This window comes from Schistocerca piceifrons, chromosome 4 (genome assembly GCF_021461385.2).
Source record: "Schistocerca piceifrons isolate TAMUIC-IGC-003096 chromosome 4, iqSchPice1.1, whole genome shotgun sequence".
Taxonomy (NCBI): Eukaryota; Metazoa; Arthropoda; class Insecta; order Orthoptera; family Acrididae; genus Schistocerca; species Schistocerca piceifrons.
Genome location: NC_060141.1, coordinates 84,200,288 through 84,488,645, shown reverse-complemented (window position 1 = coordinate 84,488,645; position 288,358 = coordinate 84,200,288). Strand labels below are relative to the sequence as shown.

The window sequence follows — 288,358 nt, the reverse complement described above, 5'->3', positions numbered from 1 at the left end:
ATGAGGTCGAAACAATCTTCAGAGCCACCAAGAAGATTAGGAAATATTTAAGAACCGAAAAAGACGCCAGACACCCCCTAGCAACACCTGGGGTACACAAAATTCCATGCAGCTGTGGATAAGTACATATTGGAACACCCTCTTAGCCGAACATAAAAGAAACTGTCGCTTAGGACACATCGAAAAATCGGCCGTAGCTGAGCCTGTTTTTGTATATGGGAACCACGAGATTAAATTTAACGAGACACGCGTTCTAGTACGAACATCCCATTATCATTCGCGCATGTATAAGGAAGCAATAGAGATTCACAAACACCATAACAATTTTAATAGAAAAGAGGAAGTTTTAAAGCTAGGCAAAATATGGATGTCAACGTTGCGCCAGCAGAATGACAATCGATTACTCTTAATCGAGAATGATGACGCCTTCCAAAGATAGTGATACCGTCGGCATCACGTGATGAATGCGCTCTATAAATGTGAGAGTACCTGGAGCCTCAGTGGCAGTAGCCGGACGACCTCTGAAGATGTCTCCCGCAGATGGAGACGAAACGTTAGGTAGACGTTTTATACATCGACCACGGCCTCTCAGCCCGGAAGTTTCAACTGAAGAGAATACCTGCCGTGAAAGCCTACCCTGTATGACTACGTCAATACCGTTTGTAGATTTAAAGTAAAATTTCGAAAACTTTAGTCGAGTACACTCTTTGAAATTCTGAAGATATCAAGAATACAATAAAAGCAGCCGGAAGTTTATCTGTGACATGTTACAGAAACAAGGCTGCAGTTGAAGGACATAAATAAGAAAAAGTAGCTGAAAGAGAGCAGGGCAGTTTTAAAGCTTATACGGACATTACTCAGTTCGCACGTCAATGAAGCTGTGAAGGTCACAAAGAATATGCAAAATTAGTAGAACGAAATGAATAGAGTCTTGAATTGGAACTAGAAGATTATCAACAAAAATAAAACATAGGTTATGGAATGTAGTTGAATCAAATCCAGTAACGCTAAGTAATTAGATTTGAATATGAGGCACTAAAAAAGTAACGTAAGTTGCGCGTTTTTGGCAGAAAAACGACTGACAGTGGCCGAAATACATGAGATATAACATTCAGGCTGGAAAGAAAACGATTCTGAAAAAGAGAATATAAATTTAAATGTTAGAAAGTCTTCTCTGAAGATATTTGTCTGGAGTATCGCCTTGCATGTAAGTTCAATACGCACGATTACTGTAGTATACGGAAAAGTATCATTGATGAGTGACTGCAGAAGGACACGGGATGACTTACACAGAATTTCTATTGTGTCTAATGGTTCAAATGGCTCTGAGAACTATGCGACTTAACTTCTCAGGTCACCAGTCGCCTAGAGCTTAGAACTAATTAAACCTAACTGACCTAAGGACATCACGCACATCCATGTCCGAGACAGGATTCGAACCTGCGACCGTAGCGGTCGCTCGGTTCCAGACGGTAGCGCCTAGAACCGCACGGCCACTCTGGCCGGCCAGTGTCTAATGAATTTATAATTTAATGCAGATGAGTAGGAACAACAGTCCCTTAATGTTCTAATAGCGCATTAATAGTGTACTGCTTGACGCAGTCACGTCGATCAAATATTTAGTCTTAACCTTGCAATGCCATACAAAGTGAAACGAGCAGTTAAGGATTGCAGAAGGGAGGACGAATTGTAGACTTCGGTTTATTGGGAAGTGTTTAGGAAAATGTAAATCATGTACAGAGGAGACCGCTTTTAGAGCACTTCTGCTACCCACTCTCGAAGCAGCTGAGAAGAGCGCTGCTAGATTCGTTACCGTCAGGCGCGATTAATATTTGAGCGTTATGGAGACGCTTCGTGAGCTCAAATGGAAAACCCAGGGCGGAAGGCAACGTTGTTTTCGGGAAATATTATCAAGAAAGTTTAGAGAACATGCATTTGCAGCTGATTGCAGAAAGATTCTGCTGCCGCTAACGCACATTCCGCGTAAGAATCGCGAAGATAAGAGAAATTAGTGCTCTTACGAAGGCATATAGACAGTCGTTCTACCCTCACTCCACTCCTGGGTGGAAAAGGAAAGAAAAGTGCGCGAATGAACTTGCCCCCCTTCTTGCAGCGGTGTAGCGTAGGTCTCTAGAAATGCGTAGCATTCCAAAAGATCGGAAAAGGGCACAGGTCATCGCCGTTTTCAATAAGGCGTGCTGAACTATAGACCTATATCTCTAACGTCGATCAGTTGTAGAATTTTGGAACAAGTATTATGTTCGATTATAATGACTTTTCTGGAGACTAGAAATCTACTCTGTAGGAATCAGTATGAGTTTCGAAAATGAAGATCGAATGAAACCCAGATTGCGCTATTCGTCCATGAGACTCAGAGGGCCATAGACACGGGTTCCCAGGTAGATGCCGTCTTTCTTGACTTCCGCAAGGCGATTGATACAGTTCCCCACAGTCGTTTAATTAACGAAGTAAGAGCATATGGACTATCAGATCAATTCTGTGATTGGTTTGAAGAGTTCCTAGATAACAGAACGCAGCATGTCATTCTCAATGGAGAGAAGTCTTCTGAAGTAAGAGTGATTTCAGGTGTGCCGCAGGGGAGTGTCGTAGGACCATTGCTATTCACAATGTCCATAAATGACCTCGTGGATAACATCGGAAGTTCACTGAGGTTTGTTGCGGATGATGCTGTAGTACATCGAGAGGTTGTAACAATGGAAAATTGTACTGAAATGCAGGAGGATCTGCAACGAATTGACGCATGGCGCAGAGAATGCCAATTGAATCTCAATGTAGACAAGTGTAATGTGCTGCGAATACATAGAAAGAAAGATCCTTTATCGTTTAGCTACAATGTAGCAGGTCAGCAACTGGAAGCAGTTAATTCCATAAATTACCTGGCAGTAGGCATTAGGAGTGATCTAAATTGGAATGACCATATAAAATTAATCGTCGGTAAAGCAGATGCCAGATTGAGGTTCATTGGAAGAATCCTAAGGAAATGCAGTCCGAAATAAAGGAAGTAGGTTACAGTACACTTATTCGCCCACTGCTTGAATACTGTTCACCGGTGTGGGATCCGTAAGAGATACGGTTGATAGAAGAGATAGAGAAGGTCCAACGGAGAGCAGCGCGTTTCGTTACAGGATCATTTAGTAATTGCGAAAGAGTTACGGAGATGACTGATAGACTCCAGTGGAAGACTCTGCAAGAGAGACGCTCAGTAGCTCGGTACGGACTTTTGCTGAAGTTTCGAGAACATACCTTCACCGAGCAGTCAAGCATTATATTGCTCCCTCCTACGTATATCTCGCGAAGAGACCATAAGGATAAAATCAGAGAGATTAGAGCCCACACAGAGTCATACCGACAATCCTTCTTTCCACGAACAATACGGGACTGGAATGGAAGAGAGAATCGATAGAGGTACTCAAGGTACTCTCCGCCACACACCGTAGATGTAGATGTAGAAATTACTATTAGAGGAACAGGGTCCCCTCCGTCACGCGCCGTACGGTGGCTTGCGGAATGGGTATGTACATGCAGATGTAGATATATATTGGAATTTTATTATGAGTTACAACATTCTAAACTAACTTGGTTAAATGTTCAGTTAGAGGATGTTGTCCTTAGAGGATGTCGTCCTTACTTCAGTGATTCATTCGTAATCCTTTCTTTCGGTAGATACTTCCTACGTGTCAGCAGACATACAGCTTCTTCTACCATTGTATGTAAAACAATTACCTCACCGTTTACTCGTATGCCAATCTCTGATTTCTTTCCTTTTTCTGGTAGTTTCTTACCTGTAAACAGCCGGGTTAAATATTCATTCCATGATTCCTCATTTGTGTCGTTCAAAATATCATTTTCCTCTGCTGTCGTATCGTTCTTCAAATAATTTCTGTAGTCTATAGAAGTCGTTTTCTGAATTTTCAGAAAGAATTTTCCAGTGATCCTTCTTTAATCGATTCACTATTGATTTTGACTCATTACGAGCTGTTTTGTAATACTCACAAAACTCTTGCGTTTTGAGTGTTTTATATTTCAAATAAGCACACCTCCTGTTCCACACATTTCCTCAACCTCTTTGCGAAACCATGGTGTTATGTTTGTTTTCCTCTCGTGCTTTTATGCGGGTTGTTCAATACGTAATGCAACACATTATTTCCTTTCTGAAAACACCTTGGTTTTATTCAGAATTCCAAAATCTCTCTCTCTCTCTTTTAGTGTTCAACCCTGAGGTTGGTTTGCAGCAGAGCGCCATTGCTTCCTTCTGTCTGCCTTGTAACCTCCCCGCAAATAATAAAGGGATATTACTCAAATGTAAATGGACATAGAGCTATGTGTAACCTCCCCACAGTTATTTTGATAGCCAATATTTCAATGTTAACATGAATACAACCTAATGTAACCTCCCAGCAAATAAATTTAATGACAATGATAATTAAATAAAAATTAGCAATCTGACTCAGGTATAAGCTGCCCACAAAAATGAAAGACAATTCAATGATAATGAAATCTCAGTGACAATGAATACGCAAATAGACCGAAATGTCGATCTTAGGCCCTGATTAAACTCAAATTCTTACCTCAGTAAAACTGCATCTGCTCTTATTTTTCGCCATAGCTTGGAGGAAATGCTATTTTTTTTTTTAAGTTAAATGGAACTTTTCTTCATGGAAATGTAAGGCAAATATTCTTTCAAAAAAGGATTCTTTGTTAAAAATGGTTGGTTTAAAAACAAAATTATTATTGGGGCGATTCTTGAACAAATTAGTTACAGTTAATTTACATTACATTATCAAATGTGCGCAATGCTGCTTCATTACCTTATTTAAAATTATACCTCGTCCTGAATCTTGACCAGAGTGCCATGTCGACGCCCGCCGACTCCTCACACACAACTGCGACTATCTCTCGCGCGCTACTACCACAGACTATGTCATCTCGCATGCGCTACTACTCTCGAACTCTAACTCGCAACTGAACTCTCTCGTAACTCGACTGCAACTGCACCGAACTCTCGCGCGGTCAAGCGCAGACTAGGAACGACAAATAGCTCTCTGGTCAGAGACTCTGCAATGCCTCGCCATCGCCGCCACACAACATACATGTTTCATAACCCTCCACTGGGGGGGCAAAAATTTGGCAGCGATGGTGAGTCATTTGGACTTTCCAAGCGCGGCAAAATTTTTTCTTAACTAATTAAATTTACAATTACAGTATATATACAGATGTAGTACATGAATTAAATGTGGTGTACATGCACCGAGTACAAAACATTTCAGACAAAGACAAAATGTGAGTACAAAACATATTAGCAAATCAGAAAAATGTATATACAAGTTATTTGATAGATAACAAAGTGCACACGCACTGAAAAAATTCTTTAGCATTTTCAGAACAAATAAACAGAATGGCAAAAAATCATGTTGACAAGTGACATGAGTGCACATGCACTGCAGTTCAGAACATATCAGCAAATGACGAAATGTATATACAATGAGTAACAAATGACATAAGTGCAAACGCACTGAAGTATTGAACATATCAGGAAATCATAAAAGGTATACAGAATGAGTACAAATCATATTGAAAAATGAGAAAAGTGCACAGGCACTGAAGTTCAGTAGAAAACATATTAACACATAACATAAGTGCACATGCACTGAAAAACTCTTTAGCATTTTGATAACAAATAAACGCAAAGGTAAAAAATCATTTTGACAAGTGACATAAGTGCACATGCAGTGCAGTTGAGAATATATCAGCAAATCAGAAAATATATTAATAAACGGCAAAAATACACACGCACTGTAGTACAGAGCATATCAGAAAGTCACAAAATATATACATAATGAGTACAAATGGCATAAAGTGCATACACACTGAAAAAAAACTCTCTAATATTTTTACGACAAATAAACCTAACGAGTACAAATTATATTGACAAATGACAAAAGTGCACACGGACTGTAGTACTCTCTAGTATTTTTCAACAACAACAAACAAACAAATGAAGGAGTGTAATAAAGTGCACATGCACTATAGAAGTCTTTAGTGATTTCAGGACAACTGATCTTATTAACAAATGAAAGGAAGTGCACACGCACTGTATATGACTTTTTTATTTTACAAGAATTAGGGAAGGAATAGGAAGGATTGCATCATGGTTGTAGCACTTAGGTTGCACGCTGCTGTACTGAAAGTCCATATCTTTCCACAGAAATACAACACCAAGTGAGACAATTTGCAGTTCTTTTCCCAGAAGTATTTATCAGCGTATCCAAGACACTGAAATGTCGTAGTAATATTTCCTGTTATCATTTTGGCAGTACAACAGGTACACCAAACAGTGGGACCATAATAACGTCTTCATTGCTCACGGTAGTGGACAGCATGTCGTGTCAACATCACGCTCTTACAAGGCACACCAACGTAGAATTAGTGCAAAAACCAAATATAGTGCTCCGTGATCATGAGGATGGACAGGACAAATGGATATTACAGTAATTCCAGGTAGTTAGGTCAGAAGGTGAAGGACATTAAGTCACAGACTAGTCTTGATTACATTAGTAGTTTGCGGCATTCATAGCCCAGGTATTGAACATTTCTGTACCATGTATTTAGTATTATAGAATAATTTTCATAAAATTAACTGATTATAGCAATTATTGGCACTTATTGGCCAATTATAAACCATCAGAAGTCATCATTGAAAAGGAGAGTCAATTATTGGCATAGCATTAACATAATTCATTGAGTTATACTAATTATTGGCACTCATTGGCCAGTTACCAAAACATCAAAAGTCATCATTGAAAATAGGAGCTAATGAGTGGCATACTATTAACATAATTCATTTAGTTACACTAATTATTGGCACTCATTGGCCAGCAAGTATTGAATAGTACAAAACATTGTTCATCATTCAGTATTATTCAGAACTCTCTTAAATGGGTAGCATTATTTGGAACTGGTGATACATTTTTTTTTTTGTTAGCAATGCATTGCTTTGGGTAATTATAAGGGAAAGCAAGAAGAGAAAAAGAAAAAAAAATTGCTTCTGGGTTGTTCCTGTAAATGAAAAATGTGTAACGTCATTCGTCATGAGTCAGCTGTAGCAAGTACTAGTATAGGTTTAATAAGTAACAAGTTTAGTAAGTATCATGAAGAGCTTCTCCTGAAAAAAAATACAAAATGGATTATTGAGCTGAAAGAAGAAACGCAGACTATGCTGAAAAGTAGTGAACTTCGAATTAACAGGTAGTGAAATGTGTATAAAAAATTTGTTCCATAGCTGTCCTTTCCAAAACCTTCAGTCATTATACTATGCAATATAACACTTGCTGTCAAAGCGAACTGCAACAAATACTTAAATAACTACATAGCATAAATACATAACTTCAACAATATCCTCTGCTGTAAAGAGAAAAAAAAATTTCGTTATCCATCACTTCATTACTTATATTATCATAATTCCATTATTATCATCACCTGTAAAGAAAAACTTCATTATTCATAGTAGCATATTCTTCATCATTACTCTTCATCAGCATTCATTATCATCTGCAAAAAAATCACTTGATTACTCATTACACAACTATTCCTTATCTCTCGCATATTTCATCACTAAAACTAAGATGTGTAGTTCTGTCTGACAGCCTGCATCAATCGCCTTGTATTCTGAAAGAACAAATTAGTTAAGACTGTTATTCTACGATGTGCATAGTATATTCTTGTTAATGCTTGTTAATTCTGATCCATTTACTCTTCCTCATAAGGTTTTTTTTGCATCTTCTTTCGTTTATTCCGTATGTGAAATTCCCATTTCTGTTTAATTTATTTTCTTTACGTATCATTTCTTTCTGAAATTGACGAACAAAGATTAATGCCTTGCATTTAAATCATATACCCACTAAATAATGACTGGTTAATGGTGGCACAATTAAGCATACAGCATATCATGACAGAAAACGTAATATGTCAAAAGCATAGACAGTGTTCAAAGGCAAAAATGTACAGAGAATATCACAATGCAGCAGCAAAAAAAAAAAATGTAAAACAGTCACGATGTTGAGATATCATAGAGCAAAAATGTCAAAATCACCTGGTGTGTTATACCTTAACTATTTAACAGTGCATATAAACAAAACATGAAAACAATCGTACAAAAAAAGACAAAATGTGACGTTCGTTGTGTTCAGCTTGTATGTAGTGTAGTTAATAGAGGCGAGAATTAAAGACTTTAATGGAGAGGGAATTTGATAAAATTAATACGTCACTACATAGAATTGCATAATTATTCATAAAATGCGTAAGTTCATCTGGAAAATATGTACGGGCTGATGTGTAACGACAAGAAGAGCGACCTGCTAAACTTACCTTACCGGGCACTTGCCTAGAAAAAATACGATAGTCATCAATAATTAGTCACGTGAATATAATTGCAAAAATGATCATAAAAATTAGTAAATAACATTACAGTGTGATAAATCGTAAAGTATGTTCACTCAATATAGGGTTTTATGTTGGATAAGTGGTGGTTGCCTTTCGATTTTCTGGTTCTCAGAGTATCGACGTGTACAACATTGGGGTGAGGAATGCTGCGAATCCGATATGGACCTGCGTATAGAAGTTCAAATTTACTGCACTTACCTTTTATTTTGCTGGATAAATAGTGTGTACGTACTAATATCTTCTGTCCCACGTGAAAGTCTCGGCGTGTACAAACCTGTTTTTGCTGTCTTCTCCGGCACTCTTCGGCATGTTTGATGTTGTTCAGCGCAATGTCAATTATTTCGTGGTGTCGTAATCGACGAGATGTAGGAAATGTTACTAATTCTTTAATTTTGTTTGGTGGTTCAACGTTTTTCAGTATAACAGACGGAGATAGCATAGTGGATTCATTTGGAATGGAATTAATTACGTCTTGGAATGAGAATATGTGTGTGTCCCAATCAATACGTCTTTTGTGGCAGTATATTCTACACAGCTTACCAATTTCTTTCATTAATCGTTCACAAGGGTTCGAAGAAGCATGGTACTTGGATATACAGATCGGAGAAATGTTTCTAGCTCGTAACATGCGTGTCCATATAGCAGTACGAAATTGTGATCCATTATCGGAAATTACTTTCATCACATGCCCTACATGAAATAGAAAATGTTTTACAAATGCTTTCGAAACAGTTTTAGCAGTAGCTTTGCGTAACGGAGTGAAAGTAACAAATTTTGAAGTGAGTTCAACACCGACAAAGATGTAGCAATAACCTCTATTAGTTCTCGGAATTGGACCAAAAATGTCTACTGCGGCCATATGTCTTAATTTAACAGGTATAATGGGATATAATGGAGGAATATGTGAAGTGGTGTCTGGCTTAGCTTTCTGGCAAATTTTACATGACGCTAAAACTCGTCGTATACGTTTTTCCATGTTGGTAAAATAACAGTTCTGTCTCAGTATAAGAAAACATTTTCTGGCTCCGTAATGTGCGTAACTTAAATGAGTGTACCAGATTAATTTGTTAACCAGTTCGTCAGGAATGCATAATAACCAATTGTTGCTGTCAGGATGAGAGCGGCGAAATAGAACGTCATTGCGTACAGTGTAATGGTTTCTAATCGTAACATTATTCCTATCTTGCCAAAGGTGTTTAATTTCTTTCCACACATTGTCTTTACTTTGCTCTTCTGCTATGTCCTGTAATGACGATGAAATAAAATTTTCAAACGCAACTTGCTGAATGTACATGACACTGAAATTTGCTTTGCAGAAATTGGTTGCGACATCTTGCTGATTGTTGCTGAGAGAACGCGATAGTGCGTTTGCTATAACATTTTGTGTGTCGGGAATGTGAACTATTGTAAAATTAAATTCCTGCAAATACAGCTTCCATCTGCTTAATCTGTCGTGTGTAAATTTAGCTGAAAGTAAAAATTGTATCGCTCTGTGGTCTGTGTAAACGGTGGTATGTCTGCCATAAAGAAAATGCCTGAATCTCGTAAAAGCCCAAACAACACATAACGTTTCCAGGTCTGTAACAGAATAATTTCGTTCAGCAGGTGACAGAATGCGGCTTGCAAATGCGATGTTTTTAATTACTGTTAAGCCGTCTTCTTCAATTTCCTGAAAAATGTGTACGCCTAAAGCGGTGTTGGAACTGTCGGTGGCAATGGAAAAATTTCTGGTAAGATCTGGGTGCGATAAAAGTGGAGCATTCAACAAGGCTTCTTTCAAGTTCACAAATTCAGAATGTGCTTGCTTATCCCAAGACCAAATACTGTTTTACCTGTTAAATGGCATAATCTAGGTGTGTCTAAAGCAGAATGATGAATAAATTTGCGAAAAAAGTTAATTAAGCCCAAAAAACTGCGTAGTTGCTTTTTTGTCGTAGGAACAGTAATATCACGTAGAGCTTGAAATTTTTCCGGATCAGGTGCAATGCCTTCTACTGAAATTACGTGTCCAATAAATTTTATAGAATTTTTACCAAAATGCGATTTACTGAGATTAACTGTGAGTCCTTGTGCATGAAAAGTTTGTAACAGTCGTTCAAGAATCAGATTGTGTTCAGTCCAGTTAGCTTCTGCGATAAGAATGTCGTCTACGTACGTCGTAATTCTGTCCTTAAGTTCTGTCGGAAGTATTGTGTTCAAACCGCGAATAAAAGCTGCAGAAGAAATAGTTAAGCCGAACGGTAATTTACAAAATTGATAACAGTCGCCAAAACAGAGAAATGCTGTATATTTTCTACAATTCGGATGAAGCTGAATTTGCCAAAATCCCGATTTCAAATCTAATGTAGAATAAATAGCCGTACTATGAAATTTCTGTAGCAGTTCCTCTAATGTCTGTGGTCGATCTGTTTCATTAATAATTATGTCATTGATGTGACGTGAACCAAGTACGAGGCGAAGTGAGCCATCTTTTTTCTTAACAATATGTAGCGGGTTTATGTACGGACTAACTGCCGGTTCAATAATTCCTTGGTCGAGCATACCCTGCAATTCTTTTTTAACTTGTTCTCTGTAGATATATGGAATGGGATAATGCTTAGCTTTAAATGTATCGTGCTGTTTGACTTGAAATTCGTACATAAATCCGGACATGGTACCAGGAATGTTGTCAAAAACTGGAGCTTGCTGTAAAAGAATTTTGTGTAGTTGCGTGCGTTCGTCGTCTGTATTTGCACTGCTTTGTTTAACCTTATCGGAAATCATCTGTATTACGTCGTAGTCAGCTTCGTCTGGAGTGTTATAGTTATGTACGTACGTATCTGTGAACAATGTGGAATTACAGTCTATGTTACGTGACGCAGAAATGACCTCTGTACGATTAATTGTTTGTTCTTCCGCAGATAATGAGTGCTGAAATTCTAACGCCAATTGTACATTTTCGTCCTTCAACATTAAATAGGAATTCTGAAAATCCACCACTGCGTCGTGTTGTACGAGAAAATTAGTACCTAAAATAACGTCTGTTGTCAATAAAGGAACAATCCAAAAATTTGAGTGAAATGTATGACCTGCAATACAAAATGATAAATGTGTCTGTAATTTAACGTCTACTCCTTTAGTCGATACTGCTCCTTTCACTTTCGTTTTGCCTAAAGGTAATGTAGGATAGGTATTCTCTTTGTTACACTCGTTAAAAGTTTCCTCATTTATAACTGCATAGGTGATCCAGAATCAATTACTGCTGAAAATTTCGATGAACCAATTTTAATTTCGATGACAGGATGTGAAATGGTTTTCCGAACAACTGGTCTTTCCTGTAAAAGAGTGTCTCGGATGTCGTCGAAAGTAATAGCATTTTCGTGAACAACGTTTTGCGTGTCAAAAGTAGTGCTTGTGTTATTGGAAGATGCGATCTTTACTGTATCTAGTCAAATTCTATCTGACGTGTTATTATTTTCAGGAGGATGCTGTGGCATTTCGACTATTTGAACAGTTCTATTACTTATTCCAGACGTATTACGCTCTGGATGATACCTACTGTCGGGTTCATTCATGAGAATAGGTTCTTGCGGATGATTTTGCTGTTCGTAAGACCGACTGTTATTATACGTACGCTGATAATTGTGCTCATTACTTTTACGTCTGTCGTAATAGTCATTCCTATACGGTGCATTGCGATAGGAATTGAAATACTGTGTTTTCTGTACGTAGTTGTTCCTTTGCTGCCGTGCGTTACTATTTGTTGTACCTGGGACTATACGTTCACGCGGCGAAACATTAAAGTTTGGTTGACCTTGTGCATTACATTGTTGGTTAGGTATTCTAACCGGTTGACTTTCATGCTGTTGTGGTGGAAAACGTCTATTGTTACTAAAAGGTGGTTCCTGTTGCTGAAAATTTTGACGATATTGATAATCAGAATTTTGTCTGTTATTAAAGTTCTGGTGGTTGTCGTTCCTAAAGCGTCTGTTACTTTTACTATTGAAATTACGTGGCTGATCGTAATTGCTGTACGTTTGGTGGCCTTGGTTGTTATATGAAAAATTTTTGTTTACGAAAGAATAATCAGATTGCTGCACTTCTAAAAGCTGCAGCAGATCCCTGAATGCTGAAATATTTTCCTTCTGTTGACCCGTTAAAAGTGACACTCTTAATGACCGTGGTAATTTAGAGATACATAATTGAATAAGTGCAGATTCACTGTACGGTACACCTAGGTACTGGTTTTTTTGCACCATGTGTTCAAAAAATTGCGTGACAGTGGAAAAATTGGAGTTCTCATAATTTGGTAAACTAATTAATTGATCTTTGATTCCGCGCTGTGTCGTCTTCGACCAGTACGCTGACAGAAAAGCATTCTGAAATTCCTCTACCGAATAACATTGTCTCGCGATCGGTCTCATACGAGTTGCCGGTTCGCCTTCCAAAAAACTGTAAATAAATTCAAGTTTGTGCGTTACGGGCCAAGTCGGTGGAAAAGGAAAGCTAAATTGTTGTATCCAATCTAGCGGGTGAATCTGTGTTCTGTCATTCTTAAACACTTTAAATTTTCTTACTGACAGAAAATGTTTGTAATCAAAATTATCGTCTCTGTATGTTGGAACAGGTTCATGATTGTAAGAGAATCTATTTGTCTGTGTCTGTTCGGAATCTAAGTCGTGTACTCTCTGTTGATTACCTAAATTATACGCACTGCGTGAGTCTGACAAATGTTCATAAAGTGGCGTCTGTTGTGATGTGTTATTAACTGAAATATTTTTTATTTCTGTTACTTCTTGTTGTAAACTTGACAATTTTCTACGCAACGTGTTATTAGACGAATCGATCTCATTAATTGTCTGCTGTAAATTTTGAAATTCAGGTGTTTGATTAAATGAAACCGGTAAAGTATCGTCTGATTTGCTGTCATTATTACTTTCAATGACGCCAATACGACTGGCCAGTTCATCACATTTTTCAGTCAGTACTTTTAGCTGATCATCGGTTTTAGTGTCAGTGGCATTAATCTGTTTTTGCAATTTACGTGTAGTTTCGTTCAGTTTTTTAACGTCAGCTTTGACGACATCGGAATCCTGTGTTAGTTCTAATTGTTCGAGTCTGTCGGTCACTGTTTGAAAATCGGTTGTGTATGTGTCTGTTTTCGATTTAAGATCCGAAATTTCGTCACGTAATTCTGTGTTCGACTGTTTGATGGTATTAATTTCGTCGGACACTGTGGCAATATTATTGTCTACATATGTTTTTGCCTTCGCAAACATTTTATGTTTGTCTTCCTGTCTCTGAGCAGTGATTGTTTCCATGACTTGACGTTTTACCTTATTTTGATACTGAATAAATTTACGGAAACGCGTATCACTGTTTTGTATGTGAAGACTAAGACGTTCGTTAATTTGAGTGTTCTGTTGTTCGAATTTCGCGTCTATCTTTTCATCCATTGTGCGCGAAAGTTCTGCTGTCATTGCTTTAAACGCGTCGCGTAGTTGTGTAGCCTTTTCAGAGCATTGTTTAGTGACTCCGCTAATTTCGTCTCGAAGTGTTTCTGTTGTAGCTGTTTGCATTTCCCTTAATTCTTGCGCAACAGATCTAATTTCTTCGCTACTTTTTCTTGAACAGGCCTCAATTTCCTCGCGTAACTGTACCTTAATATCATGACACTGCGCGGCAACAGCTCTAATTTGTTCACTAAGCTGCCTGGAATTGTTGTCTAATTTTTCATTTAACTGTCTGGAATTGTTGTCTAATTTTTCATTTAACTGTACGTTCTGTTCACTAAGTTGTTGTTTGAGATCTTCTTTAAGACTGTCTTGTTTTTCATTATTATTGTCTAATTTTTCATTAAACTGTTTAGTCATTTGTAGCAACAATGCCATAATTGGATTCGACCCAAAGTCAGTATTTCTATTCTCTGTGCTAATTAATGGTGGATCTGGAATTGTTTCGCTTTCTGTAACCATTTGGTTATTCTGGGATTTACAGAAAGGTTTGCCAGTCGAATGTACACTGTCGGTCATTATTTCGGAATTAAATAAATCCGTCCTACTTTGAATATTCTGACTATTTTCATTAGAAAAATTTGTCTGTACGTTACTTGAATTTTTCAAACCGGGTGTGTTAAGCTGGGCAACGCTCATTACAATAGGGCGCCCCGCGTCATCGATTGTCGTCAAATCAACAGAGGACATAACCGAGTTCGTTTGTTCATCATTAAGACAAAAATCATCATTAGTGGTTGGAATGCACTGATTGTCAGTGAACGCAGGATTGTCATCATTACGCTGCGTGTCACAATTACTATCGGTCACGTTGTTTAAGTCGGTAATTTCATTCATAATACCTCGCGATACACTATTCACAGTCTTTCGCGGCATTTTTACAATACTCACAATTATTCACAAAACCAATAAGCACAATGCAAAAGCAACACACAAATACAACAGAGCAACGAATTGCCGATGATCTGAGGAAAGAAATTCACAAATTAGTAAAAGCGTTGCGCCAAATGCTAATTATATTTAAGCAAACAAGAGCAGATATCTGGCTACGTTTCAGAAGATTCTCAACGAAATACGATCCTGGACTGGATGTCGCCAAGTGTAACCTCCCCGCAAATAATGAAGGGATATTACTCAACTGTAAATGGACATAGAGCTAAGTGTAACCTCCCCACAGTTATTTTGATAGCCAATATTTCAATGTTAACATGAATACAACCTAATGTAACCTCCCAGCAAATAAATTTAATGACAATGATAATTAAATAAAAATTAGCAATCTGACCCAGGTATAAGCTGCCCACAAAAATGAAAGACAATTCAATGATAATGAAATCTCAGTGACAATGAATACGCAAATAGACCGAAATGTCGATCTTAGGCCCTGATTAAACTCAAATTCTTACCTCAGTAAAACTGCATCTGCTCTTATTTTTCGCCATAGCTTGGAGGAAATGCTATTTTTTTTTTTTAAGTTAAATGGAACTTTTCTTCATGGAAATGTAAGGCAAATATTCTTTCAAAAAAGGATTCTTTGTTAAAAATGGTTGGTTTAAAAACAAAATTATTATTGGGGCGATTCTTGAACAAATTAGTTACAGTTAATTTACATTACATTATCAAATGTGTGCAATGCTGCTTCATTACCTTATTTAAAATTATACCTCGTCCTGAATCTTGACCAGAGTGCCATGTCGACGCCCGCTGACTCCTCACACACAACTGCGACTATCTCTCGCGCGCTACTACCACAGACTATGTCATCTCGCATGCGCTACTACTCTCGAACTCTAACTCGCAACTGAACTCTCTCGTAACTCGACTGCAACTGCACCGAACTCTCGCGCGGTCAAGCGCAGACTAGGAACGACAAATAGCTCTCTGGTCAGAGACTCTGCAATGCCTCGCCATCGCCGCCACACAACATACGTGTTTCAGCCTTCCTCTTCATTTCCACGTATGTGTTACATCCAACGTCATTCATGATCTGTTGCATGTATGATATGATTGGTCGCCCCCGCTGATTCCTTCCCTCAGTAGCTCCTTCTGCTATCGTTCCAATGATGTTGTTGTGTCGTAGGATGTGCCCTACAAGTTTGTGTCTTCTTGTTTGGATGTGCCTCCACAGAGATCTGGTTTCCTGTACTCTTCTAAGCACCTCTTCATTTGTTACTTTGACTCTCCAGCTGATCTTCACCATCCTTCTATAGCACCACATCTCCAGGACCTCTAGTCGTCTTCCTTCTTCTCTTCCAATTGTTTCACATCCGTATAAGGCCACACTCCAAACTAAACCTTTCATGATACGTTTCCTTATTTTCAGACTGATGTTGTTCCTGGTGAGTAAGTTCCTTCGCCGATTAAATGCAATCTTAGCCTTTTGTATACTGCTCGCAATTTCTTTCCGGCTTCTACCATCCCTTGTGATTTTGCTTCCCAGGTAAGTAAATTCCTCTGTCACTTCCAGCTCCTCTCTTCCAATTCTCATTCTCAGAGGTTCATATTCTGCTTCCGTACCGCATACCATCACTTTTGTCGTTTTCGTGTTTATTCTCATTCCATACTGATTGCATAGAATTCGAGTACACCATGTTATTCCCTACTCTTTTGGCTGCTAAATGTTATTTTTCAGCATAGACACCTTTCAATGTGACGCCTTAAGCCACTTTACTGGAACGGACTGTCTGCCGTCATGGTACCACTGTACTGGTCGAACTCGGAGCCAATGTCTTGCTGCACCAATACTTCGCTATCATCAAAAAATGGCTCTGAGCACTATGGAACTTAACATCTGAGGTCATCAGTCCCCTACAACTTAGAACTACTTAATTCCTAACTAACCTAAGGACATCACACACATCCATGCCCGAGGTAGGATGCTAACCTGCGACCGTAGCGGTCTCGCAGTTCCAGACTTAAGCGCCTACAACGGCTCGGCCACAACGGCCGGCGCTCGCTATCATCCAGGTACTGCTTCCCGCGGAGTGCGTCCTTGATTGAGCCGAAGCTGCGAGATCCGGGCTATAGGGTGGATGAGAAAGAACAGTCCAACGACGTTTTGTGAACTCCTCTCGGGTACCCAGGTATGTGTAAAGCCGCTGGCTGTCATGGAGAAGAAGTTCCTTTGCATTTCTGTTGGTACTGTAAGTAGCCTCTTTAGGTTTTCATGTTGGTAACGCCACGTAGCGCTCTGTAAGAAAATCACTGACTGTGCTGTGTGCAGTCTGTGGCTGATTTGCGTTGTTGGAATATTTGCTATCGTAGTGTTGGGCAGTTGGATGTGAACAGCGCATATCGTTGCGCAGTTGGAGGTGAGCCGCCAGCAGTGGTGGGTGTGGGGAGAGAGATGGCAGAGTTTTGAGACCGGATGATCTGGACGTGTGTCCGTCAGAAAAACGAAATTTGTAAGACTGGATGTCATGATATAATGACTTTTGAACACTATTAAGGTAAATATATTGTTTGTTCTCTATCAGAATCCTTCATTTGCTCACTATGCCTATCAGTAGTTAGTGCCTTCAGTAGTTAGAATCTTTTATTTAGCTGGCAGTGTTGGCGCTCGCTGTATTGCAGTAGTTCGAGTAACGAAGATTTTTGTGAGGTAAGTGATTCATGAAAGGTATAGGTTATTGTTAGTCAGGGCCATTCTTTTGTAGAGATTATTGAAAGTCGGATTGCGTTGCGCTAAAAATGTTGTGTGTCAGTTTGGTGTTGATCAGAGTAGCTAGGGAGAGAAATGTCTGAGTACGTTCAGTTCTGCTCAGCTGTTTGAAAATCAATTAACGTAATAGGTTTACCAGCACAGTTATTCATAAACTTTCCTAAGGGGATGTTTCAGTACGAACGTGCCGAAGTCGTCGCTTCAATTTCCTGAAGATAGACAAAACACTTGGCCAACGGCCTTGCCGCAGTGCTAACACCGGTTCCCATCAGATCATCGAAGTTGAGAGCTGTCGGGCTGAGCTAGCACTTGGATGGGTGACCATCCGGTCTGCCGGGCGCTGTTGGCAAGCGGGATGCACTCAGTCCTTGTGAGGCAAACTGAGGAGCTACTGCGAGGGCGGTTCAGAAAGTAACGTCCGATTGGTCACAGTGCGGGTTGTGGGGGGAGTAGCGACGCCATCTGTGCGTTCACGCACTCAACAGGTCAGTCGGCATCAAGCCGTGGTCGAGTGAACGGCGTACCTGCGCTAGTTTAGTTTTTGTGGCAGTTTGAAATGTGTGCTGCAATAGAAAACCCCGCCAAATGTGAAGTTCGTGCTGTCATAAGGTTTTTTACAGCCAAAGGATATTCTGCAGCAGCTATTCATCGTGAGCTTTGTGCCGTGTACGGACCAAGAGTTATGAGTGAAGGAATTGTTCGTGAATGGGTACGTTTATTTAAAAGTGGACGAGAAAACGTTCATGATGAAGAGAGGAGTGGTAGACCATCATTGGTGACTGACGAACTCGTTCAGACAGTTGATGCAAAAGTTCGTGAAAATCGACGTTTCTCAATTTCGGAGTTGTCTACTGGTTTTCCACAGATTTCTAAGACTCTCTTGTACGAGATAGTGACAGCAAGATTGGGTTACCGTAAGTTCTGTGCACGATGGGTGCCCAAAATTCTTACCGACCACCACAAAACTCAAAGAATGGCCTCTGCATTAGACTTTCTGTCACGTTATGAGGACGAAGGAGAACCATTGTTAAACAGAATCGTGACCGGTGACGAAACCTGGATTAAGTACGTGAACCCTGAGACAAAAGAACAATCAAAGATGTGGGCACATTCAAATTCGCCTACCAAACCAAGAAAAGCCTCGCAAGATTTTTCTGCCAGAAAACTGATGGCAACGGTGTTTTGGGATGCCAAAGGGGTGTTGTTGGTTGAATTCATGGAACGTGGTACGACCATTAATCAAGACGTGTACTGTGAAACAATGAAAAAGTTACGACGGGCTATACAGAACAAACGCCGTGGTATGCTGACTTCCGGTATCGTTTTTTTGCACGATAACGTCCGCCCTCACTCTGCTCGCAGAACAACGGCCCTTCTTGAATCCTTCACATGGGACGTTATCAACCATCCACCTTACAGCCCAGACCTGGCGCCAAGTGATTATCACCTCTTCATGCATTTGAAGAAATGGCTCGGGTCACAGCGGTTTGATGACGACGAAGAGCTCAAAGATGCGGTCACAGGCTGGCTCCAGGCACAAGCGGGTGATTTTTATGCAGAAGGAATTTCAAAGCTTGTGAAGAGATACGATAAGTGCCTCAATCGCTATGGAGACTATGTAGAAAAATAGTGCAAAGATGTAGTTGTAAGATGTATATATTAAAATATTTTTATTTAACTTGGTGTATTTTTTTAAATCAACCGGAGGTTACTTTCTGAACGACCCTCGTAGATTGAGAAGTAGCGGCTCCGGTCTCGAAAATTGAGATACGACCGGGAGAGCGGTGTGCTGATCACATGCCCCTCCATATCCGTATCCGGTGACGCCTACGGGCTGAATATGACACGGCGGCCGTTCGGTACCGTTGGGCCTTCATGGCCTGTTCGGGAGGAGTTTAGTTTAGTTTCAGACAATACACTTCACAATTGATCGTTTCAAGGTGGGGAAGGACATCAAACAGAATAACACCTTCAGAGTCCCAGAAGGCCGCCGCCATGTCTTCGGGGGATGAGGGTGCACCTCTGGAGGAGAGGTGGTGTGGCGCCACTCGATGGATTGTGATTTTGTTGCCACTTTGAAGAGACGAACCCACTTCCCATCGCCTGCGAAGATGTTAGACAAAAATTTGGCACGATCAGCATCGTAACTCGCAAGCAATTCCGCACATATGGTCCTTCGTTGGTCTTCATGGCCTTCTGTTAGACAGCGAGGAACTCAGCGGGCACATGCCCTCGAGTATACCATCTTGTGGTCAAGTGTGTCACGAGTACCAGCGGAGACGTCCAGTTGAGCAGTGAGGTGTTTGATCGTGATCTGTCGATCATCTATAATGAGCGTGTCAGTGCGTTCCAACATTGCAAGAACCGCAGCAATTTGCGACCAGCCGGCTCGCGGGTGATCGGACGGGTTTGCGAGACCTTGTTGTAATAATGATAGACGACTCGTCCAACGATTCACCGTGCTTTCGTTCACTGCCAGGTCTCCTTAGCCATTCTACAAGCTCCTACGAATAGCTGCGATTCTCTGGTTTTCCGCCAAAACGAACTCAACGACACCTTCTGTTTTGTAGGTACCTTCGTTACAGGCGCCATTGTAAAGGCTACGTACAGCCCCACCACCTGTTGGAACGTCGTGAAACTGTAGGAGCTAAAGCGGGATATTCCACAGTGACCTGCAACAAATTCCACATTTTTCCGATCGAAATTGGCCGAGAAAAATGAATTGAGTTAAATTACTCGTGTACCTAATGCTTCCTCGTCTGCTGCGCGAATACTTTCTTTGATTTTTCTCCGAAAACTTGATCTACGTTATCCTCTGCATTTCCTTTCACCAACATCCTCTTTATCGACACAGAGTGGCACGTTGTAACCTTTCATAAAGAAGAACCACAACACGGTCGTATCTTGCAAGCTCTGCTAGCGACACAAAGCGCATCGTTCTCCGCAAGCTGAGAGGCCTACGGCCATATGTTGTTGGACTGCATACGCTCGGTAAAGAGCCCCAGCGCGCTACAGACGAGATGAGAAGTAAGCCCCTGCTCAAAGAGGACACGGCCAGGGAGCGGCGGTTTGCCCCGGGGCCACGTTATGAGCGACAGCGAGTCTCTTTCAGTGGTGGTGGTGGCACACTGCGAGATCGCGGCGAGATTAGCTGGCTGGCGTGTCTTCAGAGGAGCACTTCTGGTACGAGCAGCGAGCTGAGCCACTAAATTATATTTTGATACAGTGCAGTGCGTTGGCTATACGCTGTAGACCACCTCTGTGTTAGCAGACGTGGTAATCTAGGAAAAAAAAGCGTGTGGGAGGTATTAATGTAGTTGAAGGTCACAAACAAGTCGGAGAAGAAGATCGTTATTTAGCGAAATAAGTGAACACTAGAATATACACTACTGGCCATTAAAAATGCGACACCAAGAAGAAATGCAGATCATAAACGGGTATTCGTTGGACAAATATATTATACTAGAACTGACATGTGGTTACATTTTCACACAATTCAGGTGCGTTGATCCTGAGAAATCAGTACCCAGAACAACCACCTCTGGCCGTAATAACGGCCTCGATACGCCTGGGCGTGTACAGGTACAGCTGCCCACGCAGCTTCAACACTATACCACAGTTCATCAAGAGTAGTGACTGGCGTATTGTGACGAGCCAGTTGCTCGTCTACCGTTGACCAGACGTTTTCAATTGGTGACAGATCTAGAGAATGTGCTGGCCAGGGCAATAGTCAAACATTTCCTGTATCCAGAAGGGTCCGTACATGACCTGCAACATGTGGTCGTGCATTATCCTGCTGAAATGTAGGTTTCACAGGGATCTAATGAAGGTTAGAGACACGGGTCGTAACTCATCTGAATGTAACGTCCACTGTTCAAAGTGCCGTCAGTGCGAACAAAAGGTGAACGAGACTTGTAACCAATGGCACCCCATACCATCAAGCTGGGTGATACGCCAGTATGGCGATGACGAGTACACGCTTCCAATGTGCGTTCACCGCGATGTCGCCAGACACGGATGCGACCATCATGATCCTGAAAACAGAAACTGAATTCATCCGAAAAAATGACGTTATGCTATTCGTGCACCCAGGTTCGTCGTTGAGTGCACCATCGCAGGCGCTCCTGTCTGTGATTCAGCGTCAAGGGTAACCGCAGCAATGGTCTCAGAGCTGACAGTCCATGCTGCTGCAAACGTCGTTGAATTGTTCGTGCAGATGGTTGTTGTCTTGCAAACGTCCTCATCTGTTGGCTCAGGGATAGATACGTGCCTGCACGATCCGTTACAGCCATGCGGAGTAGATGCCTGTCATCTCGACTGCTAGTGATACGAGGCCGTTGGGATCCAGCACGGCGTTCCGTATTACCCTCCTGAACCCACCGATTCCATATTCTGCTAACAGTCATTGGATCTCGACCAACGCGAGCAGCAATGTCGCGATACGATAAACCGCAACCTCGATAGGCTACAATCCGACCTTTATCAAAGTCTGAAAGCTGATGGTACGCATTTCTTCTCATTACACGAGGCATCACAACAACGTTTGACCAGGCAACGCCGGACAACTGCTGTTTGTGTATGAGAAATCGGTTGGAAAGTTTCCTCATGTCAGCACGTTGTAGGTGTCGCCACGGGTGCCAACCTTGTGTGAATGCTCTGAAAAGCTAATCATTTGCATATCACAGCATCTTCTTCCTGTCGCTTAAAATTCGCGTCTGTAGCACGTCATCTTCGTGGTGTAGCAATTTTAATGGCTACATCCAGGGTAAGAACGTACTCATATGCAATTTAAACAGGAAATCTTTATTTAACAATGGAAAATTGTATTGAAATGCAGGAGGATCTGCAGCGAATTGACGCATGGTGCAGGGAATGGCAATTGAATCTCAATGTAGACAAGTGTAATGTGCTGCGAATATACAGAAAGATAGATCCTTTATCATTTAGCTACAAAATAGCAGGTCAGCAACTGGAAGCAGTTAATACCATAAATTATCTGGGAGTACGCATTAGGAGTGATTTAAAATGGAATGATCATATAATGTTGATCGTCGGTAAAGCAGATGCCAGACTGAGATTCATTGGAAGAATCCTAAGGAAATGCAATCCGAAAACAAAGGAAGTAGGTTACAGTACGCTTGTTCGCCCACTGCTTGAATATTGCTCAGCAGTGTGGGATCCGTACCAGATAGGGTTGATAGAAGAGATAGAGAAGATCCAACGGAGAGCAGCGCGCTTCGTTACAGGATCATTTAGTAATCGCGAAAGCGTTACGGAGATGATAGATAAACTCCAGTGGAAGACTTGTAACGCCGGAAATGCATATACTCCTATTTCCATCTATTGTACTATTATTTTTTTTCCTTGTTTTGTTACCTCAAGATATGACATTTCTGTCTCTTTATATATTGTAATTGTTTTACTGTTTGTATATATATATTTATGCACTCATGTCGATGTATAATTGGTTTGTTTCGTAAATATTATTTGTATTTTTACGCTGGGTCTTGCCTAGGGAAAACTGCTATCGAACGATTACGTCGATAGGTCGTGTGACGAATCAAAGTGTGTAGGATCTTTGGTAGTGAACTCTGCCGCGTGGAGCGCGGGCAGAACAGTGAGAGTCTGGCTGGAGTAGCGAGTGGAGCAGGTGTGTTGTGTGACGCTCCCGCGAGTTGCCGCGCTTTCGGGGTTTGGCAGCATGTAATTGCGCTCGACTCGCGATGATAGTTTCCGACATGGTGTCGCGGACGGGAAGCATTAGCTGGCGCACATCAAGAGCCCGTTTCGCCTGGTGACCGTGTCGAGAAGAAGGCGCGCCAACATCCAGCTTCTGCAACAGCGACGGCCGACAATGAGTGACTGTCGCCACCTCCTCGATCGACGGCTTCAAACCTTCAATCAACCAACAAGGAAGACTAAAAGCACGTAAAGTTTCAGAACTGTATGGCAGACCTCAGCTTTTCAAATTGTTCCATTTGCCTCGCAAAATTACAGCAACTTAGCATGAACCTTTGTTGCTCATTGTCCCAATTGCATTGCCAAGCAGGGTCCCTTCCTTTTCCGAAATGAACCCGAGTGTCGTTGAAATTCAAACGCCAGCATTAAAATAATATAATTAGATTTCACTGCTTTAATTTCAAAGTTCTGTAGCTGGCTACAATATTTAGGTTACACGAGCACAAATTTAGAGTGCGAGTTTTGTTAGCATATTTTAGCTTACCTGTGACTGCAGCTCAGCTTGGTACGTACTAAATTTTACTATTGTTAATAGTTCAGAATCATTTAACTCAAGTTCAAAGTTAAATCTCTTGTTTCTAAATTGCGTAGAGTCAAGTTGCTTTTGAAATGATTGTTGAGGTAATCCAAGACTAACCGTATTTTACTGGATTTCGATGTGCTTCAGAAAGAAAGCTTCTTATTAATTTCAGTCACTAAATTAACTTTCAGTTTTCTGGTTTTATTAATTCTTCTGCTAAATGAAGTCAGAGTGTAGCGAAATTTATTACTTCTGACAAACTTTCAGTTTTCACACTACACGTGTCAACCTTCAGTTGCCACGCTTCTAGTGCTAATTATATGTGTAATAACCTTACTTTTTCAGTTACTATAGTAATTGTCCTTAGGACTGGCGACCGTGATTTCCCCCAAATCTCAAATATCTAATTACCGCTAGTTAATTGTTAACGTAACGGCCGCACATTTACTTTCTTTATTAACTTTACCCCTTTTCAAAATTAATTTCCACCAGTTTCATTTGCATTTTTCCTTTCATTTAGATGTAACCCTTTCCTCCCTCTTTACCGACAGGTTAACTTCGGTGACGATTGCTTTTCCAAAATTCCCATTAGGTACACGCGGTTTAATTTTTCACTTCATTAAGGTCGATAAGTGAGGGGGGAGGTTACACGTGGCGACCTGGTGACAGGACAATCTTCAAATTTTAGGTTGTTCTGGACACGAATTTTGCATTGTGCAAATCTCGTAACAAAGTACTGGTTACGAAATGGTCGATACGTCAGCGAGAATATTAGTGTGAGGAATCCTAATTAGATTTGAGATTTGGCATTTATATTGAAAATTATTAAAATGAGTGAAGGCAACAATTACCAAAATTTGTTAGACTTGGATACGGAACAATCGGTCGAACAGTGGGAAACGCGCACCGCGGTACCCATTGTTCAGGGGCAGGCGGCTAGCATGAAAGACGCGACCGGCGAAACGCAACAAAGAGCAGAAATGGAATTCCAAACTTTAGAAAATGTTTCGGAATCAGAAGTGAAAATCAAATCTGAATCCCTTGATGACGAATACGGGGGGACAATTAAAGAGGAAGCCGCTACGGAAGTAAAACCGGTAGTTTCCGGGAATTTAACTGATTTATTGAACGTTTTGATTAACGAAATCAAGAGTCAATCGGTCAAGCAAGAAGTTCAATCTGAAAAATTTGAACGGATGCTAGACAATCAGAACAAAGCTATTAACGTTGTTAACAACAATGTTGGAGTTGTTAACACAAAAGTTGATAAAATCAAAGAAGATATTGTTGTAATTAATACCGAAATCGGTAATCTTAAACAGGAAATGATAGGCGTTCAGGCGGAAATTGCGAGCATAAATACTCGTTTTAATTTTGAAATTAGCAGAATCGAGAAAAGTGTAGGAGAATCAGTTGCTCCGATCATCGAGAATAAGGTGACGGAACAAATTCAATTAGTGAAAAAAGAGGATCAAAAGAAGGTGGAAACTTTAAAGGCTTTAGTATCCGAAGTAGATACCAAAGTGACGAAGCAGGCTAATACCTGCGAAGAGAAAAAGAGGGAAGTGGAAACGCTTGCGACAACCACTTGCCAAGTGATTACGAGGGTGTCGGAATTAGAAAGGAAACTTGACGAAAAACAGAGCTATGTGCCAATCTGTGCACATAGTTCGGAGTTGTTGACGAAAGAGGAGCGGTTCGACCCCTTGAAAAAAGGCGGTATACACCCGACGGATTTCATTAAAAATTGTGAAAGAGTTTTACCCAGATCATGGACTGATGAGAGAAAAATTAATGCGATTATTGATGTGTTGGCTGGTGATGCCAAGCGTTGGGGCTTAAACCTCAACATTACGAACCTGACTTTTGACGAATTTAAAAATTTGTTTCTGGCTGAATACTGGTCAGAGCAAAAACAGCAAAGTGTCTGGCGCGAATTTGTCGTATCGAGGCCTTTCGATGCGAATTCGCGCGGTTCGATGAAGGAGTTTTGTGAGGGCTGGATCCGCAAGTTGGAATATTTGCGTGACCGCCGCTCGGAATCCGAAATAGTCTGGGAACTCTACAAGAAGCTTCCAGATGATACAAAACGCTACGTAGGGAGCAATCACAGGACAATCAATGATTTCCTGGGAAGAGTTGAGGACGAGGACTATTGGCGCAATAATCGCGACAGTGGCAGAGGCCGTGGTAACAACAACGGGTACCACAGCAACCACAACAACGATAACCACGGGAATAATGCATACCGCAACCATGGCAGCAATAACAATAATGGTTCGGACCGTAATAACAATCGGTACAATCCAAATAATAACAGGAATGACGGAAACCAGTATCATACTAACGTGATACGGGCTTCACAGAATAGTAATAACGCCAGAGGGTGTGATCAGCCGCCTCAGCAGCATCCGGGGAGCGTATCTGCTGGGACGAGACAGGGAAACCATTAGCCGCGCCGGTGAGGGGCCGACCGGGCGTGGAGAAATTTTGGCGGCCCAATAACAGGAGAAAACCCAGGTGTCGTCGTTATGAAAATTCCGTGTGGAATAATCAACGGCGGGAGAGTGTGCCAGTGTTAGGAGAAAGGAGTGCGCCCACAAGTAGTAGATCAGCTGTAGACACGGCAGTAGAAAATACAGTCACTGTCAGTGAGAACAATTTAAGTAGTGTTCCGGAAATCGATTATAAAGGGGCAGCTGTAATACCCACAGCGGAACTGGAGATTGAGTTTAAGAATGATTCGCAATTGTTGAGAGAAGATCAGATGTCGGATAAAACGTCCGTCATCGAGCGAGGGGATGCAGAGAGGGATGAGGTCTGGTTAAGGCAGTTCGGTCGCTTATACGACGAACTAAGAGATTCTAGGGGTCTGTATGGGAGAAGTGTTTATGGGGAGCGCGTGCAGTATTTGCCGCGTCTCGTCCCACAGGAAGATAGTATTTGTAAAGTGTTGGAAAGTTCTGGCCCTAACCGGCAGACTTTACCAGAAATAGTTGATGTTAATGGGGAGCACGAGCAAGATTCGTCGTGTTTCGTCCCGCAGGAGTTGAATGTTGAAGTAGTAACGGAAAGTTCTGGCCCTAACCGGCAGACTTTACCGAAAGTTGTAATGGTAGAAGTAGCCGACCCATCCGACGCAAACCTCCAGTTTAAACATTGCGAGAGTATTAAGGGGAAAGATTACGAAAATTTTAGTGATAGCCGGACACAATTGGTAGAAAAGCACATAGATTTCAGCGTGTATGAGGTTAGAGCTGACGTTATGCGGTCAGACGGTAGCAGTGTGGGTTGCGCAGATCCAGAGGAAGTAATTTCAGATGCGACTGGGCACATTCCTCCAGGTAGATTGGCAGATGAGATCAATCTGACCAAAGAGGAATCAACGAAGGTGACAATTAGTGAATCGATAGCAAAGCAACACTCACTAGTTGACGAGTTACAGGAAAAGGTTTCGGTATTGGAGGCGAAGCTAGAGACTAAGCCTCAGGACAAACGTGTTGAAATTAAAACTGTATGTGAACAGAGGCTGAAAAAGCCGCCAGATAAGCCGGATTTAGGATCAAAGCCGGATGGTTTTTTCTGGAATGACCTGGATATAGACGAGGATTTACTGTGGGAAAATAAAGAAACAGTCGAGGACAAGTGTAGACAGATAGTAGTGTCTGTTAATATGCACGACCTACAACTAAACGTGTTGATTGACACCGGTGCAGAATTGAGTGCTGTATCTGGGAAAATATTTGAGTTACTGAAAGACAGACCTGGCATCGTAGTTATGCCAGTAACAGGAGTGAAAATTATCGGTGCTACTGGGAAGGCCAGTAAACCGGTCACAAAACAGATTTTTGTCAACTTCAAGATATGTGGGGCACGATTTGAACAAGAGTTTGTCGTCGTGCCAGACTTAACTACGGAAGTAATTATCGGGTTAGATTGGCTATTAAAGTACCGTGCAGTGATTAACTGCGAAAGCAAAACTTTGACATGTACGTCCCAAGATAAAACAATAGTAGTTAGTTTTGACGAGGCAGGAGACGGTGTGCATAGGCAATACCAGCCTATACACATTGTTAACTGGCCGGATGATATTGACGTAGGTATGAAGCTGAACTACTGTAATGTGAAGAATCTCGGCATTGACAATAATGTAGAAAGTGAATTGGAAAGTATTGTAGACGGTGTGTCAAACGTAACACACGAACAAAGACGAGGCCGACTTTCCCGTACCTATTGCCATCACAACCATAGGGCATGGGGCAAATATGTAGCAGTATTTGAGAGAATTATGAACACCTTGAGACATGAATCTACGGGATTTTCTCCAGAGGAAATCCTGTTGGGTGACAGAAGTACAAGTTTAGTGGAAGAGATAATCAAATTCCCTCCACGGATTGACATTAGTATTGGTGTGAAAAAGGATCGTTTGCGAGAAGTAATGAAGCTAAAAGCCGATGCTTGCATACGTCGTCATGACACTAAAGCGCGTTTTGATTAATCAATTTAATTTTAATCAATTTAATCATGATCTAATCAACTGAAAAATCCAAGCTGCTAATTTAAGTTTTCAGCTGAGTCACAGTAGATTAAGCAACGTAAATATGATTTTGTAACTAGCTGTAAGATTTCATGAGTATGTGTTTTACTAGTCATTGCCGATGTACTTAGACGCTGTTTTAAGTTTCAGGCTAGTACATGCGTGTGATGGTGGACAGCGTTGAGTTATCCACTGTGATAGTATTAAGGGACTCCTTGAGATTACTCGGGAGTGAGTTTTTCCTAAAGAATTCAGTGAAACGGACGTTCTGGAAACGCCGTCACAAGGGCGAGTGAGATCAAGCGTGCCGCACACGCGGGCGCAACAATACTGGCGAGGCGAGCCGCTGTCGGCTCTTGTGCCGCTGTTGGCTCTTGTGCCGCTGTCGGCATTCTTTGTACTTGCGAGTACGAAAGGCGGAATAGTTTTTCTTCCCGGACAGCTGATGTGAAAGAATTCTGCTGTCAATATTTATGTTTTTTTCGATCTACTGAATATTATTTTCTTGTTTAGCGTTAAGTGGAATCTCATGACGAGATATTAATTATGAAAAGGTTATGTAAAAATGTGTATTCTATGTAATTAATTATTAATTTGCGTATTTTGATCTACCTGTTTTTATGACCATGTACTCTGATTAATTTTGCAAATAGTATTCCATTTCTCATAGTGTTACGAATTTTAATGATTTTGGAATAGCTAAACCATTTTCTATATCTTCTATGAATTTTAATATGTTGTCAACCTGTTTTATTTTGTGCAAGATGACAGAGTGGAATAAGATTAGGAGTGTCCCCACTCAATTATTATGGTCTAAAAATTGATTTATGATTAATTAGACGAATGCTAAATTTTGTTGATGTTTTGAGCATATGCATTTCCGCTGTTTCTTTTTTGGGACATTTTCTGAGTCTGTTTACGTTACACGAACATCCTCAGAAAATGTGGGGCACGTGTAACGCCGGAAATGCATATACTCCTATTTCCATCTATTGTACTATTATTTTTTTTCCTTGTTTTGTTACCTCAAGATATGACATTTCTGTCTCTTTATATATTGTAATTGTTTTACTGTTTGTATATATATATTTATGCACTCATGTCGATGTATAATTGGTTTGTTTCGTAAATATTATTTGTATTTTTACGCTGGGTCTTGCCTAGGGAAAACTGCTATCGAACGATTACGTCGATAGGTCGTGTGACGAATCAAAGTGTGTAGGATCTTTGGTAGTGAACTCTGCCGCGTGGAGCGCGGGCAGAACAGTGAGAGTCTGGCTGGAGTAGCGAGTGGAGCAGGTGTGTTGTGTGACGCTCCCGCGAGTTGCCGCGCTTTCGGGGTTTGGCAGCATGTAATTGCGCTCGACTCGCGATGATAGTTTCCGACATGGTGTCGCGGACGGGAAGCATTAGCTGGCGCACATCAAGAGCCCGTTTCGCCTGGTGACCGTGTCGAGAAGAAGGCGCGCCAACATCCAGCTTCTGCAACAGCGACGGCCGACAATGAGTGACTGTCGCCACCTCCTCGATCGACGGCTTCAAACCTTCAATCAACCAACAAGGAAGACTAAAAGCACGTAAAGTTTCAGAACTGTATGGCAGACCTCAGCTTTTCAAATTGTTCCATTTGCCTCGCAAAATTACAGCAACTTAGCATGAACCTTTGTTGCTCATTGTCCCAATTGCATTGCCAAGCAGGGTCCCTTCCTTTTCCGAAATGAACCCGAGTGTCGTTGAAATTCAAACGCCAGCATTAAAATAATATAATTAGATTTCACTGCTTTAATTTCAAAGTTCTGTAGCTGGCTACAATATTTAGGTTACACGAGCACAAATTTAGAGTGCGAGTTTTGTTAGCATATTTTAGCTTACCTGTGACTGCAGCTCAGCTTGGTACGTACTAAATTTTACTATTGTTAATAGTTCAGAATCATTTAACTCAAGTTCAAAGTTAAATCTCTTGTTTCTAAATTGCGTAGAGTCAATTTGCTTTTGAAATGATTGTTGAGGTAATCCAAGACTAACCGTATTTTACTGGATTTCGATGTGCTTCAGAAAGAAAGCTTCTTATTAATTTCAGTCACTAAATTAACTTTCAGTTTTCTGGTTTTATTAATTCTTCTGCTAAATGAAGTCAGAGTGTAGCGAAATTTATTACTTCTGACAAACTTTCAGTTTTCACACTACACGTGTCAACCTTCAGTTGCCACGCTTCTAGTGCTAATTATATGTGTAATAACCTTACTTTTTCAGTTACTATAGTAATTGTCCTTAGGACTGGCGACCGTGATTTCCCCCAAATCTCAAATATCTAATTACCGCTAGTTAATTGTTAACGTAACGGCCGCACATTTACTTTCTTTATTAACTTTACCCCTTTTCAAAATTAATTTCCACCAGTTTCATTTGCATTTTTCCTTTCATTTAGATGTAACCCTTTCCTCCCTCTTTACCGACAGGTTAACTTCGGTGACGATTGCTTTTCCAAAATTCCCATTAGGTACACGCGGTTTAATTTTTCACTTCATTAAGGTCGATAAGTGAGGGGGGAGGTTACAGACTCTGCAGGAGAGACGCTCAGTAGCTCGGTACGGGCTTTTGTCAAAGTTTCGAGAACATACCTTCACCGAAGAGTCAAGCAGTATATTGCTCCCTCCTATGTATATCTCGCGAAGAGACCATGAGGATAAAATCAGAGAGATTAGAGCCCACACAGAGGCATACCGACAATCCTTCTTTCCACGAACAATACGAGAATGGAATAGAAGGGAGAACCGATAGAGGTACTGAAGGTACCCTCCGCCACACACCGTCAGGTGGCTTGCGGAGTATGGACGTAGATGTAGATGTAGATGTACTTATATTACTATCATACTGAACACATTATCATGTCATATCTCACTGCTATGAGGGGCGTTCACTAAGAATTTTTCGGAGAATTTCGGTTGAAGTAACGTGGAATTAGTTGTGAGATATCGCGAAATGTTCCTATAGTTCGGTCGCATCGCTACACGTAGCCTTCAAAACTGAGTCTATAACGGAGGTGAGTTCCAAGCCGAGAGCTGTCACAGACTTTCCTTCGTCGGTAAACCAGAGCATCGCAGATATTCACAGGAGCTTTCAGAATGGCTAAGGAGACCTGGCAGTGGACATAAACGCGATGAGTCGTTAGGTGAGGCGCCTGTCGTCATCGGGAAACAAGGTAGTGAAAACGTGACCCATCTCCTGCCTGCCGACCTGCGGCACCCAGTTGTGACTTCTGCAATGTTGCAACGTGCGAACACTCTCATTCCAAGTGATCGACGGATCTCAGTCAAAAACTGTCTGGAATGAAAACAGCCCCCAGTTGCACTAAACTATGTTTATTTTAAACCTTGATCATGGTTTCTGCTATAGTAATATAGCCTTCTTCCGAAGACATACACACTAATAAATGCAAAATGTCTTAGCCCGGCATTTATTAGTGTGTATGACTTCGGAAGAAGGCTATATTACTATAGCAGAAACCATGGTCAAGGTTTAAAATAAACATAGTTTAGTGCAACTGGGGGCTGGTTTCATACGAGACAATTTCGTAACGGCTGCTTTTGTCGCTGCCATGATGAAAATAGTCAGTCAAAAACTCCGCTGCACAACTGGACGTCTCTGTTGGTAGTGCTGACATACTCGTCCAGCAGTTGAGGTTCTCAACCGCTGGATTCCTCGCAGCCTACCAGAAGACCATAAAGAGCAACGAAGGACCACCTGTGCAGAAATGTTTGCGCTTTACGAGGCTGATTGTAACAGTTTTCGCCAAAGTTCGTCACAGGCGATTAAACATGAGATTATCACTTCGCACTAGAAACAATCCGGCATTCCATGGAGTGATGCCAGACCACCTATTTTCCAAAGAAGAAGTTCAAAACCACACCCTCAGCCGGAAAAGACATGGCGACAGCCTTCTGGAACTCTGAAGGGTTATCCTGTTTGATGTCCTCTCTTCCCTCCTCCCCCCCCCCCCCCCCGCCCCCCAGCAACGGCCAACTGTGAACTGTATTGTGCTACCCTCAGGAAATTGAAGTAACGGCGTCAGCATGTTCGTACCCACAAAATTGCAAACGAATGTCTTCTCCATGACAACGCAAGTCCTCATACATGGGTGCGCAACCGAGAGGAGCTCACAAATCTTCTTTGCACTGTTCTTCCCATCCACCCTACAGCCCGGATCTCGCACCTTCCGACTTCCATCTGCTTGGCCCAGTGAAGGATGCACACCGCTGGAAACAGCACGTGCATGACAGGGAAGTTATTTATGCAGCAAGACATTGGCCCCAACGTCGATCAGTAGAAGGTTACCATGCGGGCACGCGCGCCTTCTCAGTACGATGATGTAAGGACGTCGCAATGAACGAAGCCTATCTTAAAAAATAGGGCTTTTTAGCCAAAGGAGTGGAGAATTATATGTTGTACTGGATCCTTGATATAGGCAACCTGCTCTCAGAAAAAATGTGTCGCCTGAATTATTGAACACCCCTCGTATAAACCGCCACACAGGAAAATAAGACTCAGGGAAAATCTCACTAATAGTAATCCACATCCGTCCCTTATAATGGCTTCAATGCGGTGAGGAACGCAGACATCAAGTCTCTTCAGGCATGGGACCTACAGCCATATTTACTCACTGACCATTAGATCTCTTAGAGCTGTCAAATTCTGGAGGTATTGATTGTTATTTGCTAAGTCCGGAAAGTAAGTAAAACACGTGAAAACATTTTTTAAACCAAAATTATTTTTGCAACAAAGAGAATTTCTTAACTTTTCTACGTCGCTGTCAGCACTGTTCAGACATGTGTCATGGCGGGAAACCAACTTCTCTATACTCTCTTCATAGAATGATGCCGCCAGTGGAGACAGCCACCGCTGAACACAGATTTTTGCGTCGTCGTCGCTGTCAAAGAGCCTTCCTCCAAAGTCAAGAACAAGTCGTACCCAGAAGGCACGAGATCGTGTCTATGACGCGGGTGATCGAACTGCTCCGAACTGAACTGCTGAATAAGGTTTTGTGTGACACCAGCAGTATGGGGACGTGCGTTGTCATGGAGCGGCGCTAAGTCTCGACTGAGCGGTCCACGACTTTCTCAGTGTCGTACCGCAATGACGGTTTCCCCTCTGTAAAGAATCTCAACAAGGAAAATGTCTTGTCTGCCCCCAGAACACAAGGTTCTTTTGTGCCGACAGCTTTTTTTGTTTGTATGTTTGGGAGATCGCGAGTGCCTCAACTCCATCGACTGTTGTTTTGATTCTAGAGTCACATGGCAAACCTAAGTTTCTTCACCGGTCACAATTCTATTTAAGAATTCATCTCCCTCATCACTGTATTGGGTAATAAAACTCAAATCACAGCGTAATTGCTTCATCTTGTGGTCACCCGTAACCACTTTGGAAACCGAAGGGGAACACAACTTGCAAACATTTAAGTGATTTGTGACAGTCTCAAGGAAAATAATTTTGAAATTTTTGGAAACTGATCACAAAGAATTCTTATTTGTTTCCACGAAGTTCCTCTTTCATTTTCTCAGCCAAAGCACCACTGACAAGAGAAGGCTGCCCTCTCCGTGCTTCGTCATGAACATCTGTTCGTCCTCATTGAACTATCTCATCCACTTTCTCACAGTTTCATCAGTAATTAAAATTACACTATTCACGACGAATTTCAGCTTCCGTAACATGCTTAGCGTTGAGAACCCGTAGAGCGCACTTCACAGTCGGTAAATGGAAATGTCGTATGATTAGGGCCTCCCGTCGGGTAGACCGTTCGCCGGGTGCAACTCTTTCGATTTGACGCCACTTCGGCGACTTGCGCGTCGATTCACGGTCGGTGATTTCAGGTACTACCTTAAACATTTTGAACAATCGTTAGCAAATGTAAACACAACACAATCTGGCTGTAATGGCGTGAGTGGAAAGACAATGAATCAAAACGACAAGTGTTAATATGTGAAACTGCGACACTAGTGCTTTGGTGACGGTAGAGCCAAACGGTACTTACCCTCCGAACACGCCTCGTACGTTTCAGTCACCGTGTCCAGCACTCCCAGACACTTTATTTTGTATTGGAATCGGCTGATTTAACGGACCAATAGAGGTACGGAATCAGTAGCCCTATGACCACGGCTATTGTCACCTCGGAGAATGGGAATGTCCACAGCGTACTAATTCTGAGATTGTAGAAGAACGTGAAACACTCTCCTACCGATCATGTTTAAATAATTATCCTGCTTCATGTTCATGCCAGAATGAATGAACAGGCCGAAGTCATGGTAGAGAAAAGACCCCCAACGCATATCAGAAACATTTCTGGCCTGAACTACGCCGTCCATGCCCTGTATGTTAAATGCTTCATTGGGCCATAGGAGAACTCGAGGCCTTGCATCGTTTGAAACAGAGGCAATATCGTGACTCATCTTCTTCTTCTTGCGTTACGGCCTCTGTAGGACCACGGGTAGCCCCTTCGTGGACTGCATTTTCCTCTCCTCCCAGAACTTCTTCATTCTTTCTCTTCTTCTCTCCCGCTCTTTTTCCGAGATATTCAGTTTCCGTTTCTCCTGGCAGCTCCACTGTTGACTTTCTAATCTTTTCCTGTATTCTTCTCTGTCATTGATTTCCGGTATATTTGTCGGTGTATATTTGTCCCTCCAATTTTCCTTTCCTTCGACCTTGATCCCCAATTCCAACCAGTCCTTCCGAAGTTCAACAATCCACTTGGTTCCTGTCTTTCCCTTTGACCTTCCTGTTTTTCCCATACTCTCTTCGTCATTCTGTCCATACTCATCCTAAATACATGCCCAGCAAACGTTGCCCTTTTGAGTCTGATTTCCCCGGATATTGTTCTCATGTTCCGGTACAGTTCTTCCGGAACATGAGAACAATATTTGGGGAAATCACACTGCTGCTGACAGCCTTGCAACAAACATGTAAGATGGCATCAAGAACAAAATTTTACTCTCAAGAGCGAGTCCGCCTCGCGGGATTAGCCGAGCCGTCTAAGGCGCAGCAGTCATGGACAGAGCGGCTGGTCCCGGCGAAGGTTCGAGTCCTTCCTCGGGCATGGGTGTGTGTGTTTGTCCTTAGGATAATTTAGGTTAAGTAGTGCGTAACTTAGGGACTGATGACATTAGCAGTTAAGTCCCATAAGATTTCACACACATTTGAACAATTTTGAAGAGCGGGTCCAAGTCTTTCTCCTGGATCGCAGAAAGACGTGTAAAATGGGGAAATAAGCAAATGTTTCACTCGGCCCAGTCTTTTCTTTGATTTATTTCGTAGAAAGATATAATTTAATGTGAACCTATCATAATGATGATCGAGTTATGAGGAAATAATATTCCCATCCATTGCGATCTGCTTTTATATACGTAATACTGGCAGCGTTCAAATACGAATTAGCAGAGCCTGTGTAATTAAGAAGTGGATACAATTTTCCGTGGGACATTCACGCTCAAGGAAGAGGCACAGCAGGGACTGCAGCCGTCAGGAAATATAAGAAATATGTCCGCAGTTGCGAGTATGAACCACCATCGGCTGTATATAGGAATGATGATAGTGAAAATTTGTGCTGAACCGGGACTCGAAACCGGATTTCTCGTTTTACACGAGCGATCTCCTTAATGCTTCGGCTATCTGTGCACGATTCATGGCTAGACCCAAACATACGCATTTCGTCCTCCATGTGTCTCACACTGCACTCACACGTTACATATATACCCTCCCAGGGATGATATATTTATTAAGAGTTGAGGGCTTGCTAGTGGCAAATAAAACGAAATAGCAGTGCTTGTCTTATTAAAAAGTATAGTGCTTTGTTCATTCCGACATGCATGCATGTCCGAAGCAACTTTGTTTGCTACTTCTGAACAACATAGACACTGCAGTATCATATTTATCCGCCGACACTGGGCAAGTGACTTTCAATTAATGTGCATAATGGATGTACGAGGGCAGATTGAAGAGTACTCGAATAGCCTAATGGTTAGGGGACCATTCACGGTAAGCAGGAAATCTGGATTCGATTCATGATCGGCACAAATTTTCGCTGTTGTCACTCCCCTTATATAGCTGATGGTTGCTCATACTCCCAATTGCAAATACATTTCATGTACATCACAGTGGCTGTAATCACTGCAATGCCTGTAAATTTCATCGTTCTTCTTAAAAACACGGGCACTAGCAATAAATTTAAATGGATACTATAGCATATAGGCTTCGTTGTACGTGCAAACAATGACAGGCTGCGGTTTGCTGGAAGCATACTAGGAAACTGCAGTTCGTCTCTAAAACGTATTGCATACAGAAAACTGTTGTGGCCTGTGCTTGAATATCGCTCAAGTGTATGGGAAGTATATCTGGTCATATTAACAGTGTATACGGAATGCACCAGGTGGAATGGTCACTAGCTTGTTTGGGTGGCGAGAGGGTGTAACAGGAATGTTGAAAAGCAACAACTTGTAACTTCCCCACTACATTTGTTTCTGTGTGAAATTTACCCCAACTTTGCATCGCACTCTATAGAAGTCTGCATATTACCAAAACTAAGTACCCATAAACTATTATCCAACTTAAATTCGTGTGCTAATCTTTGACCAAACAGAACCTAATTTGAATTGAAGTGTAACTGTTCAGAATGCAACTTGCCTTTATATTAAATGCGCAACTGAAGTAAAGCAATTGTCTGGCCCTAATCAAAATTTCCACTTACCTCGCATCTTGACAACATTGTTGCAGATTTCTCGAATGCACAACAGCAAATATTAAGCAGGCAGCAGCTAGGCTTGACTTCTATTTGTAAATACAAACTCAGATTGTTGCATGTGATAATGCTTCATGACAAACATCGGGGTGGAAAGAGTAACTAATACTATGAAATGCTATTCCAAGACCACGATTTTAGAATGATGTATGTTTTCAAAAACAAGGAGTGAAGCTTCGTGTGCTCTTCAGATATAACAATGGTCTGAACAATGCTATGCTTAACAAAGAGAACAACGATTTAAAAAGGCTGCAGTGTTAACAGAGACCTTCTACAAACATGAAGCAGCGTAATCATTAATACGTTAATGCATGACTCAGGGAAGTGGGGTGGTCTTTCTCTCAGCTCTGAGCAAGTTAACTAGCTGACAACCATTATTCTACAAATTGGCTGCGCAGTGCTGCACTCTTACCTCAAACTTCTTTTCAAAAATAATGACATTTTTCAAAATATATCTCTTCGCTTTTTAATATATACGTCTTATTCTTTCTTGCTGTCCTTTACAATCAACGTTTTTTCATCTAACAGATACAGTCACAAGTCCACACAGCACTACTAAATACGTCCGTCACCTAACACATTCCAACTAAGAAGCAAAGGCTGTGCCACGACAAGACCAAAGATTGTTGAACAGTAACGTGACTTACTATGTCTCTGACCTGCACATCTATAACATACAAAAATCAAAATGACATTACCACATTCAAGCTCTTTTAGGGATTTTGAGAAAGGCGTTGAACAATCTGCTTAGAAAAGTCTGATAAACGTAAGTAAGTTCCTTAATCCTTGAGCTGCTGTGTTGGAATGAAAGCATCTCTCTCACCTCTGTACCCCAAGACCAGAGGTTGTCATTCGCCTGGTATTATGTCAGATTCTTCTTAGAAAAATCCCAGAAACGGTAGTAGGCTCCCCAGTCCTTGAACAGCTTTCTACCTCTACAAAAGATAAGGATGTCATTCGCCTGTGATGATGTCAGGCTGGTCATCGGTGTCATAGTAAACCGTAAGACGAGAAAGAAGCACGACGAAGTGCGTTTGATAGCTGGTAGGTCACGCACTTGAAGAATGAGGTACTTCATCTCTGAGGTCATGCACGCTCTGCCTAACGCGCGACGTCCTGTCAAGGGTGTAACGCTAGTGCCTCGGTTTACCAAAAGCCGTTGCCGTAAAACTCAACGTATTGGTGACCACCGTGAATTGTAACTTGATGATGGATACCAACAACCAATGAGTTACCGTACCATCCAGAACCGCTACCTCGCTATTGGTTACTGTATCACGTGTATCTCACTGGACGTAACAGTTCAGAGATATGCATGGGCACTGCCACATTTTCATTCGAAACATAGAAAAAGATATCCCAGATTGGCTAGTCTTGGTACCAAGTTGGTAAAGGTGAATTCACTGTACAATAATTTAGAAAATCACATGAAGGGATGCACCCGCTTACCAAAAAGGCGTCTTTTAGGTAGATAATGTTGTTACTTCATATGGGCAATGCTTATATGAAGTGCAGTTTGACCCTTGCAACTCTGCGTCCAATGCACCAACGATCGCTTCCAAATAGACAAATTATGATAGTCATTCGGGAAGCAGTCCACACACGTATGTGTGCTTGCCCAGCCATCCGTTTCCCTCTGTTGGTCCATCATGGGCAGGGGACAACGGCTGGTTAAGTAACTGTCAATGTCAAATTCACCAACAGCAGTGTAATTTAAGAGATGTTACTTTATTTTATTTTGAAGGCTGCCAGCTTCGGCATTTCATTATGCCATCTTCAGGTCCCATATGCATCTCTCCAAATAAACGAAAATGTCAAATAGAGCCATAAATCTCGGGATGTTGTTAATTCAATCGTTACACTAGTGTTTCCTTAGAACACTTGATGGCAGCTGAACACACCTGCAAACCAAGAGTTCTGGAATCGAGAACCTCGCAAGGAAATCCATTGCTCACTTTGTTACGCACAGCTGCAAGTCTTCACTTAGACTGGACAGTAACAAACTGAAGGCGTTTGGCGCGTTCCTGAAAGACGCTATTTTGCCTCTTTCAAATGATACAAGGCATCGAGTGCACCTACTACGGAATGAGAAGTTTAGCCCGCAATCTGCGAGTGGTGTAGTTCAGACGGGAAGAGATTCTGCGATTTTTGGAGTTGTTTTCGTGTCATTGTGTGGACCCTCTCATTCAGTTTACCGTGGAAATAAACTAGATCCTTTGTTCCAATATTCTCAGTGGTCAACTGCTCTCTTTTTTTTCGGAACTTGATAATGAGTATGTTGTGGACACTCCTGTCTTCCAAGGCGAAAACAGCCTAGTTCGCTGAGCTGCACAAATACTTTCCAGACACCCGAAATCACCCGATTATAGTCCTTCAGAAAACGTTTGGGACTATTTGGAACCGCAGGTGGATATCAAAATCACTACAGTTTCGAAGTTCTCCAGGATAGCTACATCAATGAGAAACTTCCGGATTCTCGCCCTCGCCGAATTGTGGTCGCTATCAAAGCCAGAGGCGCTGTTACACTGTGTTATCGTGACGTCTCCAAATGTTACTAATTTCTTGTCTAGTGTGCTCACCTCCATTCCTTCTGTAATTTATCTTATTTTCGTTTTTTATGGTTTGTCTCTGCGTATCTGAACTTAGCCCCTTGTGGTTGAAACCGGGTATAATCACCCGAATCTCGAATCTTTCCGCAACTCTGAGTGAAGTAAATTATCAGTCATATGACATTAACAGGTACTGCATCTCTCAGAGATAATGTGTGTGCCCTTGCAATGGTACAACACTCTTCCCGTTACTTTGAGATTAAGTGGTTGAAATAAAAAAAAAAAAGACGAGAAGTACACAATAAGCGAACACACAAAAGCGTAGATAACCTTTGTCCTCAGTACAGACAGTATTGTCAGGACTAGGTTTGCGTTAAGTCCATTCTCTATCATACGGCTCTGGACAGCTACAGGCAGAGCAGGACGGCTAGTTAGTCAGTTAACTAAAGCAGTTAGCTAGAGTTTACCTAGACGCAAGTTACCATGAAGTTAACTGATCCGATACGCCACTCCAGCAAGCCTAGGGTAGAAACAAAAGCTTTAAGTGAATAAAGGGAAGGGAGGAAAGAAGTACAGGAGAGCCAGAGTTGCAGAGCAACTGTCTCGTTTATTAAATCTGTTGACACATACTGCTATTGGGAATAATGCTATTATTTCACATTACGTCCAACGACATCTTGTGGTTTAGAGATCCAAGAAAAATTTAAATCAGAATTTCTGAACGAGATCTGAACCCTACTCCCTCCCCCCGAGTACAATCTCATCAGACAAACAGCGAAACAATACTTTAGTATGGGAGTTCCAGGGGGGGGGGGGGGGTGTTCTTGTAGAACGAGTAGTGGTTAGTAATTAGGGACCGTTTTACACCAGTAAAAAGGACAGAGGTCTGCAACGCCATAGGTCCGGAAATGCACAAATTACGTGTGATGAGCTTTCAGGTGTTTGGAACCCAGAGGTGCAACCGAAGATCACTAGCTCTACCTTTCTTCCTGTTTTTTTTTTTTTTTTTTTTTCCTTAACAATCAGTCATTCGCCTAGTTTGATGCTGTTGACCATTTCTTTCCATATTGTACTAATCTGTTCACAACTGCAGAATTGCTACATCCAACGTACTCTGAGTAGTGTTTTGTATATTCTAGTCTCTGTGCCCCTACTATTCTATTTTCCCCCTCTACTGTTCCTTGCAGGTCAAGTTAAGTATTGCTGGCTGCAGTAACGCCACACTAAATTGACTATTCTTCTCCTCAGTTTCTTCCATCGACTTCTTCCCTTACCTATTCTTTTTAGTACTTCTTCGTTTCGTACTTCATCTTTTTCTTTACTGACATTTGAACACAACCAAACAGCGATCTTCCACATTCGCATAGTCTCATTCTTTATGTTTATTCTACTATGCACTTCGTTAATTGCTTTTACATAAAAAGTAGGTTATGAATAAATGACTGATACATGACACCTCTAGAAACTACTTACAAAAAAATTACACCACAACAATAAAATACAGCATGATATGAACCAAAACATCCACATATCATGTACATAGTGTACCTAGATAGATCATACATATTTATGCAGTTTAACATCACATTTAAGAATAGTTTACTCTTTTTGTTGATAGCAACATTGCAGCCAAAGTTGGAAGGGGAATCTTTGTGTCAACCGAAATAAGCCACATTCCCTCCTTTATTGCATAAGTCACATAATGGAGATTCCTTCAGTTCTATTCGGAGCGGGTAGGCTAATTTGCAGTTTTCTGTGCGCACTGTTATGGAACGTTTGCTTCAATTGCAGTCGGTAAACCAAGCAGATAATGAAATTTCAGGCTGCAGCTGACCGTAGTGCTAGCGTTTTGAAATCTTGCTCGAATCTCATCACGTCCGCCAGTCGCTTTTTCATTGATTAAGCTCATAATTTCTTGGTAAGGAAGTGTATTATTTAGGATTTTGCCTAAGTTCATTATTCACTTCGCTAAGCTGACAGATATTCATTATGAATTATCCCAAAATGTCGTGAAACACACAAGAAAATTTTTACTACGTCTGCATACTTATTTGTAACGAGTTCTTTAACAGCATCCGTAATTATGTAAGAGAAATACTTCTGCTCTATTTTGGCTTGATAAGGTTCTTTAGTGCGCTTAGGGAATCGGTTAATATCACCATACAGCTTCATGTGTAAAATCTGCAGTATTTCAGTGCTTTCCTAATTGCAAAAGCTTCCGTGTAGAATGGAGCGGTTATTATTAAACTTCCGCTACTTCAGCCAGTGTAGGCGGAAAACTGTTTACCGTATCGGTACCCAGCTTCACAGGAAGGATGTTCAGTCTGTGCGCTGTAGTATTTGCGTTGTTAGTAAAGTTGTAAGTAGCCTGTTTAGGTTTTTACGTTGGTAACGCCATGTAGTGCTCTGTATGAAAATCGCTGACTGCGCTATGTACAGTCTGTGGCTGGTTGGAGTCACTGTTGGAATATTCTCTTGTGTAGTGTTGGGCAGTTGGATGTGAACAGCGCGTAGCATTGGGCAGTTGGAGGTGAGCCGCCAGCAGTGGTGGATGTGGGGAGAGATGCCAGAGTTTTGAGAGTGGACGATCTGGACGTGTGTCCGTCAGAAAAAGAAAATTTGTAAGACTGGATGTCATGAAATGATATATATGACTTTCGAACACTATTAAGGTAAATACATTGTTTGTTCTCTATCAAAATGGTTCATTTGCTAACTATGCCTATCAGTAGTTAGTGCCTTCAGTAGTTAGAATCTTTTATTTAGCTGGCAGTATTGGCGCTCGCTGTATTGCAGTAGTTCGAGTAACGGAGATTTTTGTGAGGTAAGTTCAAAAATGGTTCAAATGGCTCTGAGCACTATGGGACTCAACTTCTGAGGTCATTAGTCCCCTAGAACTTTTAGAACTAGTGAAACCTAAGTAGCCTAAGGACATCACACACATCCATGCCCGAGGCAGTATTCGAACCTGCGACCGTAGCGGTCTCGCGGTTCCAGACTGCAGCGCCTAGAACGCACGGCCACTTCGGCCGGCTGTGAGGTAAGTGATTTACGAAAGATATAGGTTATTGTTAGTCAGGGCCATTCTTTTGTAGGGATTATTGAAAGTCAGATTGCGTTGCGATAAAATATTGTGTGTCAATTTAGTGATTATCAGGATAACTAAAGATAAAACTGAGTACGTTCAGTTTACCTCAGCTTTTACTGTATCAAATAACGTAAGAGTTTTTGCACCACTGTCATTCTTAATTTTCAAAGGGGAAGTTTCATAAACTTTGTGTCATGAATTGCCGTTAGGCACCGGTAGTGTAAGGCAATGAACAGTTGAAACGTAAGCTTCAGTGCGCATTCAGTCAACATGGGTCTGCACAGGGTGAGTAGGGCTTTGATCGTAAAGCCGTTTTATCAAGATAACAGCAGTAGCGCTAGCCGCTCTTGGCGAGTATTGACGAATTAAAGGAATACACAGAGCTCCTCATTCCGTACCGGTGTTGAAGAACATGACTGGGAACTTCAAATTAAAGGGCGATGTGGGAATCATTCCTCTGAGAGTCCGAAGGCCAATGGCACTCCAGATTGGCTCTGAGCACTATGGGACTTAACATCTATGGTCATCAGTCCCCCAGAACTTAGAACTACTTAAACCTAACCAACCTAAGGACAGCGCACAACACCCAGTCATCACGAGGCAGAGAAAATCCCTGACCCCGCCGGGAATCGAACCCGGGAACCCGGGCGTGGGAAGCGAGAACGCTACCGCACGACCACGAGCTCCGGACGGCACTCCAGATTGTTGAAGAAGTTACTGTTGGCGTGATTGAGAACGTTGGACGCATTGCCGGACACATGAGGCCACTCTGTTACTCCGAACACATTTCGAGAAAACCGAATCATTGGCCAATCGTTCCGAACTGCGTGGCACCAAGGTCACCAGATATGAACCCTATGATATCTTTCTGTGGGGTTACCTGAAGGACAGGGCTTATGAATGGTACACTAACATACGTTTGAGCTTAAGATGAGCGTAGAGAGGGAAATAGCCAACATCGAGCGTGAGATTTTTCGAACTGCAGACTCTAGTGCGGATCCAGATTGCCGTCGGCGCAGATGGTCGTCACATTGAGCAGCGTTCGTAACGTGGAATGTAATCACTGTACGTAGTTGATAAATTTCACCCTCTCGTGTGGAAATTAAAATGAGCTTCTTTCCATGGCTTATTCTGCTCTATGGATCTGAAGGATGGACTTTAATGGTCAAATACACTGCTAGCCATGAAAATTGCTACACCAAGAAGAAATGCAGATGATAAACGGGTATTCATTGGACAAATATATTATACTAGAACTGACATGTGATTACATTTCCACGCAATTTGGGTGTATAGATCCTGAGAAATCAGTACCCAGAACATCCAACTCTGGCCGTAATAACGGCCTTGATACGCCTGGGCATTGAGTCAAACAGAACTTGGAGGGCGTGTACATGTACAGCTGCCCATGCAGCTTCAACACGATACCACCGTTCACTGTACGGGCGAGTTGCTCTGCCACCATTGACCAGACGTTTTCAGTTGGTGAGAGATCTGGAGAATGTGCTGGCCAGGGCAGCAGTCGAACATTTTCTGTACCCAGAAAGGCCCGTACAGGACCTGCAACATGCGGGCGTGCATTATCCTGCTGAAATGTAGTGTTTCGCAGGGATTGAATGAAGGGTAGAGCCACTGGTCATAACATATCTGAAATGTAACGTGCACTGTTCAAAGTGCCGTCAATGCGAACAAGAGGTGACCGAGGCGTGTAACCAATAGCCCCCCATACCGTCACGCCGGGTGATACGCCAGTATGGCGATGACGAGTACACGCTTCCAATGTGCGTTCATGGCAACGTCGCCAATCACGAATGCGACCATCATGATGCTGTAAACAGAACCTGGATTCATCCGAAAAAATGCCATTTTGCCATTCGTGCACCTAGGTTCGTCGTTGAGTACACCATCGCAGGTGCTCCTGTCTGAGATGCAGCGTCAAGGGTAACCGCAGCCATGGTCTCCGAGCTGATAGTTCATGCTGCTGCAAACGTCGTTGAATTGTTCGTGCAGATGGTTGTTGTCTTGCAAACGTCCCCATCTGTTGACTCAGGGATAGATACGTGCCTGCACGATCCGTTACAGCCATGCGGATAAGATGCCTGTCATCTCGACTGCTAGTGATAGGAGGCCGTTGGGATCCAGCACGGCGTTCCGTATTACCCTCCTGAACCCACCGATTCCATATTGTGCTAACAGTCACTGGATCTCGACCAACGCGAGCAGCAATGTCGCGATACCATAAACCGCACTCGCGATAGACTACAATTCGACCTTTATCAAAGTCGGAAACGTGATGCTACGCATTTCTCCTCTTTACATGAGGCATCACAACAACGTTTCACCAGGCAACGCCGGTCAACTGCTGTTTGTGTATTAGAAATCGGTTGGAAACTTCCCTCATGTTAGCACATTGTAGGAGTCGCCACAAGCGCTAACCTTGTGTGAATGCTCTGAAAAGCTAATAGTTTGCATATCACAGCATCTTCATCCTGTCGGTTAAATTTCGCGTCTGTAGCACGTCATATTCGTGGTGTAGCAATTTTAATGGCCAGTAGTGTAGATACAGAGCACTTCTAAAGCTTTTATCAGAATACAATTTAAAAGATCATAAGAAGAACAGAGAGATAATAGAGGAGCTCCGTGTTCTAACAATAGTTTAAAATATCCAACAGTATAGAAAGGAATGACATGACTATCTACTACGCGTGAATGGAAGCCCAATACCAAGGAAAAATTATGACTAGAGACCCAAGGGAAGATAAAGGATATGTCAAACACCAAGAAGATGATGCGATCAGCTTCAAATTGCTTGGTTTCCGGAACGGGCAAAGATGTCAAACCGGAAAACGCACATGATGACGATGACGCTCCACTTTGAAGACCGTGACACCGGCGATAGTTTTACTTGTGGTGTTGGTACGTTCCGTTTTCGACCTCAGCGAATAGAAACTCACAGACGCCATTCTCCTGTCTGGATGGGGACTGCAGGCAGAATGGTGCGCGCTTGAATCGCTGCCTGGCTCCACCTACCTGCCATAGGCCACGCCGGAGAGCTGGCCTCGAGAGGCAGCCGCTGCTCCCAGTAGGCCCTCCAGGGTCCTCCGAGGGGCCAAGTGGGCAGTGGGGCGCGTCCTTCCTGAAATATTCCTGATTACCAGAGGCTACACACCCGAGCCTGCAGTGCACTTTCCCCTGCGTAGTTAGAGGCTTGACAAACACGGGAGTATGCAAGCAGGCGTGAATAAGTCAGAGGCCACTCCCGGCAGTTGTCGTGTCAGATAATACGGCAATAAGAGCGGCACTTGTCAGTGCTAGCCACCATGTTTTTTGAAGACAATGCTTCGCCTGGAGTACGGTGCACCAACGGGGCAGTAAAATGGTTAGTTACAATGCGGCAGTTTAGACAATAATTAAAACACGTACGATTTCTACTCAATTCGCTATGAAGTTAATAGTCACTTTTACCAAACACGCTAATAGAAAAACCCGTCGTTGCCCAGCTATTTATTTGTAGCTGTGCGTCCTTGCCCATACCACGCAGCGTCTGGCCTTGTGCTTAACGCTTATGACTTCATATCTCCTCAACTATGTGGCGTACAATGATGAAATTTTTATTTACATTCAGTGGCATATTTGCGTACTGTCAGTAAATTTATTGCAAATACAGTTAGTAGTAAAGAAGCCTTCAGTTGTAACGTGGTGCCTCATGCGGTACTTCTACTGCACGAACAGCGGAAAAGTAGCAGGCGACAAGAACTTTTTCCTTCATCATTTTGTATGGATTTTCACCGACAACTTATTTTTTCCATCAGCCTTCTCACTAATTTGATGCGGCCCGCCACAAATTCCTCTCCTGATGTCGTAATAGATGTTCCGTCATTGTCATTTCATCTTATAAGTGTCTTCCATATATTCCTTACCTCGCCGATTCTGTTCAGAACTTTCTCATTGCTTACCTTATCAGCCCATCTCATTTTCGACATTCGTCTATAGCACTACACCTCAAATTCATCGATTGTTTTCTGTTACGATTTTCCCACAGTCCATGTCTTACTACCATAATACGCTGTGCTCCAGGCGTACATTCTCAGAAATTTCTTCCTCAAATTAAGGCCAATGTTTGATACTAACAGACTTCTCTTGGCCAGGAATGCCCTTTTTGCCGGTGCTAGTCTCCTTTTGATGTCCTCCTTGCTCCACCCTTCATTGACTATTTTGCTGCCCATATAACAGAACTGCTTAACTTCATCTACTTCGAAACCATTCCTCACTTTTCTCATTTCTGCTACTTCTCATTACTTTTAACTTTCTTCAATTTACTCTCGAGCCAGTAATCAGTCGGCTGTACATTCCGTTCAGCAGATCATGTAATTCTTCTTCACTTTCACAGCTGATAGAAATGTCATCAGTGAATCTTACCACTGATATCGTCTCACCTTGAATTTTGACTCGTGATGACTGAGTGTTGTGTGATGTCCTTAGGTTAGTTAGGTTTAATTAGTTCTAAGTTCTAAGGGACTGATGACCATAGATGTTAAGTCCCATAGTGCTCAGAACCATTTGAACCATTTGAATTTTGACTCCGCTCTTGAGCGGTTCTTATATTTTCGTCATTGGTTCTTCGATTTATAGACTGAATAGTAGGGGCGAAAAACTACATCCCTGTCTTACACCCTTTTCAGTTCGAGCACTTCGTTCTCGGTCTCCGGCTCTTATTGTTCCCTCTCGGCTCTTGTACACCTTGTGCATTTCGCGTCTTTTCCTACAGCTTACCCCTATTTTCCTCAGAATTCCGATCTTGCACAATTTCACACTGTCGAAAGCTTTTTCCAGGTCGACAAATCCGATGAACGTGTCTTGATTTTTGTTTAGTCTTGCTTACATTATGAACCGTAACATCATAACTGCCTATCTGGTCCCTTTACCTCTCCTAAAGCCAAACTGATAGACGTCTGACACATTCTCAATTTTCTTTTCCAATCTTCTGTATATTATTCTTGTCAGCAACTTGGATGCATGTGCTGTTAAGCTGACTGTGCGATAATTCTCTTTCTTGTCAGCTTTTGCATTCTTCGGAATTGTGTGATTATGTTTTTCCAAAAGTCAGACGGTATATCGCCAGACTCATACATTCTCCAACCAACGTCAACAGTCATTTTGTTGCCACTTCTCCCAGTGCTTTTAGTAATTCTGATGGAATGTTATCTATCGCTTCAGCTGTTTTTGATATTAAATCGTCCAAAGTTCTTATAATTCTATTACTGGATCACCTATCTCTTCTATGTCGCCAACTGTTCTTCTTCTATCAACTTGACAAGTCCCCCCCCATACAGGGGTTCAATGTACTCTTTCCACCTATCCGCTCTCATCTCTGCATTTAACAGTGGCATTCCCAATGCACTCTCAATATGACCACCTTTACTTTTAATTTCACTGAAGGTTGCTCAGTCAGTCCTTTTGACAATCATTTTTCATGCGACCATTTCGCCTTAGCTTCAATGCGCTCCTATCTATTTTATTTCTAAGCCACTTGTATTTCTGAATTTAACTGAACATATTTGTACTTCCTTCGTTCATCGATCATCTGAAGTATGGTTTTTTCCCAATTACCTTCTTTGTACCTACGTTTTCCTTTCCCACTTTTGTGATTGCTCTTTTTAGACATGTCCATTCTTCTTTAACTAAACCCCCCACTGAGCTATTCCTTATTCCTGTATCTATAGCCTTAGAGAACTTCAGACGTTTCTCTTCATTTCTTAGTACTTCCGTATCCCACTTCTTTGCGTACTGCTTCTTCCAGGACTAGTCTCTTAAACTTCAGCCTACTCTAAAATGTAATTTGAGTCTATATCCGCTCCTGGGTAACCATTACAGTCCAGTATCTGGTTTCGGAATCTCTGATGTAATCTTACTGAAGTCTTCCCGTACCGGTCAGTCTTTTCCAAGTATACCTCCTCCTCCTGAGATTTTCAACAGAAAAATACCCGCTGTACTAGCTGAAAGCCGGCCGTTGTGGCTGAGTGGTTCTAGGCGCTTCAGTTGTAGTGTAACGACGTAAGTTTTTTACAACCGATTTTCGTTTGATATATGACCATGTGCAGACTTCGTCACCTACGTCAGTTACAACCCACTTCAAAAATGATTTATATGCTTTTTAAATTGTCATAGAATGGTTCTTGAACGAAACTGTAAAACATCAGTTGAGTCGTATGCAAAGAATTACATCACTTGGGCCAATTGGTTTTTGCAACTTTTTCGATTTAAATTTCGTTTGTTTCTCCTCAGAAATTATATTGACACACGTTATCTTGATCTAATCGATATCAGAATAACACATTAAATAAACTTTTGAGATTCAAAGTTTCGGTGAACGCTGTCAGAATCACTAATCTTGTCAAATATATTATTAATCCGTTCACATAATTCTTCATAAGTAAATCTTCAGAACACGTGTTTCAACTTTAGTAGCATACACTATTTTATTAGCTTCCTACACATACAGATGTGAACTTGACCGTCGAGAGACAGTGACTGACTTTTCAATAAGATTACGCTCTATATGACGTCATTGTTGTACAAAAAGAGTACAAAAATTCATTTTTAATTTTTAGAAGCACGACGCAACAACTCGGTTCCAGGATCTTCTGTTGCTCCTTGGCTGTCGACCCGCGACGTATAGCGGCCAGCAATTTCCTCTCTGGTCGCGGCAACGAAGATGCTGTCTCCGTTCGTTGCGCCGCCCTCTCCGTACATGAAACACATAAAAAAAATACAAAACTTTTAGATAATTCACAGCTATTACAAATATTAAGAAAAATACATAAACAAAACTAAATTAAACTTATAGTCACCTGCAAACTGGGCTGACATTGGTGGATGGGTGACGCTTAATTTCGTCCCACTACACAGTCTGGAACAGCGTGACCGCTACGGTCGCAGGTTCGAATCCTGCCTCGGGCATGGATGTGTGTGATGTCCTTAGGTTAGTTAGGTTTAAGTAGTTCTAAGTTCTAGGGGACTGATGACCTCAGATGTTAAGTCCCATAGTGCTCAGAGCCATTTGAACTAGCTGAAACTTATTGCAGAACTCAATTAATCTTTCTCCTAATTCATTCCTAGCATCAAGCCCGTCTTCTCCAGCAAACCTTTCTTCTACTCCTTCCACTACAACCACATTAAGACTATTAGATTTCCATGTCCCTTCTCGTACTGAATTGCCGGTCCAATATCCGCATATACTTTATCTGTCTCTTCATCTGCTGCTGTACTATAGTTAGGGTGTTGGTGTGCTGTCCATTCTGACGAGAATAACCGTATCACTAAACTGTTCGCAGTAACACATTCCCCGCCCTACCTTCTAAAGAACCCTCCTCCCGTTATACCATTTTCTGCTGCTGTTGATACTACCCTGTACTTATCTGACTATAAATCCTTGTCTTGTTCCCATTTGTAACGTCTCTTAGCAAAAGACATATTATGTAATAAAGAGAAAGTATAATGTGTCATGTTTTGTTCTTGTATAGAATTATGTACTGTTTTTTTTTTTTAGTTAGATAGTATCTGTTGCGGCGAGTACTGAAACCGCCACAGACGATACTTATTAAATATCAAACAAAGATGAGAATATGTGACTGCTATAAATAGTACAGAACGAACATTAATTTCTCTGTCGTCTTCTTGTAGTTACGTGAGTAGGAAGGGCCTGTGACGTTATATTGTACGCTTGCGTAGCATTCTTTTGTCAAGATTGTGAGAGGGACGCCATTAGACATAGCCTTGGAAAGGTGTGTAATAACTTGATTTGTTTAAATGTTTTGAATAGAGTTACTTAGTGAAACCTTGCATTATGATTTGTAATAAGCTTGCCTGGTATTTTATCCCATCCCTTTAAGACATTTTCAGTTATTTAGATATTATTCGTGGTGCAGAGGTGCGCTACGAACGAACGAGCCGCTGCCGCGGCGCATTCAAACTGATTTAAATGAAATCAATCATACCGCAAAGAAGCGGGCAGGTAATAGTGAACAAAAATTATTTCTTTCAGCTTCCGGAATTGCAGAGCAGAGCAGCAGATTTTATGATGTGTTTTACAGGTTGACGCGGGCTGCTGATAACAGTGCAAAAAGATAATTTACCTCCATAACATAAAAGAAATCTTGCTGTGCGTAGTTCTGGTCTGGCAAACCTTATAGTAAAAACATCTTTTTGTCAATAGTCACATGTTCTCGTGTTAGTCGTGGTAATTATTGGTGTTTTACTGTGAACAAAAGTCCACTGCAAAATTTTGATGTTGAACAATCATTGCGTGCTGTAACATCAGTTTTGATAACAAATAATTTTCATTAACCTTTCAATAACTATAAAGTAAGGAAGATAGGTTGAACTTTACGGAGAGTTACAGTAAAAAAAAATGTTCCTTTAATAGAAAGCCAGATCCAGAACAATAAGAACATAATCTATTTTGTTTTGTTGAAAATTAATGATCTAAAGAAAGTCACAGCACAGCATCACTAAAAGGTATTTCGGGGCTCTTTTCGTAGCAACATATTTTATCTCTTATATTAGTTGTTACGCGAGTAATAATAAAACGAAGCAAATAGTAAAGAGCCAGCGAAACATTTCACCTCACTGACCCGCATTATATCAAGATTGAGCCTGTCTATTTCTCTTTTCAGATTTTCTATCTTCGCTACAACGTTCAATCTTCTGATATTCCACGCCTCGACTCGGAGAAAGTTATCCTTTCGTTGGTTATTCAATCTTTTTCTCATGGTCACCTGTCCCATGGCAGTTTCCTCGCGGAGATCCGAGTAGGGCCTGTTCCGGAATCTGTTGCCAATGAAGAAATCACCATGACACTGTTTTAGTTACACGCCACATGTCCTGTGTATATACATTACGTGTCTTTAATGCAGTGATGTCCACTGGCTCTGCATCCTCATGCCGTTCATCATTGGTAATTATTCCGCAGCTTTATACTGCAAACGGCCTCGTCAAAGAGGGCCGAGGAGCGAACAGATGTTCAGGACACTCTCTTGCCGGTTTGGTGGGACACTGACCCTAATTGCGGAAGAATGTACAAGAAGGCACAGTTAAAAATGAGAATGGAGCGAAGTGTTTTTCCCCTAGTGTCCAACCAGTACATCGAAGAATCCGTAACGGTACTAAAAAAAGATTTAGGTGTGTAAATAAAATTTAGAGCGGAAGGATATTCATGATAAGATTCGATTATGACGTTGCTATTCTCTGTGAAGGTGAGGGACCAGTTGAACGGAATGAATAGTCTAATGAGAACGGAATAACGACTGCGCATAAGCCACAGAGGCAAAAACAATCACGAGTAGAAGAGGTAAAATCAGCAACAAACTCAACACCAATATAAGGAACCACGTAGTCGGCGAAGGGAGGTATGACGCTGTACTGGATGCAAAGTAACGCCTTACGGACGAAGCAAGGATCTTCTAACAATCACAGTCTTCCGAAGAGAAGATAATTCCTTGCTAGGAGTAGTCTGCTCGTGTCAGTCATGGCCCTCGACGAAGAAATTTCTGAGAACGTATGTCTGGAACCCAGAATTGTATGGCAGTGAATCACGGGCTGTGGGGAAACCGCAAAAGAAAATAATCGAAGTGTCTGACATGGGGTGTTATGAAAGACTGCCGTAAATTACATGGGCTGCTACACAGGAAAGCAGTAAGTGCGGAACACTGACTAGAAAAAGAAAGACGATGATAGGGCATTTGTTAAGATATCAAGGGGCTAGAGAGAGCAGCAAGTAACAAACTTTGTAGGGAACGAGAGAGATTAAAATACAAAGACTGGCAAAGAAAAAGTGAATGGCCCAATACGGAAGAAGAAACGAAATGGAACTTCACGGGCTGAGAGTGTGTTATTTAAGTGATCACAAAATCGAGTGACAGTTATAAAGAACTTTGCGGGTTGAACCTATTAATCAGTATGACCAGAGACTGATACTGCAGTAAAGAGGATCATAAAGTCGTTGAATTCTCTCTTGAAACAAAATGGCCCACAACTGTCGCAAGTGTCCGCGATATTCTGGATATTGGCACTGGGACGGAGTTGACGTCTGAACCGACGCCACACATGTTCTATTGGCCACAGATTTGGGATCTAGCTGGCCACAGCCACCCCAGCGTCACGCAGACAATGGTTCAAATGGCTCTGAGCACTATGGGACTTAACACCTTAGGTCATCAGTCCCCTAGAACTTAGAACTGCTTAAACCTAACTAACCTCAGGACATCACACACATCCATGCCCGAGGCAGGATTCGAACCTGCGACCGTTCCAGACTATAGCGCCTAGAACCGCTCGGCCACGCCGGCAGGCGTCACGCAGACAGTTCGTAGAGATACATGCCCTGTGTGGACGGGCATTGTCCTGTTAAAAGAAGACACCATGTTACTAGACAGCTTATGTTGTTTGTTGTTGTTGTTGTCTTCGGTCCTGACACTGGTTTGATGCAGCTCTCCATGCTACTCTATCCTGTGCAAGCTTCTTCATCTCCCAGTACTTACTGCAACCTACATCCTTCTGAATCTGCTTAGTGTATTCGTCTCTCGGTCTACCTCTACGATTTTTACCCTCCACACTGCCCTCCAAAGCTAAATTTGTGATCCCTTGATGCCTCAGAACATGTCCTACCAACCGGGCCCTTCTTCTTGTCAAGCTGTACCACAAAATCCTCTTCTCCCCAATTCTATTCAATACCCCTCATTAGTTATGTAATCTACCCATCTAATCATCAGCATCGTTGTGTAGCACCACATTTCGAAAGCTTCTATTCTCTTCTTATCCAAACAATTTATCGTCCATGTTTCACTTCCATACATGGCTACACTTCATACAAATACTTTCAGAAACGACTTCCTGACACTTAAATCTATACTCGATGTTAATAAATTTCTCTTCTTCAGAAACGCTTTCGTTGCCATTGCCAGTCTACATTTTATATCCTCTCCACTTCGACTATCATCAGTTATTTTCCTCCCCAAATAGCAAAACTCTTTTACTACTTTCAGTGTCATATTTCCTAATCTAATTCCCTCAGCATCATCCGACTTAATTCGACTACATTCCATTATCCTCGTTTTGCTTTTGTTGATGTTCTTCTTATATCCTCCTTTCAAGACACTGTCCATTCCGTTCAACTGCTCTTCCAAGTCCTTTGCTGTCTCTGACAGAATTACAATGCCATCGGCGAACCTCAAAGTTTTTATTTCTTCTCCATGGACTTTAATACCTGCTCCTAATTTTTCTTTTGTTTTCTTTACTGCTTGCTCAATATACAGATTGTATAATATCGGGGACAGGCTACAATCCTGTCTCACTCCCTTCCCAACCGCTGTTTCCCTTTCATGCCCCACGACTCTTATAACTGCCATCTGGTTTCTGTACAGATTGAAAATAGCCTTTCGCTCAATGTATTTTACCCCTGCCACCTTTAGAATTTGAAAGAGAGTATTCCAGTCAACATTGTCAAAAGCTTTCTCTAATTCTACAAATGATAGAAATGTAGGTGTGCCTTTCCTTATTCTATTTTCTAAGATAAGTCGTAGGTTCAGTATTGCCTCACATTTCTGCGGAATCCAAACTGATCTTCGCCGAAGTCGGCTTCTACCAGTTTTTCCATTCGTCTGTAAAGAATTCGCGTTAGTATTTTGCAGCTGTGACTTATTAAACAGATAGTTCGATAATATTCACATCTGTCAACACCTGCTTTCTTTGGGATTGGAATTATGATATTCTTCTTGAAGTCTGACGGTATTTCGCCTGTCTCATACATCTTGCTCACCAGATGGTAGAGTTTTGTCAGGACTGGCTCTCCCAAGGCCGTCAGTAGTTCCAATGGAATGTTGACTACTCCCGGGACCTTGTTTCGACTCAGGTCTTTCAGTGCTCTGTCAAACTCTTCACGCAGTATCGTATCTCCCATTTCATCTTCATCTACATCCTCTTCGATTTCCATAATATTGTCCTCAAGTACATCACCCTTGTATAGACTCTCTATATACTCCTTCCACCTTTCTGCTTTCCCTTCTTTGCTTAGAACTGAGTTTCCATCTCAGTTCTTGATATTCATACAAGTAGCTCTCTTGTCTCCAAAGGTCTCTTTAATTTTCCTGTAGGCAGTATCTATCTTACCTTACATCCTTACATTTGTCCTCTAGCCATCCCTGCCTAGCCATTTTGCACTTCCTGTCGATCTCATTTTTGAGACGTTTGTATTTCCTTTTGCCTGCTTCATTTACTGCGTTTTTATATTTTCTCCTTTCATCAATTAAATTCAATATTTCTTCTGTTACCCAAGGATTTCTACTAGCCCTCGTCTTTTTACCTACTTGATCCTCTGCTGCCTTCACTACTTCATCCGTCCGAGCTACACATTCTTCTTCTACTGTATTTCTTTCCCCCATTCCTATCAATTGTTCCCTTATGCTCTCCCTGAAACTCTGTACAATCTCTGGTTTAGTCCGTTTATCCAGGACCCATCTCATTAAATTCCCACCTTTTTGCAGTTTCTTCAGTTTTAATCTACAGTTCATAACCAATAGATTGTGGTCAGAGTCCACATCTGCCCCTGGAAATGTCTTACAATTTAAAACCTGGTTCCTAAATCTCTGTCTTACCATTATATAATCTATCTGATACCTTCTACTATCTCCAGGATTCTTCCATGTATACAACCTTCTTTCATGATCCTTGAACCAAATGTTATCTATGATTAAGTTATGCTCTGTGTAAAATTCTACCAGACGGCTTCCTCTTTCATTCCTCTCCCCCAATCCACATTCACCCACTATGTTTCCTTCTCTCCCTTTTCCTACTGCCGAATTCCAGTCACCCATGACTATTAAATTTTCGTCTCCCTACACAATCTGAATAATTTCTTTTATTTCATCATACATTTCTTCAATTTCTTCGTCATCTGCAGAGTTAGTTGGCATGTAAACTTGTACTACTGTGGTAGAAATGGGCTTCGTGTGTATCTTGGCCACAATAATGTGTTCACTATACTGTTGGTAGTAGCTTACCCGCACTGCTATTTTTTTATTTATTATTAAACCTACTCCTGCGTTACCCCTATTTGATTTTGTATTTATAAAGCTGTATTCACCTGACCAAAAGTCTTGTTCTTCCTGCCACCGAACTTCACTAATTCCAACTATATCTAACTTCAACCTATCCATTTCGCTTTTTAAATTTTCTAACGTACCTGCCCGATTAAGGGATCTGACATTCCACGCTCCGATCCATAGAACGCCAGTTTCCTTTCTCCTGATAACGACGCCCTCCTGAGTAGTCCCCGTCCGGAGATCCGAATGGGTGACTATTTTACCTCCGGAATATTTTACCCAAGAGGACGCCATCATCATTTAATCATACAGTAAAGCTGCATGCCCTCGGGAAAAATTACGGCCGTAGTTTCCCCTTGCTTTCAGCCGTTCGCAGTACCAGAAGAGCAAGGCCGTTTTGGTTAGTGTTGCAAGGCCAGATCAGTCAATCATCCAGACTGTTGCCCCTGCAACTACTGAAAAGGCTGCTGCCCCTCTTCAGGAACCACACGTTTGTCTGGCCTCTCAACAGATACCCCTCGGTTGTGGCTGCACCTATGGTACGGCCATCTGTATCGCTGAGGCATACAAGCCTCCCCACCAACGGCAAGGTCCATGGCTCTTGGGGGGGGGGGGGGGGGGGGAGGGACAGCTTATATGGTATAATAGGCAGCAGCTTATATTATACCATATTTCCAATACATCAGTTTGTTGTAAAGTGCTGTTACATTGCATTACGTGGACCGTACGAGGCGTGTGGGAAAAGTTATGAGACTGATTTATAATCTGCGAAAGGATGTCCGTGACTTATCATTTCTCCATCTGAGTTCCTCCAGTCACCACCAGCTGTGACTTGATGTTTTAGCTGACTGCTCCCCACACCATAACCATAGGAATAACACCAACTTGCCACCCCACAAAATTGGAAGAACAGGTCATATGCCCATGTAACCGCCACGCCCGCCGACGATAGTCAGCTGGGGAAGTGTGATTCATAAGCAGGCAACGCTTAGTGATCACAGCCGTTTGTGTTGTGGTGTTAGCGGCAGCCTCCGCCTGGGACTGTAATTATTAGTGTAACCAGTCTTCGACCATTGGTGGAGGATGACAGAGAACGTTGCACGGTTTCCGTTACTTGTTCTCCTATGGGGAGTGCAGATGTGAAGGGATGACGAAGTGCCTAGTCCACAATATGACGATCTCCCTCCGGATGATCAGACGTGGTCGGGAGGAAATTGTGCGACACGTATGCTTGCCCACGCGTTCCCATGCAGTCCAAGATCGGGCCACTGTAGTATGCGAATGTCTCACAGATATGGATATTACACTATTTGACGAGCTGGCCAATTTAAAACCACAATTAGGCCCATTTCAAACACTCTCAGCTGCTGATAACGCTTCCCACACGAGCACACAGCATCCGCGTGCCATTCAAAGTGATCCGTTTCTTTTTTTGTGTCATCAGTCTTCTGATTGGTGTGATGCGGCAGGACACGAATTGCTCTCCTGTGCCAACCGCTTCATCTCAGAGTAGCACTTGCAACCTGCGCACTCAATTATTTGCTGGATGTATTCCAATCTCTGTCTTCCTCTACGGTTTTTGCCACCTACAGCCCCCTCTAGTACCATGGAAGTCTTTTTTTATGTTTTAACAGATGTCCTACCATCCTGCCCTTCTCCTTGTCAGTCTTTTCCACATATATCTTTCCTCCCCTCATTCCTTAACTTATCCGTCCACTTAATTTTCAACATTCGTCTGTAACACCTCATCTCAAATTCTTAGATCCTTTTCTGTTCCGGTTTTCCCACAGCCCATGTTTCACTACCATACAATGCTGTACTCCAGACGTACAATCTGAGAAATTTCTCCATCAAATTAAGTCCTCTCTTAGATACCAGTAGACATCTCTTGGCCAGGAATGCCAGTGCTAGTCTGCTTTTGGTGTCCTCCTTACTCCATCCGTCATTGGTTATTTTGCTGCCTAGGTAGTAGAATTCCTTAACTTCATCTCCTTCTTGACCATCAATACAGATGTCAAGTTTCTCTCTGTTCTCATTTCTGCTACTGCCCATTGCTTTCGCCTTTCTTCGATTTACTCTCTATCCATATTCTGTACTAATTAGACTGTTCGTTCCATTCAGCAGATCACGTAATTCTTCTCCACTGTCACTCAGCATAACAATGTCGTCAGCGAATTGTATCACTGATATCCTTTCACCTTGTACTCTAATTTCTCTCCTGAACCATTCTTTTATTTCCATCATTGCGTCCTCGATATACAGATTGAACAGTAGGGGCAGAAGAATACATCCCTATCTTATACCGTTTTTAATCCGAGCATTTCGTCCTTGGTCTTCCACTCTTATTACTCCCTCTTAGCTCTTGTACATACTGTATGTTAACTGTCTCTCCTTATAGCTTACCCCCATTATGCTGAGAATTATATTCTCGAACGCTTTTCCCAGGTCGACAAATCCTATGAACGTAACTTGATTTTGCTTTAGTCTTGCTTTCATTATCAACAGCAAATGTGAGAATTGCCTCTCTGGTGCCTTTACGTTTCCTACAGCAAACCTTATCGTCATCTAACACATCCTTAATTTTCTTTCCCATTCTTCTGTATATTATTCTTGTCAGCAACTTGGATACACGAGCAGTTAAGCTGATTGTGCGATATTTCTCGCACTTGTCAGCTCTCGCAGTATTCGGAATAATGTGGATGGTATTTTTCCGAAAGTCACATGATTTATCGACAGACTCACACATTCTACACAACAATGTGAATAGTCGTTTTGCCGCTAATTCCCCCAAGGATTTTAGCGATCACACATCTTCAAATTCACGCTACCGGGCTAGGTAACAACACTAAACACGAACAGCACTCATCTTCATATCGACGCACATACTCCGAAGGCCACATCACGCTACGTGACGGATGATACCCTGTACCGCAACTAGCCGTTTCCTTTCCTGTTCCACTCGCAGATGTGCCTGCATATTAGCCATAATTACTCGTATCTTAGCTTTGTGGTCCCCATGCGAAACGTATGTTACTGGGAGTAGGGTCGTTGTGCAGTCAGCTTTAAATGTCGATTCTCTACACTTTTTCAGTAGCGTTCTTAGAAATGAGTGTCTTCTTTCCTCGAGGAATTCCCACTTGAGCTCCCGAAGCATTCCGTAACATTTGCATGCTGATGGAACCCAGTAACAGATCTAGCAGTTCGCCTCTGGATTGCTCCCCTTCTTTCAGTCCCTCCTGGTGCGGATCTCAAACACTAGAGCCGTACTAAACAGGTCGCACTGGCGTCTCCTACACAGATTAATTACACTTTTCTAAAATTCGACAATAAACTGGAGTCGATCATACGCCTTCCCTACCGCAAATCTCACATTCTCGTTCCATTTCATATCACTTCGAAAAGTTACGCCAAGGTCTTTAAACGACGTGAGAATGACAAGCGGACACTAATAATGCTCCACCCTATTCATCCGCATTAGCTTACATTTTCTTACATTAAGAGCCAGCTGTCTTTCATCACATCAACCAAAAATTTTGTCTAGGCCATCTTGTATCAGCCTACAGTCACTTATCTTCGACACCTTACTGTACACCACAGCATAACGAGTGAACAACCGCAGATTGCTGCCCACCCTGTCTGCAATAACATTTGTGTATACCGAAAATAGCAGCGGTCCTATCACACTTCCGTGAGGTACTCCTGATTTTATCTCTGTCTCCGATGATAACTCCCCATTAAGGACGACACACTGGGTTCTATTGCCGGCCGCGGTGGTCTCGCGGTTCTAGGCGCGCAGTCCGGAACCGTGCGACTGCTACGGTCGCAGGTTCGAATCCTGCCTCGGGCATGGATGTGTGTGATGTCCTTAGGTTAGTTAGGTTTAAGTAGTTCTAGGTTCTAGGGGACTGATGACCACAACTGTTAAGTCCCATAGTGCTCAGAGCCATTTGAACCATTTTTGAACTGGGTTCTATTACTTAAAAAGTTTTCGAGCGAGTTACATATCTGGGAGCCTATTCCACGTTCCTGGAGGAAAGAAGACATTTTTGGTAAACATTTTTGGAATACAGTGATCAATAGAGTATTATATTTTGACTAAAGTTCAGTCTTGATCACACCATTTATGTTTCAATGACATAGGTAACCGGTTTCGGTTATTTTTACATAACTATCATCAGACCCATGGCTCCCTCAGGATGGTAGGCGGAGATCTCCTCAGCTGCTACGAAGTTCATCAGTTGACTTTACAGAAGCTCTCCTGCAAACCTAGCAGAACTAGCACTCCTGAAAGAAAGGATATAGCGGAGACATGGCTTAGCCACAGCCTGGGGGATGTTTCCAGAATGTGATTTTCACTCTCCAGCGGAGTGTGCGCTGATATGAAACTTCCTGGCAGATTAAAACCGTGTGCCCGACCGAGACTCGAACGCGGGACCTTTGCCTTTTGCGGGCAAGTGCTCTACCATCTGAGCTACCGAAGCACGACTCACGCCCGGTACTCACAGCTTTACTTCTGCCAGTATCTCGTCTCCTACCTTCCAAACTTTACAGAAGCTCTCCGCTGGAGAGTGAAAATCTCATTCTGGAAACATCCCCCAGGCTGTGGCTAAGCCATGTCTCCGCTATATCCTTTCTTTCAGGAGTGCTAGTTCTGCTAGGTTTGCAGGAGAGCTTCTGTAAAGTTTGGAAGGTAGGTGACGAGATACTGGCAGAAGTAAAGCTGTGAGTACCGGGTGTGAGTCGTGCTTCGGTAGCTCAGATGGTAGAGCACTTGCCTGCGAAAGGCAAAGGTCCCGAGTTCGAGTCTCGGTCGGGCACACAGTTTTAATCTGCCAGGAAGTTTCATATCAGCGCACACTCCGCTGCAGAGTGAAAATCTCATTCTGGAAACATCCCCCAGGCTGTGGCTAAGCCATGTCTCCGCTATATCCTTTGTTTCAGGAGTGCTAGTTCTGCTAGGTTTGCAGGAGAGCTTCTGTAAAGTTTGGAAGGTAAGAGACGAGGTACTGGCAGAAGTAAAGCTGTGAGTACCGGGCGTGAGTCGTGCTTCGGTAGCTCAGATGGTAGAGCACTTGCCCGCGAAAGGCAAAGGTCCCGAGTTCGAGTCTCGGTCGGGCACACAGTTTTAATCTGCCAGGAAGTTTCATATCAGCGCACACTCCGCTGCAGAGTGAAAATCTCATTCTGGAAACATCCCCCAGGCTGTGGCTAAGCCATGTCTCCGCTATATCCTTTCTTTCAGGAGTGCTAGTTCTGCTAGGTTTGCAGGAGAGCTTCTGTAAAGTTTGGAAGGTAGGAGACGAGATACTGGCAGAAGTAAAGCTGTGAGTACCGGGCGTGAGTCGTGCTTCGGTAGCTCAGATGGTAGAGCACTTGCCCGCGAAAGGCAAAGGTCCCGAGTTCGAGTCTCGGTCGGGCACACAGTTTTAATCTGCCAGGAAGTTTCATATCAGTGCACACTCCGCTGCAGAGTGAAAATCTCATTCTGGAAACATCCCCCAGGCTGTGGCTAAGCCATGTCTCCGCTATATCCTTTCTTTCAGGAGTGCTAGTTCTGCTAGGTTTGCAGGAGAGCTTCTGTAAAGTTTGGAAGGTAGGAGACGAGATACTGGCAGAAGTAAAGCTGTGAGTACCGGGCGTGAGTCGTGCTTCGGTAGCTCAGATGGTAGAGCACTTGCCCGCGAAAGGCAAAGGTCCCGAGTTCGAGTCTCGGTCGGGCACACAGTTTTAATCTGCCAGGAAGTTTCATATCAGCGCACACTCCGCTGGAGAGTGAAAATCTCATTCTGGACTATTCACATTGTTGTGTAGAATGTGTGAGTCTGTCGATAAACCATGTGACTTTCGGAAAAATATAATCCACATTATTCCGAATACTGCAAGAGCTGACAAGTGCGAGAAATATCGCACAATCGGCTTAACAGCTCATGTCCCTTCGTTAACAGCGTCGTGCCGTGTCGAATGCTTTTCGGAAATCTACAAATATGGACTCTGCCTGTTGCCCTTCATCCACAGTTTGGGTACATCATGTGACAAAAGAGCAAGCTGAGTTTCGCACGAGCGATGCCTTCTAAAGCCGTGCTGATTCGTGGACACGAGCTTTTCGGTCTCTAGAAAATTTATTATATTCGAACTCAGAATATGCTCTAGAATTTTGCAGTAAATTGATGTTAAGGATATTGGTCTATAGTTTTGCGGGTCCGTTCTTTTATGGTTCAAATGGCTCTGAGCACTATGGGATATAACATCTGAGGTTATCAGTCCCTTCCGTTCTTTTATCCTTCCTATATATAGGAGTCACCTGCGCTGTTTTCCAGTCGCTTGGCACTTTGCGCTGGTCGAGAGATTCGCTAGAGACGCAAACTAAGTAAGGGAACAATGACGCAGAGTAGTATTTGTAAAACCAAACTTGGATTCCATCCGGACCTGGCGGCTTATTTATTTTCGAATCTTTTAGTTTGAAATCTGGTTTCGCAGGACAGAGCAGATCAGGTTGTGGTTGTTGAGGGGGTCCTAATCAGTTACTGTTAGTTGCACAAAACACACAAACTTTTATTTTCCTAGGAACCACTTAATTATACATTGCCTTAAAAAGATCAAATTAAAACAACACTGCTGAAGGCCTAGTTTATAAAACTTGCGATACCTGCTGGACTGAAGGTCCAAAACGACACCAAAACAAGAAAGGCTGAAGGCCTGAACGCAAATTATAAAATTTTCTTTAATGAATACACTCGGCTGAAAGCCTTATTAAAATATATATATATATATATATATATATATATATATATATATATATATATTTCACGTAAATACTCGTATGAAGGCCACACACAAGACATAGAACAACTCTGGGCTTATTGCCTGGATAACAAGAATTTCAGGTAGAGTAAATTAAAAAAAAAAGTTTTATACAAATCAATCTTCAAATTTTACTTTAAGTCAGCTGAAGGCCCTATTTTAAAATTAAAACAAACAAAATTTATAGACAGCAGAAAGCCTCGCGCAGTATTTCAGACTAAAATGACAATGTAAAAGCAACCGAACAGTGGTGCTCAGTAGTGTTGCAAGGGTCGGCCTGAGGAGGTAGCTCTAACGTGAGGTGAGGTGAGACAGGCAGCCAAGAGTGAGGTTAAGTAATCGGATGGCAACCCGACCCAGGGACGGCTGAAGGACCGACCAACAACCTAATCAATTCCCTTCCGCCCGACCAACGGTACGACAACGGAAAATATTAGCTGAGGACGAAGATAACAGCCGCACTACGTTTTCAAAATCGGCATCTAGAAACAGCCAAGGCACAATCAGCACACTTAAGAAAAAAATATGAACAAACAATTAAAGGCAGTCAAATTACACGCTGTGCCGGACAGCGTCAACACGGCGAGGAAAAACACACTGCCACAAAACTACGCAAACGACCAGGGCAGGTAACTGGGGCGTTAACGGCCACAAGGCAGAAAATACCGCTGGTGCACTTCACTGGTAAGTAACAACTAGTTTAATAGTTAAAGACCATACAGGAAGACGGCTGCAAAATTTCGCCGACTCCAACACACCATACATTGCTGCTAGCCGGAACGGCCCAGGAAGCAACAACCGGCAATGAACGAAGAGATGTCGCAGCAGTTGGGGTTTCATGACAGGTTAACTGATCACTCAACTTCAGTGTCCAGGTTTGGTGGCCAATGAACTTTGAAGCTCTCGCAGCTAGCGCCCCACAATCTGACCGCGCGTGCACGCCGCCAGCTGTCCCGGCCTGACCTCGTGCAGCAGAGACATCCTCGCTGCTCTCTTCCAACTGACCAAGTCAATCCAGCACGCAGACGGCATTAAAATAACTGCTCAGGCCAAACCACACAAGCTACACACGGTTGCCCCAAAACACTTCCACAAACAACTCGAACAATACTAAAACAGTCACTGTGGAACAAGGACGAATCACAAGCCAACACACACAGAGAACCCAGAAGTGGTCGGCGACCAAACGACCAACCAAGGTCGTCCCCACTCAAATCATGTATGTCGGCAATGGTGGGCAAGTCATGGCTGTCCGGACCTCACTGCTGCTCCAGCCCGACTGAACTCCCGACACACGACGACCTGGAAATACTAGCAGTCGCTCCAAAGATAGTACGACAGTGCTCTTATCGATAAGCGCTGCTGCTGCCACTTACAGGTAGGCAAGCCAGAAATTTAGTGTCGCCAGTAAATCAAATAAGAAACGGGACGGCAGCACCGCAAAGAGAAGACGTCAAGCAATAAACGGAACGAACACGAGCCGCGCACGGCTCATAGTTGTTTCTCTATGAAGGGATGCTTCTTACTGTGCTGCCGTACGCTTCGCGCATAGATCATTTCAAAGATGCATGAATCTCTGATAATCTTTGCCTGTCGTCATTTGCGCGTCCTCTTTTGAACTGAGAGTGCAACAGCCTTTGCTTCCTTAGCATTTCCCGTATTTCGTTACTGCACTCTGGTGGCCATTACACAGGGTATAGGCGAAATAATGTGAACAGTGGTAGTAAAGGAATAGCTGTGTTTGATGGTCAACAACGCAGGTAATCCACGTGTCGCACTGGACTGTGCGTGTTCAATACAGACTAGGCATCAGCGCAGGTTGTTTATGAGTAGTGCACGCTTCGTTCAAAAAATGGTTCAAATGGCTCTGAGCACTATGGGACTTCACTTCTGAGGTCATCAGTCCCCTAGGACCACATAAACCTAACTAACCTAATGACATCACACATATCCATGCCCGAGGCAGGATTCGAACCTGCGACCGTAGCGGTCGCACAGTTCCAGACTGTAGCGCCTAGAGCCGCTCGGCCACTGCGGCCGGCCTGCACGCTTCTTATTTGCATTCAGAGGCAGAGGTCGACGTGCAATGAAAGACCTAACAGCGTTCGAAAAAAGGTAGGTTGTGGTGACCCGATTAGCTGGAGAATCAGTAACCAAGACAGCAACTTACTGAATATTTCAAGAGCAACTGTTTCAACAGTCATGACAGCCTACACAAAACATAGAAAGACATCATCGCGTAAACGTAGTAGTGGACGAAATCAAAACTGACAGAGATTGTGGTATGCTAACACGAACTGTGTCAAAACAACGCAAAACTACAGTGGCTAAAGTGACTGCAGAGCTCAATAGCCATCTTCGAGATCCCGTTCCTATAGACACTGTCCACCGAGGACTCCGTAAAGCGAATATTCATGGACGAGCTGCTATGCCGAATCCATTAGTGATGACAACCAACGCAAATAAGCGTAAAACATGGTGTCCAGAGCATAAATCCTAGACGGCTGATAAGTGAAAACACGTCATATGATCCGACGAGTCAACATTTTTGTTATTTCCAACATCGGGCCGGGTTTACGTCTGTAGCACCCAGAAAGAAGCCTACAATTCTGATTGCTTGATTCCAACGGTCAAGCATGGAGGTGGAAATTTGGTGGTGTGGGCAGCCATATCATGGTATTCTGCTGGTCCCAAAGGGCGTGTTACAACCAATGATTGTGTGAACATTTTAAGTGATCTGGGGCTTCCTACGATTCAAATGTTCTTCCCCAACAATTATGCCATATTTCAGGACGATAATGTTCCCATTCACACGACCACAACTGTACAATCGTACTATGCGGGGCATGCAGCTCAACTGCAGACTCTTCACTGGCCAGCGCAGTCCCCCGACTTGAACATTATCGAACCTTTGTGTGCGGCATTGGAGCGCAGATTCCGGAGCAGATTTCCACCTTTCTCGTCACTACAGAAGTTAGATGAGGTTCTGATTGAATAGTAACGTAACATTCCTCTGGAGACTACACAATCATTATATGCCAGTATTCCAAGAAGAATCGCAGCTGTACTGCGGGCAAATGGGGGTTCAATCCCTTATTAATAAACCATTCCCAAGTAAGTACAGGTATGCACATTATTTTGCCTATCCCCTGTACCTTGTAATGGTCGCCTAGTCGTAGATATTGCTAATTGCTATAATCGCACTATTTCACTCCCATTTACGGAGCTTGTTAGCACTTGATGTTAGGTTGGCACCATTAAAATGCATTGTGTTGTGGTAATCGCTGCTACTTGCTGGATCGCTGCTGTGTCTCGATGCTGATGCTGGCTCTAAATCTGGTTGTCTAGGGTTAAAAACATTAGGTCCCGTGTTTTTTATGTGCTTTTGGTGATAAAGAACGAGCGAAACCAACAAATATGTAAACTTCAAATATTTATTACTCTGGTGGCCATCTTAATTCCACTGTCCACCAAAGACCATGACACAACACAAAGTAGCACTTCCTTTACATGTTCTTTGCATTGTTTATCCACCTCAAACAATAACACACAAACACACTTTACCAAAGTGACATTCCGACTGCGCCCCCGACCCTTCTTGCTGCTGGTATTTATAACATTGTCAAAGAACTACTAAAAAGAGATATAGTTTATAAGTCACATGTACATCTGTTATCATAATTTGTGCAGAAAAGTTATTAATTTGCATCGAGTGACATAATTTAACATGTTATTAAAATGACAAACAGATTTGTTGACTTGACAGAATAATTCTTTGTTACAAAAAGGCCGTTTTTTAGAAGTTTGTCAATTGACTTCTCTAATTTGCATAAATAAGTAAATAACACGAATTATTAAGAATTACATTGGTTTTCGTCTAAAATAGGATTGATTAAGTGAATACTGAGTGAAAACGCTCCTAGTGAACACATAGGTTTCACTGGGTGATTTTTATTTAAGGAGATCCAAAATACCTAAGTTGGCCACTATTTTTCGTACTTCATATTAATTATTTAAGATGAATTTAGTGTTTTTACATGATGACATTTGCTGTATCAGTGATCAAGTGATATTAACTTTTGTGTGGGTCAGTTATTCAGTATAATTTAATGGGTTGACTGTTTATGAAGACATGTTATGCAATCATTGTTAACATACACAATAACTTTTCTATAATCATAAATACTCGTTAAACTGGTTGAATTTGGAGGGTATCGCATACTTCGGTAAAGTAAAGCCTTTAATATGTTCCGTTACAACCTGCAACAGAGAATTTCCGTATCCACCGATGGTGTACGTGTACAACATTACGTTGACTTTCGCTCTTGCCTTCTGTGTGCGTCACTTTTTTCCAGGAAGCATACGTACAACAAATAAGTCATGCTACTCTAACGTAAAGCGCTAGCGTAGGAGAGGAAATCTTGGGGCGGGGAATGGCATATCAAAACACAAGAATGATGATGAAAACTAGCACATGAATAAACCTGCAATACATTTCTCTCTTTTTGTGCGATAGTCAACGCGAGACCCCTAGCGTTTCTGCTTTGAGCATTACACTCTGTTTACGTGTATGTCTCTTACCGAGGTGTGATCCAAAAGTAACGAGAATTTCTTTCCTGGGGGAGCAGAGGTCGTATTATTGTATACTTGAGCTATCTCTTCCTGCTGCACACTGTTTTTAATCACAATGTAGTCCCCCTTAAAGAAGGGAGAAAAAAGAAAGGGAAAAAGGAAGATTTGGGTTTAACGTCCCATCGACGACAAGGTTATTAAAGGCGAGGGAACGATCGCTAAGTAAATAATTTGTTTAGGAGAACATGATAGTTTGTAATGGAAAGAGTAATTTAAATATCCTCCTTTGTGTATCATCGTTTTGTGCTGAGTATTTATTTATAGTCTTTCATAGCTTTTGCTGTTTCATCTTTGCTTAGATTAATAACAAAGATTACGCTTTAAAAGCGTTAATTTAATAACTTGGCGTAGGTTAAGGAAATTAGTTTTCATCTTAGATCAGATAGAGCGGACACTCTTCCTCCCACATACTCGTCTAATATCTTCACCGTCTCTACTGTAGCTCTCGGTCACAATCTAATGACCTCGCTGTTGGCAGGAAGCTGAACAGTAACTGAAGAAAAAAGTTTTCGCTCTGACCACCTGGTGGAGGTCTTAGAGGTCACAGAACTTAAAACGCAAGACGTTCATAAACACGAACAGAAAATTTGTAAGCGATCAGTAAGTTTGTGTAGAACTTCTCATAGCTGTTAGCAACAATGAAGGGGATACGGGAACCGCCGGCCGGTGTGGCCGTCGGTTCTAGGCGCTTCAGTCTGGAACCGTGTGACCGCTTCGGTCGCAGGTTCGAATCCTGCCTCGGGCATGGATGTGTGTGATGTCCTTAGGTTAGTTAGGTTTGAGTAGTTCTAAGTTCTAGGGGACTGATGATCTCAGATGTTAAGTCCCATAGTGCTCAGAGCCATTTGACACGGGAACCCTCTCCAGAACTTCTTTTCAAATGTCACACTGTCATAAAAAAATTTTATGTGTGTGTAGTACAAGCATTCACGGACTCAAATAGTGTGACATTTGACTGCATAACAACTTGAAAAGTGACAAATGCATCAACGAATTCGAGAAAGGTACTTTACTGGAAACAAAAGATGATGGTATGTGAAGTAGTAATAGAAAGCAAACATTTTTATAGTAAAAAACACTCAACATTTTGAGGATATTTTCCTCGTCAGCTGTGTTTTTGATCCAACCAGTTTCCAGTTTTTTAAATTCAATGACGAAATTGTAATGGTGAAATAATTTGTCTGAAATAAAGTAATTGTAAATCTTCAAGTAAAAAGTAGTCATTGACGGTAACAACCAGTGCCTCATTTGATGACAGTTTCTTATGATGAAGTTAAACTTTCAAGTTAACTGGTAGGAATCAGTCAATTCAATCTCTGCAAAATACTTATTATTCAAGTTGGGTACGAGAAGACACTTATTTAGAAGACAATGTGACTTATGCGGCTATTTACTGATCAGGCCATCGGACTAGGACAGCAATCTGTTTGTTTACCACAATAAAATCCGTGAAAAAGATTTGCCTCAATTACCAGTGGACAATAAAACTCAGAAATTGTACCATTTATAGTGACATTAAACCTACTTAATGTGGATACAAAAAGGGATCAACATAAACATTCTATTCAAAACTAAAAATGTGAATATACATTGTTTGTTTGTTGGGACTTCAGAACGCAAAACAGATCAGACTAAGTGCCCAAATCATTACTTAAAATGGGCCGTTTTATAAGGAAAATACCCCGTGGTGCTTGAATCTAGTTGACAAACAGGAGGCTAAAGGCATTAGGAGGTCGGAAAAAATACAACAAATAATGATAGTGTGAATGGAACGCTAATTAAAAAGCAACAAGCATAGCTCGAAGACAAAAGGAAAAAATTATTACAACCTCCTGCTTCAGGGGGCTGATCGTTACGAATTTCTAGGACATCCGGTGTCCACGGTAGACAGTTAAACCTCTTCTGCCATGTAGGTACGGCGAGTAAACAAATGCACCCTTCTACAGCCTGTGCTGCATCCGCTAAATCCTCAGATATGTCAGGTGACAAACATACGCTAAAGTGTAAGGGGTTAAAAATCCAACACTGGATTAGAATGTGGCCCCCATCCAGCGGTTCGTTACAGTGAGATCGTAGCAGTGCGGGGAAACGACTTAATATATGACAATGGTTGTCAAGATAATGTCTTATTTACAGTCCAGTAAAAATTACCTCCACAAGCTGAGACATATCGCGGATTAAAACAGTGATGTAGAAATTGTAACATAAATTTATTGTATTTCCGTCAGTGATCACAAAACTTTTGGTCCTTAGAAGTTTATTATCTCCTCCCGACGAGATAGACGAGAGGAATTAGCCCAAGCCATAGGAGCGGTTTAATCTCCCTGAGCTAGTTCTCTCGGTGAGACAACCAGAGCTCGTGCCTCGTCCGAGGCAGTGGTTCTCAATCTCTCTGAGAGCATTACTCCTGAGTGTAATCAGATGGTGGCAAGTATACTTCCTTCCTTCCTCCCCCCCCCCCCCGTCCTCCCACCATCATCAATCTAATTAATTATAGGATGAAAAAGAATTATACATCAACGCATTTATTGCTAAAATGAGAGAAGATAAATTATATTTAGTTTTTGTGGGCGTTTTATGAAACAACGGACTAATGAGTCAATGGGACAATAGTTCCAACTTATTCCTAACAACCTCTCTGAGGAAGCAGTTGTCAATATATCACTAGTGCAACCTGCAACTCCATCTCAGAAAGAAAGCTATCCACATTAATGACAGACACTAGTACAAAACATGCTTCCTGCCCTCCATTCATCTCCCTAGCGACACTTGCAGCTCCAATACCCTGCACCCCCCCCCCCCCCCTCCCGTCAAAAGCAACAAGATAAAATGTATACACTAGCCTTTTAGAAACTTCCTGGCAGATTAAAAGCGTGTCCTGCACTGAGTCTCGATCTCAGGACCTCTGCATTTCGCTGGCAAGTGCTCTGCAGACTCAGCTACCCAAACACAACCACGACCTGTCCTCACAGCTTTTGGACGGTAGAGGATGAAGTACTGGGTGAAATAAAGATGCGAGGAGGCCTCGTGATTATATCTCCGAGGAACTCTAACAGCAACACCACCATATTCAATGATGCTTTTCGTGCAGCCACAGGACGTCGTGTTACGTCTCAGACTGTGCGCAATAGGCAGCATGATGCGCAACTTCACTCCGGACGTCCATGGCGAGGTCCATCTTGGCAACCACGACACCATGCAGCGCGGTGCAGATGGGCCCAACAACAAGCCGAATGGGCCGCTAAGGATTAGCATCATGTTCTCTTCAACGATGAGTGTCGCGTATGCCTTCAACCAGACAATCGTCGGGGACGTGTTTGGAGGCAACCCGCAGCAGGGTGGAGGTTCTCTGCTGTTTTGAGGTGGTATTATGTGGGAATGACGTACGCCCCTGGTAGTTGTGCAAGGCGGTGTAACGGCTGTACAATACGTGAATACCATCCTCCGACCGTTAGTGCAACCACATCGGCAGCATATTGGCGAGGCATTCGTCTTCATGGACCACAATACGCCCCCCCCCCCCCCTCTCCAACGAGCACATTTTGCAAATGACTTCCTTCAGGATAAGGACATCGCTCGACTAGAGTGGCCTGCATGTTCTAAAGACGTGGCCCCTATCGAATATGCCTGGGATTGATTGTAAAGGGCTGTTTATGGACGACGTGACCCACCAACTACTCTGAGGGATCTACGCCGAATCGCCGTTGAGGAGTGGGACAATCTGGACAAACAGTGCCTTGATAAACTTGAGGATAGTATGCCACGACGAATACAGGCACGCAACAATGCAAGAGGACGTGCTACTGGGTACTAGAGATACCGGTGTGTACAGCAATCTGGACCAACACCTCTGAAGGTCTCGCTGTATAGTGGTACAACATGCAATGTGTGGTTTTCATGAGGAATAAAAAGGGCGGAAATGATGTTTATGTTGATCTCTGCTCCAGTTTGCTGTACAGGTTCCGGAGCTCTAGGAACAGAGGTGATGCAAAACTTTTTTTGATGTGTGTATATTAGTGACAATGTAAAAGCACAAACAAGTCTCACTTTTACACACAATACGTCTGTGAAAAACTGAGAGCGAAGAACTGCAATCAGTAATTAAACAAACTTCTAGTTCGTATCTGTGTTAATCGCTGTCGCACTATAGGTACTTCTAAAACGTACGACGAATATCCCAAGATACCAAGTAAACACCTGTTTCCATTCGTGATATCATTATTACTTCTCCGAGAACTTGAGAAGGCAATCTTAAGGTGTGGTAAGGCTGTCTTCTTGTTTCTGCTTATTCTTCAGCCAAAACACAATAACACTTAACTCAGAGCTCATGTGTTAAGCACCAGAGGTATCTGAGACGTCTTCATCCATCTTAGAAAGTATCAGGAAAATCTTCTCACCAATGCAAGAAGTCTTTCCACATCCCTTAACACACAGTAACATTTCAATACAGTGCCTTTCCAAAGCTAGAACAAAAGTACATCGTAAATACGCCAAAGCAGTGTTTTTCAGAGCTTAAAACATCTTAATATTTCTTAACAACAACTCGCACCAAAACATAGTCTCGTCTCACCCGAAGGAGCTGCACCTTTCCAAAGAAGTCTTTAACCCGCCAAGAAGCTGACCCTCTGCAAACACTGACTTCTTATTATTTAATGCATACTTAGTTGTTTCGAAGTTACCTCTCGCAGTACAAATTTTTACTAAGGTTTTGTCGTCGATAACAGTCTTTATAAATATACGAAACATTATAAGGTTAACAAATAGAACAAACAAAAGTTAACATATATTGAAATATCAGATATATTCTAAGGTGTCGCACTGTTACGCTGATATAATGTGTAACTACTAGCACCGTCTGGCAAAGGTCGGCAAGTCAGTCTTATCATTAGCACTGCTTAGATCGTAGGTGACGAAGTGGGCCTTTTCGTATAAATGGATTAATTTTCCAGATTATAGTATCGTATCATAAAGTCTCAAAGGGAACAAGTCACTTCAAAGGCGATAAAAAATGAGTTATACAACTGGTCTCATGTCAACTGAAACTGTCGTAAATGCTGATTACTTTTATTGTAAATGAAATCAAGTCCATTTACTATAATAACTTGAATGAAAACTAAGATCACGCAAAACTGGTCATTTTTCATTAATGGCACGCTTCATGACGTATAACCGTGTACGTAGCAAATGTTCAGTAAAGGTGTTACTTTGTAAAAAGCAAATCGGAATTCGAAATAAGTTGCAGGTTTGACTTATAAATAGTAAAACAACTAACGATAAAGCTCTTACGGTGCTCGATCAGTGCGTCACCATATAAGTCGTTTCCAGCTTAATTTAAACGGCCAGAAATTACTTGTATAGTACACCGAAATGACAAAAGTCGTGGAATACCTCCTGATATAGTGTCGGACCTCCTTTTGCTCTGTGTAGTGGAGCAGACGACGTGGCATGGACTCAAAAGTCGTCGTAATCCCTTGCAGTGTAGCCATCCACCATTGCGAAAATGTTGCCAGTGCAGAATTTTGTGCTCTAACTGATCCCTAGATTATGGCCCATGAATGTTCGATGTGATTCATGTCGGGCGATCTGGACGCCCAAATCATTTGCTCTAATTCTCCGGCATGTTCTTCAAACCAATCGCGAACAGTTGTGACCCTGAGATATGGCGCAAAGCCACCCATAAAAAGTCGCTATTTTTGAAACATTAGGTCCAAGAATGGCTGAAAATGGTCTTTAAGTAATCGAAGATAACCAGAGAACCCAATCCATTCCATGTAAACACAGCCCACACTATATGGATACACCACCAACTTCTAGAGTGGGCTGTTGACAACTTGGGTCCACGGCCACTTGCATTGTTTAATTCATAAATTTTGGGCGTATTATAGTATTTGAGAGTTGTAGCATCGCGTTTTAGTACCTGAATAGTGTAAATTCGCGTAGTCGTTTGTCTTCTGTTTTTGTTTTGAACGGCCAGTGTCGGTTGGTCACAGTCAGTGTGCTCCCTGACGCCGTTGGATAAGCAGCTGCAGCAGCAAGTCGTATACTCCTAGCTCACTCATTTGTTACATAGTTTAATTCTTAATTTCTTTGCGTGTTTTTGGTACTTGCATTGTTTAATTCATAAATTTCGGGCGTATTATAGTATTTGAGAGTTGTAGCATCGCGTTTTAGTACCTGAATAGTGTAAATTCGCGTAGTCTCCTTCCGTCGCGGAGCAGTGTCAGCAGTGCGCAAGTAGCAGCATTACTGCATTTACTAGGCAATCTTGTATTTTAATAACCGTTTAAATTTTGTCGATTTGTTTGCGCTCTCTGTAGATTATTTCAGACGTTATTTGCAAAACAGTTTTTTAGCATGGATAGGGACTGCAACTGCTGTGTTCGGATGCAAACTGAGTTGGCATCCCTTCGCTCCCAGCTTCAGGCAGTGTTGGCTTCGGTCACACAGCTTGAGGCTGTTGCCAATGGGCATCACTGTGGGGGTCCGGATGGGGGTTTGTCGGGGACGGCCAGCTCGTCCCACGCATCCCCCGATCGGACTACGACTGTGGTTGCCCGGGATACTGCCCGCATTGAGGCTGATCCCTCACCTGTGGTAGAGTTGGAGGTCGTCTCAAGGTGTGGCAGTGGGCGAAAGACATTCTGGAGGGCCGAACGGAAGGCCTCTCTAGGTTGTCTGACGAACCGGTTTCAGGCTCTGTCTCAGGCTGATACTGATCTTCGGCCTGACATGGCTGCTTGTCCTGTCCAGAGGTTGCCCCTCAGTCTGCAAGATCCGGGCGGTCGCAGAGGGTGGGCTTACTGGTAGTTGGGAGCTCCAACGTCAGGCGCGTAATGGGACCCCTTAGGGAAATGGCAGCAAGAGAGGGGAGGAAAACCAATGTGCACTCCGTGTGCATACTGAGGGGAGTCATTCCAGATGTGGAAAGGGTCCTTCCGGATGCCATGAAGGGTACAGGGTGCACCCATCTGTAGGTGGTCGCTCATGTCGGCACCAATGATGTGTGTCGCTATGGATCGGAGGAAATCCTCTCTGGCTTCCGGCGGCTATTTGATATGGTGAAGACTGCCAGTCTCGCTAGCGGGATGAAAGCAGAGCTCACCATCTGCAGCATCGTCGACAGGACTGACTGCGGACCTTTGGTACGGAGCCGAGTGGAGGGTCTGAATCAGAGGCTGAGACGGTTCTGCGACCGTGTGGGCTGCAGATTCCTCGACTTGCGCCATAGGGTAGTGGGGTTTCGGGTTCCGCTGGATAGGTCAGGAGTCCACTACACGCAACAAGCGGCTACACGGGTAGCAGGGGTTGTGTGGCGTGGGCTGGGCGGTTTTTTAGGTTAGATGTCCTTGGGCAAGTACAGAAAGGGCAACAGCCTCAACGGGTGCGGGGCAAAGTCAGGACATGCGGGGACCAAGCAGCAATCGGTATTGTAGTTGTCAACTGTCGAAGCTGCGTTGGTAAAGTACCAGAACTTCAAGCGTTGATAGAAAGCACCGAAGCTGAAATCGTTATAGGTACAGAAAGCTGGCTTAAGCCAGATATAAATTCTGCCGAAATTTTTACAAAGGTACAGACGGTGTTTAGAAAGGATAGATTGCATGCAACCGGTGGTGGAGTGTTCGTCGCTGTTAGTAGTAGTTTATCCTATAGTGAAGTAGAAGTGGATAGTTCCTGTGAATTATTATGGGTGGAGGTTACACTCAACAACCAAGCTAGGTTAATAATTGGCTCCTTTTACCGACCTCCCGACTCAGCAGCATTAGTGGCAGAACAACTGAGAGAAAATTTGGAATACATTTCACATAAATTTTCTCAGCATGTTATAGTCTTACGTGGAGATTTCAATTTACCAGATATAGACTGGGACACTCAGATGTTTAGGACGGGTGGTAAGGACAGAGCATCGAGTGACATTATACTGAGTGCACTATCCGAAAATTACCTCGAGCAATTAAACAGAGAACCGACTCGTGGAGATAACATCTTGGACCTACTGATAACACAGACCCGAACTTTTCGACTCTGTATGTGCAGAATAGGGAATCAGTGATCATAAGGCCGTTGCAGCATCCCTGAATATGGAAGTTAATAGGAATATAAAAAAGGGAGGAAGGTTTATCTGTTTAGCAAGAGTAATAGAAGGCAGATTTCAGACTACCTAACAGATCAAAACGAAAATTTCTGTTCCGACACTGACAATGTTGAGTGTTTATGGAAAAAGTTCAAGGCAATCGTAAAATGCGTTTTAGACAGGTACCTGCCGAGTAAAATTGTGAGGGACGGGAAAAACTCACCGTGGTACAACAACAAAGTTAGGAAACTACTGTGAAAGCAAAGAGAGCTTCACTCCAAGTTTATACGCAGCCAAAACCTCTCAGACAAACAGAAGCTAAACGATGTCAAAGTTAGCGTAAGGAGGGCTATGCGTGAAGCGTTCAGTGAATTCGAAAGTAAAATTCTATGTACCGACTTGACAGAAAATCCTAGGAAGTTCTGGTCTTACGTTAAATCAGTAAGTGGCTCGAAACAACATATCCAGACACTCCGGGATGATGATGGCATTGAAACAGAGTATGACACGCGTAAAGCTGAAATACTACACACCTTTCACCAAAGCTGTTTCACAGAGGAAGACCGCACTGCAGTTCCTTCTCTAAATCCTCGCACAAACGAAAAAATGGCTGACATCGAAATAAGTGTCCAAGGAATAGAAAAGCAACTGGAATCACTCAACAGAGGAAAGTCCACTGGACCTGACGGGATACCAATTCCATTCTAAACAGAGTACGCGAAAGAACTTGCCCCCCTTCTAACAGCCGTGTACCGCAAGTCTCTAGAGGAATGGAAGGTTCCAAATGATTGGAAAAGAGCACAGATAGTCCCAGTCTTCAAGAAGGGTCGTCGAGCAGATGCGCAAAACTATAGACCTATATCTCTGACGTCTATCAGTTGTAGAATTTTAGAACATGTTTTTTGCTCGAGTATCATGTCGTTTTTGGAAACCCAGAATCTACTATGTAGGAATCAACATGGATTCCGGAAACAGCGATCGTGTGAGACCCAACTCGCTTTATTTGTTCATGAGACCCAGAAAATATTAGATACAGGCTCCCAGGTAGATGCTATTTTTCTTGACTTCCGGAAGGCGTTCGATACAGTTCCGCACTATCGCCTGATAAACAAAGTAAGAGCCTACGGAATATCAGACCAGGTGTGTGGCTGGATTGAAGAGTTTTTAGCAAACAGAACACAGCATGTTGTTATCAATGGAGAGACGTCTACAGACGTTAAAGTAACCTCTGGCGTGCCACGGGGGAGTGTTATGGGACCATTGCTTTTCACAATATATATAAATGACCTAGTAGATAGTGTCGGAAGTTCCATGCGGCTTTTCGCGGATGATGCTGTAGTATACAGAGAAGTTGCAGCATTAGAAAATTGTAGCGAAATGCAGGAAGATCTGCAGCGGATAGGCACTTGGTGCAGAGAGTGGCAACTGTCCCTTAACATAGACAAATGTAATGTATTGTGAATACATAGAAAGAAGGATCCTTTATTGTATGATTATATGATAGCGGAACAAACACTGGTAGCAGTTACTTCTGTAAAATATCTGGGAGTATGCGTGCGGAACGATTTGAAGTGGAATGATCATATAAAATTAATTGTTGGTAAGGCGGGTACCAGGTTGAGATTCATTGGGAGAGTGCTTAGAAAATGTAGTCCATCAACAAAGGAGATGGCTTACAAAACACTCGTTCGACCTATACTTGAGTATTGCTCATCAATGTGGGATCCGTACCAGATCGGTTTGACGGAGGAGATAGAGAAGATCCAAAGAAGAGCGGCGCGTTTCGTCACAGGGTTATTTGGTAACCGTGATAGCGTTACGGAGATGTTTAATAAACTCAAGTGGCAGACTCTGCAAGAGAGGCGCTCTGCATCGCGGTGTAGATTGCTCGCCAGGTTTCGAGAGGGTGCGTTTCTGGATGAGGTATCGAATATATTGCTTCCCCCTACTTATACCTTCCGAGGAGATCACGAATGTAAAATTAGAGAGATTAGGGCGCGCACGGAGGCTTTCAGACAGTCGTTCTTCCCGCGAACCATACGCGACTGGAACAGGAAAGGGAGGTAATGACAGTGGCACGTAAAGTGCCCTCCGCCACACACCGTTAGGTGGCTTGCGGAGTATAAATGTAGATGTAGATGAGGGTTCGTGGAGTCTGTGCCACACTCGAACCCAACCATCACCTCTTACCAAGCAATAAAGGGACTCAGCTAACCAGGCCACCGTTTCTCGTCCTCCATTGTACAACCGAAATGGTCACGAGCCCAGGACAGGCGCTGCAAGAGACGTCGTGTTATTAGCAAAGCCACTCGCGTCGGTCTACAGCTACATCCACTTACATGCTCCGCAGTCCACCATACGGTGCGTGGCGCAGGGTACCTCGTACCACAACTAGCATCTTCTCTCCCTGTTCCACTCCCAAACAGAATGAGGGAAAAATGACTGCCTATATGCCTCTGTACGAGCCCTAATCTCTCTTATCTTATCTTTGTGGTCTTTCCGCGAAATGTAGGTTGGCGGCAGTAAAATTGTACTGCAGTCAGCCTCAAATGCTGGTTCTCTAAATTTCCTCAGTAGCGATTCGCGAAAAGAACGCCTCGTTTCCTCTAGAGACTCCCACCCGAGTTCCTGAAGCATTTCCGTAACACTCGCATGATGATCAAACCTAGCAGCCCGCCTCTGAATTGATTCTATGTCCTTCCTCAATCCGACCCGATATGGATCCCAGACGCTCGAGCAGTACTCAAGAATAGGTCGTATTAGTGTTTTATAAGCGGTCTCCTTTACAGATGAACCACATCTTCCCAAAATTCTACCAATGAACCGAAGACGACTATCCGCCTTCCCCACAACTGCCATTACATGCTTGTCCCACTTCATATCGCTCTGCAAAGTTACGCCCAAATATTTAATCGACGTGACTGTGTCAAGCGCTACACTACTAATGGAGTATTCAAACATTACAGGATTCTTTTTCCTATTCATCTGCATTAATTTACATTAATCTATATTTAGAGTTAGCTGCCATTCTTTACACCAATCACAAATCCTGTCCAAGTCATCTTGTATCCTCCTACAGTCACTCAACGACGACACCTTCACGTACACCACAGCATCATCAGCAAACAGCCGCACATTCCTATCCACCCTATCCAAAAGATCATTTATGTAGATAGAAAACAACAGCAGACCTACCACACTTCCCTGGGGCACTCCAGATGATACCCTCACCTCCGATGAACACTCACCATCGAGGACAACGTACTGGCTGCCATTGCCCGTTAACGGCAAATTTCACTGCACTGTCAGGAAGGATATGTTCTTCGTACGTCCCGGACTGATTTCTGTGGTTATTCCCTACAGTGTTGCTTGACTGTCAATACTAATCACTCTATGCAAATGTTGCTGCTCTCGGTCATTAAGTGAAGGCTGTCGGACACTGCGTGTGAGTGGTGAGAATTAATGCCTGAAATTTGGTGTTCTCGGCACACTCTTGACACTGTGGATCTTGGAATACAGAATTTCCTAAGGACTTCCGGAACTGAATGTCTCGTGTGTCTAGCTCCAACTACCGTTCCACGTTCAGCGTCTATTAATTCCCGTCTTCAGGCCATAATCATGTGGGAAACCTTTTCACGTGAAGCACCTGAGTACAAATGACAGCTCCGCCAACGCATTGCCCTTTTATAGCTTCTGTTCGCGATACTACTGCTATCTGTATATTTGCATATCGCTGACAAATGACTTTTGTTGCTTCAGTGAATAATTAAAGCAGGAGAATTGAGAAAATGATTATTTCATAAAATAAAACCAAGTTTAAAATATAATGGACCAGTTGCATTGGCAATTAATACACTGAATAGATTCACATCCGTACTGCGCCGATGCTAGATCAAAAAGAATGAAACAATCAAATGTCGCTTATTTAACAGATATAATAATTACAACTGCGTAGAACAAAAGACTTGTATAGTATCAGCGGTTGCAGAGGTTAATTTTCCGAAGACTTTGCTTTTTCATAAGTACAAAAAAAGAAATAATCTTTTACTGTTCATTCAATGTAGCTGCCCTGATTCGGGAAACATTTTAACTGAAATGATATAATCCACCAGCAGGAATATCCGTCGACAGTATTATTATTGTCATCATGTCTCATCAAGTTTATTCAATTAGGAACAACGACTCACCTTTTCTGTTTTATCAAAAGGTTTATTATAGTGTCTCATGTGCACCGTTTTTGTCATTCACGCACCTGACATACACACCCGCGTTCACCCATAAATTCATACTTTACCCATTGCCTCAGCCATAGAGTACAGGCGTTAACGTGTCATAAATGTAACAACTGCTGTCCGAATTGCAGGTTATGTGAACAAACTGTAGGCCTCTATCTGTGACGTCAGTCCTTGGTAGAATTTTGTAGTATGTTTCATGCTCGCATATGTGACATTTTTGAAGACTTAAAATCTCCCTCGAAAGAATCAACGTGAGTTCCGAAAACAACTATCGTGTAAAACCGAACTCCCTCTGCTCAGACTTGAGAGACAGAAAGCAGTAGATACAGACGCCGAGGTAAACAGCGTGTCCTTTGACTTCCAAAATGCATTCGATTCAGCTCCTCACAGCCGCCTAATGAACAAAATACGAGCATATGGAATATCAGACTGTGAGACTGGACTGAAAAGCTGCTAGCAAACGTAAGATTGCATATCATCCTGAACAGAGAGAAGTCTTCAGATGTAAAACTAACTTCTGGCGCGCCCCAGGGGTGTGTTATAAAAACATTACCTGTCACGATTTATATACTGAAGGGCCAAAGAAACTGGTACACCTGTCTAATATCGTGTAGGGTCCCCGCGAGCACGCAGAAGTGCCGCAACACGACGAGGCATGGACTTGACTAATGTCTGAAGTTGTGCTGCAGGGAGCTGACACCATGAATTCTACAGGGCTGTCCATAAATCCGTAAGAGTACGAGGGGGTGGCGATCTCTTCTGAACAGCGCATTGGAAGACATCCCAAATATGTTCAATAATGTTCATGTCTGCCGAATTTGGTGACCAGTGGAAATGTTTAAACTCATAAGAGTGTTTCTCCAGCCACTCTGTAGCAATTCTGGAAGTGACGGGTATCGCATTGTCCTGCTGGAATTACTCAAGTCCGTCAGAATGCACAGTGGATGTAAGTGGATGGAGGTGATCAGAGAGGGTGCTTACGTAGATGTCATCCGTCAGAGTCGTATCTCGATGTGTCACGGGTTCCATATCACTCCAACTGCAGACGCCCCACACCATTACCCGAGCCTCCACCAGCTTGAGCAGTCCCGTGCTGACATGCAAGTTCCATGGATTCACGAGATTGTCTCCATACCGGTACACGTCCATCCGCTCGATACAATTTGAAACGAGACTCGTACGACCAGGCAACATGTTTCCAGTCATCAACAGTCCAATGTCGGTGTTGACGTGCCCAGGCGAGGCGTAAAGCTTTGTGTCGTGGAGTTATCAAACGTTCATGAGTGGGCTTTCGGCTCCGAAAGCCCATACCGATAATGTTTCGTTGACTTGTTAGCACCCTGACACTTTTTGATGGCTCAGCATTGACATCTGCAGCAATTTGTGGAAGGGTTGCACTTCGGTCACGTTGAATCACGTTGAACGATTCTCTCCAGTCGCCGCTGGTTCCGTTCTTGCAGGATCTTCTTCCGTCGGAGAGTTGATGTTTTACGTCATTCCTGACATTCACAGTACACTCATGAAATCTTCGTACGGGAAAATCCCCACTTCATCGCTACCTAGGAGATGCTGTGTCCCATCGCTCGTGCGCCGCCTATAACACCATGTTCAAACTCACATAAATCTTGATAACCTGCCATTGTATCAGCAGTAACCGATCTAGCAACTGCGCCAGACTCTTGTTTTATCTTGTTGTTTTATATAAGCGTTGCCGACCGCAGCACCGTATTCTATTTATGTATCTCTGTATTTTAATACGGATGCTTATGCCAGTTTCTTCGGCGCTTCAGTGCATATTCTATAAACTCCTGCGAATGCAATGTAATTCCGTGAAACGTTACAAGATCCCTGACAGCTGCTGACTGTAGCAAAAATAGGCTTATTGTCGATAAAATGTTCAGACCTGACACTGTTTGAAAATGTTACATATAACATATCAAATGAAAACTTTATCTTTATTCCAGGGAAAACGGAAACACAGGGTTCGTCAAAATCAGAGAGTATCTGTCATCGCGACCACTGCTTCTGTCCACACCGTCTGATAAAAAGTGGTACGTTACAAAACTGGTTGTTTGCATTCAAAATACGACCATTCTGTCTGAAATATCCCGTATTTGGTTTTGTTTCTCATTTTGCATCCTATACTTTGTAGGGAAGCAGCCTACTCACGCTGTAGTAAATTCACATCAGTTTCCATTGTGTGCCAACCAGTCTGCTGTAACTAGCTCTGACGTCATAAATATTGCGCAATACCTTAAAAATCAAGCAAATGAACTAAAACTTTTCTAGCAGGTCAGAAATAATACTAAATTAATGTGTGTTAAAAATCAGTTCGATAACTTCAGCCATTTCCGAGATTTGGACGTTTTTCTGGAAAAATCATTGGCGCAACAGAAAAGAGCTAGAGACTTCAAAATTTATATTTAGATTCATCTTTCATAATGATTTAATAAAAACAGTACTTTGGATTTCACAAATTAAGACTTTAGTAGAAATTCATGATTTTCTGGTTTTCATCTCAAAACTGAAGGAAGCAAGATAGATTAAGTAGGCTAGTAAATAAGGCTAGGATGTTTAGATTTAAATAGGTTGGAGGTCCGCTATGATTATGAAGATGTGTAAAGTTTCTTTTTAATACCTATAAAATTATAGCGATAGCGGATCTCAAAAGGGACAGTTCAGAGCTCATCTGCTGCGTGCAGGGTAATTAGATTAATTCTCTCGCCCAAAGTATTTAACTTAGCCACGTCAAAATTTTATTATCAATACTTACCTGCGTGCTGAATGCACGTTTAAATTAAGAGCTTCTTCGGCCATCAGCCAAAGAAGCTATAAATTATTATGTATCTTGAAGTGGTGCATTACGAGCCCAGCGGCTAGTCGGGAGAGCGGATTTGATCAGGCGATCCCTCAGCCGTCCGCACCGCGGCTTTATATATAAGAACACTGCGCGAGGAAGCAAGGCCCCAGTTCTCTCCAGACACTGAATGACACGCCATCTGTGTCGGTAGTCGCGTCGCATCAGTGTATCTGCTACAAACAGCCTCGGGTGCCGTATTAAGTTACTAGAGATATGCGGAACCATGAAAACATTTTATGTGAAGTGTTAATTCTGGAATGATTTTCATTATCTAGCTTCAGTTTGCGTTTGGTCGTATTTTCACGTGCCGTCGCGGGACAGTCATTCTACCAAATATTTAGCGTGGCGTTTGATGAAATATTTTCATCAAATTTTGGCGAGCATTCTTTTTAACATTTGATTCGGACATTTATAGTTGCATCAGCGCATTAGACTCCGAACTGTTCTGTTAGTTAGGTTGTAGGGATACTTGTGGTTTTTATTAGTGAATTTCAGAATATACTCAACTATTTTGGAAAACCGTTTTTGATTAGAAATCCCGGACAATCTCCTAATTCCTCAGAGCTATAAGCTGCAGCTATAAGAACATTCTCAGGTAAAGTGGGCACTAGGATATCTATTTACTGGCTCCAAGTTTTATTAAATCACTTTCTGGGGGTCACGGAGTAAATAGAGAGCCAGTGTTGAGAACGGCAAAAGACAGCAATAACAACATTCTAAAAGCTAGAAACTGATTCAACACGCAAGCATATATCCAGCAATCAGATTTTAGTTTACTTTTTACAAACTCACTCGCCGCCCCACATATGGTGCATCGGCCGGGAAATCAACTAAGTGAAAGTGATTTTTAACTATTCGGATTCGCGAGTGAAATGCGACACGCAACTGAGTATAGAACAGTGAATGTGTTACGTGTGCATGTGGACGACGCAATTGGATTAACAACACATCTGGATTGACGGAGCTGGCACTGAGTCTAGCGGTGCTGCCGGCATCGCGAGAAGCCAGTCTCGCCGCACCGCAGTCGTCCGCTGGAGCTGCCGGCGCAGAGCCTGCAATTGCGGGCCACGCAAACACACAACAGCCGTCGGAGAGCCGTCTGCAGTTCAACGTGCCACGTCGCATCAGGAATCCTGGTACGCTGCGCCTGCAACGCCATACGTCGTGCAGAAGGAACTAAGTTAAGTGAAAAGCTGTTAAAAATTTTACTAACCTGCACTAAAAGACTGTCGGCGATGGAACCGCCAAAAGAAACTGAGGTTAAACTTATATCAGAACCCATGTCTGTTGAAGGAACTGTAAATCCAGACAACGGTTCAAGTGTAAATATACATGAAAGTAGTAATGTTAGAGTGAAAAATGAAGTATTGTCTCCTGACAGTAGTGTGCGAAGGGGCAATGATTCAATAATAGAGACCCCTGTAGTGAAGCGGAAAGTAGAAATTGTAAATTTATGGGATGATAGTTTCTCTAATGAATTAAAAATGAAACAGTCATCAGAGATGGTAGAGTTTAAGAAGGAGAAGTTAGATATGACTAATCAATCAGAAGTTTCATTTAGTTTTGATGATTCTGGTGTTGGAGCTAGTTTTTCGTCACCTGAGTATGATAAAAAGCCAGCTAGTGAGCAACCCAAAGATGCTGGGGCTGTTGACTTAAATGTTATATTACAAGCAATAGCTGCCAGTAATGCAAAAATGACAGCTGATTTAAAATCTGATATAATTGAGGCAATGAACAATAAATTAGAATCCAATAATGCTGAATTAAAATCGGATATAATTGAGGTAAATAACAGGATTGTGGCCAGTCAAACTAATTTTAATAAACGATTGGAGGTAATGGACGATACCTTCAAGGCTGGTTGCAATAAGTTGAAAGAGGATCTAGATAGTTTGAATTGTAAAATTGATTGCAATCATGAGGATATTAAGAAAAAGGTTGCTCAACAGTTTTCTGAAATGTATAAAACAGTTAAATCCGAAGTTGCTGAGGTTCGCAAAGACTTCCAAATGGAAGATGCGAAGCTGGAGCACAAGTTAACAGAAAAGATCGAGGCGGAATCTGAACTGTGCTCAGATAGATTTAAAGATGTTAATATAAAAGTAAACATATGTCAAGCAGAAGTAGAAGCAATCAAAACTGACACTACTCATATTGTGCAAAGAGTAGATAATGTTGAAATGAAAGTAGAAAATATAAGTACTAACATTGCTAACATTGAGAGTAAAGTAGCTTCAGTAACTTCTGGTAATGGTAATGTACTACAAGTTGTAGCTGCAAACGCCGCTTTTATCGGGTGTCGGCAGTTCTTGCGGTTCGATCCAGATAAAAATATCCACCCGCTAGATTTCTGGAACGATTTTGAAGATGTGATTCCACCAACTTGGTCTGAGCGAGAGAAAATCTCATTTATTAGAAGCCATTTAGCAGGTGACGCCATGCGTTGGTCAGCTGATGTTATGTTGAAATGTAAAACATTAGCGGAATTTAAAACAGCTTTTATTAATGAGTATTGGTCTAGCAATAAGCAAAATGAAGTGTTGAGAGAATTTTGGAGTGGGAAACGCTTCAATGCAGGCAAGGAATCTATTAAAGAGTTTGCTAGGTCATGGATTTCACGTTTGTCACATTTGGCGGAAAAGCTAAAACCAGAAATGATTATACTAGGTCTGGAAGCTAAACTGCCATGGTACTGGCAAACTAGAATTATATCAGCCCCTAGAGACAATCTGGATCGTTTCATTGAGTACTTGGAACGTGTAGAACGTGTTGCTGCCAATGAGGAATCAAGCACGTAATAATAGAAATGCTAATAATAATGGTAGTAATTTTAGGAACGAGCAAAATGGCAATGTAAACATCAGAACAGTAGGTGTTCGCCATCCTAAGAGAGGTAGGAATTGGGGAAATAATTATCAGAACCAACAATGGCATCCAAGGGATAATAATTTTGTTCCAAACAGAAATATGCATGTAAACAACAGTACGGATAGTAATGCTGTGCCAGCTAACTATAATGAAACTAAAGGAAACAGTAGTATGCCGAGGCAGGAAAACTAGTTCCCGTCTATGAGGACACTGGCGCTCACCAGGCGGTTACTTTTCCTAAGCCAGTAGTTAAGGGAATTGGTAAGACAGATCAGAATACTCAAACTGAACATGTGGATGAAGAGTCGGTAGCACCTAAGGATACAACAGAAATATTAGATCACTCACAGTATTTGATAGATACCGTGTTAGAGACGCTTTCTAAGTGGGAAGAGAAAGAGAAGGCGCAGCAGTGTAACAGTAGGGATGAGCTACAAAATACTGAATTGACAGGTGAAGAAGCAGAAGAAATTCATGCTTATATTTACGATGAGGATGATGTGCTCTTATCTAAAGTGCCTGTGCAGGATGTTGATAATGTACTAATAGATTTAGGACAGGAGATAAGTGGGAATGTAGAGGGTAGGCTGTTTGGGGTCGATGAGCCCAGTAGCTGTGACCAGTTGTCACTTGAGAAGGAAACCGACGATAATGGTGAAAGTGGTTTAGCTGTAACTAATGTTATGCCCGGTCTGGAGGCGCAGAATCGCTCAGACTACAGTAATTTGGGTCATGTTCAGCAAACTAAATGTAATGAAGTCGTGCGGTGTTTCGATTTAAAATTAATGGACCGACTGGAAAAGGCAGCTGAAAATGTAATTCAGGAAACCCCTACACACTGTGACCTAAATGTAATGAAGACAGATGTTGATCACTTTAGTTGGAGACAAATCCAAAAGGAACTATTAGATGAATTTGAGGAACCACCTGTACAACCTAGAATAAGCCACCCTATAATAATAGTGAATATGTTGGGTATCAATGTACGTTGTCTCTTAGACAGTGGAAGTGAGGTGAGTGCAATATCTCAATCCTTCTTTGATGCATTACCTGGTAAAGACAAGCTTACAGTAATGAGGGTATCAGGACTAAGAATAATTGGTGCTACTGGCAAGGTGTCAAAAACGGTAAAGCAAGAAGCTTTACTACCCTTTAACATTAATGGTAATTTAATTGATCATCCATGTTTAATTGTAAACAATCTCAGTATTGAGGTTTTAATTGGCATAGATTTCTTGTCAAAATATCAGAGTGTTGTTGACTTTGAAAGAAGCCAGTTAAAAATGGTCTTGCCAATAACCGGAGTAATTATAGTACCTTTTAGTGATAAACATGTAGTAACTGATCATGAAACTTGGGAGCTGCCTATACGAGTTCTGAAAAATAGGAGGTATTGGGACGAAGGTGTTAATCTTAATAACAATAAGCTGAATACAGAAGAAGAAGAAGAAGCAATTATTTTAGACAAAATAGAAACTAAATTGCAGGAAATCGATAAGATTTCAGCTAATCAGAAGGAAGAACTGAGACAGGTTCTAAAAAGGCATCATAAAGTATTTTCAGATCGACGTGGCGTGGTCAAAGGTAGTGAATGACTGCTGTAGGGAGGAGGTTGTTCTGTAACCTCTACACAGTGTGGCAGCTGTGCAGTCCCAGCTGTGTGAGATCTTCTTTCCTTTTCAGGTCTCACTCACTCTTCATCTTTTCTATCCATCTAAAATTTCTAACTCTTCTTTACAGCATTAAACTAATGACTGCTGTAGGGAGGAGGTTGTTCTTTAACCTCTACACAGTGTGGCAGCTGTGCAGTCCCAGCTGTGTGAGATCTTCTTTCCCATTTCAGGTCTCACTCAATCTTCATCTTTCCTATCTACAAAAATTTCGACATCTTCTTACAACACATAAAATTTTCCGTTATAACTCTTCTTTACAGCATTAAACCAATGAATGCTGTAGGGAGGAGGTTGTTCTGTAACCTCTACACAGTGTGGCAGCTGTGCAGTCCCAGCTGTGTGAGATCTTCTTTCCCATTTCAGGTCTCACTCATTCTTCATCTTTCCTATCTACAAAATTTCGACATCTTCTTCCAACACATAAAATTTTCTGTTATGACTATCAAGTCAATAGTTATGTAACCATTCTATCGACCGATTAGTGACAAAAAAAAAAATACCTAATGTGACAAACCTAATAGTGACAAACAATAGAGAAGTATGACGTAATTAAGATACAAATGTATTTGAGTAACAATTATGTATAGCACCCTGGTAATATAGTAAGTACAAAGTGTTGTTTTATTGGAAATGGTCCACCAACAGTAATTTAAAAAGATATATGAATTCATGTACAAGCAGGATCTGAAATGGTAGTGAAACCTAGTGTATGCTGTAGAGCTAACTAATTAATAATAAAAGAGATTGCTTAGTGTTATGAAAAATATGCAGATAAGTTGTAAGGATAAACTCACCTGGTATAGCAAGGAAAGGCAGTGTAATGGAATTGAGCAGTGTTTGTGGTTGAGACGTGAAGGACACGTCCCTGAAGTATTTATAAGGTTGGAGCTGGCCATTATTTTAGTGTAGTGTGTGACAGGATACACCTACACGTATTGAGGTTATGAGTTGGAGGCGTGAATGCGACCATAGGTACCCTTATGTTAGATGAGACAGAGCAGCTCATGGTGTCCTATAGGTTTAAGGAATTTAGCATTACGCTCGTCCATAATTATTTGATGCACTTTAGTGGTAGGTCTGAGAGAGACTACCTGTGGTTTCAGCGTCCGATCGAGTGGAAATGGATTGCCACGTGAGCGAACTAATCAGCTGCAATACACTATGAATATGAAATAAATGTGCTATCCTATGCTTTAAATATTAATAGAGTGAGTGTTAAATAAGTACATACACTAGCAAAATAAATAAATAACATACTGACAGACGTGAAACACTATTTTAGCTCAGCATAAATACACTTCTAAGTAAGTAAGTACGTAATTGCAGATGTGGAACTGACAACAGCAGAGGACCAATAAGTGGATTTAGTAGTCAACTAAACGTAGTGTGTTTTGAACACTCAAAACTGTACTATTACCAAAAGTTACTCACATGTACATGGAAGCTGAGAAAACAACCACTAATCATACTCATACTATCTCTAAGAATAAAGTAATCAAAGATGAGACAGTTAAGTAAATGAAATACAATTGTGTCACGAATGTACAGAGCATTGGTTCAGTGTTCCGGCCCAGAAATAATAAATTCAGATTAAATATGATTTATGATTGTATGCCTTAGGAGCATAAATTTTCTCTAGTACATGACTAAAGGCGTTTTGAGCCATTTGTTTAACGATTTTATGACAATTAAGTAACCGTGAGAGTAAAATTAAAAAGGTTCTGTTAACTTTGTTCCAGCAAAATATTGGAAGATAAAATGTATATATCCCCATTTCATTGTGACCCACCCTTAGATATTAAGTGAACAGAGTCTGAGGCACTCTTTTTGTTTGTTCTACAGGACAAACCAGATAATGGCAGCCTGGTAGCTGCGTGAAAGCGTGGAGTGACTTGGACACAACTCACAGTGACCCCTCCCCTTTCCCCCATGTAATTTAGAGAGAACGTGAAGGACGCACACCATAGCAACTTCCCCTCCTCTACCCTTGTGAATGGAAGTGTAGGACGCCAGCCAAAGCGGCTACAACCTCGTGTGTAAAAATTATTTGTGAACTTTTCTTTCAGGTTTAGAAAAGACTGCTAAGAGATAATCATCTGTTTATGTGTCATGTTATTTTCTTTGAATTTGTGTATGTAAAAATGTATTAAATGGATCTAAGATTTTCATAATTTTTCAATTTCTATGAGTTTGTTTGTCTAAGGCAATATGTATGCCAAAATATTTCGTTGACTTTGCTTAAAATTTTGAGTAATGACATTGTTTACAAGGCAGTGAACATGCCTACAATTTAAATAATTAATGTAGGTAATCAGTTTTCTTTAATGTTTCTACGATTTATATTTCAATTTTGATTTTTCATAGGGAGTTAAACTGTACTCTTGCTTCCCTTTTTGTAATTAAATTTTTTCTTCATTCATTAACATTCATAAACAAAAAAATTTAAGTAGAGGGTGATGTAGGGAAGCAGCCTACTCACGCTGTAGTAAATTCACATCAGTTTCCATTGTGTGCCAACCAGTCTGCTGTAACTAGCTCTGACGTCATAAATGTTGCGCAATACCTTAAAAATCAAGCAAATGAACTAAAACTTTTCTAGCAGGTCAGAAATAATACTAAATTAATGTGTGTTAAAAATCAGTTCGATAACTTCAGCCATTTCCGAGATTTGGACGTTTTTCTGGAAAAATCATTGGCGCAACAGAAAAGAGCTAGAGACTTCAAAATTTATATTTAGATTCATCTTTCATAATGATTTAATAAAAACAGTACTTTGGATTTCACAAATTAAGACTTTAGTAGAAATTCATGATTTTCTGGTTTTCATCTCAAAACTGAAGGAAGCAAGATAGATTAAGTAGGCTAGTAAATAAGGCTAGGATGTTTAGATTTAAATAGGTTGGAGGTCCGCTATGATTATGAAGATGTGTAAAGTTTCTTTTTAATACCTATAAAATTATAGCGATAGCGGATCTCAAAAGGGACAGTTCAGAGCTCATTTGCTGCGTGCAGGGTAATTAGATTAATTCTCTCGCCCAAAGTATTTAACTTAGCCACGTCAAAATTTTATTATTAATACTTACCTGCGTGCTGAATGCACGTTTAAATTAAGAGCTTCTTCGGCCATCAGCCAAAGAAGCTATAAATTATTATGTATCTTGAAGTGGTGCGTTACTAGCCCAGCGGCTAGTCGGGAGAGCGGATTTGATCAGGCGATCCCTCAGCCGTCCGCACCGCGGCTTTATATATAAGAACGCTGCGCGAGGAAGCAAGGCCCCAGTTCTCTCCAGACACTGAATGACACGCCATCTGTGTCGGTAGTCGCGTCGCATCAGTGTATCTGCTACAAACAGCCTCGGGTGCCGTATTAAGTTACTAGAGATATGCGGAACCATGAAAACATTTTATGTGAAGTGTTAATTCTGGAATGATTTTCATTATCTAGCTTCAGTTTGCGTTTGGTCGTATTTTCACGTGCCGTCGCGGGACAGTCATTCTACCAAATATTTAGCGTGGCGTTTGGCGAGCATTCTTTTTTAACATTTGATTCGGACATTTATAGTTGCATCAGCGCATTAGACTCTGAACTGTTCTGTTAGTTAGGTTGTAGGGATACTTGTGGTTTTTATTAGTGAATTTCAGAATATACTCAACTATTTTGGAAAACCGTTTTTGATTAGAAATCCCGGACAATCTCCTAATTCCTCAGAGCTATAAGCTGCAGCTATAAGAACATTCTCAGGTAAAGTGGGCACTAGGATATCTATTTACTGGCTCCAAGTTTTATTAAATCACTTTCTGGGGGTCACGGAGTAAATAGAGAGCCAGTGTTGAGAACGGCAAAAGACAGCAATAACAACATTCTAAAAGCTAGAAACTGATTCAACATGCAATCATTTATACAGTAAATTACTTTTTACAAATTTATCCGCCGCCCCACAACTTCGGTCTACGCTTTGATCTCATTTAACAGGTGGTTCACGTTGTACTTGAATTTCTCCGGTGTTATTCATTTGGAAACTTTGGTAGCAGTCTCCGCATATCTCGCTACGTAAATGTTCTATTTCATCCTTGGCTTCTGTTTTAATTTAAACTCAGACGAGTTCAGTGACACTAGGGCAGCAGTGGTACTGGTGATTACGTTACTGATTGATATCAAAGGACCGCCATTACGCCATTCCCTTTCAAAATAAACACGTAATCTGTATAAATTTAGAAGGATTCAGCTTCCAAAATAGCTCCATTTCCATACCTCGTCTTTCCTCCACTACAGAGAGCCACTTTGACGGTAAAGGGAATGAAACTCATTAAGAGAATTGGTGTAATACATTCACTCAGACTTGCTGAACAAAACGTGTTGAAATATAGGTTCAAAAATCTATAGTCCATTAGAACTGTGGCAATACTGAGGATCGTGATAAATTCGCGAGCAATTGCGTGAAGCCATCTTTTAGCCATCGCATATCTTCGCTGGTCGGAGAATTATCCTAAATTTTTGTAATCCTAAACGTAGAAATGAGGACAAAGTTGGACGTAGATTTTACAGATGTCATATCTTCAACATATATATGATTTCTACAATCCTGCATGGTGAAATCTAACTCCAGCGACAAATTTCTGCGATTGTTCAGGGGTATTTAATGAGTGTCCCCGAGTAACTCACTACAGAGTCATTTCGCTTCGCTTTATTTCTTGTCCCCATCTCTCTTCGTATCTGCATCTCACAGAAAATATCTGCAATGTCGGCTATATGTGCTGTCTATCTTCTATGGAAACACTTTGATTCATCCACTCACAGTACTTATCAGGGCTTATAGTAATGCCCACTCTAATTTTCGTCCCCAAGAGAGAGTTCAGTACTGCTCTATTCTATTTGTAATGGTTATTTATTTACGTGACCATTACGGCACTCCAAACCCAGTTCTCGATACCAGTAATATCGTACTACTTTTCTGCGAAGTAACAGACATAATCTTTGTGAGAATATTCACATTTGGTTTTATTAATGTATAGGTAGTCCGATGTATCGATATATTACAGTGATATGGTTCTTGTGTGTATTCATTTCTGTGAGACTGTCATAATCTTTGACTTACTTGTAACCGTTTGGCGCGAATGCGCACAGAGCAGTCTTTGTTTCACTTTGCAGAAGTTAAGTTGTTATTTCACTTTGCAAATGAACAGTCAAGTCTTGTGTTTGGTTAAAGTGGAATTTAAATATATGAAGATTGATACAAAACTGTTTTCTTGATGATGTGAATTTACAAGGAGTTTAATGAAAATGTGGATCGTGAATACCAAGTCAGAAATTATTTCTACCATACCATTGTCCGGATATGGGATTGTTTGATCATTAAGAATTTCCTGAAAAACGCATTTGTTAGGTCTTCAAATATTGCTAAAATACAGATCTGGACCTACTAGCAGTCAAAGTGGAATCACCCTAGAATCAACAAGATGAGCCATAACAACTTTGACGAAATCTACGTGGGAATCCATTCAAGGTAAGTGCCAAAAGTAATGACTTTTTTACAGTGACTTCATTATTTCCATTCTGACGATACCATCCACAGTCAATAACTTTGTTGTTGCCCGATAAAGCGAACATATGCTGCGTGAGCAACATTATTAATCTGATTTCTAACCTACTTTGCAAGTGGTGGTATCGTTAGTTGTTACATGTTTGTTTTTCCGTCAGTATTACTCGCATATTGACAGTTATAGACAGCAGTACGGATAGCTTTAATACTGGCGGATATTTGACCGATGTGCGCCTCTCGTATGGGTTCACTGAAAGCAATGGAAGAACGACACAATGGCCCTTTGCTAAGCTGTTCCCGCAAAGACAGCAACCACGTAGCGGTACTCCTGCATTTGTGTTTTGTGGAGTACGTTTTAGTGATTGTGTATTACAGGCTTTTCCAACGTTTTGAAGGTATTTTCATACAAACAGAGGTAACTGGGATAAGAAACTGAATAAATTGCAATCATAAGATTATTCTGTTACAAACCACCGGAGACCACGAGTCCATTTCGAAAAATACTCAGAAAATGTCCCTGAACAACCTTGGAAATTTTGTGGGCGTTTGGGTTCAGTCTGTAAAATACAGCGTTTCAGGTCGACGAAACATGGCTACACAAGTTAAAAGTTGAAAAAAAAGTAACAAAAACAACAACTGAAGCGCTGTTGGAGGCAGAATATTGCCACACAGTCAAGGAACGACATCTCGAGGAGGGAAGTTTTCCAAAGCTGCAATTCAAAGTCACAGAGGAAGGAACAGTGCTGCCGTTCGCCAGGTTCGTTGTTATACTGTCCAGTCACATTAATGTGCCCACGTGTCAACAGCCTGAATAACCTCCTTTAGCAGCGCGGACCGCTGGAGGAGAGTTATTGAGCTTCTGCAAGGTAGCGACACGCAGGTGGAGGAATGCCGAATCTAGTGTCGAGACCAGCTGCGCTAGGTTTCTCGGTTTAGAAGCCATAACGGGAACAGCCGGATCGAGGTGGTCCCACAGATTTTCGATTGGGGTTAAATCCGGGAAGTGTGGTGGCCAGGGGGGTACGGTACTCTCATCCCCGTGTTTTTCGAACCACGCACGTACACTGCAAGCCGTCTGATACGGAAGGACAGTGCTGATACATGGTGAAACAACGCTCTGCAGTCCACATACGCGGAGGTGTGTGGGTGCATGTCAGAGTACGGCGGAGCGAGTAAGTGTGCAGACGTTTCCAGACGTGCTAACGGTGACTGTGTGTTGAAAATGGCTCAAAGATTACATATTGATGACGTTATGAGGGGTAGAATACTAGGGCGACTGGAGGCTGGTCAAACACAGCAGGTCGTTGCAAAGGCCCTCCGTGTGCCACAAAGTGTGATCTCAAGACTATGGCAACGATTCCAGAACACAAGAAACGTGTTCAGGCGCTATAGTACGGGATGTCCACAGTGTACAATAACACAAGATGACCTATATCTCACAATCATTGCCCGTAGACGGCCATGGAGTACTGCAGGTAGCCTTGCTCGGGACTTTACCGCAGCCACTGGAGCAGTTGTACCCAGACACACAGTCTACAGACGACTGAACAGACATGATTTATTCGCCCGAAGACCTGCAAGGTGCTTTCCACTGACCCCTGGTCACAGGAGACCCCGTAAAGCCTGGTTTCAAGACCACAGTACATGGCCATTGGAACAGTGGTCCCAGGTTATGTTCACGGACGAGTCCAAGTATAGTCTGAACATTGATTCTCGCCGGGTTTTCATATGGCGTGAACCAGGAACCAGATACCAACCGCTTTATGTCCTTCAAAGGGACCTGTATGGAGGTCGTGGTTTGATGGTGTGGAGTGGGATTACGATTGGTGCACGTAAACCCCTGCATACCTTTGACATAGGAACTGTAACAGGTCAGGTGTATCGGGACGTCATTTTGCACCAGTATGTCCGCCTTTTCAGGAGTACAGTGGGTCCCACCTTCCTCCTGGTGGATGATAATGCACGGCCCCATCGAGCTGCCATCGTGGAGGTGTACCTTGAAACAGAAGATATCAGGGGAATGGAGTGGCCTGCCTGTTCTCCAGACCTAAACCCCATCGATCACGTCTGGGATGCTCTCGGTCGACGCATTGCTGCACGTCTTCGTACCCCTACAACACTTCGGGAGCTCCTACAGGCACTGGTGTAAGAATGGGAGGCTGTACCCCAGCAGCTGCTAGACCACTTGATCCAGAGTATGCCAACCCGTTGTGCGGCCTGTGTACATGTGCATGGTGATCATATATTTATGTAGGGGTACATGCGCAGGAAGCAGTGGAGTTTTGTAGCACATGTGTTTAGGGACGGTTTTGAAATGGCTCTGAGCACTATGGGACTTAACATCAGTGGTCATCAGTCCACTAGAACTTAGCACTACTTAAACCTAACTAACCTAAGGACATCACACACATCCATGCCCAAGGCAGGATTCGAACCTGCGACCGTAGCAGTCGCGCGGTTCCGGACTGAGCGCCTGAACCGCTAGACCACCGCGGCCGGCGTGGTTTTCTCAACTTATCAGCGATACCGTGGACTTACAGATCTGTGCCATGTGTGTTCCCTCTATGTACTTATGCTATTAGCGCCAGTTTTGTGTAGTGCCACGTTGTGTGGCACCACATTCTGCAATTATCCTTAATTTATGTGCATGAGTGTAGATACCGTGGTGAACACAGTCCCCAAGGATAGATATATACTTCTATTCATCCATTATGCGCTCCACGCTGATGAGATAACTCAGGGAACTCCATTAAAACATTCCACAGACCATAACGCTCCCTCCTTCGGCCAAGACCCTTCCGACGATTGTTTCAGTGTCTCTGCTTCCAGACCTCTCACTCCGTACACGTCAACTACCATCTGTCTGCTAGAGTATCAAATCTGAATCATCTGGAAAGGCCACCTTCGCCACTCACTGGACGTCCAGTTAAGGTATTCGCGTGAAAATTCCAGCCTTCGTCGCCGATGAACAGCAGTCAGCACTGCTGTATGAAACACGCGTACGCAGCAACGTTTGCTGAACGGTCGTTGAAGAATCACTGTTGGTAGCCCCTTGGTTCTTCTGAGCCTCAGGTTGCTCAACAGTTAACTTGTGTATTGGTCTGTACACATCTCCATACCTGTCGTCCACCCCTGTCATTTTGAAACTCCTCCAGCGGTACTTAAGATTTCATATTTATTTGGCTACTAGTTTCGAAGTTGCGTCAACGCCATCTTCATGCCCTATATAATACACCATACATAAAATGAACAATGTGAGACATCATTAGTGTGTGAGCTATTGTACAAAATAAATATATTATAAATATATTATAAACATATTATATAAAGGATGATTTCATTAAAAGTAGTTACATTTCGTCCATTTTCATTAAGATGTAATTTACCTTGACATTAGCAATTTATATGATACAAACAAGTACAAATGAGGTTATATAAACCATACACGGTTATTTCCATTACAGGTCAATACCAGACCTTTGAATAAAATGGGGGTATAAATAAGTCTAGGTGACAAACTGTTACTCTTAGAGATAATAATATAGGAATGCAACAGTACTAAAATTGTGTTGAAAGCGAATAATAAAACCTAAACCCTTCTTTGTGTGCACAATTTAACTAACAGGAAGGAAAATATACATTGCCAATCAGACACATGTAAGGTATGATTCCACTGGTTATAAATAGTGAAAGGTGGAAAGGAGTTAAGTTTGTATAACACTGTATCGTCATCACTATAAAGTAACAAAGTGAGCTAGGTTACTTAAACGACATCACTCATAACGGTACGAAACACAAGTGAGGAGGAACTGTTAGAATATATTAAAAAGTATTCAAAAAATGCTTCAAATGGCTCTAAGCACTGTGGGACTTATCAGTCCCCTAGAACTTAGAATTATTTAAACCTAACTAACCTAAGGATATCACACACATCCATGCCCGAGGCAGGATTCGAACCTGCGACCGTAGCAGCAGCGCGGTTCCGGACTGAAGCGCCCATAACCGCTCGGCCGCAGCGGCCGGCAAAAGGTAGTCAATGGTGTAAAGTAACTACACATGAGTAAATTTATGACTCTACTCAGTCCAACAAGAGAAATGTAAGCTAACATGCCACCAAAATGGCCGAGCGGCTCTAGACGCTTCAGTCTGGAACCACACGACCGCTACGGTCGCAGGTTCGAATCCTGCCTCGGGCATGGATGTTAGTGATGTCCTTACGTTAGTTAGGTTTAAGTAGTTCTAAGTTCTAGGGGACTGATGACCTCAGATGTTAAGTCCCATACTGCTCAGAGCCATTTGAACCACCAAAATTTATCATTTCAATGCCTCATTTATGGCTGTAACCCAGGTCTAAAATAATCTAATTCTAAAAGGCCTGCATTAGTAAAAGAACGATCAAGTACATAACAATGCTCCAAACAGAAGTAAACAGAGTATTGTCAGTCAAAACAGTTCGTCACATATGTAAAATGCTAGTAGTTCCTCTAATAACGAAATACTAAGAAGAGTACACAGTAAGATATACAACGTATAACTCACGTGTTGTTATACGTAATCTAGTCAAGAGTTGACATAAGTCAACAACAATCACTGAAACACCTAATCACCCACTTACTTAGACGACTAACCTTTAACATTTATGTCATCACTACACCTTAAGTACTCACTCATTTCTCCAGTCCTTATAAACTTGTTCTTGTATAAAATTACTGGTTTAAATGTATTGACTATCCACTCATTTACGAGAACAATCATGGGAAGCGGGGGTAAAACTATTCTGAATAAATGGCCCATCAAATGATCAGGATAAAACTGGATTATAGCACTGACTTGTATAAACGAAAGATGATAATGTGTCAAGTGTAGATTCCGTCTACAGGAGGCTTGTTCTTTCATCGAAGTAACAACATGGTGACCTTCGTAGTACATATAAACGAGTACAGAAACATGAACTACTTGCCTTGTAATCAATACTAAACGGAAAAATCTTCCCACCAGGGGAATCAATCCAAATATACGAGATTCGACACAATCTAGAGCCAAATTCCGAATATAAGACGAATAACCATAAAAATCCTTCTTAATGATTGGTATAATGGTTACCAGACATACGGTAACCGTGAAGAGAAGGACATATCTCGCGATAATGCATCATGTGATCGAAGGAATAATGTCAGTCATATTACAACACTATATTTATAAATACCTACGATATTATTTATCCATATTACCAAGGAAACAAATTCAAAGCGAGGGGCTAGTTACAATTCACACTACGGACATCAATGTTCTATACTCTATGTCAAAGGCTACCAGAAGTAGTTGTTCAAATTGCAAAGACTTTGGAGTCCAGTTACACAATCGTTAATACTGTGCAATAATCATGGAACAGCACACATGGGCATCATTATTTCATTTATGGCCCGTGGTGCACAACAGTTGCCTCGGTGCGGGTTTTGGATAGCGCCGTTTCACCATGCATGTCATACTTTAACTAGGGCTGCACACGAACAGACTCAGCCATTTCGGAAATGCTTCCACCCCTGGCTCGAAAGCCAATGATCATGCCGCTTTGGACTGCCAGTTACCGAGTGTGTGTGATTATTGAATGTCGACAACGAACATAGGCAGTAATCAAATTAATGTGACTGGACCTTATATTATGAGCAATCGACACTATCTGTGATGTATTTTACTGTTGTCCTCCACTAGTTAATGTCCGTGTCTAATGTTCAGTTTCGAAGTAAACAGTAACTGATATGGTGAGGATAATGGCTGCCACCAGAGAAATTCATTTGCTTGTTCACCTGAACAGTAGCTTCTACTATGACTAACAAAGAAGAGAGCTACGGAGCAACAATTGTCCGATGGTCAGTGGTAAAACGATAAGACGGCAGTGAGCTACCTTGCAAATGAACAAATTATTTTAGGGAAACACTATTTATTCCCACTGCGGCTCTAGTGCACCGTCTTGCTATTTAGATTTTGCGTATACCGTTTAGAAAGACTATGGGACAGGGATGCGCTGGCCTTGGATGTGAAAACAGTTTTTAATTTCTTAATTTCGACCATTTCTATGCTCTAAATCTCTTTACACTGTCTCAGTACTGCCATTTTCTTCCGATTCTTAACATAAAGAAAACTGCCTCCTTTCCACAAAATTATTACTCTTTTCCACTAATTAAATGTGAAAAGACTGCAACACCTGTAGCCGTCGTTTTTTTATGTCAGTGAACTGCTGAAGTTCCGCAGGATGGACATGCAACAACTAATTAAATGGCGTGTTCCCCTGTAAGTCTTTGCACATCCAGATTGAACCGTGTTGCGGCTCGCATTGGTGCTGTTGGTAGATTGGCGTCATTTAATAGGGATAGTGGCGTCTCGTTTTCTTCTTGTGTTTACTGGCGCCACTATGTTTGCTAGCGTTGTTTCTCCACGAATGGCAGCAGCAGTGGTAGTATGGTGGTACTATCTTTGGAGGGACATCAAGTGTTTTCTGGGTCGGAGTGGGTCAGCGAGTTCGGTTGGCATGGAGCAGCAGTGAGGTCCGACAGCGTGAGAACATGCCAGGAACGCTGGCGGCACGCAGGCACTGCCGGATCGAGGGGCTGTAGTTGCGAGGGCCAAAACCTCGTTGTCCACTGGACCCAGGACGTTTGAGTTGAGTGAACATTAACCCAGTAGTGAAACCTCAACTATTTTGAGATCACGCCATTTGTTCGCACGTTGCGGCTCGCAGGGTCACTGAGACAAAGAGCAATGAGTGGAGTGTTTGTTGGCGAAATTAATTAGCTGTCCTCCACTTCTTATTATTAATCATTGAATTTTTTGTGTTTACTGATGAAGTTCAACCAGCGCTATTTTTCTGTCTAGTGGCCGCTAACGACACAGTTACCTGCCCTGGAGGTTAGCATATTTTCACGGCAGTGTACCTTTCCTCGCCCTGCTGCTGCTGTCCGGTGAGGCGTGAAGTTCGATAGCCTCCTTGATTGTGGTTCGGATATTTTCTTCTTTTGGACTGCCCTGGTCGTAGTGGTTCCTTCTGCTTCTGGATGTTCTAAACACCGGATTCTGAAAACGCAGTGCTGTGCGCTGGTTCCGCCTTGCCTGGGTTGTTCCATCGTTGCGTTGGTTAACAGACGTCGGGTAGATTTTGCAAGAGTGTTGGTCTGCGTTTAAACTGTCACTAGTTTGAGCTGCCCGCCGGTTAAGTGAATACAAGTCTTGGCTGCCGGTCTTATCAGTTACAAAGTTTGGCGACTTTCCCAGGCCGATCCTTGGAGCACTGTCTGAGGCCCACTTCTCTCTTGTTTGATCAGATTGTGATGATTGTTTCTTTTAAAAAAATATTTAAATTTTGATTTACTGCTGTTGGGGCCTTCAGCCTACAAATAATCTGAATTTCTGGTCAATAAGGCCTTCAGCCATTAATGCAATTTGTCTAAAGAATTTTTAATTAGATATTGTCTCTTAATAGTGAAATTTTGATGATGGTGTTTTAAAAAAAATATTTTAGTATCCCTTGGAGAAGTTTAACTGTTTTTAAAAATTTGCTATTCAGGCCTTCAGCCGTTAAAGTGTTTTTTGAGTTATTACTATTCGGGCCTTCAGCCGACAAATAATTTCAATTTCTGGTCATTAAGGCCTTCGGTCATGAGTGCAACTTGCTTAAGAATTTGTTTGTTAGACATTGTGTCTTAACATTCAAATTTGATAATTGTTTCTTATTGTCAGCTCATTTGAAATTGGTTCCAAATATAGTGTATGTGATTAAAAAAAAAAAAACTGAGCCACCAACAGTGACTGAGTAAGGCCGCGTCCAGACTGAATCCTTTCTTTCACTAAGTACCATGTATCACAGATACCAGTAAAACTCATAACTTTCATCTCTAGTTTTCATCTTAACAAGAATTTGCACAGATTATATTTTTTTCAATGAGACCGAAATTTTAATATGAAAATCTCAATTAATTAATTCTGCACACTGAGAGTTCTGTTTAGGTTTTCCAATTACACCAAAAGATCAACTATATAATTCCTAACTAAATTTAGTTTCCTAAGAGTCGGTTTTTGACTTTCTTAGCAATTTTTTCTATCTCTGAAACTATGATAGTTATAACGCTGAAATTTGAATACAATCTTCTCCTAAATGTCAAAAGGTAGTGTACCGATTTTGAAAATGATTGAGTAATATTTAATATCATTTATTTATGTTCTTATAGGTGGTGAATGTATGCGTCCAGTAAGAGACATAGGACAGCTTTCCCACGGCAGGTAGTGACAGATGCCCGTGTCTCCCGGTTAGGCCAGCAGATGTCAGCCCCCAATGTTACATGCAGCCAGCTATCCTAAACCAAAAGTTCGCTCGGAACAAACTTGCGACGCTATACACCGAGTAGGAAATCAACACTGATGGAAAAAAAGTCGCAACACCAAAAGAATGATGAAATTTCAGGAATACATATGTCTAGGTAATATATTTAAGTGTTTATTATTTCAAGATCACAGGTTAATGTAAGCAGCGGATAATCCATTGCAAATGTGAACTGCTGGTGCATTAATAGCAGGTGTATCCGCCACCGTTTTGAATGAAAGCATGCAAACTTGCGTGCATTGTGTTGTACAGATGCTGGACGTCAATCAGTGATATGGAGTTCCATGTCTGTTGCAGTTAGTCGGTCAATATAGGGACGATTAATGCTGGCTGTGGATGATACTGAAGTTGTCGTCCAATAATATCCCATATGTACTGGAGTGGACACAGATCAGGTGATCGAGCAGGCCGTAACAAGTCGACGCTCTGTAGAGTATGTAGAGTTACAACAGCTGTAGGTAGGCGAAAGTTATCCTTTTGGAAAACACCCCCTGGAATGCTTATCGTGAATTCCAGCACAACAGGTCGAATTTCTAGACTGACAAATAATTTTGCAGAAAGGATACTTGGGATAAACAAGAGAGTACTCCTGCTGTCATACAAAATCGCATCCGAGACTATAACGCCAGGTGTAGTTCCAGTATAGAACGCAGTTAGGTTGGTTGCAGGCCCTTAACTGGCCCCCTTCTAACCAACACGCGGCCACCACTGGCACGGAGGCAGAACCAGCCTTCATCAGAAAGTACAACCGACGTCTACCCTGCCCTCCAATGAGCTCTCGCTTGACACGACTGAAGTCGCAAACGGCAGTCGTTTGTGTTCAGTGGAATGCACGTTACAGGGCACCTGGCTAGGAGATGTCCTTGCAGTAACCCTTTTTTAGTCGTTCGTTATGTCAGTGTGGTGTCAACTGTTGCTCAAACTGCTGCTGCAGATGAACCGTAAAATTACTACTGGTTCACCAAAGGTTATTAATCTCAATCAGTACACAAATGTAGAGTGGAAGTAGGTGCCAAGGAATAACTGGTGAAATTACACACAATTTTTAGTAACACTCGTTATCCAAATTGGTGCAAGAGTTTAAGATATTTAAAAAAAAAAAAACAATCATTTAACAAATAAGTCACAATTTACGATAAGAAAGGACTTTTAAATTATTAAATTATTATAAAACATTCCACGCCAGTAAAAAGCAAGTACAGGCAAGCAATTTAACGTATACAGCGCCACGCTGTGTAATATTTCAAGCTCAGCTAAATTACAGGTGAATTTCACTGCATTCATTAAATGGCGCAGAATCTAACTTTTCTGCAACATATAAAGACAATCCTGTTTACAAAAGTTCTCGAAATAGAAAAACCAAAACGCATGAGTCATGGACACGGGGGGACATTCACAGTTAATAACATTAATATTTCCAAAATATATAAAAAACAAATTTTACAAATTTCTGCCAAGTTAACTTACGGCAAACACACACACTCGCCAGGTAGGACTTGCGAACTTTTAGAACATTCTCCTTTCAAGGCGACAATTTCTACCCGTAATGAAATGACAAACTTTTGCAGCCGGCCGGTGTGGCCGAGCGGTTCTAGGCGCTTCAGTCTGGAACCGCGCGACCGTTACGGTCGCAGGCTCGAATCCTGCCTCGGGCATGGATATGTGTGATGTCCTTAGGTTAGTTAGGTTTAAGTAGTGCTAAGTTCTAGCGGACCGATGACCTCAGATGTTAAGTCCCATAGTGCTCAGAGCCATTTGAACCAAACTTTCGATTGGCAAGAAAACACACTAATAACCAACTAGCTGTATAAAACACATAATCACGTTGAGTAAAAGCCTTAAAAGGTACTGAATTGGAAAAACACTCACCAGTTTCGTCCTCAAAAGGGGACAATCGACCTCCCTTTCTAATATTAGCATCTTCCCGCTGGTGGGCAGACGACAATGAATGGCGGGAAACCCCAAAAAATACGACTGGTATAATTAACAAGAATAAGTAAATTGAATTCAATTAAACTTCATAAAATCTGTTAACAATCAATACTAAACTTCTGGTGCGTTACTACTCCTAGGACTGAACCAACGCAGCACCAAATGCTCTGCCGAGCCGCCCGCTGCCGGCAGTTTCAACAGACGCAGGAAGGCGTGCCGATTTTCAGAACCTCCTCGCCTGTCGACAGCATACGGCCGAACTGCAGAGTAGGCCCCTTGCGGACCCACGCTCAGGAAGATTCCTTTCGCGACGAGCCGTTAACGCCCCATACCACGGAGCCGCTGCTCGCGTTGCTTACGCTGATGCCGCGGTCTGCGTGCTGTCCCTCTAGCACCGGCAGAGAAGTCTCTTCTTGAAGCCCCGACTGCCAACTCTCCTCGAAAGCCCATACAGCCACTTCTTAAACCCACGCGACCAGCCCACTTTTCCCCTTTCCCGCTACAGGGAGACACCGAAGCCTTCAATTGCGACAAAGGCGCCACCGCCAGAAAACGGAGGGCGACTGCTTCACGCTACGCGCTGCGGCGCGCTTTTCGAAGCAAACTTCACTACGGCTCAGCAGATGCAGTGCGATGAACCAGATCCTTACTCCGAACACTATGGCCTTGATACGCCTGGGCATTGGGTCAAACACAGCTTGGATGGCGTGTACAGGTTCACCTGCCCATGTAGCTTCAACACGATACCACAGTTCATCAAGAGTAGTGACTGGCGTATTGTGACGATCCAGTGGCTCTGTCACCATTGACCAGACGTTTTCAATTGATGTGAGATCTGGAGAATGAGCTGCCTAGGGTAGCATTCGAACATTTTCTGTGTCCAGAATGGCCCGTACAGGACCTGAAACATGCGGTCGTGCATTATCCTGCTGAAATGTAGGGTTTAGCAAAAGTCGAACGAAAGGTAGAGCCACGGGTCGTAAGACATCTGAAATGTAATGTCCACTGTTCAAAGCGCCGTCAATGCGAACAACAGGTGACCGAGACGTGTAACCAATGGCACCCCATACCATCATGCTGGGTGATACGCCAGTAAGGCAATGACGAATACACGCTTCCAATGTGCGTTCACCGCGATGCCGCCAAACACGGATGCGGCCATCATGATGCTGTAAACAGAGCCTTGATTCATCCGAAAAAATTATGTCTTGCCATTCCTGCACCCAGGTTCGTCGTTGAACACACCATCGCAGACGCTCCTGTCTGTGATGCGTCGTCAAGGGTAACCGCAGCCATGGTCTCCGAGCGGATGGTCCATGCTGCTGCAAACGTCGTCGAACTGTTCGTGCACATGGTTGTTGTCTTGCAAACGTCCCCATGTGTTGACTCATGGATCGAGACGTAGCTGCACGATCCGTTACAGCCATGCGGATAAGATGCCTTTCATCTCGACTGCTAGTGATACGAGGCCGTTGGGATCCAGCACGGCGTTCCGTATTACCCTCCTGAACCCACCGATTCCATATTCTGCTAACAGTCATTGGATCTCGACCAACGCGAGCAGCAATGCCGCGATACAATAAACCGCAACTGCGATAGGCTACAATCCGACTTTCGTCAAAGCCGGAAACGAGAGGGCACGCATTTGTCTTCGTTACACGAGGCATCACAATAACGTTTCACCAGGCAACGGCGGTCAACTGCTGTTTGTGAATGAGAAATCGGTTGGAAACTTTCTTCACGCCAGCACGCTGTAGGTGTCGCCACCGGCGCCAGCCTTGTGTGAATGCTGTGAAAAGCTAATCATTTGCATATCACAGCATCTTCTTCCTGTCGGTTAAGTTTCACGTCTGTAGCACGTCATCTTCGTGGTGTAGCAATTTTAATGGCCAGTAGTGTAGAGACACGCATTCCCGGGCCGGCCGTGGTGGCCGAGAGGTTCTAGGCGCTTCAGTCTGGAACTGCACGACCCCTACGGTCGCAGGTTCGAATCCTGCCTCGGGCATGGTTGTGTGTGATGACCTTAGGTTTAAGTAGTTCTAGGGGACCGATGACCTCAGATGTTAAGTCCTATAGTGCTCAGAGCCATTTGAACCACGCCTACCGGCTTTCGTTTACGTCAGAAAACTCGTTCTTCGTGATACGATTTTTTCCGTCACTTTAAATATTACTTCACGTTTTACTAACTTCATTTGGTGAGGTAATCGTCAGCCTGCTAATGCAGCTGATAATAATCGGAGACAGCATTCCATAACAAGGAGTTCACTACAGAGGCCGCTGTGGATAGCTTCGTTAGACAGAAGTGGACGCAGAGAATTCCCTGCTGCTGCTCACAGCTTAAGAGGAGGCCTGGAAGGACAAGACGGGACAGGACAGGAGACGGAAGCAGAGTGATACCGGCGGCTGAGATTACGCATTCAGACTGGAGAACGGCTCTGCAGAAGAGACGCCTCGGCCCAGACTGCCGTCCCGCGCAGCGCCGGCAATTAGCATAATTTCTCTGCGCCCCTCCTTGGCGGGCGGGCGACAACCCGTGAAAGGCCTCTCCAGAGATTCATGTCGCCGCACAAAAATACTCACCCCTCATTAAACGCCCGCTTTACGCGCTGTTTCTCAGCTTCACGGGTTTTCGGCGTAAAGAGCCTTCTCAGGACATTTCGCGTCAGCTCTCCATCGTCGTAACTGAAGTAGCGCCACCTTTTAAACTTTACAGGCACCGTTCGGAGTGACACAACACACAAGAAACCCTTAAGTACATGAGCCCACCGTTCTGAGAGTGCTTTGCAGCAATACGTTCATTCATCACACAACTATATTAGTAAACAGGACGAGGAATTCCGGCTTATGCAAGATACCTTTTTAGTTTTGGTTTACCCAGACACGTTTCAGCACTTTTTGTGCTATCTTCAGGAGGCTATTTTTTATTTTCTTACTGTAAAATTGTTGTTACATATTAACATTTAGCGAAACTATTGGTACATAATATTTACAATTGTGAATGAATAATTGTTGTAAAACATTATACATCATTTGTTCATATTAATGACCTGATGCACTGTGTGTTGTTTATAACATTATGTCTAAAGTTACACACAAAAAACGGGATATGTACTCATTTCCGTTTGTAAATGCATAATAAAAAAAAGAAAAAGAAAAGAAAAGAAAAATTACATTTTGCTGTTTGCAGATGAGAAGTTGTAGATTGTGTAGCAGAGTAGCTACCAAAATAAATATCCAATACAATCATGTAAGATACGTCAACTAATGCATACATCCACACTTTTGCCAATTAAGCTATAACTAGAACTTTAGACATAATGTTATAAACAACACACAGTGCATGAGGTCGTTAATACATACCTCAACTGTGAAATATGAACAAATTATTTATAATATTTTACAACAATTATTCATTCACAATTGTAAATATTATGTACCAAAAGTGTCGCTAAATGTTAATATGTAACAACACTTTAGCAGTGTTGTTGTTGTTGTGGTCTTCAGTCCTGAGACTAGTTTGATGCAGCTCTCCATGATACTCTATCCTGTGCAAGCTTCTTCATCTCCCAGTACTTACTGCAACCTACCTCCTTCTGAATCTGCTTAGTGTATTCATCTCTTGGTCTCCCTCTACGATTTTTACCCTCCACGCTGCCCTCCAATGCTTAATTTGTGATCTCTTGATGCCTCAGAACATGTCCTACCAACAGGCTCCTTCTTCTTGTCAAGTTGTGCCACAAGCTCCTCTTCTCCCCAATTCTATTCAATACCTCCTCATTAGTTATGTGATCTACCCATCTAATCTCCACCATTCTTCTGTAGCGCCACATTTCGAAAGCTTCTGTTCTCTTCTTGTCCAAACTATTTATCGTCCATGTTTCACTTCCATACGTGGCTACACTCCATACAAATACTTTCAGAAACTACTTCCTGACACTTAAATCTATACTCGATGTTAACAAATTTCTCTTCTTCAGAAACGCTTTCCTTGTCATTGCCAGTCTACATTTTATATCTTCTCTACTTCGACCATCATCAGTTATTTTGCTCCCCAAATAGCAAAACTCCTTTACTACTTTAAGTGTCTCATTTCCTAATCTAATTCCCTCAGCATGACCCGACTTAATTCGACTACATTTCATTATCCTCATTTTTCTTTTGTTGATGTTCATCTTATATCCTCCTTTCAAGTCACTGTCCATTCCGTTCAACTGCTCTTCCAAGTCCTTTGCTGTCTCTGACAGAATTACAATGTCATCGGCGAACCTCAAAGTTTTTATTTCTTCTCCATGGATTTTAATTCCTACTCCGAATTTTTCTTTTGTTTCCTTCGCTGCTTGCTCAATATACAGATAGAATAACGTCGGGAAGAGGCTATAACCCTGTCTCACGCATAATAAACAAAAATGATATAAAATAAAAATTACGTTTTGCTGTTTGCAGATGAGAAGTTGTAGATTGTGTAGCAAATTAGCTACCAACATAAATATCCAATAGCATCATGTAAGGTATGTAAACTAATACATACATCCACTCTACTGCCAATTAAGCTATAACTAGAACTTTAGACATAATGTTTTATCATCAGGTCGTTAAGACATATCTCAGCTGTCAACTATGAACATACGATGTGTAATATATTATAACAATTATTTATTCACAATTGTAAATATTATGTACCAAAAGTGTAGCTAAATGTTAATATGTAACAACAATTTTATAGTAAGAAAATAAAAAATAACCCGCTGAAGATACAACAAAAAGTGCTGAAACATGTCTGGGTAAAACAAAACGGAACGAGTGTCTTGCATAAGGCAGAATTCCTCGTGCTATTTTCATGGCAGGCACGGAGATAAGAAGAAGGAAATGCAACACCACAAGATGATTATACTAGCAAAGTAGAACTGAAAATTAAAAACTGTACTAAATTACAAATTTATACAGGGTGAATCCGAATTTCACCGACAACGCTTCAGAGGTTGTTCAGAGATTTTTTCTGACTATATTGGCACAAGAAACCGTTGATCTCTGGCGGCGCATTACAGAGTAATAATGTAGTTATGTTTTCACTATCTTGTTTCTGTAAAAGTAACTTGACCTGGGTGAAAAAAGCCGGTAATATGGAATCACCAAAAGATACAACACAAACTACGTTTGACGAAACAGATACACCGAATCACTCTTACAAGGCAATTTCCGAAATTTTTGTGATTTTTCTTAGACTCTCCCACTCCCCCCCCCCTTACCTCACCAGTTTGGGCCAGTTACATATAAAAATGAAATTTGTGACTCAGAAGGATAAACGGAGGTGGTGTCTCACGGCCCTCAGAATCTGAAAGTCGAAGAAAAAAAGAAAAACTATCACTTTCCCAAAATCATATTTCTCAATGACTAAAACATTTTATTACCTAAAGTAGACAGGTTATTTATGTTAGTTCCCTGAAATTAGTGCGTTATTATTTCACAGACTGCACCCAAGCAAGATAAACAGACAGTAAGAGCGAACCTTGACGTTTCATTTACGACACAACCCGAACCACCCCAGTCGTCTTGCATTTCTGAGGGAAGGTAGCAGTTGTAAGTAACGCAGTAACCTCGTCTTCAGATAATTTATGAGAAAATGTACTTACTAGGGTATTACTCGCATGAATAACTAAAACGGAACTGCCATCTGTCAAATAAATACTAAGGTCTTTTTTTTTTTAATTTGTGAGAGTGTAAACTAATTTTGCATCAAAGTTTCGTAGTAGCTGTGCGGGAAATGAGGATAAGTTGCAAAAAGCACTAAATGCCACACTCAAACTGTGAAACTAAATATCGAAATAACTATCTTTCTATTAGCAGGAGAGCAATTAGAGCATGCGCTAGGATGCACCAATTATCGCACGGTTTTTATGTTGGTATGACTCCCAGCCAGTATGAGCGGACGCTCACAAACTATGACGAAGAGAAAAGTAGACAACCCTGCCTCTCAACATGCAGCTGAACATAACATGCTTGATTTCAATGGCTGCCACACCACCTGAGCCATCCACCATCAGCCAGAAACTAAACTCCATTTTGAGCGCTACATTGAGATATACATTCTATGTGGAATTAATTTTTCTTCTAGTATTGTGGTTGTGAATTTCAAGTTCATCCTAAACTCAATCTCATCACAAAAACTGATAGCCTGTAAACGTAAGAATAGAAAGTGTAAAACTCCCAAGACCGTTAAGGAGGCTACTGCAAGCTCTTTAGTTATCATATTTACAAAAATTCTTACTGGCTGCTTCTGTAAAATTAAAACTTTTTTTTACCTAAGCTGCATTGTCAAAGGAAGTTACGCCACACAGAATTACTGAGGGAAAGTACGCCAAATATGTAACTCGGCAAAATGAAGGGGACTTCTAAGTGCAAGACAGGTAAAGCTGAGATATTTCTTTAACTTATCCACGTACTGGTCCACCAAAGTTTATTATCCCCCCTATATTGTTTGGAACTTTACACGTGGAGTTTCGTTCAGTGTGTGCCCACTGGTATCTGCTTCTGGTATCTGTAAATAAATTTTATTTATTTGGAACTGTGACATACGAGACATAGTAAGATTAAAAGGTAAGATGCATAGCACGTCGTTTCTCTCATACAGTAATGCCTGAGTATACGTGAGTATGTTTAGATTCTAAGACTAAAGGGGTGAAATACCACGATGCGGGAGATCTGCACTGCCGACTAGGTAAGGTAGTAGCGGAGGTGTTTAGTGACGTAGAGGACATTGCGAATTATCCTTTACAAATACTATATCAAATGAAAACATATAAATCAAATAAGGGACAAATGTTCAAATTATTCATGACAAAAACAATCTAAAAATTAGTGCAGAATACCTGTAAAGTCTATAAGTAATTAGCTGATTACACGGATTGCCTGTGTATGTAGAATTTATTCCTATCTTCTGTTAGTCTATCTCGTGCATCCCATATCTCTGTCCGTCTCCACCACCCTCTCCCACCACCGCCCAGCTAGCCGCACGGTCTAACGCGCTGCTTCCCAACGGGAAGGCGTGCCAGTCCCAAGCACGAATCCGCCCAGTGGATTAGTGTCGAGGTCTGGTGTGCCAGCCAGCCTGTGGATGGTTTTCAAGGCGGTTTTCCATCTGCCTCGGCGAATGCGGGCTGGTTCCCTTTATTATGACTCAGTTACACTATGTCGGCGATTGCTGCATAAACACTGTCTCCACATACGCGTACACCATAATTACTCTACCACGCAAACATTTGGGGCTGTACTCGTCTGGTATGAGAAGTTCCCTGGGGGGGGGGGGGGGGGGGCTTTTGTGGGGTATAAACCACTGGGGCCACAGTAGGACGAAGCCTCTCCGTCGCTTCTAGGTCCCCAGTACGATAAACGATACCCCCTCTCTCCGTTCATCTCCTCCTCCTCCTCCTCCTCTCCCTGTTCACCTCATCCCCTTTCTTTTCTGTGCCCATTTCCTCCTCTTCCCTTTCTCTGTTCATTTCCTCCTCCCGTTCTTTCTGTCCACCTCCTCCTCCCCAGTGCTCTGCCTGTCTCTTCCTTCCTCTGTCTGTCCATCTCCTCCCCTTTCCTTCTTTTCTCCATCTCCTCCTCTCCCCTCTTTCTGTCAATTTTGCCCTCCGCTGTCTCTGTCCACTCCACCTCCTATCTGTACCGATCTTCTCCTTCCCCCCACTCTGTCTGTCCATCTCTTTATCCACACCCACCTCAATAGGACGCTGGTGGTTCTTACCCCTGCAGTATTTCCATCCAGATTGTAACTCATATGTGTACCAAATTCGATTGAAATGGTTTCTGGGGTTTAGGATGAGTTTTTTTATTTCTAGCTTTGCTCACATAAGCACATGTGAAATATATTTCATACATATTTAACATATTTCAATCGTATTTGTACATATATTTCACTTCCATACCAAGCAAATTTAGCCCTACAGTTTCGTTTTGACGCAGCTTGATGTTTATGACTTCGTATCTCGTGTCTTTTGTGCCATACAATGATATAACTTTGCAGGTCGACTCAGGGTGGTATAAGTGCTACTGTCTGCGAAATGTATTGTGACTAGAGTTAGTAGCAAAGAAGTAATAAATTAAAATGTCATTCACGATGCAGCACTTTCTCACGAATATCAGTGTTAATGATGTCATATCTCCTGAATTATGTTTCCTACAATGATATATTTTTGTAGCAACATTCAGTGGCAAGTGTGGATAACGTCTGCGAAAACTGTTGCGAACAGAATTAGTAGGACGTCCCCGGTTCGCCTGACTAACAGGTTTCGGGCGTTATCTGTGGCTGACGAAGCTTCTGAGCCAGATGCAGTCGTCCACCCTGTTCCACAGGAAGCTTCTCGGCCCGCAAGGTCTGGGCATTCACAGAGGGTGTGTTTGCTGGTAGTTTGGATCTCCAACGTTAGGCGCGTAGTGGGGCCCCTTAGGAGCATGGCTGCCAAGGAGGGGAAGGAATCCAGTGTGCACTATGTATGCATACCGGGGGGAGTCATTCCGGATGTGGAAAGGGTGCTTCCGGATGCCATGAAGAGTACAGGATGCAGCCAACTGCAGGTGGTGGCCCATGTCAGCACCAATGACGGGTGTCACTTTAGATCGGAGGAGATTCTTTCTAGTTTAGGGCGGCTAACGGAAATGGCAAAGACTGCCAGTCTTGCTTGAGAGATTAATGAGGAGCTCACCATCTGCATCACCGTCGACAGAACCGACTCTGGCCCTTTGGTGCAGAGCCGAATGGAGGGTCTGAATCAGAGGCTCAGGCGGTTCTGTGACCGTGTAGGCTGCTGATTCCTTGACTTGCGCCATCGGGTGGTGGGTTTCCAGGTTCCGCTTAATAGGTCAGGAATCCATTACACACAGGAAGCGGCTACACGGGTAGCGGGTGCTGTGTGGAAGCGACCAGGTGGCTTTTTAGGATGGAGGGTCTCAGGAAACCAAAGACAGGGGGTTCATCTAAAAGGGGGCAGGTAAGGTAGTTGTAGGAACGATCGGTATTGTAGTTGTAAATTGCTAGGCTGAATACCGTAACACCCACAACTATAAAAAAGAAACGCAATATACAACTATTTAAAAAAAGCTGATAAAAATGCTCTTAACGCCTTTTTAAGAGACAGTCTCCACTCCTTCCGATCTGATCACGTACTTGTAGAAAAGATGTGGAATGGTTTCAAAGAGATAGTATCGACGGCAATTGAAAGATATATACCACATAAATTAATAAGTGATGGTACTGATCCCCCATGGCACACAGAACAGGTCAGATCGCTGCTGCAGAAGCAACGAAGAAAGCATGACAAATTTAAAAGATCTCAAAATCCCCAAGACTGGAGAAGTTTTACAAAAGTTCGAAATATAGTGCGTACTTCAGTGCGAGATGCTGTTAATAATTTCCATAACGAAACTCTGTCTGGAAATCTGCCAGGAAACCCAAAGAGATTCTGGTCGTACATAAAGCACACTAATGTCAAGACGCAATCAATACCTTCACTGCCCGAGAACAACGGTGAAGTCACTGACGACAGCGCCACTAAAGCAGAGTTATTCAACACGGTTTTCCGAAACTCCTTTTACCAAAGAAGACGAAGTAAATATTCCTGAATTCTAATCAAGAACAACTGCCAAGATGAGAAACATGGAAGTAGATATCCTCGGTGTAGCAAAGCAGCTGACACTTCCGCAGATATGCTTTGTTCTGTGTACGGTCATTTGAAAAGAGGATCAATAAGTATACTGAAGATAGCGTACACTTACCCCGGTGGGAAAAGTAGAGCAGCGTCCGCCTCGAACCACGGCCACAGTGGAGCGTCTAGTAGTCTCCTGATCGATGTGTCGGAGGAATACAGAGTTACGAAATGGTTTAAAATTTGAAGTTATGAAATACTGGCCTGTCGTACACTCGCAGCATGCAGGTGGTGGTCCCACGTGCCACTGGATATTCAAGGGCCATTAAGTAGTATGTCATTAATTACGATTGGGTACCATTTCTGTTCTTCTGACTACAGTGTCATCTGTGGCGAAACGAAGAAAATACTTTAGACAAAACGTTTGTAGATTTTGCAGTACAATAGTAATCTGCAGTAAGAAAATAGGGCGTCCTGTTGAACTTTTCAAAGTTGCATCCCCTCCACCATCGCACGGGGTGGGGTGGAGCATCAAGGGTGGTATCTTCGATGTCCCCTTCCTAGACAAACAAATTGGAATTATAACTTCTTTTGATTCGATGTGTGGTTTTCAAGATGTCTTTAGTTAAAATTAACTCGCTGTATACTGTTCTATCGCCAACACTACATTCGCTTCAGACCGGACCACCACTCACGTAACTAGTGTCGACAATAAAACAGGCGAATGATCTTTATGCTACTAGTGCCGAAGCGGAGAATATACGCCCTTCCTGTGATGGTCTACTAAAATACCGACAGGCAGCGGAAAACGAGCTAACCGAATGCTGTTAGATTCGCGCTCGCCTACCGTTTACACCAGACAGAATTTTTGTTCGCTACTGCTCGTTCGCTTGAGTTCACTCCGGTGTGGAGCAGAATAAAGACACGTCAACAGCAGCGGCCCTATCACACTACTTTCAGGTACATCTGACTCTGACTTCACATGTGACGAAGTTTCTATATTAACAAAGAGCTGTGTTTGCAACAAGGTCGTCGTCTCTGTTCGAATATGGTGAATATGAACAGTCATAGGTAAGGACGGAAAGACTGGTGTAACTTGGTAGTCTCGATCAAATGTTGAAACTGTGGGTTACGGTGTGGGCTGCAACGACCAGGAGCGAGCGCACTACCACGGCCCCGGCGTGGGCTCGGGACACATGGCCTGCAGCGCCTACCAGCCCGGCAACCCATTTCACACGCTTGTGTGGCATCTGGCGGTGATGCAGACGGCAAGCGCAATCGCCTGAGACAGCGTCTCATTGGAAGTGGCTGAAAGGAGATGAGACGTCTCACACGCTAGCGAGTACAAAGGCGCTGGAGTTGGGAAACGACTACGATGCAAATGCCACGATGACGTTCTTGAAGAGTAAGGGCTTTCGATGAAATAATTTCTTCTAAAGTCTTTTCGTTATTTCGAGGAGTGTGCGGTTCACCTCTTTACCTCACAGCAGCTGTTGCGAACGTTTCCTTATTTTTCCAGTAGGTCTTTTATCATTCGGTCTAAATGATAAATCTTCGTTTCATATTCTTCCATCTTGCATTCTATTCAGATGTGAGAACCTGCTTTTGTTTTCTCTCCGTACGTTGTCATTTTCAAGTCGTTCCAGTCTGGTAGAGGCTTTCACGGATCACTAGAACCTCATTTACAATCCCTGTATCTCACTAACAGCTTTAGTACTGAAACTTCCTGGCAGCTTAAAACTATGTGCCGGACCGAGATCCGAACTCAGGAACTTTGCATTTCGCGGGCAAGTGCTCTACCGACTCTTTTTTGGCACTCACAACTACACAGAACACTGTCCTCACCATGAATGACTCTGGCAAGGTACTGGGGACACTGATCCAATGGTGTTCGAGGTCGAATACAACAGCTCCACCTGCACGATTGGCTAGTATCTGCATTTATGTGCATGTTAATTTATACATGATGGTATGATGGTGATTCTATATTTTTATCCAACTCCTGTATAAATCACTGTAACTTGAACTCTTCTATTGGTGCGCGTATGCGCAAAAAATCGGGATTGTACCTCCGGCTTGACGCAAACTCTTTTTGTTTATTTACTTTCCCAAACTAGTTTGAGCGAAACACCGCCATCATTTGTGTGGGACGGGAGTGGATAAAGAAGTAATTATGCGTTTGATGTGTGTGTGTTTGTGAGTGAATTTGTGTGTGTGGCTACGTGTGTGATTACACTTTCACTCACACCCCTCGCAAACAGAGACCAGAATAAGGAACAGAGGACCTCAGAATCCTCGCTACAGCTTTCGAAATGAAGTAAAAATTATTGTATGGCGTTTCTGGCCCGGAGGCCCATCCGGGGAAGTTCGGCTGCCGTGTTGCAAGTCTTATTACTTCATGTGACGCCACACTGGGTGACTTGCGCGCCGATGAGGATGAGATAATGATGATGAGGACGACGCAAGACCCAGAGCCGGACCGAGCCTCGAACTCGGAACCTTTGCCTTTCGCGGGCAAGTGCTCTACCGACGCACAGTCCTCACAGCTTTTAATTCCGCCGGTACCTCGTCTAGAAGCTTTAGCAGTCGCCATCATATCTCCGAGCCGTAAAGCAAAACTCGCGTAACCAGGACCTTGCAAAATCCGGTTGTAATTACTTTTCTCGTTTTCTTAGGTAATAATCTTCGGGTTGTTCCACGTACAGCCTAGTATTTATTTAGTTTGGGACCGAAATCCAGATAACTAAGTTATGATACCTGTAAAACAAATTAATAATAATAATATAATAAAACAGATTGCAGAAAATCAAGAAAGCGTTTAACACACCCGGGAGTACTAATGGGGGTGGGGTCCCTTAAACTGTGGTTCACTTCTGCTTTTCTTGACCGTGCGCCCTGTCCACACCACGTACCTGGTAATCCCGCTGTTCTGCTCCACACTGCTGCTGGCTTGCCTGAAATTATCTAGCAAAATACGAGGGCCGTTCAGAAAGTAACCTCCAGTTGATTTAAAAAAATACAACAAGTTAAATAAAAATATTTTAATATATACATCTTACAACCACATCTTTGCACTATTTTTCTACATAGTCTCCATAGCGATTGAGGCACTTATCGTATCTCTTCACAAGCTTTGAAATTCCTTCTGCATAAAAATCACCCGCTTGTGCCTGGAGCCAGCCTGTGACCGCATCTTTGAGCTCTTCGTCGTCATCAAACCGCTGTGACCCGAGCCATTTCTTCAAATGCATGAAGAGGTGATAATCACTTGGCGCCAGGTCTGGGCTGTAAGGTGGATGGTTGATAACGTCCCACTTGAAGGACTCAAGAAGGGCCGTTGTTCTGCGAGCAGAGTGAGGACGGGCGTTATCGTGCAAAAAAAACGATACCGGAAGTCAGCATACCACGGCGTTTGTTCTGTATAGCCCGTCGTAACTTTTTTATTGTTTCACAGTACACGTCTTGATTAATGGTCGTACCACGTTCCATGAATTCAACCAACAACACCCCTTTGGCATCCCATAACACCGTTGCCATCAGTTTTCTGGCAGAAAAATCTTGCGAGGCTTTTCTTGGTTTGGTAGGCGAATTTGAATGTGCCCACATCTTTGATTGTTCTTTTGTCTCAGGGTTCACGTACTTAATCCAGGTTTCGTCACCGGTCACGATTATGTTTAAGAATGGTTCTCCTTCGTCCTCATAACGTGACAAAGTCTAATGCAGAGGCCATTCTTTGAGTTTTGTGGTGGTCGGTAAGAATTTTGGGCACCCATCGTGCACAGAACTTACGGTAACCCAATCTTGCTGTCACTATCTCGTACAAGAGAGTCTTAGAAATCTGTGGAAAACCAGTAAACAACTCCGACATTGAGAAACGTCGATTTTCACGAACTTTTGCATCAACTTTCTGAACGAGTTCGTCAGTCACCAATGATGGTCTACCACTCCTCTCTTCATCATGAACGTTTTCTCGTCCACTTTTAAATAAACGTACCCATTCACGGACAACTCCTTCACTCATAACTCTTGGTCCGTACACGGCACAAAGCTCACGATGAATAGCCGCTGCAGAATATCCTTTGGCTGTAAAAAACCTTATGACAGCACGCACTTCACATTTGGCGGGGTTTTCTATTGCAGCACACATTTCAAACTGCCACAAAAACTAAACTAGCGCCGGTACGACGTTCACTCGACCACGGCTTGATGCCGACTGACCTGTTGAGTGCGTGAACGCACAGATGGCGTCGCTACTCCCCCCACAACCCGCACTGTGACCAATCGGAGGTTACTTTCTGAACCGCCCTCGTATGAAAGCGGATTTAGAGGGGCCACTCAACGTTAAAACACAACACTGTTCGACGTCTGGCATGAACAACTATATTCTGAGACGATTAAAGAAAATCGCAGGTTGCACTGTTTACATTCTAATTCAGAAGTGTTATCCCAATTAATGGATGATTAACAGTCCACAAAATATCATTCAGACGAGCGTACGCGTAACCGACACGACGCGTGTGATTGTTGATGATGCGGAAGCCGAATGATCGAATGAAAGTTCTTACGCTCGTCACGCATACAGATATTTGGTACCAGTCCTCCTTGACACTATTAATGATATAACACTATTCGTAAAGTTAATTTCTCAGTTCACAGTTCTGAGTTGTACGAGCGTGCGCGTAACCGTCGCGGCGCGGCTGATTGTTGATAATGCGGAAACGGATGGTCGAACGCACGTCCTCACGCTCGCTACAAGACTCTGGCACTTGTTTGTATTCTTTTGTGTTAACTAATTTTTGCTGATTCACATTACTTCATTCTGAGAGACCGAACACGGCGCGGATGATTGATACTGTAGGGTACGAAAAGCAACGAGAGGATACACAAATCCGTTATCAGCAGCACTGCTCATTTTTAAATTACTTCTTGACACACTTTCCTCTGAATCACTTCCATATTTCATCATTTTATTGTAATAGCACTTGTAGCAACACTTCAAATTCCGTACTAACAACGCCTCTCACATGCAGAGCTACACACTACGCAACATAACAGTTCCGTGTTCCGTGCACGACTCTCTACAGTCGCGGTTGCCCGCAAAGATACTCCACAACTAAGCCAGCGATATGACAATACGCTTACAAGCGTTCGGACTTGTTTCAAATTTGTATAGCAACAAATACCTGTCAAAAGGCACTAAAATCAGACACTACAACACTGTAATCAAATGGACAGTCGCATATGCGAGAGAAACACTCTCACTGAATCGAAAACTATATTTACAAGGAATTAAGAAAGTAGAGAGAAATATTATTAGGAAAATTGTGGGACCACGATACGCACAAGATGGATACAGACTGCAAACCATCGAGACAACAGAAAAAGTACCAAGCATCGAAACTGACATTACAAACAGACGAATGAAGTCCTATGCACACCTGTCAACAGACTAACTAAATCTCTATTGGACTATGTGACATCTCTTAAAGCATCAATACCTTGGGCAACTAAAGTTAAGAATAATTTGACCACAGCAAAAATTGACTTAACAAACACATCAGACAGGGATACATTCAGAAGAAAAATTGATAAGTGGAAGTTTACTCCGGAAATGTAACCAAAAATGGTTCAAATGGCTCTGAGCACTATGGGACTTAAATTCTAAGGGCATCAGTCCCCTAGAACTTAGAACTACTTAAACCTAATTAACCTAGGGATATCACACACATCCATGCCCGAGGCAGGATTCGAACCTGCGACCGTAGCGGTCGCGCGGTTCGAGACTGTAGCGCCTAGAACCGCTCGGCCACCCCGGCCGGCCTGTAACCCAAACCATATTGACCAAAGAGGACCAAAGAAATAAAGAAAGAGGGCCTTCTGAGAGAAAATGAAGAAATATTGGGAAAATAAGAAGAACCCTAAGAAAGACTGAAAATCACCTACTTATCGTTCTCCGATGGGGACATCCCAGTAGTCCTACCAGGGAATCTTGGCCTACGGTTTAATGTGGAATCCGAGCCACGTGTCGTTCCTGATGAATTCACACTTCAGTGAGACAAATATAGACAAACAACCTGTGGCCTAACAGGGGTCCGACGCCACGACATTTGCATCTATACTCAGAAAGCGACCTTGCGATATGTTGTGGAGGGTACTTCTTGTATCACTGTCACTTCCCCTGTTTCCTGTTCCACTCGCGAATAGTTCAAAGAACGATTGTTGGCAAGCCTGTGATCGAATCTCTCTAACTTTAGCTTCATGGTCTTTTCGTGAGGTACGCGTCGGAGGAAGCAATATATTTGTTGACTCCTCTAGGAACGTACGCTCTCGAACCTTTAACAGTAAACCATGCCGTGTCGCCGAACGCCTCACTCGCAGCGTCTGCCATTGAAGTTGGTCGATCATCTCTGTGACGCTTTCGCGCTTACTAAATGAACCTGTAACGAAAAGCAGCGGCATTCTTTGGTTCTTCTCTATTTCCTCCATTAGTCATATCTGACATGGATCCCATACTGACGAGCAATATTCAGTAATTGGTGGAACGAATGTTTTCTAAGACACTTCATTTGTTGATGAACTACATTTACTGAGGATCCTTCCACTGAATCTCTTTCAGATATCTCTCTTGCTCGCGATTAATTTTACATGACCGTTCCATTTCAAATCGCTCCTTATGCATACTCCTAGGTATTATATGGAAATAACTGATTCCATCGATTGTTCTGAAATTGTCGAATCATACAATAATGGGTCTTCCTGCTTGTATACACCCAATACGTAACATTTGTTAATGTTGAGCAGCAATTGCCACTTCCTGCACCAAAAGTAGATCCTCTGCTGGTCTTCCGACTTTCCGCATCAATTTCCTAGCGTCGCGACTTCTCCGTATACAATACCATAATCCGTTAAAAACCGTCATGGAACCAACCGCGTTGTCTACTAGGTCATTTAATTATATTGTTAAAATTAATGCTCCCATAGCACTCCACTGAGGCACGTCCAAAGCTACTTTTGCGTCTGAAGACTTCTCTCCGTTCAGAACGCCATGCTTTATCGTACTTGCCAACAACTCTTCAGTACAGTCACACAGCTGGTCTGATATCCCCTACGCTCCCATTTTGTTCATTAGGCGACACTGCGAAACTGGATCGAATGCCTTCCGGAAGTCAATTAACACAGCATCTACCTAGTCGCCTGTATCTACAGCCTTCTCAGTCTCATAGGCGAACAAAGCGATCAATTTCACAAGATCGTTGTTTCCAAAATTCAGGTTGTTTCCTACAGAGGAGATTTTTGATCTCCAAAAATGTCAAAATACTCAAACGTGAGACATGTTCCAAAATTCTACAACTGAACGACGTCAGAGATATAGGCCTGTTGTTTTGAGCGACTGTTTGACAAGCCTTCTAGAAAACGGAAATGACTTATGCCTTTTTGCAATCATTAGGAACACTTCCTCAAAAGACCTACAATACGTTGATGCTAGAAGAGGGCTAAGTTCATTCGGTTATTCTAGGTAGAATCGTAATGGTATCCCGTGAGGTCCAGTGGCTTTCCCTCTGCGGAGCTCTTTCAGACGCTTTTCTGTCCCATGGTCATTTATTTCGATAGCGGTTTTGTTCTTCGTGCGACAGTTTTAAAGAGACACTACTGTGTGCTCTTCCTCAGTGAAACAATTTTGAAAAATGTTTAGTACTTCTGCTTTTTCTGTGTCATCCTCCGTTTCAGTCTCCTCATAGTTACATAGTGTCTCTAAAGACCTTTCGGAATCCAGGCGCATGCTTAATTGCTACACATCCGGACTTGACACATCATTAAATAAATATCTGTAGATGACACGACAAACGAATGATATTAATATTATCATAATTTGTTAATGCAAAACCTTATAACTATAAACGATACCTTACCCGATAGGCCAGAAATAGACCTATCCAATGAGGCGCCCATGGTAATTTTGAGTGGTTTTCGTTAATGTTTTTCTCACAAAAATCGCAGAATACACATTCAACATCTTCATAATAATAACTTTTCAAAGATAGCGGCGTTTGAAGCACAGCAGTCATCATCTCTATTCACAGAAGCTACTGAAATAATGTTATTACGTTGCCAGGATAAGAGACTTAGAACGAGGACATCGGAGCTGAAGGAGGCCTTTCTTCAGGCAATTAATGACAGTCGTAGCGTCAGGATGCTGTTACAGTAAATCTTGTTCACATAACTGTCGAGTATTACATTTCCACTTAGAGCGTTTGCAGGCACTTTCAGCTTCTGATTTTCTTGCAGTGTTGCACTTCTGCGAATGATTTATTCAACAATGTGTCAACGCTTATTTCAAGGCAGCTGGGCTGATAACAAATGAGGCGTCATTTCATCGTGACGGGTTGTTGATTTTCACAACTACCGCGTATATGCTTACGAGAATGCTCATGCCACTGTTGGAACGCGTCAGCAACAAAGACTTTTGGTCGATTCTTGGGCCGGCGTTGTTGGCGACTGGTTACTAGGACTTAAGACTCAACCGAAAAAATTACAGGGCTTTCTTAGACAAGTACCTACGTGCTCTTCCAGAAGAGTGCTTCCACCACTACGATAAAACACGTCATTCACGTACCATGGAGTTCCATTTTACTTCAGTGTCCACATTCATCGTCCGCGCCCCCGTAGACTAGGGTTAGCGTCTTCGATTTAGTGATCAAAACGTCCTCTGCTTCGTGTTCAGAACACACCACCGATTAAATTTTGATTAATAATCAGTATTGGTGGCCGAACACTTCCATCAGAAGAATAGAAGTCACCCACATTCTGCCAACGGCCTTGTCAAAGAGGGCGGAGGAGTGGATGGAGGTTCAGGGCAGTCTCTTGTCCTTGGGCGGAAGAATCGGCAATGGTCAACGGCTTGAGGGTGCACAAGGCAATGGAAATCATTGCATTAAAGACACATAATGTCTATCCACACGGCATGTGGTCTGTAATTGAAAAAGTACCATGATGAGCTCTCCATTGGCAAAAGATTCCGAGTCAACCATTCGGATCTCCAGAAGGGGGCTGCCAAGGGGGAGGCGAAAATGAGAAAAAGATTGAATAATCAACGAAAGTACAATGCTCTACGAGTGGGGAGTGGAATATCAGAAACTTGAACGTAGTGGGGAAACTAGAAAATCTGATAATGGAAATGCAAAGGCTCAGTCCAGCTATAGTGGGAGTCAGTGAACTGAAATGGAAAGAAGACAAGGATTTCTGGTCAGATGGGTGTAGGGTAAAATCATCAGGAACAGAAAATGGTCTAGTGTGAATAGATAAGTTGAGAAAAGAGTGTGTTAGAGAGAACAGTTCAGTGATAGGGTTGTTCTTGTAAGAATCGACAGCTAACCATCACCGACTACGGTAGTTCAGGTATACATGCCGACGTCGCAAGGTGGAGATGTAGAGAAAGTATATGAGGATACTGAGAGAATAATATTGTACATAAAGGGAGAGGAAATTCTAATAGTCATGTGGGACTGGAATGCAGTTGCAGGGGAAGGAGCAGAAGAAATAGTTGTAGGAGAATATGGGCTTGGGAAAATGAACGAGTAATAGCGAATACTCTGTTCAAGAGGAGGAGATATGCTTGGAAAAGACCGGGTGATACGGGAATATTTCAGTTAGATTACATCATGGTCAGACAGAGTTTCCGAAATCAGATACTGGATTGTGAGGCGTACCCAGGGGCAGTTATAGATTCAGATCATAATATAGTAATGATGAAGAGTAGGCTGAAGTTTAAGAGATTAATCAGGAATATTCAATATGCAAAGAAGTGGGATACGGAAGTACTAAGGAATGACGAGATACGCTTGAAGTTTCCTAAATCTACAAATACAGCAATAAGGAGTAACTCAGTAGGCACTACAGTTGAAAAAGAATGGACATCTCTGAAAAGAGAAATGACGAAGTTTGGAAATTAAAACATAGGTACAAAGAAGGTAACTGAAATACAAGTCGCTGAAGAATGAAATAAACAGGAAGTGCAGGGGAGCTAAGACGAAATGACTGCATAAAAAATGTGAATAAATCGAAAAAGAAATGGTTGTCGGAAGTACTGACTCAGCATACACGAAAGTCAAAACATCTTGTGTGATATAAAAAGCAAGGGTGGTAACATTAATAGCGCAACAGGAATTCCGCTGTTAAATGCAGAGGAGAGAGCGGATAGGTGGAAAGAGTACATTGAAGGCCTCTATGTGGAGAAGATTTGTCTGATGTGACATAAGAAGAAACAGGAGTCGATTTAGAAGAGATATGTGATCCAGTATTAGAATTTAAGAGCACTTTGGAGGACTTAAGACCAAATAAGGTAGAAGGGATAGATAACATTCCATCACAATTTCCGAAATCGTTGGAGGAAGTGGCAATAAAATGACTGTTCTAGTTGATGTGGAGAATGTATGAGTCTGACAACATACCATTTGACTTTCAGAAAAATATCATCCACACAATTCAGAAGGGTACAAGAACTGACAAGTGCGAGAATTATCGCACAATCAGCTTGAGGTTCATCCATATATATGGAAGAATGGAAACGAAAATTCAGCATTTGCTAGATGACTATCAGTTTTACTTTAGAAAAGGTAAAGGCACGAGAAAGGGAATTCTGACGTTGCGTTTGATAATGGAACCAATACGAAAAAAATCAGGTCACGTTCATAGAATTTGTGGAACTGTAAAAAGCGTTTGACAATGTAAAATGGTGCAAGATGTTCGAAATTCTGAGAAAAATACTGGTAAGCTTTAACGAGAGATGGGCAATATACAATATGTACAAGAGCCAAGGGGGGAATAATAAGAGTGAACGACCACGAACGAAGTGCTCGGATAAAAAAGGGTGTAAGACAGGGGGATGCAATCTTTCTTCCCTGCTGTTCAATCTGTACATTAAAGAAGCAATGATGGAAATAAAAGAAAGGTTCGGGAGTGGAATTAAAATTCGAGGTGAAACGGTATCAGTGATACTATTCGCTGATGACATTGCTATCCTGAGTGAAAGTGAAGAAAAATTATAGGATCTGCTGAATGGAGTGAACAGTTTAATACTGAATATGGATTGAGAGTAAATCGGAATAAGAGAAAAGTTATGAGAAGTAGCAGAAATGAGAGCAGTGAGAAACTAAACATTAGCATTGATGGTCACAAAGTAAATGAAGTTAAGGAATTCTATTATCGAGGCAGCAACATAACCAATGACGGACGGAGCAAGGAGGTGATCAAAGACAAACTAGCACTGGCGAAAAGTGCTTTGCTGGAGAAGATAATTCTACTCGTTTCAGACATAGGCCTTAATTTGAGGAAGAACTTTCTGAGAATGTACGTCTGGAGCACAGCATTGTATAGTAGCGAAACATGGACTGTGGGAAAACCGGAATAGAGGAGAATCGAAGCATTTGAGACATGTGGTGCTGTAGGCGAATGTTGAAAATTAGGTGGACTGAAAAGGTAAGGAATGAGGAAGTTCTGCACAGAATCGGAGAGGAAAGGAATATGTGGAAAACACTGAGAAGGAGAAGGGACAGGATGATAGGACATCTGCTAAGACATGAGGGAATTGTTCCAGTGGTAATAGAGGGAGCCGTAGAGGGCAAAAACTGTAGTGAAAGACAGAGATTGGAATACATTCACCAAATAATTGAGGACGTGGGTTGCAAATGCTATTCTGAGCTGAAAAGGTTGGCACAGGAGAGGAATTCATGGCGGGCCGCATCAAACCAGTCAGAACGCTGTCGACAAAGAAACATAGGCTTCTAAATAACAGATTCTGCGAGACATGAATACGTCTGCGCATCCACAGTTTAATGCGACTGCAGTTGAAGCATGTATCAATTCGAATGAAGAATATTTTGAACATTTGCTTTAAGAAAGAGTTCCATGTGGTATGCTGATACGTTCTGTTCATGTTCCCGCTATTGACGTGTTACTTTGTAGGAAATCAGGTAAAAATGTAAATGTCGTGTGACTTGAAAGATTGGCCATAGCTTCCTCTTACATGCTGCCCACACTTGTGGAGGGTAAATTAACAAGCAGCATAGTACTTCAATGACTATTATATTTCACTCAGCCACGATTTGATTCGCTGTATTGAGAATATACCATCCACCAGACTGAAACTCGGCAGCCAGTTCCGTACTGACGTCTCGTTTTTATTTCATTTCATTAATTCTGTTTTTGCGTCTCAGATATTACTTTACCGATTAAATAATCAATGCTGATTACGAGTAGCCCCAGTGACTTCGACGATTGCGCCGTAAAACTCCGTTTTAATAGTCTCTCCACATTTGGTAGCTACTACATGTGAACTTTTTGTGTTATCGATAGCTACGATGCCACAACGTAGGTGCGCTCTGCTAAGTTAGCACTACGACAGACACCGACGACAGCGCCCTGTAGCCGGCGCTGGAGAGCTCTACGAGCTTAGCTCCAGATTCTGCCCCATTTCATCAAGAGCAGACGGCCTGGAAACATCGCTTCAGCTTATTTTGCTATTGAGACTTTGCATCAGTTACGATGGATCTACGACGTCGCACCTACGTGCTCATCACCTAAAGTTATGTAATATGTTTGCATATGTTTATACACTAGTAAAGGTGCTTTAACTGTATTTGCAGTACCGACGTGCTTTACCTTTTCCGCCGGCCGGAGTGGCCGTGCGGTTCTAGGCGCTACAGTCTGGAGCCGAGCGACCGCTACGGTCGCAGGTTCGAATCCTGCCTCGGGCATGGATGTGTGTGATGTCCTTAGGTTAGTTAGGTTTAATTAGTTCTAAGTTCTAGGCGACTGATGACCTCAGAAGTTAAGTCTCATAGTGCTCAGAACCACTTGAACCATTTTTTTTTTTTTTACCTTTTCCTGCGCCTACTCACTTCCTACATTCGGCCTACCCTTCAGTTTACAGGAGCAAACCCACGCACCGCCTTCCAGGTGGGATACAAGACTTTTTCTGCAGCTGCATGTCTGCGTCGCGAAATGAGGTACGGAAAGGACAAGGGAGGTTCCCGCCGTGGCTCAATGGGCCTCGTGCTGACAAAGAGGACTGCGCATCCCAAGCCCCTCAGATTTAGTGAACAGTGAACGGTCCAAGCTCAACAAGTGAAACATGGAAGTCTGCAACAACTACGGCGTCGTGATTTAGTGGTGACGTTGAATGACTGCTACTCGGACCACCTGGTTTCAAAACTCCTCGCGCAATTTGTTTTCATTTTCATTTTTTTCTGACAAAATTATGAGTCCGTTCGGTCACTGAGGTATTTGTTGCCTTTATGTACACTGGTTATAGAACATGAGTCGTGTGGCAAGAATAAATGGGAAGATGCAGCTTTGAACAGAGCTCACTTGCTGTGCAGCCCAATTCTGTGACCACTTATCATGACGCCATTGTTCTCCCACTCTGATGCATGTTTCTCTTCTTGTGCCTGCACCGTTCATTTGTTTCTATTTTGCTTTTTTCAAAGTTCAGTACATCTTCTTCCTGTTTTCATGCTTGATCTGTGTTCAGTTTTTGTTGGGCTACCCGCTGGGCCATGTCACCACGAAATCTGAGGGGGTGCGACAGGGGGTTTCCCTTGTGAGTAGGAAGGCTGCCATCTGTTTTCTCTAGGACAGCCGCCGGCTGCCAGCGGTCACAGACGTTTCCCCTGAAGTACTACAGTTGACGACCATCACTGTCTTCACATACGACATCAAAATAACGTACTCGTGATGATCTCTGCTGTGAGACGCCACAAATTCTGATTTTGTGTGTCAGTTACTAAGCTTAAACGATATAATGCCTCAGTTTTATGGCGCTCGTTCTAATTGATTGTATATGAACGATATGTCAAACTTTCCCACCGATACATTCTCTATGAATATTATGACTTTGTGATAAGCCGTTATGGCAGCTACATGGGTGAGCCATGCTGCGGCTCGCGTTCGTGCTGTTTATAGGTTACCGCCCTCTGTTGGAGGACAGACGGTATCGTTTAGTTGGCATGCTTGTGGTTGTTTGTATTCTTCTCGTGTTGACTGGCGCCACTCGGTTTGGCAAGCATTTCCTGTCCGCTAGTGGCAGCAGCGGCGGTTATTGATATGTAGTAACTATTGCCCTATCTTTGGGGCGATGTCGTTGTTTTTCCGGGTCGTGTGAGTGAGCCAGTTCTGTTGGGGACTCAGGAGCAGCCAGGTCCGCGCAGTGCAGCAGTGCAAGAACACGCCGGGACCACTGGCGGCACGCATGGACTGCCCGATGCAAGGTCTGTGGTCAAGAGGGTGTACGACCTTGTCGTAAACCGGATCCCGGAAGCTTTAAGATGAGTGAATATCAGTCCGAGTAGAGAAACCTCCACTGCTGTGATATCTCGCTATTCTCCAGTGACTTGGGTTCGTGTTGCTGCTCGTAGTGTTGCCGAGGCGAAGAGCAGCGAGTGGAGTGCTTGAGGAAGGCGTATCTGATTAGCTTTCCTCGACTTATTATTACTGTTTACTGCGTTCAACTTGTTATAATTTGTTAAGTTCAATCAGTGGTAATTTTTCTTGCCTGGTGGTCGTTAACGCCCCAGTTACCTGCCCTAGGGGTTAGTGTATGTAACGGCAGTGTACGTTTCCAAGCCTTGCCCCTGCTGTCCGGTAAGGTGTGTAGTTTTGACAGCTTTCTTCATTGTAGGCCGGTTGGTGATTCTTCTACTCTGGAGGTAGTGATTCCTTTCTCGTTTCGGGCACTCTAAGCCCAGTATTCTGTGGACGTAGTGCAGACCGGCGGTTTCGGCTTTGACGTGTTGTTCCATCGTTGCATTTGGTTTATCGTTCGTCAGGTAGCTTCAGCAAGATTATCATTATTCATTCGTTAGACTGCCACTAGTCTGAGTTACTATCTTGTGAAGTGAATGCAACTCTTGGCTGCCTATCTCATCGCTCGCGAAAGTGTTTGTTGCCAGACCTCCTCAGAGGTCGATTCCTGGAGCACCGTCTGTGGACCCTTGGTTCTTGTACGACATGTGTGTTCTGAAAGGAGGTCTAATGGTCAGTAGTTCAGTGTAACGCTCATTCAGTCCACACTTACTCAGTACCCTGTAAGGAACTTATGTACTGGTCCTTGTGTTTTATTATTGTATTACTTATTACAATACCTTGTAATACCTACGTTAAAGGTTATATAATGTCTATCTAATAGTTCTGGTCGCCTTCTGGAATAAATCTAGCAGTGTAGTGTACAGTGGATGTTAAGCGTTGTGTTACAAAGTTTACCGTCATCTTATTTCACCCGTTTTGTGATCAGTTGCTTGTTTCTTTGATTAACCTTTGCTATTGTATTTGCTGTTTTAGAGTAGGTTTCTAAATTTTTTATATTATTGCCATTCTTCGCATGTAAGGCCTTCAGCCTTGATTGTGGTCACTTGCTTTAAAATTCTAATTTAGTATTTGTGTTTACACAATAAGCCTTTAAAACCTTATTTACTGCCATTCCTGGCGTCTGATGCCTTCTGCTGTGTTTGTGGCTACTTGCATTTAATATGTCAATACCTAATTTGTAAGTTGCAGCGAGCTTTAAACAATTCTTAATTTAATGCCATTCCTGGCGTGTAAGGCCTTCTGCCCAGATCACAGTATCTTGCTTTTAAAACATTATCTACTGTAGCTGTATTTAATGGTGATTTGCTAAATTGTAAATCACTGAAAACACTATTATTTACACAGTTGTTTATTCCTTCATTAATAACGCGTGGTATTTTTGATTTATTGTTAAGTCTGGAATTACTGGTTTAAAATAAATTGTGTGTAACTGCAAAAGGCAACCAATAGCAACCGAACACGGCCCAGTCCACAATCGTAACCTAATCCTGCCTTCCCTTGACTACCAGGTTTCAATGGGTCAAGGCTATTTTTCATGATCTGAAGATGACTCCTGTGAATCTGAACCTAGTAATCACTATAAAATTTGTTTTCTATCTTGACTTTGAGGATTTTTAGTCCTTAATATATTAAAAATTACAACAGATCGCCGGTCTCTAACGTTGACAGTGCCAACAAACATCACAAACGGTTACGTCTGTACTCGTGCCGTGACTGGGAAGCATGGACTGCTGACGAATGGCATCGCATTATGTTCAGCGATGAACTGCGATGCTGCTCTACCCCAGATGACCATCATTGGCGAGAGTGGCGGCGAGCTGGAAAAAGGTACCAATCTTCGGATGATCTGAAGAGAGGCAGCGATGTTACTCTTGGAATCATGGTGTTGGGAAGCATCCGGTCTAACTTCAGGTTAAGGCTGGCAGTGACCAAAGAAGCCATGACGGCACAACGGTACGTCACGGACATCCTGCCTCTTCATGTGTTACTTCACATGTAACAGTGCCCTGTTACCCTTTTTCAACAGGACAAAGTTCTTCCACACGTGGCATGTACCTCTATGAACTATCTGCGGGATACTGCGCCATCTTGCCTCAGGAGAGGATACAACGCCTCTATGACACCCTTTCCAACCGAATGGGTACATGCATCAAGGCGAGAAGGGGTGCATACTGATGAGTGGTAGCATACTACTAAGTTCTTTGTGAACACCACTCGTTTTTGTAATCATTTTAATAACTTCACATAACCTCTCAACCCAAGCAGTTTCATCTCGTTTCCTCTTCGCTGCTTCTCTTGTTCGTTAAGCAGTGTACTATTAGAAGCACCACGTAAACCAGAACTTTCACTTTCTATTAAACGTATATGAAAACAAAATAACAGGACTGACATTCAGACAGAAGAATTGTTAAAATATCATCGCTGCCTTTGCTCCCGAATGACTTCAATACCTATATATTGTAACGCCGCTACCCTTTGGACGCAAAAATGAAAAATATAAATCTAGTCCTCACACCGCAATACAAGCCCCAAGCCCAAGATCCAAATTTCATAAAAGGAAAAAAAATCCCTCTGTACTAACATTACCGGTTCCCGTGAGATCACCGAAGTTAAGCGCCGTCGGGCGTAGTCGGCACTTGGATGGGTGACCATCCAGGCTGCCATGCGCTGTTGCCATTTTTGGGGGTGCACTCAGCCTCGTGATGCCAATTGAGGAGCTACTCGACTGAATAGTAGCGGCTTCGGTCAAGAATACCATCTTACGACCGGAAGAGCGGTGTGCTGACCCCACGCCCCTCCTATCCGCATCGTCCACCGAGGATGACACGGCGGTCGGATGGTCCCGGTAGGCCACTCGTGGCCTATAGACGGAGTGCTGTACTAACATTGCATGACTTGTAGGAAGTAGACGAAAAGAATGTAATATAAAAAGAAATAGAAACGAAACTTCGTAGAAAAGCAACTTAATGCTTTGAAAAGGAATAAAAAAGAAATAGAATCCATTAATTTCAAGATAAAATAACAGTAGATCGCAAAGTAGTAGACTTGTAGATCACGGAGTGTAACTAGTCACCTCAAAGAATACTCCTTGTGAGTACTCTTTGAGGACACTGCGAAATACGGAATCTAAAGTTGTACGTTGTTAATGTGCTTCTGGCGCTTGCCTTGTCGTGTCGTAATTGAACTTGTGCGCTCCTACGTAATATTGGTAGGCGATACGAGATGGTTTGTTACATTTTGAAGATTTGCGATCTGCTAGAAATGATTAAAAACTGAAAGAGGTAAATCAGCAACTTTGAAAATATCTTTGAAATAATTCAAGTTAGGAAAATAACCGAATATATTGTCTTAATTTGATTATTATCAACAAAAGACTGAACTTAGACCCAATGCGATAGACAGTGAATAATTCAACTGATAGGAAGTGGTGAATAGTTTTAACTGTGAGGAATGTACCTAAACTGCGTTAAAGTAAATAGTGTAATCTGGATCTTGCTGTAAACTCTTTGGCTGAATTTACGTAACTAATTCCAGCCATCTGAAAGAAGGGTTACTTTTTTAAGACAATGATAGGAAGTGCACAGAGTAGAATAAACCAAAATAAAGTGAATTTACAGTGCTTGACATTTCTTTCATAGGTATTCTTTGGCTCTGTAGAAAGTTGTCGTACTGATTCAGACTTTTTAGCTCACGCGAATTGTAAACTTTCATAGATAAACTCTGAATGTATATAGACTGTAATCATGATTAGGGCAGTTTGTATGCATTTACGTGTAGCTAGGCTCTTACACGTCGGGGAGCAAATATTCATCTGAGTAAGCCGGTGCAACTAACATGCACTTGGTTCAAAATGGTTCAAATGGCTCTGAGCACTATGGGACTTAACATCTATGGTCATCAGTTCCCTAGAACTTAGAACTACTTAAACCGAACTAACCTAAGGACATCACACACATCCATGCCCGAGGCAGGATTCGAACCTGCGACCGCAGCAGTCACGCGGTTCCAGGCTGAAGCGCTTAGAACCGCACGGCCACAACGGCCGGCCAACATGCACTTGGCGTAAATATAGTGCAGCAAGACAATTCTTTTTTTGTGAATTTCCTCGCAAACATTCTACCGTGAGCTAGCCGGAGCCTGAGCATCATTCGTTAACAATCAATCAATGTAAAAGGGGAAGGTACAATATCACAAAGGTCAAACTCCCCGTCAGTCAGCCAACAATGTTGTTAAATGATGATTGGCTCTTCCCTCAGTAGCGTCGTTTCCCACTGGTTCTGCAAATGACCCTCCCTCCCCGCTTCTTGTATATTATAAATTCGACCTACTTCTCGTGTTACTTATCAAGAATGCCATTGAAACTCGATTTTTGATTGGATGACACGAGTGGAGAGGCTAGGATCTTTATTGATAGCAATAACACACTATATTTTCTCAGGAGCAGTACTACATCACAACTCACGACGCCAATAAACATGAGTTAAAATTAAAAAAAAAAAACAGTAAAGGACGTCATCCGTATCTACCCATTCTGGCAAACCAGTCAAAAATCGAGTTCCAGCCACGTTTTGACAAATTGACGTTAGGAACAGGAGGAAATAACACTATATAATACACAAACGTGGCATTGGCCTTTAGTAAATACACCACCCAGATGACAGTTACGTGCAACAGCGGACGAAACTTATACATATATAGAGTGGTACTTAAGATAGGTAAATAAATTAGTGAAAACAATATGAAGTGAAGTAGAAATTAGAAAATAAATGAAAAACTTTGTTAGTTTAGAAAAGTTACACACTGGCAAACAGCGGGTACAGCAGCAGTGGCAACGACCGGTGCTTGCAAGTCAGTACGTTCAGAAGAAGCCATCGCCCTCCCCACATAAGCGGAAGCTGTCGATTCAGCCGTCAGGGCATCACCCGACTGGCTCACGTGTTTCTCAATTCTCACATGTGATCAATGGCCCTCGCCTACATTCCAAGAGCCAATGACCAACATTAAGAAGATTCTTCGAGAAGCTTTTCAACGTGACAGAAGAGGCAATGACCGTGAAGTCGTTCACCTCCAGTAAACTGAAGTGAATAAATACGCGAGACGCAGTGGGCCCGACAGTAGTTTTCAGTTCAGTTTAGGTTCGAGTTCAGTTCCAGTACAATTCAGTCGGTGCTGAAGACCGTCATGCAGGAAGAGACTACATCGTACACAGAAGCACCAAGTCTGCCGCTATAATGGAATAGCAAGCAGCAGCCTCGCCGCCAGAAGACAGAAGTTAGAAGGTATTTAAAGACTGATTTTTACGTACCCGGGTGACTCGTGAGGACGGGCAGGAGACGGCCTCACATCAGCAGTCACCTGTGAGCTGGTGATGAAGATCTGACAGCCGAAGACTGACAAGCTGGAGTCCGTTGTTCGAGTCCGGGTCACTGGCCTTTACCCACCGCGCTTCTCCGCTGGCCGACACACAACACTGACACACGCGGCCGCATAGAGAAGAGAAACACTAGGACACGACGTCCAAGCTATCACCATCCGATTCACGGCTTCGTTCTCAATAATTAAACAGACCACCTCACGATGCGCGTCTCCAGTCAACTGCGCGAAACAGTGACACGAGATATACACCGCCAGGCGTAATCAGACGCCGCCGTTCACGCAGCAGAAGGCTTCGCAAACGACACAGCTGCCGCTCTCCCAGCCAGAACAATCCAGTAAGGAAACCATTGTACAAATCTTTCAATAAAAGTTATCTTATGTAAAATTGCTGTTTCATTCTACCTCATACCCGAGCCAAGGAAGAACCGACCCGCCCCACATGTTGTTAAGAGAGAAAAAGTAATTTATTTAGTGTTTTTCACCCTGACATAATGCTTTAGAATCAAATGCCCTTTGCAGTAATGCTCATCCTGACAATTTAGCATCAAAAGAGATTACCCAGTTACATTAACAACATGACACTATCTCACAGTTGGGAAACGTTTACTGAAGATAAGAATGGACATGGGAGTCTACACTTTGGCATGTTTCACATCTTTAGGGGACTGCTGTCGTTCTACAGAACAAACAGTGTATCTAATACAGTGTTAATATAAATACAAACTGGTAACTCAAGAGGATTGGTTGCTTTTATTCAGATACACCGCATAGGAGTACTGTTTGGTACAGGTGTGTAGTCTCGGTTGAGCAAAGTTCGCTTTGGCCCCTGGCTAGTGCGGGCGCTGGTCAGCAGACTGGCAGGCTCGGTCGCAGCAGAAAGGGCGAGGCGGTCGGCGTCAGAGGTGGCCGGTGTGCTGATGGATCCACTCGACGTAGAGCGAGACGTCTGCGAACGCCGCGGGCAGGCCCCTGGAGGCGCACGGCTTGAGCGACCACGAGACCACGCCCACCTGCACGCCGCCAGGCACCAGCAGCGGGCCGCCCGAGTCACCCTGCCGGACACAAGCCGCTCTCAGTGGACGATAAACGTGGCCCCACTCTAGGAACACATGCTATGGGGTGAGAAAGCTGAGTATCTGTGTAGGTTCAAATGCCTCTGAGCACTATGGGACTTAACATCTGTGGTCATCAGTCCCCTAGAACTTAGAACTACTTAAATCTACTAACCTACGGACATCACACACATCCATGCCCGAGGGAGAATTCGAACCTGCGACCGTAGCAGTCGCTATCTGTGTAGAGAATGGCTCTACACAACAATGTTAAATGTAGCTAGGTGAAACAAATCCACATCCTGTGTTACTGCTATTAATATAAAAGCTTTTCTTCTTCTTTCTTGTGCATACTTCACATATGTATATATGAAATATACAAATTATTTTTCGTTCTGTAACTTTATAAGTCTCAACATTCAGACAGTAATTTACAAGTGACTGTTGATACCGACTAATTAATGTATATAAAAATTTTACATAAAGAAATGTCCTCATTTAAATCAGGAAAACCACACGCACTTGAAAATCTAACCTCGCTAATACGTATGTTTCTTTTTTTTTTTTTTTTTGGAATTATCAACCTCGTTTGAAAGCCCTACTTTTATAATATGTAAAGAACATCTTACCTTTCTCCTAAATCTTATAATGAAGGAAATATTAACACTCAAAAATATTGTTGCGTAAGTAGTCCTACTTCTTTACATTAAAATGTAATTAATATTAAAAAACAGCCCTATGTTGCGCTTTACTGTGGAGCAAGCCAAGCGCTGTATCATGTGTGAGATACAGAGGCGAGCGAGTGCGCCGGGAATTACCCCAGTTCACTGCTAGTAGCGCCACGTCACCTTGACGCGTCTGCATATAGCGGACAAGTATTGCACCACAATTTAGTATGTAATTAAAAATCAAAATTTATGTTTAAAACTTTGTTAATTTATAGTTTAGTTTAATAATGTTCCAAATGCCAATTCTTGATGTTCTGAACTTAATAGTTTATGGAAAAATGCCGTTTTAATAGAAAAGTCAGAGGCGCTAAATAATGACGCTAGGAAGCCAGAATTTGGTCAGAAGGTGCAGTTAGAAGTTATAAACAAGTGACGCTGGTTTCCAAAACCATAAAACAAAAATTAACGCCAGAATCCAAGATTTTCGGGAAATCGGAGGTGCTAAATAATGGACTTAGAAACTTGAAAATTTGTTTTATGCTTCAGTACACCCCAAAAATAACAAAGAGTCCACGTTAATCTACCTCTCGTAGTTTTTGAGTAATTAAATAAAAACCAATTTGTAACTAAAATGTACCTAAGTGTTGTAGATTAAGTACTTGAAATTTTAATGATAGAGGATTTTGGTTAAACCAGATGATCAAATATATCAAATAATAGAGCTAAACCAAGTTTAAGACTTGTAACATAAATAGCAACTGATATAAGTCTTAGCAAAGGTATGGTTCAGAGGTAACAATCTACCGTTAGTTCCACTAAATAAATTCTATTAAGCAAAGTTTTCATTCTAGCGAGCTGAAACTTTCTACGTGCTTTCAAACTGCTTATCTGCATACCAGCAAAAATTAAGAAGTTTCTGAAGTAATTGGTAACTATATTATTAAATATTATGTGCCCGAGATAGCGGCCGTTTGTAGACTGCCGCCGTATGCAAATAGACAGAGACAACAGATGTTTTCTCGGCAGTCCGCACCGGCACCTTATAAATAAAGCCCCTGAAACAGGAGGAAGGTTCACTTCGCTCTTAGACACTGTGAGGTCCACGCCAGTTAAACGTCTGGTCGCGCTCTGCCTCGGATGACGTCAGAGCCGAGCTGTGACAAGCGCGTATTTGGCAGTGAAAACGGATAGTGATCTCGCGAGGACTGTACACCGTCGTCGATCGTTTAGAATTCGGTAAAATAACTGTTAGCGCGCCGTCCGTGTGAAATTCAATTCCGGGTGGCAAGTGATGAATTTATTTCCACTTTTATGGCGAGCATTAATTTTTGGTCATTTATTACGAACTTTCAATTGAGTGATATTAGTCAGGGCGAAAAACAATCTGGTAGGAAGTTACCGTAGAGGTCGCCTCTGAACTGCTAAAGGTGCTGTTAGATAAGAAAGACTTGTTTTCAATTGAACATAACGCAATTTTAAGTGTTGTTTGTGAGAAATTTTAATTAAATTAAATCTTGATTGGAACTTAAAACCTTTACTGACGTCATAGTCCTGATCGCGCAAAGAAATGGGAAATGATACTTTTCTTTCAGTGGGCTAGACCGGAATGTGACCGTGCAGACTAAGGTCAGTATGTTTCCATTGGCTTTCTGGCTGACCACCAAATTAGTTGCCAGGCTCACGTGATTAAAGACGGCATCAAAACTTTCAACCAGTGAGGTAACTTACACGCCGCCCCACAACTGGTTCATAAACGACGCGTTTCACCCAGTTGGCGCACCATCAGGTTACCTCGTGCGATATGGGTCGTCCGTCATAAAACCGCAGAATAATACCACATTCACACACTGCACTCGTGGCACCGCGATCAAGTGCTTAGGGTGGTACACGCTCACACATTGTATGCTGTGTGTGTATGTAGAGGGTGGGGGGGGGGGGGGGGGGGGGTGCAGTGTATAGCTGTGTTAGCGCGTATCGGCCCTAGGCAGTTTACTGTTTACTGCAGTGCCATGTTTACAGTGTATGAACGTGGTCTTAGTATACGCCGGTATGAACGATGATCCACTTCGCACGAGGTATCCTGATGATGCACCACCTGAGTGAAATGCATACATTAAAGAGCAACCTAGGACTATTTTTAATATTATTCACATTGTAAGATTGCTCTACCACCACGCCACCTGAAGGACAGGGTTTATCAACGGGACACTGACACACGTTGGAGGCTGAAGATGAGTGTAGCGAGAGATGCAGCCAACATCCCATCTGAGATGTTTCTGGCAGCAACAGGACACTCTCCAGTTCAGTTCCAGACTGTCGTGGAATCAGATGGCCGCCACACTGGGTACTGGGCAGCGTTTGTAACCTTGACCGTATACATGGTATGCAGTTACTCTCTCGTGTAGAAATTAAAATGTTTCTTTCAACGGTTTATTCGTTATTTGTCTTCCACATGTCCTTACTAATGTTTCGACAAAGATCTTATAATTTCTTCAGCTTCTATCATTATCGTTTCCACAAAGGTTCATTGTTCTACGATCACTTGGTTTATGGTGGGGGCCCTCTCAAATAGCGAAACTTCATGCTCCGTAAACAAACCTACCATGTGTCGTGGAGAGTAGGCCTTGCGCATCTATTATTCGCCACGTTTCCTGTTCTATCAGAGAATGGTGTGTGGAAAGGACGGCCGGCGATAAGCCGTCGTATGAACACTAATTTCTCTGATCTTCCTGGCCTGTTCATTACGTAAACTATGTAGGAGGAAGCAACATGTCGCCTAACGCTTCTAGGAATGTACGCGAGGTCTTCAGAAGATAAGTTACACATGTCGTCCCACGCTAAGACCACTGGGCAACAAGAGTGGCGCATTATCAGATGAGAGTGCGTGTTCCGAGTTTCCTGCAGGCATAGCTTCGTTACGGTATTGTACTGTTATCTGTATTAAGCGTTACCTTCACGCAGTCGTGGACTCTGCATGAGGAAGAAGTACTTGCCCAAGGTCTCTTTAGAGAGAACTGGATACAAGTGTTCCTTTTGGAATCTTCATATTGGAGCTAAAGCATGTTGCGTAGTGTAAACTGACTGAGAGAACAAGCAATCACTTTCAGTAATGATTATATCTTTGGAAGCAGTGTTGAATCGCTATTTTTAATGTTTACAAGTAAGTTATGTACATATCGACCATGTACGGTGAATAAAATGCTACTTGTTTCACTTACAAACTTGCTAAGAAAATCTGACGCAATTGCATCATCGTAAAGGTGGATTCATAACGTAGCTGACTATACCACTGGAACGAACTATTACATATGTGGTGTATATTCCAAACTGTTTCTTTATGTGAGGAAAGTCGTGTTCATGCATATGCAGAGAGCAACACTCGGAGGAGCTTTCTTTCTGATACATTGTTAAAAAATGAAGTTAGTATCGAAACTTGATGCCATGGTGTCCTAGACAATAGACGCCGATGAAACTAGGTGCAATATACAGGGTGTAAATTTTAAGTTCAGAAACAAAATAACTCAAAAAATAAGCTTCACACGAAAAAATATGTAGAATCCAAAGTTGATTATTTTCGAGGGAGACATCTGCTAGTGCTAAAATTAGCCCGCCACCCCAGCCCCCCGGGGCTGGTTAGTTTTTTAGTTAATGAGTTCACTCGTTAGTAAGTACGATATTTGGTTAGTTAGTTAGCTAGTCAGATGATTTGTTTGATAATTAAAAGTTGTGTGGACTCATGACCACGAAACAAACAAAACTTATCGAGATCTGCGGAAAAAATTAATATTTGGGTCAACGATTGTAAAACTAATTTCTTTCTCTCAGGCCCCACCCTGTGGGGAGAGGGGGAGACTTTTAGTTTCAGCGAATCAATATTTACGAAATAAATAAGTATTTTTATTTATCCGTAACCATTTTCCACGCAAAAATGAGAACATGGATTTTCTTGAATTATAGCACCAACTACCAAGAATCAAAACAAATGTTTTAGACAAAATTTTCATAGTTTTTATGTAGAATCTCATTCTGCAATAAAAATGGGAGTTCCCATTTGAAATTTTAAAGTTGCAACAAGCCCCACCCCCAGGGGCCTGGGGTGGCGGGCTAATTTTAGCACCAGCAGATGTCACCCTCGAAAATAATCAACTTTGGATTCTACACATTTTTGCGTGTGAAGCTTATTTTGCGACTTATTGTGGTTTGTCAAATTAACATTTGCACACTGTATATAGCTCTAAGGTTGCATCAAAATCAGTCCCTAAGGTTCAGACGACACGAGATTTCTCAGACCCGGAACTCAGTGGCCAGTCCAGCAGAGGGCATCAACAGTGATGTGCCCTGGCCACAAGTAGGCCTACGCGGCGACGATAGTGGTCTTTGACAAACGGCACTTATTCATGTATCCGCCGTGTCACGTGTCGAAAATAGGCCCGCAAGTATCCATCCGCAAGGTGGTTATTTAGGTCGGCGCACGGTCTCCGAGCAGCAGCTCTGTCGCAGCCAGCAACCCGAAGGCCTGTCTCCACCTACACAGCTTTAAGGACTCAGCCGCCACTCTGGACAGCGTGCCGCCTCCACGGCTGTGGGATTCGTACTTGCCTTCGTTTGTGGATGTTCCCCTAGAATGGCACACATCAGTTGCCATTTTCATTTTTATTGCATTTGAATCTCTAAGATCTCCTAGCCGAGCAGTATTGCGTATTTGGTGCTTTGCCATGTAAAATATACTATACAGCCAGTATCTCAACACTGTTAGCGGCTTCCTCTTCAAATAAATGCACACGTTTAGTGCAAGCAGGGTACCAGTTAATCACAATATTTTCTTTGGGGCAGCATTTTCCAGCAATGATGTGTTCGAATTCGTACTATTGTGGCAGCATAGCTGAGAGCTTGGGATGGATAACCAAAAAAATCTCAAGGCCAAAATACAGCCGTGTGTTTCACAGATTATTAGCAAAACAGAAGAGTCAGTCGAATTTTTTCAGTGTAAATGACAAAAAGTTTTTTCCTTGCTGAATACAATTTACTGGTGATTTTTTTAGCCAGAAGGGTACTATATATACGCAATTATGCACATGGGACAGTGAAAGTTAAACTGCCCAAAGTCTACTGTTCATCATAAGCAGTTGACTCAGTTCAATTCTTAATTTGCTTTTAAATATTTCTTACTATACCAGTGGCCGGTCGCAGTGGCCGAGCAGTCCGGAACCACGCGGCTGCTACGGTCGCACGTTCGAATTCTGCCTCAGGCATGGATGTGTGTGATGTCCTTAGGTTGGTTAAGTTTACGTAGTTCTAAATCTAGAATGACCTCAGATGTTAAGTCCCTTAGTACTCAGAGCCATTTGAACCATTTTTACCATACCAACACTTCTAACGACAGAGTAGTAGGAAAAAGACCACAAAGAGATTTGCTCTGAACAAAGTTCAAGCTACCTCCTTGCGTTGTTGACTGCTCTTCCTGAGGATTCATCCAATGGATTTCAATCTGGCATCTGCCTTTAATTTGATATGATCGTCCCACCTTAAATCACTCCGTATGCGTTACTCCCATACATACTTGCTACGATTATTCGGCAACCGTGTAATTACACAGTAATGCATCTTCCTGCCTGTTCATGGTCAATACATTATATTTGTTTATGTTCAGAGGCAACTGCAAATCCCTGCAGCAAGCGTCAATCTTTCTCCAATTTGCTACAATTTTCTAGCACTGCTAATTCTATGCGACTTGTCAAACGTGGGTAGAGCAGTTACCTAGGAGATAACGTCGGAACCTCCATGTGGCCGTTGGAATAGCCTAAACTTCCGGTACTGGACATCAACTTGTTGCGTCAACTAGGTGGTTGACACCGCCATTCAGTCTTATGCACACACACAATGATATCACACGTTCAAGGCGTGAACAGTCGAAAACAATCCCTTTATATGAAATAAAAATAGTTCGAAGAAGAACGTGAAACTGAAAGGACAACAGCGCCAATTTTGGAGTTTTGGCCAGGATAAACAAAACAAACGACGTTTCTGATACATAGTACATACCCAAACAGAAACGCTCATTCATCTCATTGGGTTCTTTTGGACGCGACGATGCGGTGCCGCTCTCGTTATCTGCTTCCAGTTCTCCCTGTCTGGTGCCCCTACCTCTTATTCAGAGGTACCCAGTACTCTGGAGTAGGAAGCCCCTCCTCTTGCCATCTGCTTCTTGGTCCTCCAGGCTGTCTTGAGCCTTGCATCTTCTTGTCATATACGTGACGGACTCTTCTGCCGTAGTACATTCTGACGACATGGCCTGCCCATTGCAAACGTCTCGCATTGGCGGTGTTCACTACCGAGGGTTGGTCGCCTAGCTTGATTAGTTCTTCTTTGGGTCTCCAAATCCTTCTTTGTGTTGCCTGACCAAATTTTGGCCCAAAGGTTTTTTCTGTAAACCTTATTTTCGAAGGCTCAGAGTTGATGCTCTTCTTTCTTGGTCATCCTCTATGCTTCGGCTCCACATAGCGGTACTGGCCTCATGATTTTATTGCAGACTATCATATTGGTTTTTCTTGTCAAGAGTTTGGAGGATTGAACCTTTTGGAGGAAAAAATAAACTTTGTTTGCGTTCCGAATTCTGGTTTTGGTATTCTACTTGCCTTCTATTGCAGTTATTTGTATTTACACCAACATATCAGAAGTTGAGAGTGTTCTTGAGAGTGTAGTTTTCTATGTGAACGTTATCACGATGTCCTCTAGTCATATTCCCGTTCGTATAATCATGTATTTTATTTTTTATTCATAAATTTTAAACCTATTTCCATGGCGGTTCCATTTACATTCTTGAACAGTGTTTCAGTTTCACCACTGTAATTTCCTATTGAAACTGTGGCATCTGCATAAGCCAGTATTTTTGGTTGTTTATCTGTGATTTTTCCATTTGTTTCTCCTTTGGTTTCTCTTACCACATTTTTCATGATAAGACTGAAGGTAAGTGGGGATAGCGCATCATCTTGCTTCAGTCCAGTTTTGTTTTCGAAATAGTCCGATAACGAGCCACAGTATGCCACTCTGATTACTTCCTTCTCCATACATATTTTGACAAGAGTTTCTTGGGGAATCCGTATTCTGCCATGATTTCCCATACTGTTACTCTGTGGACCGAATCGTATGTCTTCTGAAAGTCTATGAACAGGCAATAAAAGCTCTTGTCGTATTGCCAAATGTTATCGTTGATGGTCCCCATGCAGAATATCCATCGACTGTTGTTTTACGAGTATTTTTCCGAATACCATTCTCGTAATCCCCTGTTATGTATAGGGGGTGAGTCTTTATATATGACAGAGCTCTGTGTGCTGTGACCAGTAGGAATATTCCTCTGCAATTCCTGCAGTCTCGTTTGTCTCCTTCCTTGTGTGTAGGAACAATGACTGATTCCCTCCAATCATCCGGTATTTTTTTATCTTGCCAAATTTTAAGAATAAGACGAAACAATTTCTCGTGTAGTTTACGATCGTCATATTTCAGCAAATTCCCCTGCTATTCCATCCGTTCCTGCCACTTTGTAGTTTTTCAGTTTTTTCAAACTGTTGGTTACCTCTTCGTACGTTCGGTCGCTTACAAAAGGTTCAGCTGTTATAGGGTACGTTTTCTCTAGGTTGCTTTCTGGTGCCGGGATGTTCAATAAGTCGTCAAAATATTCTTCCCACGGCTTTAAAACATCGTCTGACTCAGCTACAACGTTTACATCGATGTCGTGAAGAACTGCTGTTCGTGGTTCGTCTTCCTTTATCAAGTTTTTTGCAAAAACGTATTCAAAAAATCAGTAAGCCAGCATTACACGAAATCCACAAGATTAGTATCGGAAATTCTCTTGACCTCAGACGAAGACCACGATACCATGAAACTGCAACTACCTCCAAAGGCTAGTTTCGAAAACTTCACTTGATCTGTGTAGATCGAATGAAGTCCACGATGCCACGAAACCACAACTCGTTCCAAAAACTGGTACAAAAACCTTTACATTACCTACACAACTAGAACATTCTCAACAACGTAGAAAAAAAACCATTGGTCTCACTGTTATTGAAAACCTATATTAACCATAAGATAGAACAATATCGAAGATACCCATCAGTCTTAATTAATAATTATTAACTGCAAGTAATAACAGAACATACAAATTCACAAAAAAATTCCATGTACAAACAAAACATAATAACGCACATAAACTAAGCACACGCAAATACACACCATACTTCTTATAATAAGAAATGTAAACACGTACTAACAAACCAAAATCAACAGCCATCATAAGCGACATACTGGTGGATTTCCCCATCGAAACAAATACAAAGCAAAATCAAATCTCCAACTATTATACCAAGGCGATTTAATAATTCCACAGCAGGAAACAAATCTGTAGCCAGTAGCTACCGAAACTGCAGTAACACACTAACAAGTTCCACAAATACAATTCCACTACAAAGTGTACAGATAGAATACACGCCTGACAAACAACACTACACTTGTCCTATATCCCACAAACAAAATTCAAAAGTAAATTTGAAATATTGACGTAGAACTCCAAAGAGAAGCACAACATACTAAAAACGCCCTCTTCAAACACGATCCATTTCAAATACGCCGGCAACCATGATGTCGCATAACGTAACATAGTTACATCACGAGTTAAAGCCGATGACCGGTACCGCCCGTTTTGGTTGATCCAGGACGTTTGCAGATTATAATGTTATACAGGCCGGTCCATTCATCGTGACCGGGCCAAATATCTCACAAAATAAGCGTCAAACCAAAAAACTACGAAGAACGAAACTTGTCTAGTTTGAAGGGGGAAACCAGATGGTGCTATGGTTGGCCCGCTAGATGGCGCTGCCATAGGTCAAACGGATATCAACCGCGTTTTTTAAAATAGGAACCCCCATTTTTATTACATATTCGTGTAGTACATAAAGAAAACGAATATTTTAGTTCGACCACTTTTTTCGCTTTGTGATAGATGGCGCTGTGATAGTCACAAACATATGGCTCACAATTTTATACGAACAGTTGGTAACAGGTAGGTTTTTGTAAATTAAAATACAGAACGTAGGTGCGTCTGAACATTTTATTTCGGTTGTTGCAATGTGATACATGTACCTTTGTGAACTTATCATTTCTGAGAACGCATGCTGTTCTGGCGTGATTACCTGTAAATAACACATTAATGCAATAAATGTTCAAAATGATGTCCGTCAACCTCAATGCATTTGGCAATACGAGGCATTGACAATGTGCTGACGCATGTTGTCAGGCGTTGTCGGTGGATCACGATGGCAAATATCCTTCAAATTTCCCCACAGAAAGAAAACCGTGGACGTCAGATCCGGTGAACGTGCGGGTCATGGTATGGTGCTTCGACGACCAATCCACCTGTCAAGAAATATGCTATTCAATACCGCTTCAATCACACGCGAGGTATGTGCCGGACATCCATCATGTTGGAAGTACATCGCCATTCTGTCATGCTGTGAAACAGCTTGTAGTAATATTGGTAGAACATTACGTAGGAAATCAGCATACATTGCACCATTTACATTGCCATCGATAAAATGGGTGCCAATTATTCTTCCTCCCATAATGCCGCACCATACATTAACCCGCCAAGGACGCTGATGTTCCACTTGTCGCAGCCATCGTGGATTTTGCGTTGCCCAATAGCGCACATTATGCCGATTTACGTTACCGCTGTTGGTGAATGACGCTTCGTCGCTAAATAGAACGCGTGCAAAAAATCTGTCGTCGTCCCGTGATTTCTCTTGTGCCCAGTGGCAGAAATGTACATGACGTTCAAAGTCGTCGCCATGCAATTCCTGGTGCATAGAAATATGGTACGGGTGCAATCGATGTTGATGTAGCATTCTCAGCACCGACGTTTTTGAGATCTCCGATTCTCGCGCAATTTGTCTGCCACTAATGTGCGGATTAGCCGCGACAGCAGCTAAAACACCTACTTTGGCATCATCATTTGTTGCAGGTCGTGGTTGACGTTTCACATGTGGCTGAACACTTCCTGTTTCCTTAAATAACGTAACTATCCGGCGAACGGTCCGGCGGACACTTGGATGATGTCGTCCAGGATACCGAGCAGCATACATAGCACACGCCCGTTGGTCATTTTGATCACAATAGCGATACATCAACACGATATCGACCTTTTCCGCAATTGGTAAACGGTCCATTTTAACACGGGTAATGTATCACGAAGCAAATACCGTCCCCACTGGCGGAATGTTACGTGATAACACGTACTTATACGTTTATACAGCGCCATCTATCGGAAAGCGAAAATAGTGGTCCAACTAAACCATTCATATTTCTTTACGTACTGCACGAATATGTAATAAAAAATGGGGGTTCCTATTTTCAAAAAACGCAGTTGATATCTGTTTGAACTATGGCAGCGCCATCTAGCGGGCCAACCATAGCGCCATCTGATTTCCCCCTTCAAACTAGACGAGTTTCGTTCTTTGTAGTTTTTTAGTTTGATGCTTATTTCGTGAGATATTTGGCCGGTCACGATCAATAAACCACCCTGTTTATACAACAGCATCAACGGTGTATAGTTCCATGGAGCTTTCGAGATTATCGGTAGGTTATTATTAGAGATTATTAAAAATAGCGTGATCCCTTAGGAGGGATATGTACTATAATTCCGTTGAGTTTCTATGTTCCATAAACAACGAGCCCATAGATGATAAACACTATACCAATCACAGTAAGCTATAACAACATAAAGTACCAAAATAGGTACCGCCACAAAAGTTCATGGTGCCGTGGCTGGCCTGAACTCTCTAGATACCCTTTGGTCTTGCCGGCCGACAGCTGAGGCGCGCTGCCACTCACCGTGCACTGCCCCCTGCCGCCCTCTGGGGCGCCGGCGCAGAGGTTGGTGGGGTTGAGCGCGCCGTCCAGGGCGCGGTAGCAGTCACTGAGCGAGTACACGGACACCTCGGCCACCTGCAGCCGCTCCATCACCACGCCGCTGTTGGTCTGCAGTAACAGAGGCATCAGCTGCAATAATCTCTTCAAGATCTGAAACCTACACATTTCAACAAGCAGTTAGTAACTGCAGAGGAATTTACTGACTATAGGTTTATACACTGAAGCTTCAGAGGAACTGGTTTTTCCAAGGTGGCTTCCGTCAACTCCCCCTCCCGGATGATGCCCTCTCTCCCTCCATTTAACCCTCTATCAAATCTGATCCTCACCCCCCACCTCTCCTTTGCCCTTTTCCCAGGCTCCCTCTTCCCCCCCCCCCCCCCCTCCATAATGTTTTCTCCCCACCTACTCTCTCTCTGCCTCCCTTCTCTCCCCCGAGTCCTTTTGCGTTTTCGCCGGCCGCCGGTGGCCGAGCGGTTCTAGGCGCTTCATTCTGGAACTGCGCGGCCGCTACGGTCGCAGGTTCGAATCCTGCCTCGGGCATGGATGTGTGTGATGTCCTTGGGTTGGTTGGGTTTGAGTAGTTCTAAGTTCTAGGGGACTGATGACCTGAGATGTTAATTCCCATAGTGCTCAGAGCCATTTGAACCATTCCTTCCTCTGCCTTTCCACATTCCCTCTCGCGTCTACCCTGCTCTCCCCTTCTGAGTCCTCTCCCTTCGTCGTCGTCCCCTTCCCCCGACCTTTCGTTTTTTCCTCTCCTCACCCCCCTTTTTCTTCCCCCTCCTCTATTCAGGTCCCCCCTCCCATCTGCCTGTACCTGCGGAGTGTCATTTTCGTGCCGACCTTTTAGTGCAGTGTTCCCAGTGATTGTTAAGTGTTGTTCGTCTTTTCCGACGTGCTGCGAACGGACATCATGCTGTCGCAGGTTTTTTTTTTTTATATCTCTTGCGAACAGAATCCAGACTGTCGCCGCGTCTGTCTACTTTTTCCCTGTCTGCTTCCTGTATATTTTATTATCATCGCCCACCATTAGTTTTATGTTTTAACTTTACACAATTTTCCGCTGGTTTACATTTTACGTCACCGTTTTATCGCCTGTTTTTATTGTTTCTTATCTTCTTATGTTTTAAAAATTCTGTAGGCTGAAGAGCGGCGTACTAAGCTGCTGCCAGCCCGCCCCCTTCGGGGGAATCGAAATCCAATAAAGGAAAAAAAAGGAACTGGTATAGGCTTGCGTATTCAAATATAGAGATACGGAAACGGCGCTGCGATCGTAACGTCTATATAAGACGACAACTGTCTGGCACAGTTGTTAGATAGGTTACTGCTGCTACAATGGCACGTTATCAACATTTAAGTGAGTTTGAATGTGTGTAGACGGTGCACGAGCGATGAGATACAGCATCTCCGAGGTAGCGAATGAAGTGGGGTTCTTCCCGTACGACCATCCCACGAGTGTACCGTGAATGCCAGGAAGCTGGTAAAACATCAGATCTCCGACATCGCTACGGCCGAAAACAATCCTGCAAGAACGGGACCAATGACGACTGAAGCGACTCGTTCAACGTGACAGAAGTCCAACCCTTCCGCAAATTTCTGCCAATTTTACTGCTGGGTCTTCAACAAGTGTCAGCGTGCGAAACATTCAACGAAACATCATCGATATGGGCTTTCTGAGCCGAAGGCCCACTTGTGTACCCTTGATGACTGCACGACACAAAGCTTTACGCCTCGCCTGGGCCCATCAACACCGACATTGGACTGTTGATGACTGGAAACATGTTGCCTGGTCGGACGAGACTCATTTCAAACTGTATCGAGCAGACGGGTGTGTGCGGATATGGAGACAACCTCATGAGTCCATGGACCAAGAATGTCAGCAGGGGACTGTTCAAGCTTATGGAGGCTCTATAGTGGTGCGCAGCGTGTGCAGTTGTAGTGATATGGGACCTCTGAAATGGGACACGTACGTAAGCATCCTGTCTGATCATCTACATCCTTTCATGTCCATTGTGCATTCCGACGCACTTGGGCAATTCCAGCAGGGCAATGCGGCATCCCAAACGTCCAGAATTGCTACGGAGTGGCTCCAGGAACACTCGTCTGAGTTTAAACACTTCCGCTGGCCGCCGACCTCCGCAGACATGAACGTTACAGTGTATATGTCACCACCCCCTCATACTCTCACGGATTTATGGAAAGCCCTGCAGGATTCATGGTGTCAATTCCCTCCAACACTATTTCAGACATTTGCCGCGTCCGTGCCACGTCGTGTTGCGGCACTTCGGAGTGCTCGCGGGGGCTCTACACGATAATAGGCTTGTCTACCAATATCTTTGGCTCTTCAGGGTGTACCACCTAGAACCTGCACCGCAACACCACGAGTATTGCGGAAATGGGAAGTGCTACTGCTGTGCGATTTCACAGAACACATTAGTTGTCAGAAGCTTTGTACTTCTAGCCAATAAGCAGATTGTAATAATACACTACTGGCCATTAAAATTGCTACACCAAGAAGAAATGCAGATGATAAACGAGTATTCACTGAACAAATATATTGTAGTAGAACTGACATTTGATTACATTTTCACGCAATTTCGGTGCATAGATCCTGAGAAATCAGTACTCAGAACAACCACCTCTGGCCGTAATAATGTCCTTGATACGCCTGGGCATTGAGCCAAACAGAGCTTGGATGGCGTGTACAGGTACATCTACCCATGCAGCTTCAACACTATACCACAGTTCATCAAGAGTAGTGACTGGCGTATTGTGACGAGCCAGTTCCTCGGCCACCATTGACCAGACGTTTTCAATTGGTGAGAGATCTGGAGCATGTGCTGTATCCAGAAAAACCCGTACAGGACCTGCAACATGCGGTCGTGCATTATTCTGCTGAAAATTAGGGTTTCGCAGGGTTCGAATGAAGGGTGGAGCCACGGGTCGCAACACATCTGAAATGTAACGTCCACTGTTCAAAGTGCCGTCAATGCGAACGAGTGGTGACCGAGACGTGTACCCAATGGCATCCCATACCATCACGCCGGGTAATACGCCAGTATGGCGATGACGAATACACGCTTCCAATGTGCGCTCACCGCGGTGTCTCCAAACACGGATGCGACCATCATGATGCTGTAAACAGAACCTGGATTCATCCGAAAAAATGACGTTTTGCCATTCGTGCACCCAGTTTCGTCGTTGAGTACACCATCGCAGGCGCTCCTGTCTGTGATGCAGCGTCAAGGGTAACCGCAGAAACGGTCTCCGAGCTGATAGTCCATGCTGCTGCAAATGTCGTCAAACTGTTCGTGCAGATGGTTGTTTTCTTGAAAACGTCCCCATCTGTTGACTCAGGAATCGAGACGTGGCTGCACGATCCGTTACAATCATGCGGATAAGATGACTGTCATTTCGACTGCTAGTGATACAAGGCCGTTGGGATCCAGCACTGCGTTCCGTTTCACCAGGCAGCGCCGGTCAACTGCTGTTTGTGTATGGGAAATCGGTTGGAAACTTTCCTCGTGTCAGCACGTTTTAGGTGTCGCCACCGGCGCCAACCTTGTGTGAATGCTCTGAAAAGCTAATCATTTGCATATCACAGTGTCTTCTTCCCGATGGTTAAATTTCGCCTCTGTAGCACGTCAGCTTCGTGGTGTAGCAGTTTTAATGGCCAGTAGTGTATTCAAAAAAATGTATTTTTAGAGAAAACATAGACTTTTATAAGTGGAACAATAGCTATTGACAATAACAAACTTAAAGTAGGATAAATTACAATATCAGTGGTGTTAGTTGCAGGATTCAAGTGCGAAAAGTTTGCGAAATATCGTATTTTGAAAAGTTTCCACACCGACACTTGTTAGCCAATCAACCTGTGCAATTGCTAGGTACAATGTTCATATATTTACTTACAGTGTGCTTGTGTTTTCCTTGAGTGCACTGCGACTTGCTATTCAATGTGCGACACTCCAAGCAGGAGGTCGTGAGTGTACAATGGAATTTACCAACCCAGAAAAAGCCTACATGCTCATTGTGTATGGAGAGTGTTGAAGAATGCGTTCTTGTATGTTGTATGAGGCAAGATACCCCAATAGACGCTAACCATCTCGGTAATTATTTATCAGCATCTTCAATCAGTTATGTGAAAGTAGTAGTATAACACCTAGACAACGTAACAGAAGGAAACAAGTGACGACAGAAGAGATGAAATTAATGTTCTTGCTGTTGTTGCAGTTGATCCCAATGTTAGTTCCCTCGGAATCGCACGAGAAAGTGGCATCAGTCAGGAAAGTGTCCTATGAATTCTGCATCGACACAGATTCCATCCCTATCACGTCTCTCTCCATCAAGAGCTGCATGGAACCCATTATGAGAATTGTCTTTACTTCTGTACATGAGCATTAAAACAGGACTCCAGATGTATCATGTTTCTTCAGCCCCAGGCTGTGGCTAAGCCATGTCTCCGCAATATCCTTTCTTTCAGGAGCGCTAGTTCTGCAGGAAAGCTTCTGTAAATTTTGGAAGGTAGGAAACGAGGTACTGGCAGAAGTAAAGCTATGAGGACGAGGCGTGAGTCATCCTTGGGTAGCTCAGTATGTAGAGCACTTGCCCGCGAAAGGCAAAGGTCCCGAGTTCGAGTCTCGGTCCGGCACACAGTTTTAATCTGCCAGGAAGTTTCATATCATGTTTCTTGTTCAGTGATGAAGCCACCTCTACCAAACATGGCCAAGTAAGCCGCCAAAACATGCGCTGGTGGTCTGTTGACAATACCATTTGGCTTACCCAGGTGGAACGTCAGCATCCAAGGAGTGTTAATGCGTGGTGTGGGATATTGGATCATCAGCTCATACGCCCGTTTTTCATGGGCGAAACACTGAACTCGCATAAGTATCGCAGCTTCATAAGAGACCATCTCCCACGGACGCTAGAAAAAGTTCTTCTGCAGACTACGAGGCACCTGTGGTACCAACATGATGGCTGTCCAGCCCGTAGTGCACGAAGTACATCATGTCTTCACGAATTGTTTCCATCTCGTTGGATAGGGCGCAGAGAACCTGTACCTTGGCTGACCCGTTCCCCGCATACAAGAACATGCAGACTACACCCGATGATAAACAACGACGTATTACTGCAACCTACTCGGACATCTTCGCTTAAAAGCTAGCACGTCTGCAGTGGTCGTGTCAAACCAGACTTGAAATGTGTGTTGGCGCTGCCGGTGGTCATTTTGAACATAACCTGTGATTGTCAGTTGTGTCGTTATTGGCCAGGAGTCACATAACTAATGCATGCATTGGGGGCGTTGTTCTTCAGCGTGTGCTAGCACAGGTACTGTTCAAGAGTCGGTGTGGGAAGCTTTCAATATCCGATATCTCGTGCAAATGGTTCAAATGGCTCTGAGCACTATAGGACTTAACATCTGAGGTCATCAGTCCCCTAGAACTTAGAACTACTTAAACCTAACTGACCTAAGCTCATCACACACATCCATGCCTGGGTCTGGATTCGAACTTGCGACCATAGCGGTCGCGCGGTTCCAGAATGAAGCGCCTAGAACCGCTCGGTCACACCGGCCGGCCGATATCTCGTAAACGACTCGCACTAGAATCCTGCGAGAAACGACACTGACATTCTAACTTACCCTACTTTGAAATTTTTAATGTCAATAGGCATTGTTCCATTTAAAAAAGTGTATGTTTGCACAAAAAATACACTTTCTTTATTATTACCGTCTAATGATTGCCTAACAATACGATCTCTGACTACCAATCCATGGGAAACCGCACATCAAAAACACTTTCCATTTCCATAATATTTGCAGTGCAAGTTTTCGGGATTCATCATATATGAATCCCGAAAACTTGCACTGCAGAAGTATCCGGACATCCCCAAAAACATACGTTTTCCATATCAGATGCACTGTGCTGCCACCTACTGCCAGGTACTCCATATAGGCGACCTCAGTAGTCATTAGACATCGTGAGAGAGCAGAATGGAGCGCTCTGCGGAACTCACGAACTTCGAACGTGGTCAGGTGATTGGATGTCACTTGTGTCATACGCCTGTACGCGAGATTTCGACACTCCTAAACATCCCTAGGTCCGCTGTTTCCGATGTGACAGTGAAGTGGAAACGTGAAGGGATACGTACAGCACAAAAGCATACAGGCCGACCTCGTCTGTTGACTGACAGAGAGAGCTGACAGTTGAAGAGGATCGTAATGCGTAATAGGCAGACACCTATCCAGACCATCACACAGGAATTCCAATCTGCATCAGGATCCACTGCAAGTACTATGACCGTTAGGTCAGAAAACTTGGATTTCATGTTCGAATGGCTGCTCATAAGCCACACATCATGCCGGTAAATGCCTCACTTGGTGTAAGGAGCGTAAACATTGGATGGTTGAACAATGGAAAAACGTGGTGTGGAGTGACAAATCACAGTACACAATGTGGCAATGCGATGGCACGGTGTGGGTATGGCGAATGCCTGGTGAACGTCATCTGCCAAAGTGTGTAGTGTGAAACACCCCCGTCATGTCCTGTACTGGATTCTGCGTGATTTACCTAAGCCGCCAAACAGTTAATTATCATGTTTATATGACCGTGTGCTTAATGGATGTAAGGCTATCGGTTTTTCTTCTGTGGCTTCGGGGGTATTTCAACCGAGTGTGGCTGTCCTGAGACGGAACAGATAATGTTTGAAAGTTTGTCTATTATTACAGATCATAAAGGTTACGATGTACAAATTGATATGTATTTTCTACTAACACACAAATTCTGAGGCAGTTTCTACCTTCGCCTTACACGTCTAATTACTGTTATATCTTTTACTGGTTGATGATTTAAAGTACTTCGTCACACGCAATGATGATGGTCAACATTCACAACAGTCCTCACTGCAATCCATGGTTGTTGCTGGCCGACGCGGAAACGTAATTCGGCACTTGTCACTTTTGGTTTCATATCACTCACGAATCGGTATCGATGAGGGTCAACCCCACGACGATCAGGCGTACGCGCTCATTTGTCATACTCCAGTGAATTCACCGTTTACTACTCACTCGACCACCATTCTTGCCCGTCTCTCCTGTTCTACTGCTTACTCGACACTAATCTCACTGCCTCCTGCAGCGCTCGACAATCGACTTCTGTCTGCTATCGACCTGGATGTCTGATACTAATATCTATGTTCGTGGGATCACGGATCCCTTACAAGTGGCAACAGTAAAATTCGAAGGCGGTGGTGTTATGGTTTGGTCGTGTTTTTCATGGAGGGGGCTTGCACCCCTTGTTGTTTTGAGTGCCACTATCACAGCACAGGCCTACATTGATGTTTTAAGCACCTTCTTGCTCCCCACTGTTGAAGAGCAATTCGGGAATTGCAGAGTATGCTAGTAAAAAAAAAAAAAAAAAAAAAAAAAAACCGCACGAAATCATGATTTTTTCAAAAATGTTAATTTTCAGTTCGAACTTTTTCATAATTGCTGAAAACCTGTACGTATATGTTTATCGCTGTCAGCTATTAAGAGAGAATTACTCTTAGATTAAAATTAGCTTAAATACTAAAACGTTGTGACTTGCAGAAGGTGCATCTTAGTAACGCAAGCAATCTCCATTATCCTTTTGGATGCTCCCATTCGTGTAACGTCACCCAAGTGTGTCGTCACACATGGAAACCATGCGTATAAAGGGGAACAGTAGCGGCAGGCACAGCTTCCCGCACGGCGCCGCCAGTTGACGGACAATGCGGCTGCCTCCCCTCCCACGCACACCGCCTGCGTAACGCTCCGTGAGCATGCATGCGGCGCCTACCCCTGAATGCAGGCTCCCGCATCTGTGTGTGCACTCGCGCATACAGCGCTCTGCCGCACGGCTAGTAAGCCACGCGTTCAAGTGCGCCCGAAACCGCCACTGCAGTTACTCACTTACACGAGCAGACTCATCCAGACCTCAGGAAGCTCTCCAAACCCGACGAGAATGTGCATCGTTCGTTTACGGGTTTTGACGAAACTTCCTGGCAGATGATAAACGTATACCGTATCGGGGTTCGAATGTGGAAGCATGCCTTTAGCGGACAATACCCCTACCAAGTAAGCTATCCACGTTCATGACCCGCCGTCACAGATTCACTTCTGCCAGTTACTTTCCTTTCATTTCAGACTTCACAGACGTTCTCCTGTTGTAGCCCTGTATACAGTTTTCATGTGTCAGGAAGATTAAAGCTGCAGAATTGAAGTTTCTGGAATCAGTTCCCAAGGCTGAGATTAAACCATTTCTCCACAGTTTCCTTTCTTCGAAAATAACGTGAGTGTGCCATATTCAAAGATTGGACACATCCTCATTCCCTCATATGACGAGAAGTGAAAAATGTAATCCACCCTGGTACATTGTCGGTTTGGTTGTCCAGATGTGGGGAGGCATAATACTGCAAAGGTGCACTGACCTTCAAATCTATGAACACGATATACACACTGGTTAACGTTATTCTGACACTGTCCCCCTTCCCCATGTGCTACTTTTCAGAAGTGCATTAAGCCCCTACTTCATTTTTATGGATGAACACAAGTAATCACATCGAACAGCGCAGGTAGAGGAGATCTTGGAACGAGACGATATTCAGCGAATTGGTTGGCCTGCCCCGACCCCGAACTTACATGGCATCGAGCACGTATGAGATGCGGTGGGGAGACGTTTGCGGCACATGTACAGGAGCCAACGACCATCCAGTTATCAGCCACGCTCGTGGAGAAATGGAACGCCCTACCACAGAAACATCTTACCAACCTTGTGGGCAGTATGGTATCACTCTGCAGAGCAGGCATTGCTGTCCGTGTTGCTCAAACACCCCGTCAACAACCAAGTCCCGGCTTTCGTAATGTCCAGCAGACCATCATGAATGATGGTGTCTTCAATGTAAATATTGTCTTTCAGTATAATTTCTGACTATTCCTCAAGCAGTCGAATATTCCCTCCGCATAGCTAACGCTAAAAAGAATTATAAGTTTCGTAAACTGAATTCGATGTTGTTATTGATCATTCCTCAGCTGTCTTCACCGGACAGACGTACCAAATAATCTTTACTGTGGAACACATGTTCACTGAATAGACGTACGAAATAATCTTTACTTTCTGATGTCCCTGCAGACATAGTTCTGCGACGGTATGGATAACAGAAGCATCACAGTGTTGATAAATCTCAGACAAATTCACCGTGAAACTCTTGTGGTATACCGACCAAATGCATTGTTGTCTCCAGTCGCAGTGAAATGGTACCAACAGTTTGACAAAGGTCGCATATACGTTCGATACAGTTCCGCACTGTCGCCTGATAAACAAAGTAAGAGCCTACGGAATATCAGACCAGCTGTGTGGCTGGATTGAAGAGTTTTTAGCAAACAGAACACAGCATGTTGTTATCAATGGAGAGACGTCTACAGACGTTAAAGTAACCTCTGGCGTGCCACAGGGGAGTGTTATGGGACCATTGCTTTTCACAATATATATAAATGACTTAGTAGATAGTGTCGGAAGTTCCATGCGGCTTTTCGCGGATGATACTGTAGTATACAGAGAAGTTGCTGCATTAGAAAATTGTAGCGAAATACAGGAAGATCTGCAGCGGATAGGCACTTGGTGCAGGGAGTGGCAACTGACCCTTAACATAGACAAATGTAATGTATTGCGAATACATAGAAAGAAGGATCCTTTATTGTATGATTATATGATAGCGGAACAAACACTGGTAGCAGTTACTTCTGTAAAATATCTGGGAGTATGCGTACGGAACGATTTGAAGTGGAATGATCATATAAAACTAATTGTTGGTAAGGCGGGTACCAGGTTGAGATTCATTGGGAGAGTGCTTAGAAAATGTAGTCCATCAACAAAGGAGGTGGCTTACAAAACACTCGTTCGACCTATACTTGAGTATTGCTCATCAGTGTGGGATCCGTACCAGGTCGGGTTGACGGAGGAGATAGAGAAGATCCAAAGAAGAGCGGCGCGTTTCGTCACTGGGTTATTTGGTAACCGTGATAGCGTTACGGAGATGTTTAATAAACTCAAGTGGCAGACTCTGCAAGAGAGGCGCTCTGCATCGCGGTGTAGCTTGCTCGCCAGGTTTCGAGAGGGTGCGTTTCTGGATGAGGTATCGAATATATTGCTTCCCCCTACTTATACTTCCCGAGGAGATCACGAATGTAAAATTAGAGAGATTAGAGCGCGCACGGAGGCTTTCAGACAGTCGTTCTTCCCGCGAACCATACGCGACTGGAACAGGAAAGGGAGGTAATGACAGTGGCACGTAAAGTGCCCTCCGCCACACACCATTGGGTGGCTTGCGGAGTATCAATGTAGATGTAGATGTAGATGTAGATGTAGATGTACGCGGGTGACGCTGATCTGGAAAAAACGCCGCCCACATCGACCACAGTGTCAGGGAATTGAGGAACTTATTCGCAGTAATCTTAGATTTTTCGACGATGAGGACGTTCACTCAACGGTTCTCGAATGACTCCATGACTAAGGAGCGGATTCCTACTGTCGATGAACTCAACCATTGGTACATCTTTCAGAGCACTGTTGACAGAGACTTGGTGACTGTGTTGAAAAACACCTTCACGTATATGTGCCAATTTGAAATGCCGTGCAGCATTCAATAAAAGTTACGAGGCCTGCCATAATATTGTGTACCTTACTTTTTTGAAGTTCCCTCGAGCTAGAGGATATAAATTCCTTCGCATGTAAGCTGCACGAAAACCAGCAAAATGATTTTCGTTTAGATACCTTCAGTCATTAGCCACTAATGTCCGCCCCCGATAGCTGAGTGGTTAGCGCGACAGAATGTCAATCCTAAGTGCCCGGGTTCGATTTCCGTGTGGGTCGGAGATTTTCTCCGATCAGGGACTGGGTGTTGTGTTTTCCTAATCATCATCATTCCATCCCCATCGACGCGCAGGTCGCCGAAGTGGCGTCAAATCGAAAGACTCGCACCCGGCAAACGGTCTACCCGACGGAAGGCCCTAGTCACACATTTACTCTGTTAGCCACTAATACAGCAAATAATTAAATAATTATAACATTTACTAATACGTACAGCGTGATTTTTTTTCCACTGTGTACGAACTCGATGGATTGATCGATGAGAGCAAACGGAACAAAAAAAGTCTAATGAACTTATGTCCGGAAATGCATGGTTTCCATGCTAGATACCATTTATTGGTTCAAATGGCTCTGAGCACTATGGGACTCAACTGCTGAGGTCATTAGTCCCCTAGAACTTAGAACTAGTTAAACCTAACTAACCTAAGGACATCACAAACATCCATGCCCGAGGCAGGATTCGAACCTGCGACCGTAGCGGTCTTGCGGTTGCAGACTGCAGCGCCTTTAACCGCACGGCCACTTCGGCCGGCAGATACCATTTTTTCACTCATACATTGATACAGAGACTGCAGTCTAAGACGTGCTATACTATGCAGCCACAGTTACAGTATGTGATGAAAAGTGTCAAAGGCAGCAGATATACGCTGCTCCAGTGTCTCCACATCTGGAATAGGCTCTGCATACACGATACTTTTGAGACGGCCCCATAACCAGAAATCGCACGAGTTGAGATCCGGTGAAAGAGCTGGCCGTGTAACTGGACCCCTCCTCCGATTCATCTACCAGGAAAGACATGATTGTAATTCTTCCGGACCCCAGCGGGGAAGTGGCTGTAGCACCATCAGGCAGCAGCAACGTAACACTTCGAATCATCAATGGCACTTCTTCCAGCAGGGGAGGCAAATTCACCCGCATGAAACGCCGATGGCTCCAGCCTGGTACCAAAATATGATCGCCAATTATACCGGCCCACACATTCCGGTTGCACCGATGCTGATGATTCGCTGTCACCATACCTTGGGGGTTCTGCATACTATCCTACAGATGACTGTTACCAAAGCTGAAATAGCACTCCGCCTAGATGGCCTCATCTGTGAATAGGGAGGCGCTACAGTCTGGAACCGCGCGACCGCTACGGCCGCAGGTTCGAATCCTGCTTCGGGCATGGATGTGTGTGATGTCCTTAGGTTAGTTAGGTTTAAGTAGTTCTAAGTTCTAGGGGACTGATGACCTTAGAAGTTAAGTCCCATAGTGCTCAGAGCCATTTGAACCATTGTGAACAGGATGGATGACACAAATCCCGAAATCGTGGTCTCCTGATGAAGAAACCAGTGACGAAACTACTTCTGATGTGGAAAATCTGTCGCTAGTAAGCCCTGCACTTGTTATAAGTGATAAGGGCAGTAATAATTGTCATCGAGGACGTTGCATACGCTCGTCTGGCTTACCCTGTACTGGTGGACCAACTGCCTGGCAATGACACGGCGGTCGCCTTACACAGTATTAATCACATTTTCCTCCAAGTCTGGTGTCCGACAATTTCTGGTACGTTCTTCACGATTTCCTGCTTCCTGAAACGACTCTGTCTCAGACAAACGGCAAAACATTGTTGCAATCATTGAATACTGTGGCTATTGTTTGCTTACAACTCTGTATCACATCCACTAAAAGGTGAGTCAGCAAGATAAGTGAATCGGACACAACACTACCAATTACTATGGCAGGAGAGGGGGCTAGAGCATGACGTATGAGGAACAGTAGCACTCTCTAGGTGGAAACCACGCATACTGTAACTGTGGCTGAATGGTACAGCGCGTATTAGACCGGTGTCGCTGTAACGAAGTATGATTGAATAAGTGGTCTATAGCATGGAAACCGTGCATTTCCGGAAGTAAGTTAATTTGAACTTTTTTGTTGTGTATCCTCTCATCGATCAATCCCTAGAGTTTGTACATGGTGGAAAAAATTGCACCATACAGGGTGTTACAAAAAGGTACGGCCAAACTTTCAGGAAACATTCCTCACACACAAATAAAGAGAATATGTTATGTGGACATGTGTCCGGAAATGCTTACTTTCCATGTTAAAGCTCATTTTATTACTTCTCTTCAATTCACATTAATCATGGAATGGAAACACACAGCAACAGAACGTACCAGCGTGACTTCAAACACTTTGTTACAGGAAATGTTCAAAATGTCCTCCGTTAGCGAGGATACATGCATCCACCCTCCGTCGCATGGAATCCCTGCTGCGCTGATGCAGCCCTGGAGAATGGCGTATTGTATCACAGCCGTCCACAATACGAGCACGAAGAGTCTCTACATTTGGTACCGGGGTTGCGTAGACAAGAGCTTTCAAATGCCCCCATAAATGAAAGTCAAGAGGGTTGAGGTCAGGAGAGCGTGGAGGCCATGGAATTGGTCCGCCTCTACCAATCCATTGGTCACCGAATCTGTTGTTGAGAAGCGTACGAACACTTCGACTGAAATGTGCAGGAGCTCCATGGTGCATGAGCCACATGTTGTGTCGTACTTGTAAAGGCACATGTTCTAGCAGCACAGGTAGAGTATCCCGTATGAAATCATGATAACGTGCTCCACTGAGCGTAGGTGGAAGAACATGGGGGCCAATCAAGACATCACCAACAATGCCTGCCCAAACGTTCACAGAATATCTGTGTTGATGACGTGATTGCACAATTGCGTGCGGATTCTCGTCAGCCCACACATGTTGATTGTGAAAATTTACAATTTGATCACGTTGGAATGAAGCCTCATCCGTAAAGAGAACATTTGCACTGAAATGAGGATTGACACATTGTTGGATGAACCATTCGGAGAAGTGTACCCGTGGAGGCCAATCAACTGCTGATAGTGCCTGCACACGCTGTACATGGTACGGAAACAACTGGTTCTCCCGTAGCACTCTCCATACAGTGACGTGGTCAACGTTATCTTGTACAGCAGCAACTTCTCTGACGCTGACATTAGGGATATCGTCAACTGCACGAAGAATTGCCTCGCCCATTGCAGGTGTCCTCGTCGTTCTAGGTCTTCCCCAGTCGCGAGTCATAGGCTGGAATGTTCCGTGCTCCCTAAGACGCCGATCAATTGCTTCGAACGTCTTCCTGTCGGGACACCTTCGTTCTGGAAATCTGTCTCGATACAAACGTACCGCGCCACGGCTATTGCCCCGTGCTAATCCATACATCAAATGGGCATCTGTCAACTCCGCATTTGTAAACATTGCACTGACTGCAAAACCACGTTCGTGATGAACACTAACCTGTTGATGCTACGTACTGATGTGCTTGATGCTAGTACTGTAGAGCAATGAGTCGCATGTCAACACAAGCACCGAAGTCAACATTACCTTCCTTCAATTGGGCCAACTGGCGGTGAATCGATGAAGTACAGTACATACTGACGAAACTAACATGAGCTCTAACACTGAAATTAAGCGTTTCCGGACACATGTCCACATAACATCTTTTCTTTATTTGTGTATGATGAATGTTTCCTGAAAGTTTGGCCGTACCTTTTTGTAACACCCTGTATATAACTTAAACTTTCCAACTTTCTAAAACACAAAGAGATACATGTCAGAACTGAGCTTAAAAAATGGACTATGCCTTGAGAAACTTCTGGCTCTGACCAGTCTTCCATCTTCCGCTTGGTGACAGCTTGATTTACTACTGATTCACTGGTTAAGTGAGACTGAAATGAGTAAATGCACTGCGAACGGAAACGGCGTCGGAAATAAAATCCTACAGGGGCTATGGAGAGCGCCGTGTGTCACTACTTACGTAGGCGTAGCCCCATCCCATGACGAGCGCAGAGGTGCCCGCGCTGACTGCCTGCTGGGGACCCGGCAGCGAGACAGGACGCAGTTCAGCGCCCAGTTCCAGCGGCGACTCCAGCTGGAACACACAGACACGCCCACACAGTCCTCACGTACTACTGCCTCTCTCAAAAGACATGACACATCATGTTACACAGTATGCTTACGATTTCTTTTTACTATACAGGCATTCTATTACGACACTGTAACGCAGCCGTCAGGATTTACTACTTGTATACCACGTACAACTAGGAATAAATGACCGTGAGCACATGGGACTCCCAATGCCATGCTAAAACAAAGGCTTTGTAAGCGCACACACCAGAAGCATTCTGCTTCCGTGAAAGCCATTTTGAAAATTTATTCATAAGATTAATGGAAGGGTGACGTAAGTACAGTCAATGATTTAGTCATCTCCAGCACTGCATTTATGCAATAAAAGATTTACTTATCAACAGAAAAGCATTCGCACGCACATTCACACAACCTACGGGTGCTATTTGTTTATTAAAGTCCGACTGGTAGCAAAATGGAGACCACAATGAAAATCCCATGAAGCTTTGCACAGACCTGTTGGACAGTACAGTATCTGTAGTGTGCCCGTAGATCGCATCACGTCGCTTTTTTCAGTTCCGAACGCACAATGAGCACTAAAGACGCCCATGAGACGGTATCTCCTGCTAAGTATGTTGAGAGATTTTACCTTCATGCCTCCCACATAACGTGTCGTACATTTCCTTCTTCATGACAGTTCTCGGTCGCACACTGCAGGGGCAATGAAGACACTCCAGCAGCGTTTTCCATGGGAAGTACTGAACATCCATCAGTTCGGACTTGGCTCCCACTGATTTTCATCTCAGCTCACAAGAACCACTGGCTATGAAGATAACGTTTTGGCACAGACAATGAGCAGCAGACAGCGCAGAGACTGGCGAAAAGCATAGGCGGACGCCTTCTATTACTTAGGTACTGGAAAGTTGGTACAATGATACAGCGAATGTCTAAGGCGGTTGAAATGTGGAGCTAATTGGGTTCCACCCCTGCATGCAGTTTCATTTTCCAAGGGACGATGGCATCTACCACCAGGACAACGCGACGTGTCACACAGCTCGCAGTGGACGTGAATGGGTCTACGAGCACCAGGATGAGTTTACCATACTCCCCAGGCCACCAAACTCCCCGGATTTAAAGCAATCGAGAATCTGTGGCACGGTCTCGATCGGGATGTGGGCGAAATGGATCATCAGCCGAGGAATTCTGCGTAGCTGGTCACAGCACTGGAATTATCATGGCTGCACATCCATGGCGGTACCTTCCAGATCCTCAATGACTCTCTTTCTGTACGTCTTACAGCGGTCTGCGCTGCAAAACTTGATTATTCAGTCACATTAATGTGACTGGGCAGTGTATAATGACACAGGTATGTTTTAGATATCACAGCATCATTACACATACACTCATGCTCATAAATTAAGAATAATGCTGATACATGGTGAAACAACGCTCTGGTGGGCGGTCTGCGGGTTTAAATCGCCTCGGGATATGACCATGTGGTGCATTTGACCTGCGGTCATCGCACGGTGGCACTGCCAGCAGTCCGCATACGCAGAGGTGTGTTGGTGCATCTCAGAGTGCGGTGCAGCGAGTAAGTGTTCAGACGTTTTCGGACGTGCTAACGGTGACTGCGTGTTGAAAATGGCTCAAAGAACACATATTGGTGACGTTATGAGGGGCAGAACACTAGGGCGACTGGAGGCTGGTCAAACACAGCAGGTCGTAGCACGGGCCCTCCGTGTGCCACAGAGTGTGATCTCAAGATTGTGGCAACGATTCCAGCAGACAGGAAACGTGTCCAGGCGCTACAGTACGGGATGTCCCGCTACGGTCGCAGGTTCGAATCCTGCCTAGGGCATGGATGTGTGTGATGTCCTTAGATTAGTTAGGTTTAAGTAGTTCTAAGTTCTAGGGGACTGATGACCTCAGAAGTTAAGTCCCATAGTGCTCAGAGCCATTTGAACCATCTGAACGAAATGTCCACGGTGTAAAACACCACAAGAAGACCGATATCTCACCATCAGTGCCCGCAGACGCCCACGGAGTACTGCAGGTAGCCTTGCTCGGGACCTTACTGCAGCCACTGGAACAGTTGTCTTCAGACACACAGTCTGCAGACTACTGAACAGACATGGTTTATTCGCATGGAGACCTGCAACGTGCGTTCCACTGACCCCTGGTCAGAGGAAAGCTCTTAAAGCCTGGTGTCAAGGACACAGTACATGGTCATTGGAACAGTGGTCCCAGGTCATGTTCAAGGACGAGTCTTGGTATAGTCTGAACAGTGATTCTCGCCGGGTTTTCACCTGGTGTGAACCAGGAACCAGATACCAGCCCCTTAATGTACTTGAAAGGGACCTTTATGGAGGTGGTAGTTTGATGGTGTGGGGTGGGATTATGATCGGTGCACGTACACCCCTGCATGTCTTTGACAGAGGAACTGTAACAGTTTAGGTGTATCGGGACGTCATTTTGCACCAGTATGTCCGCCATATTACAACCAACATATGCCTTTCTTAGGTGACAAGCATTCGTAAGAGACAAAGCTTAATGCGTGACAACGCCGCAAACTCTCACTGTCGGTATAAGTATAAACTGTACTAACCGACGGTGGCTCGAAAGCAAAGCCGGGAGCTGATCGCCTGAAGACATAGCAAAAATTCGACGTATGAGTCGACCTATGGGTGGGCAGAGAGTCCTCACACCGTATGGAGACGAGCACGGAGATAAACACAAACACAACCAGCACGAACGACTGGCATTACGAGTAGAACACGCGAGGCAAAGGCCAGGTCCGAAGTAGCTGAAACCAACGCCGGGCCAGGCCTATCACCACTGACAAGTAAGTACCTGGTGGTCGTAATTAAATTGCAGGTACTGACAAAGGTCGAGTGTGGGCTGTAATTATCATATTGCAGCAAAACTTGATAGATATTTGTGGGGATGTGGGCAGAAAAGTTCAAACACGTGAGAAAGGTATAATGTGAATAATGAAATAAACTGGCGGTTACGCAGTTTGCTACGTATGAGCACCGGAAACACCGACGAGATGCTGGACAGCGCCAGATTTGCACCTGGTTGCCAAAATCGGAATTAAGTTTTTCTAGAGTAAATCGTTTCCGCAACAACGCCATAACACATCTACCATGTGTCGATGCCATTGGATCTTCATTAGTAAGCACTAATCATAACCACCCATACCTGAGTCAGTGGGTCTGCCCATGCCACGCTTGGCATGTGTCCTCCATGACAGCATTCTGTACTATTCCGCTACGACATCCACGCCAGCTCATATGATTCCAACCAGCCGGCCTCCGGCGGGGGTATTAAATTATGAATTCGAACCTACAAATCTGTGACCTGGCGAATCATATATATTTCCAAAGGTAAAGTATTTAAGGATGTAATTGTTTTTCAAGCTACATACATCTACTGCAAATTATTTTGTTCTGCCTCTCTTCTTGCATTTTTATTTACCAGACCATTATATTACACAAACATACAAGAAGCACATGTTTCTGCAAGAGCTGGTTTCGTCATCCACAAGTGACAACTGATTATCGCTCTGTTATAAATTAATTTCCCTTACTTTTTAAGTCAGTGATAAGAGTAACCACACTTGAGGCAGAAAAAATTCACGATATTGAGTTTTTTATTGCAGGAGTGACATCATAATCTTACGCCTATCAGTATCTGTTAAGCTCTTACGACAAGAATAACAATCAAATATAGGACATATTCATCGAGACCGTAAAACACTATCTCCCTAACTTAGTACCGTGCCTTTAATTTTGTCTCTACCATTAACCTCAGTTTGAAACTACTTGCAGTTCCATTTTATCGAAATAACAGACGAGTTTCAGCATAGCTCTACCAAAAACGTCAAAGTAACCATGGCCGCTTATACGATTTAGCACAGCCTGAACTACAGATACACTAAGCGTGATAGCGCTGCTATTAACACACAATGCTAATATTTGAGAAGAGAATCAGGCATTGGTTCATTCATACGTTGTTCTCCTCCTGAAAAGAAAACTGAGCATCATTTCGGGAGGAAAAAAACTATTGTACCGAGGAACTCCCATACACCTTGCAGTAAAGATGGACAGCTCACTTACATTCAAGCCCCCAGCGAAGAAAGCCCCACTGCACGTAACATCATCCGTAAACTCACAGGAACCTCCTGGGGCGCTCAGTCAATAGCTCTTCGAACTTCTGCCCCGACACTAAATTTCTCTGCAAGAGAATATTCTGCACCAGTCTGGCAAAATTATGGACGTGCCAAACAAGTTGATACAGCCTTGAACGAGGCTGGACACCTTGTAAAAGGCTGTCTACGACCAAGTCCTGGCAATAAATTGGATTAAATTCTGACTATAGCAGCACCAGGTATTTGCAGTAAAGCGCTGCAGAAGTGGAAAAGAAGAAAGAGATCTAATTAGTACAGACAATAGATGCCGTGAGCACGTTGGGAGCCAAGGGTACCCATTCGATCGAGGAAAAGCCGCTGAGCGGCCTTTTAACTGGGGAGGGATAACAGGATGTTCGGAACGAGAAAGAGTTGGACTGCTCAGAACGTCTTTTCCAAATGCACACGGTTCGCAGCTCGTGGTTTAGTTGCTTGCGTTGTTGCCTCTGGATTACGGGGTCCTGGGTTCTATTCACCGCCAGCTCGGAGATTTTCTCCACCCGGAGACTGGGTGTTCGTGTTATTTCTATCATTACATCATCATTCGGGAAAGTAGCGAGACCAGACTATGCAAAGATTGGGAATTTGTATGGGCGCTAATAACTACGCATTTGAGCGCCCCACAAAGAAATATCATCATCCAAACGTACATTAAGTGAAGATGAAAGGAGCCGACTGTCAACAAGCAGCCACATGACACCACAAGACATTTCGCGAGTGATTAATACGTCGCGCCGACATCACACAAGTCGCCCACGCTTGCATGTAACACTGACTGAGTCATGTGATGGGATAAAGCGGTTAATCTCTCTCCTACCTGTCCATTTACTGACTCGCCTGTGTGCCTATTTAAATTGGACCTGATTTATTTTGTATTGATGAGTTGTACATAATATGAATAAATGTAAAGTTTTGTCTGCTTTATTGGTTTGAATTTACTACTTTTGGGTCATTTGCATTTCAGTTCCTACATTTTGGCCCCCAGCGTAGGATCATGGCAATTTTACATTTCAAAGATGTTTCTAGACGCAGTCAACAGAAATAATGAGATAGGTCTTCCATGAAGTACGTCATACGTTTCTACAGAGGATATTTATGTTATCTGAATCATAATTTGTTTATATCTATGTATAGTGTTGCTTATTTCTTTTTGTTATGTACTATTTTCATTTATGTGCACTGTCGAACATCTGAGGGAAATCGCTGAGTCACTTTCAAGTTTTTCGTTTTTTTTCGTTTAACGTTTTGTTTCCATATTTTCTGTGTTGTGAATATCTCTTCATTTCTTCTAACAGATCCATTTTATGTCCTTTATTTAGTTGGTGGAGTACTTGGACGTGTTTCTCCACTTTTCCAAACTGGTGTTCTGTAATGTATAGTTTGTGGGTATCGTTGATGTTGTGTGTGTGTGTGTGTGTGTGTGTGTGTGTGTGAAGGCTTTAATGTGCTCTGTAAAACTGGGTTGAAATCTCGCCCTCTTTGTCCTAGGCAGAACATGGAGCATTCCTCGCATCGCACTTTGTATATTCCAGATGCTGAGTATGGGTCATGAGTGTACTTTACATGAAATATTACTTTGTGGTTTTTGAAAATATCTGCAATATTCTGTGATATACTGCTAATCTATGGAGTGCTAGATATACACTTTTTATCTTTCTTTGTGTGGTGTTTGTGTCTGAGCTGTGTCGGCTATAGAAGTAGTATAGTCATTGGCAACCGCAGTCTATTTCACCATGGTATTTTTTTTCCTGTTGCATGTCGTCTTGATTTAAAGACAATTTGCCCTATGTAGCACTGAGCTACGGGCTGCCTGTTTATGGACGTTTGGGTGACATGAGGTTACACGGATTGTGTCTAGTAGCAGAAATGTTACTTATAGGAGAGTAATCCCAAAAGTAAGGTCTCCTAGTTTTTTATAATTACATAGACCTGTTTATTTCTACAATGGTTTACAACAGTTTACAGCTTCAACATTTAGCTATTTTTCGACATAATCACAATTTTTGTAGGCGCTGTGGCAGTTTTTGTATGCCCATGTCATACCAGCTCGCCGCCATGCTGTTCAGAAAGTTATGAACCTCTTCTTTCATCTCGTCGTCGGAGCTGAATCCCAGTGGGCATAAAGTCGACCAACAATACCCCTTTCCGATCCCAAAAAACAGTTGTCGTTACTATACCGGCAGACTGTGTTTGTTTGGATTTCCGCGGCTTTGGCGAGGAAGGATGCCGCCACTGGCTTGATTGTTGCTTGGTCTCAGGTGTAAAGTGGTGTGCCCAGGTTTCGTCACCCGTGACAATTGATTCCAGAAAGTTGTCCTGTTCGGCTGCAAGGCGGTGAAGAAATGAGCGGGAAGCATCAACTATTTGCCGCATGTTGTCCTCAGTCAGCATGCGTGGCACCGATCTTGCGCACACCTTCCGGTAGTTCAATATTTCCGTTAAAATACTGTGAACGGTGCTTCGGAAAACCTCAGAGATCATCCAGGGTGATCCGCCGATCTTCAACACTGTCTCCTCAGAAATTTACGGTCTCCCGCTCCTTTGTTCGTCGTGAATTTCGGGCCGACTAGCTGCAAACTCTCTGCACCACTTACGAACATTTTTGACATCCATGCACGACTCACCATACACCTCCGTCAATTGGCGATGGATTTCAATCGGTGTAGTGCCCTTTGCGTTCAAAAACCGAATATCTGCGCGCAATTCGCATTTGGCGGTAACATCCAACGGGAGCTCCATTCTCAACGGCTGCCAAGCCAAGACAGCGCCTCAGCGCGGCGTGCGCATGTTTACACACAGCGCGTGAAGCACTCTTCATAACAGTGTGACCAACTGCCACACAAACAGAGTTCTTTACTTATAAAAAAAAAATAGGAGACCTTACGTTGAGATTACCCCTGTAAACAAACCCATAGTTTGTAGGTAATTTGGACATCAGGGTCTTTCCCAAAAGTTCCCAGAAGGAATTCTTTTAATCATTTATTCAGTATCAGTTTACAATCTTTCCAGAACTTTTCAAAGCACGCTTCCCCTGCTTCGATGCACCATTGCTAACGCTTCATCCTAAAAGTGAAGGCGCCCTGGAAGTCGTCAACGCGAATCTCCTTCAGTGGGTTGTCGAAACTGCTTTTACCGCCACCAGCGTCCCATTCAGAGTCCCTTTCTGGGTTTCTTTAATGCTTGGGAACGAAAAGAAGTCTGCTGGTGCCAGATCGGGGCTTCAGGACGGCTGGGGCAGCGTTGCCACACCCATTTCGGCCAGAAACTCGGGGACAATGAACGCAGTATGGCTTGACTCATTTTCATGTTGCACAATACAATTGTCGCAAATTTCTTTTTGCAGAGGTCGAACCCTGTTTGCGGAACAGTTTGAGCACTTCACAATAACACTCCTTGTTCACTGTTTATCCTCGAGGTACGAATTCACTGTGAACCAAACCTTTTCTGTCACAAAACACGATGACCTTTGGCTTGATTCGCAATTTGCTCATCCCTGCTTGCCTCAAGCGAGGAGACTCCTAGATGTGCCACTCGCTACTCTAAAGTTTTGTTTCCGAATCGCACTCAAAACTCCAAATCTCGTTGCCTCTGATCACTGTGTCCAAAAATTCTTGGTCCGTTTCGTAGCGCTCATGCAATTCCTGGCATATCAACAAACACCGCTCTTTCATCTCACTCGACAGGACATTTGACACCATTTCGTGTAGACTTTCCTCATTTCAAAATCCTCAGTTAAAATGCGGTGAATTTTCTGTTTGAGTTCTCATGTACTGATTGATGGGAAGCAAGTCGTTGTGTCGGTCGGTCCGTGGCTGTCCCCTGGTTGGGTTCCGACGGATCATGTGTAGCTGGGCTCACCACCTGTCTCGCTGAAGTGAACGAGGGCAAACCGGCCTCCCTGGAAGCTTCTGAGTGCTATCGGTGTTTAGTTATCTGTTTTTATCTAGTTAAAATTTAAGGCGTACGTTTATTTTTCCTTTTTCTTAAAAATTTTGCAAAATTAATTCTTAAATTTATCTTTCGAGGTTAATCATTGCGGCCTTCTGCCTTTAAAATATTATGGAAATATGTTTTAAAATTTTGAAACTTAATTGTGGCCTTCAGCTTTTGATATGCACCTTACATATGTTGGTTCTATCTACTTTGCTGCGATAATTTTTTAAAATTATTTTATTGCTATCTTAATTGGATTTTCATCTTGTTGATTTCTTAAGATTTCTTGTTTGGAGGCCTTCAGCCGTGAAAGAGATGCATTCGGTAAAGGTCCGGCTATGTGCCGCTTTGGCTGTAAAAGTTATTAAATTACAATTAGGTGGGACTGATCTCAACCGATTTGTCCCTTTCCACAATCCTATTACCTTCTGCCCAGCGGGTTTAGCGGGCGTCTCATTTGTGAAAGACAGAGTTTGTTTACTGCCAATACCCATGTCCTTTGAGGAAGTGTACGATCAAATAAAGCATGCACTTCAGACCATCACCAAGTATGGGAAGAATTTGATTACCGTATAGGTGTATGCCGTGTGACCGAAGGTTCACATATTGAAAGATTCTGGTTAATGCGTCAAAATCTTGGACATTTGCCACTGCTTATGCTGTAAGGTTTGCCCAGATAAAGTAAAAAATGGATTTATTCTTGATTTTTAATAGTGTACCATTCATTTACAAATATCCTCTTTAATTCATTAGCTTATTCAAACATTTTATATTTAAGGTTACCAAGGAGAATAAAGTGAGAATATTTACGCAAAGCTACCAAAATAATCCCTCCAGTTGCAGCAGCATACGAGATGTTTCAAGTTGCTTATTCTCTTGCTCAACGTTACTTACCGATTGCAATAGCTCTCACACCTAAATAACGTGTGGTTTTAAATCATCATTGAGCGTTGAGCCACGCGAACCAAGCTGGGGAGTCACTGGCACTTAGCCCGTGGAGGTTCTATGAAGGAAATGCACCCTTATGATGAAGATTATGTGTTGTCTACCGTATGTCCAATACCCTAAACCACATGAGCAGTTTCGACCTTATAGTAACATCGGGATTTCTGCTGACGTGTTTCTTCTGACTCTTCTTTTCCTGAGCTGCGTACGCCCCGAGCTTTACATTCAGATATGTCTTCGGTCACATTGAAATCCAGGATACACTAGTGTCTGTTTTATAGTAAGTCCTTTGCGTAAAGATCTGTGCATTCATTTTGTTGAAGGCCTTTTGCGACAAAGTTCACCGAGGTTCAATAACGCTGCGGGTAATGCACCTCTTGCCCTATGAAAGTAAGTTGAACGTCGTTGTCTCTCTGTTGAGAACGAGTTGTTATTGTTGTGGTCTTCAGTCCTGAGACTGGTTTGATGCAGCTCTCCATGCTACTCTATCCTGTGCAAGCTTCTTCATCTCCCAGTACCTACTGCAACCTACATCCTTCTGAATCTCCTTAGTGTATTCATCTCTTGGTCTCCCTCTACGATTTTGACCCTCCACGCTGCCCTCCAATGCTAAATTTGTGATCCCTTGATGCCTCAAAACATGTCCTACCAACCGATCCCTTCTTCTCGTCAAGTTGTGCCATAAACTTCTCTTCTCCCCAATCCTATTCAATACCTCCTCATTGGTTGCGTGATCTACCCACCTTCATCATTCTTCTGTAGCATCACATTTCGAAAGCTTCTATTCTCTTCTTGTCCAAACTGGTTATCGTCCATGTTTCACTTCCATACATGGCTACACTCCATACAAATACTTTCAGAAACACTTCCTGACACTTAAATCTATACTCGATGTTAACAAATTTCTCTTCTTCAGAAACGATTTCCTTGCCATTGCCAGTCTACATTTTATATCCTCTCTACTTCGACCATCATCAGTTATTTTACTCCCTAAATAGCAAAACTCCTTTACTACTTTAAGTGTCTCATTTCCTAATCTAATCCCCTCAGCATCACCCGATTTAATTTGACTACATTCCATTATCCTCGTTTTGCTTTTGTTGATGTTCATCTTATATCCTCCTTTCAAGACACTGCGTTCAACTGCTCTTCCAAGTCCTTTGCTGTCTCTGACAGAATTACAATGTCATCGGTGAACCTCAAAGTTTTTACTTCTTCTCCATGAATTTTAATACCTACTCCGAATTTTTCTTTTGTTTCCTTTGCTGCTTGCTCAATAAACAGATTGAATAACATCGGGGAGAGACTACAACCCTGTCTCACTCCTTTCCCAACCACTGCTTCCCTTTCATGCCCCTCGAGTCTTATAACTGCCATCTGGTTTCTGTACAAATTGTAAATAGCCTTTCGCTCCCTGTATTTTACCCCTGTCAACTTCAGAATTTGAAAGAGAGTATTCCAGTTAACGTTGTCAAAAGCTTTCTCTAAGTCTACAAATGCTAGAAACGTAGGTTTGCCTTTTCTTAATCTTTCTTCTAAGATAAGTCGTAAGGTTAGTATTGCCTCACGTGTTCCAACATTTCTACGGAATCCAAACTGATCTTCCCCGAGGTCCGCTTCTACCAGTTTTTCCATTCGTCTGTAAAGAATTCGCGTTAGTATTTTGCAGCTGTGACTTATTAAACTGATTGTTCGGTAATTTTCACATCTGTCAACACCTGCTTTCTTTGGGATTGGAATTATTATATTCTTCTTGAAGTCTGTGGGTATTTCGCCTGTCTCATACATCTTGCTCACCAGAGCACGAGTAGCACAATAAATCAAGCGGCCTGACGAACTGGCGGTCACTAACGTTTTGTGAGGGAGAAAATATAACCTTTCTCCTAAGAATTCACACATACGGTCGATCAGTTACTTTCAAGGCGTGAGTTAGTACTTTAATCCCTCTTGGCGTCTCAATTTATGAGCTGGTCATGATTATGTTGTTTATGTATGAGTTTTCACGTTAGAGGGGATGGGCGCTGTACAACGTGAATCTTCGAGAGAAATGAATTTCGAAGTGTCGGTTCGTTCTTTGAATTGGGTAGTGAGAGATCTTACTGTTACGTAGCGGTAACTATTCAGTAGCGTACGGTTTCTATGGAGAAATCATGACTGATCCGAAGAAACAGGTCAGCTAACTTCTGAAGAATTAAGAATTCTCCGCAACTTGAATGATGCACCAGGAATAATATAATTTCTGAGCAGAATATTAATATTGACATGAACAGGGCATTGTCTTACTTTAAAACTATTTTCTCAGGTCCGATCTGTAAACTGAAAATGCACGTTTTTGTAACTATACGCTGCTAATTTAGTTCAGCCGCAAAGAAACTTGTCTGTGCATTACCGTGTCATTGATGTTTTAATCACTACAAAGAGATGAAGATTAATGTTGACAGTATACTAGATGGATGTATCTTAAGATCCTTTTTCCTACTTAAAGTAAGTTGTAGCTATTTGTTGGACAACTGCAACCCATACATTACCTAACTCAGTTGTCGACTGTATTTTTGAAAAAATTTCGTTAAATTTATTATGGCCTTGTCTAACTGTAGGCTTTGTTTCAGCTTTATTTGTAATTTCAAAGCATCTGGTCCATTTGTAGTTATCACTTTGTTTTCGTGAAAGTTTGAAAACGCAGAATTTTCGTCAGCAGCGAAACAGTTTGTGCTTAACGAGCATCTGAGCACTCTCATCCATCAGCCCTGTTCATGAGAATTCTACACGACCACGAATTTTGCGTAAAGCCACACATAGGTGCTGCTGGCAGCGATGTAACTTTGGAAAAAGTTTCTGAGAGCTAATGTCGTAACTCACGCGTGAAAACTGCCATCCTGGGCTAGAAGTTCATTGCGTCACTTCTGTAACGGAAACAAGTGACCATGGCACCGTATGTGTGTGCCGAGTTTTTTTATTTGAGTGTGAGCGGAAGGTGACAGTCGTTTGTTAGCTGTTTTACGATTATAATACTAGCGTTGTGTAATTACTGAATAATTTGTTGACCCGATTAAATCCTGTACGTAGAATTTCTAAAATAATATATGACTGTAGTTATCATGGAATGGGTTGACTATAATTTAAATTGTAATTCCATTAATGTAGCAGACGACACTGCGATTGCGGTTATTGGTAGCAACAGAAGCGGGGCTGTTATGTGCGCGAGAGAGACGATGGATGGGGACAGGAAAAAGAGTGTGGTAGTGTGACCTACCATAATAGCTTCCACCTGAAACTCACAAAAGAAATGTTATTGCGAAAATTGTAGAACAGTTGAATACCGAACGAAAATGTAATTGTGAATTGTTACAGACAGAAAGGAAAACACAAAACTAAGTGAAGCGTTATATTGTGGACTGTAGCAGCCTTGAAACGCAGAGTGCCTGCGGACTCGATAATACGAACTGCTACGAAGACAATTTTGTTCTACTTCGACATTTCAAATTAGTCAAATAATTTAGTTTCTTAAATTAACTCTATTGCAAAATTTAACAAAGTAGTAGTCATAAACTGTCTGGAATTGCAAGTTGAACTCTGCCTGTTTGTTGTTAGTGTTTGGCATTCAATTTTTATCGTGTCCGTCTGACATGCCTGGTTCATTTGTGACTTTATTACTTTTAGAATTTTATACGGTAATGTGTTACGTCTTTTTTATTGTGCTCTTTGTGGATTGACAAAAATGTTTGCTTTCTGTGTCTGAGGATAAGCTCCTTATATAGTATATTTGACAACCTTTTGGTAGAGATGTGTTATTCTTAGAAGTAAATTGTAAGACTTGTGTAGAAGTGACACTTACAAGAAGTGTGTTTCCCTTCTTTATTGTACATGCCACTACAGTTATTAGTTTTCCATTCAAGAATATTTTTCACTTTGAAATCTGTCTTATGAATCTTATTCTCGATATTACATAATTTTCCAGTGTCTCCATATCTCTTCGACATACACAACCATCTTGAATGATTGTAAAACAAATGTTATAAATTATTAAATTACGCTCTGTGCAAAATTCTGCCGGATGGTGTCACCTTTCAGTCCTGCCCCCAGTCCATATTCTTTTATTGTTTTACCTCCTCTCCCTTCTGCTTCCGTTTGATTCCAGTCCATAATCTCCATTAAGGTACTGAATAATTCCTTTTATTTCATCATGCATTTGAAAAACCTTTTTCATCATCTGTGAAGCAAATAGCCATAAACAATTGTACTACGATGGTGGGTCTTTGCTTTGTCTTGGATATGATAATCCATTCGCTACGATGTGCTTAGTAGTTTACCCGCAGTCCTATTTTCGTGTTCATTATCAGACATTATCTTGCGTTATCCCATCCGATTTTTTGTTGAAAAAGCTGTGTTCTGATGGCCGGAAATCCCATTCGTCCGGCGACGGCACTTCACTAGATCTCCTCACACCTGTCTTAAACCAAGTAATTTCTCTTTTCAAGTTGTCTGACCTACCTTTTTGACTGAGAGATGTAACAATCCACACTTTGCCCTGTAGACAGTTGTTTTGTTATGACGATCACATCCCCCTGAACGTTCTCCACTCGGATATCCGAAGGGGTGACTATTTCACTTCCGGAATATTTTACCATTATTAAACGATACAGTAAAGCTGCATGTCTTCGGGAAAAATAATGGCTACAGTTTCCCCTTGGTTTGAGATGGCTAATGTTAGAGGGCTTGTCAGACAATCGTGCAGATTAGAATTATATATTAATACCTTCAGCTGCTGACAGGCCTTTTATATATCAACGGGGACAGGTGAAAATGTGTGCGCCGACCGGGACTCGAACCCGGGATCTCCTGCTTATATGACAGACGCCCTATCCATCGCATTTTGTTCGGTATTGTTCGTTCCGTTTGGTATGGGCGGAAGTCACAAGATATCTGTTCAAGTTGATCGTTGATTTCTTTACTCAGTTTTTTTTATTACAGAGGGCGAGCATCCTCACCTTATATTTCCACACACTGCATTCGTAGTGTCCCTACCCAACACACCCATTACTCGTGGAACACATTCTTACCAAGTCCCGTAAGAGTTCGGGTAACATAAGTGCATCCGCGCAGAAGAGGAAGGTCGTGGCCGGTATTGCCAGAACTATATACTTATATGGATATGGTGTCTGTTCTTTTGGACATGTACTTCTTCATCAGTCATTTCGACAGTTTCACCATCATCACCAGCTTAAAGGCATCTTTTACTCAGCTATTCGTAGTGACAGCTATCGGTGATTCGTTACATCATCATTTATGGTAAGGTGGTCGAGAAGACAGCTTGCGACACGCAGTTGCAATATGAACAGTAATTGTTATGTATTGGGACGGGAAAATTACATCTGTTTCTTGCAGTTCGTCAATCCCATAATGTTTGCGCAGTGTGTACGATTTGCCCCATCAGAAAAAGCGCACATGTTGTTATGGTTGCACATCGACGCGACACTGTATGACCGACCTACAATGAGAAGGAAATGACAATTTCCGCATCAGGATCGGGGACACATAAACACATAACGTTCTTATTGTACTTGAAAGACGGAACTTAACATCGCGGCTACCTTGCATGCTGCAGAAAGTAATTGCCGATACTTGCTACAATGAACAGTTGTGTAAAAGATGCCTTTCACCTTACGATGATGGTGTAACCGTGGGTACATCTACTGTATGAAGTAAAGACTTCGTGAATTAGGCATAATTACATTTCTTTTGATTTCAGCTATAACAAAAATCAATTTAGCTATAATCCAAAACGTGTTACTCGTGTTGAAACAAAAGCATTTAGTACGTACCTTAATTTCACTCCTGCATATAGCAAAACTAATTCTTTCGTTTTCTGATTGTTGCAAATGCTACACTTAAATGCATGACTTTAATTACTCTGTATAGCTGCAGGATCAAATTGAGGTTCTGTTAGATGACGATGAATTTGACTTTAGGAAGTGTCAAGCCATGAGAGAAGCAGCTCTGTGATTGCACTTGTTAATGCAAGCAAGAACGAAGAAAAATCAAGACACACTCATAACATTCGCCGACCTAGAAAAATCTTTTGACAATATAAAATTGGGAAAGATGTTCGAATTAGGAGCAAGCTGTATGGAAAGACGGGTAATATACAATATTTCGAACCCTAAGACTGGAAGACAAAGAACGAAGCGGCCGGATCAAAAAGCTGTAAGATAGAGATGTAGCCTTTCGCCCCTACTGTTCAATCTATACATTGAAGACGCAATGACGAAAATAAGAGAAAGTTTAAAGAATGTGAATAAAATTTAGGGTGATCAATTATAAGATTTGGTGATGACTCTAATATCCTCAGTGAAGATGAAGAAGAATAAAGGATCTGTTGATGGAATTTTCAACAGTGGGCAAACTAGATCGGAAGAGAATCGAAGAATTTGAGGTGTGGTGCTACAGAGGCTGTTGCAAATTAGGTGGAGTGATAAGGTAAAGAATATGAAGGTCTTACGCAGAATCGGCAAAGAAAGGTACGCACAGAAAACACTGAAAAGAAGAAGAGACACGAAGATAGGACATGTGCCAAGGCATCCATGGTAGTAGAAGGAACTGTAAAGCGTAAGAATTGTGGGCGAGACTCAGACTGAAATACATTCAATAAATAATACACTCCTGGAAATTGAAATAAGAACACCGTGAATTCATTGTCCCAGGAAGGGGAAACTTTATTGACACATTCCTGGGGTCAGATACATCACATGATCACACTGACAGAACCACAGGCACATAGACACAGGCAACAGAGCATGCACAGTGTCGGCACTAGTACAGTGTATATCCACCTTTCGCAGCAATGCAGGCTGCTATTCTCCCATGGAGACGATCGTAGAGATGCTGGATGTAGTCCTGTGGAACGGCTTGCCATGCCATTTCCACCTGGCGCCTCAGTTGGACCGGCGTTCGTGCTGGACGTGCAGACCGCGTGAGACGACGCTTCATCCAGTCCCAAACATGCTCAATGGGGGACAGATCCGGAGATCTTGCTGGCCAGGGTAGTTGACTTACACCTTCTAGAGCACGTTGGGTGGCACGGGATACGTGCATTGTCCTGTTGGAACAGCAAGTTCCCTTGCCGGTCTAGGAATGGTAGAACGATGGGTTCGATGACGGTTTGGATGTACCGTGCACTATTCAGTGTCCCCTCGACGATCACCAGTGGTGTACGGCCAGTGTAGGAGATCGCTCCCCACACCATGATGCCGGGTGCTGGCCCTGTGTGCCTCGGTCGTATGCAGTCCTGATTGTGGCGCTCACCTGCACGGCGCCAAACACGCATACGACCATCATTGGCACCAAGGCAGAAGCGACTCTCATCGCTGAAGACGACACGTCTCCATTCGTCCCTCCATTCACGCCTGTCGCGACACCACTGGAGGCGGGCTGCACGATGTTGGGGCGTGAGCGGAAGACGGCCTAACGGTGTGCGGGACCGTAGCCCAGCTTCATGGAGACGGTTGCGAATGCTCCTCGCCGATACCCCAGGAGCAACAGTGTCCCTAATTTGCTGGGAAGTGGCGGTGCGGTCCCCTACGGCACTGCGTAGGATCCTACGGTCTTGGCGTGCATCCGTGCGTCGCTGCGGTCCGGTCCCAGGTCGACGGGCACGTGCACCTTCCGCCGACCACTGGCGACAACATCGATGTACTGTGGAGACCTCACGCCCCACGTGTTGAGCAATTCGGTGGTACGTCCACCCGGCCTCCCGCATGCCCACTATACGCCCTCTCTCAAAGTCCGTCAACTGCACATGCGGTTCACGTCCACGCTGTCGCGGCATGCTACCAGTGTTAAAGACTGCGATGGAGCCCCGTATGCCACGGCAAACTGGCTGACACTGACGGCGGCGGTGCACAAATGCTGCGCAGCTAGCGCCATTCGACGGCCAACACCGCGGTTCCTGGTGTGTCCGCTGTGCCGTGCGTGTGATCATTGCTTGTACAGCCCTCTCGCAGTGTCCGGAGCAAGTATGGTGGGTCTGACACACCGGTGTTAATGTGTTCTTTTTTCCATTTCCAGGAGTGTAATTGAGTATATATCGCGCAAGCGGTACCCTATTCGTGGCGGTCCATAACAGCCTTGCAGTTTACCTGTCTAATGGCTTCCAGGAGCAATAAAAATTTGATTTTGAGTATTCCATACAATTATTTACAGCATTTAGAAATGTAAAATGCTGTCATAATCTATCTCGTAAGAGGTAGAATCTTACGTTACAGGTTTAACAAAAGCCAAGTATTAAAGTTAAAATTAATGTATAAGTCCTGAGGCAGTGTAACTCACGTCAGCAGATTTCCCGGACTATATTCATCCATTACTTGATAATGAGAGCTCTTGCCGACTGACAACAAATTTTCCACATAATTTGAAACCTTTTACAAACTTTTTCTCGCTGACGCCCACATAAAACAACGAAAGTAAATTTTTTTCTACATTTTCGCTGTTCGTGTAGTATTAATTCAGCAACAGGCTTGACTGTCTAATTTATTACTTCTTTACTAGTAACTATATTCGCAGCACGTGTATCGACATACACCACTGAACGTATCTGCAAAGTTGTATCATTGTACGACACATAGTTTAGGAGATGTGACGTTACAAACACGGATTTTTTTATTAGTCTGTAGTTGAATAATGGTAACTAAAAAAGAAACACAATTACGGTTTTATGTCTTCAACCCTAAAGTTTTTGCATGATTAATGGCAAATATTTGACACAACTCATTTATAACGTAAGCAGACGTTAGAAGCTGTATTCTATAAGAGTCCAATAAGCAATGCGACGCATTTTTTTCTCGGCTAATTTCAGTTGAAAAAAGCGGAATTTGCTGTGGGGCATGATGATATATTCCCGCTTCAGCCCCTGCAGTTTCATGACGTTCCGATAGGTGCCGCGGTTATAAGTAGCCTTCAAAATGGCGCCTGTAACAGAGGTGCAGTCCAAGCAGAGAACTGTAATTGAGTTTCTTTTGATAGAAAACCAGAGAATCGCAGATTTTTATAGGCACTTGCAGAATGTTAAAAGAGACCTGGCAGGGAACAGAAGCACAGTGAGTCGTTAGGTGAGGCGCCTGTAATCTTCGCAGAAAGGTCGCACAAACCTGGTCGAACTTCTTCGTGCCGGCGGCCCGCGCAATGGTGTAACTCCTGGAATGTTCGAACGTGCTGACACTCTCACTCGTGGTGATCGACGGATCCCAATCAAACATCTCGTTGCACGACCGAACGTCTCTGTCGGTAGTGCTAACACACTCGGCCGCCAATTGGGGTGCTAAAAGGTGAGTGATCGCTGGGTTTCTCGCTACATCTACATCTACATTTATACTCCGCAAGCCACCCAACGGTGTGTGGCGGAGGGCACTTTACGTGCCACTGTCATTACCTCCCTTTCCTGTTCCAGTCGCGTATGGTTCGCGGGCAGAACGACTGTCTGAAAGCCTCCGTGCGCGCTCTAATCTCTCTAATTTTACATTCGTGATCTCCTCGGGAGGTATAAGTAGGGGGAAGCAATATATTCGATACCTCATCCAGAAACGCACCCTCTCGAAACCTGGCGAGCAATCTACACCGCGATGCAGAGCGCCTCTCTTGCAGAGTCTGCCGCTTGAGTTTATTAAACATCTCCGTAACGCTATCACGGTTACCAAATAACCCTGTGACGAAACGCGCCGCTCTTCTTTGGATCTTCTCTATCTCCTCCGTCAAACCGATCTGGTACGGATCCCACACTGATGAGCAATACTCAAGTATAGGTCGAACGAGTGTTTTGTAAGCCACCTCCTTTGTTGATGGACTACATTTTCTAAGGACTCTCCCAATGAATCTCAACCTGGTACCCGCCTTACCAACAATTAATTTTGTATGATCATTCCACTTCAAATCGTTCCGCACGCATACTCCCAGATATTTTACAGAAGTAACTGCTACCAGTGTTTGTTCCGCTATCATATAATCATACAATAAAGGATCCTTCTTTCTATGTATTCGCAATACATTACATTTGTCTATGTTAAGGGACAGTTGCCACTCCCTGCACCAAGTGCCTATCCGCTGCAGGTTACTTTAACGTCTGTAGACGTCTCTCCATTGAGAACAACATGCTGTGTTCTGTTTGCTAAAAACTCTTCAATCCAGCCACACAGCTGGTCTGATATTCCGTAGGCTCTTACTTTGTTTATCAGGCGACAGTGCGGAACTGTATCGAACGCCTTCCGGAAGTCAAGAAAAATAGCATCTACCTGGGAGCCTGTATCTAATATTTTCTGGGTCTCATGAACAAATAAAGCGAGTTGGGTCTCACACGATCGCTGTTTCCGGAATCCATGTTGATTCCTACATAGTAGATTCTGGGTTTCCAAAAACGACATGATACTCGAGCAAAAAACATGTTCTAAAATTCTCGCTGCCTAAACATTAGCTCAAAAATAGCAACGAAGGTGATCTGTGCGGAATTGCTTGCACATTATGTGGCTGATAGTGACAACTTTTGTCGAACATCGTCACAGGCGGTGAAACATGGATTCATCACTTCGAACAAAACAGCAGTCCATGGAGTGGCGTCACATCACCTCTCCTCCGAAGGAAAAGTTGAAAGCCGCAACCTCTTCTGGGACGTTGAAGGGGAGATTCTACATCTACATCTACATAGTTACTCTGCAGTTCACATTTAAGTGCCTGGCAGAGGGTTCATCGAACCATTTTCATACTACTTTTCTACCATTCCACTCTCGAATGGTGCGTGGGAAAAAAAATACCTAAATCTTTCCGTTCGAGCTCTGATTTCTCTCCTCTTCTCTTATCTCTTATTATGATGATTATTTCTCCCTACGTAGATGGGTGTCAACAAAATGTTTTCGCATTCGCAAGAGAAAGTTGGTGATTGAAATTTCGTAAATAGATCTCGCCGCCAAGAAAACCGCCTTTGTTTCAGTGATTGCCACCCCAACCCGCGTATCATATCGGTGATACTCTCACCCCTATAGCGCGGTAACACGAAACGGGCTGCCATTCTTTGCACTTTTTCGATGTCCTTCGCGAATACTACTTGGTAAGGATCCCACACCGCGCAGCAATATTCCAGCAGATGATGTACAAGTGTAATATAGGCTGTCTCTTTAGTGGGTTTGTCTTATCTTCTAAGTGTTCTGCAGTCTTTGTTTCGCCTTCCCCACAATATTACATTTGTGGTCTTTCCAACTTAAGTTGATCGTAATTGTAATTCCTAGGTATTTAGTCGAATTAGCAGCCCTTAGAATTGTGCGGTATATCGTATACCCAACATTTATCGGATTTCTTTTAGTACCCGTGTGCATGATCTCGCACTTTTCTTTTAGTGCCAACTGCCACTTTTCGCACCATAAAGAAATTTTCTCTAGATCATTTTGTAATTGGAATTGATCGTGTGATGATTTTACTAGACGATAAATTACAGCATCATCTGGAAACAATCTAAGGGGGCTGCTCAGATTATCACATACATCATTTATGTAAATCAGGAACAGCAGAGGGCCTATGACACTACCTTGCGGAACGCCAGATATCACTTCTGTTCTACTCGATCATTTACCGTCTATCACTACGAACTGTGACCTCTCTGAGAGGAAATCACGAATCCACTCACACAACTCAGACGGTGCTCCACATGCACGCAATTTGATTAATAGTCGCTTGTGAGGAACGGTATCAATAGCCTTCTGGAAATCTAGGGATATGGAATTGATCTGAGATTCCTTGTCGACAGCACTCATTACTTTATGGGAATAAAGAGCTAGCTGTGTCGCACAATAACGATTTTTTCTTAATCTGTTTGGTTATGTATCAATAAGTCATTTTCTTCAGGGCGACTCATAATGTTCGAGTGCAGTATATGCTCCAAAATCCTACTGCAAATTGAGGTCAGTGATATGGGTCTGTAATTCAATGGGTTACTCCTATTTCCTTTCTTGAATATTGATGTGACCTGTGCTACTTTCCAGTCTTTAGAAACAGACCTTTCGTCAAGTGAACGGTTGTATATGATTGCTAAGAAAGGCGCTATTGTGTCTGCACACTCTAAGAGTAATGTGATTGGTATACCACCTGGACCGGAAGACTTGCCTTTCATAAATGATTTGTTTCGCAACACTTAAGATATCTAATTTTACGTCACTCATGCTAACAGCTGTTCTGATTTCGAATTCTGGAATATTTAGTTCATCTTCTTTCGTGAAGGAATTACGGAACTCTGTATTTAGTAACTCCGATTTAGTGGTACCATCATCGGTAACATTTCCATCGCTATCGCGCAGTGACGGCATTGACTGGTTTTGCCACTGTTGTACTTTACATACGACCAGAATCTCTTTGGGTTTTCTACCATATTTTGAGACAATGTTTCATTGTGAAAACTATTAAAAGCATCTCGCATTGACGTCCGCACTAAATTTCGAGCTTCCGTGAAACTTAGCCAGTCTTGGGGATTTTGCGTTCATCTGAATTTGGCATGCTTTTTTCGTTGCTTCTGCAACAGTGTTCTGACGTGTACAACAGTGTTCTGACGTGTATTCTATTTGATGTCCTCCCTCGTGTGGCAACGACAACTCAGAAGTCTACTGCGCTACCCTAAGGAAACTTAAGAAACGACTTCACCGTGTTCATCACCACAAAAATGCAAAAGAATTTCTTCTCCGTGACAACGAAAGGCCTCGCACAAGTCTGCGCCCCCTAGAGGAGCTCACAAAATTCATTGGATTGTTCTTCCTCATCTTCCCTACAGCCCGGATCTCGCACCTTCCGACTTCCATACGTTTTCCCAGTGAAGGATGCACTCTGCAAGAAACACATGTGGATGATGAGAAGGATATTGACGCAGCAGGATGTCGACTCCGAATTCGACCAGTAGAATGGTACCATGCGAGCATCCGCGTATAGACTCTCCCAGTAAGGTGGCGTTCGTTTTGAATGGAGATTATCTCGAAAAATATGGTTTTGTAACTAAAAGGGTGGGAAAAACATGGTGTATTGGATCCTGAATAAAATTAACCTGCTTTCAGAAAAAAAATTGCATTACTTATTGAACGCCCCACATATATGGGAATTCGATTCTTAAAACATAAAAACAGATATATCTAATGTAAGTAATATCCCCAAGATGCAAAGACTAATAAAACTATCACCACACAAATGATTTGCCCAAAAACATAGAACTGCTCCCTAACAAGCTGTTATTGTTGTGGTCTTCAGTCCGAAGACTGGTTTGATGCAGCTCTCCATGCTATTGTGTCCAGTGAGAGCCTATTCATCTCCGAATAACTACTGCAAACTACGTTCTTCTGAATCTGCTTACTGTATTCATCTCTTGGTCTCCCTCTATGATTTTTACCCCTGACACTTCGCTCCAGTACTGAACTGACGATCCCTTTCTGTTTCAGAATTTGACCTATAAAGTTATCCCTTCTTGTAGTCAGGTTGTACCACAAACTTCTTTTCTCCCCAATTCTATTCAGTACTGCCTCATTAGTTACGTGATCTACCCACCGAACCTTCAGCATTCATCTGTAACACCACATTTCAAAAACCTCTATTGTCTTCTTGTCTAAACTGTTTATCGTCCATGTTTCAATTCCGTACATGGCTACACTCCACACAAATACTTTCAGAGAAGACTTCCTAACACTTAAATCTATATTCGATATTAACAAATTGTTCATCATCAGAAAGGCTTTTTTGCCGTTGCCAGACCACATTCTACATCCTCTCTATTTCGGCCATCACCAGTTATTTTACTGCCCTATTAGCAAAACTCATGTACTACTTTAAATGTCTGGTTTCCTAATCTACTTCTCTCAGAATAACCTGATTTAATTCGACTGCATTCCATTATCGTTGTTTTGCTTTTGTTGACGTTCATCTTATATAAATGAAATGTATTCGCTGTTACAAATATGGAATACTACCAGCTGTATAATGGAATGACGACAATGAAAATTTGTGCGGCGCCGGGACACGGACCAGGATTTTCCGCTGGTCGCCTTACCATTTGGCTATCCGAGCACGACCTATAGCCAAGACTCAAACTTGCGTATGTCGTCAACTATGTGCCTATATCTGCACTCGTACATCTGTCATGTATAATCCCTTACAGGTGAGACATTTTACTTAAAAGTTGCTTGCCCGGTGTCAGCAAATAAATACGATATTGCAGTGCGAGCGTTATTTCGAATTACACTTCAAAGTTCCTTCGGACATGCATGCCGGCTCTGCAGTATCGTATTCATGTTATATTGTCGTTTCAGGACACTGTCAATTACGTTCAACTGCCCTTCCAAATTCTTTGCTGTCTCTGACAGAGTCACAGTGTCGTCGACAAACATCAAGGTTTTTATTTGTTCTCCATGAACATTAATTGGTACTCCAAATTTTTCTGTAGTTTCCTATACCGGTTGTTCAATTTACAGATTGAATAACATCGGGGATAGGCTACAGCCCTATGTTAATCCCTTCTCAACCACTGCTTCTCTCTCGTCCCTCGTCTCCTTACAACTGCCGTCTGGTTTCTCTACAAGTTGTAAATATCCTTTCGCTCCGTGTGCTTTACACCTGCTGCCTTCAGAATTTCGAAGATTCTATTCCAGTCAACACAGTCAGAAGCTTTCTCTAAGTCTACAAAAGCTATAAACTTAACATGACACTCACAAACGGTAACATGGGACTAACAAATTGCTGACCATACGCTCAGTGTAGCACGTAAAATTAGTTTCCTGTTGTGCGTCATTCGGTTTGTGAGCTGGTATAGCACATGAAAGTGCTGTTGCTAAAATATCGATGTATCGATATTTTCCCCAAAAGCACCGATATATAGGCGATATTTATCACTCGATAATCCATATCAGAACGGAAATATGAAGTGCCGATATTTTTATTTTATATTGTATTTTTTCACAATTTTCGAAAATGTTTGAAGTTATTCTTTTGAAAGTGTAGTATGACATAATTTTACTTTCACTTTGTGAAGGAGTGTTATTACTTTTTGAGCTTTGACCAAGTACAGTCTTTGTTTTTGACTGTGTGGAGCAAGTATCTGGTGGCACAAAAAAACATCGATTGTACTGTGGGCTCGTGGTGTGAATGGTATAAGAACATTTCCGATGTGAAGAAACAGAATACCAATCCCGTGAAAAAACAATTATTAACGCAACTAGTCTGCTATTTCTTCACATCGACATTCTTCAGAAACAGTTGGGAAAATTATGAACAAAAATCTAAATCACAAGATTGCTCGTTGCTATGGCCAGTGATGCATGAGGGGAAATGCTGACTTAATCGGCGCTCGGCGCTACGAACAGAAACTGCAACGTTTAGCTTCATCAAGCAATTTTGACACTGCAACTGCTAGGCCGCTGGCGTTCGGAGAAATGAAGAAAGAAAGACAGAAAGAAAGAGGGAAGTCGACACGATGTGTTGCGGATAAACGCGATATGTGACAAAACCGGAGATGGACCCATCGGACACCTTTTATCGTGCCACTTACGTGCAGTATTGTTTATTGCCAAGCGAAAATGAACACCGTTTTCTTTCCAATTCTTTCTCTAAGGGGGATAGGCAGGCTGCTAGCTTGTTAATTTACAGAATATCTATTAATAAATCAATACTTGCTTATAAAGCTCCAAAATCGGCAGTATATTTACAATGCACAGCCAATATTGTTATATGCAGGTACGTAGATACTTTTCCCCCTCGTATGTCGATACATCGATACTATTCTCGATATACTGAGAACTGATAATGAAGTTCTTTAGTACCGATACATCGGTAGATTCAGAGGGTGGCAGGGGTAAAACACAGGGAGCGAAAGGCTATTTACAATTTGTACAGAAACCAGATGGCAGTTATAAGAGTTGAGGGGCACGAAAGGGAAGCAGTGGTTGGGAAGGGAGTGAGAAAGGGTTGTAGCCTATCCCCGATGTTATTCAATCTGTATATTGAGCAAGCAGTGAAGGAAACAAAAGAAAAATACGGAGTAGGTATTAAAATCCATGGAGAAGAAATAAAAACGTTGAGGTTCGTCGATGACATTGTAATTCTGTCGGAGACAGCAAAGGACTTGGAAGAGCAGTTGAACGGAATGGACAGTGTCTTGAAAGAAGGACATAAGATGAACATCAACAAAAGCAAAACGAAGATAATGGAATGTAGTCGAATGAAATCGGGTGATGCTGCCGGAATTAGATAGGAAATGGGACACTTAAAGTAGTAAAGGAGTTTTGCTATTTGGGGAGCAAAATAACTAATGATGGTCGTAGTAGAGAGGATATAAAATGTAGACCGGCAATGGCAAGGAAAGCGTTTCTGAAGAAGAGAAATCTGTTAACATCGAATTTACATTTAAATCTCAGGAAGTCGTTTCTGAAAGTACTTGTATGGAGTGTAGCCATGTATGGAAGTGAAACGTGGACGATAAATAGTTTAGAGGAGGAGGAGGAGGAGATTAGTGTTTAACGTCCCGTCGACAACGAGGTCATTAGAGACGGAGCACAAGCTCGGGTGAGGGAAGGATGGGGAAGGAAATCGGCCGTGCCCTTTCAAAGGAACCATCCCGGCATTTGCCTGAAGCGATTTAGGGAAATCACGGGAAACCTAAATCAGGATGGCCGGAGACGGGATTGAAGATAAATAGTTTAGACATGAAGAGAATAGAAGCTTTCGAAATCTGGTGCTACAGAAGAGTGCTGAAGATTAGATGGGTAGCTCACATAACCAATGAGGCGGTATTGAATAGAATTGGAAAGAAGGGAAATTTGTGGCACAATTTGACTAGAAGAAGGGATCGGTTGGTAGGGCATATTCTGAGGCATCAAGGGATCACCCATTTAGTATTAGAGGGAAGTGTGGAGGGTAAAAAACGGAGAGGGAGACCAAGGGGGGAGTACACTAAGCAGATTCAGAAGGATGTAGGTTGCAGTAGGTACTGGGAGATGAAGAAGCGTGCACAGGATAGAGTAGCATGGAGAGCTGCATCAAACCAGTCTCTGGACTGAAGACCACAACAACAAACAACATCGAGTTACCGATATTTTTAAAAATATCAAGCCGTGGCGCTTGACGGCCTGGACGACAGGTGGTCCGCTCACCAGCAGCAGGCCGACGTCGTTGAGGGGCGGCACGTCACGTGGGGAGTCCGCCTTGAGGTCGTACCGCTCGTGCCAGACGGCTTGCCGCACCACGCGCCGCTGCCCGCCGCCACTCAGCGTCGCCGTGCCCGCCAACACCGACAGCACCGACGCGTTCTGCACCCTGCGAACAGGCCACCGCGTCAGCAGCAGCAACCGCAGTGCTTGTTAAGAGACACCTTTCTGCACGTACAGGGGTTGGGTAAAAATACAGGGTGATTCAAAAAGAATACCACAACTTTAAAAATGTGTATTTAATGAAAGAAACATAATATAACCTTCTGTTATACATCATTACAAAGAGTATTTAAAAAGGTTTTTTTTTTCACTCAAAAACAAGTTCAGAGATGTTCAATATGGCCCCCTCCAGACACTCGAGCAATATCAACCCAATACTCCAACTCGTTCCACACACTCTGTAGCATATCAGGCGTAACAGTTTGGATAGCTGCTGTTTCAAACCATCAATGGTGGCTGGGAGAGGTGGCCGAAACACCATATCCTTAACATACCCCCATAAGAAAAAATCGCATGGGGTAAGATCAGGGCTTCTTGGAGGCCAGTGATGAAGTGCTCTGTCACGGGCTGCCTGGCGGCCGATCCATCGCCTCGGGTAGTTGACGTTCAGGTTTCATAACTAACCTTTTTCGTAGGACTCTCCATACAGTTGATTCTGGAATTTGCAGCTCTCTGCTAGCTCTGCGAGTCGATTTTCCTGGGCTGCGAACAAATGCTTGCTGGATCATCACTCGTTCTCTGCCGTCCAGAACTTTTCCCTTTGCACAAACACCCATTCTCTGTAAACTGTTTATACCAACGTTTAATACACCACCTATCAGGAGGTTTAACACCATACTTCGTTCGAAATGCACGCTGAACAACTGTCGTCGATTTACTTCTGACGTACTCAATAACAAAAAATGGTTCAAATGGCTCTGAGCACTATGGGACTCAACTGCTGAGGTCATTAGTCCCCTAGAACTTAGAACTAGTTAAACCTAACTAACCTAAGGACATCACAAACATCCACGCCCGAGGCAGGATTCGAACCTGCGACCGTAGCGGTCCTGCGGTTCCAGACTGCAGCGCCTTTAACCGCACGGCCACTTCGGCCGGCTACTCAATAACACAAAAAGCTTTCTGTTGAGCGGTCGCCATCTTAGCATCAACTGACGTTGACGCCTAGTCAACAGCGCCTCAAGCGAACAAATGTACAACTAAATGAAACTTTATACCTCCCTTAATTCACCGACAGATAGTGCTTAGCTCTGCCTTTTGTCGTTGCAGAGTTTTAAATTCCTAAAGTTGTTGTATTCTTTTTGAATCACCCTGTATAGAAACACTGCGAGAAATGCGTGGTTGAATATAAACGGAGACGCTAGTGTAGTGGCAACTTCCGCCACCGAATGTATTAGCATGACCAAATGTACCGGCAAAACACCAAATGTAGTGGATGGATGCCAGGAGGTGCCGTATTAAAACTCGGCGAAAACTTTCCAACTGATGTCAAACTTCCTAGCAGATTAAAACTGTGTGCCAGACCGAGTCTCGAAGTCGGGACCTTTGTGTTTCGCGGGCAAGTGCTCTACCAACTGAACTACCCAACCACGACTTATGCCCCGTCCTCACAGCTTTAAATCCTCCAGTACCTCGTCTCCTACCTTCCAAACTTCGCAGAAGCTCTCCTGAGAACATTGCAGAACTAGCAATCCTAGAAGAAAGGATATTGCGGAGACACGGCTTAGCCACAGCCTGGGGGTTGTTTCTAGAATGAAATTTTCACTCTACAACGGAGTGTGCGCTGATATGAAGCTTCCTGGCAGATTAAAACTGTGTGCCGGACCTAGACTCGAACTCGGGATCTTTGCCTTTTGCGGGCAAGTGCTCTACCAACTGAGCTACCCAAGCACGACTCACGCCCCGTCCTCACTACTTTAAATCCTCCAGTACCTCGTCTCCTACCTTCCAAACTTCACACAAGCTCTCCTGTGATGTATTCCTTTTTAGCTACAGTGCAGTCGTCCTCTTGGTGTGCATCACAGGGCCCTGCAGTGCTGAGGAAGCACCCCAGCAGCCCGTGTAATGCAGTGCTGTGTCGAGCCGGCCTTGTACGGCCCGCTGAGTTCTGACGATGTCAGGATGGCTGCGCCAGCAGCAGCCTCAACGGCCACCGTTCTCGTTATCTCAGTGCTGCTCTGCTGGCAGCTGTAGGTCCTTCCTGCTCCTGCTTCTTCTTTCCTGATGTAGCTGAGATCGCAGTGGCAAGCGCCCGTGATCCGGCGTCCGAATCTGCAGCCCTCGCCTAGGGGTGTCCCCGGCGTGTGTCAGGAGTCGGTACGACTGCCCGCGGTAGCGAGCCAAAGAGTGGCCCATCGTTGACTGGCTGCGGATCCCACGTCGGCCTCAGAGCATCGAACCAACGACCTGCCTTGGAAACTGGCGCCCCATCCGTTGCTGCGTGTAGTCGGTGGTGTGACATGCCTCGCCATCCAGGAGAGCTGCCACACTTGAATGAATCTCGTTATAAAACGGCACCTATTTATACTCAGCTGTGCGCCTCTGTTTTGCCAAGCGTGCCGCTTCGCGTCACGTATGCATAACACTTATGTTCGCCACTGTCTCCTTCTGCCTGCGACTTGCGCCATGCAAACTGCTGTGTGTGCCTTCTCCGGCAGTTCTACGCCCCTGTGGCCTCCATTTGCCTTTGCAGCTGCTGGTATGCGTAACTCACTGCAATCCGGCCCGCACCTGGCTGTAACTTGTGCTCAGAATATCGCACAAAACTAACTTTCCCTATCCTAAACGGTGGTGCCGCTAACTAGCAAGACCGAGGTTGTGATGTTGTATTTAACCACGAACAGCACCTGTGCAATGTCCTTAATGCGTTGCAAGTGCCAATCGTGAGCACAACAGTGTTCAATGTAGTTCTAGTGCATTATGTTGGTGCTGAGTTGATTCCAATGTGGACAAGTTATTGTTGCTCGTATCGTCTGTGCTTCTCTAATCAAGGAGCCGAAGTGTTTGATCTTTAAAGTGGCGCCGTATCGAAGACTTCTACTGCATACAGCAAAAACGGAAAAACACTGTACGGTAAGTCAAAATGAGGACGAAACTGTGTATCGAGTGATCGTGATAGAGGTCATTGCCGAGGATTGTGTCGGAAAATACAAGGTCGCCAGCTGCAAAACTCACTGTGAAACTGAATGTCGCACTTGTGAATCCTGTTAGCATGAAAACAACATGTAGAGAGCTCCGTGAGGACGGACCTACAGGGCGAGCTGGAATTGCAAAACGACCCATCAATGATGCAAACATGAAAATGTGATGCCGAAGATGTAAAACCTGACTATGGAATAACGATCGAATGTCTTATGGCTGGATAAGCGCCGAGTTTACATCCCAAAAGTGAAACTTGACGAGGGTTTTCCGATGACTTTGGCAGCTGTATCGTGGTGTTTCATGTGGCCCTCGGGTACTCTGCAATGTCGTATTACTACCAAGAATTATGTGACTACTTTGGCCGTTGAGGACCATCGTATGGTACAATGTTTGCTTCACAATGGTGATAGTGTGTTCTAATATGATAGAGCTCGTTTCACAAGGTTCGCATCGTCCTCGACTGCTTTTGTGAGCAGGAGGATGAATTGTTGCATCTCCCCCGGAAATCACCGTCACCAGATCTCAGCTTTGGAGAGAATGGTACGTGACCGCTCTCCACCTCTATCATTGTTGCCTGTACTTCCCACAATTTTACAGGAAAGATGGTATAAGATTCCCTTGAAAGTAGGACGCTTTTATACATGCCTAGGCTATTGTAAGCTGTGTTGAATGCTAACAGGGTTCCTACAACATATTAGGAATGGTAATGTATTGTTTTTCTTGAATCCAAATGTTTGCCCAAAGCTGTAAGCGTTGGCTAATGAACTTCGTCGTAAATAACCCACCGCAATCTGAAAAGAATAGTGTTGTCCATACCTACAACCCAAAAAGAAAAAAATACGTATTTCTGTACACCAAGAGCTCCATTTAAAAACTTTCAGCTGCCGGCCCGGTGTTTGGTCATTTACCGCATCACTGGTGGCACATATTGCGTACATCTATATAAAATAAAAATAAAAAATATGGCGCTGGTAGGCCGTACTGTATGCACACAATCACAGCCATGCCATGTTGCAAAAAAGTAGAAGCAATGTAAGTGATAGTGTTGTATCTTTAAACACTTTTCAGGTTTCTGCCTCCAGTCAGCACTGTAATAGAAATTTAATATATGTTTTTATTCCATTTTGAAACGAAATCATGCTTTCACGTGCGCTGAACTGTTTTCTTAAATTCAAAATTACTCCAGAAAAATAAGGTCTTTCCAATGATAAAAACTTTTCCTAGGACAACTATTCTATCCAAATTTCAAACTGTTACACTCCATAAAATCAAGCCAGTACTGTATTTGATAATCTGTGTGGTACATTGTTACTCTGCTTCTCATCCCTAACCGATAATGAAATGGAATGAAGAAGAAGTAGCATCAAAAACCAACTACAAGTTGAAACATTTTGAAACAGAAGCTAATGGCAGCTAATAGAAAATTTCCATTTTGGACACAAGGAAAATTGTTAATACATTACAGAAAACCAGAGCAAATATCACATGTACGAATGCATGATCTAGGAGGGATATCCATTAATTAAATAATCTCGAGTTTCAAGCTACATCAGGTGGTTAACTGCCCACGAGCTTTCGGCATGGAGCTCCTCCGCCATTGGCAAGTGATTGATTGTTGTGTAAATGCAACTGCCTTGCTTATATAGCCACGCTGCCGCCAGTGACGCAACCTAGGGGGTGCCCCGCACCATATAGGGCAATGTACGTTTGAGCTCCCGAATCACGGGATCCAGGCCGTACTCAGCTGCAACCACCGTCTTTATTGAGGTCGTTGTCCGATATTTTGATCTCCATTGCTTCATATATAACGCTATCGCAGAAGCTGTTGGTCTGTTTAATAATAGAAGCATCGTCGAACGCAATTCGGTGTCCGTTTTTCAGTGCGTGGTCCGCTACAGATGATTTTTCTGCATAGTGTGGGAGGGAACAACTTTCATTTTCCTTGCCATTCGTGGACGTCCTTATCCGCCGTAATTCCAATGGGTGTCTCGATCACAGCATTTAGCACAATCCTACCGAGACAGATCAGTATCTACACGCCACCAGCTGCCAACCCCAGCACAGAATCGTTCTGTCATGAGGACCTTAGTACATCGAGCTGAAACCGCCTCGGACGCCGAAAACCTGCCGAGGGAACTGAGCCACTTACGTAAAGTTTTAAGGGAAACGGTTACAACACAAATTTCGCCGGCAGTTTCATCTGAGGCGCGAAAGCAGAATGCCCCCGAAGAAGACACAAAGGCAACGTTTTGTGGCTCAATAACAGGGAAGATTAGCCGGCTCCCGAAGAAACATAAAATCGACATAGTCCCCAGGCCTCCAGCAAAGATCCAAGAACTAATGAAGCCTGAGAAAGGCGATGTAGGCCTCAGAACGCCAGGAATATACGAAATACCTGTGGGTGTAGACAGTTTTATGTCGATCAGACTGTCCGCACTATTAAACAGCGCTGCATAGAAAATAAAAGGTATTTCCGCCAACGCTATCCCGAAACATCAGATGTAGAGGAGCATGCACTGGAAAATCACCGAATTGCATTCGACAATAGTTCTATTATAAAACGGACCAACAGCTTCTTGGATAGCGTAGTAAAATGAAGCAGTAGAGATGAAAATATCGGACAACACCCTCAATATAGACGGCGGATTGCAACTGAGTACGGCCTGGGATCCTGTGATTGAAGAACTGAAGCGAACACGGAGGTAGCACCACCAAAACATTGCCTTATATGGTGCAGGGCAGGACCCGAGGCCTACGAGAAAGACAGGCAGCAGTGCGTGCGTCACGCTCAGCAGACAAACTACGCTTCTGCACCTCTTAACTCGTAATTCAGTGTTTACGTATAAATGAGAATTTTCGTCTCTTACTGGAATCCCCGACCTATCAGTTTAATAAGTCACAGCTGCAAAATACTAACACGAATTCTTTACAGACGAATGGAAAAACTAGTAGAAGCCAACCTCGGGGAAGATCAGTTTGGATTCCGTAGAAACACTGGAACACGTGAGGCAATACTGACCTTACGACTTATCTTAGAAGAAAGATTAAGGAAAGGCAAGCCTACGTTTCTAGCATTTGTAGACTGAGAGAAAGCTTTTGACAATGTTGATTGGAATACTCTCTTTCAAATTCTAAAGGTGGCAGGGTTAAAATACAGGGAGCGAAAGGCTATTTACAAGTTGTACAGAAACCAGATGGCAGTTATAAGAGTCGAGGGACATGAAAGGGAAGCAGTGGTTGGGAAGGGAGTAAGACAGGGTTGTAGCCTCTCCCCGATGTTGTTCAATCTGTATATTGAGCAAGCAGTAAAGGAAACAAAAGAAAAATTCGGAGTAGGTATTAAAATTCATGGAGAAGAAATAAAAACTTTGAGGTTCGCCGATGACATTGTAATTCTGTCAGAGACAGCAAAGGACTTAGAAGAGCAGTTGAATGGAATGTACAGAGTCTTGAAAGGAGGATATAAGATGAACATCAACAAAAGCAAAACAAGGATAATGGAATGTAGTCGAATTAAGTCGGGTGATGCTGAGGGAATTAGATTAGGAAATGAGGCACTTAAAGTAGTAAAGGAGTTTTGCTATTTGGGGAGCAAAATAACTGATGATGGTCGAAGTAGAGAGGATATAAAATGTAGGCTGGCAATGGCAAGGGAAGCGTTTCTGAAGAAGAGAAATTTGTTAACATCCAGTATTGATTTAAGTGTCAGGAAGTCATTTCTGAAAGTATTCGTATGGAGTGTAGCCATGTATGGAAGTGAAACATGGACCTAAAATAGTTTGGACAAGAAGAGAATAGAAGCTTTCGAAATGTGGTGCTACAGAAGAATGCTGAAGATTAGATGGGTAGATCACATAACTAATAAGGAAGTATTGAATAGGATTGGGAAGAAGAGAAATTTGTGGCACAACTTGACCAGAAGAAGGGATCGGTTGGTAGGACATGTTCTGAGGCATCAAGGTATCACCAGTTTAGTATTGGAGGGCAGCGTGGAGGGTAAAAATCGTAGAAGGAGACCAAGAGATGAATACACTAAGCAGATTCAGAAGGATGTGGGTTGCAGTACGTACTGGGAGATGAAAAAGCTTGCACAGGATAGAGTAGCATGGAGAGCTGCATCAAACCAGTCTCAGGACTGAAGACCAGAACAAACAACTGGAATCCCCTATTATGGAGTCTTATTGTTAATTAGTCCTACAGCAATTGGAAGTCCCTATGCCTGCTAATAATTTGTAACGGCCGTACTGGGTACAATAAAATTTTATCGGTTGTATGAGGCAGTACATCTTGTATGAAATGAGAACTGTTAAGCAGTAGAGACTAAATGGCATAAGCGAGCTGTTATACCATTTACGCAGAGCATAGATCTTAAAGCTACTGCACGGTTGCGTATTTTGTTGTAGTGCTAGTTATCAGTAAGACTCTATGAAAGCAGATTCCAGTAAAATATGCTATTCTCGTTAGTACGTAAACACACAGTTAAGAGTTAACACGATTAAAAACGCATTTCTTCCGCTCAGATGAGGGAACAAGCTAGTTCAGGTCTACCCTTGTGACGCACGCGCTGCGACCTGTCTTTCTCGTAGGCCTCAGACAGTGCGCAAGTGACGTCACTGGCAGCAGCGCGGCTGTATAAGCGAGGCTGCGGCATTCATCTGACAAACACTTGACAATGGCAGAGGAGATCTCCGCCGAAAGCTCATAGGCAGGTAACCACTTGACGTGGCATGAAACCCGAGAATATTGTATTAACAAATGTCACGTTTTCCATAGTAGAAGAGCTGTTTCAAGGTAAAGATGGCGTACGACCGATGAAGCATGGCATAACCGTCCACAGGTTATCAACTATTCTTAAAAGTATACAGACATTTTCCCCGGCATAAAACTCCGCATTTGAATTAACTGTATCCTCCAAATAGCTTTAATATCTTATACTATACTTAAATATGTTGGACTCGTAATACAGGGTGACACACGGGAGACGGACGGTTTTTAATGAAATAATACTCAGCCAACTTTAAAATTAATGTATGTTTATTAACACAAAATCAAAGCTCATTATTTGCCATTTTAGTTAACAAAGTTATTTGTGAAAAATAATGTCGTCAAGGTGATGTCCATCATTTCGAATGCAGGACTCAAGTCTCTTCTCAAAATCCTCCATCACACGGACTAAAATCTCTGCAGGGATGGCAGCAATTTCATGAATTATTGCATTCTTCAACTCCTCCAAATTTCGTGGTTTTTGGTTATAGACATAGTTCTTAAGGTACCCCACGGAAAAAAAGTCACATACTGACAAGTCGGGAGACCTGGGAGTCCAAGGAATATTGCCAAAACGTGAGATAATCCGGCCAGGAAACACGCGTCTAAGAACTGTCATTGAAGTGTTTGCAGTATACGATGTTGCCCCATCCTGCTGGAACCAAACCCGTTTTAAACGGATTCGTCGTGGCTCAAATGGCTCTGAGCACTATGGGACTTAACTTCTTAGGTCATCAGTCCCCTAGAACTTAGAACTACTTAAACCTAACTAACCTAAGGACATCACACACATCCATGCCCGAGGCAGGATTCGAACCTGCGACGGTAGCGGTCGCGCGGTTGCAGACTGTAGCGCCTAGAACCGCTCGGCGACCCCGGCCGGCCGATTCGTCGTCTTCTTAGTTCTGGTTTCAAGAATGTTTCAAGCAAATGAATGTAACGAACCGAATTAACAGTAACTGTGGTCCCGTTCTTTTCAAAAAATAAGGTCCAATAATGCCAACAGAGCCAAGAGCACACCAGACTGTCACTTTTTCTGAGTGTAGAGGACGCTAGTGGATAAGGTGTGGATGCTCTGGAGTCCAGTAACGTAGGTTTTGCTTATCCACGGTCCCATTTAAATGAAAATGAGCTTCATCGCCCATCAATAAAATTTCATTTTCATTCGATACCAAAATCACTTGCATTCTGTAAGAGAAGTCTTATCATACAGCAAAATCAGTTTCCTTAAGTTGTTGTGCAATGAGCATTTAGTAGGGATGGAATTTTAATTCTTTATGCAAAATTCGTCCAACCGATTCACGATTGATTCGTAACTCACTAGCATGACGACTAGTTGACCGTCCTGGGCTTCTGACTGCTGCTTGCCTTACCCTTTCAACATTTTCTGGTGTCGTTACTCTGCGTCTCGGGCCAGGATGCTTCTTATTCAGTATGTTTCCAGTTGATCTGAAGTTTTCCACCCATTTGAGGATTGTGTTACGGCTCGGAACAGCTCCATGTCGACCGACATTAAACCACGCACGAAACAATCGCTGCGTAGACTCACCACCTTTCACGAAACTGTCATAGACAAACACTCGACGTTGCAAGTCCCAGCGCTCCATAGTGACTGAGTAAATGAAATGGCGTCTTGTGTGGGTCAGAACTATCCCCACCACGACCACCTCCCACCACAGCGCCCTCAGTACTACGCAGTTCAAAACTGTCCGTCTGCAGTGTGTCACCTTGTATTTGCAGAAACTGCACAAGGCACAAGCTTATGTCTCACTACAACAAAAACAGTATAAAATGCCGGAAAGTGCTTATGGCGGTTTGTAGTGTGCGTTCCTTCATGTGATTCTAAAATCAGTCACCAAACTGAAATACCGGTCATGAAACATCATGTGTTCCTAGATACACTCTCCTCGACATTCAATGCTCTGCTCCACGTATTGATGGAAACTTTAAGTGGAACAAACATGACACTGAGTTCCTCAAACAGTTAATTTTAACTACTTATGCTCTTTCCCGGGTTCCATTCCCGGCGGGGTCAGGGATTTTCTCTGCCTCGTGATGGCTGGGTGTTGTGTGCTGTCCTTAGGTTAGTTAGGTTTCAGTAGTTCTACGTTCTAGGGGACTGATGACCATAGATGTTAAGTCCCATAGTGCTCAGAGCCATTTGAACCATTTTGAACTTATGCTCTTCTTGCTATTGCTGGTCTTGGAAACAGAAGAATGAACTTCCTGTCATACTGATGCGAGCCGCATTGCATGCACTGGAACAGTGTTTCGTGTCATTTGCTGGATACTACCGGTCGTCAGTTCGAATCCGATCGCCGGCAAATATTTGTCGTTTAATATTTGTGATTTCTAGAAGGTTATCGATTTTTTTATGTTAATGTTTGCATATTCTAGAATATTCCATGTCTCTACGACCTTCTCCCCACACATCTCTGTACATTTGCGTCCACACTGTACACGCTTTCAGTCGTAAGCATTGTACTTCATTGACGATCCTGCATTCGCATTTGGACTGGATTCAGGTTAAGGAACGGAAAAATTTTCTAGGGTAACTCATATGTAGAGAGAAAGCACTGATTGCACAAAAGCGAACAGTAAGAGCCTTAGAATCATGTATATGATATCTTTTGGAAACCTCTTCAGGGAGCTAGGGATAATAACTGCACAATCACAAAATATACAGAGTGGTCAGAAACAGTGTGAAAAGACTGTAAGGGTGTCATGCTGACAAATAATTGTTGAGAAAAAGATTCGATACGTTGCGCCGTTTGCGCGTTAACTAGCACTGAAGTTAGTCAATAACGCAACAAGCGGCCCGCGGGATGCAATTAGTGTCAGCTGTTCTCCTAGCGTAAATGATAGGAAACAGGACTGGTCAGCGTACGGCTCGGGTTCGATCCTTACTGACGTCCCATGACCGATTTTGTATCGCTCTCTTGCTCGGTTCTAGGAAACCAAAGAACACGTTTGGTAACACCGTCTCTGGCGGTCGGCCCTTTCGGCTAACTTCAATGCTCCTTAAATCGGAAACGGCGTAACGGAACGAACTTTTTCGTTTGCAATTATTTCTCAGTACGATCTATCCTGGAACACCCTTACAAGCTTTTCACAGTTTCTGACCAGCCTGTGTATTTGTTGATGGAATTCGTCATCAACAATCCAGTAGCGAAGTCCATACCCTCAAGATTAGAAGAAAAAATGACCTTTATTGCCCATTTTTAAAGCTTTTAAAGTCTGTCAAAAGAAGTTCAATATACGTGAACAAAACCATTTGATGATTTACATAATAACATAAACATCTGACATGGAGGAAAGCAAGCTGTTAAATGTAGCCTAAAATAATTTCTTCTGGCCAACTTCTTCAATTCCAAGGACGAATTTTTTAATACAGACTGTTAATTAACAAAAAGAATTAAAAATAAAAAACTATTTTTCAAATGTAGCTGCATTTGTAGAAATGAAAACAAGTATGTTCATTACTGTTAAAACTATTGATGTACAGTGTATAATGTAAACCTAACTCGTTCCACTTCATTTCGATAACACATTAAGGCGGAGAAGCCCATAGAAAACAGCATATTCGTATGACGATTTGAAATGGACCGGTACCGCATTCTGATTTGATCCATGTTAAATGGTTTTTGAAGGCCAGCGACTGTGGAACAATAGGTTTGTTTACAAATAAATCTTCTGCTACCAGTCACGATTTTTCTTTCTTTCTTTATTTATTTTTTTACTTTTCGCACAATGCGTTTCGGAAAATAATTCCCATTTTTCGTGTGTATTAAGCCATTTCTATTGATGTTGTCAGTGTGTGCTTCATTTCATTGACTTTTACTGCAATACATCAGAAACACGCTATTTTTTAGTTGGGTATCGATTCTTTTGGTGAAGTTACTGGTGAAATTTGGAAGTACTCCACCGACTAAATAAAGGACATAAAATGGATTTGCTAGAAGAACTGGAGATATATTCACATTACAGAAAATATGAAGATAAAATATTAAACGAAAAACTTGAAAGTGAAGCAGTGAATTTCTTCAGATGTTTCGATACTATACTAAAATAAAAATAGTAAAACATAGAAATTAGCAGAATTGTAAAATCGATATAAGTAATTTATGAGCCAACTTGTTAAGATACACTACTGGCCATTTAAATTGCTACATCACGAAGATGACTTGCTACAGACGCGAAATTTAACCGACAGGAAGACGATGTTGTGATATGCAAATGATTACCTTTTCAGAGCATTCACACAAGACGGCAGGAGTGGCCGTGCGGTTCTAGGCGCTACAGTCTGGAGCCGAGCGACCGCTACGGTCGCAGGTTCGAATCCTGCCTCGGGCTTGGGTGTATGTGATGTCCTTAGGTTAGTTAGGTTTAATTAGTTCTAAGTTCTAGGCGACTAATGACCTCAGAAGTTAAGTCGCATAGCGCTCAGAGCCATTTGAACCACTGACACAACGTTGGCGCCGGTGGCGACACCTGCAACGTGCTGACATGAGGAAAGTTTCCAACCTATTTCTCATACACAAACAGCAGTTGACCGGCGTTGCCTGGTGAAACGTTGTTGTGATGCCACGTGTAGGGAGGAAAAATGCGTACCATCACGTTTCCGACTTTGATAAAGGTCGGATTGTAGCCTATCGCGATTGCGGTTTATCGTATCGCGACATTGCTGCTCGCGTTGGTCGAGATCCAACGACTGTTAGCAGAATATGGAATCGGTGGGTTCAGGAGGGTAATACGGAACGCCGTGCTGGATCCCAACGGCCTCGTATCACTAGCAGTCGAGATGGCAGGCATCTTATCCGCATGGCTGTAACAGATCGTGCAGCCACGTCTCGATCCCTGAGTCAACAGATGGTGACGTTTGCAAGACAACGACCATCTGCACGAACAGTTCAACGACGTTTGCAGCAGCGTGGACTATCAGCTCGGAGACCATGGCTGTGGTTGCCCTTGAAGCTGCATCACAGACAGGAGCGCCTGCGATGGTATACTCAACGACGAACCTGGGTGCACGAATGGCAAAACGTCGTTTTTTCGGATGAATCCAGGTTCTGTTTACAGCATCATGATGGTCACATCCGTGTCTGGCGACATCGCAGTGAACGCACATTGGAAGTGTGTATTCGTCATCGCCATACCGGCGTATCACCCAGAATGATGCTATGGGGTGGCATTGGTTACACGTCTCGATCACCTCTTGTGCGCATTGACGGCTCTTTGAACAGTGGACGTTACATTTTGTTAGCGTGGGGTTGATCTGAGATTCTGTTATTCTGCGCAACCGATTAATCTGAGATGTACCCTTTACCCTGTGGCTCCTGCAAGATGCTATTTCCTCCCCCACACTACTACAGAAGTCAGACAAACGTTCCTAACGTTCTAAAGAGAAATGCCTGAAAAACTTTCAACAATAAAGATCTTCTGGAGTCGTCCACTGTAAGGAAATGACACAAAAATTCACAAAATTTCTTATGTAACTAGTGGGACACTTGGGTACTGGAGTAGTGCTAGTTAGCGTAAGAAAAACATGAAACTAAGGAAAGTTATTGTTTATTTTGCAAAAATTCTGAGAAATCACAATGGCACTTTTAGTTATGAATTGAACAAGTTATATCCGGGTTCTTTTCAGAAAGTGAAGTTACCTCTCAAGGATAGGATTCGCTAATGAAATTTCTATACAAAGTTTAAGATTGTTGTTGACTTGGCAGAATGGCTGAGAGGCACGCCTACTCAACTTGAATAATTATCCTTTAGAATGATGCTAGGTACGGTCGAGGCTGTCGCATGTGAAATGCAGTGAAGTGTACTGTTGTGGAGGAAATATGGAGCTCGCAATAACTGTAGTGCACAATACAGTAAGCTGCAATGACTGCTCTCTGCGCCGCTCGCTGCTGACAAATGAGGTAACTCTCGTTCTATCTGGATTGACCTTCGCCAATCAAACTCTCACTACGCCTTGATGAAGTCAAGGATTCCTATTCTCACCTAGTCTAACTATTGGCGTGGTAAAGCAGTCAGATAACTAGTCCATCGTGATGCCCCTCAAAAATTTGCTCGCATGCGTGTAACTATAACACTGTCCATTCACACCGCACAATAAGGGTGACGGCCAACACAGTGAACAACGCTTAATCGCAAGGATTCAATATAGAGAGACGCACTTTGATTCACTCTCAACAGAGGTGCTCTCCCAGTGAAGTACTGAGGAGAGACTTGTTCCTCACTCCAAGAGCGACAATGGAACGGCGCCTCTCCATACCAGATGTGAAGGGGTATATCTTTCGGTATCTTCCATGACTCCTTCAGCTCAAGGCGTCAGAAATATTGTCTGCCAATCAGCATTGCTCTTCTAAAACGGGAGAATGGCGTTTCGTTTAAGGCGACCAATCTGGAAATCTGCAGTATCGGCGTTTGGCGTTTGCTGTCTCCCTGCAAAAATCTCTGAAACTGCGTGCTATGTCTAAAGAATGTGTAGGCTGGCTGCTCCCACACAATGTAGCAGAATTTTCTTTTAAGCCGAACATGGGGTCATTCCTCCTTTCCCTCGGGCGAACGCTGTCTGCTCCACGGGCGTCCACCAGCCGACGTAGACGGGTCGGGACTGGCCTCCTGGTGTGCGGTTGCCTTTCTCGAACTAAAAGCTCCTGTGACCATTGTGTCTGGAATGTATGTGTGTACGCCAGCCTCGAGTATTTCAACCACGGTTATTTGCATATTGTTTACATGAATTCATAAAACATTGACTTTATCTTATCGAGTTTGGGTTTGAATGAAGCGTCCTGATGTGCGGAATATGATTGTGGGGGCGGAATATGTAAGCAATGAAGGTCAGGAGACCATGACGTCTTACAATTTCAGATGTGTTACGATCCATGGCTCTACCCTTCATTCGATCCCTGCGAAACCCTACATTTCAGCAGGATAATGCACGACCGCATGTTGCATGTCCTGTACGGGCCTTTCTGGATGCAGAAAATGTTCGACTTCTGCCCTGGCCATCACATTCTCCAGATCTCTTACCAACTGAAAAGTCTGGTCAATGGTGGCCGAGCAACTGACTCGTCACAATACGCCAGTCACTACTCTTGATGAACTGAGGTATCGTGTTGAAGCTGCATGGACAGCTGTACCTGTACACGCCATCCAAGCTCTGTTTGACTCAATGCCCAGGCGTATCATGGCCATTATTACGGCCAGAGGTGGTTGTTCTGGGTACTGATTTCTCAGGATCTATTCACCCAAATTGCGTGAAAATGTAATCACATGTCAGTTGTATAATACATTTGTCCAATGAATAACCGTTTATCATCTGAATTTCTTCTTGGTGTAGCAATTTTAATGGCCATTAGTGTAAATAATATCTGTACGAAAGCATATCATAATCTGTGGAAGACCTATAATGTTATCTCTGTAGGCTACCTGTAAGAATATCTTTGTAACTGTTTTGTTTATATAAGATATTTTCGATGAGTAAAGTGTACGACAAGTTGTGTGTGATTTTTAGCGTATGTGAGACTCTGCACAAATGGACCATTAGAAAAATGTACGTACAAATTCTTCTAAATTTCGCCACTAACTTCACCAAAAGAATCGATACCCAACTAAAAAATAGCGTGTTTCTGATGTATTGCAGTAAAAGTCAACGAAATGAAGCAGACTCTCACACATTGACAGCATCAATAGAAATGGCGTAAAACACACGAAAAACGCACTTTAAAATGGGAATTATTTCCCGAAATGCGTCGTGCTAAAAGTAAAATAAAGAAAGAAAGAAAGAAAAATCGTGACTGGTAGGAGAAGATTTATTCATAACACAAAAAGAATAATCGTGACTGGTAGCAGATTTTTTTGTAAACAAACCTATCGGTAATGCATTATTAAAAAAAGCACTCCGTCTGCAGGCCACAAGTGGCCCATCGGGACCATCCAACCGCCGTGTCATCCTCAGATGAGGATGCAGATAGGAGGGGCGTGTGGTCAGCACAACGCTCTCCCGGTCGTTATAATGGTTTTCTGTGATCGGAGCCGTTACTATTCGGTCGAGTAGCTCCTCAATTGGCATCACGAGGCTGAGTGCACCCCGAAAAATGGCAACAGCGCATGGCGGCCCGGATGGTCTCCCATCCAAGTGCCGGCCACGCCCGACATCGCTTAACTTCGGTGATCTGACGGGAACCGGTGTATCCATTGCGGCAAGGCCGTTACCACATTAATAACATAATTATAATTTAAAATTTTTCTGATGTCAGCCTGTTTGTGGCTCAAGTCATTAGGGTTCAGCCCTAACAGCCAGCGTGTAAATGCATTCCTGATGTTCGCTGCCGCGTCCTAGAGCGCCGAGCTGCCTAGTACTCGGGTGCAAATGAGTTAAGGCCAGCTTCCAGGCAGGGTGGCACACGGCAAGGACTACTTCATGCATCTGCCTGACGTCACACAAGTAGTCCACAAGTGAACATCCATCCACTAAACGTGGATATAAGACGGCAAATGGCTCCACTCTAATGACAGCGACGGTACTTCACAGTATTATGATTATCTCAAGACAGCACCAAGGCTCAATCATAGTCGCCACCAAGAAGAGACAAACTGTACATTCTACAAACGTTCGCGGTTATCGTTCACTGGATTCAGTACTACACTCCTGGAAATTGAAAAAAGAACACATTGACACCGGTGTGTCAGACCCACCATACTTGCTCCGGACACTGCGAGAGGGCTGTACAAGCAATGATCACACGCACGGCACAGCGGACCAACCAGGAACCGCGGTGTTGGCCGTCGAATGGCGCTAGCTGCGCAGCATTTGTGCACCGCCGCCGTCAGTGTCAGCCAGTTTTCCGTGGCATACGGAGCTCCATCGCAGTCTTTAACACTGGTAGCATGCCGCGACAGCGTGGACGTGAACCGTATGTGCAGTTGACGGACTTTGAGCGAGGGCGTATAGTGGGCATGCGGGAGGCCGGGTGGACGTACCGCCGAATTGCTCAACACGTGGGGCGTGAGGTCTCCACAGTACATCGATGTTGTCGCCAGTGGTCGGCGGAAGGTGCACGTGCCCGTCGACCTGGGACCGGACCGCAGCGACGCACGGATGCACGCCAAGACCGTAGGATCCTACGCAGTGCCGTAGGGGACCGCACCGCCACTTCCCAGCAAATTAGGGACACTGTTGCTCCTGGGGTATCGGCGAGGACCATTCGCAACCGTCTCCATGAAGCTGGGCTACGGTCCCGCACACCGTTAGGCCGCCTTCCGCTGACGCCCCAACATCGTGCAGCCCGCCTCCAGTGGTGTCGCGACAGGCGTGAATGGAGGGACGAATGGAGACGTGTCGTCTTCAGCGATGAGAGTCGCTTCTGCCTTGGTGCCAATGATGGTCGTATGCGTGTTTGGCGCCGTGCAGGTGAGCGCCACAATCAGGACTGCATACGACCGAGGCACACAGGGCCAACACCCGGCATCATGGTGTGGGGAGCGATCTCCTACACTGGCCGTACACCACTGGTGATCGTCGAGGGGACACTGAATAGTGCACGGTACATCCAAACCGTCATCGAACCCATCGTTCTACTATTCTTAGACCGGCAAGGGAACTTGCTGTTGCAACAGGACAATTCACGTCCGCATGTATCCCGTGCCACCCAACGTGCTCTAGAAGGTGTAAGTCAACTACCCTGGCCAGCAAGATCTCCGGATCTGTCCCCCATTGAGCATGTTTGGGACTGGATGAAGCGTCGTCTCACGCGGTCTGCACGTCCAGCACGAACGCTGGTCCAACTGAGGCGCCAGGTGGAAATGGCATGGCAAGCCGTTCCACAGGACTACACCCAGCATCTCTACGATCGTCTCCAGGGGAGAATAGCAGCCTGCATTGCTGCGAAAGGTGGATATACACTGTACTAGTGCCGACATTGTGCATGCTCTGTTGCCTGTGTCTATGTGCCTGTGGTTCTGTCAGTGTGATCATGTGATGTATCTGACCCCAGGAATGTGTCAATAAAGTTTCCCCTTCCTGGGACAATGAATTCACGGTGTTCTTATTTCAATTTCCAGGAGTGTAGAATTAGCGACAGATCAGTTCGAATGAACAACGAACTATTGAAACGCACTTCTTCACACTAAAGTTATATATTATATAGTTTCTATTCATGCAGTACTGGCCATTAAAATTGCTATACCAAGAAGAAATGCAGATGATAAATGGGTATTCATTTGACAAATTAATTATACTAGAACTGACATTTGATTACATTTTCACGCAGTTTGGGTGCATAGATCATGAGAAATCAGTACCCATAACAACCACCTCTGGCCGTAATTACGGCCATGATACGCCTGGCCATTGAGTCAAACAGAGCTTGGATGGCGTGTACAGGTACAGCTGCCCATGCAGCTTCAACGTGATACCACAGTTCATCAGGAGTAATGACTCGCGTGTTGTGACGAGACAGTTGCTCGGCCACCATTGACCAGACGTTTCCAATTGGTGAGAGATCTGGAGAATGTGCTGGCCAGGACAGCAGTCGAATATTTTCTGTATCCAGAAAGGCCCGTACAGGACCTGCAACATGCGGTCGTACATTATCCTGTTGAAATGTAGGGTTTCGCAGGGATCGAATGAAGGGTAGAGCCATGGGTCGTAACACATCTGAAATGTAACGTCAACTGTTCAAAGTGCCGTCAGTGCGAACAAGAGGTGACCGAGACGTGTAACCAGTGCCACGCCATACCCACCACACCGGGTGATACGCCAGTATGGCGATAACGAATACACGCTTCCAATGTGCGATGTCCCCAAACACGGATGCGACCATCATGATGCTGTAAACAGAACCTGGATTCATCCGAAAAAATGACGTTTTGCCATTCGTGCACCCACGTTCGTCGTTGAGTACACCATCGCAGGGGCTCCTGTCTGTGATGCAGCGTCAAGGGTAACCGCAGCCATGGTCTCCGAGCTGATAGTCCATGCTGCTGCAAACGTCGTCGAACTGTTCGTGCAGATGGTTGTTGTCTTGCAAACGTCCCCATCTGTTGACTCAGGGATCGAAACGTGGCTGCACAATCCGTTACAGCCATGCGGATAAGATGCCTGTCATCTCGACTGCTAGTGATACGAGCCCGTTGGGATCCAGCACGGCGTTCGGAATTACCCTCCTGAACCCGCCGATTCCATACTCTGCTAACAGTCATTGGATCTCGACCAACGCGAGCAGCACTGTCGCGATGCGATAAATCGCAATAGCGATAGGCTACAATCCGATCCTTATCAAAGTCGGAATCGTGATGGTACGCAATTCTCCTCCTCACACGAGGCATCACAACGTTTCACCAGGCAACGCCGGCCAACTGCTGTTTGTGTATGAGAAACCGGTTGGAAACTTTCCTCTTGTCAGTACATTGTAGGTGTCGCCACCGGCGCCAACCTTGTGTGAATGCTCTGAGAAGCTAATCATTTGCATTTCACAGCATCTTCTTCCTGTCGGTTAAATTTCGCGTCTGTAGCAAGTCATCTTCGTGGTGCTCATCTACGTCGCCATCACTTTCGCCATAGTATTGTCTAACCCTATTCGTCACTGTGTTGAGGCTGTATAGCTAGCCGGCCGTTTTGGCCGAGCGGTTCTAGGCACTTCAGTCCGGAACCGCGCTGCTGCTACGGTCGCAGGTTCGAACCCTGCCTCGGGATGGATGTGTGTGATGTCCTTAGGTTAGTTAAATTTAAGTAGCTGTAAATCTAGGGGACTGATGACCTCAGATGTTAAGTCCCATAGTGCTTAGAGCCATTTGAACCATTTGAGTTGTCTAGCTGCTGCGAACAAACATTCCTCTCCAGTACTTCACATGAGTAACTACTTTCGGTGGCACTTGCATGTTTGACGGTAAGTACATTTCGTGAACGTACTGTACACAGTACCACTGTTCCTGGTCTAGAACGACAGCCATTCTCAATCGGTTTCTATTGCCTCGCTTCATTTCCCTTTTCTTTTTGCCACTACGAAAATCAGCTTCTAGGAACGTGCCAATAGATTCAACAATGACCATTACTGTATTCAGTAAATATTCTTTTTACTTGACGCTTGCACACGTCTGGCCTCGCTTTCGGAAGGACCGCGTCTGCTACTTATAGTCGGATACATTACGATATGCTGTCGGAACCTATAGCAGTTGAGAATGGCTTCTAAAGCCGAAAGCTTCTAGTCTTGAGAACAGTAACAAAGTAAGTACTTATTAATTAAGCAACAGCGGAGGTGCAACCTTGACACTATGCTGTAACAGACGTTCTATCACGCAAATAATCTCAGCGGACAAAGTGTTAGTCAGCCCCTTCAGTGAACACACCAGATGCCCTGCAGTCATGGACTGTGCGGCTGGTCCCGGCGGAGGTTCGAGTCCTCCTTCGGGCATGAGTGTGTGTGTTTACGTTAAGTAGTGTGTAAGCTTAGGGACTGATGACCTTAGCAGTTAATTCCCATAAGATTTCACACACATTTGAACACACCAGATGCTTTTCAGCGCTGTAGATGGCGTGGAAATGGCACCAGGGGGCAGAGGTACCTTCGGCCATAGATGTGTGTCGCAGCGGTGACGTGGAGTGTATGTGCCGGTCGCATGGAGTCAGCGCCCTAAGAAAGCTCGACGACGAAACGTGACGGGATGACAAAAAGGTGCTGCCCTTTTCCGACGTGGCATTGATCACGCCGTCAACGAAATTGCCCGATTTGTTGGTGTATCAACGTGGACTGTCTAATTTGCCTACAAGGAGTCGCAACCATGTAACACAGCCTAAGAACAGTGGTCGTAATAGTGTTCTAACCGACAGTGACCAGAGAAGTGAATCACGCCTTTCAAAAGACAATCGGTTTCAAATCCGACAGGATCTTAAGCTGCCAATGAACGCAGGTGCATATCAACCTATTTCCGGCTGAACACTGCACATTTGGAGTCGCAAAAGGTCATTGTTGGCAGCATCACATAATGCTGCATGCCGTCAATTGGCCAAAACAACACAGACTGGCACGTCTTCAATAAGCCGGGAGACACAGGAACTGGGGAGCAACTTCCTGAATGCGTGTTATGTAGACCAGGAAGCAGCGATATTGCCTCTTTTCGAATTATACAAGACGCCGAGTGCTCTGGTGTGTGTGTGTGTGTGTGTGTGTGTGTGTGTGTGTGTGTGTGTGTGTGAAGGGTGTAGTTCAGGCTGGGGGTGGTTCTGAGATGTTTCTGGGAGATAGTTTTCGCATCACGGCTTGGATCCTTTCATTTAGGATACTGTAAACATGAACCAGGATGTTTATTTCAACATTCTCGGTGACCAAGTTTTGTTCTGTGTGATGAGTATCCTGTGCCATGCAAACATAGTCCCATAGAAAATGTGCCTGGACTATTTGAACAACAGGTGAAACGTAGTAATAATCATTCCCCCAATTTAGGAACTGCACAGGTTCTAATCGTCAATGAGTGGTTGCAGTTGAATACAACTTGCTTGGAGAAACTTGCGGTCTCTCTTACTTGCCGAACTGAGGGAATAACGAAGGTAATATGCGGTGTTACACGATATAAGTGCCATGTCTTCTGGAGGAGACTAATGTATTCTGCAGAGTGCTTAACAACACACACCGCTTGCAAACCGTAGCCACTCCACGCTTCAGTCAGCTAGGCACTCATAGCACTGGCAGTATACACCAAAATAGCCCTTTGCTATCATTCACTTCGAAAATAGTTACGGTCGCGCTATCACCGAAACTTACACGTGTAGTAAAAAGCCGACCAACGGCTCACTCCGAGCCGTTTAGGTATACAACGTGTCTTTGTTTCAACGAATTTGTCCACACACGCTTATTTACACGAGTCATGGCGCATAATGGACCTTTCCACTGTAATAAACATCGGTCGGACTATTGAAAAGGCTATATGATTACTACCGCACTCGACGCTGTGCAGGTCGTGGTAGTGTGGTGGAAAATTAAATAGCAGACAGCAAATTACGAAATTTACCCACTAATTTCGAAAAGTTCAATCATCGGACTGATCTAATGGCAGTGACAGGTTGACAACAGATAATAAACCATCATCATTAAACACACAACAAAACAACGTCGATTGATCAGGGATTGTAAATGAATTCAAACGATGCAAATCTCTCTCTTCTTCTTTCGCGTCCTCACATTTAGACACACACACACACACACACACACACACACACACACAGACAGACACACACACACACACACACACACACACGTTCATGCGCTTCACAAACAAGGACACAGTAATTTGTTGTTGTTGTGGTCTTCAGTCCTGAGACTGGTTTGATGCAGCTCTCCATGCTACTCTATCCTGTGCAAGCCTTTTCATCTCCCAGTACCTACTGCAACCCACATCCTTCTGAATCTGCTTAGTGTATTCATCTCTTGGTCTCCCTCTACGATTTTTACCCTCCACGCTGCCCTCCAATACTAAATTGGTGATCCCTTGATGCCTCAGAACATGTCCTACCAACCGATCCCTTCTTCTGGTCAAGTTGTGCCACAAACTTCTCTTCTCCCCAATCCTATTCAATACTTCCTCATTAGTTATGTGATCTACCCATCTAATCTTCAGCATTCTTCTGTAGCACCACATTTCGAAAGCTTCTATTCTCTTCTTGTCCAAACTATTTATCGTCCATGTTTAACTTCCATACATGGCTACACTCCATACGAATACTTTCAGAAATGACTTCCTGACACTTAAATCAATACTGGATGTTAACAAATTTCTCTTCTTCAGAAACGCTTTCCTTGCCATTGCCAGCCTACATTTTATATCCTCTCTACTTCGACCATCATCAGTTATCTTGCTCCCCAAATAGCAAAACTCCTTTACTACTTTAAGTGCCTCATTTCCTAATCGAATTCCCTCAGCATCACCCGACTTAATTAGACTACATTCCATTATCCTCGTTTTGCTTTTGTTGATGTTCATCTTATATCCTCCTTTCAAGACACTGACCATTCCATTCAACTGCCCTTCCAAGTCATTTGCTGTCTCTGACAGAATTACAATGTCATCGGCGAACCTCACAGTTTTTATTTCTTCTCCATGAATTTTAATACTTACTCCGAATTTTTCTTTTGTTTCCTTTACTGCTTGCTCAATATACAGATTGAACAACATCGGGGAGAGGCTACAACCCTGTCTTACTCCCTTCCCAACCACTGCTTCCCTTTCATGTCCCTCGACTCTTATAACTGCCATCTGGTTTCTGTACAAATTGTAAATAGCCTTTCGCTCCCTGTATTTTACCCCTGCCACCTTTAGAATTTGAAAGAGAGTATTCCAGTCAACATTGTCAAAAGCTTTCTCTAAGTCTACAAATGCTAGAAACGTAGGTTTGCCTTTCCTTAATCTTTCTTCTAAGATAAGTCGTAAGGTCAGTATTGCCTCACGTGTTCCAGTGTTTCTACGGAATCCAAACTGATCTTCCCCGAGGTTGGCTTCTACTAGTTTTTCCATTCGTCTGTAAAGAATTCGTGTTAGTATTTTGCAGCTGTGACTTATTAAGCTGATAGTTCGGTAATTTTCACATCTGTCAACACCTGCTTTCTTTGGGATTGGAATTATTATATTCTTCTTGAAGTCTGAGGGTATTTCGCCTGTTTCATACATCTTGCTCACCAGATGGTAGAGTTTTGTCAGGACTGGCTCTCCCACGGCCGTCAGTAGTTCCAATGGAATATTGTCTACTCCTGGGGCCTTGTTCGACTCAGGTCTTTCAGCGCTCTGTCAAACTCTTCACGCAGTATCTTATCTCCCATTTCATCTTCATCTACATCCTCTTCCATTTCCATAATATTGTCCTCAAGTACATCGCCCCTGTATAGACCCTCTATATACTCCTTCCACCTTTCTGCTTTCCCTTCTTTGCTTAGAACTGGTTTTCCATCTGAGCTCTTGATATTCATACAAGTCTTTCTCTTATCTCCAAAGGTCTCTTTAATTTTCCTGTAGGCGGTATCTATCTTACACCTAGTGAGATAGGCCTCTACATCCTTACATTTGTCCTCTAGCCATCCCTGCTTAGCCATTTTGCATTTCCTGTCGATCTCATTTTTGAGACGTTTGTATTCCTTTTTGCCTGTTTCACTTACTTCATTTTTATATTTTCTCCTTTCATCAATTAAATTCAATATTTCTTCTGTTACCCAAGGATTTCTACTAGCCCTCGTCTTTTTACCTACTTGATCCTCTGCTGCCTTCACTACTTCATCCCTCAAAGCTACCCATTCTTCTTCTACTGTATTTATTTCCCCCATTCCTGTCAATTGCTCCGTTATGCTCTCCCTGAATCTCTGTACCACCTCTGGTTCTTTTAGTTTATCCAGGTCCCATCTCCTTAAATTCCCACCTTTTTGCAGTTTCTTCAGTTTTAATCTACAGGTCATAACCAATAGATTGTGGTCAGAGTCCACATCTGCCCCTGGAAATGTCTTACAATTTAAAACCTGGTTCCTAAATCTCTGTCTTACCATTATATAATCTATCTGATACCTTTTAGTATCTCCAGGGTTCTTCCATGTATACAACCTTCTTTCATGATTCTTAAACCACGTGTTAGTTATGATTATGTTGTGCTCTGTGCAAAATTCGACTAGGCGGCTTCCTCTTTCATTTCTGTCCCCCAATCCATATTCACCTACTATGTTTCCTTCTCTCCCTTTTCCTACACTCGAATTCCAGTCACCCATGACTATTAAATTTTCGTCTCCCTTCACAATCTGAATAATTTCTTTTATTTCATCATACATTTCTTCAATTTCTTCGTCATCTGCAGAGCTAGTTGGCATATAAACTTGTACTACTGTAGTAGGCGTGGGCTTCGTATCTATCTTGGCCACAATAATGCGTTCACTATGCTGTTTGTAGTAGCTTACCCGCATTCCTATTTTCCTATTCATTATTAAACCTACTCCTGCATTACCCCTATTTTATTTTGTGTTTATAACCCTGTAGTCACCTGACCAGAAGTCTTGTTCCTCCTGCCACCGAACTTCACTAATTCCCACTATATCTAACTTCAACCTATCCATTTCCCTTTTTAAATTTTCTAACCTACCTGCCCGATTAAGGGATCTGACATTCCACGCTCCGATCCGTAGAACGCCAGTTTTCTTTCTCCTGATAACGACATCCTCTTGAGTAGTCCCCGCCCGTAGATCCGAATGGGGGACTATTTTACCTCCGGAATATTTTACCCAAGAGGACGCCATCATCATGTAATCATACAGTAAAGCTGCATGCCCTCGGGAAAAATTACGGCTGTAGTTTCCCCTTGCTTTCAGCCGTTCGCAGTACCAGCACAGCAAGGCCGTTTTGGTTATTGTTACAAGGCCAGATCAGTCAATCATCCAGACTGTCGCCCTTGCAACTACTGAAAAGGCTGCTGCCCCTCTTCAGGAACCACACGTTTGTCTGGCCTCTCAGCAGATACCCCTCCGTTGTGGTTGCACCTACGGTACGGCTATCTGTGTCGCTGAGGCACGCAAGCCTCCCCACCAACGGCAAGGTCCATGGTTCATGGGGGGGGGGGGGGGGGGACACAGTAATTATAGTCACAAAATCAGCTATTCGAAAGAAATGTAGCTACGAACGCATGAGGGCTTAGATTCAAGGGGCGGACGAAATGAAATAACAAGCTTTATGAAGCAATAAAAACACTTCACTGTGAAATAAAAACCACATAGTAAGCGAAGTGAAGGAAGTGTGTTCGAAAGTGCACATCTTCGAAATCAAAATCTGCTGCTGGACAGTCAATATCGTTGACGATTTTGCCTTGGTTGGGCACCACAGTTGCAACATACTTTTTTAACTGGAAACATTGCCACTGTTTGACAGCAAGTTTTTTAATATTTACTTATTTCAAAAAAATGGTTCAAATGGCTCTGAGCACTATGGGACTCAACTGCTGAGGTCATTAGTCCCCTAGAACTTAGAACTAGTTAAACCTAACTAACCTAAGGACATCACAAACATCCATGCCCGAGGCAGGATTCGAACCTGCGACCCTAGCGGTCTTGCGGTTCCAGACTGCAGCGCCTTTAACCGCACGGCCACTTCGCCCGGCCCTTATTTCACTACCACGATTTCAACTGTAGAGCCATTTTCAGGTGGAAGGTGAAACCTAAAATCAATAAAAAGTATGCATAACTAAGTGCAAGGCATAATGCGATAACTTTTGATAAACACAATTTAAAGGCCATTACTTACAAAGTAAGGAAATATCAGGTATGTGTGTATGACATGTCGTCGTCAGTCTACTACAAAACATATGGGCACATATATGCCAATGGTCTCATCATCAGATGTGAGTGCGAATTAAAAACAGGGATTACACGCCGCAGACACAGTTAAACGCATTGTGCTGCGATAACGCTACCAAATACAGTGTGGAAAGCACGAACCACGTCCAAACATTAAACAACATTGATATTTCCAGAATGAAATTTTCACTCTGCAGCGTAGTGTGCGCTGATATGAAACTTCCTGGCAGATTAAAACTGTGTGCCGGACAGAGACTCGAACTTCGGGACCTTTGCCTTCCGCGGGCAAGTGCTCTACCATCTGAGCTAGCCAAGCACGACTCACGCCCCGTCCACACAGCTTTACTTCCGCCAGTACCTCGTCTCCTATCTTCCAAACTTCACAGACGGTCTCCCACGATGCTGCAGAACTAGCACTCCTGGAAGAAAGCATATTGCGGAGACATGGCTTAGCCACAGCCTGGGGGAAGTATCAGGTGGGAAGGTAAGAGACGAGGTACTGGCGGAAGTAAAGCTGTCAGGACGGGACGTGAGTCGTGCTTGGGTAGCTCAGATGGTAGAGCACTTGCCCGCCGAAGGCAAAGGTCTCGAAGTTCGAGACACAGTTTTAATCTGCCAGGGAATTTCAACATTCATACTCCTCTGTACTATTTCAGAGATTATTATTCAGCTAACAACCGCTGGATGAGCTACATAGTCTTTCTGAGTGCCAGCGCCATATTAAGGAAGTGGGAACAGGTTGTTTATTCCACCTGTTATTGGTTCAAAATGGCTCTGAGCACTATGGGACCTAACATCTGAGGCCATCAGTCCCCTAGAACTTAGAACTACTTAAACCTAACTAACCTAAGGACACCACACACATCCACGCCGGAGGCAGGATTCGAACCTGCGACCGTAGCTGTCGCGCGGTTCCAAACTGAAGCGCCTAGAACCGCTCGGCCACACCGGCCGGCACCTGGTATTAGACACACACTTATAAATTAATAATCATACAAGTATCTCTAAGAAACCCAATCCATAAAATGCATCCTCTGTGATTAACATAATCTTTCTGAAATAAACTAATTGTCCTGGTGTAAAATCCCGCGCAGCATCGATAAATAAATACTAACAGTACAGTCGCGTCAATGATTTCATTTCAAAATTCAATAATGCAATACTCCACCCCAGTCATTGTTAGCAAGCTTGGGATAGTCCTTGATATGTTGTCCACGAGGTATTCGAGACTTGTTACTCTAGCCTCTTCAAGGCGATCCTCTTGAGTCATTCAGTGTGTGACGACGGCTTCTACAACGATGTAGTGTATGTTTGAACTGGATGGGGCAGATATCGTAACCCATTCCATTCAGTGGATTCTTTTTCTATTGCAAGGTGTTCACGAGGTGCGCACTGTTTGTTTTTGCATTTATTTATTAATTTACTTATTTATTTATTTCAGTCGTCATTCTTCTGATTGGTTTGATGCTTCCTCTGAATTCCGCTGTCGTGCCAACTTTTCATCTGAGAACAGCATTTGCACCTTACGTCTTCAGTTATTTGTTGGATACATTCCAGTGTCTGTTTTCCCCAACAGTTTTAATCCTCTATAGCTCACTCTAGCACATGGACGTTATTCCCTGATGTGTCCAATCATCCTGTCCCTTCTTCTTGTCAGTGTTTTCCATACTTTCCTTTCGTCGCCTCTTCTGCGGAGATTGCTTACCTTATCAGTCGAGCTAATTTTCAGCGCCCTTCTATAATGCCACATCTCAAAGGCTTTAATTCTCATCTTTTCTGACTTTCAAGCAGTCCGTGATCAACACTACACAATTCTGTGCTCCAAACGTACGTTCTCATTAATTTCTTCCTTGAACTGAGGCTTATATTTGATAGTAGTAGACTTATTTTGACTAGGAATGTCCTCTTTGGGTGTGCTAGTCTCTGTTTATGTTCTCCTTGCTTCATCCGTCATGGCTTATTTTACTTCCAAGGTGTCTGAATTCCTTAACCTCGTCTACTTCGTTATCACAAATTTTGGTGTTAAGCTATTTGCTGGTCTCATTTCTGCTACTTCTCATTACTTACGTCTTTCTTCAGTTCACTCTAAGTCCATAATATGCATCTTTAGACTGTTCATTCCATTCAACAGATCCCATAATTCTTCGTCACCTACACTGAAGATAACAATGTCATCATCGAATTTTATCATTGATATCCTTTCACCCACAATTTTAATCCCACTCTTTACTATTTCTTTTCTTTCCAACATTGCATCTTCTATGTGTAAACTGAACAGTAGGGCAGAAGACAATGTCCCTCTCACACTCCCTTTTTAATTCGAGCATTCCGTTGTTGTTCTTTCAATCTTATTGTTCCCTCAAGGCTCTTGTGCATATTGTATATTATCCGTCATTCCCTACAGCTTGCTCCCATTTTTCTCAGCGTTTCCATCAATTTGCAGCATTTTACGCTGTCGGATGCTTCCTTCAGGTCTATAAATCGTATGAATGTGTGTTCATTTTCCTTAAGTCTCGCTTTCAATATGAAGGGCAACATCAGAACTGCCTGTCTGGTTTCCTGGCCTTCTGAAAAGTCAAATTAATCGTCATCTGCCAGATCCTAAATTTGTTTCCCATTCTTCTGTACCTTATAGTTGTCCGTAAGCTGGATGCACTAGCCGTTTATCTCATTGTGCGATGGTTCTCGCACTGACAAGTGGAAATCTTAAGAAAGAGAAACGTATTGATTGGGGTGTACAAAGTGTTAAGAGTATAAGTGCAGCTATTGTTTATTGGCGACGGAGGACAGTGTATTTACTTCTTTCGTAGAATAATAATTACAGCGGTTAGCAGTAACATGTTTTTAAGTTGGTTGGTACCTCCACGTACATGTGGCAAGAGCAAGCCAACAATACCTATTTTCCCCTGGGAGCACGTCAGAGGTTAAAGTCTGGCACATGGACGCAAAACCGAAAGTCTGTATTGACGTAGTCCACTTACTGGCGCAGTTGCGACAGAGCAGAAAACATCAAGTAATAAATTATATGACGTGTTTGCGGAAAGACAGTTAGAAGCACGAGAAACCAACACTCTGAAGTGGGTACATGTTATGGTACCAATGATCACAGCATCTGAATTTTGCAAGATCCCCTCGCTTCTAAACTGATACTGTTATTACTCAGCTTAGCCGCGAGTCCGTAGAGGGTGGTATATGTGACGTACAGTATAACTGGTCAGCATTTCCACCCGGAATTTGCGAGTGTAAGTCGGACCTTCCTTGATCCGCCTTGGTGGGTCGTGTCGTCGGACTTCCTCCTACCTGTGCGCGGTGCAGCTCTCGTAAATGTCGTCCCGTGCAGATTCTTCATTGGCGCATTGGATGTCTCTGTCGGTGGAAGCTAATTATCTGAAATTGCTGTCGATCAACTTTGGTCTATCTATTTACTCGAAATTAACATTCATAATGTCGTAATATCACTTTTATTCCTATTAGATCAATAATGAAACACTCATGTCACAAACTACTCGTAACCGAAAGCATGGCTACCATAGAACAAGACAGGAAGAGCTCTTAACGCCGACTGCCGACTTTGGCGAGCAGTCCGTATCTCTTAATAGTTTCGTCACAGTTCGTGGATTTCCGATCAAGTTGCTACTTACTAAGATATGCATTTGTTAATGAACGGGTGGGAATTTTAACGAGGCAAAATTATGATAAATAGTTTTAAACGTCCAGAGGCTCCTCCTAGTATTCACGTTGTCATAAATGACTTTAATTATTAAATATAAATAAACAAAATCGGTGACTTTGGCGCCAAGATGGCGGTACTTCCCGTCATGTATATTTCCCAGGCTGACGCTTGTTGCTACGGTCCAGCGCCGAGCCCCACCCCACTACGCGCTAGATATGGTCGCTTCGTCACCTAGCCAGCCAGCGTGGGAAATGCTCTCCGACTCATGGCCGGCTAAGGACTACAGCACTTCCTAACTATCGTGAATACATAAATAAGATACAATAATTTATTAAAACTGGTAAAAATGTCTTCCTCACGTAAGAGGCACCTTACAACTTACACCGCTGACACCATGTATATTACGAAGAAATTGCCTGGTGCTGCGAATTATTGATGAGAAGACTGCATAGAAAAGAGAGAGAGAGGAAGAAAGTGATTTGAAGAGCTGGACAAAATTATCAGCAGATTAAGGAGGACACAAAGAACGGGAGAACAGATTAAGGGTGAGGCAAAGAATAGAGGAATGTCGAGGACGTCCAGTCGAAATCTTTCGTTAAGACAGGTATGCCAAAGAAGAAGATTTTTGTGTAGTGTGTGTAACTCACCCCGCCATGCAGTGAGCTGCGCTGAGCACCCAGCTGGAACTGAGCAGAGAGCCGCCGCAGTTGAAGGCCCCGCGGTACCACACGGACACCTGCAGCAGTCGGAGATGCCTCATGTACACTCAGCTACCTTAGCCTACCCCACTGTTCCAGTAATGCAGCCCTATCCAAATGGGGCGGCAACCTGCAAAATGTGATCAAAAGTATCCGGACACCCCCAAAAACATCCGTTTTTCATATTAGGTGCATTGTGCGGCCACCTGCTGCCAGGCACTCCATATCAGCGACCTCAATAGTTATTAGACATCGTGAGACAGCAGAATGGTGTGCTCTGCGGAACTCACGGACTTCGAACGTGGTCAGGTGATTGGGTGTCACTTGTGTCATACGTCTGTTCGCGAGATTTCCACACTTCTAAACATTCGTAGGTCCGCTGTTTCCGATGTGATATTGAAGTGGAAACGTGAAGGGTCACGTACAGCACAAAAGCGTACAGGCCGACCTCGTCTGTTGACTGACAGAGACCGCCGACAGTCGAAGCCGTTCGTAATATGAAATAGGCAGGAATTCCAAACTGCATCATGGTCCACTGCAAGTACTATGACAGTTAGGCGGGAGGTGAGAAACCTTGGATTTCATGGTCGACGGGCTGCTCATAAGCCACACATCACGCCGGTAAATGCCTAACGATGCCCCGCTTGGTGTAAAGAGCGTAAACATTGGACGATTGAACAGTAGAAAAACGTTGTGTGGAGTGAAGAATCACGTTAAATAAAGTTCCAATCCGATGGCAGGGTGTGGGTATGGCGAATGCCCGGTGAACGTTATCTGCCAGCGTATATAGTGCCACTAGTAAAATTCGGTATAAATACAAAATCAAATAGGGGTAATGCAGGAGTAGGTTTAATAATGAATAAAAAAATAGGAGTGCGGGTTAGCTACTACAAACAGCATAGTGAACGCATTATTGTGGCCAAGATAGACACAAAGCCCATGCCTACTACAGTAGTACAAGTTTATATGCCAACTAGCTCTGCAGATGATGAAGAAATAGATGAAATGTATGACGAGATAAAAGAAATTATTCAGGTAGTGAAGGGAGACGAAAATTTAATAGTCATGGGTGACTGGAATTCGTCCGTAGGAAAAGGGAGAGAAGGAAACATAGTAGGTGAATACGGATTGGGGGGAAGAAATGAAAGACGAAGCCGCCTTGTAGAATTTTGCACAGAGCATAACTTAATCATAGCTAACACTTGGTTCAAGAATCATAAAAGAAGTTTGTATACCTGGAAGAATCCTGGAGATACTAGTAGGTATCAGATAGATTATATAACGGTAAGACAGAGATTTAGGAACCAGGTTTTAAATTGTAAGACATTTCCAGGGGCAGATGTGGACTCTGACCACAATCTGTTGGTTATGACCTGTAGATTAAAACTGAAGAAACTGCAAAAAGGTGGGAATTTAAGGAGATGGGACCTGGATAAACTGAAAGAACCAGAGATTGTACAGAGTTTCAGGGAGAGCATAAGGGAACAATTGACAGGAATGGGGGAAATAAATACAGTAGAAGAAGAATGGGTAGCTTTGAGGGATGAAGTAGTGAAGGCAGCAGAGGATCAAGTAGGTAAAAAGGCGAGGGCTAATAGAAATCCTTGGGTAACAGAAGAAATATTGAATTTAATTGGTGAAAGGAGAAAATATAAAAATGCAGTAAATGAAGCAGGCAAAAAGGAATACAAACGTCTCAAAAATGAGATCGACAGGAAGTGCAAACTGGCTAAGCAGGGATGGCTAGAGGACAAATGTAAGGATGTAGAGGCTTGTCTCACTAGGGGTAAGATAGATACTGCCTACAGGAAAATTAAAGAGACCTTTGGAGAGAAGAGAACCACTTGTATGAATATCAAGAGCTCAGATGGAAACCCAGTTCTAAGCAAAGAAGGGAAGGCAGAAAGGTGGAAGGAGTATATAGAGGGTTTATACAAGGGCGATGTACTTGAGGACAATATTATGGAAATGGAAGAGGATGTAGATGAAGACGAAATGGGAGATAAGATACTGCGTGAAGAGTTTGACAGAGCACTGAAAGACCTGAGTCGAAACAAGGCCCCGGGTGTAGACAACATTCCATTAGAACTACTGACGGCCTTGGGAGAGCCAGTCCTGACAAAACTCTACCATCTGGTGAGCAAGATGTATGAGATAGGTGAAATACCCTCAGACTTCAAGAAGAATATAATAATTCCAATCCCAAAGAAAGCAGGTGTTGACAGATGTGAAAATTACCGAACTATCGGTTTAATAAGTCACAGCTGCAAAATACTAACGCGAATTCTTTACAGACGAATGGAAAAACTGGTAGAAACGGACCTCGGGGAAGATCAGTTTGGATTCCGTAGAAATGTTGGAACACGTGAGGCAATACTAACCTTACGACTTATCTTAGAAAAAAGATTAAGAAAAGGCAAACCTACGTTTCTAGCATTTGTAGACTTAGAGAAAGCTTTTGACAATGTTAACTGGAATACTCTCTTTCAAATTCTGAAGGTGGCAGGTATAAAATACACGGAGCGAAGGGCTATTTACAATTTGTACAGAAATCAGATGGCAGTTATAAGAGTCGAGGGGCATGAAAGGGAAGCAGTGGTTGGGAAAGGAGTGAGACAGGGTTGTAGCCTCTCCCCGATGTTATTCAATCTGTATATTGAGCAAGCAGTAAAGGAAACAAAAGAAAAATTTGGAGTAGGTATTATAATCCATGGAGAAGAAATAAAAACTTTGAGGTTCGCCGATGATATTGTAATTCTGTCAGAGACAGCAAAGGACTTGGAAGAGCAGTTGAACGGAATGGACAGTGTCTTGAAAGAGAACTGGGTGGAGAACTGTAGGGCCCCCCTAGACAGGTCAGGCGTGCACTACACACCGAAAGCAGCTACTAGGGTAGCAGAGTACATGTGGCGTGCACACGGGGGTTTTTTAGGTTAGAGGGACCCCCCCCTTGGGCGAAACTATAAAATACCTGACGGCTTACCAGAGAGGACATTATCATCGTTGATAAAGAACGTCCGTCCTCAGAGACCAAAAACAGGAAAAGTTAACGTAATATTGGTAAACTGCAGGAGTATCCAGGGCAAGGTTCCTGAATTAGTATCTCTTATTGAAGGAAATAGTGCGCATATAGTATTAGGAACGGAAAGTTGGTTAAAACCGGAAGTGAACAGTAACGAAATCCTAGACACAGAATGGAATATATACCGCAAGGATAGGATAAACGCCAATGGTGGAGGAGTATTTATAGCAGTAAAGAATTCAATAATATCCAGTGAAGTTATTAGCGAATGCGAATGTGAAATAATCTGGGTTAAGTTAAGTATCAAAGGTGGGTCAGATATGATAGTCGGATGCTTCTATAGACCACCTGCATCAGCAACCGTAGTAGTTGAGCGCCTCAGAGAGAACCTGCAGAACGTCGTGAAGAAGTTTCGTGATCATACTATTGTAATAGGGGGAGACTTCAATCTACCAGGTATAGAATGGGATAGTCACACAATCAGAACTGGAGCCAGGGACAGAGACTCTTGTGACATTATCCTGACTGCCTTGTCCGAGAATTACTTCGAGCAGATAGATAGAGAACCAACTCGTGAAGCTAACGTTTTAGACCTCATAGCAACAAATAGACCGGAACTTTTCGACTCCGTGAATGTAGAAGAGGGTATCAGTGATCATAAGTCAGTGGTTGCATCAATGACTACAAGTGTAATAAGAAATGCCAAGAAAGGAAGGAAAATATATTTGCTTAACAAGAGTGATAGGGCACAAATCGCAGAATATCTGAGTGACCACCATCAAACGTTCATTTCTGAGGAAGAGGATGTGGAACAAAAATGGAAAAAATTCAGAAACATCGTCTAGTACGCCTTAGATAAGTTCGTACCGACTAAGGTCCAAAGCGAGGGGAAAGATCCACCGTGGTATAACAATCATGTACGAAAGGTACTACGGAAACAAAGAAAGCTTCATCATAGGTTTAAGAGTAGTCGAATCATAGCTGATAAGGAAAAGCTGAACGAAGCGAAAAAGAGCGTAAAGAGAGCAATGAGAGAAGCATTCAACGAATTCGAACATAAAACATTGGCAAACAATCTAAACAAGAACCCTAAAAAGTTTTGGTCATATGTAAAATCGGTAAGCGGATCTAAATCCCCTATTCAGTCACTCGCTGACCACGATGGCACCGAAACAGAGGACGACCGAAGAAAGGCAGAAATACTGAATTCAGTGTTCCGAAACTGTTTCACTGCGGAAAATCGTAACACGGTCCCTGACTTCAGCCGTCGCACGGACGCCAAAATGGAAAATATTGAAATAAACGATATCGGAATTGAAAAACAACTGCTATCACTTAGTAGCGGAAAAGCATCCGGACCAGACGAGATACCCTTAAGATTCTACAGTGATTATGCTAAAGAACTTGCCCCCTTTCTATCAGCAATTTATCGTAGATCGCTGGAAGAACGTAAAGTACCTAGCGACTGGAAGAAAGCGCAGGTCGTTCCCATTTTCAAGAAGGGTCATAAATCAGATGCGAATAATTATAGGCCTATTTCGCTTACGTCAATCTGTTTTAGAATAATGGAACATGTTTTGTGTTCTCGTATTATGACGTTCTTAGATAATACAAATCTCCTTCATCATAACCAACATGGATTCCGCAAACAGAGATCATGTGAAACTCAGCTCGCCCTATTTGCCCAAGAAATTCACATTGCCGTAGACACTGGCGAGCAGATTGATGCCGTATTCCTGGACTTCAGGAAGGCATTTGATACGGTTCCGCACTTACGTTTAGTGAAAAAAATACGAGCTTACAGAATATCGGACCAGGTTTGTGATTGGATTCAGGATTTCCTAGAAGAAAGAACACAACATGTCATTCTTAACGGTTCAAAATCTGCAGATGTAGAGGTAATTTCGGGAGTACCGCAGGGAAGCGTGATAGGACCTTTATTGTTTACAATATACATAATGACTTGGTTGACAACATCGGTAGCTCCGTGAGGCTATTTGCAGATGACACGGTTGTCTACAAGAAAGTAGCAACATCAGAAGACTCGTACGTACTCCAGGAGGACCTGCAGAGGATTAATGCATGGTGCGACAGCTGGCAGCTTTCCCTAAACGTAGATAAATGTAATATAATGCGCATACATAGGGGCAGAAATCCATTCCAGTACGATTATGCCATAGGTGGTAAATCATTGGAAGCGGTAACGACCGTAAAATACTTAGGAGTTACTATCCGGAGCGATCTGAAGTGGAATGATCCCATAAAACAAATAGTGGGAAAAGCAGGCGCCAGGTTGAGATTCATAGGAAGAATTCTAAGGAAATGTGACTCATCGACGAAAGAAGTAGCTTACAAAACGCTTGTTCGTCCGATTCTTGAGTATTGCTCATCAGTATGGGACCCTTACCAGGTTGGATTAATAGAAGAGATAGACATGATCCAGCGAAAAGCAGCGCGATTCGTCATGGGGACATTTAGCCAGCGCGAGAGCGTTACGGAGATGCTGAACAAGCTCCAGTGGCGGACACTTCAAGAAAGGCGTTACGCAATACGGAGAGGTTTATTATCGAAATTACGAGAGAGCACATTCCGGGAAGAGATGGGCAACATATTACTACCGCCCACATATATCTCGCGTAATGATCACAACGAAAAGATCCGAGAAATTAGAGCAAATACGGAGACTTACAAGCAGTCGTTCTTCCCACGCACAATTCGTGAATGGAACAGGGAAGGGGGGATCAGATAGTGGTACAATAAGTACCCTCCGCCACACACCGTAAGGTGGCTCGCGGAGTATAGATGTAGATGTAGAAAGGAGGATATAAGATGAACATCAACAAAAGCAAAACGAGGATAATGGAATGTAGTCAAATTAAATCGGGTGATGCTGAGGGAATTAGATTAGGAAATGAGACACTTAAAGTAGTAAAGGAGTTTTGCTATTTGGGGAGTAAAATAACTGATGATGGTCGAAGTAGAGAGGATATAAAATGTAGACTGGCAATGGCAAGGAAATCGTTTCTGAAGAAGAGAAATTTGTTAACATCGAATATAGATTTAAGTGTCAGGAAGTCGTTTCTGAAAGTATTTGTATGGAGTGTAGCCATGTATGGAAGTGAAACATGGACGATAACTAGTTTGGACAAGAAGAGAATAGAAGCTTTCGAAATGTGGTGCTACAGAAGAATGCTGAAGATAAGGTGGGTAGATCACGTAACTAATGAGGAGGTATTGAATAGGATTGGGGAGAAGAGAAGTTTGTGGCACAACTTGACCAGAAGAAGGGATCGGTTGGTAGGACATGTTTTGAGGCATCAAGGTCTCACAAATTTAGCATTGGAGGGCAGCATGGAGGGTAAAAATCGTAGAGGGAGACCAAGAGATGAATACACTAAGCAGATTCAGAAGGACGTAGGTTGCAGTAGGTACTGGGAGATGAAAAAGCTTGCACAGGATAGAGTAGCATGGAGAGCTGCATCAAACCAGTCTCAGGACTGAAGACCACAACAACAACAGTAAAATTCGGAGGCGTTGTGTGGTGTGGTTGTGTTTCTCATGGAGGGGGCTTGCACCCCTTGTTGTTTGCGTGGCACTATCACAGCACAGGCCTACATTGATGTTTTAAGCACCTACTTTCTTCCCACTGTTGAAGAGCAATTCGGTGATGGCGATTGCATCTTTCAACACGATCGAGCACCTGTTTTTAATGCACTCTCTGTGGCGGAGTGGCTACACGACAATAATATCCCTGTATTTGACTGCCGGCCGCGGTGGCCGAGCGGTTCTAGGCGCTTCAGTCCGGAACTGCGCGACTGCTACGTTCGCAGGTTCGAATCCTGCCTCGGTCATGGATGTGTGTGATGTCCTTAGGTTGGTTAGGTTTAAGTAGTTCTAAGTTCTAGGGGACGGATGACCTCAGATGTTAAGTCCCATAGTGCTCAGAGCCATTTGAACTATTTTTTTGTATTGGACTGGCCTGCACAGAATCCTGACCTGCATCCTTTAGAACACCTTTGGGATGCTTTGGAACGCAGACTTTGTGCGAGGCCTCACCGACCGACATCGATACCTCCCCTGAGAGCTGCACTCCGTGAATAATAGGCTACCATTCCCCAAGAAACGTTGAAGCACATGATTGAGAGTGGAGCTGTCATCAAGACTAAAGGTGGACCAACACCATATTGAATTCGAGCATTACCGATGGAGGGCGTCACGAACTTTTAAGACAGTTTCAGCCAGGTGTCCGGATATTTTTGGTCACATAGTGTACAGCACGCGGTTAGCAAGGTTACCACGTAGACTCTATAGAATACTGACGTGCTCGCTCTTCATTAGAAACACACACAAGCGTATCTAAACCCTCCTTTACGCCGGAAACGAATGAAGTTTAACGTTCACGAACAAACGTTTATACTGTAAGAAATGGAAGAGAACATAACGACGAGGAATACGAATTCTGCATGCTTTTCTTGTGCTTAAGTCATCAGAACATAGATTCATTCGATACCCCCCCCCCCAACCGGATGCAAAACTGTGATACTCAGATAGCATTATTTGAATGGTAGGCGTGTTGTCGGCAATGAGGCAAGCAAGTTGAAGTAGGCAAAAAAATGTGGGTGCTCGTGCTTTTACGTTAGCGTTACACAGATGGTGGCTCTTGTCACTGAATTGCTTCTGCAGCCCTTATTAGCTTGCTCCAAAATGTTAATCTTATAGAGTTACATTAATGAATCAAAATATTATTACACGCTCCTTAGCAGCGTGTTGATCGACCTTTGGAACGCAATACAGTTACGGTTCTGCTTTACACGTATTCGACAAGTGCTTGGAAGGTGGCATCAAATGTCAACAACGCGCGCTGCACGGTATGCCCCGAAACATGCCTGCACTAGCTTTGTAGGCCTATTCTGTCGTCATATACATCTAAATCAATACTCTGCAATTCACAATTAAGTGCCTGGCGGAGAGTTCATCGAACCATCATCAAGCTAGTTCTCTTCCGTTCCACTCTCGAGCAGCACGCGAGAAAAACGAACACTTAAATCTTTCAGTGCGTGCTCTGATTTTTCTTGTTTTGTAATATGATCATTCCTCCCTATGTAGCTGAGCGGCAACAAAATATTTTCACGCTCTGAGGAGGAAGTGGGTGATTTCATGAAAAGCTCCTGACGCAACGAAAAACGCCTTTGTTTTAATGACTGCCACCCCAGTTCACGTATCATATACGTGGCGCTTTCCCCTCTGTTTTGCGATAGGACAAAACTAGTGCCCTTCTTTGAACGTTTTCGATGTCCTCTGCCAGTCTATATGATGCAGATCCCACATCACACAGCAGAAGAGGACGCACAAGCGTTAGTGTAGGACTGTAGCCAGTCTCTTTAGTAGAAATGTTTCATTTTCTCACTTTTCTGCCATTAAACCGTAGTCTTCGCCTTGCTTTACTCACAACATTATCTATATGATCTTACCAACTTAAGTTATTCGTAATTGTAGTTTCTAAGTAGTTAGTTGAATTCACAGCCTTTAGATTTGTGTGATTTATAGAGTAACCGAAATTTAGAGGATTCTTTTTGGCACTCGTGTGGATTAATTAACAATTGTCATTGTTTAGAGTCGATTTTCATTTTTTGCACCATGTAGATATCTTGCCTAAACTAATCTAAGAGTGCTACTTGCTTGTCTCCTAAATTACTTATGTAGATCAGTAACAGCAAAGGGCCTATATGACCATTCCCTGGGGAACGCCAGATATTACTTCTTTTTCACTCGATGACTTTCCGTCAGTTACTACGAACTGTCACCTTTCTGAAAGGAAATCACGAATTCAGTCGCACAACTGAGGCAATAGTCCATAGGCACGCAATTTTATTAAAAGTCGCTTTTGAGGTACTGTGTCAGAAGCCCTCTGGAAATGTAAAAATATTGTATTAATTTGACATCCACTATCAATAGTAAAGAGCTGGTTGTGTTTCACAAGAACGATATTTTCTGAATCCGTCTTGGCTGTTTGTCAATAAAACGTTTTCATAATGTTCGAAGTCTGCGGCCCGTGGTCTTGCGGTGGCGTTCTCGCTTCCCGCGCACGGGGTCCTGGGTTCGGTTCCCGGCGGGATCAGGGATTTTCTCTGCATCGAGATGACTGGGTGTTGTGTGTCTTTCATCATCATTTCATCCTCATTCACTCGCAAGTCACCCTAGTGGCGTTAAAGAACTTGTGGAGCGGCGGCCGAACCGCCCCGCGAGGGGTCTCCCGGCCACCTATGCCATACGCTCATTATAATGTTCGAACACAGTATATGTTCCAAGGTCCTACGGCGAATCAACGTTAGTGATGTAGGTCTGTAATTCGTCGGAATACTCCTATTTCCTTTCTTGGCTATTGGTGTCATTTATGCAACTTTCCAGTCTTTGGGTTCAGATCTTTCCTGGAATCGCGCGACCGCTACGGTCGCAGTTTCAAATCCTGCCTCGGGCATGGATGTGTGTGATGTCCTTAGGTTAGTTAGGTTTAAGTAGTTCTAAGTTCTAGAGGACTGATGACCTCAGGTGTTAAGTCTCATAGTGCTCAGAGCCATTTGAACCATTTGGTACAGGTCTTTCAACGAGCGATCGGTTGTATATGATTGCTAAATATGGAGCTATTGAATCAGCACACACTGAGAGGAACGTGCCTGGTAAACAAATATCGGAGGCCTTGCTTTTCAAAAATGTTCAAATGTGCGTGAAATCTTATGGGACTTAACTGCTAAGGTCATCAGTGCCGAAGCTTACACACTACTTAACCTAAATTATCCTAAGGACAAACACACACACCCATGCCCGACGGAGGACTCGAACCTCCGCCGGGACCACCTTGCTGTTATTAAGTGATTTAAGCTGCTTTGCTACACCGAGAATATCTACTTCCATGTTATTCATATTGGCAGTTGTTCTTGGTGCGAACTCTGGAATATTTAATTCGTCTTCTATCGTGAAGAAATTTCGGAAAAGTGTATTTAGTAACTCTGCTGTTGTGGCACTGTCATCAGTAAAATCATCATTGTTTTCTTGCAGTGAAGGCACTGATTGTGTCTTTCCGCTGGTGTTCTTTACATACGACCAGAATCTCTTTGGATTTTCTACCAGATTTTTAAACAGAATTTCGTTCTGGAAAGTGTTAAAAGCATCTCGCACAGAAATCTGCGCTGCATTTCGAGAATCTGTAAAACTACTTCAATCTAGAGGGTCTTCCATTCTATTAAATTAGACATGCTTTTTTCGTTGGTTCTTCAATAGTGTTCTGACCTGTTTAGTGTATCATGGAGGGTCAGTACCACCTCTTGTTAATTTATTTGGTATATACCTCTCAATAGCCGTCGATTCTACACGGAAGCGCCAAAGAAACTGTCATAGGCATGCGCATTCAAATACAGAGATAAGTAAACAGGCAGAATACGGCGCTGCGGTTGGCAACGCCTATACAAGACAGGTGTCTGGCGCACTTGTTAGATCGTTTACTGGTGCTACAATGGCAGGTTATTTAGATTTAAGTCAGTTTGAACGTAGTAATATAGTCGGTGCATGAACGATGGGACACAGCATCTCCGAGGCAGCGATTAAATAGGGATTACCCCGTACGACCATTTCACGAGTCTGCCGTGAATATCAGGAATCCGGTAAAACACCAAATCTCCGACATCGCTACTACCGGACAAGGATCCTCCATGAAGGGGACGAACGACGTCTGAAGAGAATCGTTCAGTGTGACAGAAGTGCAACCCTTCCGCAAATTGCTGCAGATTTCAATGCTGGACCATCAACAAGTGTCAGCGTGCGAGCCAGTCAACGAAATATCATCGTATGGGCTTTCGGAGCCGAAGAACCAGTCGTGTATCCTCGCTGACTGCACAGCACAAAGCTTTACTCTTCGCCTGGGCCCATCAACATCGACATTGAACTGTTGATCACAGGAAACATGTCGGCTGGTCGGACGAGTCTCGTTTCAAATTGTATCTAACGGATGGACGTGTACAGGCATGGAGACAACCTCATGAATCCATGGACCCTGCGTGTCAGCAGGTGCCTGTTGAAGCTGATGGAGGCTCTGTAATGGTGTGGGGTGTGTGCAGTTGGAGTGATATGGGACCCCTGATGCATCTTGCATCTACGTAAGCATCCTGTCTGATCACCTGCATCCATTCATGTCCATTGTGCATTCCAACGTACTTGGGCAATTCGAGCAGAACAATGCAGCACCACAATCGTCCAGAATTGCTACAGGAACACTTTTCTGAGTTTAAACACTTCCGCTGGCCACCAAACTCCCCAGACATGAACATTATTGAACATATCTGCAATGCTTTGCAACGTGCTGTTCAGAATAGATGTCCACCCATTCGTACTCATATGGATTTCGTCTGTTCAAGGATTCACTGTCCTTCAACAGCTTTCCATAGATGCTCACCACAGCACCATGCAGCACGCTAATATGCGACTACCTTCCTTATTTCTAAGATGTTCGCCCCCAGGCATCAGGCATAAAAGTATGCCCTTTGTCAGGGTTGTTTACGTCAGTGAATTACCCCATTTGCGGTCTGCATCATCGCTAGAACGATTTCTCATTGCCACCCTGGCAATCCCACATAGGCTTGACATCTGGCAGGCCAAGCAGTCTACTGCCTTTCTTGCAGTTCCTCACGCCGTCCTCTGTGGCCGAGCGGTTCTAGGCGCTTCAGGCCGGAACCGCGCTGCTGCTACGGTCGCAGTTCGAATCCTGCCTCGGGCATGGATGTGTGTGATGTCCTTAGGTTAGTTAGGTTTAAGTAGTTCTAAGTCTAGGGGAGTGATGACCTCAGACAAATCCCATTGTGCTCAGAGCCATTTGAACCATATTTTGCAGTTACTCACTCAGACGGTTGCGAGTGTTGTTCAGGCTTGATGTGTCATCTGGGTTGACAGCTTCATTTCTTCTTCGCCTGTTTGCTGCGAGGGTGATTTACACTAAGTCTAGCCATCGTATGGTCAGTCGAAAACGCACGCGCCTAGTTATAGTAAAGGCGCGCAAAGTGGCGGAAGCGGCCTGCAGAAGTGGGATGTACGTGTCTTGATGTAACTGCCTTGTGGTCTAGCTCTGTGGGAGATGCAGGACGAGCTCTGGTCTCGAGTTTGACTGTCTGTAACAGTCCGGTGTGCGACATTTCCACTCACCACAGCAGCGTTCTCCGGACTGAGGAGAGCGCAAGGGTGTAGAGGCACCGCAGCGCCCTAGTCTTGATGCTGCAAATATGGAGGGACCAGGTGAGATGCCTATCGAGAGTCACCCCCAGATATATGCCTTTCTTCGACTACAGGACGGGGCCATCCACGGCCGTGACCGGCAGCAAGTCAAGTGGAAACTTCTTCCTCCTAACTCTTATTGGCATTAAACTTGAATCACCATTTCGAGAACCACAATCCAAGGCGTTGCAGCCGAGCTGGAGACGATAGCGCAGGTTCTCAGCGTTCACGCTTGTCAGGTAACGAGCGAGTTTTGGCGCCCTGAGAATATTGTATGTTCCGAGTTGGAGCGACTGAACAGGACGCTTGGCGGGCACGGGCCGCCCGACAGGCCGGCCACGTGGTGCCAGACGTTGGCCGAAGCAAGAGGGGTCCAGAGGCCGCATGGCTGAGAATTCCATGTTGACACTGTGACGAGGACGGTGCTTTGTGTCGATGAAGGAGATTTCTATGGCGGGAGTGCCAAAGATGGCGGACTTTGTGAAACCTTACTGGCAGACATTTCACAGCTCAGAAATGTGTGTGAAATCTTATGGGGCTTAACTGCTAAGGTCATCAGTTCCTAAGCTTACACACTATTTAACCTAAATTATCCTAAGGATAAACACACACACCCATGCCCGAGGAAGGACCCGAACCTCCGTCGGGACCAGCCGCACAGTCCATGACTGCAGCGCCCTAGAACGCTCGGCTAATCCCGCGCGGCCATTTCACAGTTCGCATAGAAATTAATAGCAGCCAGATGAATGATGATACCTCAAAAAGAAACATGTTCATTACAATTATTTGCACGTCGATTCTGATGGTGTAATCATATTTTAAATATCTTTATTATTTTAAAGTTTAGTACCTAACGAGATATTATACAAGTAACGCCCAGCAACGAATTTCCAAAATCTAGACGGTTCATCCGACTTCGCCGATCTACGTGTCTTTAGAAAGCTATTAGTGTAAACTTAAATTGGTATTAATTACAGGCATGTAACTTAAATAGTACATGAGTTATTGGAGGTCAAAGTGGCCGATTACTATCGATCGCGTCAGGTCATAAGTACTCCACAGTGACACGAAAAAACGGTAGCAGCATGATCATAAATATATTTATTCGTCTGTGTCTTTGTTTATATCAAATATATACTTTTCATGAAGAAACTGGTTAAATATTTACTGTGTTTTAGAAAGCACAGAGACACTAGGCTACTGGCCTACCTATTCTATTCCTTTGATAAATGTTTATTTAATTTGTTTATGTATCTAATAATGTATGTTAGAGCGTGTTTATGGTCCAGCTGTAGGAATATTTATTTAATTTCAAGTTATTTAAGTGTAAATCCAGTATTTCGAGTGTGTTTCATTATGTTCAAGACATGGCGCGTGCGCTCTAGCCAATCACAGCGCTCGTGAGTGGGGAGACTGGATGGAAGCAGGGGAAGACCATCGTGTCGAGAAAGGACAGGGTGGTTCGGGAGAGTGCGGCGCGAGGAAGAGTCGCACGGGACACGGGAAGTGCTGGACTGTACGGCGCGACAGACGCTCGGTCGCGGCAGAGACTTTGAGAGAGTGGAGCGGTTTGCGCGTGTTCGCGGCAGATAGAAATACTTTGGAGTGCCGACCTGTGCACTTATGAGATTTCCGTGGCCTCTACAGTGAAGACGTAGTGTGCGTTTAGAAGTGAATATCTCGCGAGCTGTGTTGTTGTTCATAACTAATTACCTGCTGTAGGAATCTATTGTTTCCCTGTTATTTAACTTATATTTTATTTAACTGCTGGACCATCGACTCCAATAAGTGTTTTGCAGAAATGTACCGCATTCTCAAAAGTACTTCTACCATTGTACTCATCATTTAAAGTCATTAAGATAGTACCTGCAGATTTTATGTAATTGCAATCCTTCATTTATAAATTTATATGTTACATTCATAATTCGCAATTGCCGAGTGATAGAAACCTTCGACCATTCGATTCATGTGTGTATTCTTATCGTATACTATAGACTCAGCAGTATTTGGCCTGTAATGCGGCAACTACGTATCCCAGCCCCTAGACAACGAAACCAGCCAAAACTTTTAATATTGCAATTCTGAGTCGGAGGGTACGTAGTTGAGGGCCACCCCATCACCTCGGATTTATAATTTGGAAGCCCGCACGCTGCGAGCGAACAGTGACGTGTCATCGGCGTTCAGGATCAGCAGTACGCGCGCCATCTTGAGAACTTCGAATGTGTATAGGGAGTACAACAAGGGGATGAGCGCCGAACCTTGTGATACACCTGCATATGTGGACCACTCCGTCGACCTATTATCGTCGGCGCGGACGTGGAACGTTCTTCTGGGGAGGTGGGAGTGACGCAGGCGACTGTGTGACGTCGATACCCAGTGCACAAAAAGTTAGTAAGCGAGACCGTCGTACGATACGGAATCAGACGCCCTGGAGACGCCTAACATGACCGCCATTAGGTACTCGCGACGTTCCGTGCCTCGTAGCGTCTGATACACCAACTGCAGTAGCTAATCAGATGTGGACTGGCACCTCCAGAAGCAAAAGTTTTCGTCCAGGATGAGGCCTTCTGCAGTAACAGTTGGAGGAGACGTTTGGCAAATAACCTCTCCAATGCTCGATCAGTCCAGGGATGTACTGCCGGCCCATAGTGTCCAATGGGCATAATATTTCGGCGATCAGACATGTCGCCATCGTCAGGTGCGCTGATGAACTGAGCTCCAGAGGAGCTCCTGAGGAGCTCAGTTCGTCAGCGCACCTGACCCAGTGCACAAAAAGTTAGTAAGCGAGACCGTCGTACGATACGGAATCAGACGCCCTGGAGACGCCTAACATGACCGCCATTAGGTACTCGCGACGTTCCGTGCCTCGTAGCGTCTGATACACCAACTGCAGTAGCTAATCAGATGTGGACTGGCACCTCCAGAAGCAAAAGTTTTCGTCCAGGATGAGGCCTTCTGCAGTAACAGTTGGAGGAGACGTTTGGCAAATAACCTCTCCAATGCTCGATCAGTCCAGGGATGTACTGCCAGTCCATAGTGTCCAATGGGCATAATATGTCGGCGATCAGACATGTCGCCATCGTCAGGTGCGCTGATGAACTGAGCTCCAGAGGAGCTCCTGAGGAGCTCAGTTCGTCAGCGCACCTGACTATGGCGACATGTCTGATCGCCGAAATATTGTGCCCGTTGGACACTATGGACCGGCAGTACACCTGTGGACTGTTCGAGCAAGAAATACGCCGGGAGAAACTGAAGAATCACAACCTCTCCAATGCTTTTGAGGGGGAGGGAAGCAGACCGATCAGCTGATAATTCTGTGCCAAGTGAGGATCATTGCTGCTCTTCGAGATGGCTACCACTTCTGCGTGTTTCCACACGGAATGGCAGACGCTGGACAACAGGATGGTGTTGAGGTCTGCCAGTGTTTGGTGAACCTCGGTAAGCGCACTGCTGGCCACCAAAAATGCGACACCCTGAAGAAAGCTTCCTAATCAGTTGAAATATGCAGCACGCGTTTGCGGCGTCGACAGGGACACATGGTTAGCGTTTCAGAGCGGTCGTGCATCACATGCGCCATTAGAGCCACTTGCAAAGCGCTGTGGAAAGGGAGAACAGACGGTCCCCGCAGCCATACTGGAATTCTTCTTTCGTACGGTTGTTTTGCATATGCAACTTCAGAATGCCTCGGAGAAGGCAACAAGCGTCTTTCGAGCACGTTTCGGAGTCCTACCGAGAGAGGCTAGTTGCCCATAGGAATTGCAGGTTATCCTTCAGGGAAATCGGTGATCGTGTCGAACGGAAACTAGCAACTGTGATGCAGATCTGTAATCGATGGGTGTAGGAGGAAGCGGCGGACCGACGGGACCGATTGCACTCACCTCGTTGCACCACTACACGTAATGATAGGCACGTTGTGCAAGGGGCAGTAATGGTTCGCTCTGTCACATCTCGAACCATATCACAACAAATGCGAACTGTTGCGCAGGTAGTGTCCGCGAGTACCGTTTGACTTCGTCTGCTGCAGAATGGACTGTTCGCAAGGCGTCCATTGCTGCGTTTGCCATTGACTCAACGCCACTGTATGTTTGCGCCGGAAATGGTGCGATGAGCAACGGACCTGAAGAACCGAATGGAAAGACATTGTTTTTACCGAAGAATCCCGATACTGTCCGCCCCACCACGATGGTCGATTTAGAGTCTGGAGATAACGTGGTGAGAGACTGTTAAGCTGTTGCCTTATGCATGACCATACTGGCCCTGCGCCCGGTATTATGGTTTGGTGCAGTATTGGATTCCACTCGCGCATTCCACTAGTACACATTGCCGGTATACTACCCAGCCAGCATTACATCTCTGAAGTGCTGGAGCCAGTTCTCCCACTACACTTCGGAACATGCCGACGGCCACATTGCAACAGGACAATGCACTTCCACAGGTGGCACGCAATGTTCAAGACTCCTTCGTAGCCCAATGAATTGCATTGACACCTTGACCCCCTATTCTCCCATCTCTCGCCTGTCGAAAACGTCTGATCGATGACTGCAGAACAACTGGCCTGGGATACACCATCCGCTGCTACATCACATCAACTTTGGCAATATGGGGAAGCAGCATGGACTGATACACCCCAACAACTCACCCAGAGCCTTTTCGATTCAATGCCGAGGCTCATACCAGTGGTAGAAATTGCGCCAACGCTCAATACTGATTTCATCTTCTTCATTTCACATGGGGCTGCATTTTCAATCATGCAATCTTTGAACAACGTGTCATCTCCCAATTCGGTTGCGACACCTCCCGCCTTTCTTGGTGTGGTATTTTGGATGGCCAACAGTGTAGATGTTTTAGTAGCACATTGTCAAGCTTGTCACGACCTCGACCCTCTTCGAGTTGAGTCGCTGAAGCTGTTGTCGACGTCCTCCTCTGTGACTGGCATGTCACATAATCTTCCTCCCTAGCCATTAGGAACCTGGGTAGCTCATCCTCCAACAGATGGATGTCGACAGGGTCGGTCACAGGCGTAGAATTGCCCACAAAAGCGCATCCAAAGCACTGGCCTCGCCATCTTGCTCACAGGCGACACCTGACAGCGCTGCAGCCACCTCTTTATAGAGGCAGCTGTCACCCAGCTGTCACCCAGCATATTGACCGCAATTTCATAGTTGCTGTTGATTATTTAGCAAAAGTGATCACGAATAGTAGCAACAAACTCTGACCCTAATCTATATAGATAATATGTAATTCCGATATTTTACACATAAAACAATACAATGAATCCAGTCTTAACGGAACCTTTAATCGATTACTGAACTGTACAATACAATCTAAATTCTGGTCAGATGTGAACTGGTTTTCATACGTAAATTATGTTATCTATGTTTGTGATTGTTTACTAATTTTTATGGTTCTTTGGCACAATTTTTCCGTGAATAAAATTTTTCATTTGGTATAAATATATTTTCAAACTTCGATCTTATACTATGACAATTAGTTGGCAAATAATCAACAGCAAATACTCTAAAAATAAATCCACATTAATTTTGCAATTTTCACCATTCAGTTTTAAATGCAGATAAAGCATATGTGCCCATTTATATTTTTATTCATTTTGCTATCCATATGTAATAGATATTATAGCATAACAGGAAGTTTCTAAATTTTATATTTATACATTTTGTAATCTTTGACATTTTATATTATTACTAAAAGTCTTAACATAACTACATATCTTCGGAAGACACTACATAAATTTGTTAACTAATCCAGAAAACGGAAGTTATTGCATAACCAATTTGACTAACAGATTCTTTTGGATTGTTCTACAACAACTACACATCATATATTAAATATTGTTTGGCGACAATTACATCAGTCTGTATCAGACTGCCGTCATTCAGGTAGGAGACAAGATACTGGCAGAAGTAAAGCTGTGAGTACCGGGCGTGAGTCGTGCTTCGGTAGCTCAGATGGTAGAGCACTTGCCCGCTAGTTCGAGTCTCGGTCGGGCACACAGTTTTAATCTGCCAGGACGTTTCATTTACCGTCATTCAGTTTTTGGCATGGTTTGAAATAACATATATGGACTCTCTTTGGAACTGTGTTATGAACTTTGAAAAATAAAAACATCTCTGCAAATCATGTTTTGATATTTACTTGTAACATTTTGAAAATACGTCTGAAGTGTTACGTGAAATGATGAATAAACAAAAACTTATAACTTAGAAACTATTAAATACAGCCTGAGTTATTCAAGAAACTTGTACCCGGATATTATACAGTAATGACCATTAAAATTGCTACACCAAGAAGAAACGCAGATGATAAATGGGTATTCATTGGACAAATACATTGCACTAGAATTGACATGTGATTACATTTTCACGCAATTTGGGTGCATAGATCCTGAGAAATCAGTACCCAAAACAACCACCTCTGGCCGTAATAACGGCCTTGATACGCCTGGGCATTCAGTCAAACAGAGCTTGGATGGCGTGGACAGGTACAGCTGCCCATGCAGCTTCAACACGATAGTACAGTTCATCAAGAGTAGTGACTGGCGTATTGTGACGAGCCAGTTGCTCGGCCACAATTGACCAGACGTTTTCAATTGGTGAGAGATCTGGAGAATGTGCTCTCCAGGGCAGCAGTCGAACATTTTCTGTATCCAGAAAGGCCCGTATAGTACCTGCAACATGCGGTCGTGCATTATCCTGCTGAAATGTAGGGTTTCGCAGGGATCGAATGAAGGGTAGAGCCATGGGTCGTAACACATCTGAAATGTAACGTCCACTGTTCAGTGTGCAGTCAGTGTGAACAAGAGGTGGCCGAGACGTGTAATCAATGGCACCCCATACCATCATGCCGGGTGATACGCCAGTATGTCGATGACGAATACACGCTTCCAATGTGCGTTCACTGCGATGTCGCCAGACACGGATGCGACCATCATGATGCTGTAAACAGAGCCTGGATTCATCCGGAAAAATGACGTTTCACCATTCGTGCACCCAGGTTCGTCGTTGAGTACACCATCGCAGGCGCTCCTGTCTGTTATGCAGCGTCAAGGGTAACCGCAGCCATGGTCTCCGAGCTGATAGTCCATGGTGCTGCAAACGTCATCGAACTGTTCTTGCATATGGTTGTTGTCTTGCAAACGTCCCCATCTGTTGACTCAGGGATCGAGACGTGGCTGCACGATCCGTTACAGCCACGCGGATAAGATGCCTGTCATCTAGACTGCTAGTGATACGAGACCGTTGGGATCCAGCATGGCGTTCCGTATTACCCTCCTGAACCCACCGATTCCATATTCTGATAAGTCATTGAATCTCGACCAACGCGAGCAGCAATGTCGCGATATGATAAACCGCAATCGCGATAGGCTACAATCCGACCTTTATCGAAGTCGGAAACGTGATAGTATGCATTTCTCCTCCTTACACGAGGCATCACAACAACGTTTCACCGGGCAACGCCGATCAACTGCTGTTTGTATATGAGAAATCGGTTGGAAACTTTCCTCATGTCAGCACGTTGTAGGTGTTGCCACCGGCGCCAACCTTGTGTGAATGCTGTGAAAAGCTAATCATTTGCATATTACAGCATCTTCTTCCTGTCGGTCAAATTTCGCGTCTGTAGCACGTTATCTTCGTGGTGTAGCAATTTTAATGACCAGAAGTGTACAATAACATTGTACATGCTATGTACTGAGGCCACATCAAAGCTATGCAAATTTTCATACATATGTGTCTGTATTTGACGCATTATATCGTAAACTTACAAAAATATTTTTTTAAAACAATTTTATTGCACAAGCAATATTAATTAGATTTAAGTTTTAAAGGATATACAAAGAGACAAGCACTTAATACGTGTTAGTATCAGCCTACATAAATAATACTGTAGCTCGAGTGTAACAGGTTTTCCATGCTTTTACTTGATATTACACCAGTGTGTGAATTATTTAATTATACCAAGTAAAGTGTTTCATAACATTTTATTAACAACAGCACTACATTTCTAGTCTTTTGGTGATTCCATAGACACCATCAAATTCTTCTGATGTTATATTCTATGAATAGGCTTCAAGTAAGAACTCGACATTTCGAATGTTGAAGCTAGTTAAATTCACATCCCACATTGAATTGAGAGCTTAAAGGATAATGACAAAGACGCTATAACGATAATAGATTTCATGGGGCATCTAGTCCTTTAGCTAATTGCAAAATTGTCAAGTGTCAACGAGAGAAGTTACGATGCAACATCAAAATTCAGTTAAATGACATATTTTGAAAGTAATGCTCATTGAACCAATGCCAGACAACAAGAGAACAGAACTGCAACCTAAACTCCATCAGGTGAATTATTATTAATAATATATTAAATTCTTCATAACTTCGGAAACAGCACATAGTCGCTAAATCTAAGACGTGTTCTGGGTTCGGTACAAAATTTCCTTAAGGTTGCAACATTTTGCGCATCAATTTACAGTTACAAATTTTGTAAAAATTACATTTATTTTATTTGGCTAAGATGGCCAAAACGATTTGTGGAAGGAATAGATGACTCAAACATTGTTGCTACTCAGGATAAACGCTTTCATGTAAAACTAATACACTCCTGGAAATTGAAATAAGAACACCGTGAATTCATTGTCCCAGGAAGGGGAAACTTTATTGACACATTCCTGGGGTCAGATACATCACATGATCACACTGACTGAACCACAGGCACATAGACACAGGCAACAGAGCATGCACAATGTCGGCACTAGTACAGTGTATATCCACCTTTCGCAGCAATGCAGGCTGCTATTCTCCCATGGAGACGATCGTAGAGATGCTGGATGTAGTCCTGTGGAACGGCTTGCCATGCCATTTCCACCTGGCGCCTCAGTTGGACCAGCGTTCGTGCTGGACGTGCAGACCGCGTGAGACGACGCTTCATCCAGTCCCAAACATGCTCAATGGGGGACAGATCCGGAGATCTTGCTGGCCAGGGTAGTTGACTTACACCTTCTAGAGCACGTTGGGTGGCACGGGATACATGCGGACCTGCATTGTCCTGTTGGAACAGCAAGTTCCCTTGCCGGTCTAGGAATGGTAGAACGATGGGTTCGATGACGGTTTGAATGTACCGTGCACTATTCAGTGTCCCCTCGACGATCACCAGTGGTGTACGGGCAGTGTAGAAGATCGATCCCCACACCATGATGCCGGGTGTTGGTCCTGTGTGCCTCGGTCGTATGCAGTCCTGAATGTGGCGCTCACCTGCACGGCGCCAAACACGCATACGACCATCATTGGCACCAAGGCAGAAGCGACTCTCATCGCTGAAGACGACACGTCTCCATTCGTCCCTCCATTCACGCCTGTCGCGACACCACTGGAGGCGGGCTGCACGATGTTGGGGCGTGAGCGGAAGACGGCCTAACGGTGTGCGGGACCGTAGCCCAGCTTCATGGAGACGGTTGCGAATGGTCCTCGCCGATACCCCAGGAGCAACAGTGTCCCTAATTTGCTGGGAAGTGGCGGTGCGGTCCCCTACGGCACTGCGTAGGATCCTACGGTCTTGGCGTGCATCCGTGCGTCGCTGCGGTCCGGTCCCAGGTCGACGGGCACGCGCACCTTCCGCCGACCACTGGCGACAACATCGATGTACTGTGGAGACCTCACGCCCCACGTGTTGAGCAATTCGGCGGTACGTCCACCCGGCCTCCCGCATGCCCACTATACGCCCTCGCTCAAAGTCCGTCAGCTGCACATACGGTTCACGTCCTCGCTGTCGCGGCATGCTACCAGTGTTAAAGACTGCGATGGAGCTCCGTATGCCACGGCAAACTGGCTGACACTGACGGCGGCGGTGCACAAATGCTGCGCAGCTAGCGCCATTCGACGGCCAACACCGCGGTTCCTGGTGTGTCCGCTGTGCCGTGCGTGTGATCATTGCTTGTACAGCCCTCTCGCAGTGTCCGGAGCAAGTATGGTGGATCTGACACACCGGTGTCAATGTGTTCTTTTTTCCATTTCCAGGAGAGTATAATATAAAACAGTGCTAACCATTAGGCAGCATACTTGTATTTTGAAGTACATATTTATACTTTGTTTTGGTGATCTCACGTCCCCTAACTGGTGGGGAGAGACATGTCTACAAATACATTTTTGAGAGATCCTTCCAGACAGTTGTGGGTGAGTTAACGTTGGGGCAGGCTGTGTAACATGCAATACATGTGTTTTTGTGAACGCCCCCCAGAGTTAGGTTGACACCACTGGACAAACATGACCGAGATCTGTTGATGCATGTCACTGTGTATGTGACCCCTGTTTAGTGGCAAATGTTACTTTTGAAAACTTGTTTTGACTTATCACTCATATTTGGATCACATTGCCAGCAAAGGTGAACCCTGGGACCCAACTCCTGTACAGTAATGAACGGTTGGTCATAGAGTAAAATTGGTAACTCGATGGCTTGTTGACTTCCTCCAAGCCAGCTCACGTAACGTTACTGAAAGTGCCATCATGCATCGTTTTAAGAACACATTTGTTCTTAGTTTTGACTTTCTGCTAGTTCTATGGCATCGGCGACATGTCTTACTGCCTTTTCAATAAAATATCTGATAATGGTTTCTTTTAACCTACTATCTTTCCCATGTCAATGCCTCAAATTTTTAATTTGATGGTGTATTGAGACTTACACCAAGACTAGACCTAGTTAATCACATCCAGTAACTCAGACTGTTTGTTTGTTTGAGATGATAAACCGCAATCGCGATAGGCTACAATCCGACCTTTATCGAAGTCGGAAACGTGATAGTACGCATTTCTCCTCCTTTTAGGTAATGTGTACACATTGCCGTAATAAGCCAGGTCGGATTAGTTGTACGACATCTATTTTTTAGTGCAAACTTGTAATGTCAACACTTTTTTGAGATGTTAACATATTTCTGAAGATATTTTAGACTTGGGAAGATCATTTTAATATTGAGAAAGTATCATAGATGTGGTAAATAATTAATTTGGGGATGTCACTACACACAGTTAATGGATTACTTCGTAAGAGGGTTATCATGTGCAAGAAGTTCTTTTTTAATTTCTTTGTTCTTACTGGACTGCCCAATTTTAATACTATGTGGTGACAGGCTGGGTAGGACGGGAACAAGAAATGGGTGTGGGGTACAAAGCACAACCGGGCTGGTTCTGTCGATTTTTCAACTTCTTTTATTTATTTATTTATTTATTGAAACTACGTCCTCATTTTAATACTACGCTGAGATTGACTGGAGAGGGAGAAGGGAGGTAGAGTGAAAGGGTGGTAGAGAGGGAGAGGAGGAAATGGGGAAAGGGGCGGAGCTTGATGACGTCATGGATAAGAGGACGTGACTTGTGATATCAGTGAGAGGTCAATTAGCAATGTCACGTGATGCAAACAAAGTGGTCCATAACATATAAACCTGTACAACTACTATTGTCTATTTCCTAGTAATTGGGTAGGTTTCCGCAAAGGGAAAGGTAATGAAGAAATTTTCATGCACTTGGTTAGTAACATACAGCTCTTCTTCATCTGAAATGTGTGTTTACTAGCTTTGTTTCTGAACCTAAGCAGAATTTACAATATCGTGGTACTTCCAGGGCTAACCACAGTACTAAAGGAGCAATATGTAGCTTACACATCTGCAGCACACCTGTAATCTTTTACCTGTGATCAGGACGTACAATAATATCAAAAAGTACAAGTGTGGGGTTGATAAAAGGATCTGTTTTGGCACACCTTCTGTTCCAATCGACCTACACAGTATATTCCCAGAGCAGGTGAAAATTTTGCAGTTGTGCAGACAATGTATGTATTTATGTGGAAAGTGTACCCCTAGAAGACTACAAGTGACAACTGACAACTGAAATATTTGTTCTCCAGCTGTGGCTTACAAGAAACAGACTGGATGTATCGACAGCTAAATGAAATTAAGTATTGGTTTCGAAGCTCAGAGCGAATCTGTCAGTGGTAATAGCACCAGGCTCCCGATACTTCCCATTGAAGATGGTAGTTAAATACCTGGGAATCTTCATTGGCCATAAGCTAACCTGGAAGGCACACACGAAATATGTGAGATTTAATTTATTATAGGACTTGGGTGGGGCTTGAATGTTGGCACAGCACTAACACTTTACAATACGATGGTTCATCCTGCTATGGGTCTGCACCTGATAGTTACCTCAGCAGAATTAATAAATGCCAATATAAAGCGATGAGAGCTTGTTTGGTAGCAAGAAGCTCCACATCTACCAACGCACTGTTGGCTGAAACACATGAAGCTCCAGTCCACATACGTTGGCCATACCTCCGTGCTAAATTCTTCCAAACAATCAATATGAATCCAACAATCCGAAATCGGTAGCCTCAAACATAACTGTACCATGCTTAACTGGACGCTTCTGGCTCACTAGAACTCTCCTCCCCTAGTCCAAGCGTATATAGTTATTCAGGGAATTTCAAGGAAGATCATTAGAGACTAAAAAGTTGTACCGTCTCATTCCCACTGAAACTGTGTGAAGTGAACGTAATAACTGGCATTAACTTTGACCATGAGACACACACTAACAATAAGACTGGCGCAATTTTTTAGTCACTATCAAGAGGCTTTATATGTCTAGGCTCATGGCTCCAAAACCAGTGACTGTCGGAAGCAGTCTGATAATATAAGTATGGACAATTCAAACTATCAGAAAGGGGAAGTATCGTCACCTTGGAACTTGCGATTCTAGAGGCACTTCGTTTCTGCCTATCAGATGACAGCATCTCTGTATTTCCTACTCTGTGACTCTTTCTCTGCTCCAACACTACTTAAAAGCTTTAGCAGCTGTCTGACTGAAAATCGTACTTTATACAGGATTACTGAAATGCTGGATCGATGCAGCATGAAGGCCATTCCGTTAATTCCGCTTGGGTAAAATCACACTGTGAGACCGTTGGCAACAAAGATGTTGACTGCTTAACCAAAGAGTCTACTGTGACAGGACAGACCACTTGGACTGCAGTCCTAAGCTAAGGTTACTCATATATATTGCACAGACGCAAGATAGACGACTGGCATGGGATGGAATGGGCGGCAAAGACAGAAAGACAAGAAGCACGCAACAGTTCATCTGTTGTTCCCCTATTCCGCGAAATCTGATCCAAAATTCAAGGCTGAGGCACTCGCCTCTCTAATAGCTAGATTCAAATTTAACTACAAAAGTTTCTGTAAACAACTTTACAGATTGCACATCGCAGAACCTCTTTTCCGCTCTTGTGAAAAATATGACGCAGATCACTTTTTCTTTGGATGCCCCACACTACATAGAACTACTACAATCCTTTTACAAGATAATTTGAAGCGGGGTCATCTGTTGCCAACCTGTGTGACAGCTTTGTTAGCAGCACAGGGTTGCAGAATTTTCGATACGACGTACAGATTCACTGTCACCGCCGCTATCCACACCTGAGACCAACGCATCAGTGTCAAGGGACTGCACAAAAGTATTCTATAACTTTTTATTGTACAATGGTTATACGCTATTCGTCTCTAACTTTGTATGCTCTGTCTGTCAATATCTGTGTTTTTATGTAAGTATGATATGGCTGTGTGGTGTAAGCTAAAGACCAATAAATTCAAATTCAAAAATGATTACAATCTATGGTGGAATTATTGTCTTTTCAGAAACCCATTAAGGGGAAAAATTATCGTAGTGATACACACCTTGAACAAGTTTCACACGTCATATATTCAGGATATGATTTTAATTATGGTAGGTACACAAACATCACTGAAAAAGTAATAAAATTTCAGACCATCTTCAGAATAATAATAATCTTAAAATGCAAATTTTGAAACAATGCAACACAAAATTTTACAAAACTGTTGAAGGCCTGACAATGCTACTCGGTTCTGAAACGATAACTAGTAATAAAGCTGACAAGAATAAAATACAGGCTATATTTCTAAGGATTATAACGAGTTGTAGCTTCTTAGATTACAAATAGCGACATAAGAAAGGAATGTACTGTGAAATCTATACTAATCGGAATCTTAATAAAGAAGCCACTTTTTCCGTGACATGTAGAAAGAATACTACATGGCGGACTATCTAAGCCAATGTAAACACAATGAAAAGGAACTTAGGAAAACCACACAAGCGAGAGTGTGATGCACGAAACCAAAAACAGTCTGGTAGCCTAATACTGGAGAAAAATGAGGATGAAAGATATTCAGGTATCCGTTGTGACAGCTTGATTGGATGAACTTTTTTATTTGTCACAGTCTTCTAAATAGCAGTTTTCACCCAAATCTAGGAATGTGATGACACTCAGTTGAGACATTTTTATGCCGAACGATGTTCGCGTCTATTTTGGGAAGTGTGCACTAGTGATTTCTGAGGAACTGAGTGAACAGGTGCAGTTGGATGTTACGCACGTACCATGAACGGGTAGTCCTTGATATCCGCATCAGTCCCATTCACGATGCGTGGCGCTGCGTCCGCACCTGCAAAGAAGAAAAACTTCACTAAATAACAGAGGCTGCATTTAGGTACCTTTCTCCTGTGTTGAACAATATGAGCAACAATTTGATTCTGTCTAATAGGCAATGCCCGGTCAAGTGCCGTTTGCCAGATGCAGTCAAAAGCTTTAGTAGGGTAGTGAGTGAAATGTGATTGCACTATATTTTTAAAAAAAATGTAAATTCATGGTGTTGTTGTTGTGAGAGTCTGGAGACTGATTTGATGCAACTCTCCACATCAGTGTATTCTTTGCAAGCCTCTTCATCCACGTATAACACCAACCAACATCCATTGTATTCCAGCCTTCGTCTTCTTCTCTACAATGTTAACAACTTGTTCTTCCATTAGCAAACTGACGATCCCTCGATGCCTATCAACCGATCGCTCCTCAGCCCTGTTTAAATCATTCCGTTGCCTAGTGCTCCACTTGAACCTCTCAGCAACTTCTGTTTTTTTTTTCATCTTAACCAGTTTCCATCTCCTTAATTTGCAACCTTTCTATAATTTATTCAGTTTTAATCTGCCGTTCATTACTAATAAATTATGGTCAGAGTCTACCTCTGTCTCTAGAAATATTTTGCAGTTTAAAATTTGATTTCGAAATCTCTCATATCATGCAGCCTTTTCGAAACCTTCCGGTGTCTCCAGGTCTCTTCCACGTATGTAGGCTTCATTTATGGTTTTTAAACCAAGTATTAGCAAGTCTCTGTCTGTATGTCCATCTTTTCAGAGATGGTTGCTGGACTCGGCTGTTCGGTACAGAAAGTCAACTCAAACATCTTTCAGCCGTCTAATTTCCAAACTTATTTTATTTGGCTACCAGTTTCGGCGATTTACTAAGTTATCTTAAGCCCTCGTGAATGCTAGCACCTAGTTTGACCGGAACCGAGTTTGGAATCTTCCTAAACGTCGGTCAGGGGGCCTGAAGATAGCGTAGTAAATCGCCGAAACTGGTAGGCAATAAAATAACAGTTTGGAAATTAGATGGCTGAAAGGCATTTGACTTGACATCAAGTATTAGCAAGGATTAAATTATGTTCGGTGCGAAATTCTACCAGGCGGCTTTCTCTTTCAAGCGACTCTCTCACTCCACGTTCTCTATCTATCTTATCGTTCCCTTCCTCCTATCCAAGTCTAGTTCCCCGTCACAATTAAATTTTCGTCTCCGTTAACTATCTGTATAATTTATTTCATCTCATCATACATTCTTTCAGTTTTTTCACCATCTGGGGGACTAGTAATCATATAAACTTGTACTACTACGTTAAACATTGGCTTCATTTCTGTGCTGATCATGGTAGATTCCCCACATTCCTATTTTATTATTCATTATTAAGCCTACTCCTGCATTACCCCTATTTGGTTTTGTGTTGGTGACCCTGTGCTCACGTGACCAGAAGTCTTGTACTGTCTGCCACTGCACTTAACGACAAGGACGTCCATACCTGGGGGGGGGGGGGGGGGGAGGGGGGCAAGGGAAGCCCACCCCCCCTAACTCTCACAGAAAGAAAAACAAATAGTATAATCAAGAGTTTTTCTTCCGGTATCAGACGAATTTTTAACAGTGTGGGAACTGGTACTTTTTATGGCAACGTACAAGTCGCCATTTCTCTTCCAAAATACTGAAAATACTCCATATTGAGGTCTACCACCCGTCCCTGCAAAGTATCTTATGGGCCTACTTGCTTCTCAAACTCTCCCTATATTTAAATTCAACCTATTCATTTCGCTTTTGAAGTTCCTTATCCCACCTGTCCTATTAAGAAATACAACATTCGAAGCTCTGACCCGTGGAATGCAGATTTTTTTCCCCTCCTGATAGCAACGTCCTCTTGAGCAGCCCCCGCTAAGAGATACGAGTGACGGAATATTTTAGAGGATGGGTTCATTATTAAGCCATGCAGTAGAGTTGCATGTCATCGGAAAATATAACGGCCGTAATTTCTCGTTGCTTTCAGCCGTTCGCATTGCCAAAATAGGAAGGCCTTGTTGGCTAATGTCAGAAGGCCAGATCAGTCAGTCAGAGAGACCAGTGCCCCCACAATTACAACTGACAAGTTTTCTGCTTGACTGCATCTAAGGTATGGACGTCCGTATCGCAGAGGCACGCAAGATACCCCGCCACAGCAGGGTTCTTGTTCATGGCCGGCACTTTACCATAAATAAATACATAAATAAATAAATTATACCACAGGATTATTTATTTTCTTAACGTATGGGGAAAGATATGGTATTATTATACATTACGTTACAGGTAAAAAACAATGGTGCTCACGAAAAATATGTACAACATAGAGTACAAATATCTTACATACATGATAGAAAATTTATAGTATTAAATTTATTTTCTCAGTCCAGTCAACAGCATTCAGAATCAGTGTCAGTAAGTACTTTGTTCGTGAGGATAAGATAAATTCCTCATACAAATAAGTAAATACTTGATTGCTTTAGTTAGATGCTAAAATATGAATATAGGCAATCTAGCAGAGAAATGGGTACAAACCAACTTCTTTACTGTATCACGTATCCATTTAACCGGTATGCCGGATTCGGTTTTTTAATGTATTGCCGACACAATTGTATTCCAAACTGGAGATTATGTGGCTCTTATCGCTGTCTACAGACTTGAGTCTATGCGAAAGGTGATGAGTAGGTGCCAACTGTAACTGGTCAGAACACAGAAGGTGTGGCCATCTTTAGGGAGCGTTCAATTACAGGATTTTTTTTCATGTTTCATAACGAAATTTATTTCTTGTATGGAGTACAGCTGGTGGCCCTCAGGATGGTTTGCGAGGCCAACTGCCAATGATGGTGGGACAAAGATTTAATCACTTTAGAAACGCAGCTTTCCCACTTCAGACATAGGTCTACTGAGGAATTAGAAACTAAATACGTCATAGATATAAACTTCCTTGCAGATTACAACTGAGGTCCGGATCGCGACTCGAATCTGGGAACTTTGCCTTTCGCGGGCAAGTGCTGTGCCGACTGAGGCACCCAAGCTTAACTCACGACCCACCCTCACAGCTTTACTAGTACCGGTACCTCATCTCCTACCTTCAAAACTTCACAGAAGTTCACCTGCGAAACTTTCGGGACTAGCTTTCCTGGACAGCTCAGTCGGTAAAGAATTTGCTTGCGAAAGGCAAAGGTCCCGGGTTCGAGTCCCAGTCCGGCATACATTTTCAGTCAGCCAAGAAGTTCCAAATCAGCCTAAATCTACATCTACATCTACATGGTTACTCTCCAATTCACACTTAAGTGCCTGGCAGAGGGTTCATCGAACCATTTCCATACTACTTCTCTACCATTCCACTCTCGAATGGCGCTTGGGAAAAAGGAACACCTAAATCTTTCCCGCTCGAGCTCTGATTTCTCTTATCTTTTATTGTGATGGTCATTTCTCCCTACGTAGGTGGTTGTCAACAAAATATTTTCGCATTTGTAAGAAAAAGTTGGTGATTGACATTTCGTAAATAGATCTCGCCGCGAAGAAAACCGCCTTTGTTTCAGTGACTGCCATCCCAACTCGCGTATCGTATCAGTGACACTTGCTCGATAACACGAAACGGGCTGCCCTTCTTTGCACTTTTTCAATGTCCTCCACCAATCCTACCTGTTAAGAATCCCATACCACGCAGCAATATTTCAGCAGAGGACGGACAAGTGTAATGTAGGCTGTCTCTTTAGTCAGTTTGCTGCATCTTCTAAGTGTTCTGCCAACAAAGCGCAGTCTTTGTTTCGCCTTCCCCACAATATTATCTATGTGGTCTTTCCAATTTAAGTTGCTCGTAATTGTAATTCCTATGTATTTAGTCGAACTGACAGCCCTTAGATTTGTGCGATTTACCGTACAACCAAAATTTATCGGACTTCTTTTAGTACCCATGTGAATGACCTCGCACTTTTCTTTGTTTAGTGCCAATTTCCACTTTTCGCACCATACAGAAAATGTCTGTAGATCATTTTGTAATTGAAATTGATCGTCTGATGATTTTACTAGACGGTAAATTACAGCGTCATCTGCAAACAATCTAAAGGTGCTGCTCAGAGTATCATCTAGATCATTTATGTAAATCAGGAACAGCAGAGGGCCTATGACACTACATTGTGGAATGGCAGATATCACTTCTGTTCTACTCGATGATTTATGATCCATCACTACGAACTGTGACCTCTCTGAGAGGAAATCACGATGCTCCGTATGCACGCAATTTGATTAATAGTCGCTTGTGAGGAACGGTATCAAAAGCCTTCTGGAATTCTAGGAATATGGAATCTACCTGAGATCCCTTGTCGACAGCACTAATTACTTCATGGGAATAAAGAGCTAGCCTGCACTCCGCCGCAGACGGAAAATTCATTCTGGACGTCCTAGGTACATGGGTTCCGGAACAAAAGGGAACTTGGAGCTTGGACGGACGCTCTTCGGCGACGACCAGCAGTCAACTCGTGGCTTCCCCCTCACGTCCACTACTGGTTGTACACATCGAGTGCGTCGGGAAAAGATGTGCCGACAGAAGTTCAGTGGAACAAAAAAAAAAAAAAAAATTTCTGAGGCGTTGATTTTACTCCTATAACTGAACAGTACAAGAAAACATAGTTAAACAAAATCCGATATAATAATTAGACTTTCTGGACGAGCTGAATAGCGAAGACGGACCGCTGCTTGAATTCTCTTGGCATTTTAAACAGTAGAGCTTCCTATTAACGGGGTGGTTGAGCCGTTTCTCAATTTAGAGTAAAGCAAAGGCTTACCATGTCGAGGAAACCGTTTGTATGTTAATCTGCGCCTCAAGTTTATGATTGCTTAAGTCTTTAAATTCAGCAACCGTTCCTTAAAAATGATCCACAAAAACCTGTTCCAGAAAGCGCAGTATCAAGTCCGCCACTTATCAGTAATCCGAATAAACGGCATAGCATGTAAATTATGTCGAAATTACTCTTAAGGGGGATAGGACGTCAAACGGGCCGACTTGGAGCAGGAGAGGCACCACAAGATATTTTAATTTCCACTGTCTATACTTTCATAAATAAATTCATAAAACTTTGTCAGCATGACCAGGAAGGATTCAGAATTCACACCCATAACAGTGGAAGTTCGAAAATATAACGAAGTAATTTTTTTTACATGTGAAATTTCATCATTTTTTTTCACTTACTAATGGCAGCATTTGTTGCTATAGGTACACTTTTCTTAATAAGTAAGAAAGATGGTTCGATGAATTTTGCACAGCATACAAACCATACTTAAAGGTGTATGAAACTCTAGAATTTTCCCAATCTATTAAAAACTGTGGTAAAAATTGAGGTAATTAACTACAAAAATTGTGTATTTTCTAAACATGAAGTTTAAAATTCAACAGATCATTCGTTTTTTCATAAATTAAATAAATTCTAGAGTTTCATACACCTGTATGGTATGTATGCTGTGCAAAATTCATCGAAGAATCTCTCTAACTTATGAAGAAAAGTGTACCTATAGCAACAAATGCAGCCATTAGTAAGTGAAAAAAATGATGAAATTTAACACTTAAAAAAATTATTTTGTTACTTTTTCGAACTTCCACTGCAATGAGTGTGAATCCTGAATCCTTCCTGGTGATTCTGACAAAGTTTTAAGAATTTATTTGTAAAAGTATAGACACTGGAAATTAAAATGTCCTGTGATGCCTCTCCTGCTCCAAGTCGGCCCGTTTGACGTCCTACCCCCCTTAATAATACGCCTCTCAACCAGCTCGCTGGCTTTGCAATAGGATATGCAACGGACAACTTCGTTGCGCCTTATGCTCTGAAATATCACTCATAAGTTGGTAACTGGACTGAGATCGGTCGTTCACTAACAGAGTGCTGGAAAGTGTTTGAAGCGACGGTTTAGTTACGATGATTAAATACGAATTGAAACTTCCTGGCAGATTAAAACTGTGTGCCCGACCGAGACTCGAACTTGGAGGACCGGGCGTGAGTCGTGCTTCGGTAGCTCAGATGGTAGAGCACTTGCCCGCGAAAGGCAAAGGTCCCGAGTTCGAGTCTCGGTCGGGCACACAGTTTTAATCTGCCAGGAAGTTTCATATCAGCGCACACTCCGCTGCAGAGTGAAAATCTCATTCCAAATACGAATTGTTTTCAACACCCAGTAAGTATAAAATCATCAGCCAGATTGGGTTTTGTCGATTTGCACAGATGAGTCTCCATCTTTCCATTTATTTCATTGTAGTACATGGAATTCATTTGACAAATAGGCTGCAGTGAAGCATTCCCTGTAAAGAGTCGACTGTTTTAAGTTTTTCACTGTTTTTCAAAGTCACCTTAGAGCTTAGACGGATGTCGATATTCTTCACGTTGAATTATGCTTCGTAAGGATTGGCGTTCCTTTTATTACTAGATCATTAGGGACGGGTGCACAAGGATCAGGTGGAGGAAGGAAATTAGCCCTCTCCTTGTTAATGGAACCATCCCAGAATTTCCCTTAAGTTGTTTAAGCAACGTATGGGAAACCCAAATCTGGATAACCACAAAGAAATTTGAAACCCTCCCGACTGGGAGATCCACTTCTAGCTTGTGCTCCAGCTCTAACGAATTCGTGGTCAGTGAGACGCCAGATCCTACAAATAACTTGTTTCCTATTACTAGAAACTTCTAACGTGTTATATACAGCCAACCAGTTGCAATAAATGGTGGTTTTCAAATAATCTTTACCATGGTTTCGACAGATTTAAACCCGTCTTCCTCAGAAGGACAAACGAACTCCCCTTATCAATCACTCAGTAAGCCTATCTCAACATGACGTGTGTCGGCAACGGTCTGCATGTCCACATGTAGAAATTAAGGCTCTTTGAATCAAGGGATTCTCACATCAGTAAAACCAATAAAATAACAGACCATGTTAATAGCTACATGCCGACATGTAGCTATTAACATGGAGTGTTATCTTAAGAAACTCGTTTTACTGATGCCCTTGATTCTAAGAGCCTTAGTTTTTACATGTGGACATACAGACCGTGGCCGACACACGTCATGTTGAGATAGCTTTACTGAGTGATTGCTAATGTGAGTTCGTTTGTCCTTCTGTCGAAACCATGGTAAAGGTTATTTGAAAACCGCCATTTATTGCAACTAATTGGCTGTCTATTATACCAGCTGTTCTGTAACCGTTACTGCACTGCAGCCATTTCAAAATATTGAACTTCTAAAGTAGTTAGTCACTTTGGGAAGAGGGCTCTTGAAACTGAAATATTACGCGCATATAGAGACAATACATTGCGACGATGTGATACTCTGAAACACTTCTTCCAGATGTTGTGTTTTTCCTTAAGCCTGTAATGTAAGTTTAATTCACTTGCGGTTACCGGTGAAGAAGGGTATCAAGACAAGATTATGGCAAGAGATTAGATAATGCTTACAAATTCGTATGTAACCAAGACTATTTCCACTCGCAGACGATAACAGCAATCAAGAGCCTACTACCGATGTCTAGTCTCTGATAATCCATCAATAAAAGTAGGACTGCAGCCGGGCACCAAGTACTTGAATAATGATAACAAAACCAGCGGCTGTTTTGGACTCTAGTTCTTTTATTCTTTTTTATGTTATCACTATCCAAATACTATCAATGCAGTTTACGTCAAGGTTATTCGAGAAATACCACTTATACGTAAGGAATGGTCGATGATAAGCGGAGTGTTTCACGTACGACTAAAGGGCATGTTCGCAGCTCGTAAGGGATATGTACTGCCTGCTCCTCTCGACAGCTGCCATAAAAAAGCTGTCTTCCTTGAGATGAGGGTTAACTACGACACATTTCGAATAGACTCAGTTTATCTTTATCTACAGCAGGTGCTCCGAATAACGTACCTCCACAGCAAGAACAGCCTGACACCCTCTGAATGAAATGTCAAACGCTCGACTGCAGGAATTCTTGAAATTACAAGTCGAATCCTAACTCTTTCAATGTATGGAGAGTGAGTTCACAAACTTGTCTTCAAACATACAGTTAAAGATAAAAAACCGAACAAGTGTCAGTAGAACTCCCTCTTTGAAGGTCCCGTACAAACTTAATTATGTCTGTAGATAGCTCGTCTATAATAGGTTTTGATGAGAGAGTTTGCAAGTATCAAAATATGTTACGTAAATGGCAGTATCTTTTGGTGACATTGACTTATATGCCAAAGGATCGTAGTCCTTAGCATTTGACATAAATTTCCACTTGATACTTCTACCCGTTCCTGAGAAAAATGTGTCTTAATAGACGGGCAGAGAGACAGACAATGAAGCGATCCTTTTAAGAGTTCCGTTTTTACAGACTGCGGTACTAAACCCTAAATATGAGATAGATTCGCATCTGGTGAACGAAGAGCACAATCAAGAATCATATCCTCAAATTCTCCTGTCTTAGGTGGTGATTTGAAACTTCCTGGCAGATTAAAGCTGTTTGCTGGGCCGTGACAGGAATCTGGATCTTAGCTTTTAGCTGGCGTCTTTGGAAGCTAGGAGAGAGATACCGGCGGAAGTGATGTGGGCATGTCGTGAGCCGTGCTTGCATAGCTCAGTCAGTAGAGCTCTTGATCGCCAAAGGAAGAGCCCCATTGCAGCCGATAGGTTTAATCTGCTGCGAAGTTTCAAATCCGTGCAGACCCCGCTGCGCAGTGAGTGTTTTTCCATAGGCGCACTGGCGGTATGTGTTCTTTTATTGTGCTGCTTGAAATAATGGTAGGTCTTTTCCGTAGCCGTTGGTTTCTTGGTTTCCTGAAAAAAGGTAGCAGTATATTATTCACAATTGGAAAAGATATTGAAACATCGCGAGAAATTCACCCTTGAACATAAGCGCAGATTTTAGCCAATCCCGCACGTTATGTTGTTGTATTTAACCACGAATGGCACCTGTGAACGTTCCAAGTGTTTGTCGTGATCAGAACAATGTCCTGTGAACTAGAACGCGTTTATAACGTGTTGCAATAAGCTGATTAAACCTACACTATCGAGTAAGTGATCGTTTATTTCCTCGCAAAGAATCAGCGATGTATTTTTATCAATGTAGAGCTCCAATTAGATTCAGCAACGTGCTGTACTTCGACATTCCACAGGCATTGTTTACACAATTTCTGGGTCTTAGAAATATGTGCAGTACATTATATTGGTGCTAAGAAAATTCTAACGTGGACTAAATGTTGGTGCTCGTTTGGTAGATGGTTACGTAACCCAGGGAGCTGAATTTTGGTGTTTTAGGGGGCACTGTATCTAAGATACGTACAGAGAAAGCGAAATAAGATCTTCCTTTAAGCTACGATGTGGACGGAAGTGTTGAGTGATCGTGACGGACGGTCACTGAAGAGGATTGTGACGAAACATAAGAGGACGACAGCTGCAAAAATCACTGCACATTGAATGTCGAACTCGCGAACCCCGTCAACACCAAAACTGCCAATCTCAGCATAAAACAGCATAAAAAACATCCAGGTAGCAATGACTAACCAAGTTTATTTGTCGAAGCTTAACAGCACATCTACACCGACGTGGACTGAAACGAAACATAGAATAAATCACTTCTTCTGATAGAACAATAACACTTCTGGCAACTGAAGGTCGGTTAGATAGCCACTGAGTCAAAGTCGCTTAACGCACACTTCATAATTGTCGAAGTCTTGTAGGATCTTCACTATTAGTAGTACCAAACTGAATGAACAAAGTTTAAGTACTGTACGGAGCAAAATTTTCTAAGTGCAGCGTGTAGCCGTTTGAACGTTAAACAAGAGTAAATTTACGAGTCTACAAGTCTGCCACGAAGACCGACCGTCGGAAGTTCGAGTCCTCCCTCGGGCATGGGTGTGTGTGTCGTCCTTAGTTAGTTTAAGTTAGATTAAATAGTGTGTAAGCTTAGGGACCGATGACCTCAGCACTTTGGTCCTATAAGACCTTACCACAAATTTCCAATTTCCACGAAGACCAAGTCCCCGTCTTCTTTCGCGACGAGGCTACAAATACTAAGTCGACAACTCGCAGCCTCTCAGCTCCCGGAGTTACGAATTCAGACATAAATGGCAGCGACGTTGTGGATGTGGCTCTTGTGGGATTATGATTGATACTATCGTTGTGGAACCAGCGCTTGGCTAGGAAGCTCACTCGGAGCGAACTGGGTCTGTCTGGCCGAAGAGCTACCCTAAATGTCATTCGTCGCTAGGATACAGCCGGGTCTATTTTCTATCACGTGTCTCGTATATGGGAAAGGTCAGTGCGGCCCCTGGCCGTAGCGACGCTTGCGTCGCCCCCTGGCGGAAGGTCGGAACATAGTTGTCTGCCTTGCGCAAATTTTCTCCTGTGTGTTAGGCATCTTCGAAGCACCGATGTAATATTGGTTGCTAACACTGCAGGCATGAAGCCTCGGTACCGAGAAAACGAAACGAAGGAAACTCCATAACCAGGGTATTGTATGGCGAGCTGTGATTACAAAACCACAATTATGCAAATGCCCGTTACAGGAAAACGTGTTGCCGAAGCCATGAAACCAAGACTGGAGCAGTGGAAAAAATGTCATATGGTTGGATGAGTCTTGTTTCTCACTGATTCCAGTTTCTGGCCGAGTTTGCGTCCCACGAGGCAAACATAGTGGGGGTTAGTTAGTTAGTTAGGTTCGTGTTCCATTGATCAATAGCACGGAAAAACCGTTATGATGTGGACCGTGTCAAATGCACAAGAAATGCGCACAGGAAACAAGTTTTACTTCTTTTTTCTTTTTTGTTTACATTATAGTCTTATACCTAAATATTTCTATTATCTATCGCATTCCCTTAAATGGCACAAAATGCATATATTATATCTCCAGATTTATTTATTCATATTCAAGAATTCATGTATGGTATAGAAAGAGTTGTCAAGGAGGTATGATTTCAATTTGTTTTTGAAACTATTACTGTTTCAGTGATGGATTGAGCAGCCATATCGTGGTTACTCTGCAAGATATTCGTTTATTCTCATGGTTCCTTTGTAAGATGGCGTTACTGCCACTGATTATGTGACCATTTTTGTTGACCATGTCTATCCCACGGTACCTTACTTGTTCGCCAATGGTGATACTGTTTCCAAGATGATAGCGCTCTTGTTCACACACACGCATCGTCCGAGACGGTTTTTGTGAGTAGGAGGATGAATTCTCGCACCTCCCCAGGCCACTACAGTCACCAGACCACAAGGGACCTACTATTGAGTCTTTATGGTCTACTTTGAAGGGAGAGGTGCATGATCGCTATCCACCTCCATCGTCGTCGCCTAAAGCTGCCTCTATTTTGCAGGAAGGATTCGATAATATTCCCTTGAAATCCATACAGGATCTGTATTTTTCCATTGTGAGACGACTGGAAGCTGTTTTGAATGCCATCTGATTTCCTACAAATTATTATGCGCGGTAATGCGTCGTGTTTTTGATGTTTCCATATTTTTAGCCACTCCCCTGTGCCTATCAGAAATTACGATTTGATAGAAAGAGATTGGTCCAATAATTCGTATTGCACTAATAGTACGCAACACCTCTATTTTCACATATTACAGAGGCTCTTGATTAGCTGATAATGATTTCCAGGGCTCCAGCGTCGCTTCTTCTGAGTTCACGTTCCCGAATAAATGCTTCATCAGATGAAAGAGAATTTCAGAGTCAATCCCGCCATCGTCCACACTCTGCAATAGACACCTGCAGCATCGACGCCTGTCATCGGAATCTACGAGAAAATTGGTCAAATGAAATATGTTCACAGTTGCGAATATGGATAACCATCAGCTTTATAATGACGAGAATGAAACTTTGTGCCACACTGGGACTCGAATCCGGATTTCCGCTTAACGTAACGCGAGCGCTTGTGTTAACCGCTTTTTTTTATCTCATTTTGCTCGCTTTTGTTCGTTGCATCTGCTCGGGGCGGACATCGTAATACATCCGTTTAAGTTCGTTGATGATCGATTAACTCAGTTTTTTTATTACAGAGGGCACGTAACCCTCTGACCGAACACGCTGAGCTACCGTGCCGGCGACTATCCGTGGACGACCAACAGGCAGGCTCAAACTTCGTTATGTCGTCGTTCACGCTTCATGAGCTGCACTCGTACATATTGTGAAATTCCCGAACAAGGGAGGGATATTTTAACTGAAAGTCGCCACCTGGTATCGGCGGATACATTGCATGTTGTCATTGGTGGAAATAGGCGTTTTTCATTGGAGTTTCCTTTACTGCTTGTGTAACGTTCTCTGGCAGCACGCATCCAATGTGAAAGTTAAAAGAACATTTCGATGTATAATGCTTACTGTAACAAATAATTTATATGTATTTCTGTTAATTGAATTTCAAAAGGACACTTAATTTTGTGAGGAAAAATATAATTATAAATTTTGCTATTATAAATTATTATTCAGAGTGTGAAATACTATCTGTGGCAGAGGATGTGAAAACTGCCACAGAAGAAACGATATGTAATCAAAATTACAAAGACTGTACAAGAATTAGTTAGGCAATACATTGTAATAAATCGCTTGTCTTTTGCACGGACTGAATGGGAGAGGAACCCGTGACGTTTCATTAGGCTCTTACGTAGCCTTCATTTGTCATAAGTCGATGTTCCACGCCATTTGTAGCTGGGATTGTGAAAGGTGTGTAAAGATTTTAATCGTTTCTGTTAAAGTATATTTATCTAGTAAAATCTGTTTGTCACAATTTCTGAAAAGTTCGCACCGGACATTACCTATTTTATTTGAGAAATTTCAGCATTTTATTGGATATCGCTGGCAGTGCGGAGCTGCGCCGCGAGCGAGCAGCCTGCAGCAGCGGCAGATTTAAATATACGATGGCAATAACGACCACATTCTAAAAAGGGTACAGGTAGAGGTAAACGAAAATAATAAAGTGTTTCTTTTCACAGCATTCCAGACGCAGAATAAAAAGAAATAGTAGATTTTAACTTGTGCATTCACAGGTGGATACAAGCTGTAGCTTTTGTAAATTTTCATTCAAAAAAGTGATCAATTCTGAACATATCGTAAAGTGGATAATTTTCATGAGAGCTTAGCAATATAAAAAAAGAAAACATTTTCATGCTTCAAAACTAGTCGGGATATATTCAGTTAAACAAAAATCCACTGCAACGTGAAAATGTTTGCTAAGTTCGATGGACAATAATATTTTCATTCTTGCACAAACAGCTTTAGTACTTTAATGAAAGTAAAACTTGAACAATTATTTTGGAATATTCAAAGAAATTCATTTTTATTAATCTGCAACAGAATATTTCATACGCAAAGTAATAATCACAGATGAAAAATTTATTGCAACCTTTCATTTCCCATGTCCACCCATGTACATGTTAAGTTCAATCTCAACGGTTTCCCAATCAAATTAACGCAAAAAGCAAAGAAAGTTTAAAACCAGACGGTCAACTCTCGAATAATTAAAACAGACAGAATCGCATTAATCTTGCCATTGGTGGAAATCGGCGAATAGGAAACTGTGCGGCGACTACAGCGAAGCGTTGTTTACTAACTGCCTAGTATCGACTATGCCGCGTCAGCGCTCTGTGTACCCTCCGCCGCTGTGGCCTGCCGCGCGCCTGTTGCTTTGCGAGAGCTGTCCTCCCGCAAAGCTGTCACTGCTGGCAGTCGAGACTCTGGAAGTCTGTACCCGTCTTCTCTATTCATATTGTCGGGTCGCTTGGCTATTTCTATAGCCTCCCTAATCTTCCTCCTCAAACTAAACGGGTATTTCCCCAGTACGCGGGCCTCTCGAAATTCGATCTTCATCTTGTACTGTTCCTGATGTTCTGCCACGGCTGATTTGTTGATAGTTTGAGACGGATATACCTCTCCTGTTAACCTTTTCTTATTGGACGCCCAGTCTCACCTACATACACCAGTCCACATTCGCACCCGATTTCATAAACGCCGGTGGCATGAAACATGTCAATTGTATCTTTCGTAGAGCCAGAATGTCTTTTATTTTGTAGTTGCTACGAAAAATCGGCTTAATGCCTGCCCGAAGGAGAATTTTGCCCAGACGTTCAGCAACCCCTTGTGCATTTGGTAGCACGACGGTGTTCTGTGCTTCGTTCTGCATTTCCCTGTTGCCCTCCTCCTTCGGCACCATGGTTCTGTGTATCATCCTCATGTCGTAGCCATTAGCTCCAAAAATGGACCTAAGGTTCTGTAATTCAGCTTGCAAGTTGCGTTCATCGCTGATCCTGTAGGCTCTCTTAGTTAAAGCTTGCAGGGCCGAATTCTTTTGCGGAGGATGGTGGGGGGAGGATGCATGCAGGTACCTGCCGTGTTGGTGGGCTTCCTGTAAACTCTGTGTCCAAGCTTCCCGTCTGGCTTACGGTAAACTTCCACGTCGAGAAAAGGCAATACCCCGTTCTTTTATATCTCTATGGTAAAGTGGATTTTGCTGTGTTTCAGGTTGAGATGTTCGTGGAAGTTCTGAAGCTCTTCTTCTCCGTGTGGCCAGATAACAAAGGTGTCATCAACATATAGTAGCCAGCATTCTGGGCGTAATGGTGCGGATTGGACTGCTGTTTCTTCGAACGCTTGCATAAAAATGTCTGCTGCGGCAGGCGAACGAGGGGAACCCATAGCTACACCGTCCGTCTGCTCATAAAAATCCCTTTTCCACCTGAAATAGGAGGTCGTCAAACAGTGGCGCACTAGCTAGGAGATGTTAGGTGCCATGCGACCCTCTAAGATGTTCATGGTGTCCGTCACGGGTACATTCGTGAACAAATACTTCACGTCAAAAGTGACCATCAAATCCGTAACTGAGATACGCTTTTCTTTCAAAAGTGCTATAAAATAGGTGGAGTCCTTGACGTATGAATCTGTATGACTCACCAAATGTCTAAGCTTCGGAGCCAAGTCTTTCGCTAATTTGTAGGTCGGTGAGTTAATACTGCTCACTATCGGTCGTAAAGGAAAGGCTTCGTTGTGGATCTTTGGTACACCATATATTCTTGGTAACCGTGGCACTTGTGGAATGAGTCTTAAGGTCGTGTCAAAAATCATCCTCGTTTGCTTCAGCAGCGCTTGCGTCGATTTCATTGTCTTGGCCGCCGGATCTTCATTAAGTTCATGGTAAATGGGTTCATCAAAAGATCCTGATGACAAGGCGGCCTTACACCCAGAAGCATTTTACTGACTCACCAAACGAGTTTTAGAAAAATCACGGAAAACATAAATCCTGGCGGTGCAGTGAGATTTCAATCGCCTTCCAGTGCCTAACCACGCCTGCATCCCGCTCGGTCTACATCGCTTGCGTCGTAGATAGAACACCCTGTACATGTGGTAGTAACGAGGTAAGACCACTCCACGAAAGCAAAAGTAGCTTGCCACTGGGTTAGCAGTATAAGAAATTCCCATCAGAAAAGCCTTCTTGGAAATCTATCCGCAGCAATACGTTGACTGTCACTCTCTTGTCGTATGCAGAAGACTCCTGAACCTTCGAGACTTTTCTTGGTCTAGGAAGAATGAAAGCAGAGCAGACGAGAGAAATCTGGAGATTACGAGGTCTTGCAAGCAGGCGGGAGTTTTCGGGGCAGCGAACGAGCGCGCCTGCGCGATCCACCAGTGATGGAGGGCGGCTCTGATCCCGCCATTCGTCTGGGAGGTCCCAGCGAGGCACGTTCTCGTCCCAGAGTCTCGCAATCGATACCCGCGTAACAAGCTTCTTAAAAATACACACGCCAGTCGTTTTCATTCCATACCACTTTTCTCCGAGAATTTTAAAAGACGAAACTAATAGGGTAAAGATCATCTCTTATAATACTTTCCTCTAACTAAACATGCCTTCGCAGTTCAACAAAAATAATATTGTCTATAAATGTGGTACCAAATAATGAAACGGCTCAGTTCAAAAGTTGACTGCAACATCGCAGCTTTTAATATTTTATTTGCTATTTTACAGTTCATTTTCGAGTCCTAGTTTACCTCTGGGTTACTGCGGAAATGCAATTCTGTACCTAATGTCGACAATAAGCAACTTAGTTATCTTTCGGGTTAGTGTGTGTGGCATCCAAAAAGTCTTCTTCAAGCTCCGCACCAACCAGGGCCGCTTGTTGACTTTGTTATAGGTGGATGTATAATATGTATAATCTTGACATCGTTATATGCTATTCCGGAAAACACTGTTTTGTTTGTCTGGATAATTTGAAGCCGGCCGGTGTGGCCGAGTGGTTCTAGGCGCTTCAGTCTGGAACCGCGCGACCGCTACGGTCACAGATTCGAATCCTGCCTCGGGCATGGATGTGCGTGATGTCCTTAGGTTAGTTAGGCTTAAGTAGTTCTAAGTTCATAGGGGACTGATGACCTCAGCTGTGAAGTCCCATAGTGCTCAGAGCCATTTGAACCATTTGATAATTTGAAAAAGGATTCAAGTAACCCGAAACTGAAACTTCCTGGCAGATTAAAACTGTGTGCCGGACCGAGACGAGGTACTGGCAGAAATGAAGCTGTGAGGACGGGGCGTCAGTCGTGCTGGGGTAGCTCAGACGGTAGCTGGCATGGTAGCTCAGCGTGTCCGGTCTGAGAGCACCTTGGCCTCTGTAGTAAAAAACTGAGTGGAACGATCAACAAACGAACTTGAACGGATGTCATATGACGTCCGCAACGGCCAAACATAACGATCACCAACGAAAAAAGAAAAAGATGGTAGAGCACTTGCCCGCGAAAGGCAAAGGTCCCGAGTTTTAGTCTCGGTCCGGCACACAGCTTTAATCTGCCAGGAAGTTTCATATCAGCGCACACTCCACTGCAGAGTGAAAATCTCATTCTGGTAACCCGAAACTAGTCATCAATTAGATAAAAAGTTAACCTTACAACACTGGCCGTTTCTGTATCGAACTAGTTAACGCAAGTTGCTGTCCTGCAATTAAATCAGCATGCTGTAAATCCATAAACGAACATTTATATTTTCTATAGATTTCCCCTATAAGTGTCACGTGTATATATTCAGATATTACGTGTGGCGCTCTAGTAGGTATATAAAAACGAGCGCTCTTACACATAACGTTTCATTCAAATTCGCGCGCTTCTCTATAACTATTGGAGCGCCATACGTTATACAGGGTGATACAAAAAGGTACGGCCAAACTTTCAGGAAACATTCCTCACACACAAATAAAGAAAAGATGTTATGTGGACATGTGTCCGGAAACGCTTAATTTCCATGTTAGAGATTATTTTAGTTTCGTCAGTATGGACTGTACTTCCTCGATTCACCGTCAGTTGGCCCAATTGAAGGAAGGTAATGTTGACTTCGGTGCTTGCGTTGACATGCGACTCATTGCTCTACAGTACTAGCATCAAGCACATCAGTACGTAGAATCAACAGGTTAGTGTTCATCAAGAACGTGGTTTTGCAGTCAGTGCAATGTTTACAAATGCGGAGTTTGCAGATGCCCATTTTATGTATGGATTAGCACGGGGCAATAGCCGTGGCGCGGTACGTTTGTATCGAGACAGATTTCCAGAACGAAGGTGTACCGACAGGAAGACGTTCGAAGCAATTGATCGGCGTCTTAGGGAGCACGGAACATTCCAGCCCATGACTCGCGACTGGGGAAGACCTAGAACGACGAGGACACCTGCAATGAACGAGGCAATTCTTCGTGCAGTTGACGATAACCCTAATGTCAGCGTCAGAGAAGTTGCTGCTGTACAAGGTAACGTTGACCACGTCACTGTATGGAGAGTGCTACGGGAGAACCAGTTGTTTCCGTTCCATGTACAGAGTGTGCAGGCACTATCAGCAGCTGATTGGCCTCCACGGGTACACTTCTGAGAATAGTTCATCCAACAATGTGTCAATCCTCATTTCAGTGCAAATGTTCTCTTTACGGATGAGGCTTCATTCCAACGTGATCAAATTGTAAATTTTCACAATCAACATGTGTGGGCTGACGAGAATCCGCACGCAACTGTGCAATCACGTCATCAACACAGATTTTCTGTGAACGTTTAGGCAGGCATTGTTGGTGATGTCTTGATTGGGCCCCATGTTCTTCCACCTACGCTCAATGGAGCACGTTATCATGATTTCATACGGGATACTCTACCTGTGCTGCTAGAACATGTGCCTTTACAAGTACCACGCAACATGTGGTTCATGCACGATGGAGCTCCTGCACATTTCAGTCGAAGTTTTCGTACGCTTCTCAACAACAGATTCGGTGACCGATGGATTGGTAGAGGCGGACCAATTCCATGGCCTCCACGCTTTCCTGACCTCAACCCTCTTGACTTTCAGTTATGGGGGCATTTGAAAGCTCTTGTCTACGCAACTCCGATACCAAATTTAGAGACTCTTCGTGCTCATATTGTGGACGGCTGTGATACAATACGCCATTCTCCAGGGCTGCATCAGCGCATCAGGGATTCCATGCAACGGAGGGTGGATGCATGTATTCTCGCTAACGGAGGACATTTTGAACATTTCCTGTAACAAAGTGTTTCCAGTCACGCTGGTACATTCTGTTGCTGTGTGTTTCCATTCCATGATTAATGTGATTTGAAGAGAAGTAATAAAATGAGCTCTAACATGGAAAGTAAGCGTTTCCGGACACATGTCCACATAACATATTTTCTTTCGTTGTGTGTGAGGAATGCTTCCTGAAAGTTTGGCCGTACCTTTTTGTAACACCCTGTATATCTTTACATAAAGGATGTTTGATTTATCTTTGAGGCAACTAAATATGTCGAAAACGAGGCATCGTACGAAGCAAATGTTCTAAGTGAAAAGTTAATAGCAGTAAAGGCGATATCTGTCTGCGTTACAACTGGCCACCTCAAAACCCACCCTCCTACTTGAGAGGGGTCAACTTTGTATTTTCAAACGGAGGCCCACCGATATTTATTGCATATTCGGATTCTACGCTCAAAACTACGAACGGCTTATTCAAACCGTTGTTTTTCATTTGCGGTAGACGGCGCTCTAATCGACAGTTGTCAAGTGTGGCTTTTTTTTTGCAATTAAGAACCTACGCAGTTGATTCTACATTTCATTTGCGAAGAAAAAGTAACCCTTTGCGTTCTAACGGTTGATATTTGTGATCGAAATTTACTTTCGTATTTCAAATTTGATTATACAGTACGGTATGGTTATCCGTTTTAATGCCTGGTTAGAAACTACATTTAGCGTGGTCCAGGAACAATGACGTAGATGCAATAGTTTTCTGTTCCCATCGGAACGCTTGACATCGATAAGACCCTTTGCCTTCCACCATTGCAGTGCCTGATTTCGGTCAGTATTCACGGCAGGTGAGCCTGCCACACTCACTTCATGGACATTATATCTTATTGCAATAATTATGGTTTGTATTCTGTGGCCAGTGCGTGAGTTACGGCCATTGGATGGAAACATAAACCGAAATCAGTCACCCTGATGGTGGGGTTCGAGCATGGCCGCCGAAACCAAGCTTTCCGATGGTTTGAGGACTCTGCACAATCAACGCCATAGGGAACAGAAAACCATATTACCATAGAAGTAGCTTAACTGCATTTCAATGCCTAACCGTATTATTTGTAGTGTAGAATAACTTTTGCAACACTCATGTTACGTGTTAACGTCACTATTACTGCCAGAACACAAAAGTTTACATTTACATCGCAAATGAATTGTGGAATCAAATGCGTCAATTCTTAACTACAAAAACAGGCACATTTGATATTTGTAGATTACAGCGCCAAGAATAGGAAATAATGGTTTGAGTAAACCCTACGTATTTGTTTGCGTATAACCAGAATATGCAATGAAAATTTGGAGGGGGGTTCCAATTAAAAATAAAAATTGACCCCGCCCACGCAGGAGGGGTGGTTAGGAGGTTGTCAGTTGTAGCACTGACTGGTGTCCCCTTTACTAATATTAGCTTTTCACCTAAAATATTTTCTTCGTAAGACGCTTCGTTTCAGACACATTTAGTCGTCTCAAGTTAAAACAATATATATATATATATATATATATATATATATATATATATATATATATAAAACCTCACGTTCGTTTGCTCAAAATCTTAAATCTCCGCAAGTTCTTCACCAGATCCTTTGTACTTCTGACACAACATTGCACTGAAATACCCACATGTTTTTGTATATTTCCTGACGCGTCATAAGGTATGTAAACTTGCATATTATTTGTATTACATTTTTACTTACGATTTTTAACAAAGGAATATTTACATTTTTATTTATACAGATTGAGTGCTGTACGTAGTTTTTATTATTTTGTAATTGCTGTGTGGAATTTGTGTTCTCGGGCACCAACCATGATCTTTAGTCTGGTTAAGTAATATTTCCAGGTGATTCCTATTTCAGTCCGCTTACAGCGCCGGCTCACCGGAGAAAAATCTAATTTTTACTACACGTCCGGTAACTGAAGGTTGAAGTACTTTCAACTAAACTAAATCATTCATCTAATAAAGGAAGTGCCACAATAAATAAACTATCTTAATAACAATTCTATAAAGCTATATTCACTCAAAATGTCATTTGGATCGAACCAAAAATTATCAGTCACTGTTGGCGTAAAGGTAAACGTTACAGTGTGGGCTGGCATTGGATACCATACCGCAAGGATACCCCACCACCATGGCCGAGCTCAGTAATGCACACATGTGCGGTGGTGTTCGAGTCAGAGGTACGGCCATTCGAACCCTAGTGGTGTGGAGGAAATTTCCACTGCCAGTATTTGGTCAGGAAAGGGGGGGGAGAGGTGGTGGCATAAAGTTCCTGATTACCAGCCTTTGCGGCAACGTTCTGGATTAAATTTCAAACTTCAGCACAGTATCTCGTGAAGGGAAGGCATGTGACACTGTTTAGTGGTGATCCGTCTGCCTGATGGGGACGCGAAGCTCGAAAGCCCCTTGCTGCTATTAGAGAGGCATAGGGCATGTGCCGGCGCCAATTTCTCCCTCTTCTTTCTCTCGGCATCATCTTGCAACACGAACGTAACACTACTCTGTAGACACATGTATTACACTAGGGATGACAGTTATAGCTGCAACAAACAAGTCTCGGTTATAGCGGTTGTTTTCGTCTCCAGTTTAACCTGACCACTCAAAATAACCGGTTACTGAAATAACGGGTGCTTATTGTTCTTATTTCCAAAATTGAACGTAGACTTGGAAGAAAGATTGACAAGTTCCAATGAAGGTGAAGGAGAAGGAGATCTCGATCAGTTTGAGGTTGAGGCTGTGGCTGAAATCGGTCTCAGTGTCTCCAGACAAGATGGCGAAAATGAAGGAGGTGGGCGCAACGACGGCGAGAGAGAGCTGATGACCTACGTGTATCGTCACTTTTGCATGGAATCAATTATTCACCCTGAAGCAACCATAAAATTAAGGCTTCAACACTCATGCAAACTTTACAACACATCAATAAAATTATAGGTAGCTATATCAATAAAATTTACCTTCTCTTCCATGGGAAATTGTGGATGCATTCTCTTTATACGGAGTTTGTTGTGCCTCCTCCCGTTTTCAATCCATTAAAGCAAATGGGGCATTGTACGTCATTACTACCGCACGTCATAAAATACTTCCAAACTAGGGATGGTGTCATTTTGCAATAAGCCCATATCTGAGGACGACAGCAAGAAACTGCTGTACAGACTAAATGAGGGCGAGCCTTGCACGATACACGTAAAAGCGTACTGTCTAATAGGCCACGTACTGTCTAATAGGCCACGTACTGTCTAATAGGCCACGTACTGTCTAATAGGCCACGTACTGTCTAATAGGCCACGTACTGTCTAATAGGCCACGTACTGTCTAATAGGCTACGCCACACGACAAACGCAGTCTTTGGTTAGCCTTCCCCACAACATCTTCTATTTGTTCCTTCCAATTTTAGTTGTTCGTAATTGTAATTCCTAGGTATTTAGTTGAATTTACGTCCTTTAGATCGTGTAACCGAAGTTTAACTGATTCCTTTTAGCATTCATGTGGATGACCTCAAACTTTTCGTTATTTAGAGTCAACTGCCGATTTTTGCACCAAATACACTATGTGATCAAAAGTATCCGGACACATGGCTGAAAATTACTTAAAAGTTCGTGGCGCCCTCCATCGGTAATGCTGGAATTCAATATCGTGTTGGCCCACCCTACGACTTGATGACACCTTTCACTCTCGCAGGCATACGTTCAATCAGGCGCTGGAGGGTTTCTTGGGGAATGGCAGCCCATTCTTTACGGAGTGCTGCACTGACGAAAAGTATCGATGTCGGTCGGTGGGGCCTGGCACGAAGTCGGCGTTCCACAACATCCCAAAAGTGTTCTGTAAGATTCAGGTCAGGACTCTGTGCAGGCGAGTCCAATACAAGGATGTTATTGTCGTGTAACCATTCCGCCACAGGCCGTGCATTATTAATAGGTGCTCGATCGTGTTGAAAGATGCAATCGCCATCCCCGAATTGCTCTTCAACAGTGGAAAGCAAGAAGGTGCTTAAAACATCAAAGTAGGCCTATGCTGTGATAGTGCCACGCAAATCAACAAGGGATGCAAACCACCTCAATGAAAAACACGACCACACCATAACACCACTGCCTCCGAATTTTACTGTTGGCACTACACACGTTGGCAGATGACGTTCACCGGGTACTTGCCATACTCACACCGTGCCATCGGATCGCCGCATTGTTTACCGTGATTCGTCACTCGACAGTACGTTTTTCCACTGTTCAATAGTCCAATGTTTACGCTCCTTACACCAAGCGCGGCGTCGTTTGGCATTTACCGGCGTGATGTGTGGTTTATGAGCAGCCGTTCAACCATCAAATCCAAGATTTCTCACCTTACTGTCATAGTACTCGCAGTGGATCCTGATGCAGTTTGAAATTCCTGTGTGATGGTCTGGATAGGTGTCTGCCTATTACTCATTACGACCCTCTTCAACTGTCGGCGGTCTCTGTCAGTCAACAGACGAGGTCAGCCTGTATGCTTTTGTGCTGTACGAGTACCTTCACGTTTCCACTTCACTATCACATCGGAAACAGTGGACCTAGGGATGTTTAGGAGTGCGGAAATCTCGCGTACAGTCTTATGACACATGTGACACCCAATCACCTGACCACGTTCGAAGGCCGTGAATTCCGCAGAGTGCCCCATTCTGCTCTCTCACGATGTCTAATGACTAATGAGGTCGCTGGTATAGAGTACCTGGCAGTAGGTGGCAGCACAATGCATCTAATATGAAAAACTTGTGTTTTTGGGGGTGTCCGGATACTTTTGATCACATAGTGTAGATACCTTTTCTAAATCACTTAGCAATTTGTTTTGATCTTCTGATGACTTTCTTAGTCGATAAACGACAGCGTCGTATGCAAACTACCTAAGACGGCTGTTCGGATTGTCTCCTAAATCGTTTATATGGATGAGGAAAAGCAAAGGGCCTGTAACACTACCTTGGAGAACGCCAGAAATCACTTCTGTTTTACTGGATGACCTTCCGTCAAGTACTGCGAACTGTGACCTCTCTGATAGGAAATCACAAATCCAGTCACATAACTGAGACGATATTCCATAAGTACGCAGTTTCACTACAATCCGCTTGTGTGATACAGTGTCAAAAGCCTTCTGGAAATCTAGAAATACGGAATCAATTTGAATTCCCTTGTCAATAGCACTCAATACTTCGTGTGAGTAAACAGCTAGTTGTGTTTCATGAGAATGATATTTTCTAAATCCGTGTTGACTGTGTGTCAATAGACCGTTTTGGTCGAGGTAATTGATAATGATCGAACACAATATATGTTCCACAATCCTGCTGCATATCGACGTTAACGATATGGCCTGTAATTAGCGGTTACTCCTACTACCTTTCTCGAATATTTGTGTGACGTATGCAGCTTTCCAGTCTTTGGCTACGGATCTTTCGTCGAGGGAACGGTTGTATACGATTGTTAAGTATGGAGCTATTATACCAGCATGCTCTGAAAGGAACCTAATTGTTATACAATCTGGACCGGAAGAGTTGCTTTTGTTAAGTGATTTAAGTTGCTTCACTACTCCGAGTATATCTACTTCTATGTTACTCAAGTTGGCAGCTGTTCTTGATTCGAATTCTGGAATATTTGCTTTGTCTTTTTTGGTGAAGAAATTTCAGGAGGCTTTGTTTAGCAACTCTGCTTATGCAGCACTGTCGTCGATGGTATTTCCATTGACATCGCGCAGAGATGGCGTTGATTGGGTCTTGTAGCTAGCATACTTCAAGTACGGCCATAATCTCTTAGGATTTTCTGCCAGGTTTCGAGACAAAGTTTCGTTGTGAAAACCTTCGAGAACTGGTGCTGTGTCATAGAGATAACATATACTGAGGCCTGAGCACGTGAGGAATTTATGCTTTCGTGTGAAATATTAGCGCAAGAGGAAGTGTAAGTCAAATAGTAAAATTCCACGAGGTTGTTGAGCATACGTTTCATTATCTTGTCTTGGAGATTATATTAATCCGCGTCGTGCCGATTGGTTCAAATGGCTCTGAGCACTATGGGACTTAACATCTTAGGTCATCAGTCCCCTAGAACTTAGAATTACTTAAACCTAACTAACCTAAGGACATCACACACATCCATGCCCGAGGCAGGATTCGAACCTGCGGCCGTAGCAGTCCCGCGGTTCCGGACTGCCGCGCCTGGAACCGCACGGCCACCGCGGCCGGCGCGTCGTGCCGATTGTTCGCGCCTCTTGTCCAGAAACGGAATGTCACTAAGCAGTTATGAACTGTGCGCATCAGAACAAAAATATACTTGTGTTGTTGTGATGTTCAGTTTGAAGACTAATTTCCTGCACCTCTCCATCCTTCTCTGTCCTGTGGAAACGTCTTCCTCTCCGAGTGACTGCTGCAATCCAGATGTATTTGTATCTGTTTACTGTATTCGCTTCTTAGTCGCCTACAGTTTTTACCCAGTATAAAACTGATGATTTTTTGATAGGTCCTATCAGCTGATATCAGCTGATCCTCTTCTTTCAGTCAAGTTATACCACAACTTTCTTCTCTCCCTATTTATATTCAGAACTTTCTCATTACTTACGCAACCCACCCACCTGATCTTTAGTATTCTTGTGTGGAACCATGTTTTAAAAGCTTCCGTTCTCTTCTTGTCTGATACGGTTATCAGCCATGTGTCACTTCCATTCATGGCTACACTTCAGACAAATGCCTTCAAAAAAGCCTCCCTAACACTTAGAATTTTATTCGAACAAATTTTTCTTCTTCAAAAATACTTTTCTTCCCATTGTCACCCTACATTTTGTATCGTCTCTACTTCGGCCACCTTCAGTTATTTTACTACCCAAACAGCAAAGCTCATCTGCTGCTTTTAGTGTCTCGTAGTCTCACCTAGTTCCTTAGCATCGCCTGGTTTATATCAACTACATTCCATTACGCTTGTTTTGCTTTATTGATTTTCATCCTGTATCCTCCTTTAACGACACTGTCCAATCTGTTCAACTGCTCCTTCAAGTCCTTTATTGTCTCTCACAGAATTACAATGTCGCCGGCAAACCTCAAAGTTTTTACTTCTTCTCTCTGTACTTTAATTCCTTCTCCGCATTTTTCTTTGGTTACCTTTACTGCCTGCTCCATGTGCAGATCGAATAACACCGTGAATATGTTCCAATTCTGTTTCCACTCCCTTCTCAACTACTGCTTACAGCTGCCGTCTGTTTCCTGCACATAGACTATGCGGCTGGTCCCGGCGGAGGTTCGAGTCCTCCCTTGGGCATGGGTGCTTGTGTTTGTCCTTAGGATAATTTAGGTTACGTAGTGTGTACGCTTAGGGACTGATGACCTTAGCAGTGAAGTCCCATAAGATTTCACACAAATTTGAACATTTTTCTTTCTTTTTTTTTTTTTTTTTTTTTTTTTTTTTTTTTTTTGCACAAGATATAATTTACCCCTGCTACCTTCAGAATTTCGAGGAGTGTATGCTGGTCAACGATGCTGAAATATTTCTCTAAGTTTGCAAATGCTGTTAACGTAGGTATGCCTTTCTTTAACCTATCTTCTAAGACTAGTCGTAGGGTCAGTATTTTCTCGCGTTTTCTTACATATCTCCGAAACCCTAACAGATCACACTTACACATTGCAAAACTGTACTTGTCATGTAACACGAACAATGGAAACCAACAAGGCAACAATTACAGTACAAATAACAGTATAACAGTGCAGCCCACATTTACATTTGTTTCTTCTAGTCTCAATAGACAAAAAGTTTTTGCACAGCTTCAAGTGAGTAATTTCTATGCCTACCTGTGCCTCTAACGTGAACGCACGCTGTTTTTGGTGAGTGTGTTGCTGCAGATCCAGGTATGTGGATATTACAAACACCGATCAACATCATTTATGACAAAGTGTGTGCAACCTTGTAGGCACTCTTATTTACGTCTGGATCACTTACAATCTGAGACCTCGAATTCTACCTATTGAAGCTAATACGAACAAAAACCACAAGGTCAGCAAGTTTGTAGAGTCCGTCTTTCAGGCAAGTACACAAACTAAATTTCAGCATGACTATGCACGGCCACATGTAACACAAAATGTGCGAGCGTTTCTGAAGTACGACGGGTCCCATGCTTTATTGGTCTTCACATTCGCCTAACATATCGACCATCACAAATGTCCGGGGTATAGTGACAGCTTTTCAATTCGGTCCTGCAGCACACACTGATGATGTTTCGGTGAGATTTCTCAGGAACACATTCAGGCCTATTTTGGTTTCGTACCATGGCGGTCAGAAGTTGACTTTGCAAGCACGGTGGCTCGACAAAGAATTCGGAAAGTCGGAGGTCTGTCTCTACACTACTGGCCATTAAAATTGCTATACCACGAAGATGACGTGCTACAGACGCGAAATTTAACCGACAGTAAGAACATGCTGTGCTATGCAAATGATTAGCTTTTCAGAGCATTCACACAAGGTTGACGCCGGTGGCGACACCTACAATGTGCTGACATGAGGAAAGTTTCCAACCGATTTCTCATACACAAACAGCAGTTGACCGGCGTTGCCTGGTGAAACGTTGTTTTGATGCCTCGTGTAAGGAGGAGAAATGCGTACCATCACGCTTCCGACTTTGATAAAGGTCGGATTGTAGCCTATTGCGATTACGGTTTATCGTATCGCGACATTGCTGCTCGCTTTGATCGACATCCAATGACTGTTAGCAGAATATGGAATCGGTGGGTTCAGGGGGGTTTTACGGAACGCCGTGCTGAATCACAACAGCCTCGTATCACTAGCAGTCTAGATGACAGGCATCTTATCCGCATGGCTGTAACGGATCGTGCAGCCACGTCTCGATCCCTGAGTCAACAGATGGGGACGTTTGCAAGACAACCACCATCTGCACGAACAGTTCGATGACGTTCGCAGCAGCATGGACTATCAGCTCGGAGACCATGGCTGCGGTTACCCTTGACGCTGCATCACAGACAGGAGCGCCTTCGATGGTGTACTCAACGGCGAACCTGGGTGCACCAATGGCATAACGTTATTTTTTCGGATGAATCCTTTTTTGGCGACATCGCGGTGAACGCACATTGGAAGCGTGTATTCGTCATCGCCATACTGGCGTATCACCCGGCGTGATGGTATGGGGTGGCATTGGTTACACGTCTCGGTCACCTCTTATCGCATTGACGACACTTTGAACAGTGGAAGTTACATTTAAGATGTATTACAACTCGTGGCTCTACCCTTCATTCGATCTCTGCCAAACCCTACATTTCACCAGATAATGCACGACCGCATGTTGCAGGTCCTGTACGGGCCTTTCTGGATACAGAAAATGTTCGACTGCTGGCCTGGCCAGCACATTCTCCAGATCCTTTACCAATTGAAAACGTGTGGTCAATGGTGGCCGAGCAACTGGCTCGTCACAATTCGCCAGTCAGTACTCTTGATGAACTGTGGTATCGTGTTGAAGCTGAATGGGCAGCTGTACACGCCACACAAGCTCTGTTTGACTCAATGCCCAGGCGTATCAAGGCCGTTATTACGGCCAGAGGTGGTTGTTCTCGGGATCTATGCACCCAAATTGCGTGAAAATGTAATCACATGTCAGTTCTAGTATAATATATTTGTCCAATGAATACCCGTTTATCATCTGCATTTCTTCTTGGTGTAGCAGTTTTAATGGCCAGTAGTGTATATCTGCATATATACTCCGCAACCAGTAGTGCATTGCGTGGAAGAGAACACCTTGTAATAACACGAGGTTTGGATGCAAGATGGTAGGGAGGTACTTGCATTGGTCCTTTGTGCCAACCAGAATGACGAGATAAGCCAGAGAATGCCACGAAAACATTCCCTAGACCAAAACGCAATCAGGGTGTTTGCTTTCAGATGTTTCACGCCATATATGCCAATGGCCATCTGTCGATGGAGCGTAAAACATGATTCATCTGAAAAGGCCACCTATCACCACTCAGTGGACGTCTTGTTGCGGTATTCGTGCGCAAATCCCAACCGTCGTCGGGGATGAAGAGGAGTGAGCAGGTGTGCATGAACCAGGCGCCAGCTGCAGAGGCCCATACACAACAATGTCCACTGAACGGTCGGTGAGGAGACGCTGTTGGTAGCCCCTTGGTTCATCTGGACGGTCAATTGCTCAAAAGTTGCACGTTTATTCGCCCGTACACATCTCCGCAGCCGTTGTTCACCTTTGTCGTCTATTGTCTGTGATGCACCACAGTTGCCATGCACGCTATACTTTAACCACGGCGGCACGTGAACATTTTACACAGTTAGCCATTTTGGAAAAGCTCCCCCTCCTCCCCCCCCCCCCCCCCCGGCGCAAAACCAATGATCATGCCCTTTCGGACGTCATGCAAACAGCTCCGTTTACGCATTATGACAACGACTGGACTATTTTCCGCAGTAATCATTTAAAGCCGGTTCTTGAAACTTTGTTAACAGACTGAAATGATAATTAAATCGACATCCTAGGTGCAAACAGGCGTTGATATACACTCCTGGAAATTGAAATAAGAACACCGTGAATTCATTGTCCCAGGAAGGAGAAACTTTATTGACACATTCCTGGGGTCAGATACATCACATGATCACACTGACAGAACCACAGGCACATAGACACAGGCAACAGAGCATGCACAATGTCGGCACTAGTACAGTGTATATCCACCTTTCGCAGCAATGCAGGCTGCTATTCTCCCATGGAGACGATCGTAGAGATGCTGGATGTAGTCCTGTGGAACGGCTTGCCATGCCATTTCCACCTGGCGCCTCAGTTGGACCAGCGTTCGTGCTGGACGTGCAGACCGCGTGAGACGACGCTTCATCCAGTCCCAAACATGCTCAATGGGTGACAGATCCGGAGATCTTGCTGGCCAGGGTAGTTGACTTACACCTTCTAGAGCACGTTGGGGGGCACGGGATACATGCGGACGTGCGTTGTCCTGTTGGAACAGCAAGTTCCCTTGCCGGTCTAGGAATGGTAGAACGATGGGTTCGATGACGGTTTGGATGTACCGTGCACTATTCAGTGTCCCCTCGACGATCACCAGTGGTGTACGGCCAGTGTAGGAGATCGCTCCCCACACCATGATGCCGGGTGTTGGCCCTGTGTGCCTCGGTCGTATGCAGTCCTGATTGTGGCGCTCACCTGCACCAAGGCAGAAGCGACTCTCATCGCTGAAGACGACACGTCTCCATTCGTCCCTCCATTCACGCCTGTCGCGACACCACTGGAGGCGGGGTGCACGATGTTGGGGCGTGAGCGGAAGACGGCCTAACGGTGTGCGGGACCGTAGCCCAGCTTCATGGAGACGGTTGCGAATGGTCCTCGCCGATACCCCAGGAGCAACAGTGTCCCTAATTTGCTGGGAAGTGGCGGTGCGGTCCCCTACGGCACTGCGTACGATCCTACGGTCTTGGCGTGCATCCGTGCGTCGCTGCGGTCCGGTCCCAGGTCGACGGGCACGTGCACCTTCCGCCGACCACTGGCGACAACATCGATGTACTGTGGAGACCTCACGCCCCACGTGTTGAGCAATTCGGCGGTACGTCCACCCGGCCTCCCGCATGCCCACTATACGCCCTCGCTCAAAGTCCGTCAGCTGCACATACGGTTCACGTCCTCGCTGTCGCGGCATGCTACCAGTGTTAAAGACTGCGATGGAGCTCCGTATGCCACGGCAAACTGGCTGACACTGACGGCGGCGGTGCACAAATGCTGCGCAGCTAGCGCCATTCGACGGCCAACACCGCGGTTCCTGGTGTGTCCGCTGTGCCGTGCGTGTGATCATTGCTTGTACAGCCCTCTCGCAGTGTCCGGAGCAAGTATGGTGGGTCTGACACACCGGTGTCAATGTGTTCTTTTTTCCATTTCCAGGAGTGTACATCATTGGGGACATGTTGAAAATATGTGCCCCGACCGGGACTCGAACCCCGGATCTCCTGCTTACATGGCAGACGCTCTGTCCATGATTTTTTATAATTGTTCTCATTTTTGTTCGATTTTGTTTGCTGCATCTGAGCCACTGAGGGCACAGAGCATAGTGCTACTGCAGGTACTTATCCCTTGCACGCTCCCCTTGAGACCCACATTCCCAACATGTCCACATCACTACATTCGTAGTGCACGTAATAGATGTTTGCCCATCACACTCGTTACATACTCGTGGCAGATTAATCTACGATGTCCCATACGAGTTGGGGCATAGCGTGTGCGTTTGCACAAGGTCAGTGGCCGGTTAGCCATTTTTTAACTATATATGAAGGCAGTATCTGTTCCCGAAAGAACAGATACCATTGATGACCGTGCAGCTTCTCTAGAATGAAATGATAATTAAATCGACGCCCTAACAAAAACAGGCGTTGATATACATCATCGGATTTTTGTAACTTTTTGCATTTAGGGTGCATGAAGTTCAGAACTCAAATACCGGTTTCCCAAACCAGTTCGAAGCAACTCTCAAAAATTCTCGAGACAATCGATTATGAAATATTCCTAGGACCTTTAATTCTTCGAAGTTAAGGCAATTTTGGCGATTGACCGCGTGACTTGTTCGGCTGTGGTGGGGATATTTAGATAATCAGCAGATTGGTGGTTCGAATTTCGCGATGGTCAATTTTTTTCGTCTCTAAGGTTTCCGTACATCAACCGGTAAAAACAGAACCCTTATAGGGTCACTTTGTTGTCCGTATTTCTGTCTGTCCGTCTGTCAAGACACCTTTTTCCTCAGGAACACGTATCAAGTTGAAACATATGCCACATACTAAGGTCTATGGTGCCTTTACAGTGTAAAACATTTAAGCTTCTATGTCAATACAGTACGAATGAATGGCCATTTCTGTTGCATATTTTAATAACTTGACAGTATCAATATCGATAACATTCAAAAATCGCCAAATTTCTCCATTCCCGGGATGAATGACTTATACGGAACCCTCGGTGCGTGAGTCCTACTAGCACTTATTTGGAGTTCTGTTTTTCGCTCAGTTCAAATATCTGTATCTTTTACATATCAAAATCATCAAATATATGGTAATTAACACATATTTAATCATCATTTGTATGAAAAATATATATCTTCTTGTTTCAAATTATATTTGGTTCAAATGGCTCTGAGCACTATGGGACTTAACATCTGAGCTCATCAGTCCCCTAGAACTTGGAACTACTTAAACCTAACTAACCTAAGCACATCACACATATCCACGCCCGAGGCAGGATTCGAATCTGTGACCGTAGCGGTCGCGCGGTTCCAGACTGAAGCGCCTAGAACCGCTCGGCCACAACGGCCGGCTCAAATATTTTTCACGCAAGGTTCTAGTTAGCATTGGAAATAGAAATTGTTTATTATCGATATTTTATAAAAGATTGTTGATCAAATCTGTTCAAATTTTTAAAAATTACAAATTTATTAGCAACCTTTTTATAAAATATCGGTAATTAAGAACTTATATTTGCAATGAAAACTGGGATTTTACATGGAATACGTAAGTAGAAAAAAAGACGTGCATTTTTTACAAAAAAAATGATTAGATATGCGTTAATTAGCATATATTTGATGAATTTTATGTTTAAATAGTGTAGATATAAGAAATGAACGAAAAAAATAAAACGAAAAATAGACTATAATGAGATTCGAACCAGCTATGTATTACCTGATCACCATCCCCGTACACAACCGAATGATCCCTGCGTACTGGTGATTTCCCTAAATCGTTTCAGCAAATGCCGGGATAGTTCCTTTGAAAGGGCACGGCCGATTTCCTTCCCATCCTTCCTTACTCCGAGCTTGTGCTCCGTCTCTAATAACCTCGCTATCGACGGGACGTTACATACTAATCTCCTCCTACTCCTGCGTCCTGTCACCAGATTTACTAAAAGTAAATTAAAATTCCTCGAAGAATTTCAAAGGCAGTTTGGTCGGGTATTTTTGAGAGCAGATACTAACAAAGAGATAGAGGGGCTGGCCAGTACTTAGCTCAGTACAGCCAATAGGTACACAAAACAGAACAGAAAATTTGCGTGTCCTAGCTTTCGGAACTTTGTTCCTTCGTCAGAGAGGGGAAAAAGGGGGAAGACGGGAAAGTGAATTCAGTTATTCACAACCCAGGTTATAAAGCAACAGGGGAAAGGTAAACAGGGAGGGTAGCAAAGATGGAAGCATGGGTGTCAGAGGGAAGCCAAAGATATTCTACTGTAAGTACTGTGCCAGCTTCAAACCAAAGAGGATGCATACAGAAGTAAAGAGGTATATACAGGGTGTTTCAAAAATGACCGGTATATTTGAAACGGCAATAAAACCTAAACGACCAGCGATAGAAATACACCGTTTGTTGCAATATGCTTGGGACAACAGTACATTTTCAGGCGGACAAACTTTCGAAATTACAGTAGTTACAATTTTCAACAACAGATGGCGCTGCAAGTGATGTGTGCTGTTCACAACGTGCAAGTGTGCTGTAGACAACATGGTTTATTCCTTAGAACAGAGGATTTTTCTGGTGTTGGAATTCCACCGCCTAGAACACAGTGTTGTTGCAACAAGACGAAGTTTTCAACGGAGGTATAATGTAACCAAAGGACCGAAAAGCGATACAATAAAGGATCTGTTTGAAAAATTTCAACGGACTGGGAAAGTGACGGATGAACATGCTGGAAAGGTAGGGCGACCGCGTACGGCAACCACAGAGGGCAACGCGCAGCTAGTGCAGCAGGTGATCCAACAGCGGCCTCGGGTTTCCGTTCGCCGTGTTGCAGCTGCGGTCCAAATGACGCCAATGTCCACGTATCGTCTCATGCGCCAGAGTTTACACCTCTATCCATACAAAATTCAAACGCGGCAACCCCTCAGCGCCGCTACCATTGCTGCACGAGAGACATTCGCTAACGATATAGTGCACAGGATTGATGACGGCGTTATGTGGGCAGCATTTGGTTTACTGACGAAGCTTATTTTTACCTGGACGGCTTCGTCAATAAACAGAACTGGCGCATATGGGGAACCGAAAAGCCCCATGTTGCAGTCCCATCGTCCCTGTATCCTCAAAAAGTACTGGTCTGGGCCGCCATTTCTTCCAAAATAATCATTGGCCCATTTTTCAGATCCGAAACGATTACTACATCACGCTATTTGGACATTCTTCGTGAATTTGTGGCGGTACAAACTGCCTTAGACGACACTGCGAACACCTCGTGGTTTATGCAAGATGGTGCCCGGCCACATCGCACGGCCGACGTCTTTAATTTCCTGAATGAATATTTCGATGATCGTGTGATTGCTTTGGGCTATCCGAAACATACAGGAGGCGGCGTGGATTGGCCTCCCTATTCGCTAGACATGAACCCCTGTGACCTCTTTCTGTGGGGACACTTGAAAGACCAGGTGTACCGCCAGAATCCAGAAACAATTGAACAGCTGAAGCAGTACATCTCATCTACATGTGAAGCCATTCCGCCAGACATGTTGTCAAAGGTTTCGGGTAATTTCATTCAGAGACTACGCCATATTATTGCTACGCATGGTGGATATGTGGAAAATATCGTACTATAGAGTTTCCCAGACCGCAGCGCCATCTGTTGTTGAAAATTGTAACTACTGTAATTTCGAAGGTTTGTCTGCCTGAAAATGTACTGTTGTCCCAAGCATATTGCAACAAACGGTTAATTTCTATCGCTGCTCGTTTAGTTTTTATTGCCGTTTCAAATATACCGGTCATTTTTGAAACACCCTGTAGTATAAACTATGTAGGATGAAAAGTTACGTGAACGGCTAAAGAGGAAAGGGAAAGAGGAGAAGACAGAAGAGTAAATGGGAGTGAGGTTGGTTAACGTAGGCTCAGTCCAGGCGGATGGCGGGATGAAAGGATGTGTTGGAGTGCAAGCTCCCATCTCCGCAGTTCCGAGGGACTGGTGTTGGATGGGAGACGCCAAATGGGACGCACGGTGTAGCAGGTTCCTAGGTCCCTAGAATTATGCTGGAGGGCATGCTCCGCTACTGGGTATTGGACATCTCCTAGGCGGAAAGTTCGTTTGTGCCCGTTCATGCGCTCAGCCAGTTTAGTTGTCGCCATACCAATGTAAAAGGCTATGCAGTGCAGGCATGTCAGCTGATAAATGACATGTGTTGTCTCACATGTGGCCCTGCCTTGAATTGTGTATGTTTTACTATTAGTGGGGCTGGAGTAGGTGGTTGTGGGGGGATGCATGGAGCAGTTTTTGCAGTGGGGTCGGTTACAGGGGTAGGAACCGCTGGGTAGAGAAGGTGGCCTGGGAATATTGTAGGGTTTGACAAGGATGTTACGGAGGTTAGGGGGGCGACGAAAGGCAACTCTGGGTGGTGTGGGGAGGATATTGACAACGTATGATCTCATTTCAGGGCTTGACTGGTCAGGGATATGACTTTCTCAAGTTTACCTTTCCCCTGTTGCTTCGTAACCTGGGTTGTGAGTAACTGAATCCACTTTCCCTTCTTCCCCTTTTTCCCCTCTCTCCTCCCTGATGAAGGAACAAAGTTCCGAAAGTTAGGATACGTAAATTTTCTGCTCTGTTTTGTGTATCTATCGGCTGTACTGAGCTGAGGTAAGTACTGGCCAGCCCCTCTATCTCTTTGTTAGTATTTGTTTCACAACTTTACACGAGATTTTTCATTAATCATTTTGGAGAGCGCCATCGAACTCCTTTGGGAAATTGTTATTTGAGTTTCGAACTTCACGTACCATAAATACAAAACGTTACAAAAATCCGATTGGCAGGCGGGCCCCTTGTGAGTATCGAGCACTGTGTCCCTTCTCGAAACAGAGCTGGGCTCCGGGCTTCCCCGGGTCAGCGTCGCATGTGGCCCTGAGAGAGGGACCTGGAATGGTCAACTCACCTGTGCGGAAGCACACCAAGGTGAGCAGTGCAGACGCCAGCAGCTGGAAGTGCCTGGAGGCCGCCATCTCTCCCCCGCGCGACTGTGTGGACTGGCAGAGTGGCAGGGTCCGACGCTTCCTCTTATCTACGGAGCGAGAGACGCCCGCAGATTACGAACGAGAGCTCAGGTAGCTACCTTCAGCAGCTCGCGGGCGGATGTCACCGGTAGCACCCGCGCTGAAGCCCCTTTCACGAGGAAGGTGTCTCCTTATCTGATATCGCTAATCCATTTCACTGAATTACGAATATGACTTCCCCGCTCAACTGATAACGTGGCGTGGCGTGTTCCTGTGATAATGCCGCTTGCTTTCAGTGATGATTAACAAGGGCAAATGTGCCAATTCAGGTAAAAAAACCCGATCTAAAATTACGCTGTCAAATGTGTTTTGAGTAGAAATGCGTACTACCAAAACGAAGATTCGGTAGTTTTGGCACAGTACATAAACGAAGTAGTAAATGGTACGATTACCGGTAGTATCTGTAGCATTGGTAGAGAAAGAAACAAATGAATGTGTGAGACACAAACTTGGAGTCTACATCTACATCCATACTCCGCAAGCCACCTGACGGTGTATGGCGGAGGGTACCTTGAGTACCTCTATCGGTTCTCCCTTCTATTCCAGTCTCGTATTATTCGTGCAAAGAAAGATTGTCGGTATGCCTCTGTGTGGGGCCGAGTCTCTCTGATTTTATCCTCATGGTCTTTTCGCGAGATATACGTAGGAGGGAGCAAATATACTGCTTGATTCCTCGGTGAAGGTACGTTCTCGAAACTTCATCAAAAGCCCGTACCGAGCTACTGAGTGTCTCTCCTGCAGAGTCTTCCACTGGAGTCTATCTATCATCTCCGTAACGCTTTCGCGATTACTAAATGATCCTGTAATGAAGCGCGCTGCTGTCCGTTGGATCTTCTCTATCTCTTCTATCAACCCTATCTGGTATGAATCCCACACTGGTGAGCAGTATTCAAGCAGGGGGCGAAAAGGTGTACTGTAACCTACTTCCTTTGTTTTCGGATTGCATTTCCTTAGGATTCTCCAATGAATCTCAGTCTGGCATCTGCTTTACCGACGATCAACTTTATATGATCATTCCATTTTAAATCACTCCTAATGCGTACTCCCAGATAATTTATGGAATTAACTGCTTCCAGTTGCTGACCTGCTATATTGTAGTTAAATGATAAGGGATCTTTCTTTCTATGTATTCGCAGCACATTACACTTGTCTACATTGAGATTCAATTGCCATTCCCTGCACCATGCGTCAATTCGGTGCAGATTCTCCTGCATTTCAGTACAATTTTCCATTGTTACAACCTCTCGATATACCACAGCATCATCCGCAAAAAGCCTCAGTGAACTTCCGATGTTATCCACAAGGTCATTTATGTATATTGTGAATAGCAACGGTCCTACGACACTCCCCTGCGGCACACCTGAAATCACTCTTTCTTCGGAAGACTTCTCTCCATTGAGAATGACATGCTGCGTTCTGTTATCTAGGAACTCTTCAATCCAATCACACAGTTGGTGTGAGAGTCCATATGCTCTTACTTTGTTCATTAAACGACTGTAGGGAACTGTATCGAACGCTTGCAGAAGTCAAGAAACACGGCATCTACCTGGGAACCCGGGTCTATGGCCCTCTGAGTCTCGTGGACGAATAGCGCGAGCTGGGTTTCACACGATCGTCTTTTTCGAAACCCATGCTGATTCCTACAGAGTAGATTTCTAGTCTCTCTATGGGACTGAGAGGAATGAAATGCACAAACATGAAATTAATGTATTGTGTTGTAGATACAGCACAATTTATTTGTTTAACTACAAAAATTACAGATTACTGAGTTACAAGCTCAAAATCACAACTATTCCCAGTCCAGAGTAACTTGAAAACCAGCTGGTGCGCATCCCACAGAGAAATCGAATCAGCTGCGAAGGCTGTCGTTGGCCAGAAGGTTAATACCGGTTGTGGAGCGCATTCACATATGGAAACTTATCATCACTCTTCTTCTTCTTCTTCTTCTTCTTCTTCTTCTTCTTCTTTATTGTCATTTCATTCCCTCGTCCTCCGCTTCTCTACCATCAGTGAATAAAAGAACATAGATGTAGTCTAGTTTTTTAAAAGGATGGGCTACATACTGATTTCCTCTAGTCTGGATGCATTCACTGATTCCATTCGGAACGGTGTCATAAAGCCATCGTATCCTCTCCTGGTGCAAGCTGACACACAACTCCCTTATACAATTGTTACTGGCGCTGCGGCGGAGTTCCCATAGGATGTAGCCTCACATTTGTTGTTTCGAGGTCAGACCTGGAGAGCTTGCTGACCATAGGAGTACCTCAGCATCTGCAGACAGTTCATAGAGATAAATGCCATGTGTGGAAAATATTGTTCTGTTGAAAAATGGCACCACGATATTGTCACACAAGTAACACTCGAGGACGCAGGATGTCTGTGACGTACCATTGTGCTGTCAGAGTTCCCTCAGTCAGTGTCACCCACGACCTGAAGTCATATCCGATAGTTCCTCACAACATGACACCAGGAGTGATACTCCCATGCCTCTATGTAACATTGGAGAAATGGGACCTCTCCCCAGGAAACCGCCCTACTCACCGATGAGCCACCATTCATAAACAGTCCAAGGATTTCTCCTTGGCGGGATGACTGTTACGGGGTGCACTCAGGCTTGTGATGCCAATTCCGGAACTTCTTGACCGAGTAGTAGCTGCTCCACGGCCTGGAAAGTCTGCAAAACGGGATGGAGAGCGGTCTGATTACCATACACCGCTCCATACCGCATCCGCGTGACGCCAATACGCACGGCGGCCGCGGCGACCGGTAGACATCCCTTGGGGCTTCACTGCCTGGACGAGGAGCGCGTAAATATACCCTAGCAGGTTTGGTAACAACACCAATCACGAACAACACTAATTCACTCTGGTGGCCATTCTATTTGCCGCAGAGAATTCCAACTCTTAATTATTTACACAACCGCTGATGGTGTGTACGTGTACAAAGTTAGATTGACATCCTACCACGTCTTCTGGGTGCTTTCCTTTTTTGTCAGACGATGTAAATTACTTAAAAGGCGCTTTTAATTGATAATATTGAATATAACATATAGGAAAAGTGTGACATTTAAAAACAAAGTGTGAGTAGGTTAAACTGAACACTATACTGTATTACACATCACTATAACTTGATGCGGCATACCAGCATTTGGGAGGAGAAACGAGAAGAGTGAACAGTTGGTCTTTTGCGGTAGTTTAAGTGTTTATGCAGTACTTGTTTCAGTTCGTGGGAGAGTAGTTGATAGGGTGGCTGCGCACCAGGATTTGTGGTGAGTGGGGAAACAGTTCTTTTTTCCTTTTTTTTACATAATTAGAATCGCACACCGTTCAGTGTCAGTCCATTGCGTATTCCATATCCTTGCAAAATACAAATTGCATTTTAAAAGTAATAAAAATTAGTTAATCGCGTAGCTTCTGAACTTTTATGCAACCAAAGCAATTACTTTTGATGCAAGTACGGTTTGCACGCACAAACATTTTAAAAACTCTATGTGGTTATTGTTGCTATTTTCTACTAAATAGAAACTTTTTCATCACGATTAAAAGCAACAGTTGCCTGCTATTACTGATAAATGCGAAGGTTGTTTATGAATAGCAGAAACATGTTTTATATAAGCTTGACAGAGTACTGAAGCGGTGTTTGATACGTTTTTCTTTCGTATTTATTTTTTTATTGTTACCTTTTTCAAGTAAATTGCGTTTTCTAACGTTATATTATAAATGTGTACGCTTTTCTTTATTTTTCCTACAACATCCCTCTGTTTCACGTTTACAGATTAACAATTTTCGAATAAAGCCTGAATTAAATATTGACAGCTTTAATTTTGCTTCAAATGCTGCTCATTTTTAAGTAACAGACAGGAGGACAATATCTAGAACAAAAATGTTCTGTAGGTACGCTGCTAGTTATATATCCTCACTTAGTTTCCAAATGCTTCGCCAATTCCAGTTATTGGGTTGGGTTGGGTTGTTTGGGGAAAGAGACCGAACAGCAAGGTCATCAGTCTCGTCGGATTAGGGAAGGACAGGGAAGGAAGTCGGCCGTGCCCTGTCAAAGGAACCATCCTGACATGCCTGGAGCGATTTAGGGAAATCACAGAAAACCTAAATCAGGATGGCCGGACATGGGCATGATCTGTCATCCTCCCGAATGCGACTCCAGTTTACTAACCACTGCGCCACACCGCTCAGTGCCCATGGTCGTGGGGACTCTGGTAAGACACTGATCGTGTTGACAAACAAAGCGATCGAAAAAATGTAACGCCTGATAGGAATGCAACACACGTAACTTACAGATAATGCAGTTAAGACCTTATGTGACCAAGGCTATTAGGAAAACTACCGTTGTTTACCAGTAATTTATGATAATCTATGGTAGCCTACGGTAGTTCTATAAAACTAGTTTTGAGATACATCTGCCAGTGGCATAAGAGCATCTAACTACCTACCCCCCCCCCCCCAAAAAAAAAAATATTGCCTCGCGGAGTGGCCGCGTGGTTTGAGGTGCCTTGTCACAGATTGCTCGGCCCCTCCCGCCAGAGGTTCGAGTCCTCCCTCAGGCATGGGTGAGTGTGTGTTGCTCTTAGCATAAGTTAATGGGTGTGTGTTGCTCTTAGCATAAGTGTAAGTCTAGGGACCGATGACCTCAGCAGTTTGGTCCTTAGGAATTCACACACATTTGAAGATGTGACAAAAAAATATTCGCCATCCCAATTTGCATCTGGACACATCAATTCAGTATCGCTCCGAAGAAAACAAGAACATACACTACTGGCCATTAAAATTGCTACACCACGAAGGTGACTTGCTACAGACGCGAAAATTAACCGTCAGGAAGAAGATGCTGCGATATGCAAATGATTAGCTTTTCAGAGCATTCACACAAGGTTGGCGCTGGTGGCGACACCTACGACGTGATCACATGAGGAAAATTTCCAACCGATTTCTCATACACAAACAGCAGTTGACCGGCGTTGCCTGGTGAAACGTTGTTGTGATTGTAACCTCCCCCCTCACTTATCGACCTTAATGACAGTGAGAAATTAAACCGCGTGTACCTAATGGAAATTTGGGAAAAGCAATCGTCACCGAAGTTAATCTATCGGTAAAGAGGGAGGAAAGGGTTACATCTAAATGAAAGGAAAAATGCAAATGAAACTGGTGGAAATTAATTTTGAAAAGGGGTAAAGTTAATAAAGAAAGTAAATGTGCGGCCGTTACGTTAACAATTAACTAGCGGTAATTAGATATTTGAGATTTGGGGGAAATCACGGTCGCCAGTCCTAAGGACAATTACTATAGCAACTGAAAAAGAAAGGTTATTACACATATAATTAACACTAGAAGCGTGGCAACTGAAGGTTGACACGTGTAGTGTGAAAACTGAAAGTTTGTCAGAAGTAATAAATTTCGCTACACTCTGACTTAATTTAGCAAAAGAATTAATAAAACCGGAAAATCGAAAGTTAATTTAGTGACTGAAGTTAATAGTGAGCTTTCTTTCTGAAGCACATCGAAATCCAGTAAAATACGGTTAGTCTTGGACTACCTCAACAATCATTTCAAAAGCAACTTGACTCTACGCAATTTAGAAACAAGATATTTAACTTTGAACTTGAATTAAATGATTCTGAACTATTAACAATAGTAAAATTTAGTACGTACCAAGCTGAGCTGCAGTCACAGGTAAGCTAAAATATGCTAACAAAACTCGCACTCTAAATTTGTGCTCGTGTAACCTAAATATTGTAGCCAGCTACTGAACTTTGAAATTAAAGCAGTGAAATCTAATCATATTATTTTAATGCTGGCGTTTGAATTTCAACGACAATCGGGTTCATTTCGGAAAAGGAAGGGACCCTGCTTGGCAATGCAATTGGGACAATGAGCAACAAAGGTTCATGCTAAGTTGCTGTAATTTTGCGAGGCAAATGGAACAATTTGAAAAGCTGAGGTCTGCCATACAGTTCTGAAACTTTACGTGCTTTTAGTCTTCCTTGTTGGTTGATTGAAGGTTTGAAGCCGTCGATCGAGGAGGTGGCGACAGTCACTCATTGTCGGCCGTCGCTGTTGCAGAAGCTGGATGTTGGCGCGCCTTCTTCTCGACACGGTCACCAGGCGAAACGGGCTCTTGATGTGCGCCAGCTAATGCTTCCCGTCCGCGACACCATGTCAGAAACTATCATCGCGAGTCGAGCGCAATTACTTGCTGCCAAACCCCGAAAGCGCGGCAACTCGCGGGAGCGTCACACGACACCTGCTCCACTCGCTACTCCCGCCAGACTCTCTCTCTCCGCCCGCGCTTCACGCGGCAGAGTTAACACTACCAAAGATCCTACACACTTTGATTCTTCACACGACCCATCGATGTAATCGTTCGATAGCAGTTTTCCCTAGGCAAGACCCAGCGTAAAAATACAAATAATATTTACGAAACAAACCAATTATACATCGACATAAATGCATAAATATATATATACAAATAGTAAAACAATTACAATATGTGAAGACACAGAAATATCATATATACAGGTAGCAAAAATAAGGAAAACAAATTATAGTACAATAGATGGAAATAGGAGGATATGCATTTCCGGCGTTACATGATGCCTCGTGTAAGGAGGAGAAACGCATACCATCAAGCTTCCGACTTGGATAAAGGTCGAATTGTAGCCTATCGTGATTGCGGTTTATCTTATCACGACATTGCTGTTTGCGTTGGTCGAGATCGGATGACTGTTAGCAGAATATGGAATCAGTGGGTTCAGGAGGGTAATACGGAACGCCGTGCTGGATCCCAACGGTCTCGTATCATTAGCAGTCGAGATGACAGGCATCTTATCCGCATGGCTGTAATGGATCGTGCAGCCACGTCTCGATCCCTGATTCAACAGATGGCGACATTTGCAAGACAACAACCATATGCACGAACAGTTCGACGACGTTTGCAGCACTATAGACTATCAGCTCAGAGACCATGGCTGCAGTTACCCTTGACACTGCATCACAGACAGGAGCGCCTGTGATGGTGTACACGACGACGAACCTCGGTGCATGAATGGCAAAACGTCACTTTTTCGGATGAATCCAGGTTCTGTTTACAGCTTCATGATGGTCGCATCCGTGTTTGGCAACATCGCGGTGAACGCACAGTGGAAGCGTGTATTCGTCATCACCATACCGGCGTATCACCCAGCATGATGGTATGGGGTGCCATTGGATACACGTCTCGGTCACTTCTTCTTCGCATTGGCAGCACTTTGAACAGTGGACGTTATATTTCAGATGTGTTACGACCCGTGGTTCTATCCTTCATTCGATCCCTGCGAAACTGTACATTTCAGCAGGATAATGCATGACTGCATGATGCAGGTCCTGTACGGGCCTTTCTGGATACAGAAAATTTTCAACTGTCGCCCTGGTCAGCACATTCTCCAGATCTCTCACCAATTGAAAACGTCTGGTCAATGGTGTCCGAGCAACTGGCTCGTCACAATACGCCAGTCACTACTCTTGATCAACGGTGGTATTGTGTTGAAGCTGCGTGGGCAGCTGTACCTGTATGCGCCATCCAAGCTCTGTTTGACTCAATGCCCAGGCGAATCAAGGCCGTTATTATGGCCAGAGGTGGTTGTTCTGGGTGCTGATTTCTCAGGTTCTATGGACCCAAACTGCGTGAAAATGTTATCACATGTCAGTTTTAGTATAATATATTTGTCCAATGAATACCCGTTTATCATCTTCATTTCTTCTTGGTGTAGCAAATTTAATGGCCAGTAGTGTATAATGAATACTGACTAGCAGCAAGTGCATGCAGAGTCGTTTGTCATGAATTCTCAAGACCATTTCATCATTCAGCATGAAACTAACATGAGTCCTACTTCACTATCCCCACATCACAGTTCAGAGCATGTATACACACCTTATTCCACAGAGAGTGGACCCCTGGATGTGAAAAGATGTACACTTCATTTAATCTAAGTACAGTACAGCTAAATGCATTAACATTACCAAGACTGTTGTATAACAGTGCTAATTCTAATTATAAATAGCTCAGAACATTAAAGAGTAAAAGGAGCTACTCTACAGAAAGTTCAGATTTCAGTCTTCAGTATCTTCATATTATACACATGACATTTAATTTGCTCTCGCAGGTTGTTGAACTCATATGCACCCATGTATCTGACTCATTTCTGTGCTAACGTTAAGCACTTGAATTATTTGTATAGTTTTTTTTTCTATCTCAATATCATATCCATTTTTCATATGTTTCACTATTTTTGTGAGGAAAGAATAATATTAGTAATGACAAAAGACATATATACAGGGTGTCTCTGCTAGGAGTTGTCAGGCACATTTTCTCTGGTGTTTCGGCAATATTTGCAGTTTAGTTTACCAACATTCTCTTCAACTTTTTCAAGCAAAGCCCAGCGCTGATGGTAAGCATCAGTGTCTTTTCCGTAACAAAAACAATGATTTTTAAAGTTGGATCTGATATACAACCGTTCACTCGAAGAAAGATCCATACCCAAAGATTGGAAGGTTGCACAGGCCACACAAATATTCGAGAAAGGTAGTAGGAGTAATCCACTAATTTACAGGCCCATATTGTTAACATCGATATGCAGCAGGATTTTGGAACATTTATTGTGTTTGAACGTTGTGAATTACCGGTACCTCGAAGAAAACGATCTATTGACACACAGTCAACATGGGTTTAGAAAACAATGTTCCTGTGAAACACAACTAGCTCTTTATTCACATGAAGTGTTGAGTGCTATTGACAAGGGACTTCAGATCAATTCCGTATTTCTGGATTTTCGGAAGGCTTTGGCACTGAATCCAAACTGGTTTTTGCTAATACTGAAAAGTTTTTAGGTGATTGCTATCATAGCATGTATTAATTTTTAAGGACTTTAGAAAATGCAGTCAAAAGAAGATATGATGATAGTTTGTAACATCTGAGGTATCACATATTTTGGTGGAGGGCTTTTACATTAGAATACTTCATCCTGTCAGGGAAAATAGCTTGCTTGAGAGAGACATTGAAATAGTTGAAAGTATTGCAAGTGGTATCAGGCAGGTGTAGCTAAAATGTCAATTGAAGTATAAAGGATAGATAAATCAAGTAGGTAAATTTACGTATTTCAATCAAAACATTTGCCTCTGGGCAAGAGCATGTAAAAGAACTCTGGTGGAAATGTACAAGAATAGTTTACCATACATATGTTTTGAAAGTTTTCACATAAAAAATTTACAGGCATTACTTTTCAGCACACCCTCATAGAATCCTAGAATACATTTTTATATCAAACTTAACAAGGTATCTCAAATGGAAAGACTTCTTCCATACCAGCCATCATCAGGGATATCAAAAACATCAATCATGCAAAAACCTAGCTTGCTCTTGTCGCACATGTCATCCCAGAATCTATGGATCAAGGCAGTCAGGTAGATGTGGTATTTTTTGACTTCCAC

The 288,358-nt window shown here is 43.3% G+C and overlaps 1 protein-coding gene and 1 pseudogene across 1 annotated transcript; both read right to left on the bottom strand.

Moving 5' to 3' along the window:
* Window positions 1-133,194: 133,194 nt before the first annotated feature.
* LOC124795617 (trypsin-3-like) lies at window positions 133,195-278,831 on the bottom strand. The gene is made up of 7 exons (XM_047259689.1): window positions 278,765-278,831; window positions 243,325-243,389; window positions 216,544-216,632; window positions 185,879-186,104; window positions 159,636-159,749; window positions 144,900-145,046; window positions 133,195-133,350 (listed from the first exon to the last, which is right to left on the bottom strand). Exons 1-7 carry the CDS (start codon window positions 278,829-278,831, stop codon window positions 133,195-133,197), a joined length of 864 nt encoding a protein of 287 aa, XP_047115645.1.
* LOC124796790 lies at window positions 202,010-202,127 on the bottom strand (annotated as a pseudogene).
* Window positions 278,832-288,358: the final 9,527 nt, after the last annotated feature.

Bases quoted from the DNA above. Each gene is read 5' to 3' on its own strand.
- LOC124795617 (XM_047259689.1), bottom strand. From the start codon at position 278,831: ATGGCGGCCTCCAGGCACTTCCAGCTGCTGGCGTCTGCACTGCTCACC. The intron at 216,633-243,324 runs GTACGTGCGTAA...CGACTGCTGCAG, and splicing joins TCAAGGACTACCCGTTCATG to GTGTCCGTGTGGTACCGCGG. The intron at 145,047-159,635 runs GTAAGTAGTGAC...CTGTTACTGCAG, and splicing joins TGGGATGGGGCTACGCCTAC to ACCAACAGCGGCGTGGTGAT.